The 278,848-nt window shown below is 38.2% G+C and overlaps 1 protein-coding gene across 5 annotated transcripts; it reads right to left on the bottom strand.

Annotated features, from left to right (window-relative positions):
* Positions 1-42,614: 42,614 nt before the first annotated feature.
* On the bottom strand, positions 42,615-200,735 carry STXBP5 (syntaxin binding protein 5). Of its 5 annotated transcripts, none has more exons than XM_027551781.1 (28): positions 200,341-200,735; positions 199,002-199,099; positions 179,757-179,838; positions 175,420-175,520; positions 152,546-152,680; positions 152,135-152,198; positions 145,961-146,044; positions 141,606-141,729; positions 129,813-129,891; positions 109,671-109,825; positions 108,410-108,482; positions 106,565-106,712; positions 106,294-106,361; positions 105,979-106,019; positions 104,911-105,131; positions 104,243-104,421; positions 97,377-97,502; positions 94,898-95,049; positions 88,891-88,953; positions 79,952-80,011; positions 79,807-79,854; positions 69,028-69,078; positions 63,958-64,197; positions 62,481-62,850; positions 62,011-62,176; positions 54,293-54,404; positions 50,143-50,363; positions 42,615-48,086 (listed from the first exon to the last, which is right to left on the bottom strand). In XM_027551781.1, exons 1-28 carry the CDS (start codon positions 200,491-200,493, stop codon positions 48,045-48,047), a joined length of 3,456 nt encoding a protein of 1,151 aa, XP_027407582.1. In that variant the 5' UTR covers positions 200,494-200,735; the 3' UTR covers positions 42,615-48,044. The 5 variants fall into 5 exon arrangements, with proteins under 5 accessions (XP_027407582.1, XP_027407581.1, XP_027407583.1 ...); XM_027551780.1 differs by having other exon boundaries at positions 88,891-88,956; positions 200,341-200,734; XM_027551782.1 differs by lacking the exons at positions 79,807-79,854; positions 79,952-80,011 and having other exon boundaries at positions 88,891-88,956; positions 200,341-200,733.
* Between the last annotated feature and the right edge of the window lie 78,113 nt (positions 200,736-278,848).

Below are 278,848 nucleotides of genomic sequence, written 5' to 3'. Positions count from 1 at the left end.
ACTCCTGGCACCACTATTTCACCAAAGTCACCTCTTTTCTGGCCCAGAGTGTGGGTAACCAACCCGGGGAAGCCCCCAACCCCAGGAGCAAAGGGGCCAGGGGAAGGGACAGAGGAGGGCGGGGGTCAGCACAAAGTTTCCCTAACCCCCTCGTATACCCCCATCCCCTTCCCGGGTTAAGTCATTCCCTCCACCCCCTCCACCCACAACCGAGAAGGTTCATCCCTGAACTCACCGCCTGGCGTCGCCCTGAACGGGTAAAACAGAAGTAGAAGCAGAAAGCAAAGACTGGGCTTGGAATCCCCCATCCAGGCCATTGTGACCCTATCCCAGTTCCTCAGGAATGAGAGATTGCCGGTCGGAAGTGGGGATTATCTGAGACCTAGATGGCTCTGGCTGGTTTCTTTCTACCCGCTACTTTCCAGCCGTATCCGTCTGGGTTTCGCCCGCTGGGCTGGGCCGAACCAGCTTGGCCAGGCTTGTCCTGAAAGACCAGCTGGCTCCTGATTGCCAGTTGCTGTGTCCCATCCCTTCCCTCTAGAATCATGGGCTCATAGCTAGAATCTTTGCAGTCAGATAGCATGGGCAATGGTACCCCACGCCAGTACTCTTGTCTGGAAAATCTCATGGATGGAGGAGCCTGGTGGGCTGCAGTCCATGGGGTCGCTAAGAGCTGGACACGACTGAGCAACTTCACTTTCACTTTTCACTTTCACTCATTGGAGAAGGAAATGGCAACCCACTCCAGTGTTCTTGCCTGGAGAATCCCAGGGAAGGGGGGACCCTGGTGGGCTTCCGTGTGTGGGGTCGCACAGAGTCGGACACGACTGCAGTGACTTAGCAGTAGCAGCATGGGGAGGCCTTACAAATAGCTGTGAAAAGAAGAGAATCGAAAAGCAAAGGAGAAAAGGAAAGATATAAGCATCTGAATGCAGAGTTCCAAAGAATAGCAAGAAGAGATAAGAAAGGCTTCCTCAGCGATCAATATAAAGAAATAGAGGAAAACAACAGAATGGGAAAGACTAGAGATCTCTTCAAGAAAATTAGAGATACCAAGGGAACATTTCATGCAAAGATGGGCTCGATAAAGGACAGAAATGGTATGGACCTAACAGAAGCAGAAGATATTAAGAAGAGATGGCAAGAATACACAGAAGAACTATACAAAAAGATCTTCACAACTCAGATAATCATGATGGTGTGATCACTGACCTAGAGCCAGACATCCTGGAATGTGAAGTCAAGTGGGCCTTAGAAAGCATCACTACGAACAAAGCTAGTGGAGGTGATGGAATTCCAGTTGAGCTATTTCAAATCCTTAAAGATGATGCTGTGAAAGTGCTGCACTCAATATGCCAGCCAATTTGGAAAACTCAGCAGTGGCCACAGGACTGGAAAAGGTCAGTTTTCATTCCAGTCCCAAAGAATGTATACCTGTGGCGGATTCATTTCAATGTTTGGCAAAACTAATACAAAATTGTAAAGTTTAAAAATAAAATAAAATTAAACTAAAAAAAAAAAAACAAAACAAAACAAAGAAAGGCAATGCCAAAGAATGCTCAAACTACCGCACAATTGCACTCATCTTACACTCTAGTAAAGTAATGCTCAAAATTCTCCAAGCTAGGCTTCAGCAATATGTGAACTGTGAACTTTCAGATGTTCAAGCTAGTTTTAGAAAAGGCAGAGGAACCAGAGATCAGATTGCCAATATCCGCTGGATCATGGAAAAAGCAAGAGAGTTCCAGAAAAACATCTGTTTCTGCTTTATTGACTATGCCAAAGCCTTTGACTGTGTGGATCACAATCAACTGTGGAAAATTCTGAAAGAGATGGGAATACCAGACCACCTGATCTGCCTCTTGAGAAACCTGTATGCAGGTCAGGAAGCAACAGTTAGAACTGGACATGGAACAACAGACTGGTTCCAAATAGGAAAAGGAGTCCATCAAGGCTGTATATTGTCACCCTGCTTATTTAACATATCTGCAGACTACATCATGAGACGCTGGTCTGGAAGAAGTACAAGCTGGAATCAAGATTGCCGGGAGAAATATCAATAACCTCAGATATGCAGATGACACCACCCTTATGGCAGAAAGTGAAGAGGAACTACAAAGTATCTTGATGAAAGTGAAAGAGGAGCATGAAAAAGTTGGCTTAAAGCTCAACATTCAGAAAACTAAGATTATGGCATCTGGTCCCATCACTTCATGGCAAATAGATGGGGAAACAGTGGAAACAGTGTCAGACTTTATTTTTGGGGGCTTCAAAATCACTGCAGATGGTGATTGCAGCCATGAAATTAAAAGATGCTTTCTCCTTGGAAGGAAAGTTATGACCAACCTAGATAACATATTGAAAAGCAAAGACATTACTTTGCCAACAAAGGTCTGTCTAGTCAAGGCTATGGTTTTTCCTGTAGTCATGTATGGATGTGAGAGTTGGACTGTGAGGAAAGCTGAGCGCCAAAGAATTGATGCTTTTGAACTGTGGTGTTGGAGAAGACTCTTGAGAGTCCCTTGGACTGGGAGGAGATCCAACCAGTCCATTCTAAAGGAGATCAGTACTGGATGTTCTTTGGAAGGAATGACGCTAAAGCTGAAATTCCAGTACTTTGGCCACCTCATGCAAAGAGTTGACTCATTGGAAAAGACTCTGATGCTGGGAGGGATTGGGGGCAGGAGGAGAAAGAGACGACAGAGGATGAGATGGTGGGATGGCATGACAGACTCCATGGACGTGAGTTTGAGTGAACTCCGGGAGTTGGTGATGGACAGGGAGGCCTGGCGTGCTGCCATTCATGGGGTCACAAAGAGTCAGACACGACTGAGCGACTGAACTGAACTGAACTGAGCATTCACTCATGGAGAAGGCAATGGCACCCCACTCCAGTACTCTTGCCTGGAAAATCCCTTGGACAGAGGAACCTGGTAGGCTGCAGTCCGTGGGGTCACGAAGAGTCAGACACGACTAAGCAACTTCACTTTCACTTTTCACTTTCATGCATTGGAGAAGGAAATGGCAACCAACTCCAGTGTTCTTGCCTGGAGAATCCCAGGGATGGCAGAGCCTGGTGGGCTGCTGTCTATGGGGTCGCTCAGAGCCGGACACGACTGAAGTGACTTAGCTTAGCAGCATTCACTCAAGATACCTCCACGGTGCAACAGAACCAGAATTTCTGATTTCAGAAGGCAGAATGGCCATTACATATAACACAGAACACAAACTATACACTTAGGCCCAGCCGCCCTAATTGGTTGCCCCTGTAAATGAAAGGCTGCAGTCTCTCAGAAAACCTCCTACAGAGACCCAGAACTCAGCTCCAAGTACTAACAGAGTAAACTGAAATAGCTCGGGTCTTGAAATGTTGCAAAGGGAGGAAAGGAGGCCAGGTTGAAAGAAGAGGGGGAGGAGGAGGGACTAAAGGGGGCCTTGTGGACATCACCTGCCACCAGGCCTTGCAGGCCTTTTCCCTGGGCTTCCAGGCAGGGAGGACTGGAACTCAGCCCTCCAGAAACCAGATAGCAGACCAGAATTCGAGTTCTCTGCTCACTGGAGGTCATCAGGCTCCGACCCTCAGTTCAGGCTGAGGCCCTTCAACTAGACTCCTGCATTCAGGACCAGGACAGAAGAAAAAAGTACAAAAGGAGGGACTGAAAAGAAGAAAGGGGAAAAGGTCAATAAAGTCTCTTGTTTCTTACCCAGTTGGGGCACTAGCCAGTTGTCTGCATCAGGAAGAGAACAGGGACAAAAGAGTCCCTGTTTCTACCACTGGGTCTGGTTGGTCAGCAGACGAGCTGGTTCCTGAGTACCTGAGTGGTCAATTGTATTGAAGAAATTCCACCAGAGTTGCCCTTTGTTGCAGGAAGGGGGAACCCTTACCAGGATCAAGAGTGGGCTCTTGCCTATCATTTGGAAATGAATGGTCCGAGGAGACCCAGGCACTGACAAAGCAACAGACTTCATTGGGAAGGGGCGCCCAGGTGGAGAGAAACAGCATAAGGGAACCCAGGAGAACTGCTCTGCCACGTGGCTCATGGTATCAGATTTTATGGTGATGGGGTTAATTTCCAGGCCTCTGGAAATTGTCTCTGCCTGGTCATCTTGTTTGATCCATATTTGGTCTTAGGATCCTTTCTGGAGGTGCAGGCATCTCTCAGCCAAGAGATGGATTCCAGGGAGGATTCCGGCAAGCTGGTAGGACATATGGACTGTCGTATCCTCTCCCCTTTGGACCTTCCCCCAGTTCTTCTGGTTGATGGTATCTTGTAAGTTCTGCATTCCTCACCAGGACTTCCGGTTGTAAGATAATTCATGCAAGTGGTCAGTATCAGGCCTAGCCAGGGCCCGTGGTTTTGGTCAGTGGTTCCCGTAACAGAACCTTTGTGGAGGATTTTCCCCCCTCACGTTTGTCTCATTCATTCAGTCTTTTGTGCTGCTTCCAACCAAGATTTCAACATCTCTGAATTCACATCTTGGGGCTATCTATCTGGTGATGAAGAGTGAGCTCATCTCCTGTTGGGACTGACAAGCCCTCTTAATCCTTAGAAAGTGGGTCCTTGTCTTTGGACATTATTTTTCACTCCAGGAGACTGCCAGTGACATTAACATCTGTGACAGAGGGCTCCATCTCTGTTATCATGGGGGTCCTGGCCTTTGCTGGCTTCAGGGGTGACTGAGCCCCGAACTAGGAGGGGCATGCGGAGTCCTCAGCATGGGCAGTGCCCCATTTCATGTCTTGTCACTGAATGAGGCTGGGTTTCCTATTTATAGATGCAAGCAGAATTTTAAGGAAGTAGCAAGAACCATTGTTCTTGGTTCTTGGAAGTATGCTCTGTTGTGGACACCCATTAAAATCACCTCCCAGTTGATTTCACTCCCATCTGGGGTCTGCAATGTGTCTGGGTGCCAGGAGCATGCACGGGGTAGGGTTGGCCAGGGCTGTCCAAGTGTCAGGAGAGGCTCATCTTCCCCCACCTGGCTGTCCTGACCAGGACTCTAATGCTGTCCTTCTGTCTTTCTCGTGCTCTCCCAGTCACTTGCCTCTTCACCAGCCTCCTCCATTGAGGCTACCAGGTCCCCCATGTTGCCTCTTTCCAGGGATTAAACCCAGGCCCTTGTCCCCGAGGCCTATGCATGAGTCTTCCCCTGACACATTGATCACCTGAACCCACCAAGCTGGTGCCTCACCCAAGCCTGCGTCCTGTCCTTCTCCCAGCCCCCCTGTGTCTCTTGTCCCCAAACCATCCAGGCCCCCTCCTGAATAGAGACTCGAGTGAATCAGTGATGTGAAAGTGAAAGTCGCTCAGTCGTGTCCGACTCTTTGTGACCCCATGGATTATACAGTCCATGGAATTCTCCAGGCCAGAATACTGGAGTGGGTAGCCTTTCCCTTCTCCAGGTGATGTTCCCAATCCAGGGATTGAACCCAGGTCTCCTACATTGCAGGCGGATTCTTTACTAGCTGAGCCACAGGGGAAGCCCAAGAATACTGGAAGAGTAATGCCTTTTCTTTATAATTGGTAATTTACAAAACCTGCTGTCCCATGGCCCTGCCCCAGGGCAGAGACAGATCCTGTGTCCTGGTCCAGGTTCTTCTGCCTCCCCACAGCTGCAGCACAGTAGAATTTATTGTCAATAGATGCCTTGCCATCAGTTGATGAATGTGTAGTGTAGGAGGGCTATGACTCCTATTGTTTGGTGAGGAAAGGGCTCAGGTCTTAGGATTGGGCCCACGCAGCTCAAACACCTAATATGGGAAGCATAGGTTGTATATCCAGTCACTCCTGCTGTGACGGAAAATGAGGTGACTCATGAGGAAGGTCGTAGAGAGTGTTTCCAGAAGCTGGCATGTCAGGTGGTATGAAGGTATTCCAGAAATAGAACAAGTGAGACGAAAAAGAAGATTCTGGAAAGAGGGAATAAGAAGTAAATCTCTGGGATCAAAATGATTCCATAGTTGAATCTTTTCAATTAGTGAATAGTCCAAAGGCCTGTGATGTGAGGAAGAGATGTCAGGAGGTGGGAAGAGAAAGGGAGGATGACAGAGCATCCCCAGGGCATTTGTCCTCCCAGGACCAAGTCATGGCACATGGACCGTTTTCCTGAACACACACACACACACAGAGTGGGATAGGTCTATCTCATTTCGAGAGAACTACCACTCTATCCTGAGCATCTCAATTACCTATTGTCTTTGGCAATTTATCCCAGTGCACAAAAACTTGCTCAAGCCAGCCCTTACAGTCTCCATTTGGGATTTTCATGAGGAACTCAGTCGCAGCTCTCTGATTGTCCAATGTCTGCCTCCAAGATGAACCACTGTTCAGTTTCTGTTCTCTGAGTCAAAAAGTCTTCTTTCCGTCCTTGGAAGCCAAACTGCCAGAATCTGCTGGAGCATCCATTGCTTTGCCCTGACACATCACCCTCCCTACAGGGTGGGAAGTCCTACCCCCAGCAGGGGAGGTCTGTGTCTGGTCTAGACAGCCTGTCTCAATGCCCCATCACTCCTCTGGTTTTCTTCCAGTCTCCTGGTCCTGCTCTATCCTTTCTGTCCCTGCCCTGGCTGCTGGGCCTCTTAGGTGGGACCAACTTCCAGTCTGTATGCAACACATAGTTCTGTAACCCTACAGTGATTCTTCTGCCTCTGCCCTGGGCCTTCCTACTTCCCATTGGTTGTGACAGTTTCCAGCTTCATGTCAAGCTGGCTTTGTTTTTAGTTCTTCCCCAGGTTTTTTGGAGTCTCTGTCTGTCTTCCCTGGCCTTTCACCTTCATGTCCCAGAGAACCAAAGAATTTAACCTTCTCACTAAACAAGGATAGTAAATGAAAGTCTCACTGACCTGGCCTAGACCACACCCTGTGGTTGTCCTAGTCTGGGCTCAAGATTGGTGGTGAAGTCATGGCAAAGAGAGTGAGAGTCTGTGACAGAGAAATGCAGGTGATGGTTGGGGTTGGGAGGAAAGGACCCACAGGCATCCCTTCCTGATCCCTGTGACAGCAAGTGTGTCCCTCTGTAGGGCTGCGCTTGGCAGAGCAAGGACTGTCCCTGCCCAGCCCTCCCCATCACCAGTCAAAAGGGTGCCCTTTGCTGGCTTGAGGCAGAAGAGGAAGTTGCAGGGAGATGGAAAGCGTGTGGAGGCCGCTCCTGAGGAAGCGGGAACACAGAGGGGGCGAGGAGCACAGAATCCAAAGCTGGATACCATAGGATATCAAGGGACCTGGCAACCCAGGAGTGCCCGTCGTGATCTGCACTCCTCAACCCAGTACTCATTAGGTCAGGTGGGCTCAGTGGTCATCAGATACACCCTCTCCTCACATCTTCAGCTTCACAAATCATCTCTCGTGGCCCCTTAGACCAGGAGGGCACTCCATAGCACACCCACACTCCTAGCACATCCACTGTCCCGAAACCACAGCCAGGGCTCTTCAAAGACAGGCTGAGGAGCCCTTCAGCAGGTTCACTAGGGGTGAGGCACCCATTTCTGGGGCCCCATGTACCCTAAATCTGAGGGTGGTAAGCTAGGACAGTGGCACTCCTGTCCCCCTCATTGATTTGCCTGTTGTCTTCAGCTGCTTTTGCTCTACAAAGGTGGGGGTGGGTCCCTGAGACAGAGACTGATTCCAAACGGCCTTCAGGGAAAAGCTTGCAGAGTCCCGCCTCAGTCAACTACCACTGTGACGTTTGTGTCCCCAGCAGGTGACTATACGGATCTGGGACCAGAGGGTAGAAGTGGGGTGCCCATCCTCACCCTCACGGCCCAAGCCCCACTTTGGGAAACTGTACTTCCGTTCCTCCTACTTCAGGAACTGAGGGCTTCACTGGGGTTTGTCCTCAGGCAAAAGGGTGACAGTGTTTGGGGTAAGTGAGCGCTAACTCGCTTTGTGGTTTTCCTCTGGCAAGTTCAAGGGTAAAAGCAGAGGTGTCATGAATTTACCAGCTGAGGGGGAGGGGTGTGTTTGTGTGTGTGTCTGTGCGCGTGCGTGCATTCACTTGCTCACTTGCTTTTCAGAGCATTTCAGGTCTTCTCACGGTTCTCCAGGGAACCACAGGGAGGAACTGCTTATCCTGCCCTGCCCAACTCAGGGGCTCCCGCTTTCTGAAGGGATGGGGTGGCCTGCGGCCAGCAGCATTTCCTGCCACGGCCTCTTCTCTGTGTGCTACCTCTCCCCCATACTGTACTTTTTTTTTTTTGCCAGTTTTTTAAATTGTATCTGGCCTTGCTTTGACTGGAGGATGTCAACAAGCCCCAGGAGAATTTACAAGGAGGAAGAACCTGCAGGGGGAAATGAGTCAGGGGTGAGGAGCCACCAGCAAGAAACTTCTGGGGCACCCCCTCCTAGTCCTGGGTCTTAATGGCTTCCCAGTCCAGAAACTCTAAGGAAATGGCTTCTGTTAGTGATCTAGTGAGGTGGGGACGTGGGGTGCGAAGCTGATTCCTCTCAGGGCCCCAGGCCAGGGGCCCAGCTGGTCCACACTTTGATTTCAGGCTGGGGAGAACCAGAGCAGTGAAACTCAGAAAGTCACCTCGGACTTCTGTCCTGCAGGCAAGAAGTGTGGGAAAATAGTGGGTTTGATTTGAGCAGCTGAATCTGTCGTGTGTTATGACAGAAATAGAGAACTAATACACACACCCATCCCATTAAAATGAAACTGTCGATATAAAACTGTAGGCCCCAAAACTCTTTTCCTGTAAGACTTTGGCAACAGAGCTCCTAGGGGCTTCCCAGGTGGCTCAGTGGTAAAAACAATCCGCCTGCCAATGCAGGAGACCTGGTTCCATTCCTGGCTTGGGAAGATCCTCTGGAGAAAGAAATGGCAGCCCACTCCAGTATTCTTGCCTTGAGAATTCCATGGACAGAGGAGCCTGGCGGGCTATGGTCTGTGGGGTCGCAAAGAGTCGGACACAACTGAAGCAACTTCGCATGTGTGCACACACAGGCAGTCATTTAGTCCTAGTGGAGGGGGGGAAGGTTTAAAAACCGTTTCCAAACAACAGATCAATAGATGTGCTCATAGGTGGGACAAGTTCACTGTTTTTCTTTTGTCCCACTATTATTAGTCTTCTCTCTTTCTGTCTTTAATGTACATCAGTTACTGAGACCTAATTTACAGACAGTTATAATTGAGATATAATTTATAGAAAGTTATTGAGTTATAGTTTATAGAGTGCCTTCCTTTTGAATAAAGCAGCTTAAAGTCCTTTATTGTTGGGAGTATATTAGAAACATGTAGGCATTTGGCAAAATCATAAGACATGTTCCCAGGCTATGGAAGTAAGAGCAGATGAACGATATTACTTCAGCCATGAATCATCATACCAACCTGTAAATTCTGTGGAGAATCATATTTCCAAGCAGTACTATTTTCAAGTTTGCAGAACTGAAAAAACGAATGATTTTTCTCAGTGAAGCCCTTGATCTTTTAGACAAAGTGAATGCCAGAACTAGAAGTCACTTCCACTTACTATGATGTTTATAGTTTATGAGCTTCATAAAATTAGTCCATATAATACTATACTTATTACAAGTATGATAGGTATTTTAACGAACTGCCCACTCACTTTTAGTCACTGGAAACACTTATGTTGATTATAGACTTTAAAAGATATGGACTTCCTTGGTGGTCCGGGGTTAAGACCCTGTGCTTCCACTGCAGGGGCATGGGTCCAGTCCCTGGAAAGGGAAGTCCTACCTGCTGCATGGTGTGGGCCCCCACCCCCTAAAAAGGAGCCACAGCGATTGGTGACAACGTGGGTGGACCTAGAAAGTGAAAGTGAAAGTCGCTCAGTCGTGTCTGACTCTTTGCAACCCCATGAACCATACAGTCCATGGAATTCTCCAGGCCAGAATACTGGAGTGTGTAGCCTTTCCCTTCTCCGGGGGATCTTCCCAACCCAGGGATTGAACCCAGGTCTCCCGCATTGCAGGTGGATTCTTTACGAGCTCAGCCATCAGGATAGTCCAAGAATACTGGAGTGGGTAGCCTAACCCTTCTCCAGTGAATCTTCCCGACCCAGGACTCAAACTGGGGTCTCCTGCATTGCACACGGATTCTTTACCAACTGAGCTATCAGGGAAGCTAAGTGGAATAAGTCAGACAGAGAAAGACAAATATTGTATGCCTTTGCATGTGGAATCTAAAAAACAAAACAAACGAACAGAGTCATAGATACAAAGAACAAACAAGTGGTTGTCAGAGTGGGTGGAGGGTGAAAGAAGTAGGGGATGGAGATTAAGAGGAACAGACCCGCAGTTACAAAATAAATGAGTCAAGGGCATGAAAAGTACAATGTGGGGAACATAGTAGAGTTTAACATCTTTGCATGGTGGCAGAAGGTAGCTCGACTTACTGACTTACGGTGATCATTTTGAAATATATAGAAATATTTAAGTCTGAATTTGGCAATAAGGAGTTCATGATCTGAGCCATAGTCAGCTCCTGGTCTTGTTTTTGTTGACTGTATAGAGCTTCTCCATCTTTGGCTGCAAAGAATATAATCAGTCTGATTTCGGTGTTGACCATCTGGTGATGTCCATGTGTAGAGTCTTCTCTTGTGTTGTTGGAAGAGGGTGTGTGCTATGACCAGTGCATTTTCTTGGCAAAACTCTGTTAGTCTTTGCCCTTCTTCATTCCATATTCCAAGGCCAAATTTGCCTGTTACTCCAGGTGTTTCTTGACTTCCAACTTTTGCATTATATATATATATATATATATATATATATGTAAATCATAAAGGCATATAGGAAAGAACAAAAATAATTGCAAATAATGAGACATTGTCAAAATAGACTTCTAGCAGTGGAAATGTTTGCTGAATTTAAAACTCACTGCATTGGTGAACCAGCATTTTAGACAAAGCAGCATAGAGAATCTGTGAACTAGATGATTGATCTGAAGAAATTAATCCAAATTCAGCAGAGAGTTTCATTCTGAAACTGAGAGAGGTATAAGAGAAAGCTATAAAATAAGAGGGCCCAAACTACATCTAACAGGACTTTCAAGAGCAGAAAGGAAACAAATGAGAGAGAGGAAATTTTCAAAGAGCTAGGAATTTCCTAGATTTTTATGAAAGACATTAATTCTCAATTTCTGGAAACAACAAACCCAAAGAAAGATACACAAAAATAAATTAATTACTAGATGTATTGTAGTGAAATTGCAAAATATCTTCAAGATCTTAAAAGAGAAAAAGGAGAAAAAATTAAAAGTGACTATTCAATATCACAGTAATCCAAGTCTATGCCCCAACCAGTAACGCTGAAGAAGCTGAAGTTGAACGGTTCTATGAAGACCTACAAAACCTTTTAGAACTAATACCCAAAAAAGATGTCCTTTTCATTAAAGGGGACTGGAATGCAAAAGTAGGAAGTCAAGAAACACCTGGAGTAACAGGCAAATTTGGCCTTGGAATATGGAATGAAGCAGGGCAAAGACTAAGAGTTTTGCCAAGAAAATGCACTGGTCATAACAAATACCCTCTTCCAACCTCACAAGAGAAGACTCTATACATGGACATCACCAGATGGTCAACACCAAAATCAGATTGATTATACTCTTTGTAGCCAAAGATGGAGAAGCTCTATACAGTCAGCAAAAACAAGACTGGGAGCTGACTGTGGCTCAGATCATGAACTCCTTATTGCCAAATTCAGATTTGAATTGAAGAAAGTAGGGAAAACCACTAGTCCATTCAGGTATGACCTAAATCAAATCCCTTATGATTATACAGTGGAAGTGAGAAATAGATTTAAGGGCCTAGATCTGATAGATAGAGTGCCTGATGAACTATGAAATGAGGTTCAGTGACATTGTACAGGAGACAGGGATCAAGACCATCCCCATGGAAAAGAAATGCAAAAAAGCAAAATGGCTGTCTGGGGAGGCCTTACAAATAGCTGTGAAAAGAAGAAAAGCAAAAAGCAAAGGAGAAAAGGAAAGATATAAACATCTGAATGCAGAGTTCCAAAGAATAGCAAAGAGAGATAAGAAAGCCTTCCTCAGTGATCAATGCAAAGAAATAGAGGAAAACAACAGAATGGGAAAGACTAGGAATCTCTTCAAGAAAATCAGAGATACCAAAGGAACATTTCATGCAAAGATGGACTCGATAAAGGACAGAAATGGTATGGACCTAAGAGAAGCAGAAGATATTAAGAAGAGATGGCAAGAATACACAGAAGAACTGTTCAAAAAAGATCTTCATGACCCAGATAATCACGATGGTGTGATCAGTGACATAGAGCCAGACATCCTGGAATGTGAAGTCAAGTGGGCCTTAGAAAGCATCACTACGAACAAAGCTAGTGGAGGTGATGGAATTCCAGTTGAGCTCTTTCAAATCCTGAAAGATAATGCTGTGAAAGTGCTGCACTCAATATGCCAGCCAATTTGGAAAACTCAGCAGTGGCCACAGGACTGGAAAAGGTCAGTTTTCATTCCAATCTCAAAGAAAGGCAATGCCAAAGAATGCTCAAACTACTGCACAACTGCACTCATCTCACATGCTAGTAAGGTAATGCTCAAAATTCTCCAAGCCAGGCTTCAGCAATATATGAACCGTGAACTTCCAGATGTTCAACTGGTTTTAGAAAAGGCAGAGGAACCAGAGATCCAATTGCCAACATCCGCTGGATCATGGAAAAAGCAAGAGAGTTCCAGAAAAGCATCTATTTCTGCTTTATTGACTATGCCAAAGCCTTTGACTGTGTGGATCACAATCAACTGTGGAAAATTCTGAAAGAGATGGGAATACCAGACCACCTGATCTGCCCCTTGAGAAATTTGTATGCAGGTCAGGAAGCAACAGTTAGAACTGGACATGGAACAACAGACTGGTTCCAAATAGGAAAAGGAGTTCATCACAGCTGTATATTGTCACCCTGTTTATTTAACTTATATGCAGAGTACATCATGAGAAATGCTGGACTGGAAGAAGCACAAGCTGGAATCAAGATTGCCAGGAGCAATATCAATAACCTCAGATATGCAGATGACACCACCCTTATGGCAGAAAGTGAAGAGGAACTAAAAAGCCTCTTGATGGAAATGAAAGTGGAGAGTGAAAAAGTTGGCTTAAAGCTCAACATTCAGAAAATGAAAATCATGGCATCTGGTCCCATCACTTCATGGGAAATAGATGGGGAAACAGTGGAAACAGTGTCAGACTTTATTTTTCTGGGCTCCAAAATCACTACAGATGGTGACTGTAGCCATGAAATTAAAAGACACTTACTTGTTGGAAGGAAAGTTATGACCAACCTAGATAGCATATTCAAAAGCAGAGACATTACTTTGCCAACAAAGGTCCGTCTAGTCAAGGCTATGGTTTTTCCTGTGGTCATGTATGGATGTCAGAGTTGGACTGTGAAGAAAGCTGAGCACCGAAGAATTGATGCTTTTGAACTGTGTGTTGAAGACTCTTGAGAGTCCCTTGGACTGCAAGGAGATCCAACCAGTCCATTCTGAAGGAGATCAACCCTGGCATTTCTTTGGAAGGAATGATGCTAAAGCTGAAACTCCAGTACTTTGGCCACCGCATGCGCAGAGTTGACTCATTGGAAAAGACTCAGATGCTGGGAGGGATTGGGGGCAAGAGGAGAAGGGGACGACAGAGGATGAGATGGCTGGATGGCATCACTGACTCGATGGACGTGAGTCTCAGTGAACTCTGGGAGTTGGTGATGGACAGGGAGTTGGTGATGGACGCCAGGTCTGGCATGCTGCGATTCATGGGGTCGCAAAGAGTTGGACAGGACTGAGCGACTGATCTGATCTGATCTGATTGATAAAATATAGGCTATCTGTAATGGAAAAAGAATCAAATTGACACCAGACTTCTAATTAGTTTTAAACAATTCTGAGCCATCATCTCTTCAGATATGACTTCTTCCTTGTTTTCTTTTACCTCTTCCTTTTGGGATTCCAGTGAAATGTTGGGTAATCTTCATTGTGTCTGCCTTGTCTCTTACTCTTTCTTCTGTATTTTTTCACCCTTTGGACTTTTTGTACCTCATTCCAGATAATTTCTTTTTATTTACCTTCCAGTTTACTAATTCTCTCTTCAGCCATGTGTAACCTGCTATTAGACACATGTATTGAATTCTTAATTTTAGTTACTCAGTTTTACAGTCATAGGTTATTCCATATATCAAGTGTATATAATTTCTAGTCCTACATTGAATTTCCATCTTTTTTAGCTCCTTAAACATGCTACTGCTGCTGCTGCTGCTAAGTCGCTTCATTCGTGTCCAACTCCGTGCGACCCCATAGACGGTAGCCCACCAGGCTCCCCCGTCCCTTGGATTCTCCAGGCAAGAACATTGCAGTGGGTTGCCATTTCCTTCTCCAATGCATGAAAGTGAAAAGTGAAAGTGAAGTCGCTCAGTCATGTCCGACTCCTATTGACCCCATGGACTGCAGCCCACCAGTCCCCTCCATCCATGGGTTTTTCCAGGCAAGAGTACTGGAGTGGGGTGCCATTGCCTTCTCCTTAAACATGCTAAGTATAGCTATTTTTAATTCCTGCCTGATAGTTCTAAAATCTAAAACGGTAAGATCTAAAATGGTAGTTACTAGCTACATTTAGCTCCTGAGCACTTGAAATACAGCAAGTCTGATTTGGGATACTGTAACTGTAAAGTGCATGCTAGATTTTGAAGACTTGGTACAAAAAATTGTCCAGTATCCCATTGATGCCGGGAGCCAGCGTGAGGAACTCTGCCTGTGGCAAAGGTCATGAGGAAGGAAGCTCGGCATATGCAAAGATGGGATCGAGCCTCAGGAGGCCCCCTGGAAATTCTCGAGCATCTACCCCCAAAACCAGAGTCTGCCTACTTTACTGCTTTGTGCTCTCACCTACACCTCTGACTTTATGGGGGGCTGTCCCCCACCACCTCTCTCTGAAAAAGAGTTAACTTACAGCTCCAGTTAATAAAGTTCCTGGGCGTGACAAGAGTGTTTCAACCTACAAACTCTTTTGGAAGTCCTCTAGCCTGCCTGAATAGGTTCTTCTGGCTACATGTGATTGTTCAGAGCCTCCCAACTGAGAGAGGCATGAGATGTTCTAAATTGTCTAAATACAGATTCCTTTGAGCAGTTAAAAGATTGATTAGAAATTGTATTGGTGAAGGGTTTTTCACTTGTTGGCCCAATGCTTGCTGCTAAGTTTCCATATCCGTTACCTACTGTGTCCCTGGGAGTGTATTGATTAATATAATTGGTGTATAGGAATGTAAATAGTAGCTTTAATGTTTGTAACCTTGGACCCTTGAGTTAATTCTTTTCTTGTTATAGCCCACCACACCTTTGCCCTATAGGAATGCAACTTTATCTAATGCTTTCAGAGGGTGGCACCTGACTTTAGAATAATCACCTTTAGAGAAAAATAAGTTTTCTGAAGAAAGGATCATAAAATGTTAACAGGCCTCTGGGCCAGAAGATGATGTAAATCACCGAAACTTTTGCATATGATAAGTCTGCAGGAAGAAAGCCTGGCTTACTGCTGACTCTACCCCTTCCCCCATTATCCTCTATGCACAACTTAAGGTATAAAAACTACTTTGGAAAATAAAGTGCAGGCCTTGTTCACCGAAGCTTAGTCTCCCCATGTCATTCTTTCTCTCACCTTCTGGCTGAATTCTCATCTGGAGCATGGAGGCTCGTCAAGCCTACTAATTTTGCCTGGGCTTCTAAGATCTGACCGGGGAGGCCTTAGTGTCTTCTCTCCTTCGGGAGAACGGGAGGACGCCTGCAGCCTATGTAGGTGTTGCAAATTCCTTGTCTTGGAATTTTATTAGCTTTCCACGTAAACCAAGTTATTCAGCCTCTTGTCTCCACTGAATTTTCTCACTGAGCTATCCTTATTTAACCACTCTTTATATCTTTAATTCTATCGTATCCTGATCGCCAAAGCCGTCTCCCCTTCGAAACCCCTGAATTCTGCTGGGGCTGGACCCCGGTACATTATGAATTTTATATTGATTTTATATTGATATTGATTACATGCTGAAATAGTTTGAAATAGCAATTTGGGTTAAATAAAAACTTGCGTAAAAATATACTGAGTTAAAATTTTAAAAAATGATTTCAATTGTTTCATTTTGCTTTTTAATGTGGTTACTAGAAAGTTTGAAATTACATGCATGATTCACGTTTGTGGTTTGCAGTCTAGTTCTATCACAGCACTGATCTAGACCTTCTGTGTGTCTTCTGCTTCTGTTGTCTTATCTACAAAGCATGAGGCACTTGGTTGCTGTAAATCAAGGAGTTAGATATTTTTGGCCATGCAGAACCTTTGAAGCTGGATTGCAGTCTGTTTGAGGACTGGTTTGCCTGCAGTTGACCTTCACTCCTAGGGTGCAATCCTTTGGCATCTCTACCCAAAGAGCAGGAAACTTACCAGGGTCCCTACCTTTGGCAGGCCCTGGACTTCAGTATGTGTTTGCTCTACCCCATGAAGTTGTCCAAAGGCTGCATAAGCCACCAAGACAGAAATGTTGCTTCTAGGATTAAAAAACTGTGATGCCATTATTATATCAATACTGTTGCAATTTGAAAGCCGCCAAGATTAGGACTGTAAAACTACTCAGGAAACTCCAGAACCACACTGCAGGCATGCAGGCGATGGTTGGCATGAATGCATGCCATGTGCCACAAGCCCTGCTCTCAACACGGCAAGGCCAGTAACCAGAGCCCAGCAGCTCTGCTACTACTCCTGCAGAAGCACCAAATGTCTTCACAACTGGGCTTGCCAGCAGGAGCAGCAGAAACTTGACTTTTGTGCTCCGATTAGGTCAGGTTGGATTGAAAGTGAAAGTGATAGTGGGTTGCCATTCCCTTCTCCAGAGGATCTTTCCAACCCAGGGATCAAGCCCAGGTCTCCTGCACTTTACCATCTGAGCCACCAGGGAAGCCCCCATCTATGTAGACAATTTCTATAAAGGCAGAGAGATCAGTTGTGACTTCAAGCTTGGTTTCTGGAATCACACTGCCTGGTTTAAAACCTGTATTTTTGTGACCTGGAGTATTTCCCCATGCTCTCTCAAACTTCTAGTTCTCTGTCTGTAAAATAGGTATACTGATAGTACCTACTTTTTTTTTTTACTTTAAAACAATGTTGTGGAGGGACTTCTCTGGTGGTCCAGAGGTTGAGACTTTACCTTCCAATGCAGGAGGTGCAAGTTCAGTCCCTGGTTGGAAAGCTAAGATCCCATGTGCCTTGTGGCCAAAAATTCAAAATATAAAACAGAAACAATATTGTAACAAATTCAATAAGGACTTTAAAAATGGTCTGCATGAAAATAGAGCTTAAAAAATTGCTGTGGGGCTCAAATAAAATAAGGCCTTTAATAGACCTCACAATAAGTACTTAGAAAATTTTAACTGTTCATCATAGGGATGACAAAAGATCTAGTTGCTAACCCTCATTATATTGCCTTGGCAAGTCTCTTAAATTCTGAGTCCTGATTTCTTTGTTTTTCAGATGAGGGTCTTGTCTTACATGCTCTGTAAGGTGAGTTTCTGAGCTAAAAATCTCTAGATCCATGACCAGAGAAAGCGAAGCACTGAAAAAAGCTATTAGCCTACTAAGGAATTAGGTTGGAGAGTCTGGCATCTAGACATTCTATTTTTTAATTTCTTTTTTTCCACACAAAGTCTTATAATTTTAGTGCTAGATGCTAATTAAGAGAAATATGATGATGAAACTAATACCGGGAAGCATGTTTAAACAGGACTCCATGACTTCAATTGCTAAAATGAAGAAAAACACCAGAGGGCACTTGAGTTAAAGAGTGAGGTGAAACAATTCAGTTCAGTCGCTCAGTCGTGTCTGACTCTATGAGACCCATGGAATGCAGCACACCAGGCTTCCCTGTCCATCACCAACTCCTGGAGTTTACTCAGACTCATGTCCATTGAATCAGTGATGCCATCCAACCATCTCATCCTCTGTCGTCTCCTTCTCCTCCTGCCTTCAATCTTTCCCAGCATCAGGGTCTTTTCAAATGAGTCAGCTCTTTGCATCAGGTGGCCAAACTATTGGAGTTTCAGTCCTTCCAGTGAATATTCAGGACTGATTTCCTTCAGGACAGACTGGTTGGATCTCCTTGCCATCCAAGGGGCTCTCAAAAGTCTTCTCCAACACCACAGTTCAAAGGCATCAGTTCTTTGGCGCTCAGCTTTCTTTATAGTCCAACTCTCACATCCATACATGACCACTGAAAAAACCATAGCCTTGACTAGACGGCCCTTTGTTGGCAAAGTAATGTCTGTGCTTTTGAATATGCTATCTAGGTTGGTCATAATTTTTCTTCCAAGGAGCAAGCGTCCTTTAATTTCATGGCTGTAGTCACCATCTGCAGTGATTTTGGAGCCCCCGCAAAATAAAGTCCGTTACTGTTTCCACTGCTTCCCCCTCTATTTCCCATGAAGTGATGGGACCAGATGCCATGATCTTAGTTTTCTGAATGTTGAGTTCTAAACCAACTTTTTCTCTCTTGTCTTTCACTTTCATCAAGAGGTTCTTTAGTTCTTCACCTTCTGCCATAAGGATGGTGTCATCTGCATATCTCAGGTGGAACAAAGTTCAGGTAAACATTGGCAGTCTTTTTAGGAGGTGAAAAGAAAGTGAGAGCAAGAGGCCTGATGGTGAAAGTAGTAGGAGTTTAGTCTTTCATGAAAATCATGTGAAAAATGTTATTTAATTTCATTTTCAGCTTCCTGGACGTGTGTGACATGGGAGGATGGTTGTGTAGTTTTGTTGCCCTCATCTGGATTGTTGATACAAAGCTTAAAGGGTCCCATTAATAAGAACAAACAGCAAAGACAAAGTCTTCATCTTTTGCTGGGGATTCTTATGCCATGCCGGTGTCTCTAGATGTCTGGTACTTGGTGAACCAGCAAATGTACTTGTTTACAGTGTTTGTCAGCACTCCAGACCTTCCCATGACTCAGGGAGAGGAACCCAGGAGTAAACTACCCTGGTGGCAGTATATGCACGGTGCCTTCAGTCCCCAAGAAAACACAGGTTCAAAGGAAAGCATATTAGACTATAATAAACCTTAGTGATGGATACAGATGGATGCGTAATAACTGAAATATAATCCATTGAAATTATACTACCTAAATGAACCATTTCTAACTCTCACAGAAATGATGCTTTTTAAAAATTAGAAATACAAGCAAGTTCAGATTATGACTTCATGAATGTTCAGTTCACAGAGCTCATAGATAATCTTATTATGTCTGTTAATGTGACAAGGGTTTATATTCTGTCCTATAGTCTTTATTCCCCCCCTCCCCCCAGTTAACATCAGTTCAAGGCAACAATAAAAAAAGATCTTTATGCAAATGTCCTTTTATAATACAATAAACTGCCCTATGGTTCAGAAATAATGAAAAGCTGGGCAAATGAAACCTCTCATAGAAAACAAAAGATTGCCATTAATTGCTGCCTTCCGTCTTTATCAAGGCACTACATGATTAGAAACTTGGGAAGTCTCATTAGCTGTAAGTGTAGCTCTGACCTATGGAAATTCAAAAAACAGATACCTATACAGTACACTAGCTACTTCCATGAAAGGAAGGGCTTAAATTCAATTAAAAAAATATTTTTGGTAACCAGGAACTATCAAAAGAAGCATGGATGCTTTCCATTAGACCTTGACAGTAGATTTGCTTGAAAGTGAAAGTTGCTCAATCCTGTCCAACTCTTTGCGACCCCATGGACTATACAGTCCATGGAATTCTCCAGTCCAGAATACTGGAGTGGGTAGCCATTCCCTAGTGATTAATAAATGATGGGGTGGTGTGTAGCATTTGAGCTGATTTCTAGCTCTTGAGTGTTACTCTGTGCAACCTGAGATATGCTCATTGGTTCAGCCTGGAGCAATCCTCCTTCAGGGAACACTTGCGTTCTGGGCCAGGCTGGAGTGGGTGCAAGTTGAGGGTCTGTCCTCTTTTGGAGCTGGTATAAATGTAAAAAAGCATTATTTTTAAATTTACTTGTCAGTACTCATATCAAACCTGAGTGTGACTTCACACCTTATTTGAAATCCAGGTATAGAACTTTAAGGGCTTCCCTTTTGTCTCAGTAGTAAAGGATCCACCTGCTAATGCAGGAGACTTGGGTTCCATCCTTGCGTCAGAAAGATTCCCTGGAAAAGGAAATGGCAACCCACTCAACCTTCTTGCCTGGGAAATCCCATGGACAGAGGAGCTCGGTGGTCTATAGTCCATGGGGTTGTAAAAGAGTCAGACACAAGTTATCGACTAAACAACAACAACAATAGGACTTCAAAGTGGGAGATGGAAACTTAAGAGATAATTTTCTGTATCTCACACTGGGGTACATGAAACGGTTAGTACAATGCTGAATGACAACAGTTAAAAATCAGAGGATAAGTTTGTGCATCACCTTAGAGAATCCATGTGGTCAAAATTGTATGGTATAAGCATACTAATTTATGCTTTTTTAAAAGAAAGGTTTATGTATTTGACTGCGTTGGGTCTTAGCTGTGGCATGCAGGATCTTTCGTTGCAGTGCTTGGGTTTCTCTCTAGTTGTGGCACATGGGCTTAGTTATCCCATGACATGTGGATCTTAGTTCCTCTATCAGGGACTGAACCTATGTCCCCTGCATTGGAAGATCGATTGTTAACCACTGAATCACCAGGGAAGTCCCTAATTTATGTTTATATTAAAACAAATCCAAGTATTGTTGTTTTCAGGCACTAAGTTGTGTCCGACTCTTCGCAATCCCATGAATTGCAGTGTGCCAGGCTTCCCTGTCCTTCACTGTCTCCAGGAGTTTGCCCAAATTCATGTCCACTGAGTTGGCGATGCCATCTAGTATATTATGAAGTAAAATGCAGAACTGTATTGATGTTTTTTTTCAGTGAAAACATGGAACTTCAGAGAATTTTTTCTCTTGCAGAAGGCTCCTTTGGGCTGGGCTTCTTGGTCTTTAGATAAGGAAGCAACTGCTTGCTCCTGTTCCACCACAAATGGTATTTTAGGGGAAACATCTGCAATTCTTGTTTAGCAATTTCATTTGACATCCAAGAAAACCAAAACACAAAGAGAAAACTTGTCATCTATGAGTGTGATTTGAGCTTTATATACCTTCCTTCTTTAACCTCAAATATTGCTTTCCATTCCCAAACCCAAGTAGAAAATTCAGGGAAAGCATGATTTAGTAATACTGAAGAACACAGGGCTGTCCATAAACTTAGTCCTTGTTCTGCCTGTGTAACTTGAACAAGGGAATTCAGTATCCCAGTCCCTCGGCAAAGAAGAAATGCATTTTAAAATAAAGAAATAAAAAATCCATTGTACTTGCCTTGTGTGGCTGTTGGACAGATCAAATCAGGCAGCATATGTGAAGTTTGAAATGCTGTAAAAAGAGATAGAATCCACTTTTTGACAAATGGTGCTGAGAAAACTGGATATCCATATGCAAAAGAATAAAGCTGGACTCCACACCATATACAAAAATTAACTCAAAAGTGAATCAAAGACCTAAATGTAGACCTGAAATGATAAAACTCTTAGAGTAAAACAGGATAAATGCTTCATCACTAATCACTGAGGGAAATGAAAATCATGACTTTGGACTTGAAATAATTTTTTTTGGCTATGACATAGGAGGCAAAGTTATGAAAAGAAAAAAATAGACAACTTGGACTTCATGAAGAATTAAAAAAAATAGTATGTCAAAAGACAGTATCCAGAGTAAAAAGGCAACCCACAAGATGGGAGGAAATATTGCACATCATATATCTGATAAGGGATTAGTATCCAGAATATATAAAGAACTCCTACAACTCAACAACAAAAAGACAAACAACTTGATTCAAAAATGGGCAAAAGACTTGAATAGATTATTCTCCAAAGAAGATATACAAATGGCCAATAAGCCCAGGAAAAGATGCTCAACATCACTAATCATTGAGGGAAATGCAAATCAAAAGCACAGTGAGTTACCACCTCACTCATTAGAATGACTCCAAGTGTTGGTGGGAATATAAAATGGTAGAGCCACTGTGGAAAACAGCATGGTAGTTCCTCACAAAAAAAAAAAAAGAGTTATATATGATTCAGCAACTCCACTTCTGGGTATGTAACCCAAAGAAATGAAAGCAGGGTCTTGAAGAGTTATTTGTACATCGTGTTCATAGCAGTGTTATTCCACAATAGCGAAAACATGGAAGCAACCTGTGTCTATCAAAAGATGAAAGGATAAGCAAATAAGTTGTGTACATTCAGCCCTTTAAAAAGGTAAACTTTGCAACGTGCTATAAAATGCATGAACCTTGAGGACATTACGCTAAATGAAATAAGACAGTCACAAGCATACCCACACACACTCACAGTACCGTATGATCCCACTTTGTTGTTGTTCAGAGGCTCAGTCATGTCCTACTCTTTGTGACCCCATGGACTGCAGCACAACAGGCTTCCCTGTCCTTCACCATCTCCTAGAGCTTTCTCAAACTCATGTCCACTGAGTCAGTGATGCCATCCAACCATCTCATCCTCTCTCATCCCCTTCTCATCCTGCCTTCAATCTTTCCCAGCAACGTGGTCTTTTCCAATGAGTCAGCTCTTAGCAGCAGGTGGCCAAAGTATTGATTCCACTTAAGTGAGGAAACTTGGAGTAGTCAAAATTATAAAGACAGCAAGTGTAATGATGGGACTTCCCTGGTGGTCTGGTGGTTAAGAATCTGCCTGCCAGTGCAGGGAGACACAGTTTCGATCCCTGGTCTAGCAAGATCTCACATGCTGTGGAACAGCTGAGCCTGCGCACCACAGCTACTGAGCCTGTGCTCCGCAACAAGCGGAGCCACCTCAGTGAGAACCCCGAGCACCGAAACCAGAGAGCTGCTCTCGGTTGCCGCAACTGGAGAAAGCCCGCAAACAGCAACGAACACCTAGTACAGCGAAAACAGAAAGTAAATTAAAATAGATCCACTGAGAAAGTATAATGGTGGTTTCCAGGAGCTGGAGGAGCAGAGAATGGGGGAGTTATTGATTAATAAGTACAGAATTTCAGTTTTACAAGATAAATATTAATGTGGATGGATGGTACAACAATATGAATGTATTTAGTACCACTGAACTGTGCTCTTACAAATTAAGATGGTAAATTTTATGTATATTTTACTCAATTAAAAAAGAGAGAGATAGAACCCAAAGACTAGAGTCCACCCCTTGAAGCTACTTCAATAAGGGTTGAAAGTGGGCTTCTCATGAGCAGTTCTAATTTCAGGCTTGTGTTCTTGACTGCTGTTTTGTCTGCAGGTTCTGTGGTTCGTGACTCATCAGGTTGCCCAATGCCAAGTTTTGTTTTGTTTTGTTCCTTGGTTATGGACTTTTTCCTAATCCTGGTCCGTGGAAACTAGAAATTCATACCCAGGCCCCTAGTAGGAGTCAGAGCAAGAAGGAACCTCCACCAACACCTTCCCTCCCCACAACTGCTGGGAACCCGGATCTGCTGGGTGTGGGGTGTTGTCAAGCCCTGGGCTCAGCCTTGCTACCTAATCCTCTCAAAAACGCCATTAGGCGTTTTTAGATTGGGCTGCGCCGTCTCTCATTTTATAGATACAGACGCTGAAGGCACAGAAGTTAAGTGTTTTATTTATGTGTTCTGTCTGCCATGCCTCCCCTGACTCTTGGCTGGTGAACTCTTCCTGCCCCCTCCTTACCTCCCAGCTCCCTGTCGCCTCCCCCAGGGCCCCCCAGTTTGGGGTCCCCTCCCGAATGCTCCTGTGAAGTGGTTTCTCACTTTCCACCCCAGTGTTTGCCTCCGCCTCCAGAGATGGATTGAGAGATCAGGAGCTGCGCGCGTGTGACGTGCGGGCTCCGCAAGTACATGAGGGAACGGGCGCATGAATGAATAAATAACGTTTTAAGATACCAGGTCCCCAGATGAGAAGTCCACTCTGGCTTATGAGTCCCTGGAACTTCTTACCCAGTCTCCCTCTTCACAGCTATTAATATGAACAGCCTTGGCCCCATCCCAGCTGGTAAGAGTTCAAATATCACTGAGACAATATATAGAAACTTGTTTAGACCATTCTGGCTCTAGCCCAACCAACCCTTTTGAGGTTGTAGCTGAGCCTTATAGCTCCATGATGGAGCAGGGTCTTGTGAAGAAACATACAACTTGTGTAGGAACAGGTCAGTTAAAACAGCTGGTCTGTTGGCAATTGTTTTCAGCCTTCCCACAACTCATTTCATACTAATTAATTCTCTGGGCTTTTTTTTATTGTTGTTCAGTTGCCAGTGTCTGATTCTTCATGACCCCATGGACTGCAGCATGCCAGGCTTCCCTGTGCTTCACCACCTCATGGAGTCTGCCCAAGTTCATGTCCACTGAATCAGTGATGCCATCCAACCATCTCATCCTCTGTCACCCTCTTCTTCTTCTGCCTTCAATCTTTCCCAGCATCTTTCCCAGGGTCTTTTCCAATGAGTCAGTTTTTTGCATCAGGTGGCCAAAGTATTGAAGCTTCAGCTTCAGCATCAGTCCTTCCAATGAATATTCAGGACTGATTTCCTTTAGGATGGACTGGTTTGATCTCCTTGCTGTCCAAAGGACTCTCAAGAGTCTCCTCCAGCACTACAGTTCAAAAACATCAAGGAGCGATGGGCTTCTTCTGACCTCAAATTTGGACCATTCTACTAGAAGGTGTTATTTATCACCTGTGTCATGACTGCCCCTCTGTCAGGACAAGAGGCTGATGATCTTCAGTGCTCAGCCTTCTTTATTGTCCAGCTCTCACCTCTGTACATGACTACTGGAAAGACCATAGCTTTGATTAGATGAACCTTTGTCAGCAAAGTGATGCCTTTGCTTTTTAACACACTGTCTAGTTTTGTCGTAGAGAGATGGCAAATATTCTGCAGGTCATTCTGGTCTCAGAGAAGATATTGATGGCCCTCAAGAGTTCTCTCCTCGTGGGGGATGAAGTAACTGTGACTGGAAGTGCACCTCCTTTAGAAGGCTGATTAGCACCCTTATACACAGAGCTTGGTTCTCAGGGTCCACTGGGGCAGTAACATCAGCCCTCACTCTCACCCTCTGCAGTCACCTGGGGAGAGAAGAGCACAGCTGTGTCTCTGAGACCTTACCTGATAGCAGCGATCGGGAGGGGAGGTGCTGGGGAAGACAGTCACTTGAATGCTTGTGAGCTATGGGCTCCTTCTGACCTCAGACTTGGACCATTCTACTAGAAGGTGTAATTTATCACCTGTGTCATGACCGCACCTCTGTCAGGACAAAAGGCTTATGATCTGACAGCTATGGGACTGGGATGCAAGGTCACCTCAGTCTTCTAGAAGGTCATACAAAGCCATTTCCAAGTAGTCCCTGAAGAGCTTGCTCATGGCATCTCTTTGATTTGGTTGGAATATGGTGTGTTGATGTTTGTCCTTCCTAAGTGACCACTGTCCACTCCCCAAAGCAGAATGGGATCACAGACTGGTTCATTCATCTTACTTACTGGCTTTTGCTATGTGCCAGGCTCTGTGGTCAGGATATTATTGACATACGTCACGATCTTTAACACATACAGTTAAGTGGGGCCCCTAATCCCAGATCTCTGTGATTACAGATGTAACAAGAAAGGGAAACATGGGGGGAGGGAAATGGTGTAAAACATAGCTTCCTTAGAGAAGCCTGCTCTGATTTCCCCCAGCATGGTTGAATCTCCGTTACAAGCCTCTACATCACCTTTGTACTAGACATGGACTCCATGGGTAGGGACTGTGTCTGTCTCACTCAGCAACGTATTTCCAGCACTCAACACAGTGGTGAGCACAACATAGGTGCTTAATGTATGCTTGTTGAATGAATGAACAATCATGGAAGGCTTTACAGAGGTGGTGGCACTGAGGTGGGTCTTGACAAATCAGGAGGGTTTACCAGGGAAGAAGTGAATGGATAATTTTGTAAAACAAACATATGTTATTAAATTTATGACCCTCCTCACTAGCACACGGAAAATCCCTGATGTTTACAAGTAGTTTTGATGGCAGAATGAAGCCTAGGCAGGCTAGGGGTGAGAAAAGTATTTGCGATCCTTCCTTTCAACACACTTGGAAAACCAATCTCCTAATGAGAATGAGGCTTGGTGGACAGGGAGTCCCTGGGATAGAAGAGCCCCAGCCGCCACCCCCTTCTCTCTGCCCCAGTAAATAGTTGGGATTTCGAAGAAATATGAGAAAGACTGCTCTTCCTTTGGTTAGTATTTCTTACTTTACCTTCCTCTACTTTCTGATTGGGATGAATTTATGGGCACTTAACAGCTGGTCTAAGTTAGGAATCACGACTCATTCAACAAACATTTAGTGAACATCCTTGGCATTGAAGATGCTGTATGGGAGCCGCGGCAGAAAGTACAGGATGTACGAACCACAGGCTCTGTCTTCATGGAGCTTATTTTTCGTAAATAAATAACACGGATAACATCAACAACTAGAGTGCAGTCAGAACCTTGTTGGAATCACATCGGAAGGGCAGAAATGCTGCATAGGGGAGGGAGACCTGGAGTGGAAATTGGAGGGTAAGAGATGTGATGGGGCAGGGGTTCTGGTGGGAGTGAAGACACGAAACCGGGTGGCACAAAGGGTCTGGGGAAGAGCTTGTAACAGCTGCACCAGGAAAGTGATGGATGGTGAAGTTGGAAAAGGATATCAGTGCCATACGTGCGTGCATGCGTGCTCTGTTGCTTCAGGCATGTCTGACTCTTTGCGACCCTGTGGACTGTAGCCCTCCAGGCTCCTCTGTCCATGGGATTCTCCAGGCAAGAATACTGGAGTGGGTTGCCACGCCCTCCTCCAGGGGATCTTTCCAACACAGTGATCAAACCCGCGTCTCTTACGTCTCCTGCACTGGGAGGCGGGTTCTTTACCACTAGCACCTGGAACCCCAACCTTGGAGAACACCGAAAAGCAGATCTAAAAGTTTCCAAAGGTGAAATATCTTCCATAGGCGGCCCTCTAGGAAGTGGTAGGGCAGGGATTTAAGCTGGTGCTTGATCAGACTCCAAAAGCATGTGTAAATGCATATATATTAATACCTGTGTATACTGAGGCAAGGGGCTTCCCTGAGCGCTCAGCGGTAAAGAATCTGCCTGCAGTGCAGGAAACTCAGGTTTGATCCTTGGGTCTTGAAGATCCCCTGGAGAAGGGAATGGCTACCTACTCCAGTATTCTTGCCTGGGAAATCCCGTGGACAGAGGAGCCTGTGGGCAATAGTCCATGGGGCTGCAAAGAATCACACACAACTAGTGACTAAACAAGAACACTCTGAGGCATGCATTAAACTGCTTAACTAAGAATTTTTGAATTAGGAGGAAACTGGCAGAATTTTCAGGAACTCTCAATGTCAGCTAGATTTATGAAGTAAAATTTTCCTTAGGTCTGAGCAGAGGAGGGTCTTGGGTTTTTCTCATGTAGCAGCAGCACAAGAAATTTAAGTGAAAAACATTGCAGAGCCAACTCTTGATTTGCTTGCACAGTTTAAAGTTCAGATTTATTATCATTATTATTATTATTTTAGTGGGCATTGGGAGAGGGAAAGGAATGGAATAGTTTGCTCTCTGTAGGAGTGAGGGAGGAACAGGGAAGAAAGGGCCTCCTATCCCAGGGTCCTGTGTGCTTGTTGAGCTACTTTATGGGCATCCTGGATTAGACCCCTGATGAGAACTAGCTGGGACTGAATTCCCATTGGTAGAATTGTCTCTGATAGAAAACAAGTTCTAGGCTCTAAAATGACGTGCAAATGGACCTTGGAATGGAACCTGTTTGTAAGTGGAGGTTATAATAAGAATGATTTTGGATTCAAATAAAAATTTTATGTTTTAATTTATTTAAAAAATTTTTATTTTAACTGGAGGCTAATTACTTTACAATATTGTAGTGATTTTTGTCATACATTGACACGAATCAGCCATGGGTGGACATGTGTTCCCCATCCTGAACCCCTCTCCCACCTCCCTCCCCATCCCATCCCTCTGAGTCATCCCAGTGCACCAGCCCTGAGCACCCTGTCTCATGCATCGGACCTGGACTGGCAATCTGTTTCACATATAATAATATACATGTTTCAATGCTATTCTCTCAAATCATCCTACCCTCGCCTTCTCCCACAGAGTCCAAAAGACTGTCTATACACCTGTGTCTCTTTTGCTGTCTTGCATATAGGGTCATTGTTACCATCTTTCTAAATTCCATATATATGTGCTAGTATACTGTACTGGATTCAAATAAAAATTTTAAATCTTGATGAGATATTTATAAACAAAAATTAAGATTGGCAAGAATATTCAATAAATGAGTATGTCTGATGATGAAAAGGTGGTGACTTAACGGGTTGAGAGGAAGGATAAATCACTGCAAATTTCTAGCTCCAAAACAAGTTAGATGAAAACCTGTCACCACCTGAAGTGGCTCTCTTCCTGCTGAATGTTTTCTGATGTTCTTTATATTAGGTAAACTTTGTTTGTCCTGATATAGTACCTCTTATGTACTTCACCTTCCATGTAGCCAGTTGTGTGGTAACAGATTAATTCCTGCTCTATTCAGGTGGGGCAGTGGAAGAACACCAGTGTCAGAAGAGGTGTGTTGGTTCCTTTTCTGTCTTGGTCACTATTGCTGGGGGACCTTGGACAAGTCACTAGACCTTTGCAAGTCAAGTTTGCTCATCTGAATATGAAATAAGGGGATGGAGCAAGGCTTCTTCATGCTCTGAAGTTTGATCCCATGTATAAAGCTAAGTTTTATAGTAAAGCTTCTCTGAAGATGATTTATTGTTCAGTGAGTGATTTTTTTCATCTCTATATTGTCATCAGAAATAGGTCATTTTTTAAAAATTTTATTTATTTTAATTGGGGGATTATTGCTTTACAATATTGTGTTGGTCTCTGCCATACATCAATAAGTCATTGTTGATTTTTAAAGTCTGGGGTTTGAAAAGATTTATACTGTTCAAAATTGTTTTTAAAAAGTCACTTGAATGGCAGTGGCTGTTCAGTAACACTTGTAATTTTCTGTTTTCTTTGTGTTTCCTTTCTGATATGCAAATGGCCATTTCTTTGATTTCCAGTGGAAAATACAAGAGGAAATGTAAGCACGAACACTGCATCTTGGAATTAAGAAATACGGAGGAGTATCTTAATTACTATTTTTTTAAATTTCAAAGTGAAGGCTTCTGAGGAAGAAAAATGGACTAGACTATCTCAAGAAGGGAGGAAATATTTTATACCACTACAGTATGTGTTTAGAAATAACTATGTTGTTTCTCCTTGTCAAATTTGAGCTGCCATTCATTTTTATCAAACTACTTTCCATCTTCAGAAAGAAACAAACCTTGATATTGTGAGTTTTTAAGTTTACTTTTGTGCCTTTTTTAAAAAAAAAGTGAACATTTTTACTTCATTCCAGGCAGGAGAGGGGAGCATAAATGCACTCTTCTTACAGGGTGACCCCTCTGTTTGTGTGCAAATGGATGAGAATGTATAGGTGGTCATCTGGGACTAAGTGAAATTTCTCTTATGATGTGTTAGCTGTGTTAACTATCCACAATGAGAACCTGGATGATATATCCAGAGCAAAAGGAAAAAAAAAAATACCAAAAGCATACACTTTTTTAGAGTTTAGTCATCAGAACAAGCCATTGAGACTTCCATGGAGAGAGTGAATCTAGTTGAAGGAGGCAAGATTCTGCTCCAGCACCACCTTTTGTAGGGAGAGCGCATAGCCGAGGGAATTTGTACCAGATCTGCCTTTGAACGGGGCCTAGGAGAGTGAGGTGGAAGCTTCAAAGCCTTTCTCCTTTCCATCTTTCCTCCCACAGCCATCTCTCCCTCAGAAAGCTAGACTCCTGTTTGGGCAGCTCTCTCCATGGTCCCAGGTGGTGCTGGTGTTGCAGGTTGGCCAGGAAACATCGTTCGCACCATTTCTTAGGTGAGGACATAGACATGGAAAGATGAACTGGTGGGCCCGAGGACACATGGGTTAGTAAAGGACCTTGGATTTGAACCCAAATCACTTAAAGTCCAGGGTGAAGCTCTCTCTGCATGCCTGGTTACTTCTGAAGGAGAGTCTCAGAATATAGCCTGCACTGGTTTGCTGCACTTCCATTATTAAACTTCCAACAGAGTATTAACATCTTTTGTGACCTGGTAGTTTAGAACCATTCAGAGACTATGAAAATCTTACTTTTTTGGCCACAGGAAAAAAAAAAAAAACTCATTCTAGAAAAGAGTGGGTGACATGTCAAGATGTGTCAACCAATTGGTGCTTCTCAGAGGTTGGCCAGCGGCTGGGACGGTGAGCCTGGGCCATCAGCCATGGTGGGGCCAGAAGAGGAGGGGGGAGCAAGGAGTTCACGTTATGGGACACGAGCACGTACTTCCTTGGGCATCACAGTGAGAGGAATGGACCGATAAGGGCAGTCTCTCCAACAGCTCCCTGGCCTGTGGCCTGAGCCTGCTGCCTGGAAGCTTCTGCCTGAGGTTCTGGCTTGGATGGTTGGCCACATGCAGGGAGAGTCAGGGATTACTCACAGCAGCTGTGTGAGGCCCAGTGGGCCTCCTAAGTGGCTTTCTAAGCAGAGGGCTCCTAGGGTGATCCTGGCTGGCCTTGCCTGGCTGAGTCCCTGCAGTTTGCAAGCCTGGATCTCCATCTCTGCCCTCTGTCTTGAGAGACTTTCTTTCAACACACTCTTTTGGCTAAATATGGTTTCTGTTGTTTGCAGTTGATAAGCCAACTGATGCAGCCAGGAAGAAGTGGAATGAGGATTAGAATTGGGTGTGTCAGATACCTGTTGCTTATTCCTCTGTACCCAAAAACGGGATGGGAATCTGAGTGACAGCCAAATCTTATCGTTTAAGCCTTCTTGGGAAATAGGCTTAGAAGTAGATCAGTGGTTAAATAAATCAATAAGTGATCACACACATATATCAATGCACACACATATACACATACATGTTCACATACATGCTTTAATTGATTGGCAAGTTTTCATGAAATGTTGTTTAAGCTCTATGATGCTGATGTTTCTAGAGGCAGGGAGCAGACACGACATTCACTGGGTGGCTGTGAGCACAGGAGGTAATGGGAGGCTACAGAAGTGATATATTGGTTGAGAATAGATTTGGGAGTCAGATTTTATTTTAAACCTACAGCTACTATTAAATAAACCTTTGTGTCTTTGGACAAATTATATATTTTCTTTGGACCTCAGTTTCCTTATCTGTAAAATGGGGATAATTATACTCATTTCACAGAGATTCAAAGCAGTCCAGATAAGGCGCCTAGCACAGAACTTGGCACAGAGTGATGGATGGATGGGAGTTATTATTTCCATTTAAATATATCGCCTAGTTTAGTTCTCACAGCAGTACTGAATTTGTCCTTTCTTGAATAAGTTTAGGATTCCTGCTTGTTGGCATATCCTCTTATCCTCTTTTAGAAGGGGACTGTGGGAGTGGGCAAGGAGAGGGTGAGACGGAAGCCATTAGGTGAGGAGGAAGCCATAAGAAGCCACAGCTCTGAGGATCCTCTCTGAGCTCCTGGTCCTAGGGATGCTGCTTGTCTTGGAGATCCTGTTTGTGTCATGCAGTGGGAACCACAGGCAGGTTCTGAGTGACACCAGTCCAGGGCAGCCCACTTCACCAGCAAAGTGATGATGGCAACCAAATCCACTTAGAAAACAAGTCAATCAAAGCATATTCACTAATGAAGACCTAACAGTAACCACCTTGTATTCTATCACAGGAGGTCATATGCATGAAAAATCTTTGGCCGTCTGTTTAGCAAATAACATGTTCTAAAGAAATGTTGGGTTTTCTTGGTGGCTCAGCAACAAAGACTCTGCCTGGCAGTGCAGGATGCAACCTGCATCAACCCAGGATGACTCCTGGGTCGGGAACTTCCCCTGGAGATGGAAATGGCAACCCAGTCCAGTATTCTCACCTGGATAATTCCATGGATACAGCCTGGTGGGCTACAGTCCATGGGGTTGCAAAGAGTTGGATATGACTGAGTGACTCAGTTGGATATGACTGAGTTAGACACAGTCTAACTCTTCTTCCTCTTTTTCTTAGACATGGTCTCTTGGTGGCTTGTAAAAAATGTGGTCAGAATTAGCTTATATAATTCTCACTACAATTTTAAGAGAAGTATGTTGTTTTTCATCTCTGCCTTCCAGAGATGGAAATCTGGAATTGGAAAGAATTCCTTCTGGATTGTGCACCGTGGCAACAACAAACAGGAGATCAAACCTGAATCCTTTGCCATCAACTTTATATTCATTTGTGTACCATCTACCATGTGCCTGGAGCTGGGCTGGGCACCAGGGATCCGTGTCTTGGCTGTGGGCCCCACCTGCAAGGAGCTCACACTGCTCAGGAAGAGTCTTTCCTTTGGGCTATCCTGTCCAAGACCACACCATTTTTTTCCTGGCTCTAATTAATGACCCATTCATATCCTAAGACTAGAGGATGAATGGCTACATTCAGGTTTCCAGTTGATGGCAATTTTCTTTGGAAATTCACCAGTTTGGGGTCTCCATTTCAATCTGCCCACACACTTCACTGTTAAATTGTCAAAAATGATGTGGAATGTGGAAATATTTCTTACAAGGTCCCAAAGGGGTGTTTCAGGAGCCAGTGACACCCTGACTCTCTTCAGTCTGGGGAACAGGCAGGGAGATGCCCCCAAAGTCCATTGCACAGCCAATCGTTGTGTTGTTTTTTGATTTGAATTTGTTTTATTATTATTTTATTAAAAAAATTTTAATTGAAGTATAGTTGATCTGCAGTGTCCTGTTAGTTTCAGGTGTACAGCAAAGTGATTCAGTCATGTATCTATTACATAGGTTATTACATTATAGGATATTACACGATATTGAATACAGTCTGCCATGCTAGACTCTTACTCCAGAAGTGAGACTGCTGGATCATATGGTAGTTCTATTTTTGGTTTTTAAAGGGGCTTACGTACTGTTCTCCATAATGGTTGTACCAATTTACACTCCTACCAGCAGTGTAAGAGGGTTCCCTTTCCTGCACACCCTGTCTAGCATTTATTATTTGTTGACATTTTGATGATGGCCATTCTGACTGTTGGGAGGGGTACAGGGATTCCAGGCAATGAAATGAAAGCAGGAAGATAAGCAGGACAGTCATGGGTGGGGAGAAGAGAATTTAGGATGGTGTTGTACAAATGCCCTGACCTCTTCACCAACGCAGTGACTCCCTGGCCACTGGCGACTTCTCATGGTCCGCATTCCACACCCCTCATGGAGACCTCCTGTTTTAACCACAAGGGTCCATTTCTTGCCTCTGGGCCTCCTTTCCGTTAGTGTTTTTACACACCATTTTGTCTCATTGGCCACAGTCGTCCTCTCCTTAGGCTGTTCACAAGTCCTTATCATTCTTCCAATGATATCCAAAGCCGACACTTGCTTGAATTTCCACACTTCAAAAAAAATGACTGTTCAGAAACAGGCTTACAGACATTGAGAACAAACTTACAGTTATCAGAGAGGAAATGCGGTGATGGGGAGGGATAAATCAGGTTTTTAACCCAGCACATGAAACCACTTCTTATTAGTTTACTCCATTGTAGTTTCTACCTTTCTTTAGACTATAACTTTCAAATGAGGATCTCAAGTCTTTCCATGGGAAACTATTTCACAGACTACTGCAAAAAAAAAAAAAAGAGAAATAAGACTAGAATAATCTCCTGGATATTACAGCATTCCAGTTTCTCAGCTAAAAAGCTAAAGTTAATTGTTCCTCTCTGAGTAGTTATATAGTGATCATGAAATAGACTTAAGAATTTGATTACTTAATTTAGACCATCATATCACTTGATTTGGCATTGCTAGATTGCTGTCGCTGACTTAAACATTTCACTTGTAACTTATTGATCATGTAGGCAATCTTATTGAAATTAAACAGAGTACTAAATATAATGCATAGTACAGAATATAAAGTGTTATGGAATTAATAATAAGCTTTCAGGAGCCAGTCAAGTTTTCAGAACTGTCAGAACTATAAAAGCCTTCGAATGGAATATTAGTCCATTTAAAATAAAGGACAATTTTATGTTTTATATTTAATGAGAAATTTCCACAGAAATAGCAGCTACTGAACATTCACAACAGAAGTACAGAGATATTAAAAATTAGATGAAATACAAAATATATAAAAATATATGTGCATGTGGGTATATCTGAAAGCTTATACATATGTGTAAATATGTTGTATGTGACACAGCTCTTGAGTTTTGGAGTTTAGCAACAAATATTAATTAGCACCTTGTACTTGACAGGTATTATGCCAGATATTAGAGGAGTTACAGAAATGGATAAAACAGTCTTTTCTCAAGGATCCCATAATCTAGAGAGGAGATGGATGCGTGAACAAATAGCTGGCCCACATTGTGATAAGAACCCAACTAGAAGTATGAGGAATGGTTATTGTAGCAGAGAGGAGAGAGCAATTCATCGTTCCCGGGGCATGGAAAGCTTCCAGTGGAAAATGACATTGTGGTTTAGCCATAAAGGATTGGTGGGATTTTTCCAAGATAAGAAAGAAATGAAGGGTATTCCAAGCATGAACAAGAGCATGGAAAATTAACAGCCTGGGTTGTAAGGGCAGGAGGAAATGGCAGGAAATGGGTTTGGAATGGTATATGGTACCAGAACCATGGAACACAGAAGGTAGACTGTTAAGGAGCCAAGCTGACAATGAAAGCTTTGGACTTCATGGTCGGTCACCGCAGGAGTCTGAGAAATTTAAAAAGAGAACAGCTTTATGCGCGGATAGAATATACCAGAGGAAGAGGAGGCTGAAAAAGGAAGAGTAGATAGGAATAGAATCAGTAAGATGTTGAAGTACAGGCAGTCACTGAGCAGGAAAGAAAGAGTGCAAATTTGGAAATCATTTGTGAGGTTAAAAAGGAAGCACTGGTGACGGATTAGATGTTGAGGTAGGGAGAAGAGTAGGTGCTTAATAAATATTTCTGGTGTGATAGTGTGGTGATGTTTTAAACGATGCATTCCCTCACCCCACATACAAAATTCCTGTTGCCTCTCACTCAGGTGGCAAAGGCATGTTACCATCTGTGTCCTTAACTTACTGTTATTACTGAAGAAACAGAAAGATTAATGGCAGTGTCTCTGGATGTAACTCCAGGGAAGGGTTCTATCTTGCTCACTTTTCCATATCTAATATGTAGAGCAGAATCTAACACATCCTGGTGTCCAATAAATATTTGTTGAATTAAAAAGAAAGCCAATATTTTGAATGTCAAAATGGAATTTTGGAGCTCATGGTATAGACAACAACTTTTAGGCAAAAAAAAAAAAAAAAAAAGTGGGAGGAGGGGCTTTGAGTAAATGGTTACTTGGATTTCCATGTCAAGAGCTGAGGCCCTGGCTTAAGCAGGAAGCAGACTATGATTTTCTCCTGTCTGTCCAGATTAGATCAGAGTATTAGATGCTGGGATGGGGAGAGAAGGCAGAGCTCTGAGCCTGACACCCTTCAGGGATTAGGTCCAAGGAGGACAGAGGAAAGATGCAACTGGCTGAAAAGTTTGAGGGTCTAAGAGGAAGGAGAACTGAGACCCCATTTCCCTTTGGAACTCAGAGGAGTGCTCCACACCATGCTGGCCTGACAGCTGAGATTCTGGGATGGCACCCCCAGGCAGAGAGACTGGGAGAGCTCCCCCTGGGGTCCAGCAACCAGAGTGACATAGGACAGCATCTTACCTGAGGCTCAGGAGGAGAGAGGCGAGCTGAGATCATTCTTCTTCAGGCACGTCTAGGAGCCAGCGTCTAATGGGAGAGAGAGAGGAAACATAAGAAGGTTTTAGCATCTGAAAGTCTTCGGAGAGCAAGCAGCTATGAAAAATTCTAAAGGCAAAAGGCTTTGTGGAGAGTTTTGGTGTTATGAGTTGGGTTCCTCTTAGCATCTTCTGGGAGAAGACAATGGTATCCCACTCCATACTCTTGCATGGAAAATCCCTTGGATGGAGGAGCCTGGTAGGCTGCAGTCCATGGGGTAGCGAAGAGTCGGACATGACTGAGCGACTTCACTTTCACTCTTCACTTTCATGCATTGGAGAAGGAAATGGCAAGCCACTCCAGTGTTCTTGCCTGGAGAATACCAGGGACGGGGGAGCCTGGTGAGCTGCCATCAATGGGGTCACACAGAGTCGGACACGACTGAAGTGACTTAGCTTAGCTTAGCATCTTCTGAGAAAGTTGAATTAAGTGTTGGATTCTTCTAAAATTATTTTTTATCTGTCATGTCGTGCTTTCTGGGACACCACCTCGCCTGAGACAAAACCTTGGGAGTTCTTGCTTCAGTAGGTTCATGAGAACAAGATCTATGCATAGGAACACACTGAAGAGAGAAATTATTAGAAGTTCTTTCCTGCACCTCCAGGTGATAGTCTAGAATTGCATATAAGTGGAAGGAGTCTCATTTCCTAGTTCTCTGGAAAATGGTAGACTTTTGAAAGCTTATTACCATATTTCATCAACTCTTAGATCCTTTTTCATATAGCTCACATCTTGGAAATCAGGATAGGTTATGCAAATGTAATTATTAGCATTGTTGTTAGTGGTACAAATACTGGTGCCTAATTTTCAGTGGCATCTTAGTTTAATGCAATACTGTGTGCATCAGACACTGTCCTGAGCACTTGTATTAGTAATCACTACCATCATACGGCCAAGGAAACAGGCATGGGTAGGTTTCATAACTTGCTAAAAGCCATGTGTATCGTGCAGAAGGGATTTAAAACAGCTTTCTTCAGAGCGCATGCTTATCTGTACACTGTGTCTCTACAGCTACAGAGGGTGCCCCAACAGCTAGGTTTCTCTGCTGTTACCTTACACATTATCACATGGAGTCATTAACACAATCATAAATTGGTGCTGTTTCTTTCCTATTTAATATCTGAGGAAAGTGTTTAAAAAAGGTTAAGTAACGTGAGGTCATATTGTTGGTAAGCAGCAAAAAAGGACTTGGGCCTTGACCTGATCCGGTCTCTCTTTTACCAGCTAAATGCAAACAAAGGCTTTGAAAGGTAATCTGCACAATAAAGGGACAGGAAAGCAACATCCTAAATTCAGACAATTTTTATTTATAGAGATATTTTATAAATGCTCTGTGAAAATATATGTTAAATCTGCTATGACTGAACCCTCCAAAGAATTTATTCTCTATACCAGGGAGAAACAAAATAACGTTTGTAAATTTGTATTTGTTACAAAAAAGTGCCAGGCACTGGGATACTGGCTGTTTTATTTTAAAGGAAACTACATCTGAATTTTAATCCGATCCTATATCTGAATGATAGTTGGCCATAAACACATCCTGGTTTGGCTTTCTGGAGTCTCACACTGCAAACACGAAATTTGGTTGGAACTAAAGGGGCTTATTAAATTCAAACATGATTAAATTCATTGATTCTCCATTAGGTACTGTGTTAAAGACGATGTGTCACTTTGCTTTCATCCTCATTGTAGCAGTTTTAATATTACCTGACTTGCTGATCCTGGTACCAGGCTGCTACTTGCTCTGTCCTATTCACATGTATTTCTGAATCACAGATCTTCTAAGGGACTAATATTTTTAAGGTCACAAAGCCTTGTGTTTGTGTGGTAATTTTGTTTTCTAACCATTTTCAGGGATTATTTTATTATATTTCTACAAGTACTCTGTGAGGTAGGTAAGGCTAGTATTTGCATCCTAGTTTTACACATAAGGAAACAGGCAAATAGAGGTCAAGTGACTTGGAAAGGTCACTGGCATAGTACTAAACTTAGGAACGGAAGACTGGCTTTCATACTCACGTCAACCTGCACTTCTGAAAGGAGCTACATATAAGGCCCGTTTTTAATAAACTTGGCATTAAATGCAAGGTAAATCTACTTGCCTAATATTTAACCAATAATCAATCCTTGAGTTTTCATGATTGATCAGGAGGGATAAAATTTTCCAGTAGGCTAACCATTAGAAGGGTGTCCCTGGTAGCTCAGCCAGTAAAGAATCCACCTTCAATGCAAGAGACCCCAGTTCAATTCCTGGGTTGGGAAGATCCCCTGGAGAAGGGACAGGCTACCCATTCCAGTATTCTTGGGCTTCCCTGGTGGTTCAGATGGTAAATAATCCTCTTGTGATGCAAGAGACTTGGGTTCGATCCCTGGGTTGGGAAGATCCCCTGGAAAAGGAAACAGCTACCCACTTCAGTATCCTTGCCTGGAGAATTCCATGGACAGAGGAGAGGAGCCTGGCGGGCTACAGTCCATGGGGTCTCAAAGAGTAGGACTTGACAGATTCTCACTCCATGAACTGTTAGAAAAGTTATGTAATAGAACCTTATACATGGATTCACTGCTCATCTTACCAAGGGGAGTTTTTGTTCAGAGAACCATATCAGGTATTAAGATTTGTGAGCTTCAGCCACAAATTTACCTGGCTTGCTCACCCACTCTGACTAGTTTAAAAGCACAGATTAAATGTAAAACAGGAAGTGAACTTACAAGAGAAATTAATGCAAATACACTAAGATCTAAACTAGCATTTAAATTGGAGAAGGCAATGGCACCCCACTCCAGTACTTTTGCCTGGAAAATCCATGGACGGAAGAGCCTGGTAGGCTGCAGTCCATGGGGTCACTAAGAGTCGGACACGACTGAGCGACTTCACTTTCACTTTTTACTTTCATGCATTGGAGAAGGAAATGGCAACCCACTCCAGTGTTCTTGCCTGGAGAATCCCAGGGACGGGGAAGCCTGGTGGGCTGCCATCTATGGGGTTGCACAGAGTTGGACATGACTGAAGCGACTTAGCAGCAGCAGCAGCATTTAAATAGCCTGGACTTCTTCTCTACCCTTTCTTTATATACACCATGGCAGAGCCATTATGAACACATTTTTGACAGCCCCTCGGAATGTGTCCAACTACTGGTCTTATTCTCTGGGCCAGTGGTTCTTGTGAGTGTGGGAGTGAGTGCTAGTTAGAAGGAGAAGAGGGCCAGAAAGAGGGACTACCCTATTGGGAGTGTTTTGGAAATTTGTGGGGCCTTTTGTTGTTGCTGTTCTGGTAGCGTATAACCGTAAGATTTACATATTGGAAAACAACTTTTAAATTATAAAATTTATTTCATACCTCTGTAGTGTATTAGGCTATTTTATCAATTAAAAAGATTTATTGGAGTACAGTTGACTTACTGTAATGTTGTATTATGTCAATTAAAAAAAATTTACATATATAGGCAAGTATATCATCTACAGTCGACGCATTGGAAAAGACTCTGATGCGAATAAAGATTGAGAGCAAAAGGAGAAAAGGCTGGCAGAGGACGAGATGGCTGAATGGCATCACTGACTCAATGGACATGAGCTTGGTTGAGTGGCATCACTGACTCAATGGACATGAACTTGGGCAAGCTCCAGGAGGTAGGGAGGGACAGGGAGGCCTGGCGTGCTGCAATCCATGGGTCACAGAGTCAGACACAACTTAGTGACTGAACGATAACAACTATCTATGAATTCATTAGAGAGTATAGTAAAGGAAACATCCGAAATATCTGTGATGTAAATGGGAAACTGGTTCTAGGGCATGCTCTAGATTAGGCGTCTCCAAGTGTGGTGAGTGAGTCAGCAGTATCAGTATCACCTGGGAACTTGTTGAAAATAGAAATTCTTATTACTCCAGACTTACTGAACAAGAAATTCTGGGGATGTGGCCCAGCAGTCTGTGTTTTATCAAGGTTTCCAGGAGATACTGATGCTCAAGTTTGAGCACAGCTGCTTGGACTAATGGTACCTGCAGTCACATTATTGTTAAAGGAACACAGAGGTTACTGCTGCTGCTGCTGCTGCTGCTGCTAAGTCGCTTCAGTCGTGTCCGACTCTGTGCGACCCCATAGACAGCAGCCCACCAGACTTCCCCATCCCTGGGATTCTCCTGGCTAGAACACTGGAGTGGGTTGCCATTTCCTTCTCCAATGCATGAAAGTGAAAAGTGAAAGTGAAGTTGCTCAGTCGTGTCAGACTCCTATCGACCCCATGGACTGCAGCCCACAAGGCTCCTCCGTCCATGGGATTTTCCAGGCAAGAGTACTGGAGTGGGGTGCCATTGCCTTCTCCGACAGAGGTTACTACCTTTTCTAACTGCAGTCTTCTGGCTTTTACACCTATGCAAAGCCAATGCTTTCTTGGTCAATCATTCTAGCGAAGAGGGCGGGGCTGGACCTGAGGGCTGTAAGCAAGGTCCTCTGTCACCTTCTGTCACCTCACACCTCTCTAGCGCTTATGCTTCAAAAATTTCTGCCTCAGCACAGGTCTTCTGTGAGCTAAACTGTTTTTATCTGTTGAGATTTTGCATGTCTGGCGATAACCATAAGGAGTAGGGATGGCATTATCGCTTATGAAAATTATTTACAATTCACCCAATATTGAGTGTGGGGGACCTTGAGAAATATAAGGAATTGTATTGCATTGGCCAAAAAGTTCCTTTGGGTTTTTCCATACTATCTTATGGAATTTTTGGCCAACCCAACAGTATTTTGGACCCAAATTGGCAAAGAAATGTGCTTGGTTAAAATAAACATTAATAAAGAGTAAAGAGATTTGGGGTGAGAGGCACTGGAGAGAGAGAGATAGGGAAGAGAAACAGAGAAAAAGGGAGGGAGGAAGGAAGGGGGAGAGAAATATTCAGAGATAAATTCAACCAGGGAGATGCACAAAGGTCTTCTATTTGGGAGCAGACACACACTCACTCACACACACACACGCGCATGTGCTCCCATGCTCACTGTGGGATAGTAACACTGCTGGTTAACTGTCCCTTAGGATACCTGTTGAGAGCTGTACTTGGTCTTCCATGGATGACAAATATGCAACAGACAAGTTAAATACTTGAGTTTGATGTTTAAATGAAGCTCTCAGACTTCTATACTGTAACAACATAGTCTGTATTCCCTGAAAATGCTCTTATGAATTGTGGACCTTACTTTTATGTGGTTTTTAACAGTGATAAAAAACTATGACGTTTCGTTTTTAAAACAGTATACAATGAGACAATGTGACCAAAATTAAAGGTCAGAATATTTTTGTAAGTTTTGAGTGAATATATATCGATGTTAATTAAAATTTGAAAAAGTATGACAACTTTGAGAGGTTTTTTCTTCTTTAAAGGATAACATTTGTACAAAAACTAAAAAAAAGTATTATTACACCAGCAGTCACATTATCGTTTAAAATAATGGAAGAAAATCAGAATCGTCTTATGTAGGCCTATGAAGACTGACAATGACAAGAATATTTCTATCTAAAACAGTGAAAAGCACTGTACCATTTAAGCAGGGCACACCCTAAATTAAAGTTCTTTAAATAGCCATGAACAGAGATATTAAGACAGTCTCTTTACTTTTCAAAATTTTATCACTTTATGCCTGTATTTTCTGGAAAAAATACTATTTCTTTGGATTACATAGAGGATCACTACCAAATGATCTACATCACTTTATAATAACTTAGATATTTCGTCTGTGCCATATCTAATAATTTTCTGGATGAAAAGTATCAATCGTAAAAATTAACCTTTGCAAAGTCTGCACCTTTCCATTGTTACACCATACTGAAAACTCTTCTTAAAGGCTCAGATAATACGATAAGACATGACTGCCACCATGTGGGCAGTAAGATGATACAGATTTCAAAATCAAATAAACCTTCAATTTAATAAGAGAATGACCATATTCTTTATTCTGAAAATGCAATGAAAACAATGATAAGAATAGTCAGTCCTCTGTGAGCTCCACGTTCTATATCCATCAATGTGATGTTCATTTTTGGTACAAGTAGGTGGGACACTGACAAAATTAACTAGCAAAATGCCATTACAGAAATTATCTAGTCTCACTACCTCGTGTGTTCCACAGGCCCACAGCATGTTATTACTTGGAAGCTTGTCGGAGATGCAAAGTCACGCCCCACCTTAGAAACTTGGAATCCAAATCTGAATTTTGACAAGATGCTGAGGACTGTCCTACATGCTCAAGGTCAAATGCTTTCATCTGCAGCTGGACCCTCGCCCTTACCTGTACTTCCCACCCAACGAAGGGGCGGGTAACCTTCACCAAAAAGTTCAGACAGTTAAGAAAAGTATTGCTTGTTTTACTTGAATTATCTGATTAACTTGACTTTTCCTTTGCAGATGTAGAAATCTACTTCATTATTTGCTGAGGTTAAACTACTGGATTAATTCCACAATTTAGAGAAAACATTAAAACGAATTTTTCAGAAAAAAAGGGCTTATTTAGTTTTCAGAGAGATTAGAGTATTTTATTTTGCCCAATCAGAGCCCTTCAGCATAAAGAGACATTCATATACATACATATGAACATTTCCCAGAAACATTAATTTATAATACATTTTTTAAAATACCAGCTTAACGGTATTTATTTACAAAAATATTTCATTACCTACTTTTAAACCTTTTGCTGTGATGACAGTTTGTAAAGTACAGGAATGCAAAATAACTACAAAGTTTAACACATTTTTCTGTGTTTGCAATAGTGCTTTTTTTTTTTTTTAATGAAACAGTACACAGAGATGGGTTTTTTAATCATATTGAAAATGCATATTCCAGCAATCACCTTTGAGATAGTTACTGGACTGAGCAAGATTTAAAAAAAAAAAAGTAAGTGCAGCAACTGAAAACTATCTGCATGTACATTTCAAGGTGGACACTAGCTCGAGCTCTGTATCAAGCATGCTCGCCCCTGAGTGGACAGTGTTAGCAAAACTGAATCTTGCTCTTTTTAACATTGTTTTTGGTGTTGCATTTACAATGAACCAATAGTATAAGTAGGAAGCAAGATGTTTTTCCAGTTCTATCATGTTAAGCAGAGGTCACACCTAAGGATCACAGTACCATTTATTTACAAAAAAAATTAAAAATTTAAAACATGATTTACCCTTTTTGCATTACTGTCTATTGGTATGTTGAATCTGTTTCCAATTCCTTACATTGTCTTCAGTGGAAGCAAAATTTAAACAACACAAAACACACTGCATAAAAAAAACCCCAAAACTCCCAAATAAATAGGATTCCATTGTCATTAGCCTATATCCATTTTAAATGCCCAAGCCAAACAACCTACAATAAATTAATACTGATTTATTTACATCACATACACTATAAATTTTTAATTTAACCTATAAGCCTCATTGTGAAATACTGGCAAAACTGACATTCATGATTTTTCTGATGTAAAGAGTGCAATAAAAAGCGCAATTTCACATAGTCCTGGACTACTGCACTCCATTTGTAAATGAGTGTGTCTAGTAATTTAAGACTGTATTCGAAACTGAAGAAAGCAATGTTATAAGCTTGACAACTGGGAAGTTATTAAAACCATTTAATTCAGCTGAGAAAGGTAAGCAAAAGTTTTCCCTTTAATTTTGTTGTTGTTACCACTATTTTCTGTCCACAGAACCTTTAAAACTTCTGTGGTATAGTAAGATCATTAATATTCACAGGAAAAATAATTCCCATAGCACTTTACAAGAAATTGATCAGTGATGAAAAGTATAATTAAAAAAAACTGTGAACAGTATCTTCACATTCATTTTCAAATGAAAAAAAATAACTTATGGGCATAAATTTCAACTCAAGAAAACAAACACCCTGAAAGGGAAAAGAACAAAAAGAAGACACTTAAAGATAGAGAAATGCTCTTTTTCAAAGTAAATACAGATTAAAAAGTCTAGGAATATTGATCAAGTATCAAACTGATAAGGAACAAATTCTATAAACTACAAAATAAAAACCTTCATTGACAAAAATACATAAACTCTGTTTTCATTTTTGGAAATTTATTTTTAAAAAAGGTAGAAGAAAATATCTGGAAAACTAAACATATATATATATATATATATATATTTTAAAACAATAGTTAAGGTAGGCATCCAACAGCAAGCTGCAGGTATTGAGAAAGACCTTGTAATTATTGTTGTGGGCATTTTCCCCAAAATAAAATTAATATTTGAAAATGCTCAATAGAGGGTTTCTTTTAACCATAGGAATGGTATCTTTCCTGTCATGTGTGAAGACTTTTGAATGATGTATGCTTCTTTAAAATTAATTGTATCTCGATATGAGATACCAGTATTTCTTATTATAAGCGTAAAACATAACTTTTTGTATGGATAATATACATACTTTTTAAGTACTTCGACTTAAACTTAACAAGTTCACCATTTTTAAAATTAAAGAATACATTTATAAAAATTCCATTTTAAAACTAAAAGTATATTCTCTAGCAGTATGTATAAATATAACATGTTACTGTATGATCTTAAAACAAATCTGAAAGTGTTGCAATAATTTAAGACCTAGAACACTGAAACAAACAGCATATGATTTTACTATTTTTTATCCTTGAAAACTATATAAAACCCTATTGAAGGTTTTAAAACTATGATCAGTTTAATTGTTTAAACTAGCAGCATATTCATGATTTTGGTATGTTTTATACATATGTGTCACTTGATTTGAATGGAGAAATGTGAATTCAATGACAATAAAAAGTCTTCTTTACCTAAAAAAGTGCAGAAAAAATTCAAGTTTAAAGTTCAGTGCTCTTTATTTTGCAAAAACAAACAAAATCCCAAAAGTTAAAATGTAAAATAAATCTCTGCCACACAAAATTTACCTTTGGATATAGCTTTTCTAATGTCACGTGAGAAAATGCCTTAAGCAAAACATATATGGAATACAGAACTCAGGGTGAAACTTTGAAGTCCATGGTGTCTTTCGCCTATTTTTCCTTTCCTCAGTTGTTTTCCCACCACTCCTGTAATCAAAAACTATGTAACACTTTCAGACTTGTTTAAAACAGATATCTACACAAAATAACTTCAGAGAAACCTACAATTAAAAAGTTCTAAGGAAAAGAGATATGTCTTTCTTTAAAGTTCTGTACTTAAATTGTCATCTACTACACATAATAACAGACCATTAGCAGCATTTTTTCACATCCATAAGAAAATCAAATAAGAAGTTAGCAATAGCTAACCATAAGAAGTTAGCAATAGCTCAGTTATATCTATAACCATTTTTGGAAACAGTACAATTGAAATGCAAACCAAGGGAATTAAGATGATGCAAAACTTCAAATGATGTAATATACAGAAGTTATCAGAAAGTTTCAAATAATCTTCTAAAGCAAATACATATGGATTTTGGTTTGAAAAGTGAAATGAACCAGATATGTGGTACATATATGGAAACCACTTCCTATTGACAGACTGCTAGTCAATGAATACTTCAATGATTTTAGAGTCAAGGACAAAGGCAACAAAAAATAATGTTTGAAGATATGGAGGAAGCACATAAAAATCTTTCATTTTTCTAATATTTTCTATTTTGACTTTTTTTTTTTGGTTTGTTTTCCTGAAATCTTGGCTTGCTGGTGACTATAACTTTTTGTGTTAGAAAAAAAATAGAGATGTTACCTCTCAAATTACAATAAATTCCCTGGGTTAGTTATTACTGCAGACTGTCTCTTATCTACAGACTGAATCAAGTATAACTCTGAGAAGCTTATTTCCTATTTTCAAAAATACTTCAAGCTTTCTAATCCTACGTGAGTTTCTAGTTTGCTGTGCATAATTTGTAGATTAATTTAAAAATGAAATAAAATAACTCGAAATATTGATTCAAGGTTTTCTTATAAAATCCACCTCAGGTAAATGTATTTACTTCTCTATTTGAAAATAATTACAAGATTGGTTCATTTTATATACAACAGGAAAAATGACAGTTGATATAAAAATTAAGTTGATATACAATTAACACAAAACAACATAGCAAATCAAATAATTGGAGCTAATATGCCCTTACACATGAATGGGGAACCAACCATTCATGTATATTACTTTACTTAGTGCTTCTCAACTTCAAATCCATTAACTACTGATTTTACTGATGACACGAAACTGTACCTTTAAAAAATGGCCTTTGAAAACTTCCTGTGACATATCATGGAACAGTGGGTTTATTAGATAATATATGATACAAATTAAGCAATTTGTAAACTGCTACATGTTCATTATAAAGCTGGCATTAACTAAACAGAAATGTTACTCATAGGTCTTCCTACAAATTCAAAAACTTTTGAAAATGACTGTATTTTAAAAATATTTCTTTTGGCTTGATCAATCATCTCTATCACATATATTCAATCTCTCCCTAATGACAAAGTAAATTTTAATGTAAACTTTCATATCCCGTAGTGCACGTCATAAAATGTAAACATAAGAGCTTTATCAATGAAAACAGTAAAGAGGAAAAACACAAAACAGACTTGTGAAATTAACATGTTCTATATAAACCTTTAATGATTGTATGGAATAGAAAAACAACCATCATGTTTGCTATCAATTTGTGCTCTGATTATTTCTTAATGACAAAAGAAAATGGTTTTAAACTATTTTTTTGTAGAAGAAAATATTTTAAATTTCATTAAGTATAATGCTTATAGATTATTCATCCTTTGTCGCTTTCAGAACGATCGGTAATAATCTCGGATGAGCCTGCAGAATGAGCTCACCTACTTCCGGGTCTATCCCATTATCTCTCTTCTGTCTGTGTGTGCTGTTTTACTACCAGTCACTTACTGTCCACTGATGGTCTCATTTGCTTTATACTCCAGTACAGAAATAATTTAGTGACCAAAATGCACGTATTTTCCTTTTCGGTTTTTCAAAACCTTGAAAGGACACGTACAGATTTATAGTATATTTCTACAGAAAATACTTTGTAGGTCAGACTAGACTCTTAGATAATTATTGACAATGGATGCTTTTGAGTTTTTCCATGCGACGGCATGTGCACTAAGAGTTAATTGCCTCATCACCTGAGTGTACTGGAACTGTTAGCAAATGAAGGGCGCTTTTTTTTATTTTTAAAGGGAGCTGAACATTTTACTGAAATAATGAAACATTTTTTAAAGCAATTTTAATCAAACAATGCAAAGGTACATTGGGTTAAACATTTTATAAAAATTCAAGCAAAATTAAAAACTTAGCTGATTTCAACATCTCCACAAATTTAACCAGTAAGTATTTTGGTCAAATCCACCTTTAGCTGAATTAATGAGCACAATGACAAGAGACATTGAAGTATTCTCCTCAGCACAATGGAGGTTTTCCTCACTTTCCACACTGCACAGTCACTACATGGAAACTCCCAGAATGATGAGCAGTTCAGTCATGCTCTACACTTTTCTTTTCAATGAAAAGTGATGTATCGCCTTGTTTTGCTTTTGACAAAATATGGACTAAACACAAGTATACAATAACAAGAATCCAAGGGTAGCCCATACACAAGTCAACTATGTGTATGTTTTTATTATTTAAAGCCCACCATTCAGCTTATCTGTCTAAAGATATGGTAACAAACAGTTTGTTGTTTTTTTTTTTCACTAATGATACTGATGACCAGTCAGCTGAAGGGAGGGAAAGTCCAAGACAGCAGTTTATACTTCAGTCAATGATACAAACATAACTGTTTCAGCTTCGAGACTTCTGACTTACTGCTTCTCCCTCAAAGAGGTCAAACACTGATGGAAACAGGACAGCACGGAATCTGTTGGCATATGAAAGTTTAATACAGGAATGATCCAGGAATAGTCCCTGCCACGTCTCCTCGAATCTCTCTGTTTCTTCATTTGTAACAAGTGACCACCATGCTAATTCCCAGACTGTCAGCTCATAGCTGGCCCGCACCATCTACTCCTCCTTGAGTGTGTGTGAGCACGCCTCAGTTAAAGCCACACGACTGAGGTAAGACAGGGCGTGATTGTGCTAGGAAAGAGCAGTATCCAGTGACAAACATCCCTTTCTTGTTAACTTTCTAAAGTGAAATCAATAACATAAAAAAGGAAAATTCTTTTTCCTTCTGGCTGATGTTGAACTTTAGCTGGGTTTCTGGTTATCAGAACTGGTACCACTTCTTATCTTTGTATTTCAACATCATCTAAAGGGGAGAAAATAAGAAAAAAACATGTTTAAAAAATGTTTAAGAATAACAACAGAATAACAGAATAACAACATTTATAAACTGGTTTCTATAGTTTTCTAAAACATTAAAATTATTCTGAAGCATTCTACAGTTTTTAATATTCAGTATTCATACTGAACGCAAGAAATAAGAACTGTTCTGTTTCAAGGAAAAAAAGACTATAACTATGAAGAACGAGCATAGAAGGTCCTCACATTTCTTAAAAGACATGATATAAGTAAGTTTTAGCTCAGTGCATTCTTTGGTGACATAAGCTAATAACTTAAAAAATAAGTAACTTTCAGTTCTCTTAACTGAATTAAAAATAAAGCTTAAAGAACCTGGAGAAGGCAAGGCCGAGACTAGTACTGCTGCCGTCTACAGTTTGCTGAGCCGCTGTCTCTGAGCCATGCATGTTCCCTGCATGGATTCACTTGATCCTCACAACAACTCTATGTGCTGGGCATCGTTAGTCTCCCTGTTTTACAAATGAAGAAACTGAGGCTTAAAGAGGTTAGCCAAGATAACACAGTGGTGAAACTGGGATTTGAACTCATGTAGTCTAATCTAAAAACCCATGATTTAATCAACTCAATGTACTGTCTTTTTTATACTCTCAAATATGGCTGAGGAACATTTGGTAGAAGGGAAAAGCTAACAGCTAGGGATTGAGCTCTTGGCTAAATATTTAGACTGTAGATACATTCTGAGGCTGACTGAAATGTTACATGCCTTAGAGATCATAGTCAGGTTCATTGTTATGTGAACATAAGTCTTGACTTAGATTTGAAGGCATGGTGGGCTGCCGTCTATGGGGTCGCACAGAGTCGGACACGACTGAAGTGACTTAGCAGCAGCAGCAGCCTTTTTCTGAGATGTGTGGCCCTCATACAAGGACTCACAAAAATCTCTTTGAAAACCTGGAAAAATCTCTTAGCTCAAGTTACCTCTTTCATACATGCTAGCTGTCAACATTATTGAGCAAGCTAGAGATGGCTTTTGACCTAAAGTTTAAAGAAGAGCTATTACTGACAGACTGGGTACTCAAATGTAAAAACAACCTTAATACAGTGTCTTCAGGTAATAAAAGCAAAATGTCTTTGAGGGCTAGGCTAGGAACTAAATGTGAGAAGTAGCCCAGTATGAAGTATCAGGGAGTGGCAGACCTGTCAAAATGAGAAACATGTACTCCATTCCACCTGCTGCTGTTGCTAAGTCACCTCAGTCGTGTCCTACTCTGTGCGACCCCAGAGACTGCAGCCCCCCAGGCTCCCCTGTCCCTAGGATTCTCCAGGCAAGAGTATTGGAGTGGGTTGCCAGTTCCTTCTCCAATGCATGAAAGTGAAAGTGAAGTCGCTCAGTCGTGCCGGACTCTTAGCGACCCCATGGACTGCAGCCTACCAGGCTCCTCTGCCCGTGAGATTTTCCAGGCAAGAGTACTGGAGTGGGTTGCCATTGCCTTCTCTGCCATTCCACCTAACAGACTTCAGTTTTTCAAGGGTGTTACTCTGGCTAACAAAGTGTATTTGTAGGAGGGCCAATTAGGGCTCCCTTACTTCATAGTCTCTGTTTCTAACCTCCACCACAGCTTCCTCGTTCATCATGAATTCACTGCAAAAATGCACATTACTCCTCTGCATGAATTGGTCTACAGACACATTTAGTATCATTTCGCTGGATTAAATCTACCTAAAGAATCAAGAGATAAATTATTTTCTTTTCTAGCAGAAGTTAGTAGTACAATCTGAGGAATTTAGGAAAATTAACTTTGTTTTTATTGATTTTGTTTAAAAAAAAAAGCCTGAAGGGGGAGCAGGTTCCTTCAAAATTAATAAACTTCAGTTAAGAGATCAAAGGCTACTTAGAGTCTTGTAATGGTTCCCTCTAGTGGCAAAATTTAGGAATCTGCAACCATACTGAGGATATGAGAAGAAAATTTGTGTGTCAAAATACAACAGATATAAAAATACAATAATTTTCATACTTGCTTTATCTAGGCTTTTTGCCTTAGGTATCTGTTTGACAGACATACCTCGTGAGCATGTTTAGAGAATGAGTCTGCACTGGATAACATAGCTGCAGTCCTTTCTTCCAGGTCGCTAAGTTTCTGCCCTCTCTCGTCCAGTGCCAGCCGGGCTCGTGCGAGTTCACCAACAACGCCAGATGCCGCTCCTTTCACGCCTTCAATGCCACCAGGGCCAGGGATGTGCTGAGCAAGGCTCCTTGAAGCCTTTCCTGAGGACGATTCTCCAACTGAATGATTTGACACATGAAAGAGTAACCCAGAAAATGAAAACTTTAATTAATGTAAAATTCTATCTTCTGATAGCATTAAAACACACTTGACTGACAATATAATTGAAGTATTTTTATATATTACTTTGTAACTATTATGTATTTTATTATGATTGTTTTAGCAATTAACTTTTAGATACTTTTCAAGTATATAGAAATACAACATATATTAATAAATATTTCATTCTAGTTCATATAGTAGAACTTGAGCAAAAAAGTGACAATTATTTGTTGGAATGGATGATGGGTACACTGATACCACTTTAATAACAGTAAAAAAATCACTCTTAAGTGTCCAAAAATTAAAGATATTTAAATTCAAAGACACAGATTTAAATATACGTATTTGTTTTATTCACTCTGTACTTTCCTCACACTTGAAATACTATGCTTCGGCTTAGAAGAAAAATGTAGAATTTATTCAGTATTTCTTTTCAGTCTCCAAAAGTTGTATGTAACCACATTCCTTTCTTTCTATCCATTTATCTTGTTGCTTACCAAATAGATCACGTTTGTCTTCAACAGATCTCAGGAATTTATTGCTTCCTTTTTCTTTGCAACCTAGACCCTCATGACCTAACAACCTAATGCCTGCAAGTCTTCAAAATTCTGTTAAAAACTGATGTCAGATTCCCTCTTACTTTAGTATACATTTCCTTCTTTAGAAATGTAATTCATACCATAAAATTTACTCCTAAACAATTCAGTAACTTGAAGTTTATTCAGAAGGCTGTACAACTACTAATTCTCAAGCATTTTTATCACTCAAAAACAAAACACCCAAACAATTACATGATTATTAGCAGTGATTTTCCATTTCCTCCTCGTCTCAGTCCTTGGCAATCAATAATCCCCTCTGTCTCCATAAATTTTCCTATTCTGAACATTTCATACAAATGATTCACACACTTCTTTCACTTAATGTCAAGATTCAATCATATGGTAGCATGTGGCAGTACTTCATCCTTTTTAATAATCGAGTAATATTCTATTGTATGGATATGGATATATAACATTTTGTTTATCTATTCATCAGTTGATGGGCATTTGAGTTGTTGCCAATTTTTGGCTGTTATGAATAATGCTGCTATGAATATCTGTACGTTTTTGTGTGAACACATGTTTTCAATTCTCTTGGGTGTACACTTAGTCATGGAATTGTTGGGTCACGTAACTTCATGTTTAACTTCTTGAGAAATTGCTGGAGTTTTCCAAAGAGGTTACACTATTTTATATTTCCACCAGCAACTTGTAAGGGTTCCAATTTCTCCATATTCTTGAGAAGATCATCTTTTTGAATACAGCCATCCTAGTAAATGTGAAGTGGTATTTCATGGTGGTTTTCATTTGCATTTCTCTAACGACAAAAGATATTGAGCATCTTTGCATGTGTTTATTGGCAATTTGTATGTTTTCTTTGGAGAAAAGTCTATTCAAACCCTTTGCCCATTTAAAATTGGACTATTTGGCTTTTTATTGTTGAGTAAGAATAAAAAAATTTTAAGAATTTTTTTTAACACTCTGGCTATTAGACTCAATAGATATCATTATGTTTTCTTACTTCTAATTTTAGAACTCAATTTATTGTTTTCTTTGGTTGGTTTTGATTTAGGTGTCATATCTGAGAAACCATTGTGTAATCTAAGGTTGCAAAGATTTATACTTAGGTTTTCTTCTAAGAGTTTTATAGTTTTAGCTCTTACATTGAGGTCTTTGATCCATTTTGAGTTATTAATCTTTGTGTATGGTATGAGTTGGATTCTCTTGCATGTGGATATCCACTGTCCCAACACCATCTGTTAAAAGACCACTCTTTCACCATTGGAGTTTCTTGGCGTCCATGTAGAAAATCACCTGACCACACATGTATGGGCTTGTTTCTGGACATTCAATTCTTTTCCATTGGTCTATGTATCCATTCTAATGCCTGTACCACACTATCTTGATCGATCCCCGATGTGTAACAACACTGGAAATCAAAATGTGACTCAGATCTTTTTTCTTTACAAAAAAAAGTGTGTGTGTGTGGCTATTTTGAATCCTTTCCATTTCCATATGAATCTTAGAAGCAGCTTATTTCTTTCTTCAAAAAACCGGCTTGGACTTTGACAGGGATTGTGTTGAATATATAGATCAATATGGGGAGTACTGCCGTCTCAGCAACATTAAATTTTCCAATCCATGAACGCAGATATTAATCCATTTATGTCTTAATTTCTTTAAATGATGTTTGAATTTTTTAGCATATTTTTTAGTGTATGTTCTAGTATTTCATCTTTTTGATAAAGGAAACTCCTTTCTTAATTTTTGTTTTGTCCATTGCTAGTGTATAGAAATGCAATTGACTCTTTATATGGACCTTGTATCCTAAAATCTTGTTGAACATGTTTATTGCCTAGAATGTGTTTTATTTTTTAATTAAAATTTTATTTTGGCTGCACAGTGCAGCTTGCAGGATCTTATTCCCCAAGCAGGGATTGAGCCCCGGGCCACAGCAGTGGAAGCGCTGAGTCCTAACCACCAGTAGTGAACCACTGTGTGTGTGGTTTCCTGAAGATTTTCTACAGGCAGGGCTGTCATCTGCAAAGAGAGACAGTTTGATTCCTTCCATTCCAACTGCATGCCAGCTATAGTCTTTTTGCCTAATTGCCCTGGTTAAAGACTCTAGTACAGTGTTAAACAGAAAAGGAGAGAACTTTTGAATTCCCAAATAAAATTTAGAGTAAGTTACAAAGTTTGGGGCAGCGAGTTGATAAGGGCTTCATTAAATGTTTATTTGTGTATATGCTCACATCAGTTTTACTCTTAAGCTATGGCTTAAGTCCTTAAGCTTGGTCCTTGGGGTCCTTTCAAAGAGGAAGCGTTATTTATCAGGGTTGCCACCTTAGCCAATTCTGGGAGCCTACCTGGCTGGTCTTAACACAGTTCAGAACTGCAGCTTGCTGCTTTAGATTAGCGAAGTACTCCAGGGCAAAAGTGGCCTCAGGCTGCAATACTTACCACCTTTCCCCATGTGTATTTTCTTCATTATGTCGTTAGCTCATTGATGTTTATAAAAATTGAATTTTGTACAGCTTTATCAATTAATTTTGGTAAGAATGTTATTCTAAATAATCAGTCCCCCATGACTTGAAGAGCAGTCATTTTTTAAATGAATTACAACTGACCAATCCTCATTACCCAGATGACTGACCAATCATTAGGATAAATTTTTAAAATGAAACTGTACTACACTCTTACTTGCTAATATTTAGTCTTACAGTTTTTCTAGTAAACTAAACAGAAAAGGAAAATTTTAGAATATTCTAGTAAAAAACAAAGAATAAAAGAAAATAAAAATTCAAGAATAGCTAATAGCTCCTATTTGAAAGAAAGGTGAAACATTCATCAATTTACTAGTTCATTCAAGGACCAGTTTCCAATTTGTGCCAATTCTATGGAAGATAGTACATGAACTAGACTTTACATTTTAAATAAGCTTCTAAGTGCAATGAGAGTAGTTCCGGAGGTTTTGTAAGATAAAATAAATGTTTATGTAAAAACTTTTTCGAAGTTAAGGTTATCAACTAAAGTCTATTACAGAATTAAAATAATAATAAAGATCATATTTAACGAAAGTTAGAAAATATTTTCAAATTACTCACTTAAAGTTTATTCCTTTTTAGCCTGAAGCCATGCTGATTTTGATTTGCTGAGTAAACTATTCCCCTGATTTGAGTTAGAATATGGCAGAAAACAATTTTATGCATTTTGCTAAAAGATGGATCCATCAATTGTCGTGACAGAGAGGAAAAAGGTGAACATAAATTTATACACGTAATAAAAATTTACATGGCTTGAATGTTTGTTTTATAGATATATTATCCAAATTAAATAAATCAACTTACATAGTTCTTCTCTATCAAGAGATTGTGCACCACCTCCAAACAAGCCTTTAAAGAATCCCCTGTTTGGTGCTTCAGGTGTTTCTACAGGAGTGAAGAGTTCACCCAACATTTCCTTTAAAATCAAAACAGATTGTAATTGTTAAAGTTTCAGGGACACTAAACTATAATCACAAAACCAGCCCTGTAAACTCTTTAACTAAAACTTATAACATCAGCTGTTGAGGTTCACAATTAATGAGCACATTTCAAATGATCAGATCTAGAACAGTCTGATTTGGTCAAACAGTAAATTAAGATTAATTTGATTAAGAGTAACTTGTTGTTTGCTACTTTGGCTAGATTACTTTCTTCACATTTTAAACAAAGATGATTTAAGCTTAAACTGTAAGGAGATTCCAATATTTATGATAAAATATTCATATAACTATAACTTATTATCAAGAATTGGTAACTGTATTAATAACTAGGTCTTCTTACATTAGAAATAAGAAAATATATTAGCAAATGGAAGTCTAGTGTAATGATAGCTGAGTCAGAAAATCAGTAGTTTAGAAAGACACATCTTTTTTCATAAACATATGCTGGGAACAGAATTATGCCAACATACACCTGGAATTCCAGAAATCTGGCTGAGAGGTGGAAAGGCTTCTTTCTATACTGTCAGATTTTCCTGAAATTTTTGTCAATATTCTTCAGAGCACAGAAACGGTAAAGGTAAGTCAGCAGACAAGAAAAACTGCTGCCATTTTACTGACTTTGTAGATGAGACATAAAGAGAGAAGAGAAGTTTCTATAAAAGAAGGATGGTAGCAATATTATTTACAAGGCAACTCTGGGAACCTTTAAAAGCAAAATAAAAGTATAGTGAGGCTTGGGACTGCATTTCTGCCCAGTAAAGAGAAGTAGCTATGATGGAAATGACAAGTACACGATTGGTTCCAGGTAGTTCTGTCTGATATTACATTATAGTTGGAGCTAAAAATATGTACTTTTTAGAGTTTCTTTCTTAGGGCTGGGCTAAGCAAGTTAATAAAGGATGTCCCAAGATTTTACTTTTAGACATATCCATATTTCTTTTTTTCATTTTTTGGTTGCACCTTTTGTTTTGTGGGATTTTAATTCCCTGACCAGAGATTGAGGCCAGGCCCTCAGCTATAATGAGAGCATGGAGTCTTAACCACTGACTGCCAGGGAATTCACAGGTACACCCGTATTAATGTTGTCTCCCCAACCAGATTATAAATGAAAGGAGATAATGTTAACAATATACAACACAGAGTTTCATTTATAAGGCTGAAGTGGATTGAAGGCTTTACATTTAAATTTTCTTTCCTCTTGATTTCTATAAAGTGGAGTAAAACTAGAATGAAAAACTCCCTAAAGTCAATCAATCAAACCTGTTAAAATCCACCATAGAATATACTAATACCTATTATTTAATTCAAATTTACATTTGCCTGTATAACAAAGGTGATTTTAGACATATTTCCAATCTTTTTTATACAATACTCTACAGATTATAATTTAAACTGCATTTATTAAGTCGATACAACAAACTGCAAACAGCTACCATTTGAGTGTCTTTTATGCTAAATCAATAATAAGAGATATATAGACATATATAGAGCAACCCACTCCAGTATTCTTGCCTGGAGAATCCCAGGGACGGGGGAGCCTGGTGGGCTGCCGTCTATGGGGTCACACAGAGTCGGACACGACTAAAGCGACTTAGCAGCAGCAGCAGCAGCACAGAGTCACAGCATAGAGTAATACGACAGATATAGAGTCACAGCATAAAAATACACTCTTTCAAATTTACCTCACTTTAGAACAGTGGTTTACTCTTCTTACTTAGTATTTAATGATCATGTAATTTTGTAAGTATAAAGTAGGATATTTAAAATGCAGAGATTATAGTTATAAATTAAGAGTCACTATAGTGTACTGGGATGAGTATAAATTGGAACCACATGGACCTGGGTTTGATTCTCACCTCTGCCTTTTACATGCAGAGGGATCTTAGGCAAGTCAGTCTCTCAGAGAACTGGTTTCCGTAACTTTATAAAGAAGTAATATTAATACTTACCTCTCAGGAATGTTACCAGGATTAAAGATAATGAAGAATATCTTTAATGAGTTAAGGATAACACAAAATGCCAAGATTAGATACTGAGTGATGTATACATTAAATAGAAAAACCTCCTTTCACATGGAGATGAAATAAATTAGAAAATATGAAGTCATTTATCTTTAGATTACCATTGTGAACATATACCTTTAAAGGAAGTTTAAAATTAGGCATTTCTTAAAGAATCTGCACAGTCTGTGATTAGTATTAGGATTTGGAGAGGAATACTGATGTTAAAAAAGTTATGTATTTCAATACCATTGAATAGTATCTTAAATACTTTTCATTTGTATTTAAATAAAAATTTTAATTATGATAAACATATTCTTTAGGATAATTAACTTTAATGACTAATAAACAATGGTGAAATCTAAATAGATTTTTATTATCTGTGATATTTCTCTACATCTAGTAATAGTAATACATCTGAAACAATGTCTGGAACTTTTAAACTACTCTAAAATATGAAGGTACAGAAACAAATATACTTGTCTGATGTTAGACAACTGTATCTCATTTGTGTTAATAAGTGATAAAATACAGGAATCTAATTTCATGAATGAGTCAATGCATACGCTTTATCACTTTTTTCTTAAACTGAACTGTAATATTAGCTGACTTATTTTATTACCTTCAGATATACAACATAGTGATTCAATATTTGTACAGATCACACTCCATTTAAAGTTATCATGAAACTGGGCCTTTCCTGGTGGCCCAGTAGCTAAGACTGTACTCCCAGTGCTGGGGGCCTGGGTTTGATTCCTGGTCAGGGAACTAGATCCCACATGCTGCAGTTAAAGAGCCTGCATACTACAACGAAGACAGAACTAAGACCTGAAGCAGCCAAACAAATGAATAAAAGTTAAAAAAATAATGATAAAATATTGGCTGTAGTCCCCATGCTGTACAATATATCCTTATAGTTTATTTATTTTATACATAGATGTAATCCGTTATCCTTATATTGCTCTTCTTTCCTGCCCTCTACCCGCTGGTAACCCCTAGTTTTCTACATGTGTGAGTCTGTTACTGTTTTATTATAGATATTTATTTTTTAGATTTCACATATAAGTGATAATATACTGTATGCCTTTCTCTGACTTATTTCACTAAGATATTATGGTATATAGGTAACTGGCAAAATTTCATTCTCATTTTGGCTAAGTAGTATTCCATCATATGTATGTATATGTGTGCGTATATCTATCTATCTATCACATTTTCTTTATCCATTCATCTGCTGATGGGACACTTAGGTTCTTCCATATCTTGGCTACTCTAAGAATGGCTATCATCAAAAAGTCCACAAATAACAAATGCTGGTAAGGATGTGGAGGGAGGGAAACTGCTGATGGGAATTTAGCACACAGCTGGTAGGAATGTGAACTGGTGCAGCACTATGGAAAACTGCATGGAAGTTCTCCAAAAAACTAGAACTACCTTATGATCCAGCAATTCCACTCCGGGGTATACAGCTGAAGAAAATGAAAACACCAATATTCATGGCACTGTCTCAACACTAAGTATTACGTCAGGTGCAGATTTTCCTAGATGCCTTTTAAGTTCCCATTTATACCTTGTGTGACTTTTCTTTAATCAGGAATGGATGTTGAATTTTGTCAACTGCTTTTGTTTTTTAAATTTACTAATGTGAATTCCATAGATTGATTTATAAATGTGAAGTCAACTCTACATTCCTGGGATAAATCCTATTTGGTTATGATGAATTATCATGACCAGAATTATCCATCTGATATACTGTTAGGTTCAACTTGCTAAAATTTTGCTTAGAATTTTAACATCTATATTTGTAAAGAATATTGATTTATATGTAATTTTCTTTACTCTAAAATCATTGGTTTTGGTAACATGTTCTATGAACATACCATTAACAAGTTAGGAAACATTTCCCCTCTTTAACTTTTGAGAGATTTAAATAGAACTGGTACCATTTCTTCCTGAAATGTTGATAGAATTCACAAATGAAGCCACTGAGGCCTCAATTGTCTTTGTCCACGGTTTCTAACTTCAATTTCCCTATAGAATTCTCTGGGTTATCTATTTTTTTTCTTGAGTGAACTTTGGTAATATGTGTCTCACACCACATGTGCCCATTTCCTAAGTTTTTTAATTTACTGGCCTAAAGCTGTTCATGGTATTTCCTTATTATCCATTTTAAGTAGCATTTGTAGAATCTACAGAAGTCACTTCTCTCATTCTTGATATACTTCTCTCTTCACAATCAGTCTGGCTTGAGATCAATTTTATTGGTTTCAGAGATCAAGTTTTTACTCATCTCACACGCTAGTAAAGTAATGCTCAAAATTCTCCAAGCCAGGCTTCAGCAATATGTGAATCGTGAACTTCCTGATGTTCAAGCTGGTTTTAGAAAAGGCAAGGGAACCAGAGATCAAATTGCCAACATCCGCTGGATCATGGAAAAAGCAGGAGAGTCCCAGAAAAGCATCTATTTCTGCTTTATTGACTATGCCAAAGCCTTTGACTGTGTGGATCACAATCAACTGTGGAAAATTCTGAAAGAGATGGGAATACCAGACCACCTGACCAGCCTCTTGAGAAACCTATATGCAGGTCAGGAAGCAACAGTTAGAACTGGAAATGGAACAACAGACTGGTTCCAAATAGGAAAAGGAGTACGTCAAGGCTGTATACTGTCACCCTGCTTATTTAACTTCTATGCAGAGTACATCATGAGAAACGCTGGGCTGGAAGAAGCACAGGCTGGAATCAAGATTGCCGGGAGAAATATCAATAACCTCAGATATGCAGATGACACCACCCTTATGGCAGAAAGTGAAGAGGAACTACAAAGCCTCTTGATGAAAGTGAAAGAGGAGAGTGAAAAAGTTGGCTTAAAGCTCAACATTCAGAAAACGAAGATCATGGCATCTGGTCCCATCACTTCATGGCAAATAGATGGGGAAACAGTGGAAACAGTGTCAGACTTTATTTTGGGGGGCTCCAAATTCACTGCAGATGGTGATTGCAGCCATGAAATTAAAAGACACTTACTCCTTGGAAGGAAAGTTATGACCAACCTAGATAGCATATTCAAAAGCAGAGACATTACTTTGCCAACAAAGGTCTGTCTAGTCAAGGCTATGGTTTTTCCAGTGGTCATGTATGGATGTAAGAGTTGGACTGTGAAGAAGGCTGAGCACCGAAGAATTGATGCTTTTTTTTTTTTAATAAAAAAAAATTTTTTTTAATTTTATTTTATTTTTAAACTTTACAATATTGTATTAGTTTTGCTAAATATCAAAATGATGCTTTTGAACTTCGGTGTTGGAGAAGACTCTTGAGAGTCCCTTGGACTGCAAGGAGATCCAACCAGTCCATTCTAAAGGAGATCAGTCCTGGGTGTTCTTTGGAAGGAATGATGCTAAAGCTGAAACTCTAGTACTTTGGCCACCTCATGTGAAGAGTCGACTCATTGGAAAAGACTCTGATGCTGGGAGGGATTGGGGGCAGGAGGAGAAAGGGACGACAGAGGATGAGATGGCTGGATGGTATCACCGACTTGATGGACGTGAGTTTGAGTGAACTCTGGGAGTTGGTGATGGACAGGGAGACCTGGCGTGCTGCGATTCATGGGGTCGCAGAGTCGGACATGACTGAGCGACTGAACTGATGTTTTCTGTCTCATTGATTTCCACTTGGATATTTACTATTTTCTTGGGACTTCCTTGGGACGTCTGTCTACAATGAGGGAGACTGGATTCGATCTCTGGGTTGGGAAGATCCCCTGGAGAAGGAAATGGCAATCTACTCCAGTACTATTGCCTGGAAAATCCCATGGACAGAGGAGCTTGGTAGGCTACAGTCCATGGGGTTGCAAAGAGTCAGACATGACTGAGCGACTTACTTTCACTTTCTTCTGTTTACTTTGGGTTTAACTTGCTCTTCTTTTTCAGTTTCTTAAGGTGGAAGCTGAAGTCACTGATTTGATGACAACTTCTTTTCGAAGAGTCAGACATGACAGAGCATACATGTCATGTCTTTTCGAATACAGATGTTTTAGTGCTATAAATTTTTCAAGTATAAACACTCAATTGTTTTTCTCTATTGCTATGCTTTCAAGTTAATCTTTTCTTTTCTAATGTCTAATCTGATGTTAATTCCATCCAGTATATTTTTCATCTCTAACACTGCAGATTTTCATCTCTAGAAGTTCAATTTTGGTCTTTATATCTTCTATGTTCCTACTTAACTTTTAAGTATACATGCTTAGGCGCTCAGTTGTGTCCAACTCTTTGTAACCCCATGGACTAGAGCCTACCAGGCTCCTCTGTCCCTGGGGATTCTCCAGGCAAGAATACTGGAATGGGTTGCCATGCCCTCCTCCAGGGGATCTTTCCAATCCAGGGATTGAACCCAGGTCTCCTGCATTGCAGGTGGATTCCTGAGCCACCAAGGAAGCCCAAGAATACTGGAGTAGACAGCATATTCCTTCTCCAGGGGCTCTCTCCGACCCAGAAATCGAACTGGGGTCTCCTGCATTGCAGGTGGATTCTTTATCAGTTGAGCTACCAGAATACAGTTCTAATTGTAATACAGTTATAACTGTAATTTTGTTTCACTCTCAAGGTTTATAATATCAGGAGTATGTTTCTAGTATAGAAATAATACTACTAAAATGTGAGAGCACGTACTTTCTACTGAGCACTGTGCTAGTAAGAACTTTATGTGTACTGTCTCCTTTAATTTATAACAGATCCTATGACATTAGATATTATTTTTATCCTCATTTTAAATATAATGAAGTTCAGACATACTAACTTGTCTAAGGTCACATAATTGTGTTACTAGCAAAGCTAGGACTTAAATTCATTCTTCTTGACTCCAAAGCTCATATTCTAAAAATAAGTCACAAATTTAAATATATAAACCAGTAAAATATGGCTAATTAACTAAAAACTTTCACAATAAAGTTCCCTTAGATAATGGTTTCTCTAAATATCAATGAATATTTTAGCTCTAATATTTAAAGAGCACTTTTATTTAAAAAGTTCAAGCTAAACTGATCATTTCTAATAAATATACAAGCACATAAAGCACTCAATACTTTTAAAAGACACAGTTTTATAAAGATTTTGTAATCTCTCACAAATAGATCAACAAAAATATTTAGAGGAAAATTATCAAATCTTATTTTTTCTGATAATGTGTATATATCCTTTGAATACAGAGTATATGAGAAGGAATGACACAATTTGTCCTAAAATAGATATAATTATTTTCACATCAACTTTTGCCTTTAAAAAGGATTTTTCTTTTGTTTCTATATAATAGATATTTATTCTGTGTGGAGAGTGGCATAAAACGGATGTAGTATTTTGTATTTCTTTGACATCACTGGGGAGAAAAAATATGAATTGATGAGATGGAATCCCTTTTATAACAGGAATCTGATGAAGACACTTTATTACCAGTATCAAAGCATATGCTCTCAAGTTCTCAAGAAAAGCTTTGAATTTTCTCATGGAGTAGAAGGGATGGACAATGTAAGCGACCTTAGAAAATATTTTACCTCTGAAGAAATGCTAGTGATAGTTTTGTTACTTACCTGAAGATTCTCACAGGTTTCTTGACTGTAAGTGAGTCTCTGGATTTCTGTAGGTGAGACAAGATACAAGGCTTGTCCGTTGTTGGTGAAGCAGAACGTTCTGGCTATCCGCATGTTGGTAAGGGGCAAGTAATACACATCCAGCAGAGGCCTTAAGCTCGGCAAACTTGAGGATACAATGGAGACTTATTAACAGACAGGAAGGCTTTAGTCTTGAACAAATACTACAGGAAGTAAAAATGGCAGGGACCTTCTAAACCTCATGATTAAGTGTACCTGAGCGGGAGATAAAACTGATTTCTTTTCCTCATGTACTTGTTTACTAGTAACTGAATGAAAATAAATTCTCTGTGTATATGACTGTAAGCAAATTAAAAGCACTTCTCCAAATACAATTCTGCAATATTATGTCCTGACGGGAGGAAATGCTATATTTGTGTTTAAAACACAAACAAACAAAAGCCTCTTACCTAAAAGTCATGATGTGTCCATTGGCACAGAAGCAGGCAAGGCAGATGCTGTTACTTAACGATACGATGTCTCCACGAAGCACAAATGAGGTCTCTGTGATGTTCTGCTTGTAAGCACAGTTCTGGCTTGGCAATGAGATCACTTTTGCTTGCTTTTCAGAACATATTACTGCATACTGGTTTTCACTGATTTCCTGAGAAGACGAGGGCGATACAGAGACAGGCCTTCTTTTCTTCAATTTCTCTTTTTCATCCTTTTCTTCAGGGACATTGTGTTCTTTCCAGGGTTCATGTGCAGGTGGCACTAAGCAGCCTGTGGAATCCAGGAACGCCATTCTCAGGATCGCCCCTTTTAACCGCAATATAGTACCTAAAATTGTAATTTCAGTAAACAAAAAGTATTTTAGTCCAGACAGTAAATACGTTTATTCCAACTCTGACACACACTAGACACTCAAAAATACGCAGAATATATACTGAACCAAAATTGTATACTGGCTCGCTGACAGGATTCAAACCTCAAGCATGGTATCTCAATCTGGAAAAAGATCTCAATAAGTGTTACCAAACTGATAAATGCTGGGATGTCTAGAACTAGGTCTCACACCCACACCTGCCGAGTGTACTGTCGTTGAGTGTAAGCAGAGGGCACCTAGGGCTGCAAGGTCCAATGTGGCCACCCAGTGCCTAGCCACGTGAACTGCGGCTCGACCACACTGTGGCCCGCTGTAAGAGTGAAACACAGGCTGGATCTGAAGGCTTAGCACAGTGAAATTATAATAAAATAACTCAATAAAATTAAAATACTGATTAATGCTACAATGATTTAGCACTTTGCATAGACTGGGCTAAATGAAATTTGTTATACTAAAATTAATTTCACTTTTTTCTTTTACATTTTAATATGGCTATTAGAAAATTTAAAATACTACATGTACAATATATAAACAAAGAATATACTAGAAAGCAAAATCATGCTTTTCTTCCTCTCATTTTTAATACAGGAAGAGTATAAATTTTTTCTTCTTAAAATTTTTTGCTAAATTACCTTTTCTAATTCTTCAGAGAAGAAATACGATCTTAAGACTTCACACTTAAGAGATTAAAAATAGCTAAGTGTACAAGATTTTAAAAACTTTTCAGTTTTTTCCCTACATATGTACCATCCTTTTGCTTACAGAACATACTATTTCAAGGTATCCTAGAATGAGACAGACAATAGTATTTTGTTTTATTTTCTATGTAGTTATCATTTTAGACATGATCCTAACGTTTAAAAAAATGCAAAACTTGAATGGCTGTATAAGTAAATGATATTCTGGAATCTTAATCCATGTATTCCTTCAATTAAAAGCAAAAGACTGTAACTATCTCCATTCAGAATTCTTAGACTGATTCAAAGATGAAAAGCAAAGGCTTCTATTAAATTATAGTAAAGCAAACTTTCAAGGGTAGTCCAGCAGCAGAGCATACATACCACTCGGAGACACAATCACTGGCTGAAGAAGTCTTTGCTCTCCTCCTGGGGGAAGGTTCAGTGCTATGACAAGCACTGTTCCCAGTGTAGTACCAACCCACAAACACGGGGAAGGGGCTGAATCTGTCTTTCGAGTAAAAGTTTCACAGAAATGAAGAGCAGAGATTGCTTCCCGGGATTCTTTATCAATGCTGGTTACACTTGAGCTCCGTGATCGGCTGAAGGAATTATCTTTTATGTCTGAAATGATTTCAAATGTTGTGAGATTACTCAAGTTATAAAATAATCATGTTTTTAGTTTGGTAAGAGAGTGAAAGTCACTCAGTTGTGTCTGACTCTTTGCGACCCCATTGACCATATGGTACATGGAATTCTCCGGGTCAGAATACGTTCCAACCCAGGGATTGAACCCAAGTCTCCCGCATTGCAGGTGGATTCTTTACCATCTGAACCACCAGGAAGTCCATTTAGTTTGTTTTAAATTTTATCAAATAGTTAATCTGCAAAAAGAGAAAAATCTAAAGCATATTTAATTTTCACTGAAAAGAAAAACAATGTACTTTTATGTTAACAATTTTGCCCATTGCTCATACATAAAACAAAGGGAAAAATCCACACTTGTGAGAACTGAGCTGGGGGCAGCCAGGGGGTTTTTGGATGCATGATCTCTGCAGCTTCGGTGTAGCTCTCTGCTGATATCTTGGCTGCTTTTCCAACTTTAGTCATTACTACCTTTTCTCATGGAGAAGGAAATGGCAACCTGGAGAAGGAAATGGCAACCACTCCAGTATTCCTGCCTGGAGAATCCCATGGACAGAGGAGCCTGGCAGGCTACAGTCCTTGGGGTCGCAAGAGTTGGATACGACTTAGCAACTAAACCACCACCACCACCACCTTTTCTCATGTGCTGCCTCTTCCTTTGGTATAATATAGTTCACGATTAGGCAGTACTAGCAAAGTGGGTATTTTCAATTTCCTAGATTAAAAAAATGCATTTATAAGTACTCTGATTCTACCTTCAAATTTACTGTATGATGGACTTTTTTCTTCAAATCTGTCCATATGAAAGCCTTAATCCATAAAAATTTAGCTTTTATTTTTCTTAAATGCTATTTTAACTGGAATCTACATTCAACTCAGGCATTTTTCATTAACCTGGACAATTAGCACCTGGCTCATTCTTAACTTGATCCCAGGTATATTCAGGGATACTTATAAATTCTACTAATAAACCCTCTCTTGTCTACAGTTACCTTCTTCTCTGTGACCAATCTTAAGTTTGTTTCAAGCTCTGGCCTCTTTTCTCTTGGAATGCATTTCCAAATGCTTCATGAAATTTTTTCCCGTTATGGCTCACTATGCAAAATCAAAACACACCATTTCCCCAAGTCTCTAAATTCTTCTAATGGTACTATTTATATTGACAACAACCCCATTCTCCTCGGGAATAACATTTGACATGAGTCGCATTTTTGGTTTTTCCCTTTCACTTTAACTGTATGTCTCTGATGGGATGACAAGTCCTGCATTATTCTAATATTTCTATCTTCTTCTTTCCATTACCGATCAAGTTCCACGGCCCTATGTTCAGGCCTTTATCACCATTCATCTATAATTCCCAAGAGACCGCCCCACCTTCACTCTGTCATTGTTCGATCACAACTCAAATTTTACAAAGTACACTTTTAATTCTATCACCTCTACCTTAAAAATCCACAGTGATTCCTTTTATAGTTTTACTCAGGTTTATAAAATTGTCCACAAAACATCTTCAGCCTACCATCCTGGCCCCTTCTGCCAGTGCTGCCTTGCTTCAGTTCACTGTGGGAAGTAAACCAAGCTATTCAGTGTTTTCCATACATACTTGGCACTTGCCCATGCTCTTCCTTCTGACTTCCTTCCTTCCTTGCCTTTTCTCTACCTACCCAGATGGTGTTTATTCTCCATCTCAGGTACTGTCATCCTCATGAAGTTTATCCCGATTGCTAAAACCATCTATAGTTTTTCTCTTTTGAATCTTGAGAGCTTTTTATCTCCCCCATGGCACTAATAGCACATTTGTTCTGTACTTATTTCTGACTTGTCTTGGGCCTTGTTCTAACGTGACTGAAAATTTCCTGAGAACAAGGGCTTTCGACTCCCTGCAGAATTTAGCGAAGTGCCTTGCATATGAAAGCAGTAAACTGATACTTGCTGAAGACAGACCCACAGTTCAAAGTTTCTAGAGCAAGGTGTTTCTGCCACACCACTGGGAGACATTAAACTTTCCAGTAGCTTCTACTGTTCACATCTAGTAAGTCATTCCTCAAATTGTATGTTTTCAATGCTACTGTGAAAGAAATGACTTCATAATATTGTGAAAAATGAAAAACATGTTCAAGTCTTGTAAACTGTATTTCATGAATTAAAAAAGGTATTACTGAATCCTATGTACACCTCCACAAAAGCTTCTTATGGTCAAATTTAGATTCATAAGTTAAAAAAAAAATTCTCCCCCCAAATAATTATATACAACATAATTTTGATTATAGTTAGCCTTGAAAACAATAAAGCCACTAGTTATGACAGCAGCATGGATTATTTTTAACTATAGTTTCTAAAAATGCTCTTCTTTTGCCTGAGATTGTGCATCCTGTTACAGATTATGACACAGGAGAAAAGAACTAGTTAATATAAATAAAACAACCTTCAAAAGCGACAGCTCACTATTGGATAAGTGTAATATGGTAGTGATGCCAAATCTTAACTCTTCAGATTTCCACAGTTATTACAGTAAATTAATAGAAATTCAAAATTTATTTTCTTTTGATTAAAATATTTGTTATTTTAATAAAACAGACACATACAAGGTGAACACACATACTGACCTATATTATCAGTTGGGACTTAGTGATATAAATGTAAATCAGTGATATAAGAAAACCTGATATTGTAAATTTCAATAAAAATTAAGCTGCATAAAAGCTTTTTACTGTTATCTATTAAGAATTACAATAGGTGATTCACAACAATCTATAATTCAAATGTTAATTCATAGGCCAACAAAACATTTTCATTTAATAGACTAATTTAATGATATAAAGTTTATAAACTACAACTGCATTTTTATTATATGACTTCTCTATAAAAATTAGGTTATCAAAGAAACTCCTATAGCTAGATCAATATGGGAAAATGAACTGAATCAGAATCAACTTTGAACTTACAGAACTAAGTCGCTTATCTTACGTGTGGAACTGTTTGAAAACAAGTTAGAATCTTAGCAGTTCAGGAACTGTAACCACCACCACACGGCAACACTGGGCCGTTTGCACCTACTGATGACACTTGTTTTTCCCCAGTGGCTCTCAGAAAGTGAAAGTCGCTCAGTCATCAGGCTCTTTGCGACCCCATGGACTATAGTCCATGAAATTCTCTAGGCCAGAATACTGGAGTGGGTAGCCTTTCCCTTCTCCAGGGGATCTACCCAACCCGGAGATCAAACCCATGTCTCCTGCATTGTGGGTGGACTCTTTACCAGCTGAGCCACAAGGGAAGCCTCTGGCCAGTGTAAAATAATTACCAGTTAAGAATCTCTACCAAAAAATAGTTCAGTAGCATGATGACCTTAAAGGGAAATTATTTAGGCAATATAGGTATTGTTTCAATGCATGTATTAAATGAAGTTGCAATTAGCTTAGGGCATTGAAATACATGGGCACACAGTAAAAGATAAGCTGAATAAAGAAAGATAAATCAATAAAAGGAAGGAGCACACACTTTGATTAAAATACTTAAATAGTACCTAAGTGTGAATATTCTTTTAAAATTAAATTGATATCATATTTTATTGATTTTTAAAAAGTACTCCTACATGTGTTTTCTCAGATTTGTAGATACTAAGTGACACAAAATCAGTGTCACAAAACTTAAACTAATAGTATTTAATGTTACTGAAATTCTGGGACTCTCACAGACTGAAGACAACTCTGGATACTCTTGTTGGGAAGAAAAATGCATAAGGTTAGCTTCAGATACACTTGTGTTCAAACTGCATATTTCATTTTTATAGTGAAGGGAACTACCCTCTTCTCAAAACATATTATACTACATTCTAGAACTTTTTCTGGGTCCCTTAACACCAGCGTTACTACAGGGGTCAACCATGCTATCTTTCCTATGTTCAGGAATGGAAATTCTTTCTGATGACAGTGGATGATATTATGCCTACTCGTAATAACACATTTTCTATTACAACTGAGATAAGACCTAAAATCAGTAAGGTGAAATGGACCAACATCTAAGTCTCTATTATACATAAAAAGATAGTCAAGGAATCTAGAGAATTACAAGTGAGAAGACGAGGTGGGTGAGCAAATACACAGGAGCAAGTCTAGTTTCTAAGACAAACATAGGTGAAATCATCCATATGCAGCTACTCAAATAAAAGCAGTAGACATTTCTAAAAGAAATCTGCTTTATATGCACTATGTGAAATCTTCTTTAAATCTTCAATGAAACATCAATTTTCCCTATTCTGGAGTATCAGGAAGCTGTTTTGGAGCTGGATATAAAGCAAAAGGAATATGCTAGATATATTCACTCTGCTTTCCTAATGGATAGGTTGTATATAAAGTACTACAGAGAAACAAATATTCCCCAACTTATTATCATCAAAAAGTAATATTGATTCTTGACATGAGATTCACTGTAATACAGAAAACCAGTCATATATTTTGAAAATATTATTCTCATAAAAATAAGTTAATAAATCATAGTGCTCAAGATGAGTTTTCAGATAGCTAATAGAAATTAATCTAAAAATCACATAAATTTTAATCTTACACTGAATTTTGTTTAGATATAAAGTATGAGAGGATTGAGTAAATAGATTATTTTGGTTTGCTTAAATTTATATTATAATTATCTTATAATATACAGATGGCATCCAAAGGCTATTATTCCTTAAACAGTCATTTTAAACTTAATTTTCAGTGAAAAGCTATTCTATGGTCATTTTAAATTTCCTGACTTTTTGTCTTCCCATTAAAGAGATTTTAACTACTGCATATTTTCATTTATTTTACTTACCTAAGTCAGGCTTTAGATCAGTAGGCAAGCTTAACTTCCTTGACATTTTTGCTGAAAAATAAAATGCACTTTTAAAGTTCTGAAGAATATCTGATTCATTCTTATTTCTATCAATTGTTCTTCAAGATAGGAGTGAATGTTTTTATTACTAAATCTAGAGACTAATTAAAATACGATTAATAATGTTATGGTTGGAAAGTAAATCTTATTTTCAGCTTTTTAAAAAGTTTGTACTTACTTGATATAATATCTTTGAGTGCTTGAAGCTCTCACTTCAAGGAAGCCTTTTAAATTCTGTTAATTATTTCTTAGGCTCGTAGGAAAGGGTTAGGCTTCTTTAAGAGAAGCAGTCATTTCTCAGAAAGATGTTGCAGATAGGGGCAACAGAGGCATAAGACTTAGTCTGCGTATGTGATACAATACAAACTTTCCAGCTCCTCATCTTCACAGCTATTGGGATCATTCTTTTTAAAGTTAGTATCTTGAATATAGGATGAACCTACGTCAAGCTGAAGTATTTGATTACATCACAAAAATATCTGGCTCATCCATTTCTTCATGTATGTTAACATCTCTATTTACATTTTAGTACAAAACAAAAAAAAAAAAACAAAACCATGCTCAGTCTAGTGTATTTACAAAAATGTAAACTACAGATATTTCTATTTTGGATTACGATATTTAAAAAGTCTATGTAAAAACCTTACTGGAATTCACTTTCCATCCTCAGTTATTGCCTAAATCTATGAAGTGCTTCAAAGTTAGGAGGTGTTTTACTACATCTATTACGTTAGTGGCAGTGCATGCGTAACAGAACAGTGCTTCCTAAGTGAAATTTTGAATACACATTTGCGTGTTAATACATGAATGTGTATATGGGGTTAAATTTTGGATGGTTAGGAGATATTTAAAAAACAGACCCTGCTAGTCCATAAGGGCGCCATGTAAACAAAGAGAAATCCAGTCATAGCACATAACTTCCACATCTAAAAAAATGACAAATTCATTGTTAGGGAAGAGGCATTAGGCTAAGTGGGAAGGGATAGGGGGAAATCAGGTTTTCATTTCTAAGATTCATTAATCTAATTAGCATCCTTTCAAAAAAACCATAACAAAGTGTCAAATATACGAATCAGTCTTATCCCATTTTGACAGACTTAACCTCGGTTAAAGCATAAAAAGTAATAGAAAACTGAAAAGCCAAATGAAATCTATCATGGTTGATCTCATATAAATGGCATCTGGTCCCATCACTGCATGGCAAATATATGGGGAAACAGTGGAAACAGTGACAGACTTCAGTTTTTTGGGCTCCAAAATCACTGCAGATGGTGACTGCAGCCATGAAATTAAAAGACGCTTGTTCCTTGGAAGAAAAGCTATGACCAACCTAGATAGCATATTAAAAAGTAGAGACATTACTTTGCCAACAAAGGTCCACCTAGTCAAAGCTATGGTTTTTCCACTGGTCATGTATGGATGTAAGAGTTGGACTATAAAGAAAGCTGAGCACCAAAGAATTTATGCTTTTGAACTGTGGTGTTGGAGAACTCTTGAGAGTCCCTTGGACTGCAAGGAGATCCGACCAGTACATCCTAAAGGAAATCAACCCTGAATATTCATTGGAAGGACTGATGCCGAAGCTGAAACTCCAATACTTTGGCCACCTGATGCAAAGAATTGACTCATTGAAAAGACCCTGATGCTGGGAAAGATTGATGGAGGGAGGAGAAGGGGATGACAGAGGATGAGATGGTTTGATGGCATCACCGATTCAATGGACATGAGTTTGAGTAAACTCCAGGAGCTGGTGATGGACAGGGAGGCCTGGTGTGCTGCAGTCCACGCGGTTGTAAAGAGTCGGACATGAATGAGCAACTAAACTGAAGTCTACCCAACTCAAAACATTTTCTAAAATGCAACATTTAACTTTTGAAAGAAGTTAATCTTTTATTACATATCATAACTACAATGTACACAGACTGATAAATAATATTATATAGTAACTGAAGGAGAAAAACTAGCCTGGTACAGTCTAAAGATATCCTTTCACAATCAGATGTGTATGCCTCTTTAGACCTAACTACTCTGATTCGATTAAGTTATTCTATATCTTTAGGACCAGTGCTTATAAATATTGAATGTGCATATTCATCATCTGGGGAACTTGTTAAATCAGATTCTTGCACTTCTAACAGGCTCCCATGAGATGCTGATGCTCCTGGTCTGTGGAGCATCAAGGTCCCTAGACTACAAGTAACTTAAAGATTAGGAAACAAGACTAATTCATCAAATCCATACGTAGATACAGTAAGTCCACAGCAAACAATTCTTGAATAAGCTTCAAAATCTTGTTTGTAAAACATGAAATGTCAAGTATGGTGGTGAGGATTGGATTTGGAATCAGAACAGATATTACCGTGTATCTAATTCAATGAATTACTAGGTGTGTGACGTTAGGCCAACCACTTTGCCTCTCTAAACCTCAAATTTCACCTGGAAAACAGAGATGGATAATAATGCCAATTTCATAGTTTTGAAGATTATATAAGAAGACATAAGCAAAACATTAAGCGCAATATTTGACACAGTACAGAGCTGATAAACATTAGTTACTATTAATACTAAACAATTGAAATAATTTTCATAAGCTGTAAAATGTTATACAGATGAGCTATTAATATACTTGTAAACAGGCAAATATTTAATTCTACAGTAATTCAACCCCAATTCTACCCCAATTAACCAAAAAAACAAAATGGAAAACAATTTTTAGGACATACAGAATGGCATATACAACTATAAGCTCAACCTTTTTTAAGTTCATTTCAAAAAGTAAATTCAATATATATCTAATTGTAGAAAGAGAAACAATCTGAGTAACCTGTAAGATATTTTTATGAGGAAGGGGAGAGGGGAAGTGGTGGAGGGGGGAAAGATTTAATTCCTCAGCATTTCTTCTTGTATAATTTGCATTCATGTCTTCAGGATCCATAGCCTTTTCTTTTGTAGTCTCCATCTAAACTCATCTGATGAACTGATCATATTTCAGATACTGAATTTTTCCACAGTAGTATTTCAATTTTTTATAAAGTTTTAATTTTATCTGCTGATATTCTCCATCTGTTCACTCACTATGGCCATTTTCCCACTTTAGTACTTGAACATATTACAGCAGCTGCTTTAAAACTCTTGATTGCTAATTTCAACATCTAGGCCATCTTGTGGTCTGTTTCTACTGAATGATTTTTAAAATTCTTGATTATGGGTCATATTGGGTTGGCCAAAAAGTTCGTTTGGATTTTCTCATAAGCACCTACAGAAACCTGAACTTTTTGGCCAACCCAATATTTCTTGTGATTTTGAATCTTTATTTCACATGCCTAGGACCTTTTGATTGAATGTGGACATAAGTTTTGACTGAATAGTGGACAATATGTTGAAGTTGAGTATGGATTATATCATCAACCTTAACAGGTGTTGAGTTTTAGTCTGTCATGCAGTTAAATTCCTGGTGGATCCTTCTGATCACTCTTGGTTTTATTCTTTATTAGGGTGGGTCTATATCAGCTAGAACTTTGTTTTAGGGTATGGCTTTCACGCTAAGAAGTGATCCTTACTCTTAATAATAAGTGGCCTTTCTGGGATTTCAATAGAATGACTGAGGTGCTCAGCAAGGTTTCACTACATCTACTCCTAGCACCACATGACTTCTCATGTCACTGGGCAGCTCTCAGCCTCAGAGCAGGCGCCTGAGGTCTGGTGGTGGAGTCTTGACCAGCTCATATGTGACCCAGGCCGAAGGCAGGGACCTACACTGAACCTACACACAAGACTTCTAGGAATGCCCCTTAGCAGTTCCTTTCTCTCCGGTGCCCACCCTCACAAGTTCAAGTCACTTTAGCAGCCCAGAACTTCCATTTCTTCCTCCTTAGCTTAATGAGGCTACAATTCCACTTGAGTTCAAATCACTCTGCAGTGCAACAGCAAAGTACTCTCCAGTCAGAGAGAGGTGGGGCATAAAGCAACTGCAGAATTTATCCAGCACTTCCTGAAGATTATATTTTTACTTCTCAGGAGTCTCAGAAGCACTTGCCAACACAGTTATCTTGTCAGTTGATTTCATCACTCTGGAAAAGAAACTTCTGTCCATGCTTTGAAGTTATCCAGCTTCCAATGAGGTCTTCAAACTGAAAACATTATCATCTGAATTGAGTTCCTGGAAGGCAAACCATCTGTTTTTCTCTTCTTCATTTGTGTATTCTTCAACTCTTGCCCCTGTAACCCCATACCTTTCTTGTTTTGAAATTCTTTGTCACTCAAAGCTATAAAATAGCTCTCATTTTCTATGCCTTTGTCCACAGTAGAAACAACGAAATGACAGTAAAGAAGTTTATTAAATTTGGAGAAAACTGCAGTCAGAGATATATCTCAGCAGGCTGCTAACCCGAGTCTCTGCTCTTTTTATAAATCTGAATGAGAATATCAAACTGGCTGGCTGAATAAGCAGTAAAGAGCTGCATTTGCTTGGAAAGAATAATGAAGTTATACTTGATCACAATAATCAAGTCTGCAATAGTGGTTTCAATACCAATGAAAGATGTGTGATGTTTAAGAAAAGCAAATCTTGAGGAAAGGGGACTGGCTAAACCATTATACTAGAGATGACAGCTCTGTCATGGTTGATGCTTTTTAGTTCTTTGCAAGAAAAGTTTCTCTGTTACAGAGATTCCTACTGTTTCTCTGAATTTAAACAGATGCTTTGTAATTTTCCTTTAGCTTCTCTACCCACTGTGTTTCACATCTTATTTTTCTAAGGACGATTCCTTAAAGGAAAACAGAACTGCAACTTCTGCTTTTTAGAATGTGGCTTTTATATTAAACAATGTACCCACAATACAAGGTAAAATGACTTTTTCTTATCACACTATGAAGAAGATGCCAAAAAAGCAAATGGATCTTTATTATCGAGAAAGGTTCAATAGTTAGAATACAGTGGCAAGATAACTTTTCTCACTGGCAGAGATCCAATGCAACTCTTTTCAAGGATAATGTTAAAATGTATGCATATAAAATAAGAGCAATAAGAACTTAAAAAAGAAAAAGACTAAAAATCAGCTTATAGGTTAGGGCAAATGATCCCAGGGGGAAAGTGGGACCAAGAAGTAGAAACTCCTATCACACGTTATTTTAATAGCTATTGGAACTAATAATATCAATTTCTACCTCCCATGCTAGAATATAAATTCTGTTAATTTGGGAGCAATTTATTTTGCAAAATACTGCATCCATGTATATGTGTCTAACTCTTAGTATGCATGTTCATTAAACATAATGAAAGAAAATATAAATAAACAAAAGCTGTCATTGGAATTTTTAGAAAGAAGCTGAATTTCTTCACAAGTGAAATCAAATAAAGAGAAAAAGAGGACAAATTAAATATAAGCTTGTTAATCAAAAAGACAACTTTTGGAAATACAAGACACCTATCCATTACCTAAAATGAAGGAGAAATTTTAAAGAGATACTAATACCTGCCTGGTAAAGACCTGGCTATTACAAGCTCTCTTAATTCTTGAACTCCTAGAGCTTTTGTCTTCAATATTTTCCCCATCTCTATGTAAGTTTCACAAATTCATAAAATATAACATCTAGGATATCATCATAAAAGACATCTCATAGCATTTCCTAGAGAAGGCATTAAACAAACTTAACATAGTTAAGTGCCACAGGCTGAACTGTTCCCCCAAATTGGTATGCCGAAGCCTTAAGCATCACTTAGGGCTTCAGAATGTGACCTATGTGGAGACAGGACCTTTAAAGAGGTGATTAAGTTGAAATGAGGCCACTAAGTGGGTAGATCAGTCCAATCTGATTGGCACATATAAGAAGAAATCCGGACACACAGACACACCAGGGGTGCATGTGCCTAGAAGACAGACTATGTGAAAACACAGCAAGAAAGCAGTCAAGGACAGAGGAGAAAACAAAAACACACAAAAACCAAAAACCTGTCACTCCCTTGATCTTGGAATTCTAGCCTCCAGAACCATTCTAGAGAAAGTAAATTTCTGTTGTTTAAGCCACTCAGTTTGTGGTATTTTCCTATGGCAACTCTACAAAATAAATATAATAAGTAGTGACATAAACTAGATGGCCACATTAATATTAATAGTTCTGGTCAAACAATAGTTGACAAAAATACTTCAATAATGTAACTTTAGTTTGGACTAATTTTCTTTATGTTAGGAAGCAAACAGCAAGTTATTTCTAGAAAGATCACTGTATAGCCTTTGAATGTTAAAAAAAGATGATTCTATAGAGACGCATATACAGTAAGTACTGGTATATAAGACACAGACTTTGCTGAGCAGATTTTATTATGCAATTTGACAGAAAATACAGTCAGAAACAGAATTAGAGTTTGAACATATGATATGCCCAAATCCTCAGACTTTAGTCATCCTGAAAAAGAAAAAGAAATTCATTTAGAGGAACTCTGATTTATACAGTGGTTTTAAAGTACCTGTCTGTGAAATTTAGTTCTTGGCCAAGTAAGGGTAGTATTAATATTACATAATAATCTTTTTTCCAAGTAGAAAATATTCAAGTTACCTGTAAAAGGGGTTTTATTGAATACTTGACTCATCTTCTCTTTCAAGACAAGCTTCTGTTCTTTCAATGGCCATATTGAGGATTAAATATAAAGATGAACTTCTATAGATGTAGCAGCCGCATTTTGGGATGAATATTGGGGGATATAAACTAGAAATATCAGTACTACTTTGTTTTATAATAAATTAGAATAATTTTAAAACTTAAAATTCTTAGAACAAAATAAAAAAATTAAAATTGTAAACAAAAAACAAACCTTAATTACATACATATCTTTTCAAATTCATATAGAAAATTCCAAACAAACCTCTGAGAAATTGTTTTTCAAATTGTAAACATAAATGAATTTGGAAGAGAGCACAAAAAGAGGCCACACATTATGAAAGCAGAGACATGCTGTAGTATAGGATCAAGAAACTGGGATTCTGACCTTGACTAAGTCATTACCATGTGCTATCACTTTGGATATGCATTTGACTTCTTTGAGGCTCAAGTTCTTTTCTTGAAAACTAAAAGGGCTGAGTTGCTTTAAAATGTAGGATTTAATGAGTCAGTGATTTAAAATATGATTCAGAACAGATTTAAGTCTGTTAGAACACTGAAATATAAAAAAGGAGTAACTGGGACCCATGTGGTGGCAGAGTGGTAAAGAATCCATCTGCCAGTGCAGGGGATGCAAGAGACGTGGGTTCGATCCTGGGTTGGGAAGATCCCCTGGAGGTGGAAATGGCCACCCACTCCAGTGTTCTTGCCTGGAGAATCCCATGCATAGCGGAGGAGCCTGGGGGCTACAGTCCATGGGGTTGCAAGGAGTGACATGACTGAGCAACTCAGCATGTACACGTGTATAGGAGAACTCATGAAAACAGCACCTGGGCATTATTTTCATTTGAACTGACTTCAAAACTTACTTCAGTTTTTGCTAGGCAAGAAAACCAATCATTCCCAAAGTAACAGCTAATTCAGAAATTTGAGAAATTAAAAAGGGCTCTGCAGGTATTATCTTTCTTATAATTAACAAATACCATATGACAAACGCCTAGTGTAATATGTAGAACTTAGGGGTGCTCATTACATAGAGCTATTACTCCTGCTTGTTTTGGCACAGCACTAATTAAGTGACCTTATTTCCTGACTCTTTATTCTTTAATCTCCAATATTACTTCCTCCTTACACTTTCATTCCTTCTGTATGGATATTAGTAATAACATGGGACATTGGCAGGATAAGAGACTACAGAATAGAGCTAGGTATCTACTTTCTGAATAAAGTACCCATAATGAGAGAGAATAATCTTTAGAGAAGTTTAATCAAAATCTACCAAAGAATGCTAACATCTGGACCATATTTTATTCACAAGTACATCATGAAAAATTTGTTTAATACTTTAACAAACATACATATTTTAGGACTATTTTTATATAAACTTAGAATAACAAAAAGCTTTATATATTTCTGAAATTTTATAAAATATAAATAATGAATAAAAAATTGATAACCAATCTTATTTTCAAAATGATTTACAGAAATTGCTAACTATGGGAAAATTATTGATTTTTAAAATTCTGGCCATTAAGATTTTTAGTAACAAAAATTAATCATAAAGTATGAACAGGCCAAACAAATCCCTATATGCACAGGGATGCTACAGTTGCATTATACAGTACACTCTGCTGTATTTTTACTGTTAATTCACAATACTACAGTTATGTCTTTTTAGGCTGTTATTCTTATGCATGAACAATGACCTCACTGTCAGTGTCATTTACCTGAGCTAAGTGTCAGTTAGGAAACAGTGAAGCCAGGCTTCAGATGGACAGGTCAGGGAACTCTACTGTTGACTCCTGTTACTTTCACTTGAGTCTGCTCTTTGAGAAAGGTAGACTTCCAGGCATTGTATATTATAGTTGGGTGATGGGTACCATGATGGCACCCATGAGCTGGAGCTTAGACAGGGTTTGATATGAGCCATGTTTTTACTTTTCCAGGTTACCATGTAGATAGAACAGAGTCATAACCAGATGATCTAGTTGTAAGTCATATGACAGATTTGTCTTTGAATCCTTACAGGCTTCAGTAAATTTTCTTAAGAGGTAATACAGTACAGTGTGGAAGAGGACAAAGAGTGGAGCTGGACAAGCTCAGTATAAATCGTGGCTCTGACGTGTGCTAGCTGTGTAACCAACAGATATTGTGTATACCCTTTGACAGTGCTGTCATACTGAAAACAGGGAAATAACAATGAGTAGCTAACTGAAGTTACTGAGTGGATTAAATAAGAAAATGAAGAAGAAATGGAGAAGTACGTTTTTCCTTCTGTATCACCTGGGATATATGTTGGAAATATAAAAATATCAGTTACAAAGTAAGTCACAGGAATGTACGGTATAGCACAGGGAACATAGTCACAAATACTGTAATAACTCTGTATGGTGGGTAATTATAAAAATGTTGAATCTTGTATTCAACATTGTATATATAAAACTAATCTAATAGTTTAAGTCAATTATATGTCAATAGAAAATACTAAAAGATTCCAACTGAAAACAAATACAGACATATATAAACCACAGCTGCAACTGTGGTTTCTGGAAGTGAAAAACTAACATAAGTTTGAAAAGTTGAAGAAAGTTAACATGTCTCCCCAAAAATATAGCTATAGAAACCAGCATGACAAAAAAACTTGTTGATAACATTCTTGCTTTTTTTTTTTATGCTACCAAAGAACTATCCTTCCAATAATATTCTCAATTCTAAGAAATTAATTGAAGTCTTTCAAATAATCACATTCAGATAGATATTCAATGTTATATATTCATTACACAGAAAAAAAATGAAAATTAAGTCAATATATTTAACAAAGCAATATAACCCTAGGATCAAAAATCAAACAGATAAATTATTCAAAAATTTTAATTATATACAAAGTAACTTTCACACAAGGCAAAATTCTTAAGTAATTAAACTCTGCAAGTTCTTTGATAAATTGTACATACAAAGTCCCTTCAAATTTTTCAAATTATATGAAAGTAAAAGAACCTCTAAAGTACTATTAAGATAGTATATACTAAAAAGGAAATTTGTTGAAAAAGAATTATGCAACAGTGCTCGTAGCTAACGAAAGTGATTGAAATATTACCAGATGATTCACTAAGGTACCACAAATACAAAGAAGTGAACAATTGATTCTCCATAAATGAAGAGCCCTTTGCCCAAGAATAAATCGCCTTATTCAAAAAATGACCAGAGGTGCTAAAAGTCAGCCAATGTTAATATGACTCAACAGGGTTCAATTTACAACAGACAGACAACATGGTGCTATTTCTAAGAGTTCTTGAAATTTAATTTTACTACATATTAAGCTTTGAGTTGAAAAAAAGTAAATCTATCCCAGCTACCTAGAAATTCATCTAATTTAATACAATTCAATGAATATATGGAGGGAGTTTGAGGGGAAATAAATAATAATAAAATAAAAAATTTGGACTTAAATCAAAGATTAAATGTATTCTCTTTTAGTAAAATGGTGTTTCTCTGGCTTTTAAAAATCTTCAGACAAAATTCAAACTTTTATGACTAAAAAATCCTATTTGGGTTATATCCCTAAATTTAACTATGACTTTTATCCCCCAACATGAAATTTTGAAAATCTTGGCCTGAGTAATTAATTTCAAAGTACCACTCATTTTTACTTGGGGGGCAAGAGTCCTAGAAAATTCCTGTTTAACTCAAGGGTAGTACAGATTATAGCCTAAAAGTCAATCTTTCAAAGAACCATTTCCTTGAAATCTGGAGTCTTAATAATGTGAGGTTAGACTAAAGGCAGGAAAAATACATTAAAAAAATTCACAACCTTGGAGTAAAAAATTGTACTACTTTTGTCATAAATTGAACCCTGCTTTATTTTAAAATAAGCAAAAATAAAAATTAATAGAGCAATTCACACGGTTAAGTCAGAGGAAGAACTGCAACCCCAATTTAACTGATTTTTAATAATTACTGTCCCAATGAGTTTAGAAGAAACACAGCCCAAGAGATTATCATTTAGCATAGGAATAAAAAATTAATACATACAAAATGCAATGCATTAGATAATTTTCTGATGCTGCGTTAGCATTGCATATAGCAAGGATTAGAAACAAAATAGAAATGTCTATTTCCTACCTATATCACTGGCTACCATCTTGGAAAACTTTCTGCTTTTGATCTTCACTGAAAATAATATTTTGATATAAAATGTCAAAATCTATTCAAGGTAAACTAAATGAATTAAATGTAATTAAAAGAAAATACTTTAAAGATACTATACCCTTTTCTATAAAATTATTCATTTTTTGTTCATCATCTGAATTGTGGGGTGATGGAGAACCTACACAAATGAAGACAATGGAAGGAACAGGCATAGATCAGTCACAAACACTGAGTTGTAACAGGGAAAAGTACAAACAAAGTAATCTGGTAACCCCTAGGATAAGTTCCCACACTACTGGCCACAAGAAAATATCGTGTATATAGTTAATAAAAATTCATATAATATTAAGTAGCAACAGCAATCAGTAATACATTATCTTTCGTGGCAGACCACTCTCTAGTATATGTATTAACTCTAACCTATAATAATTTTTCCATAAGATACAAGTATTTGGCAAAGTCTTCATATATATTGTTAACTTAGAGAATAGATAAATAAAACATAAGAAGCTAACTGTTTGTGAAAGAAAATGTAAAAATTCTTGATATTAGTTAACTGAATAAGGTTTACCTAGTGGCACATAGAATGGGTGAATTTAACTCAGATGACCATTATATCTACTACTGTGGGCAGGAATCCCTCAGAAGAAATGGAGTAGCCATCATGGTCAACAAAAGAGTCTGAAATGCAGTACTTGGATGCAATCTCAAAAACAACAGAATGATCTCTGTTCATTTTCAAGGCAAACCATTCAATATCACAGTAATCCAAGTCTATGCCCCAATGAGTAACACTGAAGAAGCTGGAGTTGAACAGTTCTATGAAGACCTACAAGACCTTTTAGAACTAACACTCAAAAAAGATGTCCTTTTCATTATAGGGGACTGGAATGCAAAAGTAGGAAGTCAAGAAACACCTGGAATAACAGGCAAATTTGGCCTTGGAATACAGAATGAAGCAGGGCAAAGACTAATAGAGTTTTGCCAAGAAAATGCACTGGTCATAACAAACACCCTCTACAACAACACAAGAGAAGACTCTATACATGGACATCACCAGATGGTCAACACCGAAATCAGATTGATTATATTCTTTGCAGCCAAAGATGGAGAAGCTCCATACAGTCAGCAAAAACAAGACCAGGAGCTGACTGTGGCTCAGATCATGAACTCCTTATTGCCAAATTCAGACTTAAATTGAAGAAAGTAGGGAAAACCACTAGACCATTCAGGTATGACCTAAATCAAATCCCTTATGATTATACAGTGGAAGTGAGAAATAGATTTAAGGGCCTAGATCTGATAGACAGAGTGCCTGATGAACTATGGAATAAGGTTCGTGACATTGTACAGGAGACAGGGATCAAGACCATCCCCATGGAAAAGAAATGCAAAAAAGCAAAATGGCTGTCTGGGGAGGCCTTACAAATAGCTGTGAAAAGATGAGAAGTGAAAAGCAAAGGAGAAAAGGAAAGATATAAGCATCTGAATGCAGAATTCCAAAGAATAGCAAGAAGAGATAAGAAAGCCTACAGCTATCAATGCAAAGAAATAGAAGAAAACAACTGAATGGGAAAGACTAGAGATCTCTTCAAGAAAATTAGAGATACCAAGGGAATATTTCATGCAAAGATGGGCTCGATAAAGGACAGAAATGGTATGGACCTAACAGAAGCAGAAGATATTAAGAAGAGGTGGCAAGAATACACAGAAGAACTGTACAAAAAAGATCTTCACGACCCAGATAATCATGATGGTGTGATAACTCACCTAGAGCCAGACATCCTGGAATGTGAAGTCAAGTGGGCCTTAGCATCACTACAAACAAAGCTAGTGGAGGTGATGGAATTCCAGTTGAGTTTTCAAATTTTCAATTTCCAGTTGAGTTATTTCAAATCCTGAAAGATGATGCTGTGAAAGTGCTGCACTCAATATGCCAGTCAATTTGGAAAACTCAGCAGTGGCCACAGGACTGGAAAAGGTCAGTTTTCATTCCAATCCCAAAGAAAGGCAATGCCAAAGAATGCTCAAACTACCGCACAATTGCACTCATCTCATCTCACACGCTAGTATAGTAATGCTCAAAATTCTCCAAGCCAGGCTTCAGCAATATGTGAACCGTGAACTTCCTGATGTTCAAGTTGGTTTTAGAAAAGGCAAGGGAACCAGAGATCAAATTGCCAACATCCGTTGGATCATGGAAAAAGCAAGAAGAGTTCCAGAAAAACATCTATTTCTGCTTTATTGACTATGCCAAGGCCTTTGACTGTGTGGATCACAATCAACTGTGGAAAATTCTGAAAGAGATGGGAATACCAGAGCACCTGACCTGCCTCTTGAGAAACCTATATGCAGGTCAGGAAGCAACAGTTAGAACTGGACATGGAACAACAGACTGGTTCCAAATAGCAAAAGGAGTACGTCAAGGCTGTATATTGTCACCCTGCTTATTTAACTTATATGCAGAGTACATCATGAGAAATGCTGGACTGGAAGAAACACAAGCTGGAATCAAGAGTGCCAGGAGAACTATCAATAACCTCAGATATGCAGATGACACCACCCTTATGGCAGAAAGTGAAGAGGAACTAAAAAGCCTCTTGATGAAAGTGAAAGTGGAGAGTGAAAAAGTTGGCTTAAAGCTCAACATTCAGAAAACGAAGATCATGGCATCTGGTCCCATCACTTCATGGGAAATAGATGGGGAAACAGTGTCAGAATTTATTTTTTGGGGCTCCAAAATCACTGCAGATGGTGACTGCAGCCATGAAATTAAAAGACGCTTACGCCTTGGAAGGAAAGTTATGACCAACCTAGATAGCATATTGAAAAGCAGAGACATTACTTTGCCAACAAAGGTCCATCTAGCAAGGCTATGGTTTTTCCTGTGGTCATGCATGGATGTTAGATTTGGACTGTGAAGAAGGCTGAGCGCTGAAGAATTGATGCTTTTGAACTGTGGTGTTGGAGAAGACTCTTGAGAGTCCCTTGGACTGCAAGGAGATCCAACCAGTCCATTCTGAAGGAGATCAGCCCTGGCATTTCTTTGGAAGGAATGATGCTAAAGCTGAAACTCCAGTACTTTGGCCACCTCATGCGAAGAGTTGACTCATTGGAAAAGACTCTGATGCTGGGAGGGATTAGGGGCAGGAGGAGAAGGGGACGACAGAGGATGAGATGGCTGGATGGCATCACTGACTTGATGGACGTGAGTCTGGGTGAACTCTGGGAGTTGGTGATGGACAGGGAGGCATGGTGTGCTGCGATTCATGGGGTCGCAAAAAGTCGGATACGACTGAGCGACTGAACTGAACAGAGTGGCACACAGAATCCTGTACAAGTACTATCCTGATAAGGTTAATTTATAGAGTTAGCTTTCAAGATACAAACTTTAAAATTTTATATAAACTGTACTATTACCATACTGTACTATTACCATACAGGTCTTTAAAATACTGAGGATAATACTTACAATTTTAGGTATGTTCAAATATTTACTTTAATGAGGTATGAAATATTTTATTTCGACTCTGACTTTCAATAAGCATATCTAATACTTTTATAATTGAGATTTTATTTGTCCTTTTTTCTTAAAAAGATGTTTCTAAATTTTCATTGTATTTCTTTAACTTCTAACACATATCTTTTTTTATTAAGGAAATTCTAAGCAGTATTCTAGTTGACTATGAGAGTCAAACTATCTATTCTTTATAACACATTTCAAATGATAGCCATTAAAATGTTCAAAATCTCTCCAGCTTATAAATCACTTCCCCTCCTTTGAATTCTTGTAAAAGTTTACCTGTTATTTTTCTTATGATGTTAATCACTTAACACCTTATATTCTGAGTTTCAATACACTTGACCTTTCCCACTGAACTGAAGTGAAAAGCCGGGACCCCTATCTGATCGTTTCATCCCTTCAGGACTCAGTGGAGTTCTCTGCGTGTAGGAATCTCTAAGTAAACATTTGCTGAACGAATAAAGCTTTTCTGCTAGAAGTGAATGTCTAGAATATAACTGGAAGTAAATAAAGCGGTTTTTCTGTGCTGATTTCTTTTTTCTCCCAGTGAAAGTACTGAGCCTTAATAAAGAAGGTCAAAATTTGACCTTTCCCCACAAAATCACTTTCTTTCTTTGGACAGGTGGAAAATATCCTTGAAGTCTCTTCTCAGAACAAGTAAAACCTGTCAGCATTGGCAGGAGCCAATAACTTCTAAAATAGTCTCATAAAAATTACTCTTCTAAAACTACCTTATTTTTGCTAAATAGCATTTATAGAGCCTTATAAATGTTATATCCAAAAATATCACACGGGAAACACTGAGCTCAGCAACATTTTCAGGAATACAAATAAGTACCCTCCTTTCTCATATAAATATAATTCAGATTTAAAGAAGATAATAGTTATGAGAAGATGTTATATATAATTTAAAATACTATTCATCTCTGACACTATATAACCACTTGAATGTACAAAAATTGATTAATACTTATTTTATTCTATATATTTTATATAAAAGTAATAGCAAGATAGCATATCTAAACATGAATATAAAATTATAAAAATGTTCAGTAACTCCAACATAAAAACAGGCAACATAAGCCACAAACATAAGTAAAGAAAATCTTTTTCCCCCTAACTGAAAATGCCTACTACTAGTTGTCATAACTTCCATGATAGCTTATGAAAAAGTTCCAAAAATGTTTTTAGCATTTCCTACTTGAATATATTTTACAAATGACTATGATTAAACAAGCACAGAAAATACAGATAGCTTAAAAATTTTTTTTCTCTAGGGTACATAGAAACTCCTGAGGTCACCATCTCATGATATGTGGCCCTGTGTTTTCTTCAATTTGAAATGTATATATACAAATACATACGTACATATACACAAATACACATAAATTTTGGATACAGTACTAAAAATATCCCAACGTTACTAAAGTGCTCAGTGAAGCAATATGAGTTCTCTGAAATAAAGATCAAACAGAGATGGCAGAAATAATTTTCTATGTTAATTCAGGATGGCAAAAATTTTCTATTTCAGAGTTATTGTTGGTTTATTTAAAAATAAACAGAAAGGGAAAACTATACTTGTAATTTGGATTTTCTCAGGATGATTTTTGAATAGAGATTTGATATTCATTGGCTAAATTATTCAGATCACAAATTTTGGTTATGGGGTTTAAATGCTTTTCAAAAAGTTCCTCCTCACTTATATGTATTATTTCAAATGAACACATTAGTTGTGATAAAGGGCACATGACTACCTTTCATTTTCTATAATAGAGGTACTCTTCTTAGTATTTATGATTCAGTTGAACTTCCAACTCAGTATTTATGCTTCTTCTTTCATAAACATAAACATTGTTTTCTAGTAACTATTTCCAGAGGTTTATTCTGATTTCTATGATAGTTCTTAGTATTCATGCATGACTAACATCTATCTCCTGGTATATAAAACATGTTTTACGTACCATTATTGCCTACTAGTTTGGTTTGCTTTTGTAAAAGCGGTCTTTCCTGGTATGCGTGAATGGATACAAGTCTTCAAAAACTCTTCAGAGCATAATCAAAGACTAAACTAAATAAGAGTTTGTGTCTAAAGATGAGAGTCTGTGATTTATCAATAATTTCTGTGGTCACAATTTTTACTTTGCATTTCAAACACCTGAAAAATGCCTGGTGTCATATAAATTTCTGCATGTTACAACTATATCATCTTTTCCTCTGAACCAAAGAGCACAGAATATTTGAAAATGCTGAATGATGTTTGAGTTGCTCTGGTACAAAAGAGAGAATCTGGATTTTTACCACAACAAACTTTTTATATTTATTTACTTATATTTCAGTATACTTACATATTTATCTCTTCCAACAACACAAGAGAATACTCTATACATGGACATCACCAGATGGTCAACACCAAAATCAGATTGATTATATTCTTTGCAGCCAAAGATGGAGAAGCTCTATACAGTCAGCAAAAACAAGACTGGGAGCTGACTGTGGCTCAGATCACGAACTCCTTATTGCCAAATTCAGACTGAAATTGAAGAAAGTAGGAAAAACCACTAGACCATTCAGGTATGACCTAAATCAAATCCCTTTATACAGTGGAATAGATTTAAGAAATAGATTACAGAGAAATAGATTTAAGGGACTAGATCTGATAGACAAGAGTACCTGATGAACTATAGACGGAGGTTCGTGACATTGTACAGGACACAAGGATCAAGACCATCCCCCTGGAAAAGAAATGCAAAAGAGCAAAATGGCTGTCTGAGGGGGCCTTACAAATAGCTGTGAAAAGATGAGAAGTGAAAAGCAAAGGAGAAAAGGAAAGATATAAGCATCTGAATGCAGAGTTCCAAAGAATAGCAAGGAGAGATAAGAAAGCCTTCTTCAGCAATCAATGCAAAGAAATAGAAGAAAAAAACAGAACGGGAAGGACTACAGATCTCTTCAAGAAAATTAGAGATACCAAGGGAACATTTCATGCAAAGATGGGCTCAATAAAGGACAGAAATGGTATGGACCTAACAGAAGCAAAAGATATTAAGAAAAGGTGGCAAGAATACACAGAAGAACTGTACAAAAAAGATCTTCACGACCAAGATAATCACGATGGTATGATCACTCACCTAGAGCCAGACATCCTGGAATGTGAAGTCAAGTGGGTCTTAGAAAGCATCACTACAAACAAAGCTAGTGGAGGTGATGGAATTCCAGTTGAGCTCTTTCAAATCCTGAAAGATGATGCTGTGAAAGTGCTGCACTCAATATGCCAGCAAATTTGGAAAACTCAGCAGTGGCCACAGGACTGGAAAAGGTCAGTTTTCATTCCAATCTCAAAGAAAGACAATGCCAAAGAAAGCTCAAACTAAACTAAGATCATGGCATCTGGTCCCATTACTTCATGGGAAATAGATGGGGAAACAGTGGAAACAGTGTCAGACTTTATTTTTTTGGGCTCCAAAATCACTGCAGATGGTGACTGCAGCCATGAAATTAAAAGATGCTTACTCCTTGGAAGGAAAGTTATGACCAACCTAGATACATATTGAAAAGCAGAGACATTAGTTTGCCAACAAAGGTCCGTCTGGTCAAGGCCATGGTTCTTCCTGTGGTCATGTATGGATGTAAGAGTTGGACTGTGAAGAAAGCTAAGCGTTGAAGAATTGATGCTTTTGAACTGCAGTGTTGGAGAAGACTCTTGAGAGTCACTTGGACTGCAAGGAGATTCAACGAGTCCATCCTAAAGGAGATCAGTCCTGGGTGTTCATTGGAAGGACTGATGCTAAAGCTGAAACTCCAATACTTTGGCCACCTCATGTGAAGAGTTGACTCACTGGAAAAGACTCTGACGCTGGGACGGATTGGGAGCAGGAGGAGAAGGGGACAACAGAGGATGAGATGGCTGGATGGCACTACTGATTCGATGGACCTGAGTCTGGGTAATCTCCGGGAGTTGGTGATGGACAGGGAGGCCTGGCGTGCTGCGATTCATGGGGTCGCAAAGAGTCGGACACGACTGAGCGACTGAACTGACTGAACTGATCATATTTATCTACAATTACCTCTTGTTGGGTTATTTCAAATTGTTATTTATACACACCTACTGAAAGTATGCCTTAGGATTAAAAGGAGTATTAATATACTTTGGATAAATCTTGTTAAAACACATTTGATGGTTATTTAATATATTAAAAGACAATATATCACATGTCCATGTTTTCCAGTTTGGTTTACAGACTTAACATACTGATAACTGCTATTATATGGCCTTGAGCTAAGGTGAGAAGATCAGAATAGTACTGTATATAGTTGGAGGAAAAATAGCAATAATTAAGAGAGATTATAATTCAAAATTATATTCAGAAATAGTTTTCATCCTGTGAGACAGGAAGTACATACTGCTCCACATTATTTGTTCAGTGTTATGCTACCAATGTTTAGCCCTAATATAGTATATAATAGTATATATATTATAGTTGTATGTGTTTTATTAGTGTAATGACTGAAGTTAAATGTGAAACTTAAATAATAAGAAAACCAGAAGGTGTATATATTTTAAGAGAAGAAATGATTAGCTTGAGCAGTATCAGGAAAATGCAATTTTAAAAAGAAAACCTCAAAAAAGCTTTTATGGTCCTATAGCTAATAAAATGGTCAACTGAAATACGAGGAAGTAAAATGCACTTTAGTTTTTCCTATTTTTTAACTATTTATGATATCGCAGAACTACCTATGGAAGATCAAAATCTGTCCATGAACAGTGTTACTTTAAGCTAAGAACAGTCTTTCCAGGAGAAAGCTGATGAAAAGATCCAGCCTTCAAACATGTCTGTTAAAATTACGAAGTTAAACTTATTAAATTTTAGCAAATTTTCAATCCACTAAAAAAAAAAAAACAATAAATTCAGGATCCTCCTAGTTTTAATTAAGGAGAATTAAAAGTAATGTTCTTCTGAAACAGTAACATATACATAGGTTACATAAGGCCAATATATGGATAACAAAGGACAAATGCTTTAATATAGCTACAAAATTATATATTACTTTGATCAAATCCAAACCAAATATAACTAGTCTACAATTATTCTAACTGTCCACAGTCACCATTAGACAATAAGTGTTAAAAATCTCTCATAACAAAATCTCTCATAACATTTAAATAGACATTATTCAAGGATTAGAGCACTATTTTACCAGCTGACTCCAGGACTACCAGGAGCAAAGATAAGACTGCAGATAACTAAACTTCTGATCCAACGATGAGAAATAAGATCTATTTCCCCCCCAAAAGTGTAAATATTAGAAAGCTAAGAAAACACTTGCATTACTCTCAACAGGTAATACCTGTAGATTTTTATCTAATGCATTTCTTTTAACTTAATTAGAATGCAAAGAATATAGTTATAATTTTAAGAATAAATAGGTAACACAAAAGCTCCATGTAGGTGTATTTTAAATGTTTATCTATAAAAATTTTGCACATTATATTTTTTGTAGCACTACAACTATTAATAAAATAAAAAGCAAATTACCGGAAGTTGGAGATTTGCAGCGATCTTCTGGGACTACTGCCCCTTCACTAATATCGCAAAGACCTGCTGAAAAACAAAAGCCAGACCAAGTCATACCACACACAAGTTTATGTAACTGCAGTTGTACCTGCTATTTACAGTACATATCTAATGACAGTCCATTTTTAAAAACTCAGCAGGTTATCAGACTACGCTGGCATTGATATTATGTTTAATAGCTTTGAGACAGGAATATAGGAGCATTCTGATATTAAAACTAATACAGAAGTCATCAGTTAAATAAGTAACAATTTTCAATCTGCTGTTCTTCAAGGACATTAGACATAACACAGGATTTTGTTCAAAGTCAGTGATTTGAGGGCATATGATACACTGCTTATTAAATTTCTCTTGAGGGAAAATATTTGGTTACTTTTTTGGTGATTTTTTTTACATTATAGGGACTCTCAACTCATATCTCAAAGTTGTTTCTGCTAAGTATATTTCAAATACACTCCCTTAAATATTACTGACAAATAATTAAGAAAATATTTTATACCATCAAATTTGCAACATTTAAAATACAATCATACCTTGTTTTATTGCATTTTGATGAAATTGCTTTTTTTGAAAAACAAATTGAAGGTTATGGGTACCCTGCATGGAGATGGCCTACAGAGACCTTTTTTTCAACAGTATTTGTCACTTCATGTTTGTATGTCGTATCTTCGTTAATTCTCATAATAATAACAAAAGAGTTTGAAATATTACATTTTCTATGATGATCTGTGATCACAATCTTTAATGTTACTATTTTTAATTGTTTTGGGGCACCACACACCACACTCACATAAGATAGCAAACTTAGCTAAGAAACATCTGTGTTCTGACTGCTCCATTGACCTGCCCTTCCCATCTTTCTCTTTCTCTCTCTCCCCTCAGTTTTCCCTATTCCTTGAGACACAAAACTAAAAGTACATCAGTTAATAACCCTACAATGGCCTCTAAGGTTCAGGTGAAAGGAAGAGTCAGTCAGTCACTCTCCGTTCTCTTTAAATCCAAAACCAGAAATAATTAAGCTTGGTGAGGAAGGCATGTCAAAAACTCAGAAAGGCTAGAATCTAGACCTCTTAAGGCAAACAGTTATCCAAGTTGTGACAGCAAAGGAAAAGTTCTTGAAGGAAGTTCAAAGTGCTACTCCAATGAACACATGAATGATCAAGTGAAATGGCCTTACTCTTTGACAGACAGAAAGCTTCAGTGGTCTGGATAGAAGATTCCATCAGTCACAACATCCCTTTAACCCAAAACCCAATCCAGAGCAAGGCCCTAACTCTCTTTAATTTTATGAAGACTGAGAGAGGCATGGAAGCTGCACAAAACTCTGAAGCTGGAAGAGGCTGGTTCATAAGGATTAGGAACAGAAGCCATCTCCACAACATAAAAGTACAAAGTGAAGCAGCAAGTTATCCAGGAAGTCTAGTAAGATAATTAATGGAGGTGGCTAGACCAGTCAACAGATTTCCAGTGTAGATGAAACAGCCTTCTATTGGAAGATGCCATCTAGGACACTCATAGCCAGGGAGCTTGGGATAGCTGGACAAAAGCTGCATGTCTAGGCCTCAGAAGTTATCAGGTATGAAATCAATGTATGTGCACGTTATTAACAGTATCTACCTTTCTATTCCTCTGGTAAAAGACATAACGTCACAATCTTTACAGTCCCTAAGAGAGCTCTTACAGTAACATTTAGAGAATGCTAAGTACTAAATTCGGAGAAGGCAATGGCATCCCACTCCAGTACTCCTGCCTGGAAAATCCCATGGACAGAGGAGCCTGGTAGGCTGCAACCCATGGGGTCGCTGAGGGTCGGACACGAATGAGCGACTTCACTTTCACTTTCACTAAGCACTGAACTGGGCTTCCCAGGTGGCGCTAGTGGTAAGGAACCTGCCTGACAACGCAGGAGACATAAGGGACACAAGTTCGATCCCTAGCTCGGGAAGCTCCCCTGGAGGAGGGGATGGGAACCCACTCCAGTACTCTTGCCTGGAGAATTCCACGGACAGAGGAGCCTGGTGGGCTACAGTCCATAGGGTCACAAAGAATCAGACATGACTGAAGCAACTGAGCACACACGAGTACCGAATTGAGTTTATAAGGAGTGTCTTCTATTTTGAACTGTGTATTACTGTCTTCATTGAATAGGGAGCTTTTGAATGACAGTTTTTTTTTTCTTTTTAACTTTCATCAAACTAATGATTCTAGAAAAAAAGCAAAACTAGTTCTTTATAATTCTAAGATGATAGATTAATTATAGGTATGCATGTATTAATCTCTGACATAATATCTATATATATAAATAAACTTTTTCTTGATAAAGCCTTAAGATAACAGGTTTTTAAACAGTAGAGATATATGGAAATAATTCAAGTGTCCATTGATGAAAAAGTGTCTAGATGAAAAAGAGTTATAAATATACAATGGAATATTATTCAGCCATAAAAATGATGAAATTTTGCCATTTGTGACAACTCGGATGGACCTTGAGGACATTATGCTAAGTGGAGTGAGTGAGGCAGAGAAAGACAAATACCATGTGATCTCATATTCCTCAACTAAGTAAATCAATAGTGATAATATATTCCAGGATTACAATGAGCCTGGTACTGAATAAAAATAATCAATTTTGAAATTTTAAGTCTTTGGTATTTTGTCAACTGTTTGAGCAAACTCTGGGAGACAGTGGAAGACAGAAGAGCCTCGTGTGTGCATGGGGTCACAAAGAGTTGGACACAACTTAGCGACTGAACGACAACTAAACTCTATAAAAATGTAGTGAGAGATGTTAATTTTCCTTCTTAAAATAGCCTAGGAGGAATCATTTAGGAAGCTAAATTAAATGTGATAGGAATAATTTAGTTATTAAATTCTGGAATAAGCTAAAAATCCCTTGCTTGCTTTCCATCTGACTCAGGGTAAAAGCTAGTCAAGTCCAAGAAGACTGGTTGATGTGTATGATCCTATGGTACATGACTGTGGTATTTATTACGTGACTATGGGTATCCCATTACCTCTCTGACTTTATTTCCTCTCCTACCTACTTCACCATCTCCCTGACTCTTTCATCCACACTGACCCTTCACTGTAACCTTGAACTCACTAGTTACACTGCTTCTGAGCCACTATACTTGCTATTCTCTACCTGAAATGTTCTCTCTACAGACATCCTCAAGGAGAACAGCTGTCTCCTTTAAACCTTTGTTCAAGATGCTCTATTTAGAATGTAACACCCTTGTCACTATTTCAAATCCCCCTCATTTGGCTATTTTTTCCTTTGGCACCTCTATGTAACTTACTATATACCACTTACCTTTTCAAACTCTGTCTTTTCCAGTATAATGTGAGCTACATGAGGGTAGAGAATTTGGTCTGTTTTAACACTGTGCTGGCTGAAAAGTTGGTTTGGGCTTTTCCATAAGATGGTATGTGTGTGTGTCGGGGGGTGTCTGACTCTTTGAGACATGAATGGACTGTACCCCGCCAGGCTTCTCTGTCCATGTAATTTTCCAGGCAAAGACATTGGAGTAGGTTGCCATTTCCTACTCCAAGGGATCTTCCCGACCCAGGAATGGAACCTATGTCTTTTTGCCTCCTGCACTGGCAGGTGGATTCTTTATCACTGTACTACCTGGTAAGATGGTATAGAAAAACCCAATTGAACTTTCTGGTCAACAACCCAACAGAATTACGATAATCAGCAGATACATATATGTAGCCAGAATACTTCACCACCCCTACTTGTACCCTGTGAGTTTCATAATTTTTATTATGAAAATACTGTAGATATTTTAGTCAATAGTTCAACTGTATTTTAAGACAGCTACAAAACACTTCAATGACAATGTTTTATCTCACAAAATAATTTCATGAGTGCCATCATATTCTTTATGAAAACCTACTAGCACCAAGTAGCAGCAAAAAAAAGTTTCTCCATTCATACTGATCTATTATAAAAGACAGAAGAACAATTTCATGGTATTTGGGCTTCACTTCAAGAATATATGCTAAAATATACACTTTAGCAAAAAATTCTTTTTTGCATCAATGCAATCAAAGAATTTTAGTAACAATTATTCTATATTTGATTTAATTTAAAATATAAATAATATATATTAGAGGCAAGACACAAATATTCTTAAAATGTTAAAGTATGTTTTAAAATAATTTTCTCTTAATTTTTAACTTTTTCTTTCTCCTTAATATTGTTCAAGTGAGCATAACAACAATAACATCTTAAACTGATAAAAACTTAAGTAGTTTTCCTGCTTACACATTTATACCTAAATGTGTAACTCTTCAATACAAACTGAAGCAAATAATAATATGAATAATATAATAATGCTTATTAAAGAATAAAATAGGATGCAATGGAATGCAAGAAAAAAATTAAAATCACATGGCAGAATTGGTCTCTAACCTTGGATGAATTTAGGTATTTAATTTCTAGTAATTTTATGTAAGCTATGATGAGGTACTAACAAGAAAAGAAATTAATTTTGTGAGTAATAAAACTTTTACCACTCCTTCTCTATCAAGACAATGTTTAACTTTCTGACACTATATATTAATTTCTTTGCTTTATAAAGAAACTGGATTGGAACACAAATATTTCAGTAGCTGTTTTCATTTATATATTATGAGATGAATTTAAGTAATGAGTATATTATTTTAGATATAGAATGCTTTGATAGGCTCTTTTAAAAATAAATGAGAAAAAAATAGTTTTACAGACAAAATACACTGTCATGACTTTACTGACGTGGAATGAATAACTTACTTAAAAAAGAAGAACGGAGTTTTTTCACAGATTCAGAATATAAGCTAGAAACGCCGCACATGCAAGAAGTCGCAATCAGCATGCCTCAGTGAAGCAACGAAAAGCAAAAGAAAAAAAAGGAGACAGATACTAGAATGGTATGGTTGGGACAACAATTTCTGCTGAAGATAACACATGACAAAATGATCACATAGACAAAAACAGAAAAAAAAATTCAACTATTGCCAAAGTGACAGTAAGGTCTATAACCCATCACCTTTTTCTTTTCTTCTGTTGCGAATTATGAGAGGTATTTAGTATCAGCAAAAAATGTCCTGAAAGCAACTGAGAAATGAATGTCAGAAAGAATTTTAATTCAGAGAGCCTGAGTTAGGAGATGCAGATAAGGGCTTCCCAGTGGCATTCTGCAAACAGGTTAGGTTACATCTGCCACAGATGGAGTTCTCTTGAATCCCTGGTCCCCTTGGGCAGGTCCTGGGGAGTCTGGAGCTCAGAGGCCAGTTACCACCACTGGAGGCCCCATTAACATCTGTCTACATGCCAGAGATCCAGTGTCATTTTCTGTGTCTGCCATGAGGTTTGGAAAAAAAAAAAGGTGAGTAATACTGGTATAAACAGCTAAAAATATATATGTGTTCCATGAGGCATTGTATTGAAACATTTAAAATAAGATTAATTATCTAGCAAACACAAAAGAATGCTATAGAGAGAATTCTTAATGGATCTGGGCTTGCACTTAATCCAAGCTGTCCAAGAATGCTGTATCTCACAGAGTTGAAATTGACTTTTGCATCTACATTTTTTTTCCATGTGGGAAATTATTTCTTTGATACTCAAAACAATAAACTGCTGGTCTCACACTATTAAACAGTAAAAGGGACAGAACTATGAAATTAACTTTTGTTCTGTAATGATAAATTTTCCTGTCATAGTAATTTAGCCAAAGAAGTCTGAAACTATGGTCCCTTCCCAATGTTAAATAAAACTCTAGAATATTAAAAACAAATGCATAAACTAATAAAAATACAAAACTAAAAAGGAGGTTGATACCTTTTACTATTTTTTTTTGACAGTTTATACAAAACAGATACAATCAGATAAGCTATTTACCTAATGGAAATACTTATATTCACAGAAGTAACTTGGCATTTATGGAAATCCTAAAGCTCAGGATTTCTTTCTTTTTACCTCCTGAAGGTTGTCGAGATTTACGAGGAGATCGGGGTTCTCTCCGATAAGGATCATTGGAGCCATACAATTCAATAGTGCCCAGGTTGAGGAGTACTGCTTTCTGGAGGTAGTCAACCATCGCAATGCCATTACAATTGCCAAAAACTACCCTAGGAATAGGAAAAGAACAAACATTTTAGCACAATTACATAGTTGGAAGAAAATGTAGTCTATAGGGCTAAAAAAGCATGATGGGTCTTTAAGAAAACTCCTTTTGAAACAAAACACTATTACAGACATGCAAATACAGGTTACATATGCCTTCTGATGGAGCTCTGCAGATCTTCTGTATCAATGTGTACAAATCAACAAAAAAATCTGATGTAGGAGGTGAAATTTAACCAAAGACATAAATCTCCACACTAAGCAATAGAACATCTATTTTTCTGACTATTTTGAATTCCTCAGGGGAAAACATTCGTTCCTAAGGGGGAATAGGGCGCTATACATTTGGAAAAGTTTTGGTAATCCCTACAGTCAAGAGTTGGAGAAGGCAATGGCACCCCACTCCAGTACTCTTGCCTGGAAAATCCCATGGACGGGGGAGCCTGGTAGGCTGCAGTCCATGGGGTTGCTAGGAGTCGGACACGACTGAACGACTTCACTTTCACTTTTCACTTTCATGCATTGGAGAAGGAAATGGCAACCCACTCCAGTGTTCTTGCCTGGAGAATCCCAGGGACAGGGGAGCCTGGTGGGCTGCCGTCTATGGGGTCGCACAGGGTTGGACACGACTGAAGCGACTTAGCAGCAGCAGCAGCACAGTCAAGGGTAAAACATAGAAAGCATAAATCTCGGAGGCCTCCCTTTGGGGTATTCCAAATACTTTCTCAATCATGAGTCAGGAAGTACAAACTATGAATAAAAACGACTATGAATGAAGGAACTTTATTCATTTAAGATCCCGTAAGCCAGGTGTTGAGAACTAACATACATAGAGGGGCTATATAGCTAAGTAGAACATGCCAACTAAGTACTGTGGTGACCTGAAGAGTGAACAACTCATCTAAACAGGGGACGCTTCACCTCAGCTCCTGCTAACTATGGCCGACCAGGAATGGAGACATGGGCTAGATAACCAAACTTTTCAATTAAAGCTCTAAATATGGATTTTCACATTAAAAAGTCTTGGCAACTAGTTCAAATTTTAAAAATACACAAAAAAGCCTAAACAAAATATAGTTGTGAACCCAATCAGGACTGTGAGCAACTGATCTGCAACCTCCTTTGAAACATTCTACTGCTTCTTATTTCCGGTTTGTTTCTCTTATGGCTGTGGACAGCAAAATATTAAAAAAAAAAAACAAAAGAAACGTCTGTACTTTCACATTGTGGGAGAGCAAATAAAAGACAATAGAGAAGACTATTTCAGACTGTAGCCAGTCTTAGTTATGTGTACAAATGCAAGAGATGGTGTAGGTGGTAGTAGCTGTTAGAAGGAAGAAGGAAGAGGAATGAGTTCCTAGGGCTAGAATCAAGGAAGGAGACAGTGACCTACACAAGATAAACAGCTCTGGACCAAACAGTTGGCATGTGGTTCCTCTTTTATCACAATGTTGACTTAATGGGTCTTTGTTGCTACATGGTCTTTTATCTAGTTGAGGCGAGCGGGATTACTGTCTAGTCACAGTGCGTGGGCTTCTCATTGCAATGGCTTCCCTTGTTGCAGATCATAGGCTCTAGGGCATGCAGGCTTCGGTAGTTGAGGTCCGTGGCTCAGTGGTTGAAGCTCCTGGGTTCTACAGCACAGGCTCAGTAGTTGTGGTGTACGGGCATAAGTTACTCTGGGGAGGTGGGATCTTCCCGGACTAGGGACTGAACCTGTGTCTCCTGCATTGGTAGGTGGATTCTATACCACTGAGCCACCAGGAAGCCTGACAGTGTTGATTTTTAAAACAAAAGTAAATACTTTATGATTCTATCCTATTATATTAAAAAGTATGTACTACGAACACTATACACTTGAAGGCATGAACTGATAAATAAAAACACACCTGAAGTACAGATGAATACTTTACTAAGCTATTACTATGTCTTTACAGTTTTTACAAGTTAACTATGGGAGGACAAAGAATAAATTATGCAGCTGTGGTTCAACATTTACAGAATCAATTTAGAACATAGTCTTTTCGGTTGATGTTAGATCTTTATTATACCAAATATTAACAAGGAAATTATTTCTCAGAGTACATCAAGGTGAGGACAGATTCATTGATCCATGAGATATTTAACTTTAGATAAGGAAGTAGTAATAAGCACATCCAGAGTAAATTATTCAGAACAGAATTATGTTCCAAATCAACACTGAATTTGATCTGACATTGAAGCTTATACAACATTTTAAATGATATAATAAGGATCACCCATTCTCTTTTTAAAAATATAAAAATGCATGGAATACAATGAAGAGACACAGAAATACATAAATTATACTTACAATCCATAGGAAGAATTAACTGCCAGACTGGTTATTTGTTGTGGTGGTTCTCCACCCACCCACACCAACTGTATAACTAATTCTGTCTGATAACCTGGAGACTGTTTAAGTGGAGAACTTTTAACTCTGTAAGAAAGGAAAACGTGTTGTCTTTTAACACATCTTCAATTATCTTATTAGCCTATATAATTATAAAGTCATCCATCAATAACTATACAAAAATAACTTTATATTTGAACATATATGATATAAAATGCAAAAATCAGAATCCTGTCCTCTAGAATCATTTAATCTAGTTGGAGATAAAACACACAGATAAGCAAGAAATCACAGGTAAGTTCCACATATAAATTGGGGAGGGAGGGGAGAAGTGAAAGGGGAGAAGGAGGAAGTGGGTAGAGAGGAATGAAAGAAGACCAGGGAAGGATGGAGAGAAGAACAAAGAGAAGCTGCATTCTAGGTCTTAAGAGGAAAAAAAATCAAGTTACAGAAAAAACCCAAGATAGAAGAGTAGACTTAAAACTTGAAAAAGGTACAGTGTAGGTAGATGAAAACTGGCCTAAAACATAAGGAATTAAGGAAAATGTATAAAATATGTGAGCAATTTTTGTTTGCATAACCACTTTTACTACTAAAAAATCTATTTTGACTTTGAGTTGGTAGTATTTTTGATAGCATAGAAGTCAAGTGAAGTGAAAGCCTCTCAGTTGTGTCCGTCTCTTTGAGACCCCACGGACTATACAGTCCGTGGAATTCTCCAGGCCAGAATACTGGAGTGGGTAGCCTTTCCCTTCTCCAGGAGATCCTCCCAACCCAGGGATTGAACCCAGGTCTCCCGCATTGCAGGCAAATTCTTTACCAGCTGAGCCACAAGGGAAGCCCAAGAATACTGGGGTGGGTAGCCTTTCCCTTCTCCAGCAGATCTTCCCGACCCAGGAATCAAACCGGGGTCTCCTACATTGCAGGAGGATTCTTTATCAACTGAGCTATCAGGGAAGCCCCTTGACAGCAGAGACTCTTCCCCCCAAAACTGCTGCTGCTGCTAAGTCACTTCAGTCGTGTCCGACTCTGTGTGACCCCATAGACGGCAGCCCACCAGGCTCCCCCGTCCCTGGGATTCTCCAGGCAAGAATACGAGTGGGTTGCCATTTCCTTCTCCAACGCATGCAAGTGAAAAGTGAAACTGAAGTCGCCCAGTCGTGTTCGACTCTTTGCGACCCCATGGACTGCAGCCTACCAGGCTCCTCCGTCCATGGGATTGGCCAGGCAAGAGTACTGGAGTGGGGCGCCATCGCCTTCTCTGCCAAAACTGCTGGATACTGTCAAAAAATTGCTTTTGCAAAAAAGTATGCTAACAAGATAAAGAAGTAGGAAAGCCATAGACAAAGATTAACAAGTGTATATGTTTGGTCACAGTAGAAGGTATGTGTAGTAAGAATTAAAAAAAAAAAAGTCACTATAGCGAGATAGGCCAGGGCCAGACTGGAGGGTCTGTGAGGTCTGGCTGCAAAGGTCTGATGTTGGTAGAAAGAACTCAGGGCTCTGAAGTGCTACAGTGTGACTCTTGGTTCTGCCACTTAACGTCTTCCTGTTTGAAAGTGGGAATATTTTACTTAATCACAGTATAAGGATACTGTGAGTGCCTATGAGAGAATTTTTTCAATGGCCAAATTATGCAAAAGGCATACATTTTCATTATTAAAGAATTAAAAGACAGTGAAGGGTTTAGGAGAAATATTTTGGGAAGATTAACTGTAGAACTTCGCAAGATGAAGTAGAAGACGACGACTCATGAGGAACTTCCTGTGATTCGTGTGATGTAAAATAATGAGAGATTTGAAATGCATGAACTAAGTCTCAAAAAGGTTCATAAACTCCATTAAGGTTACTTTTAATACTCCAGCAGATGAGGTATTCAGTATTTATGGAATGAAAAAATGAGCTGCAGGCTGATTAGAGGCGGAGGAGGGGAGAAAAAGAAGACAGTGATTCTAAGTTTTGAAAAAGAAAAAAGGTGTCAGGATGAAGAGCTAGTCTTAGAAGATGTGGTAACTTTGAGGGGATGGTAGGGGTCTTCAAGTGAACTATTCAGCAAAACAGTTATACTCACTTACGTTGAGTGAGTTCCCACAAAACTTATGTTGGTTAAACTTGTTATAAGCATGTTAGAGGGAGCGAAGAAGGGGTTTGTCTATAAATGTGAGACTTTCTAAGGAATAAAGTTACTAAGCTAATACCTTTATTACTTGTAAACTTCAAGTGAATTTGGAAGATAAAATTTGTATAAAATATGAGCTATCTGTGTGACTACTTTTACTATTAAAAAAATCTACTTTTACTTTAAGGTGGGGACATTTTTGATTGCACAGACTCTCCAGTAATTGTTCTTGTAAAACATACACAAAGCCTGGTTATTCTAATGATTCTTGAGGCATCTGCCTTGAAGTAAATGTACAAAGAAGGACAGCTGGAAGTCTTTTCTATATTTAACCTCCTGCCACTAAACTCAGAGAACCCTTTGGATCATTTATAGCTGGTACTTCCATGAAGAATACCACACCAGACCTCTTGCTGTCATATTTGCTAGACTCAGTTCAGGTAAGAAAAGGGTCATGATATTGTCCAAGTTTCTGAAATGTGAATCACCAAGAGTACTCTTAAAATGAACTGAGTTGCAGTCACAACTGCCTGTGCAGTCTGCAAGTTAATATACTCAGAACTACACACTGGCTGAAGCAGAAGTTCTAATTTTCCTCTGGGAAACACCCACTGATCGGCTACAGCCATCCACCCCAAAAGACAAAAATAAACACTGAGTAGCATTTCATGTCCACGAGAGACAGCCTCTGTTGATACAAGCATAGCCTGCAGAGTCTGAGGGTGCTATTTTCTCCCTGTACCAATTAAATAAGCTTCAAGGAAGTATCCACTCTCCCTCTGGCATATTTATGTGCACCTTAGATTCTCAGGGCTGCCCTCGTGGTTCAGTTGGTAAAAAGTCTGCCTGCAATGCTGGAGACCTGGGTTCAATCCCTGGGTTGGGAATATACCCTGGAGAAGGGAATGGCTTCCCACTCCAGAGTTCTGACCTGGAGATATCCACGGACTTATATAGTCCATGGGGTCGCAAAGAGTTGCACAGGACTGAGTGACTTTCACACTTATATACTCACACTCAGATTTTCAAGAGCAGGAACAGGCATTCAGGGATAATTTCAGATAGGCATATATGGGCACATTTTAGATGTAAGTGATGAAGACACACAGAAGTCACGGAATTCTTATTTTACTTAGTATGAAACAAAAACATTCTTAGGCAAAAATAACTTTAAACAGTCAAACATGCTGAAAAAGCCTCAACTGGTAAAAAATTAGAAATCAAATCAAGAAATGATGACATATGTCAGATTTTAAAAATACAAAATGAGGGCTGGGTGGGCATTATATTTAATGTTTATAATGGTTATATGCAAGTTATCATTTTAATGTTTTTAATATATTAATTTACTTTTTAATTTTATTTTTTAACTTTACAATATTGTATTGGTTTTGCCATATATCAACATGAATCCGCCACAGGTATACATTTGTTTACTTTTTAAAGACAAAGGGTAGAACTTATTTTTATGAAAAGCTCCGTAATTTGTACAAATGTATTTTAAATTTAAAAATAATGTTTAGAGGCCTGGCAGTTACAAAACAGTTTGTCTGATGTGACTAATACTTTGAAAAAAGCACAATTAAAATACTTAAAAACAAAATCAAACAGTTACTTTTAAAAAGTTTCTTCAAAAGACAATTATGTACAGGGAGGGATGGAGTGGGAGGCTGGGGTTATATAGAATGAATAAACAACAAGGTCCTACTATATAGCACAGGGAACGATGTTCAATATCCTATGATAAAGAATACTGGCAAAGAATATTTAAAAAAGAATACATATATATAGGTATAACTGAATCATTTTGCTGTACAGCAGAAATATAACACTCTAAATCAACTATACTTCAATGGGGGAAAAAAAACAAAGTACAAAAATAATTTGTACAAAAAACAAACAAAATGTAAGTATTAGTTATTTTCACATCAATTTAGTTATATCTCTGACTTTTAAAATTGGTTTTTGAGATTGTGGACTAAAACGATGTGCAGTTAACATGAACCGCATTTACCTGAAAACTATTAAAATGGTAAAAAAAACAATGTGTGTGTGTGTGTAAATATATATATATATATATATAATTCAAATTGCCTGTGATTTAAAAGTCACTAGTGAATATGTGGATTTTAGACAAAAATCTCAAATTTGTTACCAAAACAAACCTCAAAGACAAACTACTTTACATGCTTATAAACATTAAACAAAAAACAGAAATATACATGAAAATCGGAAGAAGTGACATTAATGTAAATTTTACAAATTTAAGTTTAAAGTACTACAGAGTAAGTAACAAAAGGGAAAGATGTAGAATACTTTTATTGCCAAGTCTCATTCTATCTAAGCATGCCAGACTGTAGCAGAAAGGAAGTATATACATGGGATAGAAAGGAAAGGCGGGGGGTAGGGAGGGCGGGGAGGGAGTGAGGGGAAGGGGGAGAGAAAGAGGGAAGAAACCTAGGACCTTTCTACGAAAGTAGCTGCTTAACCTCAATGCTTATATTCTGAGGTCAGATCAGGTTTCATCCTTGGCACTACTGACATCCTGAGCTGGCTGAATCTGTTGTGCAGCACTGTCCTGTGCCCTGCAGGATGTTGTGCATCAACCCTGGTCTGGGCTTCCCTGGTAGCTCAGCTGGTCAAGAATCCACCTGCAATGCAGGAGACCCCGGTTCGATTCTTGGGTTGGGAAGATCCCCTGGAGAAGGGAAAGGCTACCCACTCCAGTATCCTGGCCTGGAGAATTCCATGGACTGTACAGGCCATGGGGTTGTAAAGAGTCAGACACTGAGCGACTTTCACTTTTCACATTAGATGCCAGTAGCAGTCCTTCCTGTTGTGACAAATTTTGTCTCCAGACATTGCCAAGCATTCTGAGGAGCAAAATCATCCCTGTTTGAGAACCACTGGCATAGAACACAATCTCAAATTTATGTAAGCATATAAAGAAGATTAAAAAAGCTGTACTTTTCTATAGATCTATATCATGAGTGATCGTGATATAAAAAAATCTGCTTTATCTCTGGTTGAATGCATTTTTGATTATGCAGACACTCTCCTCAGCAACTATTGAACCATTCAATAATGGTTCTAGTAGACCTAAAGTCAAAACAGTATAAAGCCTGGTTCTTTTTTTTTTTTTTAATTTTATTTTTAAACTTTACAAATTGTATTAGTTTTGCCAAATATCAAAATGAATCCACCACAGGTATACATGTGTTCCCCATCCTGAACCCTCCTCCCTCCTCCCTCCCCATATCATCCCTCTGGGTCGTCCCAGTGCACTAGCTCCAAGCATGCAGTATCGTGCATCAAACCTGGACTGGCAACTTGTTTCATACATGATATAACAAATGAAACTGTCTTTCTGACTACCCTCCCTATCTTGAACCTACTACAGTCTGCCTTTCGCCCCCAACTTTTGTATTCAACCTCTGATATTTTCCACACACTTTCAGTCATGATGACCCTAATTGACTTCTCTTTATACCCTAGTTGACTTCTCTGTAAATATAATACTTTTAATCATCAGAGAAGGCAATGGCACCCCACTTCAGTCTTCATGAAATCATTCAGTGATTTTAACTCTCTCTTTGTTTTCTTTCTATGCCATTTTTAAGGCTCATATGCTTTACAAGTGACCAATCTAGACAGCATATTAAAAAGCAGAGACATTACTTTGCCAACAAAGATCCGTCTAGTCAAAGCTATGGTTTTTCCAGTAGTCATGTATGGATGTGAGAGTTGGACTATAAAGAAAGCTGAACACTGAAGAATTGATGTTTTTGAACTGTGGTGTTGGAGAATACGCTTGAGAGTCCCTTGTACTGCAAGGAGATCCAACCAGTCAATCCTAAAGGAAATCAGTCCTGAATATTCACTGAAGGACTGATGCAGAAGCTGAAGCTTTAATACTTTGCCACCTGATGTGAAGAACTGACTCACTGGAAAAGATCCTGATGCTGGGAAAGATTGAAGGCAAGAGGAGAAGGGGATGACTCAGGATGAGATGGTTGGATGGCATCACCAACTCAATGGATATGACTTTGAGTAAGCTCCAGGAGTTGGTGATGGACAGGAAAGCTTGGCATGCTACAGTCCATGTGGTTGCAAAGGGTTGGACATGACTGAGCGACTGAACTGAACTGATGCTTTAAAAATTTTAACCATTCAATAATATAAAAGTAAAAATAAATTTTGTCCAATTTACTCCTATAGAAAAGCAAAATGCATTAAATTTGGATTTCTACAATAAATGCATTTACATAACAATGCTGTGATATTAAAGAAGATTCAGAAAAAGAAAATGATTACCAAACAACTATATCTCTAAAGGCTGAAAAAACAGAATTTTCAGAGTGCCAGGAAGCAGTCAACGTGTATGTTTGATCCACATATAAACCCAGACTAAAAAATGATGATGGATTGAGAAGAATGAGCTAGATACAAAGGAAAAATCCACGCTGGTCCATCAGTAGGGTTTAGAGATCAAATCCTATTACTTTAAGGATAAAATCATGGAATGCAATCATATTCCTCTTGGTGCCACAAAAAAATGAGTTGGATTAACCACAGTGAAATGCAGAAAGAGAAGTGGTTATGTCATTTTACTCTGTCACAGGAAAACATTACTTAAGTTTACTAATGCTTATAATTTATCTAAATTAAAAGGTAAGTTCCAAACCATCTGTATTTTTCTTTAACTTACTTCAAACAAGGGACATTGTCCCGAAGTCCATCAGATGAACTGCTACTGGTAGAAGGATGAGACTGAGGAGGGATGGGCTGTGGATTGGCACTCCCAACCGGTGTTGGCAAAGGTGGTGCCTGTTCACCCTCTGGGGTTTCCACATCACTTATCTCATACAACAATCGAACTTCAAGCATCTGTTGTAAAACAAGACAGGTTACCCTCTCCTAACAATTCCTATTCATTTTGTCAGTTTATACATACACACATGTACACTACAGTGGGAAGAACATTTTTAAAGGAAAAATTTGGTGAGGTTAATAAGGTAAAGATTTCACAAAGAAAAAAATGCTTCTGACTCAGCTTTTTAAAAATGATTGTGTGTTTGTGTGCAAGTACATTCACACATACACATTATGATTTTAGGATTTATGGCACTCCTGTTAGTACTAAATTAGATTAGGCTCATACTTATATTAGCTTTCCTTAAATGAAACAGAATGCATTTAAAGATTTAAATAAATGTTCAGTAAAACGATATACATAAAAATATGCCTTTTCTTCACAAAAGGTAAATGCAATGTAAATACTGAGGTGTTTTAAAAATGACTACAGATAGTCTCCTAAGTGATTTGAAAACTTAAATGTCAGACATTTGACATTGAAAATAATTAAGAGACTACTACCGGAATGACTTCTGTAATCACTTCCTGTTTGCTGAATCTATAAATAATGACATGAGCTGAAACTCCAGCTATGCACAGCATTCTACTTTCGGGACACCAGGAGATGATCTGAATGGCATATGGATCCTCATCCACAATGTCTGTGTTTGGCTTCTCATCTTTATTTCTTGACTTTTCAAATACTTTAGATGTCTTTAGTTTATATAATACTTGTAGAGTTACTAAAAAGAAAAAAAAAGGATAAAATATCTTAGTACAAAAAGAATAAAAGGGAATATTTAATCAGTCATACCACATCAGAAAAACAGCCTGTTTTTTGAATCATATTTTTATTCCTATGTCTGTATTTCTCACATTTTTATATAATGTATTCACTATACTTTATCGACCAAAGAAGGTATACTCGTATTCATTTAAAAAAAAAAAAAAATCACCATCACGATGAATTTAGATTATCTGAAAAAATGAGTAACAAAAAGATTTTATAAAAAAAGAAAAGCGTAAATAAAAATAATAAAGCACATATTTTGCTCTACAGAATTATTTTCTCTCTGAAAGGTACCACTATTATCTAACACACTTCTTCATGATCAAACATAATATACCCTGAGTTAACTGGATTCTAATTTTTTCATTAATAGTGTTTGTACACTACTCACTCAAAGCATTCTTTCCTTTTTGCTAATGTAACCACTGTATATAATTCACATAGAGAGCATAAACTTTCATGATATAAGTTTAGAATCAGACACTAAAATTATTGAACAGATTTATGCTGATTTGAAACATACTCTCACTTCTCTTATCTCTGAGTTAGGAAGAGAAGGTTTGAAAAAATACTGAAGAAAGGATTTGAGTATTTCTGCTGAGACTTATTCTTGATTTACTAATTAATATCCTTCAAATATCTTCATCTATTATAAATTCTACTCAAATACTTGATAAATCAAGCATTAACTTTACAGCCTCTGAATTTCAAATTAAATGTTAGCTATGAAATTATTATAAAACAGATTACACAAAAGTAATATTGCATAGCATGTAACAAATAATATTCAGAATACTTACTCGCAGAAGCATCCCAGAACTTAATCGACCCATCAGCATGCCTGTGAAAAGCAAATGAATTAAGAATGTGTTGACGAAAAAATTTACACTATTTTTCTCTTTGAAGTTAAATATATTGTTACTTAAACACAGTTACCAAAATAAGGAAAAAGGTAAAATTTAGGATAAATTCATAGGTTCTATACAATAACTTATTACTTATGATGTTACTATATAAAGAAAAGCACTACCTGCCCAATTAATTAATATTCATGTAGTCCTAACCATATTTAGTTATTAATGATTTTTTTAAGGAGAAAACAGACTTTTACTTACCCTGTAATAATTATTTCTGAGTAGCTTTGAGCACCCAAGCCCCAATTACCTCCATTAATGGGCCATTCCTATAAGAAAAGATTATTGTATAAAGCAATTTCCAAGCATAGCATGTATTTTCATAATATATTTATGACAATAGTAAACAACACATTTCATTTCCAAAAAGGATTTTTAATTTCTCTAGAAAGGGTATCATTATCAACCACATCAAGGTAAGAAGTATAAAATACTGAAATGTAAAGTAATGAGTAACATTAATGTTCAATACCTTTTTGCTGTAGCCTTGACGTTTCTGTCTAGCTCCAACAGAATAAAGTGCAGGAATAAGGTCCACAGGACAATCAGCAAAATATTCGCAACATGTAACAGGGGATTCATGTATACTCAAAGGGTAGGGATTTTCAAATATAGGATATCTTTAAGAAGAGGAAAAGAAAAAATATTTGTTAATGAATCATTACCTATGATTAATGAAACAATGAAAAACATATTTAAACTTATTTAATAATAGGTTATTCTAGGGCTATCATTTAGAGAGAATGTTTTTAAATTCCTTTGTTTGACATGGTCTTGTTGTTTTCAAGAAGAAAAAAAAATCATTACTGCAGTTAGCACACACTAAGTTGATGTGAATTTTGGAATGCCTTAAAGTAAGGTAAATAATACCATGCACTTACACTTTCGGGTTTTCCTATCTCAGTGCCATTTCCATTTTGGATGAGACAGCTTATTATGGGGGCTGTCCTGTGCACTGTGGACATTTAGCAGCACCCCTGTCCTCTACCACTAGATGCCAGCAGCACCCCTTCCCTAACCATAGATGTCTACACAGACATTGTCTCTTGAGGGGCAAAACTGCCCCCAATCCAGAAATACTGAATGGGTAAACTCATTTAAAACCATATTTAACGATTATCTCTCAGGAAATACAACTAATATAATACAATGTTCTTCCATTCAAAAAATTTATAAGTAAACATGCTATCATCTAATCTAGAACAAGCAGAATATTGGAAATACCACAAAAAGTTGCACAGGATCTATGGTGAGAATCTACAGGTCAGTTATGATATATCTGGTTAAGAGAGAATAGGAAAAGCTTGCAGAGGAAAAGAAGGCCGCTTTGAAAGTTATGTGGATTTTTGATGTCAGTGACGCAAGTGGAACATTTTAGCTGCTGGGAGCTACATCAGGAAAGACACGGGAGTGTGATGCTTGTTTAACACACTGTTCAGTTTTCCTAGAGAACAGGTGCCAGCTTGGAAATGTACGCTGAATCCCTTCTATGTAGAGTAGCAGGCTGAGAAGCTGTTTTTACATAAAAAACAGAGATCCAAAGGGATTTAAAGAAAAGAGTAACAAGTTTGGTGAAGTGAAGTGAAGTAAAAGTTGCTCAGTCATGTATCTCTGACTCTTTGCGACCCCATGGACTTTACAGTCCATGGAATTCTCCAGATCAGAATACTGGAGTGGGTAGACTTTCCCTTCTCCAGGAGATAATCCCAACCCAGGGACCGAACCTGGGGCGGATTCTTTACCAGCTAAGCCACAGGTGAAGCCCAAGAATATTGGAGTGGGTAGCCTACTCCTTTCTCCAGTGGATCTTCCAAACCCAGGAATTGAACTTGGGAACAGGGATAGGCTACCCATTCTAGTATTCTTGGGCCTCCCTTTGTGGTTCAGCTGGTAAAGAATTCACCCTGGGTTCGACCCTTGGGTTGGGAAGATCCCCTGGAGAAGGGTTAGGCTAACCCACTCCCCAGTATTCTGGCCTGGAGAATTCCATGGACCATATAGTCCAAGTCCACGGGGTCACAAAGAGTTGGACATGACTGAGCGACTTTCATTTTCACTTTCAGGGTATTCAAGTATTAGGTTGAATCATAAAAAATTTCAGAAATTCAACAAATTTTGATTTAAACTTGGATTTCTATATGAGTACCATAACGGAGAAATTTGGCTGGTAATGAGAAATGTATATCTGTGGTTCTAAAAGGGGGTCCAGGTTATGAATATAAATGTAGCATTTTCAAAGAAATGAAGTAGTGTATCCTAAAGAGACACTTTCTTCACCACATACTAAAGTAACTGTTCACCAAATTTTATTGCTTACCCATTTTGTGCAAGGTCTATTAGTACTAAATCCTTTTCTAGTAGAACAACCACAGCATATGGTTCCTGAAAATCTGGAACAGGAAAACAAGGCATGAACAATAGTTACAAATATGCAAGAGGGCTGCAAATCAGGTAACAAAACATGTTGGCGTGGTTTTTATTTTGTTCCATTCACTCAAGTATTTAACATTCTGATACTGTACTTCATATACTGTAAGGGCAGTATGTTTTAGATGAGGGAAATCTATATAATACCCCATAAATAATTATTTGTTTTGTAAAGATGAGTTAGACAAGTTCAGTACCTTCCATGGTATTGCAAAGTCCAAGACAGTACATGAATAATATATCTCAAGTTTAAATCTGAATACCCTTAAGAACAACTCTCATTACTGGATCTCAAAGAAATCCACTAGATTACCATTATAATATTATAACTCTTTCTTGGGTATTTTCTATGTGCATATCAACTATAAAATGCATTACATATTTATATCTCAATTAGCTTTAAATAAAAGTAAAAAAGATCCAGCTAAATTTCCCCTGAAATAATAACATGTCAATGATAGTGATTAATTTCACGTGTTAGCTTGTCTCTGCTATGGTGCCCATTTGTTTGGTCAAACACCAGTGCAGATGTTGCTATGAAGGCATTTTTTAGATGTGAGCAACATTTAAGTTAGTAGACTCTGAGTAAAGTAGAAAATTGTAGATAATTTGGGTGGGTCTCATTCAATCAGTTGAAGGCCTGAAGAACAAAGACAGGAGGTGTTCTGAAAAAAGCAATTTGCCTCAAGATGGCAACTTGGAAATCTGCCTGAGTTTCCTGCCTTAAAAATTCAGATTCAAGACTGCAAATCAAACTCTTTCCTGAATTTTCAAATTGGTAGTACATTTTCACGATTTCTTTAAAATAAATTCATATTTCTGCTCTCGTTCACCTTTTAAAATCTCCTATTGGTTCTGTTATTCTGGAAAACGGTAACTGACACACTAGATTTTTAGAGGATTTTTAAGTTGCTCTTAATGTGGACAGTTTTGTCTATCCTTCAGAGGCACTTACTACCAAAATTTAGAATGAAACAGACACAGTTTATTAAACAAAATTTCTCAAATAAAATGTATAAAGTTATGAAGGCAGCATTCCTTACCCAGAAGAATTAGCACAACAGGATAAGTTAACTACTTGGAAAACAAGGAGGTCTTGCTCTGAGTAACAGACATATCTAGAGACTGAATTCTAAAGATACAACACTTACCATTTGGGTATGGTGTTTCACACAGCGTCAGAAAGTCAACAATTGAGTAGTCCATTTCTAGCACTGCAGTACTTTTCCCGTGCATTACCGTTAAGCAAGGTCTTCTTCCTACAGTATCATACGACAAACCTCCTGATAAAATAATAAAAGGTTCCCTGGAAATAAAATACACAGGATTATAAACAGCATAGTGGAGTCTATCTTCTTGCTGTATCATAAATTCGTTTTTAGAGAAATAATAAAATATTAAGTTTTAACATTTTTAGGCACCATCTAATTGATTACTCACATGTAGATTTTTAAACTGCAATAGGTAAAAACCAGGTGAATTCTTAAAAATAATCTACAGTGCCTATGAACACTGACCACATTCTACTCTCATATTTCCTTTTGGTCCTTATATTTTTTTCCCTTTATCTTCTTTATACAATTTTCAAAAAATTCTCTCTGGGTTTCTCCTGTTAAGTCTCTTAAATGTACTGTCATTATTTTCAATCCTAATAACCAGACCTTCTCAACAGACATTCTAAGAGAGAATGTGAATACCCTAAGGCACCCATTGTACGCAATGAATTAGCTTCTCAAAGATGCATCAAGAATGTACTAGCCATAAATCCCCCTGAGAAAACTGAAAAACTGGTCACTCAAATCATTTTCTGTAGTGGTTAATTCTCTTCTGGAAGCTTGGCTGGTATCCTCAGAAATATAACTCCCATGCACATCGATCAACTGCCCTTTTGACACTTCTAATAAGCCCTATAATTTTGTCTCCTTATTCATCATTAGTAAATGTAATGATTTACTTTTAAAAGCTACATATTTAAATATGAAAAAAGAAAAATACCTAAATATCCTTTCATATGCTTTGATCTATGTGTATTTCTTGACTTCCCTGCACATGTTTTTCATCCATGTTTTATTGGATTAGTATCTTTTCTAACAGTTTTCTAAGAGTTCTTTGCATTCTAAGGAAATCAGCTCTTGATCTGCCACATGTATCATTCAATTTGTTGGTGGGGAGCTGTTTATGGTGAATCACACAGATGACTTAAAATGTTCCTATATGATCTTCTTAAATGTCCTCATTTATAATTTTTGAGGTACTTTCATAGTGCTTCCTCTAGGTCCAGTGTATCTATCCCCCTCCTCTCACACCTAGTACAAGTAGTATGTGATAATATGTAATGTTAAACATAGCTAGTTCTGGAACAACACTGCCTCTGTTTAAATCTCAGCTCTGGCTCTACTTTCCCCATGACCTTGCATAAGGTGCTTAATCTCTTCTTGCCAAGTTTCTGCATCTATATAACATGCAGCTAGAGTGGTAAGTATTTCAGTTCAGTCACTCAGTTGTGTCCGACTCTTTGCAATCCCATGGACTGCAGCATGCCAGGCTACCTTGTCCATCACCAACTCCCAAAGCTTGCTCACACTCATATACATAGAGTTGGTGATGCCATCCAACCATCTCATCCTCTGTCATCCCCTTCTCCTACTGCCTTTATTCTTTCCCAGCATCAGGGTCTTTTCCAATGAGTCAGTTCTTCGCATCAGGTGGCCAAAGTATTGGAGCTTCAGCATCAGTCCTTCCAATGAATATTCAGAACTGATTTCCTTTAGGATTGACTGGTTGGATCTCCTTGCAGTCCAAGGACTCTCAAAAGTCATCTCCAGCACCACAGTTCAAAAGCATCAATTCTTCGGTGCTCAGCTTTCTTTAGGTCCAATTCTCACATCCATGTATGACTACTAGAAAAACCATAGCATTGACTAGATGGACCTTTGTTGGCAAAGTAATGTCTCTGCTTTTTAATATGCTGTCTATGTTGGTCATAGCTTTTCTTTGAAGAAGCAAGCATATTTATTCTCAATTACTGAATTAATTAATATACGCAAAGCACTGGGTTCAGTGCCTGGTGTAAAGAATTACCTATTATTATATCATTATCTTTAAATTATCATTCATGGAACTAATTATTTTGCTTATTGTTTTCCTCATGAAAACATGACCTCCATGAGGGCAAGGGTATTTATCTGTTTTGTTCACTGCTGATCTGATCTGATATGCAGAACAGTGTGTTGTTGGTATTAAATAAGTACATTAACAAAAATGTATGTTATGTTAACTATTGTCTAGCTTACTAACATTTAGATTTTTCAGCACTAAACTATTTCGGTAACAGACCTATATCCATACTTTCACTGTTCTCAATTCTTGACTTACTGTGATTATTGACTGTAGTCAGGAAAGTATATTTAATTTTCTTCTACTTTTCATTACATACAGTGAATAAACAATATAACTAACTCTTGTATTCTGAAATACAACATACAACTGAATATAAAATACTAAAAAGGGTGGAGAGTCTAACAACTTACACTTTTATAGAATGAGAGGCATGGGCCACATATTTAATATGTAATATTTCAAAAAAAGTCTGACAAGTTTGTTTTTATATATATAAAACTTGAATTATCAATACAAGAACTATGAACAGGAAGATGCTAAGGTACATTACAGAATAAAATTCCTATGGAGATACCAAGTAGGTACTGACAGGTAGGTAATCAGTTTATTAGACAAACTCTTAACAAAATGTCATGATGTTATTTAAACCATGTTAAGTTTGTCCTCAAAACGCAACTATGTTTGCCTTGTAAATGCCTATACTTCTTTTGTAAATTTAGGAGAAACAACAACAACAACAAATTATGGGTAAAAGTACATGAATAAGAAATAGTTTGCAAGGAGTATCAAGGTAATATTCTTTTTCATAATAATAAAAGTTTCCATAATTCAGCAATAAATGCATGTGTATGCATATTTTTTCTTATCTTATGGGATATTTAAAAAAAAATCACCTCAGTTTGCCAGGCAGGAATCACCTGACTTACAAACTTAATGTCCCAAATCTTGAGACATAAACATTAAGGAAATAAATATTTCACCAGAAGAAACCAGTCTTAAATACAATGATAAAATCGAGTTAAATATTTTAACATTTGGCATGTAAAACTATAAAAATTCAAAAGTTTCGCTGACACTTGGAATTACATTCAAAGTTCTAGGAATCTAGATTATTTCTAGATAACATGTGAATTGTGGATATGGATAATCTTTTTTAAAATAAATTATCTTTTTTGATATCATAATAAGGTCTAGAAGTAATATAAGTTTTATCCACGAGTCTGCCTTTTGAAAGTATCTAGGTTAGGAAGGTATTAGTTGGAACTTTTTACAATTTTGATTGTTATTTTTAAGAGGCTAGACACTTTAGGAAAGTATACATGCTTTCTGACTCTGATTAAGTTCCCGAGGCTGGCCTTGACAATAGATTTGGCTGAACTTGTGTTTCCAGGTTAAGCATTCTTCATTTTTTCTACTCAAGAAGTCATTTGTATAACCAATTTGCTCAACTCAGTCCGTAATACTATCCATTCATTTGAACACCTGTACTCCTGAGATTAAAATGGTGCTTTCACGCTTGTTCTAGATGGACAGTTAACACACCGTGACAAGTATGAAGACAACAGAACAAGGTAGAGTGCTGAATGTGAGGGAGGGACTAGAGGGGCTACTGTAGAACAGAGCAGTCAGGAAAGGCCCCTAAAGTAATGACAGGTGAACTGGAATCAGAATGAAGAGGAGCCAGCCAATCAAAGATCTCGGGGTTGGAAGAGAAGGATATACAGTTTAGACTGCAGGAATAACCACCGCAAAGACCTCAAGTCTAGAATGAGCTTGGGCTACCTGAGGAACTAAAAGGCCACCATGGTTGCAACACATTGAGTAAAGCAATATGTGGTAGATGACATGACCCCAAATCTTGCAAACACATCCTGTTTACACCATAATGATCTCAAGAACCTGACCGTTCTCTATTTCAACTTCTTAATCAACATGAGTTCTGGCCCTAATAACCTCCAACTTATATTCTTACAATAGCGTTTGGTTGTTTAGTGCCTGAGATATGCTTGTCCCTCATTTTGTATTGGGCTAATATCTATTTCTCCATATTTTTCCTGACCCATTCTTCCTGAGTTGGATGCCCTTCCTGTGTTCCTAAGCACCCTCCATACCTCTTTTCAGCATTTCCACACCGAATTTTCATTATCTACTTTCCATTTGTATTGTGCGCTCCTTCAGGACACAGAATGGTATTTAATCCCTGTACTCATAGGCCTTAGGCAAGGTATCCCCAAATGTTTTTGTTACGTACATTGTAAACATCACTAAACCTACTGCTCACTGGTGCTAGACCTACTGACTTACTGACTCCTGTAGGAGAAGCCCCACATCCCAGTCAGATTGGAGAAGGAAATGGCAACCTACTCCAGTAATCTTGCCTGGGAAATTCCATGGACAGAGGAGCCTGGTGGGTTATAGTCCATGAGGTCTTAAAGAGTCAGACACAACTTAGAAACTAAACAACAGCTAAACAACAAGAACAACATTGAGAAACACTGTCTAAAGAAGCTTGAAATACAAGTGCTGTGCTGTTCTGATACTCCTGCATAATCAGCACTCTTACCTATGTTATTCACTACTCCTATATATTTTTAAGATTGGAATTTAAGTTCTAAATACGTAATCTCATATGCCATTGATTTATACTACTAATCTTATCAAATTCCCCAAGTTTTTCCGAATGAAGATATGCCATTCTATTTCAGACGTGTGTGCTCTGTTGTGCTTAGTGGCTCAGTTGTGTCTGCTCTGTGACCCCATGGGCCTGCCAGGATCCTCAGTCCATGGGATTTTCCAGGCAAGAATACTGGAGTGGTTTAACACTTTACATTTGGTGAGGAGAATTGTACCTTAGCTCTTGAAAGCTACCAGGTAACAAATACCTTATCCTTACCACACAAATTGTGAAGCACATGCAATAAGTAATATTGAATTCCTTCTACAAAGTTTTTGAGCCAAGAAATCAAAATGGAATAAGCAAAAACAAAGGTTTCAAAAATGTGAATATTTCAATGTAAGGGCCAGGAAGCAAAAAAGAAAATAAAATTGAAAATACAGGGAAATGGGACTTCTTTGGCAGTCCAGGGGCTTCCAATGAAGAAGATGTGGGTTTGATCCCTGGTGGGGGAACTAAGATTCTGGCATGTGGTTGGCATGGGCAAAAAAATAATACAAAATAAAAATAAAAGAAGAAAACATTGGGAGATGAATTTCTAATCATATAATGTTACAGTCTCAAACAATGCTGCTCAAACTATCTGTGGTCAAGAACTATTTAAAAATTTTAAAATTCACTGGAAATCTATACTTTTTGTAAGAAAAACAACAACTAAAGTGTGTGTAGCTGTTGTGGCAATGTCAAATGAGATGAAAGTTTCTACAGTCTACTCTTGACTTCTATACTTGTTTTGTCTCAGATCAGTTAGCAGAGTGGACTCATTCATACAGGCACACTCTGAGTAGTGGAGCACAGATAGTTGAGCCTCCTAATGACTGGCACTACTTGACTTAGTGTCATTAAGGATCTCACTATAGAGAGATTCTTAATAAGAGTCTGCAGAGTGTAAGTGCACACCCCTTACACTCTGCAGACTTCAATCAGAAACCACAGAACTCTTTAGCTGGGCCTGGATGGATAGAGAGGCTGATCACAAAAACAACTCTTTGATAAAAAGAGAACTACTGATTAGTTACAAGAAGTTTTCATCAGGGTATCATTTGACTGAACAGAGAAATACCTGGGTACCATAAGAATAAATCATTATGATAATGAGATAATTTGCTAGTATGATGAAGATGATGTTCAATCTTCTATAGTTCACAGACTATAGAATGCCAGGCCCCTCTGTCCATGGGGATTTTCCTGGCAAGAATACTGGAGTGGTTTGCCATGCCCTCCTCCAGGGGATCTAATGCAACCGAGGAAAACGACTTCTCTTTATACTAGTCAAATTTTAAAGTCTTCCTTAATCATTTAAGAATTTTTAAGAGTTATTTAGCATTGGTCCTCTAATATCTGAAAATCTCATTTAAATAACTGCCCACAAACCACAAATTTAAAGATAAAGGCAGAAAAATCCATGAATTCTAAAGTCCTTGCTTAATTATGAAAGGGAAATAGGATCTCAGAACACCATTCCCACATTGGAGGCAAAAACTTCCTTAAGTGCTACTATGAACTGAAAATTTCATGAATCATAAAAACTTCAGAAGAATTACAATAACTCTCTAGTAGCCCATAAAGGCTGATAATGATAATAAAAGCTAGTATGATGAAGTTGCCATGCAATGGCAACATAACATTTCTCCACCTGTGCTTTTTGGGACAGAGCATCAGTTGTAGTGTGAAGTTAAACAGAAAGCAAAACAGTAGGCATCATATGGTAAATCAATGAGATAAAGATACGGAGTTTAGTAGACCTATCCTAACCATACAAATTCCACAAAACTTATGCTGTGGATTTTACAGTTTTTACATACAGATTCGTTAGGATACATAAGATTTATAAGGACATAACAGTAATTCTTATCAGTGTAATACTCTGGTTTTTTCTTGTATCAATATACATAGAAAAATTTTACTATGTAACAATAAGACTTTCTTTTTTTCCCAAAAAGAAATCTAAACTTTTTAATGTAGTCTTTGCCATATGGAATTAAATTATGATGAAATGAATCATATATGTGGTTCACAGTGTCACAAGTATAATTTCAAAGCTTATTTATAGAACAACATTTAAAAAGTCATTTACTGCAAACAGTCTTACATGGATTTTATTGTTGTCGTCTAGGAAAATATAACCTAAACTATGTAAGCTAGTATCAATATATATTATAAACATCCAAGTAGTGGGCTCCAAAATCACTGTGAAAGGTGACTGCAGCCATGAAATTAAAAGACACTTGCTCCTTGGAAGGAAAGCTATGAAAAACCTAGACAGAGTAATAAAAAGCAGAGACATGACTTTGCTGACAGAGGTCCATATAGTCAAAGGTCCAGTAGTCATGTATGGATGTGAGAGTTGGACCATGAAGAAAGCTGAGTGTTGAATAATTGATGCTTCTGAATTGTGGTGCTAGAGAAGACTTGAGAGTCCCTTAGACTGCAAGGAGATCAAACCAGTCCATCCTAAAGGAAATCAGTCCTGAATATTCACTGGAAGGACTGACACTGAATCTGAAACTCTAATATTTTGGCCACCTTATGCGTAGAGTCAACTCATTTGAAAAGACCCTCATGCTGGGAAAGATTGAAGGCAAAAGGAAAAGAGGACAGCAGAGGATGAGATGATTAGATAGCATTACCGACTCAATGGATATGAATCTGAGCTAACTCAGGGAGATAGTGAAGGATGGGGAAGCTTGGCATGCTGCTGCATGCCATGGGGTCACAAAGAGTTGGACGCGACTTTAGCAACTGAACAAAAACAACAACCAGTGAACTATCACTAAGACACTGCATCTATGTACAGATCACAGTGAAGTCATTTTAGGTACAGGAAAAATTGTAGATTAGGATGATGAATAAAGATGGGAAATATACCCTTAGATTAGCTTGAATAATACATAAGGCTTTAAGAATGCACTAGAGAACCAGTTTTTTTTTTTTGGCTTCCCTGGTGGCTCAGAAGGTAAAGAATCCATCTGCAATGTGGGAGATCTGGGTTCGATCCCTGGGTTGGGAAGATCCCCTAAAGAAGGAAATGGCAACTCACTCCAGAATTCTTGTCTAGAGAATCCCCATGGACAGAGGAGCCTGGCAGGCTAGGCTCCTGGGATTGCAAAGAGTTGGACACGACTGAGTGACTACCCAGAGAACCAGCTTACATGAAAAGTAAGCATGGCTCTAAAAGAAACTGTAGGAAAGCTCAGAATGAACTTCAGTAGTAGGCAAAGTAGAATAAAATCAACTAGAGGCAGTATAAGAAGGGAATGTCTTAATAGCCATAACAAATAAGCAACAATTTTGAAAATGATTAGGTTTGAAATAAAACTTTGTATTTTAATAAATAATGCATATACAAAACTATAGACAAGTTTATGAATAATTTCTGGTCCCTGTCAAAACATAAAAGCTTAGCTGGACAAATGCTTACAAAAAATTAAATTGGAAAGTTTCTATGAATCATTGCTGCTTTGCCTGCAGATAGAAATAAATTTAACTTCAACCCCCAATTATGACAGCATGCTGCCTTTCCATTAACATCATTAGTTTAGGAGTTCCCATTATGGCTAGAGAATTAAAGATAATTCTAAAGCATAAATGCTGATTTTAAGGCAGTAAATTAAAAAACAAAGTCATACTGCATTGATAAGACTATGAAATTATTATATTTTATACTTCTTTAAAGTATAATTTCAAAAAGAAATGTGTCTATTTGTCAAGGCTCCTAAAAATATTTTATCTTCAAAATTTTATCACTGGCAATTTACTGTAAAGAAACAGAATAATAGCAAAAATCTGTTGAATTCTCTATAGTATCATGAGAGAATATGCTCACTACTATATTAGTAATATCATAACTTTATTATCTATAATGTGAAAAACTAAATGTTTGAAAAAAGGGAAGCATGTCTGAGTAAACTATACAGCCTTTGAAACTAATTTTAAAAACTAGGATACTTTAGATAGAGTAAGAGGACAAAAATATACCAGACTCAATATCCTCAAAGAATAGTTAAGTGAAAATGGATATGCATTTGAAAAAAGACTTAGGGAAAATGAACACATGAAAAAAATTGTTTTAGAATAGTGGAATTACAGGTCCTGTGCTTCTCTTGTTAGGATTTTATTTAATGTCACAAATTAAAAAAAAAATCTAGATACTTCCAAAAACAGTTCAGAGAATAAGATAATAACAGTGGTTTAAATGAAGTTAAGTTTTCGTGACTAATTAAACTTTTTAAAAGTGCATTTTTCCTGTGAAATATCTGAAGAGCTTGCCAATTTTTAATGTCATTTCTATATCTGTTATTATATTTTGTATATAAGTATACAAAGTATACTTATATCCTGCTAAAATGTACCTTATGCTGAAAATTTTTCTGCTTTCTAGATCACTCAAGAAAAAGCAAATTAAGTCATGATATTATTATGTTTCATTCATTCAACTATCATTTTACTAAGTGCTTTATGTGTGGAAGTCACTGTAGCAGGGGCTAAGAATTCTTCTTTTCCATCCTTTAATTTCCCTAGTTTCATTCCATTCTTCAACTTGTGCACTCCCCTCTGCCACACTGTTTATTCTTATCATCTACTTCACCTACTTCAGTGTTACATTTCAAGATCTAAAATCTATATAATTCTAAGATTTTTGGTTTTGTTCGTCGTCTAGTTGCTAAGTCATGTCCGATGCCAAAAATGTTTTCTAAAAGAATAGATCACATAATCTGGAGAAGGCGATGGCACCCCACTCCAGTACTCTTGCCGGAAAATCTCATGGACGTAGAAGCCTGGTAGGCTGCGGTCCATGGGGTCGCTAAGAGTCGGGCACGACTGAGCGACCTCACTTTCGCTTTTCACTTTCATGCACTGGAGAAGGAAATGGCACCCCACTCCAGTATTCTTGCCTGGAGAATCCCATGGACGGAGGAGCCTGGTAGGCTGCTGTCTATGGGGTTGCGCAGAGTTGGACACAACTGAAGCGACTTAGCAGCAGCAGCAGCAGCAGCAGATCACATAATCATATAAAAACGCTTTCAAAATTTAAGAAAGAAGGTTATCTTCTCCATCTGTACTTTGTAATCATTATGAGAAATCCACTCTAGAACCTTCTTCTAAACATATTTCATCTTCAGTGTCTCCTATTCCAAAGGCTCTTACTTTTCTGCCATTAGTCATACGGAGGTCTTCTCTAATTTAAAATGAAAATAAAAATCTGCATCTTGGGACTTCCATGGTGGACCAGTGGTTAAGAATCCTCTCTCCTGACGCAAGCAGCAAGGGTTTGATCACTGGTTTGATCACTAACATCCCACATGTTATGCATTATGGCCAAAATAAATAAATACTGCTTTCCACTCTCAAAAAAAAAAAAAAGAATCTGCACCTTACTCTTCTTGATGACACATAATTGCTACTTGTATCTACTGGTGTATTCACTAAACACATGTTCTACATGAGGGTTTTCCATTATGAATCCATTCATTTCTTTTTCTTTAACGTCCCTACATTCTGGTTCATGTTTGAAATGATACTATTCAAGTGCCTTTTTACAAGTTAATCTTTCCTACAATATATATCTGCTAACTTTTCTTCTGTTATCTTTCTACAGAAGTAAACAGTGCTTGCTTACTCTTTCCTAGAAACACTTCAAGATTATGATTATCTTAAATTTCCATTCCCCCTGTTTGGAGTCTGCTAGTTTTCATTTCTATTTTATTTTAGCGTCTTTCAAGGTAAAACACCAGTGCTGGGAGCGCTGGTGCTACAGGGTTCTGAGCTGTCAGGGAAGCATCCTGTATATGCTGCTCTGTTTCAGACGGAAGCAACATCACCTCCTTTTTAGCAACTGCCACTGGTTAAATATACTTTGAAGGCTTGATAACACATCTACTTTCCAAGAAAGTTAACAAGTAAAATTTGCTAATGACAGAAAATGGATTTGGATATCAGTAGACTTAATTAAATATGGATATAATATTTAATTTAGCTGTAATAAATTAAATATTAATAAAGATGCTTAAAAATAGAAAAATCTTAGTACTTTAAATTGATAGATGCCATGGACAAAACCTAATCTTGAGCATATACTTATATAGCTACTAAATGAAGTGTTCTGATGTCAGAAGAAACAGCTATCAATCCAGCAGTCTCAGTGTTCTAGCTACACAGGATTATACGATAAGGTTAAGGCACTGCAAGTCAAAAGTTATGTTATAAGCAAGAAAGTGAATAATAACTTATACTAGTTAGGTATGAGGTTTAAAGAGTAAGACTGGGAGAGAATGTTTTACTTTTGAGAGAATGAAAATAATATAGATAAATCTGCAGTGGGTCATAAGAATGTCTCTGAAGACAGTGATAAGATGAAAATCAGCCAATCTGAGACTAAAACTTGCTGACTTGATTGAAACTTTACTTGTAAAAATAACAAGTAAATAGGGAAGGTTATCTGATGAGACACTTGAAATTTTAAGAGTCCGTGGATTCAGAAAGGTCTTTTCCCATTAGGTACAATTAAATATAAATCTGCTTGTGGAATTTTCCACAATATGGGTCTATGACCAAGTGCTATGATCATGCATGGATACTATAAAAAACAGTGGGTATCATCAGGTTAGAATTAAATCTGCAGCCTGAAAGCAACCTACAAAGCTCTCTGGTCATGAGTAGCTAGGGTTAGTTGCATTAAGTTATCCAGGCTAAGAGGCACAGACAGATTCCTCAGCTCGCATTAGTGTGATTATGTGTACCAAGTATGATTTAATACTAAATTTAAAAAGACAATCTGATAAGCTAGCAAATATAAAAAAGAATGCAGTTCTTGGTGAACTGAGTGACTTATGAGTGATTAGTATAATCCAATCCTAACCCAGGCTATCTGTGAGCATGTCCAGTAAACTGATTAAGAGCTCCAGCTCTGGGGTCAACCTGGGCTCAAAATTGGCTCTATTACTTCATGGGTCAAGCCAGTTAAGCTTTCCATGGCTCATTATCTATAATCCTAAATGCAGACAATAAAAGTACACAAGTCATAGTACTGCTAGGAGAATTATGAAAGATAATACATTCAAATTGCACAGGAGAATATCTGACACATAGTAAGCAAGTAAGAAATGTTCACTGTATCTACTAATTCTTTTCTTCTTGGTGCTTGAAAGCCAAGCCATCTAAGTAAGGGTATTGAAAACAGTAAGATCTAAGATGCTATTTTTATCTCAAGTAAGCATATAAGAATTGTTAAGACTTCTGCTTCACTGACTTCACTAAAGCCTTTGACTGTGTGGATCACAATAAACTGTGGAAAATTCTGAAAGAGATGGGAATACCAGACCACCTGACTTGCCTCTTGAGAAAACTATATGCAGGTCAGGAAACAACAGTTAGAACTGGACGTGGAACAACAGACTGGTTCCAAATAGGAAAAGGAGTACGTCAACGCTGTATATTGTCACCCTGCTTATTTAACTTCTATGCAGAGTACATCATGAGAAATGCTGGGCTGGAAGAAGTACAAGCTGGAATCAAGATTGCCGGGAGAAATATCAATAACCTCAGATATGCAGATGACACCACCCTTATGGCAGAAAGTGAAGAAGAACTAAAGAGCCTCTTGATGAAAGTGAAAGAAGAGAGTGAAGAAGTTGGTTTAAAGCTCAACATTCAGAAAACTAAGATCATGGCATCCAATCCCATCATGTCGTGGCAAATAGATGGGCAATCAGTGGAAACAGTGGCTGACTTTATTTTTCTGGGTTCCCAAATCACTGCACATGGTGACTGCAGCCATGAAAATTAAAAGACGCTTACTCCTTGGAAGGAAAGTTATGACCAACCTAGACAGCATATTGAAAAGCAGAGACATTACTTTGTCAACAAAGGTCCGTCTAGTCAAGGCTATGGTTTTTCCAGTGGTCATGTATGGATGTGAGAGTTGGACTATAAAGACAGCTGAGCACTGAAGAATTGACGCTTTTGAACTGTGGTGTTGGAGAAGACTCTTGAGAGTTCTTTGGACTGCAAGGAGATCCAACCAGTACATTCTAAAGGAGATATCAGTCCTGGCTGTTCATTTGTAGGACTGATGTTGAAGCTGACACTCTAGTACTTTGGTTACCTGATGTGAAGAGCTGACTCATTTGAGAAGACCCTGATGCTGGGAAAGATCGCGGGAAGGAGGAGAAGGGGACGACAGAAGATGAGATGGTTAGATGGCATCATCGATTCAATGGACATGGGTTTGGGTGAACTCTGGGAGTTGGTGATGGACATGGTGGCCTGGTGTGTTGTGGTTCATGGGGTCGCAAAGAGTCGGACACAACTGAGCGACTGTACTGAACTGAAAGACTATTATGAAACCTGGATCCCAAAACATTGTTCTCAGTGTTCAATCTATCTGTAAAGCATGATTGTAGGGGTTGGCCATTAATGCAGAGTAGGCAGCAGTCGAGTACAGTTAAGAGTACAGACTTAATTCTGGGTTCTTTCAGCTATGATTTTGGGTGAGTTACTTAACCTCTCTGCTTCAGTTTCCTCATCTGTAAGATAATACCTACCTCACAGGGTAGTTGCTGAGATTAAATACATATGTGTAAAGCACTTAGAACAGTGTTGGGCAGCACACACATAGTAAGCCCAGTATGAGTGTTAATAGATGTAGTTATCTAAGAACAACCTAATCTCTCCTAGAGTCCTCACTGGCTCCCAGACCTCAGATTATCTGGTCCCACTCACTGTTTTAGTGTTAGGTGGATTCTTATCTGATGGCTGAGGGCGTGAGGGGTGTGCGGGGTGTATGTGTGTGTGTAGACAAATTGCTTGTTTTGATTCTGCAGCCTCTTTTTCCAGTTGTCTTTGCCTCCACTGTGCCTTAGTTCCACTTGAATATCCTTATCCTTTTGTATCATGTGACTTATTAATAATAAAATCAATTTCCAGCCCCCCCAAAAAAGTTTGGAAGGATTAAAAATCACAAAAAGTGAGCCCATGTTCTGGAGAAATTACTTCATGTACAAGGAGTTTGGGACTTCTCAAAGTTAGGATTCTCTTAGCAGAAACACAGCCTTGTTAGCAGTAGGACTCAGTGGTATCAAGTTTGTGGGAGTTACTGAAATATATCTTTAGATATTTTTAGAACCAGAATATCACCAGCATATCCTGAGTTTTTATTGTAATCTGGTCTTTTATATTCTATAGATAATCTACCTATAGCTTTTAGCACACTCAGTAAATTAAATCACCGTATCTACAAAACTACTTGAAAACATGTTCTGGCACCAGGAATGGGAGTGAGGAATACAGTAAGGGAATAATCAAACACAAAATCCCAACTTTTCCTTAAAGGTTAACAAATATATCATGTGTATGCATGTGTGCTTATGAAGGGTCATCAAACCATGGCCCACGGCCTGTTTTTGTATGGCCTGCAAACTAAGAATGGTTTTTATGTTTTTAAAAAGTTGAAAAAAAATCACACAAAATAATAATGATATTTTGTGAAAATTATGTGAAAAATTTCAATTTTGTGAAAATTCAAATTTTCAAGTCTGTGAAGTTTTACTGTAAGACTTTTTCATTCATTCATTCATGAGTGTCCACAGCTGCTTTGGGACTACGGTGGCAGAGCTGAATAACTGCAAGAGACCCAAACAATTTGTAAAGCCTAAAGTATTTACTCTCTGTCCCTGTACACAAAAGCTGGTCATAGTATGTGTTATGACAAAAGGGATTCAATGAATCTCTTAGATGTGCTTCTCCAAATGTAACTGCCATATTTGACTGTGGTAATATTCACTTTTAGGTTCCCTAACAAGAGAAGCTTCCCTGCAACCTGGTGGTACTATGAATGGTGCTTTATATATATTGTTTAGTCTTCATAACATTTTTTAAAATTTATTTTAATTATTTTTAAACTACTTATTGATTTGTCACAATATTGCTTCTGTTTTATGTTTTGCTTTTTCGGCCACAACGCATGCGTGACCTTAGCTCCTTGACCAGGGGTTGAATCCACACGCCTTGCTTTGGCAGGCAAAGTACTAACCACTCTGTTGTCAGGGAAGTCTCTAACCTTCACAACAATTCTGACGTACATACTACCATTATTCCCATCTTATAGAGACAGAACAAGCACAGGAAGCCTAGCTGATGACTGCACACCAGTGGAGAGCCGAGGCTGGATTCAGACCCAGGAGGTCTGGCTCAAGAGCTTGCTCACTCACACTCACTGGTCAAGCACCAATGGCTGCACGACTTCACACCTGAGTCACATTAGATTTTCAAAGAAATAACTTCAACAGAATTGACTTAACATTTACTTTGTGAAATTTTATTAAGAACTGGTCAAGGGCCATGGTTCAGACGGTAAAGAATCCATCCCAATGTGGGAGACCTAGGTTTGACCCCTAGGTTGGGAAGGTCCCTTGGAGGTGGGCATGGCAACCCACTCCAGTATTTCTGCTGGAGAATTCCCATGGACAGAGGAGCCTGGAAAGCTACAGTCCACGGGGTCACAAAGAGTTGGACACAACTGAGCAATTAAAAGCACAGCACGTGTAAAGAATAGCTGCATGTCTTTAATAAAAGTGCTATTAAAATGTTGTATTAATTAAATTGTCACTGTTCTCTACATAAGGGGAAAATCTTGTCTCTCCTAGAATAATTTATGCTTTACTAGAAAATAAAAGGCACACAACATCTTGACTCATCTTTTTGTCAGAGTTTATCTTTAAAAGTAACAGCTAGCTCTTATCGTTAATAGGTAATGCTAATTCTTCATGGCTGCACTTTTCTATACACCTGTCTATCTTCTTTATGTTCAATAGTGCTGTGCCTGGACAATTAAAAGTGAGACAGGTATGTCCTGTGTTTTCATCAGGCTGAATATTTAACGGGAAAGGCATGTGTTAAGTAAATAATTTCATTACTAATGACAGATATAAGTTTTAGAAAGGAAAAAATACAGCATGCTTTGAGAGTAATTACCAGCAGACACGATCCAGTATGCATGGTCAAGACAGCCTGAAAAGCAGTGACATCTATGCAGATTTACAGAGGATATGAGGCAATCTTTTGGCCTCGAATTATTTCCAGGTAAAGAGAAGATGACGTGGTAGATCCTGAGCAGGGGAGGACAGCCCTTCTAACAAAATCTGGTGATTTTCCAACATAAACTGACAGAACATATTCTGTGGGCACCTGCCCAAGACACTTGCCCGGAACAGGAAAGGCTGAGTGCTGCCCAGCTGGCTTAAAGGAGGTGAGCCTTCTCTTGGTGCAGCAGTTCTCAATGTTGGGTACATACTGCAGTTCTGGGGAGCTATCACAAGGAAACGAGTCATGGAGTTAAAGAAAGAGTTCATTTAATTTACTGAAAATTTTATCCCAGGTGGAAAAAGACACTGGAAAGCTGGAGAGAACTGTTACCAGATGGCTAGCCTATTCATTTATCTTGTATTAACAGCACCTACAAATGCACACTGGTGGCACCTGTAATGCCTGAGACCTGAGCTTGATCCCTGGGTTGGGAAGATTCCTCGGAGAAGGAAAGGGCAACCACTCCTGTATTCATGCCTGGGAAATCCCATGGACAGAGGAGGTTAAAGAGGTAAAATCCATGGGGTTGCAAAGAGTTAGACATGACTTAGCGACAAAACCACCACCATGAATGCATATAAAAGAGTCAGACTGCTTTACGTTTCTGATCCGAAGAAAGGAGAATTATCCCTGCCACCCTGAAGAAATCAGCAACTTACAAATATTCCCAATATATAGGAATGAACACGGGAACAGGTAGAACACACAAAGAGAAAAATCTTCCCAGGATGTCTGCCTCTGTTGCCAAACCACAGTTGTTAACATGATTAGATAATTCAGAGAACAAGCAGCACTGTTAGTTTAAATGTTTAGACAATTCATTTTACGTTGTATTACAAGCCCAGGGTTGTTTTTTTTTTTCCTGGTTCCCCACCCACCCCACCCTCCTTTGCTGTCATGTTATCTACTCATGTACTTTTGCCACAAGACAAACACAGCAAAAAAAAAAAAAAAAGGCAGCTGGTAGTAGGAGGTTTCCCAAAAATATAAGGGCAACCCCTCATAGAAAGTTTATAATGTACCAGGCACTGTTTTGAAAACATGATCATCTCACTCAATTCATTACAACAAACTTTTTACCTATTATCTCACCTATGTCTTAAATGAAGAAACCAGCATAAAGAAGTCAAAGAACTCAGTGCCAAAGGTCAAACAGTAAGGGATGCCAGAGTTAATGAAACAGATGCTATTCCTCTTGGAGGTCACTCAACCTTTTGTCTGAGCACAATACATGTTCTGGGTCCCAGAGGAAGGCTGAAGAGGATCAAGGAGAAATAACAGCAATCTTAAGATTCTTCATCCTACTCTGAGAAAATGCAAAGAAAAAGAGGAAAACAATAGAATGGGAAAGACTAGAGATCTGTTCAAGAAAATGAGAGATACCAAAGGAACATTTCATGCAAAGATGGGCACAATAAAGGACAGGAATGGTATGGACCTAACATAAGAAGTAGATATTAAGAAGAGGTGGCAAGAATACATAGGAGAACTATCCAAAAAAGATCTTCATGACCGGGATAACCACGATGGTGTGATCACTGACCTAGAGCCAGGCATCCTAGAATGCGAAGTCAAGTGGGCCTGAGGAAGCATCACTATGAATGAAGCTAGTGGAGGTGATGGAATTCCAGTTGAGCTATTTCAAATTCTAAAAGATAATGCTGTGAAAGTGCTGCACTCAATATGCCAGCAAATTTGGAAAACTCAGCAGGGGTCACAGGACTGGAAAAGGTCAGTTTTCATTCCAATCCCAAAGAGAGGCAATGTCAAAGAATGCTCAAACTACCGCACAATTGCACTCATCTCACACACTAGCAAAGTAATACTCAAAATTTTCTAAGCCAGGCTTCTACAGTACGTTAACCGTGAACTTCCAGATGTTCAAGCTGGATTTAGAAAAGGCAGAGGAACCAGAGATCAAATTGCCAACATCTGTTGGATCATCAAAAAAGCAAGAGTTCCAGAAAAGCATCTATTTCTGCTTTATTGACTACGCCAAAGCCTTTGACTGTGTGGATCACAACCAACTGTGGAACATTCTTCAAGAGACGGGAATACCAGATCACCTGACCTGCCTCCTAGAAATCTGTATGCAGGTCAAGAAGCCACAGTTAGAACCGGACATGGAAGAACAAACTTGTTTCAAATTGGGAAAGGAGTATGTCAAGGCTGTATATTGTCGCCCTGCTTATTTAACTTATATGCAGAGTACATCATGAGAAACGCGGGACTGGAAGAAGCACAAGATGGAATCAAGATTGCCGGGAGAAATATCAATAACCTCAGATATGCACATGACAACACCCTTATGGCAGAAAGCAAAGAAGAACTAAAGAGCCTCTCGATGAAAGTAAAAGAGGAGAGTGAAAAAGCTGGCTTAAAACTCAATGTTCAGAAAACTAAGATCATGGCAACTAGTCCCATCACTTCATGGCAAATAGATGGGGAAACAATGGAAACAGTGACAGACTTTACTTTTTTGGGCTCCAAAATCACCGCAGATGGTGACTGCAGCTATGAAATTAAAAGACGCTTGCTCCTTGGAAGGAAAGCTATGACCAACCTAGACAGCATATTAAAAAGCAGAGACATTTTGTCGACAAAGGTCCATCTAGTCAAAGCTATGGTTTTTCCAGTAGTCATGTATGGATGTTAGAGTTGTACTATAAAGAAAACTGAGCACTGAAGAATTGACGCTTTTGAACTGTGGTGTTGGAGAAGACTCTTGAGAGTCCCTTGGACTGCAAGGAGATCCAACCAGTCCATCCTAAAGGAGATCAGTCCTGAATATTCATTGGAAGGACAGATGTTGAAGCTGAAATTTCAATACTCTGGCCACCTGATGCAAAGAACTGACTCATTTGAAACGTCCTTGTTGCTGGGAAAGATTGAGGGCAGGAGGAGAAGGGGGTGACAGGATGAGATGGTTGGATGGCATCAACGACTAGACGGATATGAGTCTGAGTAAACTCTGGGCGTTGGTGATGGACAGGGGAAGCCTCACGTGCTGCAGTCCATGGGGTCGCTAAGAGTCGGACACGACTGAGTGACTGAACTGAACTCTCGATAAAAAAGGTTGACTAGAATTAGACTGAGAAAAGAAGAGATTAAAAAGAAAAGCAAGCCAGTTATAATAACCAGTGGTTCTAAACTGGCATATGAAAAAAATGTCCCAGTGGTTCTAAATTTAAGTGTGTATCCTGCAGGTCTAGTGAGAACCAACTGCCGGGCTCCACCCACAGCACTGCGGGGCTCCACCCATACAACACAGACTTTGTGATTCAGAGATCTGGGGTGAACTGCGAGAATGTACATTTCTAATGAGTTCTCATCCACGACTGGAGAAGGCAATGGCAACCCACTCCACCGTTCTTGCCTGGAAAATCTCAGGGACGGGGGAACCTGGTGGGCTGCCATCTATGGGGTCACACAGAGTCGGACACGACTGACGTGACTTAGCATCCAATACTACGGCTCCCTGTTGCTCCAGGGGTCACAGTTTGAGAACCACTGCACTATATACACTGCCTAAATTCACTCTCTTACACAGTTCTAGTAAATAAAACCATACACTTTTCCTAGAAAACTTGAACATAAAGGGTCTCCTTTAGAGGTTAGAATTTTCAAAGAAATGTTTATTTGTTTTCATTATTATATTTTAAAATATAACATTTGGCAGGTTTGATCCCTGAGTTGGGAAGATCCCTGGAGGACAATTCCCTGGCAGTACCCTGTAAAAGTGGCAGTATTTCACTCCAGTATCCTGGAAAATTCCATGGACAGATGAGTCTGTAGGGCTACAGTCCATGGGGTCACAAAGAGTCAGACAGACTGAGCATGCACATACACAGATATACAAAAAACTATCTGTAAGATATGTAAACTGTAAAAACCATATAAATCTTACCCGAGTCACAGTGTCAATTAATCTATTCAAATACAACTGACACTCTTCCTTTAGTATCCAGCTGTACTTGTTATTGAAATTGCCAAATATTCTTAAAATAAGATTTAATTTGTGAAGAATACATATAACTTTCATAATTAACACATATTGCATATATGTTAACACATAACACATATTAACAGGTTAAATTTTCAGTTTTTGTCTTCATTGCTTATTCCACAATTTTCACTAGTGAATAAACAGTTATTGAAGACTAAGAGAACATATGAAGTTTGACAAGAAAAGTAATTCAAGCTTTCCAAGATATATTGTAAAACTACTAAAGACAGAGAATACGTGAAATAGTTTATCCTGAAATTACCAATTTTAGTTATTTTGTTAAATAAAGCAAGAGTAAAATTTAAAAACTCACTGGACCATTGTAAAGTAGGTTTTTAAAAGTAATGACAGTCTTCAGTGCTATTTTAGTCATTGTATACAGTGAATATTGTCAATGAAATAAAATCTTACCCAGATCTAGTCGTTTTGAATTCCACCTTGAGGATAGGTTTGCATGGTTCTGGCTTCTTCCCATCCTTTAACTGTTTTCCTAAAATATAGTTTTCTGCATTAAATTCTAAAATTCTAAGTTACTCTAAATTCTTATACATTGATAGTTTATAAAATGAAATATAATGAAATCCACCATGAAATGTTTTAAAGTAATTTTGAAAGTATTTAATACAAAATAAGATATTTTAAATGATCAATTTAGTGTTTGAAATCCAGTGAAGTGTTTACTTTTTAGTGCTAAAAAGTAAATAAAATGAATAACTTGTCAACAACATTTGTGACAACATTCTAGTATGAGAAATTCATTCTTTGCAGTGTTTTAAAGATACGGAAAATAGGATTTCTATTTGCTAAATGAATTCAAGTTGTAATATAGCTTATTTGAGGAAAATAAGTCTAAATCATATTTTCACCCAAAGAGACAGGCTGCAAAATTAATCCTTCTGCTAATAAAGTCAATTATATTTACTCTGTTAAAGTAAAATCCATCCATTGTAATGTCAAAGAAACTGCTAAAATAAACCAATCTCTGTAAAATGTGTCAAACTCATACTGTTAAAGAATTTTGATTATTTTTAAAAAGGTTGATTTCTATTATCAAGTTTTACACGTTCACTGTATTAATAATTCAGAAAAAGTTAAAAGAAAATAAGATATACTAATTCCTGTTTCTTAGAGATTAATCAGTGTCACCATTATGTTATTAGTGAAGGCCCCAAGCACACACTGCTAACCCAACACTTCTTATCCTCTTTCCCAGCTTTTTCCTCCCAGGAACTAGCTCGTTCTAACGTATTTTTAATGTTCTTTTGTTTGCTGTTTGCCTCACCAACAAGAATGTAAACTCCATGAAAGCAAAGCTTTTTAAGGGTGTATATGTTTTTTGTTTATGTATCCATGGTGACATTGTTTGGCACAGGGTGGACACTCAATAACAATTTAATAAGTGAATAAATTAATGTTTTTCTTTAGGATTAATTCCAAGAAAAGAGATATTTAGGTAGAACTGTATTCCAGAAAGGATGAAGAAAGTATGTGAGTACTTTGTCCCACCTTTCCTGAACAAGGCTATTATTTTTTTCTGATTTGCTAAGTGTATTGTTTAATCTCTGAAAATTCTTTGGCTTTCTAGTCATCTGTATTTCTTCTTTAAAAATAGCTTATATCTTTTACCCATGGTTATACGTTATCTTCTTTATATTTAAAAATAAATTTAACATTCCAAATTCATTAACACTGTGTCCATATGTTGCAACCACTTTTCCTAGTGTCACTTGTGAATTCTAAGACCTTTTAAAAAAATTGCATAGAAGTGTGCATTTAAATAATTGAGTCTATCAGTCCTAATCACGCTTCCATTTAAGAAAACTTAAGATCCTAAAATGGCACTTCTTCCAAAACTACGTTATAAATTTAATGGAATTAGAATTCCAACAGCTTTGTTTATTCCAAACAGTTTATTCAAAAGTTTGAATTTTGACAAAATGGCCTTAAAGTTCAATGCCTATGAACTGCTAAAGAAACTCAAAAGGAGATGATTTCCGGAGTGACTAAGTGAGACCTCTGTGAACTCACTCACTTAGTAAAATTGAAATACTAGCAAGATAACTAAGGGTAATCACTTCAGAACTCTGCCAACTAACTGAAGCCACAAAATGAACACAACACAGTCTACTCAGTGGAAATGACCGAAGCTTGTTAAAACCTGGGTGGGGGCGGGCCTGGATGTTCTGATGAAGGGCTATTTCCATCCCCTACGCGCCTCAGCTCTGTGGCATGGTGCCATTAAAAAGGCAATAGCATCAGCCAAGAGATAGGACTCAAGTTTATTTGCAGTTCCATTAAAACCAGTTTCCCTAGAGCCCAATCAGTATATTATCCCCAACTGCAGCTTCCTGAAAAACTCTAATCCCAAGATGTTGTGGCAATTTCATTTGACACAACAGACATCAGCTCAGGGAGACCAAAAACCCTACCTCCAGACATCACAGAAATAACAGTAATCCGCTGGCAATATGGTGCCTGCCTAAGGCTGTGGTTTTAGTTGAGGCAAATAAGAGGCTGGGCAGGAATTAAAAAAAAGTCCTTAAGAAGTAGACATACTCCAGGCTGTACTTAAGGCAGTGTACATGCCCAGGGAAGACCTGGGAAAGGACAAGGTCCCTGTCATTCACCTCTGGCCAACTCTGAGACCCTGAGCAAACTCAAAATTCTTTAAAAAAAAAATAAGAAAAGTAAAATGAACTGTACTATCAGTGGAGGAAGTAAATGAGTTATAATACCACCGCTGGCAAGAACAATGGAACAGAGAAAATGGCTAGTAAAAATGCGAAGGGTACAGTTTTTTTGAAAAGCAGGCTGAGAGCATTTATGAAAAATAGAAATATATAAAACGAGTCCATTTTGAGGAGCAGCAATTCTGTTAAGCATTTATTCCATAGGAATAAAAGGATCAATTCCTATTGAATATGTACAAGAAAGGTAAAGGCAGCATAATTTGTAGTGATCAGAAACTGAAAATACAGTTTCAAATTTGAAACTTATTTGAAAGTTTCAAATTTATCACTACAGCATAATTTGTAGTGATCCATCAATTAGGCATGGCTGAATAAATTATGAAGAATTGTGAGACAAACAACTGGTTGATACACAAGCATTAAAATAAAGGAATTAAGAGCTATGCCAGATGAAAGGAGGGATTTTCCTCAAGTACAGAGGATTAAGAAAAGATGCAAGAAAGAATAATATAATTCTATTTTTATGTAAAACAACGACCAAAAAATCTCATATGCTCTTATATGTGTCTATAAATATGTATGATTTTAGAAATACATGTATTTTGGAAGAACATCTGCAAGATTTTTGACATAGCTTATCCGGTGAGGCAGGAAAAGGGAAGGGGATGCTAATATAGAGGAAGGTTTATGGAGAAGAGGCTGGTATTATATGATCCTTTTTATCTACAATGACATATGTATGTATGTATATGTGTACAAAAAACTTTTTTTTTTGGTCACTACTTCTGTGGTTTCATGGTTAGGAAGTTCTTCCCACACAAATACCATTACAACTTTGGGAAGCATTTTCTTGCAAATGCTTTATAGTTTCATTTATTACATTAATTTTCTGAGGTATACTTTGGTATAGGTAAGATTTTTTTCTCTAATAGTTTCATCACTATTTGTGTAGTTCTATTGACCTATAATTGCCAGACAATAAAGACCAAGTGTTTAAAGTGTATAATGTGATGAGCTGTGATATAGTTATGTGTCTGCCAGCACTGGTGTCCCAGGTGGCTCAGTGGTAAAGAAACCATCTGCAATGCAGGAGATGTGGGTTCAATCCCTGAGTCGGGAAGATGGACACATCCCAACCCACTCCAGCATTCTTACCTGGGAAATGGCATGGACAGAGAAACCCGGAGGACTACAGTCTATGGGGTTACAGAAGAGTCAGGTACAACTTAGCAACCAAACAACAAAAACAACTGCCAGCATTCTCACTGAACCACCAGAGCTTTCCCCACTAATGTGAAATTCACCTTTATTACATTAAGTTTTCATAAATATACACCGGTCAACTGGTATTAGAGCATATGCTCCTGCCTTAAGATCCTAGGGAAACATCTCTTCCCCTCTTTATGCAGAAAATAATGTTGCAATGGAACCTTGAGCCTCTTGCATCCTAATTTATTAGAACCAGAGAGTGACTACTGAGAGAGTTAAGCAGAGAACATCAGATCAAGAGGCTGGAAAGGACTGCCAGGGAAGAAGACTGGATTTTTGAGGTGGGAGAGAGAATGAGGAAATAAAAAAGGTGTGGGAAAAAGGAGTCTTAAATCTGAAAACTAGTCCCTCATGCTGTACAAGGAACAAACTAAGAATTTCAACCTCGATTTCAATCTGTTCAGATATGACCTTTCAGTGAAGAATTTAAAAGTCTGTTCTGAAGAAGACTACCATCAGAACTTCAGCCTTCCTCTACCACTCAAAGTTCTAATAGGAGTGGCAGATAAATATAATTTGAGATTATAGGTAAAATTTTTACATTAAAAAAATTACTTTGTATGCATTTTATTTTATGAAGCAAAACAATTATTCAGATATCACTCAATTTAATCTATTTCAATATTCACCACCAATCTTTCGGTGGCTGGAACAATCTTGAAAAAGGGCAGGTGTTGGGTGGAATAATTAGTGAGCCTTCTTAATTTTGAGCTTATATATCTTGCATAAAACCTAGCCAGGTACGAAATTCTTGACTTTCGTCTTGCTCAATATAGTCTTTTGTTACTGCTTTATTGTGTCCAATATTTATACTTACAATAAAATGTAAAGCCAGTCTGATTTTTAATTCTTTATATACTTTCTGTCCACCCCCTGCATGGATGTTAAGAGTAGTTTCATTATCTTTGTAAAGTAAAAATGCTGCTGTTTTTATAGTGATCTTTCTTCATTAATCTTGCTTGGAAATTAGTGAGTCCTTTTGATTTGCATACTCTGATCTTTTTTTAACTCAGATTTTTAAAATTATGTCACTGATTGTTGCTCATGTTCTAGATTATTCATCTATAATCCTGATGCTGGGAAAGACTGAAGGCAGGAGGAGAAGGGGACAACAGAGGATGAGATGGTTGGATAGCATCACCCACTTGATGGACATGAGTTTGAGCAAGCTCCAGGAGCTGGTGATGGACAGGGAAGCCTGGTGTGCTGCAGTCCACAGGATCGCAAAGAGTCGGACACGACTGAACGACTGAAATGATAATCCTAGACTAACCATTTTCTAAGTCAAATCAAGTAATAAGGCACTAGCTAAGATTTTACAAAGCTCATATAACTAAAGGATTAGTTTAGTTTAGGATTAAATTAGAGGATCACTGGATTTCACCACTGTCATCTGACTTCTTAACTGCTAAGTCACCTCAGTAGAAAAACTTGTACTTACCCTTTCAACTACCTGTGAACTACTTTGAAAAATCACTGAAAAGATCTGGTTAAATATAAAACTTGACTTAATAAATCATACAAACCTCCATGTAACATGTGATTTCATGTCTCTTATGTCTTCCCTATTTCTCACATCCCTAAAACTACTCAGACACAAAGCCCTGTTGATTCTAACTCCAGAATTTTATTCATGTCCACTTTCTTCCATTTACAATCATATTTGAAGTCCTCCTTATTTATTGTTGACATTAGCATCCTAATTGGCTTCTCTTTTCTACTCCTGGCTCATCTGACGCACTATCATCAAAGGGGTATTTCCAAATATAAATTTTATGTTTCTCACTGTGAAATCATTTCCTAGGTCTCCCTTCATGAAGTCCAAACTCTTTAGCATACTATGATGTATATTTTTGCCTCTGTATGCAGTTATTAGTTTCTGGCTACTCGCTCAAAGGAATTTTAAATACTGTTCATATTAAACTAGCGGTTTTCCAAAAATACCCTGCTTTTGATTATGTCTTTGTACCTTTTGACTAAAATAACCTTGGTCTGTTCTTATAACTCCCCACTGATCCTTTAAGACCAAGTTCATCCAGCCTAAATTTGTGAAATCTTCCTACAGCCTTCACCTAAAACATACTCATTACTTCTGTTTCTACATCATACTATGCAGGCCTTTATCAGCACTCATCGTATGTAGTTTAGTTTATACATCATTTTCACTCACTGGACTATGAGTTCTCCAAGAGCAATATATTTCTAGTATTTAATCTCCGGTACTGAGGAGGTGCTCAATAAATGTCTATTGAAAGAATAAATGAATGAATGAATGAGATGCATTAACAAATAAATGAGGATCACTGTCAGAAAACAAGTGCTTCCCTAGTTTCTAATTGGGGAAGTAGAATGCCACTTAGAATGGAGAACACATTTGTTGCTACACAGCAGCCATGGGCTCACTCAAGAGTGGGCTACGTAGTACGACAGCCACCACTCACACATGGCTATTGAGCCCTTGAAATGTAGCTACTCCACGTTCAGATGTGCTGTAATATACACTAGATTTCAAAGAGTACAGAGAAAGAATGCAAAATACTTCGATTCTATATGCTGATTACATGCTAAAGTAGTAATATTTTGCATATTTGGGGTAAATCATATTTGTTACTAAAATTAATTTTAATTTTTTTTACTGTTATTAATATGGTTACTAGTAAATTTAAGATTACACATGCAGATCTCGTATTTCTATTGAACAATGATGCTCTAGAAAATAAGACAATTAAATTGGAGAATCACATTGTTAATAACATTAGTCTGAAATGGGGAAGGTGTTCTTTCCTTGATGAGTGTGGACAGAGCTGATTTATAGCTGGACTGATGACCAATGGGATATCTGGTTTTTGGATCATGGCCAAGAGTAGTGGGATTTATGATGTGTTTCTTCAAGATCCAAAACTCCCCAAACTCCCCTTGGTGACTCTTGGAGTAGTAGTTTTGGATGGCCGGCAACTGGCCTAACTGGCAATACCGGCTTATTCATTTAAAGGATCACTTTGAGAGTTTCTCAGAAGCCAGAGTTTGGGGGCTGGAGCTGGTGACTCAGTACAGTCCTTGTGAGCAAAAGTACAGAGTGGGAGACTCATATGGGCTATCTCTTAGAATGCTTACACACATTCTTTTTCTCTTGCTGCTTAGTATCCTTTGCCTTTAAACAAAAGCCTTATTTGAGTATATTCTGTGGAGTCTGGTAAGTTCTTCCAAATAGAAGAACTAGGGAAAAAACTTTTGTAATGAACTATTAATACATTAAAGAATTGCAGTATGGATTTATGATTCACTGAGTGTTTTAGGCTTCAGGTAAATCTTAAAAGTAGATTCATATAATTTTAATATGTCACATCCTTAAAATACTATAAATTCACTTTTATTTATGTGAAGTATGAATTTATTTTTCCTTTTAGCAACCCTTAATAAAAGTTCTCTAATCCTGGTTCTTTAATTTCCACATAATCAAAAAACTTATACCTTAAAAATCACCCATTCAATCCTTCCATTTTACATATGATGAAACTAAGTCCAAGAAAATAGTAATTATTTCTACAAAGTACTTACAAACAGCAGTGCTAGAATTACATACCAGATTGTCTGATTACTGGGAAAGTGTTCTTTGATAATCATAAAAACTAGATTAAAGGGAATTATCATTTTTTATTTTAGTCAAAAAATCACCAGTTGATATATTTCAGACACTCAAATAGAAAATTTCTGAAAAAATATGACTGTCAACCCTCTTGATACACATAAAATTATCCAACATTATATCAGGAAATTATCTTAAGTGAATTCAAATTATTTTCCTTTACTGGCCATTTTATCATCATTGTCTAGATAACTGTCACGACCCTCATAAGAATCTACTATCTAACAACTTTGGCAATGAATGATTCCATTTGAGGGCAAACTGAATATTGAAGCTATAATTCAATTATAGTTCAAGCACCAGGCCATCATTTCTCAAAGTGCTATTTTGAGGAACACTAGAGTACTGTAAGATGTTCTGTGAATAAAAGATGCTAAAGTCAAGTAAATTTAGGAAAAGCCACATAAAATATATAAACTGGCACAAATAATTAATATCCTGTTGACCCCTGGACAACAGGAGTTTGAGCTGCATGGGTTCACTTTAAGGGCAAAATTTTTTCAGTAGTAAATACTAGATGACTACACAGTCTGTGGTTGGTTGAATCCACAGATTTGTATCCACAGATACTGGGGGCTGACTTGATGTTATATGCAGATTTTCTAATATGCAGCAATGAGTGCCCCTAACCTTCTGCTCTTTCAAGAGTCAATTGTATATATGTATGTATGTTTATACATATTTTCCCTTTATAAATTCAGTGTACATTGAAAACTAAGACGTCTTTCAGTGAAGAAAATGTTCAACTTTATTTCAGCATTTCTAGAACTTCTTTGATCATAACATGCTTTTTCACCAAATAACTCACTAACATAGGAAACATTAGCATTATAAAATATATTTTGGGGAAAACCTATCTAAGTATATTTTGTGCTATCCTACCAAGTAAATAAGATATCCAAATTTACATTTATTATAATCACATATGTATATAGCATGTCATAATTTTCAAGTACTTTTACTTAAATTTTGCTTACTTGATCCAATGTATAGAATGGTGCTTATCTCATGGTAGAACCAATATTTGTTGAATGAATAAAAGTACAATCAGTTCCAATCAATTACCAAGGTAATGCTTATAAATGTTTTTAAGAATAGGATACTTAACCATTACATTACATGGATTTAGATATGAAAAAAATCCACGATTTACCATAAATCCTTCCTTCCTTCCTGTAGGAAAGGAAGAGCAAGAGCCCACAACACAGATAGTAATGAAAAGAAATCCCTAAATTTTAATCCATCAAAGTAGATATTTAGTATACTAAAAACTACATACCACAAATATGTGTATGGTTGCCTTTTTTACTAAGATACTACAAATTCTGAAGAAATCTAATTTTGCTACTTCTAAAAGCCTGCTCTCAAGAATTTACGTTTTTAGTATTAAAAGAGAATCAAGATTAAAATAGAAAAATCATCATTTGGCAACCATTATGGTAATAAGTAATCCTTCAAAGAAACATCAACAGATGCTACAACCAGGGGGTATAAATTTTGATGAGGAACAGTATGTTTATAAAGTCTCAACTATTTCCTTCAAATCAAAACACTTATTGATTACAATAAAAAATCAAAAAAATTATTAACTTCAAAAGGAAAAAATAACGCTATAATGGAGAGACCTAGTAGACAGAAGCTTAATCAAGGAATCAGGGTATGAGACATCACCATGACAAATCAAACACAAGCTCCACTTGAGGCTGTTAAAAGAAGACAGCAATCCTTTTGGGATGGTCCTGCTGAAGATGTGCAACATGAATCTAATCATGAAAACAACATCAGACAAAACCAAATGGAAGCACATTCTATAAAATAACTGACCTGCAACATTCAAAATTTATCTGTAAGGAAAGTCAAGTAAAGGCTCAAGAAGAGTTCTAGTTTGAAAGAGACTGAGGAAACATGGTAACTAAACCTAATCTGCATATAGACCCTTTCGACAAAAGGCAAAACCTGGTGATATAGGAGAATGTCTCTGTAAGAGACTAATACTGAACTATTTTGGGGTGATTAAGCAATATGCTGACAACTTACTCTCAACTGGTTAAAAAAACCTCTTTGAACTATACTTACAAAAAAAGATGAAAATTTAGATAAACTTAAAACTTTAAAACCAATATACATATTTCTACTAACTTCAATATTATTCATACTTCCTTCTGGGTTTGAAATTAAAGGTTTCTAAACTAATCTTCAACTTTTTTGATTTTCTGAATTCCTAGATTCCAGTGGGGATAGGAGATTCTAAAATGTATGAAATACTCAGGAATACCAAAAAGATTAGGGACGTAGGCACTAAGAGAAGGAAGAACAAAAATATATTAGGGAAAACTGGAACCTATTATGAAAAGGGTTATCTTCTGGAGGCACACATAAACAGAACTGTAGCAAATTTAAAATAAGTGCTTTTCCAGAAGAGTCTCTGACTGCAACCAAAAAACAGTGGTAAAATATATTACAATATGTGGCTAAAAGAACTGTTATTTTTACCAGGAAACAAGCAAGTCTAAAAACTCATACTATGACAGACAAAGTAAATTTTTAATTTGACTTTATTTTTTACATTGCAATAATTCAGAATGTACCAATTTTTAAAGAAAATGGGCAGTCATATTTTAAAGTGAACAATGAAATACAATTATAAAAATACTCTTTTCGTATGCTACTAATGCAAACAACAGTTCCTTTCATTTCCCTAAATTTGCTGGTTAAGAATTACTTAGCGTAGAATCATGAGAACGCAGATTAATAAAGGAATGCAAATTTCCAGGGCTAATCCAGAATTCAAAGTCCTTCATAATCTATTCATAAAAAGTGAAACTGTTAGTTACTCAGTTGTACCCCACTCTTTGCAAACCCATGAACTGTATCCCGCCAGGCTCCTCAGTCCATGGGATTCTCCAGGCAAGAATACTGGAATATCCATTCCCTTCTCCAGGGGATCTTCCAGACGCAGGGATCAATCAAACATGGGTCTCCCACATTGCAGGGCAGATTCTTTATCATCTGATCCACCAAGTAAGCCACTCTAATAAAACTTTCATGGAGGTTTTATATACATTACTTGTAGACTAAGCGTTAACACACCAGCTTGAGATCACCATCCCTAGAAAAATGGCAGCTTTCAGGATTAGCTCTCTTGCTTAACAACTGGTAACCTGACTTTCAAGACAGCTTCCACCACTCCTAGACTGAAAAGGGTGGCACACGATGTCTGTACTACTTGTACAAAAAATACGGTTTACAACCAATCTCTGTTTTCCTTCTAAGCAGCTGAAATTTTGGTACATGCTAACTAAAGCTGCTGCTGCTGCTGCTGCTAAGTCGCTTCAGTTGTGTCCGACTCTGTGCGACCCCATAGACAGCAGCCCACCAGGCTCCGCCGTCCCTGGGATTCTCCAGGCAAGAACACTGGAGTGGGTTGCCATTTCCTTCTCCAATGCATGAAAGTGAAAAGTGAAAGTGAAGTCGCTCAGTCGTGTCTGACTCTTTGTGACCCCATGGACTGCAGCCTACCAGGCTCCTCTGTCCATGGGGTTTTCCAGGCAAGAGTACTGGAGTGGGGTGCCATCGCCTTCTCCAGCTAACTAAAGCAGAGGGTGCATACAGACTGACATCAATACAAACCCTGGACATCAGGTTCAGGTGAGCTGTCCTAGTACAGGACATTTCATACATGTGGTAATAACTCATTGCAAGAGGAAACAAGCATATCCTGTGTGGCTCCACTGGAAGAAGGCTGCTGGAAGCTTGAGCCTGGATTCCTCTAGACTCCATCCCTTGTGCCTTTTCCCTTTGCTGATTTCACTTTGCATCCTTTTGCTGAGTCCTATGAGTGTTCCTCGGAGAAGGCAATGGCACCCCACTCCAGTACTCTTGCCTGGAAAATCCCATGGACGGAGGAGACTGGTAGGCTGCAGTCCATGGGTCGCTAGGAGTCGGACATGACTGAGCGACTTCCCTTTCACTTTTCACTTTCATGCATTGGAGAAGGAAATGGCAACCCACGCCAGTGTTCTTGCCTGGAGAATCCCAGGGATGGGGGAGCCTGGTGGTCTGCCGTCTCTGGGGTCGCACAGAGTCACACACGACTGAAGCGACTTAGCAGCAGCAGCAACATGAGTGTTCCTAGTGAGTCAAACTTGGGGTCATTTGGGGGTTTCTGAAGACAATATTTTAAGGTATACAATTACCTTCTATAGGGTGCCAAGTGTTTCAATACATATTATATGTAGACTAGCAACCTGCAGTTGATAATATTAAGATGACAAAAATTCAAAATAAGTCCTACATCACTCACAAAATTATCAACTTTCTGGACTATTGGAGAAAAATTACTCAGAATATTTTGTAACTTTAATTTTCTGAAAGCTCAAATTTGCAATCTCAACTGCAAATATAGTTATTCGAGATTTCATTTACTCAGTTGCTACAAATTATTTCTATATGTGTAAATACAGAAATTTTAAATTAAATTAAAATTTAAAATTCAAAATAGAACCCATCCTTGTCATCAAAAACAAACCCAAATGCAAACTCAAAACAGTTTTCTGTCCGTCACAATTTAGGTAGTGTTTAAAAGGGATCCATTCTTACCATGTGGAGTTATGGTCTGCACAGGCTTCGCAGGGGATCTCACATTCCATATAGTCAAGGTGCCATCCGAATGACTGCAAATAAATTGTTTTCCTTCATGATGCCAAGCAACAGAGTGGATAGCCTATAAAAGAGGGGTAAAGAATTCCACCTTTAAAAACAAAAACTTATTTAAACACCAAGTTATTCATAATTGAAACTGGAAGTAATTTTTCATATTAACCTTTTTCTTATTTCCCAAGCTGAAGTCCATATGTTAATATTAAATTCCCATAACTTAATTGTCCTGCCAAAAAAATGAGATTTAATTTGGTTCTAACACTCTTTTAACTTTCAAAATTTTATTTACTCCTTAAGGGAGGATGATAATAATATAATAGTGATTATGTATTATTGACAAGTTCAAGAAAACAAAATGCATTCTTGTAGTTTCTTAGAATAAACAATAACTAAACATAAATTACCAAGTAATTATAATCAATATCCCACTGGAAAAACTAGTTGCATTGACTGTTCAGAAAAATTTTTATAAATTAACTAAAGTTCTAGGAGACAAGAATGCAGATTTAGAATTAAGATTGATTGAAAATACCTCATATTGAACTTCAAGACAGGTGACAAAAATCTATAAGGCATGCAAATAAACCAGGAAATACGATGCAAAATGAGAAGAAAATGTAGTCAATAGAAACAGACTCAGAAATGATACTGATGGGAGAATTAGCAGACAAGGATATTAAAACAAATATTTTGAACAGACTCCACATGCTCTAAAAGGTAAGTGAAAACATAAAAATGTTGAGGGAAGACATGCAGGCCTTCAAAAACACAAGTGGATTTCTAGAGATGAAAATGTCTAAGATGAAAAATTGTTTCCAAATGGGTTTGCCAACAGATTTGATACAGGAGAAAGAAAGCCTGATTAACTTGAAGACACACAGCAGCAGAAACTGCTCAATGTGGAAGATGGGCAAAGAATAAGCAGAACATCAGTAAACTGTGGTACAACTTCAAGAAGACTAATATGTGTGTCATAGGAGTCTCAGAAGGGAGCCTATGGACAGAAAATATATTGGAAGAAATAATGACCCAAAATTTCCTAAATCTGATGAAAACTTTAAACTCTATAAACTTCTAGAATACATACATATCTTAGAAATGCAGTGAACTCAAAGCAAAAGAAACTTGGAAAAAACTACATAAAAGTACATATTTCAATTGCTTAAAACTGGAACTTTAGTGATAAGAAATCCTTAAAAGCAACCAGAGGGTGGAAACGAGGGGAACACATTAAATATAGAAAAGCAGAGATAAAGATGACAGCAGATATTTCCTTAGAAACAACGCAAGAACACAGTTGAGTAATACCTTAACAGTTCTGAAAGAAAAAACTGTCAACCTAGGATTATATCCATCACAAATATCTTCTCAAAAACAAAGGTAAAATAAACACATTTACACACATAAAGAACTCAAAGAATAGATAATTTGCAGATTTTCACTATAAAACATGTTACAAGCAGTCCTTCATGCAGAAGGTAAATGATATGAGATGGAAATCTGGATCTACTCAAAAGAATGAAAAATACCAGAATGGCAGATATGTAGGTATATATAAATTATACTCTTAATTTTTAGCAAATGTTTCATTATAGGAGAACAGTCTCATAAATCATGACATTAGCTTAAAAAAATTATTTATTTTTGGTTGTGCTGGGTCTTTGTTGCTGTGCAGGCTTTTCTCTAGTTGCAGTGCGCAGCCTTCTCATTGCAGTGGCTTCTCTTATGGCAGAGCATGAGCTCCTAGGGTGTGCAGCTTTCAGTGGTTGCAGCTCCCAGGATCTAGAGCACAAGCTCAGAAGTTGTGGGGCAAGGGCTTAATTGCTTCACTCATGTGTGAATCTTCCCAGATCAGGGACCAAACCCGTGTCTCCTGTATTGGCAGGCAGATTCTTTACCACTGAGCCACAAGGGAAGCCCAATTATACTCTTTTAAATACTTTTCACCTTTTCTTCTGGTATGTAGTTGAAAATACTACTTGGAAACAGCCTGGAAACAGGCTTGCTTAAGCTCTGTTAGGCTAGCTAAGCCAGTTTTTAATGCAGGGCTAGTCTATCCCAATGACAAGGCAATACCTTTGTGAGTATTCTTCTGATGCCCTGACCACTACAAGCATTCTCTGTTCTGTTGGGAATGTGACCTATTCTTAGCCCTGTGTGTGCTATGAGAATTGCTGTACCTACTCCTTTCCAATGAATCTATTCTAAACCTCACACTAATCATTATTCAGTTCAACTTAAGACCAAGGTAAAGGGCTCCTTGTGGATTTTTAAAACTCTCTCACAAGGCAGGTCCCTACATTCTGTTACCTTGTTTTATAAATTATGGATAACTTTCCCCATTTCCCAACTCTGTTTCCTCAATTTAGGGAGACTGCTGGGTTTAATGCAGGTTCCCCCTTGCCCACCTTCCTTCATGGATTGAGACCTGGAAGTCGCTCAGTCGTGTCCAACTCTTTGTGATTCCATGGACTGTAGCCTACTAAGCTCCTCTGTCCATGGGATTTTCCAGGCAATAGTATTGGAGTGGATTGCCATTTCCTTCTCCAGAGGATCTTCCCAACCCAGGGATCGAACCTGGGTCTCCCGCATTGCAGGCAGACACTTTACTGTCTGAGCCAGCAGGGAAGCACCTCCAGACCATAAGCTAATGCAACTGAAAAGCTCACCTTTATCCCCTAAGGAATCCCTGTTCTATACTATCTGTTAATTTCTATAAACTGTTCTTACATGTATTTTCCCAGTGTGTTTGTTTAAACTGAGAGGGTAAATTCCCTGTGATTCAATAGTGGCTAAAGCCAAGATAACTATTTAAATTACAAAAGCAAACAGAAAAAAGTCAAATATGCTTACAATATGCTTTCATTTTGACACAACAAACAGCTCTACAGGCCAAAGCTTCCAGAGAAATGACAAGAACTCTTTATTAAAAATACTCTTTTAAAATAAACTCAAGATCTTGACTGGTAAACAACAGAATATTTATTAACTAAAAGGCTTTAAAATACAAAAAAAAAGTATACAGTTATGAAAACAAAATTCTCTTTCGGTCAGGCTTATAAAGATAATATGCAGACATTTACAAAGTATTCCTAGTTTTGCTATAGTTACTCAATGTAATCTGTTTGACTAACTGAGAGCATCAATATGAACACATGACATTTCTTAAAAATAAACAAAAAAACCCCACACATTTCCTAGATCTATTCTCTGAATTAGAAATTATGAACACTCCTGGTAACCAAATTATGGTCACCAAACACCATTTCTCACCGAAAGAACCCAGTTTCATGGAAAAAGATACTCTAAATTTGGGACAGAAATATTCAAGTTTAATAGGTATGCTTTGTTCTAACAGATGGCAAGGAAGCTATCCAAGACTATTATCAAAGGACTCAGGAAACAAATGGAAGAGATTCACTGATGAAAGACGGGACAATTTGAAAATCGGTAAGGCTAATAACGGTAGTGTACTGAGGCATATGAAATAATGTTTAAATCTTTTAGTACATAGTGAAATGGGAAACAAAATCAAATTGCTTATCATTAATGTTGTTAGAGAACAGCCCCTTTTACTGAAATAAAAGAAACAAGCATTTATCCTGCCTTTCCTATCCAAATTGTACAACTATATAATCAAAAGAGCAGGTGAGAAGCTTCTCTTTACAGAAGTATCCCAGATAATCGATAGAGAAGGAATCATAAAATTAGAACCTCTCTACTTTGCAACAACTGCATGGTAATGGATTTAGGCCTTGAACATAACTGACAGCTATTATCACAGACACTACTGTTCAATCTGGGTGAAGAGCATCAGCATCATCTAAGAAATAGTCCTGCTAAAAACAAAACAAAAAAATGAACCTAAATTTGGTCGTCTCAATAAACCATCCAATTTATAGGAAATCTGAAGGCAATAAAAGTCTTTTTTTTATTAATCACAATCTTTATTTGGATTCTAAAGCAAGCAAGCTATAAATATTTCCAGTACACTATCATTTGTATAAAATAAAAAGCTAGCACACATTTATTAATTTGCTTGTAAATGCAGAAAATACCTCTGGAAGAATACATGAGAAAGTAACATTGGGATGAGGTAAGGGAATTGGATAGTCAAATGCCAGGAGCCGGAGAGATCATTTTTGTGTCTTTTGAGCTATGTAAATATATTATATGATACATATGCAAAAATTTGTGTGTTACAGTAACCACAAAGATTGCCTAAAGTCATTAATTAAAGAAGTTCTGAGAGAAGCCATTGTGAAGTGGAGAAATGACAAAAGCAATGTTATTACCTCATCGTAGGTGTATCTATAGTCTGCTTTCTTTGACTTGAGGTCCCATAACACTACTGTTCCAGATTCAAAGCCAATCAAAAGCTGTAATAAAAGAAAATGCCACATTACCTAGGATTGACATTAGTCATGTGAAACATTTACTTGCTGACAATACAGATAACTATTATCATTCATATGCTTTGGCTACAAAATTATAGCATCATTAAACATCTGCATTGCTAATCGCTAATCACATGGATGACATATGGGAATACTGCATTGCATATTCATACACCTTTGATCATTAGGATTTCAACATACATCATACAACTGATCATTGAAAATGAAAACAGTACCATTTTGAAGTCCAGAATGTACATTTCCATTCATTAACTTACTAATAAAAATTTACATGTGCTTTAAAGTTTACAAACTTCTCTAATTTAACACACTATCAGGCAATATCATTTATTCATCTACTGATTAGTTCCAAATTATATCTAGCCTAGACCTCTCTTGTGAGATTCAGACTTATAATTCTAATGGTCACATGTTCACATATTATTCCACAAGAACCTCAAAGCAAATGTATCCACAACTGAATTCATTATTTTTTTCCCTACTGTCTTTTCCTGGTATTTCCTGTTACAGAGGCTTTCTCACTATTTTTAAAAATATTCTTTAAGAAGCTCAAGTAAAAACTTTGGCGTCATCCTTAGTCCTAATGTCTCTCCCACTAGGTAAAATCCTCAAGTAATTTAAAAATTACACTCATATATAATTTATTATTTTTCCACTTTCAATACATCTCTCCTGGTTCAATACACAAAGATCTCTTTTCTAGTTTCTGGTCTCTCTGACTCGCTAGTCTTGTTCCTTATTTACTTCACTCCATATCGTAGCTAGTCTGATCATGTAATGTATTCTTTTATTTAAAAATTTTAATGCTTTATGCTTATTTTTAGGATCAAGTCCAAACTGAATAATCTGACCTACAAGATATATCATGGTCTGACCTCTGCTTAACCCCTCAGCTTCATGCTGTTCCACATTCCTATTACCCAATACATTTCAGTATATCTTTCAGGTCATGTTCTCTCTTACCTTTACGCCTCTGCACATGCTGTCATCCTAACTGGACCACTTCGTCTAAGTCATCCTTTTTGCCTGACTAATCCTACTAATCCTTCAGGTCATTTTAGCTATCACTTCCTCCTGGAAGCCTTCCTTGACCTACCAAATTAAGTCAGTGCCTTCTTATATGCTCCAACAGCAACTTGTACATTTTTTAGCCTGAAAGGTCACTATACAATTTAATAATGTCCTTTTCCTTATCTGAATTCTCTTGCAGACTATAACATTGGTTTATTTAAGCAAGATTTGGTTTTATCTTGTTTACTACTATACTTTTAACATAAGACATACAGTCTAATATAGGTCCTTAATCCATTTTTTGTGAATAAATAAGTTCTAGAATGAAATCCATGTTCTTGCCTCAGAAACTGCCTACTGTTTACACTGGCATTTTATAAATAATTGTGTTTTGTCTGCTTGTAAGCTCCTCCCTTTTTCTTCACTTTTCGTGTTGCTTCCTTGGTAAGTCTAACCAGTTCCTCTGGACAAAGATGCTCCTTCTCCATATTAATACATGCATTTTCACCTCTAGTCTCCATAGATGTCTCTAGAATCTAATATACTAACACATAGTAGATATTCGATAAATATGTGTTTAATAAGTACATGAATAACCAGCAACTAGTCAATAATCATTCACGTAATCTGGAGATATGAACAAATTTGGAGGCAGGCCCAGTAATTTTCACTAAATAGTAACTTAGTGTATTTTCAGTGTATAGGGGCACTCAGAAGACCCAGTCACTGAAACTAATAAAACAAATTTACATCTTGGTACGAAGTAGAGCTAATTTTCCTAACATAAACTCTTCTTTCCTTGACCATCTGTAATACATACTCCTTCTGGGAAAAAAACTGGTATTTGTTTCCTTTACCCTTTTTAGTCCTTCTAAGCATCCTGGACATGTATATGGCATTTTCTGATGGGGGAAGTAAGAGAGAAACTTCAGGAGTAAGAAAAGAGATGGAAAAAGATAACATTTAAGAATCAATGTATAGTGTATATTTTATGTATAGTGTAAAACAATACTGGATTGTTCAGGACACAGGTAACTTACAGTCTAGGCCCAGATCTACCAATAGTAACTATTCAACTTAAATATTTTACCCATCCAGACATTAACAACATAAGAGGATTATAGTAAACTTTAACCCCTCCAGCCAGCTTTACCTTCCTACAAATATCAGAAATCTGTGCCAACAAGTTAGACTTTAACCCCTATAATCTCCTAAACAGTAAAAAATAGAAGAACTGAAGGATGTGGTACTTATAAACAGAAAATTCAAAGCTTATTCCCACTAGAATCTTCTATAACTCATAGAAATGTTAATTTTTTAACAGTACTATTGATGAATTTTCTTTGAATTTTTCTCTCATAAAAAGCATTCATCAGGTATACTGATACAGCTCTTCACATTAATACGTGATCTACATCTTACAGAAGACATGTAGCATAATGGAGAGTACTCTGAGGTTGAAATCAGAGAAATCACTATTCAAAATCCCAGCTCCATCAATATCTAGCTTTGTACCTCTGGAATACATAACTGGATCAAGTCTCTGCCTGATTATTTATAAAACAGGGAAAACAGCTCACTTAAGATTTGTTGGCAGGATCAAATAAAATTAGTGCACATAAAGTGGAAAGCAGTGCCCGACAAAGTAGGGGTTAATAAATGGTAGTTATTACTGTTAAGTAAGGGGTTTGACACGAACACTTAACTTTCTTTGGCCAGGACCTGTGCTTAATGTGGCAGCGTCATCCACCATAAGGTTAGCTTTGAAAGGACATATCCTATCACCTTACCTCTTTTTTCAGTGACACAATGTCAAAGAGATCTTTAGAAATAGAAGTCAGTAGCATGAAGTAAAATTTTCTATTAGAAACCAAAAGTTAGATAATATCATCTGTTCTAGTACCCTAATACGTAAACGTGTTTGAAAGAGATTAAATCTGGGAATTAAGGAGGATAATACAATGCCACGTTTCAAAAAATGAGGATGATACAAATTTTTTCAATTAAGTACATATTGAACCAGGATTCCCAGGTCATGCTAGTGGTAAAGAACTGCCTGTGAACGCAAGAGACATAAGAGACATGGGTCTGATCCCTGGGTTGAGAAGATGCCCCAAAGAAGGAAATGGCAACCCATTCCAGATTTCCTGCCTGGAGAATCCCATGGACAGAGGAGCCGGCAGGTTACAGTTCAGAGAGTTGTAAAGAATCATATATGACTGAAGTGACTTAGCACAAACATATTGAACAGTTATTATTTTACTGCATGTTGAGTGCTATAGAAAATATAAACTTGCATAAATACTATCTTTGTGCTCAAGGAGTCCTTCAAGTTCAGGGGAGTTGAGATAACACATTTCTAATTCAAGGCAATATGTGGTAAATACTGTAAAACTTGCACAACTAAGGTGCTAATAAATTTGGAAGTGATAAAGCATTTTATGTCAGGATTATCAAGAAAGGTATCATGAAAGATACGATATTTTAATCTGAGCCTTAAGATGTGAGTAGGAATTCAGTAGAGAAAGAACGGTGAGAAGGAATTCTGAACAAAAGGTCTTACATAAATAAGTCACGGAGATAGTAAAGAGCAGCTCACATTTGGGCAACAGTAACTATTTGCTTCAGCACAGTGTTCAGGTAAGGATGTTCTCAAAGATAATGAAACCTAGGGTTATGTTGTACAGAAACACTGCTTTGTTTGTTTGATAATACAGAACCACTGAAAGCTTTGGAATAGGAGAACAAGAAGATTAAAATGGCACTTGAGGAAGACTGATCTGGAGACGACTCAAGAATGGGTTGGAATGCCTTGAACTGCAGTAGGGGAAGGAGACTGAATAGCAAAGTGACACTGCAGTGGAAGGACTGAAATGATTCAGTGACGGATTCAGCGTAAAAGAAAGGGAAGTTTTCAGCTCTTCTACCAGGTCCCCTACCTAAAGGCTGGCTTTTAGACAATTATCTTATACCAAAAATAAATAAGTGAAGATACAGGTTACTATAACTTGCTTCATGGAAAGTTTCTCTCAAAACATACAATGGCATGATAAAGTCAGCTCCCAACAGTACAGTACAGCCATCCTTTTGTTTTCTGTGTCAAATAAGAGAACGGTGTTAACACAACATAGAGGCATCACTACTCCCAGTAATTAAAGAAAGGAAAAACCTGAGTAAACTGCATCACAAAATCCAGAAGGTTCATTTCACTGATTTCTGATAGTGATTAACTTCCTGGTATTTATGCAGACTAATTATCATGAAACTTTGTAAGTAGAAAAAACGTAATTAAAAAGAACTGAGACTGGTTTAAATTATGAAACAGATTCACGAAAAGAAAATTTTACTTTTTTTTAGTGTACTAAAGAAACTAAACTAAATTTTATTGCTTTTCAGGGTATTAAGGAACCTAAATTAACAACAGCTAGGTAATGACTGCATGGAACTGGTTTTGAGTATAAAAAAAGTATTATTTTCAAAAATACCTATTAACATGAGCCTTTGATTAATATTAACTTTGGCTAATAAAATAAAAATGCCAAAGCCTTTGACTGTGTGGACCACAACAAACTGTGGAAAATTCTTAAAGAGAATAGCAGACCTTACCTGCCTCCTGAGAAATCTGTATGCAGGTCAAGAAGCAACAATTAGAACTGGACACGGAACAACAGACTGGTTTCAAATCAGGAAAGGAGTACATCAAGGTTGTATATTGTCACCCTGCTTATTTAACTTATATGCAGAATATATCATGCAAAATGCCTGGCTGGATAAAGCACAAGCTGGAATCAAGATTACTGGGAGAAATAGCAATAACCTCAGATACACAGATGACACCACCCTTATAGCAGAAAGCAAAGAGGAACTGAAGAGCCTCTTGATGAAAGTGAAAGAGGAGAGTGAAAAAGCTGGCTTAAAACTCAACATTCAAAAAAAAAAAAAACTCAACATTCAAAAGACTAAGATCATGGCATCTGGTCCCATCACTTCACGGCAAACAGATGGGGAAACAGTGAGAGACTATTTTGGGGGGCTCCAAAATCACTACAGATGGTGACTACAACCATGAAATTAAATGATGCTTGCTCCTTGGAAGAAAAGCTATGACAAACCTAGACAGCATATTAAAAAGCAGAGACATTACTTTGTCAACAAAGGTCCGTCTAGTCAAAGCTATGGTTTTTCAGTAGTAATGTATGGATATGACAGTTGGACCATAGAGAAAGTTGAGTGCTGAAGAATTGATGCTTTTGAACTGTGGTATTGGAGAAGACTCTTGAGAGTCCCTGGACTGCAAGGAGATCCAACCAGTCTATCCTAAAGGAGATCAGTCCTGAGTATTCATTGGAAGGATTGATGCTGAAGCTGAAGCTCCAATGCTTTTGGCCATCTGATGCAAAGAACTGACTTATTGGAAAAGACCCTGATGCTGGGAAAGATTGAAGGCAGGAGGAGAAGGGGAGGACAGAAGATGAGATGGTTGGATGTTATCACTGACTCGATGGACATGAGTTTGAGCAAGCGCCAAGAGTTGGTGATGGACAGGGAAGTCTGGCGTGCTACAGTCCATGGGGTTGCAAAGAGTCGGACACGACTAAGTGACTGAACTGAACTGATTAACCTGAGATTTTTATGAAGAAAAATTTAGGCGAGAGAGGTGTTATGTGGTAAGTATAATAAAAATTGAATAACTACAAAAAGTATAAAAAAGAATTCAAAACTAGAAGAAAATGGGTTTTGTCAGGATTATCAGAGAATTGGGGGAATTACTACAAATAAGCAAAAAACAAGTTAATAAGCTTTAATTGTATTTATTAAATTTTATTTGTTTTAGAGTTTTCTTCTTTAAAATGTAAGTGATTTTAATTCTTTCACTTGTTCCTTATAATCTATAAATAAGCAATTGTTTATATGATATACAACCTTTGTTAGCAATCTCAAATTTGCAGAGTAAGCATGATTCCAGAAGAGTTTGCATATGTAAAAAATACTGGAATTCATGCATTTAAATAACAAATATATTTATTTGAAACAATCTACCTTTCCTTCATCCATTGGATTATCACTTATATGGACAACAGGCCCTGGGTGAGATTTAGATGACCTGAAAGAAAAAAAGTTAAGATTTTTTTTCTCAACCAAAAATGGCAATACAACTACACATTTATTACAACAGAAATAACAACTGGAAAATAAAGATATATTTACAAGGGTTGAAAACATTTCAGTAAATGATTGCTATTTTTATTTTACTGAATTCTAGCCTCCAACTGGGGTATGCCATTCAATTCTATAGCTCATATCAAAAATAAGAAAAGTAGCATTATGCTTAAAAAAAAAAAAAGTTCTACTAATATTTACTCAGAGAAAAAGAAGTCATACAGTTTAGTCATTCAGCTAAACTGAGGCCCACAGAGTAGAAACACATATGCAACATTTGCTCAAACTCACAGTTCAATGGCTTTATTCCACATAATGACGTAGCCTGAGAGTGTGAAGGACTCCACATTGACAATGTGTATGTTACCTCGTTCAGTGCCCACATAGAGCCACTTACTCTGGAAAGGCAGATGGCAAAATGTAACCCTGCAAAACAAAATATATCCAAAGGAAATTAGAAAAATACTTGGCAAATTTTATTAACAGTATTAGAGGAGTAATACTGATATATACAATTTAGGAAACAAAAAAGATACAACCATCATATTTACCTCACTGCAGTTAATATTCAATTATGCTAAATTCTACTTTAATGTCAAATATAAGTCATTACAAAAATAAATTGCAAAACAGAGAAAAGACGAGTTTTGACATTAGTATGTGTTTCATATCTGGCTATTTCAAATCCATTGTGTCACTTCAGGCACATCACAAACTGAATCTGTAAAGCCACAAACTGAGCTAACACTCATCACTCCTAGGCACTACCATATTTCTCAGAAGTTACTGAACACACTAATCCATCTCAATACCTGTGCTGACTATTCCTTCCATGCAAAATACTCCTCCTGCTCACAATTTTCTTTTGCTCAAGATCTAGTTAAAATACCACCTTCATTCAAATCAATATCCCAATACTTTTGTATCTCTATCTGGCTTGCCTTATAAAACAGTCTACCTTTCTCACCAACTTCTACGCCTCTGGAGGGCAAAGATCCTCTGTACTCAGGCTTAGGTAATGATATTGGAATATACTCAAATGATCTCTTTCCAATGATGTAAGAGATATTTGTTGACACATTATAAAAATTTACAGGCATGAATTAAAGTTTATAATCATTCAAACAATTTCAAACATTTTCTAAATAAGCTCAATTGATTACAAGGTAAAGAATGGAACCTACCTTGTCCTTTTCGTAGAACTCATTTTTAGTAAAACATTGTATGTTATGAAACCATATAAACTCATTTTTTTCAGACGTGTGTGTCTTTCAAAATATACTATTTAAGATTTTAATGGAATAGCCCTTCAAATAATATACAATGAAGATAATCACTGCTGAACTCTTTAAATGACACTAAGCATTAGACAAGATACAACATACCGAACATTTGTTATTCCTATTAACATAATTTCATCACAGAGAAATTTCAAGATGAAAACACTTCAAATACATGCAACTCATGGTCTCACTATTTCCCAAAGGTAATAAAATAGATAATTACTTAAGGTTCATCATCTATATTTTTTGTTAAGTGGTTTATATGACAGCATGTCATCTTTCCAAAGGATTTATGTGTAAATTGAACAAAGCAAAGAAATGATTACTGAATCAAAAAAACATCTTATAGTATCTTACTACTTTTTGGGCTTCCTTGGTGGCTCAGACAGTAAACAATCTGCCTGCAATGTGGGAGACCTGGGTTCGATCCCTGGGTTGGAAAGATCCCCTGGAGGAGGGTATAGCAACCCACTCCAGTATTCTTACCTGGAGAATACCATGAACAGAGGACCCTGGTGGATTCCAGTCCATGGTGTTTCAAAGAGTAGGACATGACTGAGCAACTAAGCAAACACACATTACTCCACAAGGCAGTAAGTCCACAGTACTTTTACAAAAACTTAGGCCTATATAGGTTTCAGAATTTTCCACATTTTAGAAAGGTACAAATGAGTATTTTGTGTATTACCTAGTACAGTGGTGTGTTAGTTGCTCAGTTGTATCCGACTCTTTGTGACCCCATAGGGTGTAGCCCACCAGTCTCCTCTGTCCAAGGGATTTTCCAGGCAAGATTACTGGAGTGGGTTGCCATTTCCTTCTCCAGAGGATCTTCCTGAGTATGTAAGTACATGGGTGCTAAGTCATTTAGTCGTGTCTGTTCCTTTGCAACCCCATAGACTGTAGCCTGCCAGGCTTCTCTGTTCACGGGATTCTCCAGAAAAGAACACTGGAGTGGGTTGCCATGCCCTTCTCCAGGGGATCTTCCTGACCGAGGGACTGAACCCATGTCTCTTACATATCCTGCTCTGGCAGGTGGCTTCTTTACGTGGTAACATCTGGTGAATGCACTGATTATTTTTGAGGAATAATTTCTGGCAATTGCGTTTACTTGAGACATAATCATCATATAACAGTAGTTTTGGGTGTACAACATAACACTTCGACATATGTATATATTATGCAATGATCACCACAATAAATCTAGTTATCCTCCATAGATACAGGTATAGTAAGAATTTTTTTTCTATGATGAGGACGTTTAATACCTACTCTCTCAGAAAAGTTGAAATATGTAACACTGTGTTATTACCTATAATTACTGGTGGTTTCTTAAAAAGCTAAATGTACACCTACCATATGAACCACCCATGCTATTCCTAGGTATTTAACCAGAAGAAGGAAAGTGTATGTACAGGTCTACACAAGACCTGTACACAAATGTTCATAGAAACTTTGCAAGAGCCCTAAAGTGGAAATAAACCAAAGGTCCTTCAACAGGTAAATGAACAAACTTATATATTTAGAATATTATTTTAAGTGTTATATACTTAGAATATTATTCAGTAGTAAATAAAAATAAACCATACATGCAACAATACCAATTAATCTCAAAGTACTGAAGATGAGGGAAAACCAGACAAAAAAGATATACTACATGGTTCCATGTACAATTTATATGCAATAAGACTAGACTATTCGCTCAGTCGTGTCTGACTCTTTGCGACCCCGTTTATGGGATTCTCCAGGCAAGAATACTGGAGTGGGTTGCCATTTCCTTCTCCAGGGGATCTTCCCGACCCAGTGATAGAACCCAGGTCTCCCGCATTGTAGGGAGATGCTTTAACCTCTGAGCCACCAGGGAATCCCTTTATATGCAATAGAAAAATGTAAACTAATCTATTGTAACAGAAAACAAGTCAGTGCTTGCCTGGAATTGTGGGGTAGGGACCAGCAACAGAAGACAGGAGGGATTACCACAGGAAACATTCTGGGATGACGGGCAGGTTCATTATTTTGATTATGGTGACAGTTTCATGAGTGTACGTATGTGTCAAAACTTATCAAACTGCACACTTTTAAATTTGTGCAGTTTACTGTATGTCCATTATACCTAAATCAAGCTTTTTAAAATAAATTTTTCAGAGCTGTGTGGTTTTAGGAATTATGAAAAAAAGATTGTGACTCTAATACAACTGCCTTGGTGTAACTTCCAGCTCCAACACTCACTAGCATGACCCTCAGGAACCCACTCAATCTCTTAGAGCTTTAGTGTCTAAGCAGCAGAGCCTCAGTGAAAGGATCAAATAGACAAAGCATGGTAGATGCTTAAAATGGGGCCTTGACATATGTAAGTGCTTAATAAGTGTTAGCTAATTATTATAAAAAACTAAACGCTACTCTACCAATTAAGTTATAGGCAAATTTTAACAACATGAAGAAAATAAATTACACTAATAGCATGCCAGGTACAAAATGAACAATGCGATAAATATCATAAACTATCTCATTTGAAATGTGCCCTAAAGTGAAACATGAGTATAGCTGAAACATTCTGAAAATTCAAAAATAATTTCAAAATAAGCCAAAATCATGAGTTGGACCTAAAAAAAAAAACAAAAAAACCCCCAGAAATATCCATCTTCCTGATCTGTACTGCTTTTTTGCAATTATCCATTATTCTTCAAAAAAGCAGTAGTTACTGGCTTAATACAATTACATGATCCACCTTTGATTTTAATACTAACATTATTTAAGTCATATGTTTACAAAGTTTAAACTTACCTCCTTAATGGTAGAGATTTTGGATATATCGAACAATATTTTCTGTTCTTAGCACAGCAACACCACACTACAGCTGTTTCTCAAATATTTAAAGTGAAGTCAGAACAAATTCTTTACTGTTCAGAAAGAAATCTAGAGTTTTTCCCTAGACTCACTTTTCAATATTAGTTACCATAGTAAGGTTTTTTTTTCCCTCCAGTCAACTATAAAACCAACTTACATTGCTGGGAAATTTTAAGCATCTTTATCTTTTAATCTTTATCCTATTTAATGTTTAACATTTTAAGAAGGAACTTAAAATGTTTACTTACTGATCTGGCACAAAGACTTTAATATTATCCCTAGAATGAGTCTTGTACACTTAAAAACAATACGAACCATAGGGGTATATTTGTACAATGCCCCACCAAATTTAAAACTTACTCAGTTCCAAAACTACCTTGATTATTTAAGTCAATTGAGGAGGGGGAAAGTCAAATGTTTTTTTTTTTTTTTTTATCACAATTAACTTGATAATTTCTTAACTAGCAAATTTTCATGAACATATTGGATTAGGAATATAATGAGAAAAATAAAATTCCATGTTGCAATCAAATAAAACAATACCATGCCAGTGCCTTAGGGAAAGGCCAATAAGAAAATATGGTTCCTCGAAATGCACTACTAAAATGAAGCAAGTCAATCAACATGCTTTACAAAGAAATACAAGATTCTAAAATTTGGGGCAATTTAATTAGTCAGTTACCAAAATATGAAGCTGGTGGTTAACACAAACTGGACTTGACTTACTATAATGAGCTAGTGTCCTTTAAATTTGTTATACAAACATGACCTTATTTCCTTGTTACAAAATAAGAATCTTAGTCTTCTCTGTTGGAAATTAAGATATATAACTAAGGAAGCTTTTTATTAAATAATTAAATTGGTGAAAATTTATATTAATTGGTTACTTAAAAAGAATAACATGTATTGGCATACTAAAAACTATATGCACATTTTGTTATTTAATGAATCTAAGAAAGCAATGAAAAACGTCAGTTTTCATTCCAATCCCAAAGAAGGGCAATGCCAAAGAATGTTCAAACTAACACACAATTGCACTCATTTCACAAACTAGCAAAGTAAAGCTCAAAATTTTCCAAGCCAGGCTTCAACAGTCTGTGAACCATGAACTTTCAGATGTTCAAGCTGGATTTAGAAAAGGCAGAGGAACAAGAGATCAAACTGCCAACACCTGCTGGATCATCGAAAAGCAAGAAAATTCCAGAAAAACATCTACTTTTGCTTTATTGATTATGCAAAAGCCTTTGACTGGGTAGGTCACAACAAACTGCAGAAAATTTTTCAAGAGATGGGAATACCAGACCACCTTACCTGCCTCCTAGAAATTTGTATGCAGGTCAAGAAGCAACAGTTAGAACTGGAAATGGAACAACAGACTGGTTCCAAACTGGGAAAGGAGTACATCAATGCTGTTTATTGTCACCCTGCTTATTTAACTTATATGCTGAGTACATCATGCAAAATTCTGGGCTGGATGAAGCACAAGCTGGAATCAATATTGCCAGGAGAAATATCAATAACCTGAGATACACAGATGACACCACCCTTATGGCAGAAAGTGAAGAGGAACTGAAGAGCCTCTTGATGAAAGTGAAAGAGGAGAGTGAAAAAGCTAGCTCAAAAATCAACATTCAAAAACTAAGATCATGGCATCTGGTCCCATCACTTTATGGCAAACAGATGGGGAAACAATGGAAACAGTGACAGACTTTATTTTCCTGGGCTCCAAAATCACTGCAGATGGTGACTGCAGCCATGAAATTAAAAGACACTCACTCCTTGGAAGAAAAGCTATGACCAACCTAGACAGCATATTCAAAAGCAGAGACATTACTTTGCCAACAAAGGTCCATCTAGTCAAAGCTATGGCTTTTCCAGTAGTCAAACAGGGATGTGAGTGTTGGACCATGAAGAAAGTTGAGTGCTGAAGAACTGATGCTTTTTAACTGTGGTGTTGGAGAAGACTCTTGAAGAGTCCCCAGGACTGCAAGGAGATCCAACCAGTCCATCCTAAAGGAAATCAGTCCTGAATATTCACTGGAAGGACTGATGCTGAATCTCCTATATTTTGGCCACCTGATACGAAGAACTGACTGGGAAAGATCGAAGATGGGAGGAGAAGGGGATGACAGAGGATGAGATCGTTGGATGGCATCACCAACTCGATAGACATGAGTTTGAGCAACTGTCGGCAGTTGGTGACAGACAGGGAAGCATGGCATGCTGCAGTCCATGGGGTTGCAAAGAGTTGGACACAACTGAGTGACTGGACTGAAGAAAGCAATCCATGATGGAAATCTAATTTTTTTCAGTAAAAGTAGTCATGAAACAAAGGGGACTGAACTATCATTTCAAAAAGAGTTCAGATCAAAAGATGTGAAAAATACTGGAAATAAGGTTTCTACAATGAACCAAATATCACATATGGAAAATACTACAGTGATAGCTCCAGAAGATCTCATCTCCACCCACCGTACGCTCTCTCCTGCACCATCTCCCCAACGCTAATGCTAGGATTGGTAATGTGACTTTACTGAGCAACGGAACTTTAGTTGTGCCACAAGCGGAGACTGAAAAGAACTTGCACGTTATGGCTTCCCTCTTCCTTATACTTTTGGGACCCAGATGCCATGTGATGAAACCCAGAAGAAACTTCTGGAGACAATGGCCCAGTCCATAGCAAGCATCAACCATCAGACAAATGAGAAGGCAAGCCTAGATCACCCAAGTCAGTAGAGCAACCACATGAGTGTGGTACATTGACTACAGGAGAAAACGACTCCTGCGAAGCCCAACTCAAGTGGCTGATGCAGAGAATGGTAAGCAAACAAAATAATCATTATTTTAGCCTCTTAAATTTTGGGATGTTTTGATATTCAGGAATAGATAATTGATCTATTACATAATATAATCTATTCAACTAAAATTTTTAGTTGAAAATGAAGTCATGAAACATGGGCAAACCAATTCTTAAAGCTCTAGAGTTATGTTAAAAAGGCCTCAGGAAAACTTTTTAGGAATGTAAGTGTATTTATCATGAAGCTAAAACATTACCTGTGATTAAAATCAAATTCATAACTATTTTTTTCATGTACTTTTATCATAAAGATTTTTTAATTTTCAGGTGATAAACATCATAATAAATGACAGTGACTTCAATTTTTACTAATACCAGGAAACCAAGTTAAGTTTATGTGCTGACATTATTAAGGGAAAAGGTTATACTAAAAATAATTTATAATACTACATATAGTTGAGACCACATGGAAAACATTAAAACCCAGTAAACACTATAAGGTTAAATAAGAATGGAATATTAACTTGAGGCTGAAAAGAAACTTTAAAATGAACAAGTTGAGCCAAAAAAATAAAAAGTGTGAATGAAACTAATACATTAGAAATACACAGATAATAAAGTTGAATTCCTTCAGTGTGACACTAAATGGAGCTGTATTCTAACTCCCTATACTGAACTTACACATAAATGTATTTAATGTACACAAAGTATTACTGGGAACACAACAATTTTTATATTTGCTTGAAGAACTTTAAAAAAATGTGCAATATGTTAACTGTTAGGGAGTGATACAAATATTCTATTCACTATCCTTAGCAGCAATCTGTCAAATACTATGTAGTCAATAAGCACTGTAAGGAAGATTTACTATTACCAATTTTCTTTAACAGGAGAACACAAACAGCCTCCTATATTGAAATTAACCACCCATAAAGAAGGGCATAATACACAGATGATTACAACTTTACAATTTAATCCATAGAAAGAAATATGAGCCAATAAACTCCTCTACATGCTTAGACTACCATTCGATCAGCCCAACATGACAAGAAATACGTCATCACTTTTACAGTCTTTGCAAATATTACACTATCATGCACCTAATACTCAACAAATATTCATTAAATGGACAAATGAACTATAAAAAGTTGTGAGAATTTATTAAGTTAGTTAACAAAACAATCAGATATTCTTGACTTAATCTCTCTCTAGCCCTGTGGCCTGGGTCTAATTTAAACCATTACCACTGATTGTTAAATCAATTCCAAGCTGCCCCAAGAGTTATCTTTTCAAAGCAAAGAGAGGTCACAGACACCATTATCTTGCTTGAAAGATTCTAACGGCTTCCTATCTTCTACCATGATGCTTCTTAGGCAATATTTACTGACACTTTGTGGTATAAATGTCTGAGAAAGGAGGTTATAGTCTGGATTTGGTCAACTGCTACTCAGTATTCTCTTCATATCCTCCTATAGGCCTTCTCGTCTTTGAGATGCTAGAAAGCTAAAACTTGTATTTGCCAAACCCTCCTACAACTGGAATTCTAGATGCTATTATGTTTCTACTAACTGAATGTGCTTAAGATTTGTAGGCAGAAGTGAGGTGAAGACCTTTTTTCTGATGCTGTTTCTGCTGACAAGAATGTTCATGGAAACCTGAGGTCTAAGAGCAGTGGAAACCGAACACAGCATTCCAAGATCTGCTCCTGAGGTTTACATGGCAAGAGGCAGTTGTACGGCAGTAATAGTAAGTCTAAAACTTAACAGTTCCGGCACACTTCCAAACATATTATAAACAGTAGTATCCTTAAATTAAATTCCTTTATGCTAAAAATATCTACAGGGCTTTCTGTTCCTATGTTGAACCCTGGCTAACGCAGCAAAGAGATGTACCTCATCAGCTACTTATCTATATGATAGTATAAAGTGATCAAAAAACACCTACTTAATAACATGTCTTGTTCAGACAACATTATTCATTTAATGATTTAAAAGTTGGAAAAAGGCTGAAAATAACTTTCTTATAATTGCATACAGCTTTTCAGGAGTAGACCCTGTTCATCTTTCCAAAATTATCCTCTATGGATTATACAGCTAACAATGTCTAACAAAATATAGTTCCTGAAACATGTGAGATTGCTTTATAAATCAGAACATCTGAAAATTATGGAAATTCCCTTTCCCCTGTGCCATTGTAGAAAATTCCTACTAACCCTACAAATCTGTTCATATGGGCTCCTTTGTAATGCTTTATCTAAAATTCCCCAAACATGGTGATACACCCTTTTTCTGGTTAATTTTAATCTTTATAATTTCATAAGAAAATTTCACTACATTTATATCACATTTTCCATTGCACTGTAATTAGCTATTCCATCTCCCTTAGACAATTATAACTTCCATGTCTCTCCAGAATTTATTATAGTATTTGCATGAGTCAGGATCTTAATCATTGTTTATCAAGTGAATTAATGCAGAAGAAAATAAAAAAGCAAATGTTATTTGGTATTTTTCTTAAATCAATTGTACCTTATACTGTCCTGTTATTAGATGAAAACTTAAGTTTGCATTAATGACATGGAAATGTTCAAATATTCTCAAAACAGCAGAGTCAGCTGAAAGCAATTTATAAATCTGTCCAAAGGACTTTTCTATTTGTAGTCCCACATATCTTTTCTGATAAACTGTCACAGCTACTTTAGAAAAATCTTCATCATATCTATAACACAGAAGTAAAATGTAATAAAAGTTTCAAAAAATAAGCCTCAGAGATCTTTGAAGGTCATTTTACATTTGTATTGATTTACTATATTATCAATTACATCTCAATTTTTACAAAACAGTTAAGAACTTGGAAATATGTCCGAATAAATCATGCTATTAATAACCCTTCCTGTGAAATGAGACCTTAACATCATCAATGGATGTCAAAAAACTGAGCATCAGTAAGTAAAACAGTGACTATCATATATGAAAACAGTGTATGTCAACTACAGAAATAACCAACAACATCGGAAAAACACTGTTGCTTGTTGTATGGAGGATTTCTGGGTTTCTTACAGTTCTGTTTTTAATAGTATTACTCACCTTTGCAAATAAAGGTGTCAAAGTATTATTATATAACAAATGGTACGATAAACAAAAGCTATCTGGTACCCATGAGAAGAACTGGCTCATTGGAAAAGACCTTGATGCTGGGAAAAGATTGGGGGCAGGAGGAAAACGAGGTGACAGAGGATGAGATGGCTGGATGACATCACCAACTCAATGGCCAAGACTTTTAGGAAACTCTGGGAGATAGTGAAGGACAGGAAAGCACGGCATGCTCCAGTCCTTGGGGTAGCAAAAAGTCGGACACAATTTAGTTAATGAACAACTCATGTGCAACTGAGTTGTTAACTATACTTTTCCATTTATATATTAGATTACTTAAAGAGTAAAGGGCATACTCTAAATATCTTGAGTCTATGGCTTGACTACTGAAGAAGTTTCTTTCTCTCTCTATATATATATACACACACGAAAGTGCATAAATATTATACAGATATATATATATATGCATACACAAATGCATTAATATTATTCTATTTGTACATTTACACAGACTTAAATCATTTGCCAACAAAGGTCCGTCTAGTCAAGGCTATGGTTTTTCCAGGTGTCATGTATGGATGTGAGAGTTCGACTGTGAAGAAAGCTGAACGCCGAAGAATTGATGCTTTTGAACTGTGGTGTTGGAGAAGACTCTTGAGAGTCCTTTGGACTGCAAGGAGATCCAACCAGTCCATTCTGAAGGAGATGAGTCCTGGGTGTTCTCTGGAAGGAATGATGCTAAAGCTGAAACTCCAGTACTTTGGCTACCTCATGCAAAGACTTGACTCATTGGAAAAGACTCTGATGCTGGGAGGGATTGGGGGCAGGAGGAGAAGGGGACAACAGAGGATGAGATGGTTAGTTGGCATCACCGACTCGATGGACTGAGTTTGAGTGAACTCCGGGAATTGGTGATGGACAGGGAGGCCTGGCATGTTGCAATTCATAGGGTCGCAAAGAGTCGGAGACGACTGAGTGACTGAACTGAACTGAAATCATTTAATAGTTTTTTATTATGTTCATCTTCTCTAAAATTTACTCTCCCTGTAAGTCATAGTAATAGCCTGGAACTGCATATTCTTCCTGGAGAAGGACATTGCAACCCACTCCAGTGTTCTTGCCTGGAGAATCCCAGGGACGGGGGAGCCTGGTGGGCTGCCTTCTATGGGGTCGCACAGAGTTGGACACGACTGAAGCGACTTAGCAGCAGCAGCAGCAGCAGCAGCAGCAGCAGCAGCATATTCTTCCATATTTTTGCTCCATGTTCATAACATACACATAAGACAACATGAATTTGGAGTGCGGAGGGAGTCATTGTTTTAAAAAGAGTACTGTACAAATTGTTCTGAATTTCCTGTTCTTATCTATCAGTACCTGGTGAATGAGGTTTGCCTTTTAACTTTATGGTAAGTGTACTGTACAGAACTTTTAATCCTTTCATTTTTAGCTTGGGTTTTTTATTTATGCTATTTAAGCACACCTTGCTCAGGTCTTACAGATACTCCCTGTCATTTCCTTTCAAGTTTTACATTTTCTTTGTTCATTTTGCATTTAGGTTTTTAACTGGCATGCAATTTATTTTAGTCACGGAGTAGGGACCACTTTTCCCCATTTGGATAAAAGCCGTCACAGCATCTTTTGTTTACTGCAGCATCCTTTTTTTTTGCAATGACACCTTTGTCATATATCAAGCGTGTGTGTATCTTTCTTTCTCTTCATATACAAATTTCTAGAGTCCACTTACTGTGTTTTGATTCATCTGTCTTTCCCTTATAATTACTGAACCCTTTTAATCTATACTTTTATGATTTTTGATATTTAATAAATAAGCCCTATTGTCTCGTATTTCTTTTTCAAAACTGTCTTGGTTGCTCTGAGACTTTCTTTTTTCCAAATGTACTGCAGATCACCTTATTAAGTTCAATGAGCAATGCTGCTAAAATTCTGATTCAAACAGTACTGAATTTATAGACATGGAGATGAGTGACATTTTAAAACTTGAGTATTCCTTAGTGTGAAACTTTCCATTTGCTAAACCTTTCTTTTATTCCTGAAATGAAGTTTTTATTTTTGCTAGTGGTATTTCTATAAACACTGTAACCTTTGTTGCATGATCTGTGCTTTTCTTCCCTTTTTCCTTCCATTTACTTTCTAACTTTGTGTAATTATGTTTTAGGTATATCTTTTATAAACAGTTTAACAGCTATATTTTATTGTTTTTAAATCCAGTCTCAAAACCCCCAAATTTCAGTAGTTGATTTTAGTAGTTGATTTAGTTGAATACTAAATGATTCTGATTACTGATTTAGTTGAACCAATTTTTTTTCCTTAAACATCTGTTTTTCTAATGTTTTATCTCTTTTCCTAACCCCTATTTATTTTCTTCATTTCCTTCTCTAATGGTTTTAATACTATATATTTTCTATTTTAGCAGTAACTCCACATCTAAGACACATTTAACTTCATAGCTTTCCAACAAAGTCTAAAAGATTGAGTATTTGTGGGGGCTTAGTGTCAGATAAGCATTAAATTTTCTGAGTTCTTTCCGAGCTGAGAGTGTTACAATACAGCTCACTAAGGTATTTCTAATTCTACTGGTTAGGCTGAAAGGGCTAACTCCTGACACAGATACTCTAATTCCACAAAATTTCCTTCACTTACACCTCCGGTCACTACTCCTCTTCCCATTGTTCTGTTTTCTCCTGTCTTCTAAACCATAAAACTCCAAAACTTAGTGTTAGGAAATCTATTAATGTCACAGATTAAATCCTCAGGGAGAAGGGAGGTGAAAAATCACACGGTCATCTAAAAATATGTTATAAAGGCATTAAAATAAAATACAACTTCCATAAAAGTGTTAGTTGCTCAGTTGTGTCCAACTCTTTGTGATCCCATGGACTGTAGCCTACCAGGCTTCTCTGTCCAGGGGATTTTCCAGGCAAGAATACTGGAGTGGGTTGCCATTCCCTTCTCCAGAGGATCTTCCCGATCCATGGATTAAACCCATGTCTCCTGCATTGCAGGTGGATTCGTTAACTTCCATAATTGACAACCAATTCTTAAGGGGAAAAACTCTTATCTTAAATCAAAAACCTATATTATGCTAACAATAAAACTCTAGAAGCAGTACTATTATAATTATTAAAAAGAAAAAGCTACTTGCTATCAACAATATCATTGAACCTTGTCCTGAAAATTCTTGCTAATAAGGCAGAAAAATGAAAAATAAAACCATCTTCATTTTGAAAATCACTGCCAGATTATTACAGATTGAAGTGTGCTTTAACTCCCAGGCATGCTGGTTTAGGAAAAAGAAATACACTGCTCAAAGCTCTATTCTCCCATTTCACTCTTTTTACAAAAAAAGGAAAAAATGTAAAAGCTTTGCTATGGACCTATGGACCAAAGAGCACTTGAAGGATAATCAAACAACCTAGCAAGTTTTGGATTAGTGGGAGGTATATAAAGATTATATCAAAATAGCCTGGAGCAAACACTCCTGTTTTTTTCATTTGAAGACTCTGCCTGTTGGAACCTATTTCCCACACAGTAACAGTGTGTGGAGGGTCATGCCTTCAAGAGAAAAGAGATTCCTCTGTTTCTGCAAAGGCAATCAGGTAAGAATCAAACTTTTTTAGAGTATTTACTGAATATCAGGCATTGAGACTGCTGCTGAGAAAAAAATAAGGAAAATACATACAATTTATTTTCTAATTGAGAAGACAATTAAGAAACCAAGGCCATAAGAGTAAGTCTAGAGTTCCCTGGTGGCTCACCATAAAGAATCAGCCTGCCCATGCAGGAGACACAGGAGACGTGGGTTCAACCCCTGGGTCGGGAATACCCCTGGAGAAGGAAAGGGCAAAATACTCCAGTATTCTTGCCTGAAGAATGGACAGAGGAGACTGGTGGGCTACTGTCCATGGAGTCACAAAGAGTTGAACATGACTGAATGACTAGACAACAACAATGGTTTGTGCTGTTTTAGGGAAAGAGCACCATACTATGTGGTAATACAAAACCCAGACTTGGGAACTTACAGAAAAACCTGTAAAGGAAATGACAAGACTTTAAAGATGAAAAGGCATTGGTGAGCCATGGAAAGATAATCGTAGGTGATTTTTGAGCAGGGAGGTCAGCTCATACAAATAAGCATAAGAGAGGATAATTTATTAAAAAGCTGAAAAACCAGGGTGGCTGGATTATAATGCATACAGAGAGGGAGAAATGTAGTGAAAAGAAACTACAGTGAGTAAAAAGAAGGGTTGCAGATCTTACAAGACCTTTTAGGGCATGCTGAGTAGAAGTTTCAACTTCATTTTGAAGACAGTGGAAAGTATCGTGGACACGGTTGTTTACCTATCTACCATCTACTCTTCAGTACATTCCTTTCTAACACTAGTCAGAGGTTCATCAGTGTGCCCATATCTTCCTCAAGTTACCCACATACTCTGGGAGACACTTAAACCAAACTGAATTCCAGAGATAGGCCAAATCAATGTGGGTAATTCCACTCACTTATTGCCATTTTAAGTCAGATAATCCAAGCCAATCAGATAAATTTCCTGTATGAAGGGCAACTGATTTGGGATCTCAACTACATTTGCAAAATTCCTTCATGGCAGTATACTTAGATTAGAACTGAATAATTAGGAGAAGGTGTGTGTTTACCAAAGAGTGAAAATCTTGGAGGCCATCTTAGAATTCTGCCTCTAATCGTCTGTCCTTCAACCTCCAAAGATTCATCCTTTCAAAATGCAATACATTCACCCATCTCAATATTCCCAAAGTCTCAACCAATTATTGCATTAATTCAACTTCAAAATCTCATCCAAACATCAGCTCAAAAATTCAAATCTCACCATCTAAATTTGTAGCAGATGAGGGTCCTGAGAACTATTCAGTCTTGATCTTGGGCACAATTCCACATCTGAAACTGAAGAGACCGATTATCTGCTCCCAGCTCCTCAAGGATTCAGGCTGAACAGGCATGGCATAACAATTGTGGGAATTCTTGTCCAAAATGGGGGGAAAGGGAAGGTGAAAATGAGTCCATAAAATTTCTGAAGTCCAACTGGCCAAATGTTGGATTTTTCTTAATAAGGCTTCAAGGCCTGGGAATAAGCCTCCATGTACCCCAGTTCTGCCCTCTTAACCATCCTTTCTCATGAAAGGGCTTCCCTGGTGGCTCAGAGGTTAAAGCCTCTGCCCACAATGCAGGAGACCTGGGTTTGATCCCTGGGTTGGGAAGATCCCCTGGAGAAGGGAATGGCAACCCACTCCAGTATTCTTGCCTGGAGAATCCCATGGATGGAAGAGCCTGGTGGGCTACAGTCCATGGGGTCGCAAAGAGTCGGACACAACTGAGCAACTTCACTTTCACAGCCAAGTACTTTTGCTGTAGCCTCCTTTCATTCTGTACTCTCTTTAAGTCCAAGCTGAGTTGTGGACTTGAATACCTTTCACTGGGTTTTCTGCATTAGAAAAAGTCATACCCACAAATCTTTTGGAGGCAATACCTTCTCTATCTAGGCTCCTGCTGAGAGGGCCCAAGAATGATATTCAAACTTCCTACAGGTTGTCTAGTTTGGTTGAGAAGGTCTACAAGGCATACTTTCAATCTCTTAAAAGAGTTCTTTATGTAATTAAATACTATGACCTTTTGTTCTGCCAAAGATTTTTACTGAAAAGTTGTTCAGCCACATCCTCAGGTTTTTCCCTATGCCACACTTTCAGAAGCTGTCTTGTGCCAAATAGATCAGGGGTAAGAATTTCCCAAATCAAGTCCTAGTTCATTTAAAAATTCTTTCTCTCAATTTATTCCTCTCCTCTTGCATTTTATTATAAAGCAGCAAGAAAAAGTCAGATCACACCTCTAAGCCTTTCCTTGGAAATCTCTTCAGCTAAATATACAAGTTAACATTTAAACATGGTACAAAGAGACACTTCTGTTAAGCTTTCTGCTGCTATAGCACAAGGAACTTCTTCCTTCACTTTCCAAAGTCATGTTCCTCTCTTCTTTCTGAGCTCTCTCTGGCAGCAGTCTCTGAGTCCAAAGTCCTACAAACAGCCAGTCAAAGCAGTTTAGGCTTTTCTATCATATTTCCCCAAATTCTTCCAACCTCTACCTACTGCTTGATTCCAAAGTGATTTCTACATTTTTAGGTATTTGTTACAGGGATCCTCTCCTTCTACATCTTTTTTGCACCTGCGTGCAAGCATGCTCAGTCGTGTCTGACTTTTTTGTGACCCCATGGACTGCAATCCGCCAGGCATCTCTGTCCATGGCATTTCCCAGGCAAGAATACTAGAGAGGGTCGATATTTCCTTCTCCAGGGGATCTTCCTGACCCAAGGATTGAACCTGAGTCTCTTGTGTCTTCTGCACTGAGTACCACTGTCACTTGAGTATATTATAAACCCCTGGTGCAAGTATATCAGTCTCTCCGGCTGCCTCAATTTCCTTGTCAGAATTCCTTAGTTATAAGTTTACTCTAGGAAGTTATCCAACCCTTCCTGACTTTTATAGTCTCAAGGTCACCAGTCCACAACTGTTTTTTCTCTGAACACTGAGAATGTCTGTTCCCTTTTTAAATTTTGTCTCAGCGTGTGGTTCTCTACACTGAGAATTCCCAAGGTGACTCATCATTTCCGTATGAGCAAGCAATTCTCTCTGTGGACTAGAATTAGGTCCAGAGTGGAAGATCTCTCTGCCTGCCTTCCTAACAGGTCTGGCTTTCATTCCATTCCTTTGTTCTAGTTCTGAATTTCCTCTCACCAAATTGCTCTCAAATCTAATGCATGTATACTTTTCATTAAGCTGCTTTCATAGAAAAATATTTTGCAATTACCACAAAAACTGTAATTCCAGGTATAGAATCTGTTCCAATATTATGATATTTTTCTCATTAAATATGTGCAATGAATTAAAGTATTTCCAAGACCTCTAGAAACTTTGAGGGCTGATACCCAGCCAAATTTTCTTTTATAGCTATGCCTTGTTCTTGTGAAAACTAAGCAAATTTTAAGCCTCATAAATATGCAAAGAATAGTATTTAGGTAATACTATAATAAGAATATAATGAGACAAATTAGTTTTTGTCCCTACATTATTTTATTGATGCTACTAAGAAAATCCGACACTATGGCAGCGGTCAATTCCTAAAGTATTACAGGCATCAACTCTCTACTGCTATGTTGGTATCTGAATTGGTTACTTTATTATTGATTACTTTTTTTTTTCTTTAGAGGACTTTGGTCACTGATGCTCCATTGATGATTGCTAAGATGAAATTTTGATTATTAATGGATTATCAATCCATATATTTTCCTAACCATTAGTTTAGAATGCATGCTTATTTTATTCTCTAAATATACATATCATCAAATGAAAAGCTTTAAATCAGAGAGTAAACTGTAAATCAGAGTGTTAGAATAAAAGAAAACATATCTTTAAGACAAATATTTTAGTTTCAATATAAAGACTTGGCTATTGAGGTGTCTAATATATTTATGGAGAAAAATTCTAGCCTTTGAAATTTCATTAAAAGAATAACAGATCCTACATAAGAAAGCATAGATATATAAATTTATTCTTTAATCTTGAAATGTTTCATATACTGTTACTTCAAAACCATTAGGAAAAATGTAATGTAGTTAAGAATATTGGTCATGCGCATATATACACTATTATGTGTAAAACAGACAGTGGGAACCTGCTCTATAGCACAGGGAACTCAACTTGGTGCTCTGTGATGACCTAGAGGAGTGATAAATGGGAGGGAGGTTTTAGAAGGAGGGATATGTGTAGACATACAGGCTATTTACTTTGTTGTACAGCAGAAACTAACACAACATTGTAAATCAATTATACTCTAATAAAAACTTTTTTTAAAAAGAATCCTACCCGTGATAGTTCAAGGTGATGAAAAAAGATTAGCAGACAGTTGTAGTTAATTATAAAACCACAACTTTCTCCCAATTAAACTTTCTTTAAAGGAAAAAAAGAAATACAGAAGCTAAATTGAACATATTCTGATAAGGCAACTGCCAGATAGAATTTTACTTGTCAAATTCAAAGTTTCTACCAAAACCAACAAAGCATTGATGTAATATCTAAATTCATATAGTTAAACCAAAATTTGAGACTTCAATTTCTACATTTTTTTTCTTAATTATAGAAGTGAAATCTTATCAAAATATCCACATTGTATGGTTGCTTAACACAACTGAACTGTGCATCTAGAAATGGTTAAGATAGTAAATTTTATGTTATATATATTGTAGCACAGTCCATGGGGTCACAAAAGAGCCAGACACAACTTAGTGGCCAAACATATTATAGCATAATTTCAAAAAGTTAAAACCAGAAAAAAATCCACATTATGAAAAATTACAATTAAATCATTGTAATTCCTATATAAATTTCTACTAAAATAAGAAATTTTAACTATTTATTAAAATAAGACTGCTGCTAAGTCACTTCAGCTGTGTCCCACTCTGTGAGACCTCAGAGACAGCAGCCCACCAGGCTCCCCTGTCCCTGGGATTCTCCAGGCAAGAACACTGGAGTGGGTTGTCATTTCCTTCTCCAACGCATGAAAGTGAAAAGTTAAAGTGAAATCACTCAGTTGTGTCCGACTCTTAGCAACCCCATGGACTGCAGCCTACCAGGCTCCTCCGTCCATGGGATTTTCCAGGCAAGAGTACTGGAGTGGGGTGCCATTGCCTTCTCCGAAAATAAGACTGCTGCTGCTGCTGCTAAGTCGCTTCAGTCGTGTCCAACCCTGTGTGACCCCATAGACAGCCTCCTACCAGGCTCCTCTGTCCCTGGGATTTTCCAGGCAAGAATACTGGAGTGGGTTGCCATTTCCTTCTCTAATGCATGAAAGTGAAAAGTGAAAAGTGAATTCACTCAGTCATGTCTGACTCTTAGTGACCCCATGGACTGCAGACTACCAGGCTCCTCCATCCATGGGATTTTCCAGGCAAGAGTACTGGAGTGGGGTGCCATTGCATTCTCTGGAAAATAAGACTATATTATAATAAAAAATAAGACTATATTACAATAAAAACTTTGATGCATTTAACAATTGTTCAGAATGTAATAAGATAGATTTATAAAATTTTCATACTTTTGCTGCCTTTCCTAGTTTCAGAATAAAAACACATAGCATAAAGATGAAATAGAGTAACTTAACTATTAAGTTAGCCCAAATCCATCGTGGAATGAGGGGAAAATTAACTAGGTTACTGCTTATTGTACTTCAATGTCAATAATAAAAATCAGCAGCATGGTAGTTGTAAGTATTCATAAATATTCCAGCTCTTTTTCTTCTAGTTGAGTAAAACTAGGGATGGCCATGTGCCTTGCTCTGGCCCAAGAAATGAGAATGGAAGAGATATATATCATGTCCAGGCAGAAGTTTTAACAGCCAAGCGTGTTTCTCCATACTCTTTTTCTCTTCACTACACTGACTGGTAATGCTGTAAAGACTGGCTGTTCCTCAGCCAAGATTCTGGAATAAAAATGATAATGATAATAAAGAGTGTTCCAGCAAATCCACAAAGAACATATAGCATAAGTAAAAATAAACTGTTGTTCCTTTAACTCTAAGATTTTTTAGAGTATTTTATAATACCAGACTATTCTGACTGATATGGATATAAAAACGGAACGCAAAGCAGTTGCATAAAGAAAAAAAACAGATACCTGCAAATGAGGGAGACGGAAGGATGGGCAGGAAATGATAGGATTCCATCCCTCCTCCTGCCTGGGTCAGCTGCTCCTACAGAAGGCTTCCACCAGAGCAGAGATTACAGGACATTATGAAAAGTCAAAAGTCATAAATGACAAGAGTTCAGGATGAGGGGCAGAATAAGTCTTACCACCATGGGCAGGTTCCTAGAGCTGTAGTAGGCATAGTAGTATGCCTTCCCCTCCCCACCTGGAACCAGATGCTGCATAATAGTAGACTCCCAAACGGCACCTGGCCCCTCCCTACCTTTTGAGGAAATCTGAACTTAAGTTCTACCATGAGGCATCGGGCCCATTTCTCAGCACTGAGGTACAACAGCTGCTATAGAAGTCTGTGGCCATCCTAGAGGATTTCATCCAAAGAGAATATTCAAGAACCAAGTTACCCATGCTACAGTGTCTTGCTCTTTGTTGTCCTAATAAAGGCCCTGGGTCGGGAAGATCCCCTGGAGAAGGGCATGGCGACCCACTCCAGTATTCTTGCCTGGAGAATCCCCATGGACAGAGGAGCCTGGCCGGATACAGTCCACGGGGTTGCAAAGAGTCAGACATGACTGAGTGACTAAGCACAGCACAATAAAGGCTGAAGGGAAGCTGAACTTTGATCAGAACCAACTAGTTTCTACTGGTGAGGTGGGTAGAGTATATTACAAAACTGAAAATGGGGAACTCCATCAGTTGATTTGATTTGTAACTTTTAGGATCACTTCATACAATTGTATCCGCTGCACCCTGCACAATGGTGCCCCACTAAGGAGGAGAATGGTGGACTCTGAAGTTGTATCCACCAAAAAGGGCTACTTTTTCATATTTCACACAAAGATGCCATCCGTTTGCCAATATATGTGCCTATAGGCACCTTATTGACTAGCTTATGGTTCCTTATCCACATTTATTAGAATTTTTTGGAAACCAACCTTAGGGGTACCACAGAGGAGACTTTACTACATACCAGACAATCATGGGACTCTGACCACTGTGGGACTCCTTAAGGCCTGATCCCTCCTGCATGAAGATTGCCATGATAACCTGCAGTGTATGTATGTGAACTTGGATGACATACTGCCGCATTCCTGTGTCCCAGCGAGCAATATGGGTATGCCACTGGGAAATGAATTATCAGAGGTATTCTTCTACTAGAATTCTACATCCTGGAAGAATCCCTTCAGTGGGTGGTGGATTAAGAGAATTTGCACAGCACCCCACAGTGATCAAATGATTTCACTCTGATGTGCTAGTGAACTAGCAGGCTAGTGAAACTAGCAGGCTTTTGTGAACTTTGACACGACTGATGCTTTGGACCAGATAATTCTCTGTTATGGGGGACTGTCTTATGCATTTTAATGTGTTTGACAGGAACTGTGGTTTTATCCACTAGATAACAGTACCACTGCTCACCCAACCCAATTCAAGTGCACAAAAAATGTCTCCAAACAGTGTTAAATGCCTTCTGGAGGGTAAAAATACACCAGGTTGACAACAACTCTGCTATACCTACACTTCCACTGTCAGTAGATGCTTGGAGACCAACACCAAGAAGATGAGTACTAAGATGCTCACCACTACTTTCACCAGTCCAATGGCATTTGAGGCTGATGGAGAGCCTCTTCTGACATCCCACTGGCAAACAGACTAAGAAACTCTGCCCAGCAAGTTGATAGGCTGGCTCTACTCCCATTGGGTGGAGAAGAACTGAACCTTGACTTTTTCCTTGCCCTTTCTCCCTTATCTCGTTGCTCCCTCCTTCCATAAACTCCTCTACCATGTTTGCCCCTTTCCTAGTAGTAGAACCATGATTCCAACCCATTCAGGGATTTATCTTCCCAGACAAGATGTAGCCCAATAGCTAACTATGCTACTGACCACCTGCCAGCTCTGGTCTAGCATACAATGCAGACATGCTCTGGTGTTGGCTAGGAAAGGCTATGCTATATTCCCAGCAGCCTCTTTAGCTTGTCTACTTTGGAAGGCCACTGTGGGCAGAAGCCCAAATTCACAAACAGACTGATCAGTTTATATAATCTGAATGGATTGATATTTATCAAGGCAGGGACATGGCCTGATTCTTGGACACGGATTGGGCAGTCTAATGCCTACCTTCTTACAGACATGGCCTGACACTAACTCCACTGCATTCAGATGCTAGCTAGATTCAGATTTCTTAACCTTAACACACATGCACATATATACATACACACAGATATACATATATATATACACACACATATATGGGCTTCCCTGGTAGCTCAAGTGGTAAAGAATCCTCCTGCAATGTAGGAGACCCCAATTCGATTCCTGGGTCAGGAAGATCCCCTGGAGAAGGGGCAGGCTACCCACTCCCGTATTCCTGGGCTTCCCTGGTGGCTCAGATGGTAAAGAATCCTCCTGCAATGTGGGAGACCTGGGTTTGATCCCTGGGTTGGGAAGGTCCCCGGAGTAGGGCATGGCACCCCACTCCAGTATTCTTGCCTGGAGAATCCCCATGGACAGAGGAGCCTGGTGGGCTATAGTCCATGGGTCATAAAGAGTATGACACAACTGAGTGACTAAGCAGAGCATAGCAAATACACATATACACACCAAAAAAATACACCTCGTAACAATGGGGAGGAGAGACTGTATTCCTTATGCATAGTTCATGCCAAAAGAAGTTCCACATGAATCAAAGTTTAAGCACAAAAATGCAGCTTTCAGAGCACTTTAAAAAAATATGGGAGAATGTTTAACAAAATTGGAGTGAAAAAGCCCTTTCTAATCACCCACAAAATTCACAAGTCATGTGAGATTTTTATAACCAAGTCATTTCACTTCTACAAATTTATATTATAGATATACTTGCCTAAGTGGGCACAGAAATATGTAACATCACAAAGAATAATGAACAATAAACTGAAAATGACAGAAATGTTCATTCATATTAAACCCAGTCTTAGATATATCAAACTTCCAGTTAATTCATGAAGACAGTCTGAATAAATTATGGCAATTCCATACAGTGAAGTATTATGCAGTTATAAAAATGACTAAAGAAGATTTAAATATAGCAATATGAAAAAAATCGATCAGCTTTATTAAATGAACACAAGTTTCACAGAGAATATGTAATGCCTTACCTTTATGCAAATAAAAAAGCTATATACAGAGATTTTTGTTTATATATTTACATAGTTCTAGAGGGACACAAAAGAAATTTCTGTGGGTACCTCTACAGAGGAAGACAGGTATGAAAAGGAAGGAAACTTGCTTTTTATTGTATAGCAGCTTAAGTTTTTGAATTATTTTTTAGATTGCACACAAAATCCATCACATGCACAAAAAATTAAAGAATAATATTCAAAAAATTTCAAGAAGTATAAAATAGCATATACATAAAATAACTGAGGAAATTCTTACCTTTCCCTGCAAAATTTAAGTGAATGTAGTATGGCAGGTCTCTTTTGACGTAAATTCCATAAATGTAAGGTGTCATCAGCCAAGGCACTCACAAGAGCTCCCTTAAAAATAAAGTGTAATATACTTTATATAGAATATATTTACAAACATTAATGCTACTAAAAGGGCTGCCAAAAAATCTCCTTCTCAAATTTCAAAGCTTTTTGCCAATATTAGCTTTAGTTCTGAGAAACATTTGCCTCACCCAAATTCTAAGCAGCAGACGTAGAAGAGTGTATTATGTGTATATGGATGTATAAAAATTATGTTTAAACTTAAACAATTTAATTAAAGTACAATTTAATATCTTATAAACTAAAAGTATACTAGGATCTTTACTGACAAAGGTCCGTCTAGTCAAAGCTATGGTTTTTCCAGTGGTCATGGATGGATGTGAGAGTTGGACTGTGAAGAAGGCTGAGCCCCGAAGAATTGATGCTTTTGAACTGTGGTGCTGGAGAAGACCCTTGAGAGTTCCCTGGACTGCAAGGAGATCAATCCTAGGATCAATCAAGGATCAGTCAATCCTAAAGGAAATCAGTCCTGAATACTCATTGGGATGGACTGATGCTGAAGCTGAAGCTCCAATACTTTGGCCACTGATGCAAATGGCTGACTCATTAGAAAAGACCGTGATACTGGGAAAGACTGAAAGCAGGAGGAGAAGGGGATGACAGAGGATGAGATGGTTGGATGGGATCACTGACTCGATGGACATGAATTGGAGCAAGTTCTGGAAGTTGGTGATGGACAAGGAAGCCTGGCATGCTAAAGTCCATGGGGTAACAAAGAATCAGACATGACTGAGCAACTGAATTCAGAACTGATACTAGGATCTAGTTGGATATAGCTATCAACAACTAGTTATATAAAATTAGAAGTCAGACCATAAGTTACTTTGTCCTTATCATACATACTCCCTTGACTAAAATATATGGTATGAAGTAACTTTGATTTGGCTTAAGACAAATTAACGTACTTTGCTTAGATCATAATTTTACTACTATAATGATATGGAAAACAAAGATAGCATTCAGCTCTCTACAATTTCACATTCCAAAGCGTTGAAGAATCTGACTAATTTAGAAAGTTAGAATAGCCAAAACTATTAAACACTATCAGGTCTGAAAAAGAAAACCTTTGGCACCGTGTGACAATCACGTAGGGGACTCAGTCTCACCTCCAACATGACAAATCAGAATTTTTAGATCAAGAACCATTGCAGATTTATTTTTTTTAATTGCCAGGAGTGATTTTGATGTGTGAATTGGATTAAAAATCTATAGACTAAGGCTGATTTATTAAGACATATCAATGTTTTTCCTCAAAAGAGGAAGAAGATACTCTTCATCTAACAGAGAATAAGATAATAAATGCAACATGAAGAACTTATTTTAATTTCAAAAAAGATTTGCAATTCCAATCCTTCAGGTTATGATGAGAAATCTTAAAATCTCTCTTTTAAAATAGGAAGAGTTTATCATTTATCCAAGAGAACTAAAACAGCTCTGAAGACGATTTACATTCAATGATCTCACCAAGTCCTTTCCACCTTTGAAATTCGATGAGGGCTACTCTACTGGGTAAAGTAGAGTACCCAGTACTCTACTGGGTAAAGTACTCTACTCCTATTGCCCCAATATGACTAATTGGAAACCAGAAATACTTAAAGTCCACATACTCTCCTTTTCACTAGAAGACATCTTCATCACTCTGAAGCAGAAAACTCAAAGGATTCAGAGTATCCAAATTTGTACTCTTCCTTCTTACTTCCACCATAGTTTCAGACCAGGTCATCTTCTTTCTCAAGATGTTTGTCCCATCTTAGTATCTCAAGGAAGAAGAGAAGATGTAGAGCCAAAATACAGCTGACTGCCTATGGTGGCTCATTTACCTACATAATGCTTTTCCAAAACTGAAAGCAAATAGCTACTCTCAATTTTCACATTTCCATAGCCATTCCCATTTAAACAGTCATATTTTGTTAAGCATGTTTTAAAACTGTCATTTTGAAGTACTTAAAGTGTAACATTTAAACATGTAAAATATCAAAGAACTTTATGATAAATTCTACAGAAAACAATCCTGCATTATGAATAATGACTGCTGCCGCTGCTAAGTCGCATCAGTCGTGTCCGACTCTGTGTGACCCCAGAGACGGCAGCCCACCAGGCTCCTCTGTCCCTGGGATTCTCCAGGCAAGAACACTGGAGTGGGTTGCCATTTCCTTCTCCAATGCATGAGAGTCAAAAGTCAAAGTGAAGTCACTCAGTCGTGTCTGACTCTTTGCGACCCCATGGGTTATCGACTATCCGGCTCCTCTGTCCATGGGATTTTCCAGGTAAGAGTATTGGAGTGGGTTGCCATTTCTTTCTCCAGAGGATCTTCCTGACCCAGGAACTGAACCCGGGTCTCCCATGTTGTACGCAGACACTTTACAGTCTGAGCCACCAATCAACTAATAAGATTATAAGATTTTTAATCGACTAGTTAAGATTTCAAAAATTTAGGTGTGCTGTGTTTAGTTGCTCACTCATGTCTGACTGTTTGCGACCCCACAGACTGTAGCCCACCAGGCTCATCTGTCCACAGGAATTTCCCTGGCAAGAATACTGGAGTGGGTTGCCATGCCCTCCTCCAGGGGATCTTCTTAATCCAGGGATCAAACCCAGGTCTCCTGCATTGCAGGCAGATTCTTTACCAGCTGAGTCACAAGGGAAGCCCAAGAATACGGGAGTGGGTAGCCTGTCCCTTTTCCAGGGGATCTTCCTGATTCAGGAATTGAACCGGGGTCTCCTGCATTGCAGGTGGATTCTTTACCTGAGCTACCAGGGTAGACCAAATTTAGGTGCATAGTTAATCAATTTGCAATGTTATTTACATTGCTTTTAAAAAAATGATCTTAACAGAAACATAAAGACAGAGACTAGGTTAGCGGTTGCCACATATTAGGGTCTGAGAGCAGAAAGGGCTGCAAGTATAAAGAGGTAGCCTGAGGGCATTCCTTTACGTGCTGGTACTGACCTGTACCTTGTTCCTGTTGGTCATTACATGAAACGTATGTATGCAATAAAATTGCATGAAACTATACACACATACACACAATAGAGTGTAGAAACTGGTGGTGAACTCAAAATACAGCTTGTAGTCTAGTAAATAGCATTGATGTCTTTCTCCTGGCTTAATATTTTACTATTGTTATGTAAAACATTACTATGGGGGAAAGGGGAGAGGGTACATAGGGTCTCTATCTTGAAGCTAGTGGCCATTCTAATTATTTCATAATTTTTTTTAAAAAGGAAAAAAACCTCACATATGGATTCAACAACTTTCTACATAGTGATTTTTTATGTGTATCTTAACATTTTACAAGGCCTATTGCTCAATCTTACACAGAATACTGAATTGAATACTGAAGTTTTTCCCTCTGACCTTGAAAAACCTACACAACTGTGTATCATTTGGATCACAGTTTTACTAAAATGTTTATATTACTCTCTTTAGCTCTGTATATCTCTACTGCCTCACTTAAATCCTCTGATATGAAGAAAATATTTTCTTTCTCTTATTTACATCTAAAAATTCATTCCATGGAACCCAAGGACCCAGGGGCAAAAAGAATGCCCATAAACTACCCTCACATCCAAGTACAGCAGAATCTTTTCTGGAGTAATTTGCTTTTGTTCTATGACCAACTTTTCCTGCCTGTCCCTACATCTGAAAACATCTATTGTCAGAGCTGCTCAAACTTGTTTAAAACCTGCAAACACATTGTTTATTCTACTAATAAAATGATGTATCTCTAATTCCCTCCCAACTTTACACTGTAGTGGAAAGAAAGGTATCAATTACTTCACCCAATAAGTGATACAGCAAGAACTCTGGACAATAACCAGTGTCTAATGGATTTTGGTTTCCTGGTTGTATTTCAAAACAACTCATTGGCAAGAAGTGCATTTTGTTATTTATAGTAAGATCAATCTTTGAAAAAAATTAATGCAGATTTTTATATGTTACATAACTTTCAATATCCGTGGAATAAAATTTAAATGCAGCACATTGTACCAGAAAGATCTTACCTTATGTCATTCTATTTTCAACACTGTTTTGAGAAACATCTTACATTATTTATGTAACTGTCCATGATGATGCCTTAAAGTGAATTACTATTAGCGCTGGCCTACAAGAAATTTGGTTTTGCTCAAATATTGAAATATAATTGCATGCAAGAATTCTGAAAGATGGGATATGGCCCTATTTCATAGGTAAGCAAAGAGAGAGTAAAGCAACTCACTAACCTCATTTATCAGGAACTGAAGCTGAATTACCGCAGCTCCACTGTCATGTTGGCAGTAACATTCTACTCCTGGACGACCAAAGCTGTCATGAATTTCATTAAGGAGTTTATGGTATGTGTGGGCTTTTTATAGCAATTGATAAAGTTATATAACAGACAAATATTTCCATGGCCTCATATTCAATACAGGCTATTTACTAAGGCTGAGATTTAGAATTAGATTATGCATCGATCTAATCAGCTACTTTCTGTTGATAGTCAGAAATCTCAGAGATTTTATATCTAAAAGAAATAAGACAGCTATCTCTTCTAGAAAAAAAAGTTAAAAACAGCAATATACAGAACCAAGCTACATATATTGAATATACTTCATTCCAGCCCTAGTCTTTTTCTTTCATTTAAAGTAAAAGAAAAGGTAGTTGATCTATAGAGCACCCAATTTTTCCCAAGTCAGTAAACAAGTCTGAAAAGTAGACATATGTCATTCTGCAATACTGCTTTTAGAAACAACTATCTTTTCACTAGTATTTATTCCTGTAGTGTCATTTTTAAATACCATAGGCTAAAAATATAACAAAGAACCACATATATATGTTTGTAACTGTGGCAAGTTATAATACCAATGAATGTTATCAGTCTCTTACAATATACTAGAATACAGATTAAGATGTAAATATTAATTTCCATATAATAACAGGAAACAGACAGCATTTTCTGTATGTTGGGCATTATATTAAACTTAGTATACATATTAATTCATTCAATCCTCACAACCATAAAGAATATAAAATATCCCACATATAAACATATAAGGGGGCTTCCCAGGTGATGCTAGTGGTAAAGAACCTGCCTGCCAATGCAAGAGACATGAGATGTGGGTTTGATCCCTGGATTGGAAGATCCCCTGGAGGAGGGCATGGCAACTTAATCCAGTATTCTTGCCTGGAGAATCCCATGGACAGAGGAGCCTGGCGGGCCAGAGTCCATAGGTGAGAGTCCAGTTGTGTCTCACACAGTCAGACACAACTGAAGCGACAGCATGCACACACACAAGCAGACAAGGAAACTGAAGCACAGAGAAAATGGCTTCTCTCAAGTCACACAACTAGGAAGTATAGCTGAGATAATGCTACACTGATATTTCTTTGTGTCAATTTATCTTACCTTCTAATTCTGAATTCCAATGTATTCTTTTCAAAATGTTGCAATCTTCCTACCTTAGATACCTTTAGTCTCAATTTGTCTACAGCTTATCTATCAAAGGCTTTAATATCTACCTAATCCTACCAGTCATCTTTGTTTCTGGAGTAAACCAACAATATACCTGACCCATGACATACACCAGACACTTCCTGCACAGCTACACTCATGGTTCTTGTCCAGACAAGCACCAACCAGCAAGACTCCTGAAGAGGAACTGCAGAAGATAAGGCTGTTTGACTGGGAGCAGAGTCTCTGAATACAGACATGATCTCCCAATTTAGACATGACCCTCAAGGTGAACAGACATGGAATCCTGTCTCAAATGACCATTAAGACATTGGGTTCACACCATAAGGTTCCTGAAATTGGGTCCTGTCCAAAGCCATTTTGCATAGATCAAGTATGCTCATAGACATTTTAGACAGGACCAAATTCAAGAAGCTTTTGGCATGGACCAAATATCTTATGAATGTTTTAGATAGGCCCAGATGTCCTGCAGGAAATCCTCTAAGAAAGCAATGGGGGTGGGGGGGAGGGGGGGAGGAGGGGGAGAGGGAAATATTTACAGGAATAAGTAATATAATAAAACTAGCTATTAATGAAGAATAATCAGGAAGATATATGTAAGGACAGAGGACACATAAGCAGAAACAAAGATCTACTAGATCTAGATCTAGTAGAATCTTTTATACTACCATACCAAATTTAAATTCAAAATAAGCATTCATTCAGTCGCCTAAATGGTTTTATACACACACACACATACACACATATATATTTGGTTGGAAATGGAGGGAGTAAAGAAGTAAGTGGATCATCATCATCATCATCATAGCAGCTAATATTTGTTGAAAACAATGTGTCAAGTACTATACATGTATCACCTCACAAACAGCACCCTCTATTATAAGCAACATTTTTACAAATGAGGAAACTTATACACAAGGTTAAATAAGTTACCCAAAGCCATATAGCTAGTTAGTAAGGAAGCTGGGGTTTGAACTCATGCAGTCTATTAATAATTCCAGGACATCACAGAGACACAAACACGAACACACCATCATCAAACCTCACTTCCCCAAAAGAAAGGACCAATTTTCACATCTAAACATCACCTGACTTATTTCAAGTCATTTTAAAACTGAAAATACAGAGGAAACACTTATAGTTGAGACTACAAAGTCAGACTAGTCTGAAACAATAAAACCAGACCAAATGTAACTTTTAGTTGCAAGTAAATACCATAAAACCAATAAAGTTTTGAAAGCCTTCCTTACAGCCTACCTAGACTTTTAAGAGTTTCAGGTAACAGGAATATGGTGATCTTATCTCTTCACTCCCAGAACCTGCAATAGTGTTTGGCACATAGCAGGCATTTAATAAATATCTATGAATGAATGACTTTATAAAATCTAAGAAACCTGTTTATGTCCTGTCATATCTTCTTAGGTAAAATTAAGCTCATTTTTCAGAAAGTCAACCAAAAGTACAGGATACTAGAAACACGTTCAAAGTTCTTATTTCTATCAGGAGACTAGACTAAATTGTCTTTAGGGTCAATTATAGCTCTCAAAATTCCAGGAAATCTATATTTCCAGCCTATTCATTTGACCTTCCACTCATTTGTTAGGTCGGTATTACAATCATAGCAACAGCTCCTCATATTGCTTCTTCTTTCTTCTGGGATTTTTCCACTGTACTGTCAGCAAAATAGAATAAAAAACAGTAAAAGAAGCAGGCAATGGGACCTCAGCCAATCACACGTTCTGAAAGAATAATTCCTCAGCAAACTTCACTGCTGTCATTGCCACTATGCACTATACACATATTTGGACAACCTCTACTTTTTATGAATAATGTGGTAATGATTAGTGCTACATACTGTACTTAATAAACTATTAAGATCTTTTAAATTATATATCTTCTTAGAGAATCTGTTCATCAATTCCTGTCAACAAAGAAAAAGTCAAAGAAAGTATCAGTATTGTTCGAACAGCAACAGAAGTGACATATTCAATTTTGCAACCAGAAACAGAAGACTGGAGTATTAATACAGTGGAAAGCAACTGGAGGACTTTGATATCCTGTGCAGTATCTGAAAATACATTTATATGCTGCAAAGTTTAAAACAAGGATGTGGATAACCATATTTTTCATGAACTCATAAATTAGTAACTAATAAATTATCCCATGTTTAATTATGTCACATTCTGTGAATGTAACTTTGAGCAGACATTCTGCCAACAAACCAAGAAAGACTTTTAAGAGTAAACTGTTCTTCCCTGACATCGTTAAAAACAGTAAGCCCAGGCACAGCATTTGAATCCATCAGAAAGCCGGAAGATTTCCACTAACTTCTGTTACCACTTCTTTTAGTACATCCTTAGACTTTCAGCAAACAGGGTAATTCATACCTCTTCAAGTGTTCCAGTAAGACTTCAAGGTGTCTACTCTGAGCCAGCATACTATTCTGTGAATAAAAGGTCGGTGGATGATTTTTACTTTCAATGGCCTAAGTCTTAAACTGTAATGTGATTATTTCTCAGTAACAAAGATAAATTCCAAATACCGCCATAGTGTGGTCAAAGAATATTGACAAAAGGATTCTGAAAATGAAAAGAGAATGAGCTTTAGTCTACCATTTATTCTGTGTGAACATAAACAAATCACATTGCACGTGAAAGCTTTCAATTCTGTTATTCTGTACTGTTATGAGGAATAAATGGGGCAACAAATAAAAGGGCAAACAATACATACAATCTGTTCTCAAAGAAAGTTCTAGAGGTAGCAGATAACCAGAAAAAAAATGGGAAATACGCAAACTGAACTGTGATAACGAAGACAACCTATGTGGGCTGCAGCATTCCCACCTGTGAACTGTGCCCCTGCCTCCCTTACCTCATCGGTTTAAGGATCACCTGCAAACCTAAGACTAGACTTTTCAACCTCTTAATCAGACTCCATGGCCTTTCACTACTGTTTCTCATGTCCAGTAATACACTGCTAGGAAGATGAGTAAGGCACCCCCAGAATTTCAGTTCCTTTTCATCTTCATAAATACTTCGTACATCAGTTTCACAGCGATGTCTCCAAAGGCAATGACAGAACAAAGTGTCAGCTTGTTTCCTCACGGTTATACCATAAATCTCAAGATGTTATGACTGCTTTAAAATGACATCCTCTCTACATATACTATATTGAATGTGTTTCTGATCTATCGTTTGCCTCACTAAGAACACTACTACCCTGTCTACCAAACATTTAACTAGTCTTTCTTAATTCTGGCTCTACATCAGAAGCAGCCATGAACAATTACAACAAAAAAGAAATTACAAATGTCAAACTCCATGCCAGACTCACTAAATCAGAATTTTCTATCTAGAGTGGAAATCTAAGCACATGTTTGGGCATTGCTTTATTTCATTTTTTTCCCCCTAGTTCCACAAATCATTCCAATGTGTAGCCATGGCTGAGAAAAACTGGGAAACCTTGTGGCAAAAGCATAATTAAGCATTATCTTCTATGAAACGCACGCACACAGACACAAGGTGTTTATTTATATATGAATAATTACTCTGGCCATCTGATGTGAAGAGCTGACTCACTGGAAAAGACCCTCATGCTGGATGAGATGGTTAGCATCACCAATTCAATAGACATGAATCTGAGCAAACCCCAGGAAACAGTGGAGGACAGAGGAGCCTGACCTGCTGCAGTCCACAGGGTCACAAAGAGTGAGACACGACTTAGTGATTAAAGAACAACAAATTAAACTGTTTCATTTGAAGAAAAAAAATCTGAAAAATTATGAATCCCCTTAATCTCATCTTAGGTCTTACTTTTCATACTTCTAAAAATTTGCTACTTCCATCTGAACTAGTTCTAATCAACTTGATAGGTTTAAGATAGTGAAGAACATTCCATATTTTATGAACTTTGAATGTATTTACAATACTAAAATTTTTGTCAAATAGCAATTATTTGCACTTTTATAGTATAATACCCCTAACTTTGGAGAAGGCAATGGCACCCCACTCCAGCACTCTTGCCTGGAAAATCCCATGGACGGAAGAGCCTGGTGGGCTGCAGTCCATGGGGTCGCAAAGAGTCGGACACGACTGAGCGACTTTACTTTCACGTTTCACTTTCATGCATTGGAGAAGGAAATGGCAACCCACTCCAATGTTCTTGCCTGGAGAATCCCAGAGACGGGGGAGCCTGGTGGGCTGCCGTCTCTGGGGTCGCACAGAGTCGGACACAACTGAAGCGACTTAGCATAGCACCCCTAACTTTATAGTTTCATCGACTTGACAAACATCAATTTAAACACCTTTTTAAAAATTAAAGATCATGTATTTTTCACCTATAAAAATTAATACAGACTTCTGATTTCTGGTCCAGCACATAAGACACTTGCAAGTTGTCATTTCATCCTAACAACAAATAAAAAGCTGAACAAACTAAAGATCAACAACTTATCTTAGATTTAAAAGAATTCACAGGGCAAATGACTGCTCCCAAAACTGCAGAGACAGGCCAATACAGAGAATGACAACATACCAAAATGAACCAACGAGCAGACACATTTGCAGCAATCAGTGCTGGGGCATGAAAACCTAGATTACAGTTGATGATGAACTGCTGGAGGCTTAATGTAGACAAGTTTGTAAGAAACCCCAGAGGGGGGATTTCCCACACTTCTGTGAGTTTTACCTCCAAGAGCTCTCTACCATGTTCTATCCGAGGAAAATGCCCTCTTGGAAAGGGAAAAGCAACCATTTTTAAATTTACTGGAGTGTTCTGTTCATAACAAGGTCTACCCTCGGGAGCAATAAACAGAGCCTAAACTGCTGGGGGTTTATCAGAGCCTAACTGGCCTGAAGGAAGGGAAATCAACTTCAACCCTCTCCAGCCACCCTAACTCCTTTGGCAAAGATGGGAGGAGCAGGGAATTGAGAACAGTTGAGAAGTTCACAGTCCTGAAGCACAGGCTCGAAAAAAGACTATGACCTACACACAGGCCTACAGAATGCTTCCTCTCCCCTTACCACCCAAAATTAATCTAGACACAGACCTTACATCCTTCATAAAAATGAACTCAAAATGGATGGCAGACCTAAATGTAAAATGCCAAACTATCAAATTCTTATAACATAGGAGAAAACCTAGTCATTTGGCAATGACTCTTTAGATACATCAAAGGCACCATTCATGAAAGAGAAAAAAAAAAGATAAACAGGACTTAATTTAAAACTTCTGCTCTGTGAAACACAGTATCAGAGAATAACAAGACAAACCACAGACTTGAAGAAAAAAATTGCAAAAGACAACTGATAAAGGACCATTATCCAAAATATATAAAGAACTCCTAAAATTCAACAATAAGCAAACAACCAACCCAATTAAAAATGAGCCAAAGACCTTAATAGACACTTCACCAAAGAAGATATACAGACGGCATATAAGCGTATGAAAAGATGCCCCACATAGGTCACTGGAGGAATGCAAATTAGTACAAGGAGATATCACTACAAATGTATTAGAAGAGCCAAAATTCAGAACCGACAACACCGAATGATGATGATGACATGTGGCCAAATAGCTCTTGTTCACTGCTGGCTGGGAATACAAAATGTACAGCCACTGTGGAAGACAATTTGGCAGTTTCTTATAAAACTAAACATACTCATACAATCTAGTAGTCCTATTCCTTGGTATTTACCCAAAGGAGGTGAAAATTTATATCCACACATAAAACCATGCATGGATGTGTATTTCTACTTTTTCAAAACTTGGAAGCAACTAAAGATGTCCTTCAGTAGGTGAATGGATAAACAAACCGCAGTATATTCGGCCAATGGAATAATATTTAACACAAAAAAGAAATGAATTATCAACTATTAAGAGATAAGGAAAACTCAAACGTATATTACTGAATGAAAGACGATCTAAAAAGGCTGCTGACTATATGACTCCAACTATATAACATTCTAAAAAAAGGCAAAATTATGGAAACAGGAAAAAGATCACTGGTTACCAAGAGGTAGGGGAAGGGAAGAGATGAATAGGTAAAGCACAGAAAATGTTTAGGGCAGTGAAACTATTCTGTATGATACTATAAAGGTGGATACGTGTCAATATCCAGTTGTCAAAACCCACTGTATGTATAAGACCAAGAAGGAACCCTTCCATAACTATGGACTTTAAGTGATGACGTGTCAGTGTAGGTTCATCAACTGTAACAAATGTATCGCTCTGGGGGGAATGCTGATAATGGGGGAGTCTGTGCCAAGTGGAAATAGGGATGTATAGGAAATCTCTGTACTGTCTGTTCAAATTTGCTGTGAAGCCAAAACTGCTCTGAAGAGTAAGGTCTACCAAAAAAATTTATACGTTAAGAAGTGAAACTAGCCACACTGTCATAAAGGTGGACGTAATTTTTACTTCTTATTCACAATCCTAACATTCTGCTAGTCTGCTACCTAAGCAAAACTATATTGTGGACTATTTCTACAGTAAAACAAAATGCTAAAATTAACCACTTAAGATGCACAGGTCAACATTTAAAACTTTCTTAACACAATTTTTAGTAATTTACAGTGAATGTCCAATGTGTTTGGCTGCTTTTCTTGTGAGTGACACATCAACTCAAACTGACTGCAGCGTCTAGACTACAGTATAATCACAGCATAGTGCTCGTGCTTGGTCACATCAGACTCTTTGCGACCCCATGGACTGCAGTCCGCCAGGCTCCACTAACCATGGAGTTTTCCAGACAAGAATACTGGAGTGGGTTACCATTTCCTACTTCAAGGGATCTTCCTGACCCAGGGATTTAACCTATGTTTTGCATCTCCCACATTGGCAGGTGGATTCTTTTCCACTAGTGCCACCTGGGCAGCCCCAATTATAGCATTAACTGGTTGAAATAGGTCTCGAGCTACATCGTCCACTATTGTTTTGAGTAAGAATTTATTGTTTTTGAATAGAGTGGTTGAAAAATATTCACTTATTATTTACTGCTTTGGAGTTAGGACTATCTCTAAAGGGGTCAAAATGAATTATATTTACTATCACAGGCAGTTCTTTAGAATGGCTTTTGATACATAAATATACTTTCAAATGAACCACTTGTTCAGTCATCTGTAAAATACAGTCATAAATAATCGTGGTCTGGGTTAAAGAAACAAGAAGGAACATACATTCTCACGTATCAAGTAACAATCTTTTATCCCAGCATCCATTCTCAGATGCTTAATGGCTAAGTTCTTAAGTATGTATGGCCAAGTGAATTTTAGAAGAAAAATAAAACACATTATAAAAAATATAGTACAGACTACAAATATGGAAAATCTGTTTCAATATTTTTTGTCCCTTTCAAAAGATAAAATATATATACATATTATATATATATTAATATATACATATTATACACACACACACACACACAAAAGGAAAGCAATTTGGCAGAAAGTACTGCAATAGTTGATACCACTAGATTTAGTCACGTTTGGCAGAGTACTGCTGTAAAAAAGCCGAGGTAGCGGCTATTACCACAAAAGATTATGTACTTTCAAGAAAGGGTAAGTTTAATCACTCTTCAACAGACAACCTCACCAGGAAAAGCTTCGAAAGTTCTAGATAGCCCTTATTGAAAGGGAAACACAACCAAAAGGTGTTATAAAAATATCCCTAATTAAAAAAATAAAACATTATTCAATAGTAACTACTGTATAATTTCTAAGTCTACATTATTTTGCAAATAGCATCATGTGCTTAGCAAATTCTAATTTCCCAATGAAGACTGTACTAAAGTCAAAAGCATTAGCTAATTTTTTTTTTCTTTGTATTCACGCCCAGATTAAGGGAATGTTATTTTAGATCAATGTTCATTTTTAAATCATAGCACCAGCAAAAATACATATGTTCAGTATGTCATCATTTCATTTGTCTTTATATAATAACCTTTAGAAGGATTAACACCAGTTGGAAAAGTGAAACTAAGTGGAAATTAGCTTTATTTACTGAATAAAGTTTGTAGTTACTGCTAGTGAAAAGTTATATAGACAGTGAACAATGATAAAAATTTTTCATTTTTTTAAATTTTATTTTTCATTAAATATAATGTATGATATAGATTTTAGATACCTATTATCATATGAAGGAAATTAACCTAAAAAAAATTTTTTTTCAAAGTAGATATAATTTTTCAATTTAAGTACCATGTATATTCATTCCAAGAAAGGGTGAGCAACCTATCTGACCTATCATGCACCTATCATGCACATAAATTTACTTCTAAGAGCTTTATCAGTTTTTGTTGTTGTTAATACATTTTTGCAGGTTTTTTTCCACAAATGAAAATGATTTTTCATCAAAATTTGCAGACATCTAAGAAATCACAATACTTTAACAAAATGTTTACATTCATTTTTATATTTAGAAGTATCTAAATGCTCCTACTTATCTCAATATAACATTAATGAAAATATTAAGAAAAAAATACAAATATCAATCAATATATTTTAAATTAAAATTAGGAAGAAAAGGTCTCAAACAAGCTGAATACTTCAATAATACAACTGATGACTGAACTGTCCCCAAAGGATGCCTGATAAGTCATATTCATTATCATAGTAATTATAATTCACCAGAAAAATAATTCATCTTTCACAGGGTCAAAAAAAACTTATGAAAATAAATTAACTTGGTATATAATGGTACCATGTATCATTGGTTCTTTACAGTATTTTTCTATATTTTTCTATTTATGGCTAAAAGATTAAATTTAAATTGAGTGTGGAAGTGTAATTTATCAAACTATAAAAATCTCTGTAGTCATTCCTTCCTGAACATTCCTCCATAATTTAAAAGCAAGGAAGCTGAATAAACTGGAGTGGGTTTATTTCCTTCTCCAGAGGATCTTCCCAACCCAGGGACTGAACTTGGATCTCCTGCATTGCAGACAGATTCTTTACTGTCTGAGCCACCCGGGAAGCCCAATAATTCCTTCCTGAGCATTCCTCCCTAATTTAAGAGCAAGGAAGCCTAATAAACTAGAGCAAGGATTGGCAAACTTCAGCTTGTGGGCTGAATCTACCCCACTGCCTGATTTTATAAATAAAGTTATATACTGGAGAATCTACATTCTTTCCTGCACACACAGTCTATGCTGCTTTTGTGCTACACTAGCAGAGTTGAGTTGCTGGGTCAGAGATGATAAAGCCAAAATGTTTACTACCTAGCACTTTACCAAAAAAAAAAAATTGCTGACTCCTGAATTAAAGATTTAGGTCTTCATTACCTCATTTGATGCACACATACACTCATCTTTTATATGATCTTTAGTAGAGACCATACTAAGCTAATCATTTAAGAATCTGCATGTTCCTTCTGTTTTGATTTTATAATTGTATACTGACTTCTGTCCAAATTTCTGAACTTTATATAAGGCAGAGGATACTGGTTGATTCTAATTTGCACTGCTTCGGACTCTACTGCATCTTCTCATAACATTTCTGACAGTTAATAAATTCCTAAAGGTCTATTTTTAGATACTTAATGACTATATCATATTACATATAAAAGGATGATAATATAGAAATTTAGATTTTCAATAGTGAATTAAGAAAAAGATGGCTCCATGAATGGAAATAGGGATGAAATTAAAACGAAAAATACATCACAAAGACAAAAGCATTCAGCTTTAAAGAATTATTTAATGGGGAAAAAAAAAAAAGGATTCTAGACTTAAGGAATCATTAACACATGGCCCACTGTGGAGCACAAGTAGTAAGGAGTCACTGTGTCAATGATTCTTTCCCCTAACCCTCCTTCTACTCAAGCACTCTCCTGCCCAAAAAAACCCAAAAAACAAAAGTAACACATTGAATGGAGCGATTAACAGAATTCAATATTTCTTTAAAATGAATGCAAAACAGTGAGAGATTACAGCAACTGGGATCACCAAATCCAGAAGTAGATGACTAGTCTTTAAATTCTTCAAAAATGTTAAAAGTTGTAATAATGATATATGGAAGATAACTAACTTATCTTTCTTCTTTGATGTTACAAATAAAAATCAGAAATGGGTTCAAATTAAAAGTACAAGACATTATATGGAAGCCTGAACATCTTCATGGTAAGAAGTCTTGAGTATTTAAATCTGAAGGTACTATTTTCTTCTTAGAGTGATTTATCTCACAAGTGATTAAGGCAAGGGAGATAGATATATCAAGTACCTTTTGGTAGTCTTTGACAATGACAGTTTTATGTATTCTTTGTTTATTTAATAGAAATCAAGTCAGCTACTCTGTTCTACTTCCTCCATAGTTATATAGTACTATACTATGTCTAACAAAAGGCATTCAAATATTAAAGGTATGCTTAGTTGCTCAGTCGTGTCTCACTCTTTGGGACCCCATGAACTTTTGTCCCCCAGGCTCCTTTGTCCATGGGGATTCTCCAGGCCAAGAATACTGACTGGAGTGGGTTGCCATGCCTTCCTCCAGAGGATCTTCCCAACCCAGGGGTAGAACCCAGGTCTCCCGCACTGCAGGTGGATTCTTTACTGTCTGAGCCACAGGGAAGCCCGGGAATACTGGAGTGGGTAGCCAATCCCTTCTCTAGGGGACCTTCCTGACTCAGTAATCAAACCAGGGTTTCCGGCATTGTAGGTGGATTCTTTACTAGCTGAGTTACCAGGGAAGCCCCAAATTTAAAAGATATCATATAGGCAAAGGTCCTTTTCTCTGTATCATTTTGCTATATCCTTAAACAGACATCTGTTTAGTTCAAACCAAAGACATTTCATTGATCTGCAATCTTAAAATACCAAATATACCTTCTAATGATGATAATGCACCAAATCAGGACAGGATATTCTCAATTTAACATTACAAATCAATGCTGACACTCTGATTATTAATTTCCTCCTTGTAAATAAGGTGTTGCTTCCAGTGCATGAAGTTAAAAGTCAAAGAAAGACAACCAAAGCTTATCTTTTTAAGGATAATCACCCCTATAGTTCACTTATTTACATGTACATTGCTAGTTATTACTATTCCAAGTACTATACAATTACCAGATTTGCTACTCAAATTACATGCTAGCAAGTCAATGAAATTAGTCTCTCTTAAATTTCTTATATAAAATTTAATTAAATCATATAATTAGGAACCCAGCATTATTTTTAAGTAATCTCATTTTAATTTTACAACCTGACCACTAACACTCAAGAAAGGAAAGTAAACTTTGTTAACAATATTAAAAATTCCCTAACTTTCCTATCGGAGAAGGCAATGGCACCCCACTCCAGTACTCTTGCCTGGAAAATCCCATGGACGGAGGGCCTGGTGGGCTGTAGTCCATGGGGTCGCTAAGAGTCGGACACGACTGAGAGACTTGACTTTTACTTGTCACTTTCATGCATTGGAGAAGGAAATGGCAACCCACTCCAGTGTTCCTGCCTGGAGAATCCCAGCGACGGGGGAGCCTCATGGGCTGCCGTCTATGGGGTCACACAGAGTGAGACATGACTGAAGCGACTTAGCAGCAGCAGCAACTTTCCTATGTCATATTGAGGACTTACTGATTATACAAGGAAAAGCAACAATTCACCATCTTACTCAAAGTGAGCTGTTGTTTCAACAACAACAAAAAAATGTTCTTCACATGTTATTCCTTGCCCCCTTTTGTAAACAAAAGATTACAACTCTGTATCTGCTGAGTTATGAATGCAGTCAATGGGTACAAAGTAAAGGAACCCACAATGGAAGTGAGTCCAATACTTCACCCTCTGTAACAGGTACTCAGGACAACCAATCAGAAGATACTCTAGACAGAGGTGGTCCACAGCATTCCCAAATCCTCAGCAGAAATTCAAAATCATAGAGCTGAAAGGACTATTAGAAATCACAGATCCCTATTTTCTAGTTTTACAAAAAAGGAAACTAAAAGCCTAGAGATTTTAGTTGGTTTATCCAAAATTAGTCTGAAGACCAGAACATAAACTTTTAATAAGGTAATTCCTCCAATATTCCTTTACCTTTCTCTGCCAGAATGGCAAAGTCAGGTTATAATTTTAAAAGCAAATTATACTAAAAAAAAAAAAAAGGAAAACAAAGAGAATACCTAACAGAAAAAAAAAACACCTATCTTACTTTAAGCCAAAAGTGCTTACCAACCACAAATTTGATTCACCAGTAACTAACATATCCCTTTTCAGTTCCATTCACATTCTATCATACTTTTTTCCCCTCCACAAGAAATTCATTGTAAAATAACTGCTTTCAGGCAGACAGCTTTTCTGGTAGTTTCTAAAGTCAATGTGTCTTTTTCTCCTGCTGCCATAATCCATGCTGAGAATCACAACCTATAGCTGACACAGTACTCATTCTTCCTTTTATACAAAGTCCTCTTTAATGAGTTAAGAGTTGAGGAATAAAAGTGTTTCAAAGTCCTTGTTTCTCCTCTACAGCTAGAATTTCAAATGACTAGAATTCCTCTATGAACAAAAAGGATGGTGGGGAAGAAGAGTAATAAAAATGTGGTTTTTAAAAAACAGTTTCTAGCTAAACTGTTTCACTTTTAACTACTTGAACAAAAATCTATTTCCAAATTTTTCCAACATTGTGATTATGTTCTGTAAAATAAATAAGCAGCAAGTCAAACATTGCAATGCTAACTTATAGTACAAAATCTTTAAGCAGTCATTTATCAACCACTGTGTGTAACAAATCTTCACATATTATCTTATCACATCTAAGTAACAATTTTGCAAACCTGTGGTTGAAAGAAACACAACCACTTAAAAAAAAACAAAAATAGTACTTTAAGATCTTTTCTTCAAAGACTGTGTCAGCTATAAAAGTAAATGAAATTAAGGCCTTCCTACACAGTGCCTGGCACCGAGTTGCCTCTCAGTAAGCATTTTGCTGAAATAAATGAAAGAAGTGAGAATTAAAACCACGGGAAAAACTCGTGTTTATAATAATATTATATTGAACAGTCACTGAAACAGTCCTGGCATGCTCTTAAAAACTATACTTTTACATTATTGCATTAAATTCTGATTCTCACTTCATGAGCTAGGAGGGTTATTCCAACTTAGCTGGTAGAAGACCTAAGACAGAGTGTAGTCGTTCTCAACCAGAAGCATCTGGAAGTGCGAGGGCATCTGGAAGTACGAGGGCATCTGGGTTGCACACTGACAGCAGAGGTAACCTGGCATTTAGTAAGTAGGAACCATGGATACCAAACAGACTACAACATGCTGGACAAACCCACAGAATTATCCGGCCCCAAACGCTAGCATTACTGAGAGATGCTGACCAAGAATAAACGGGCAAAGCCAAACAGCTAACAGTGACTTTACACTAGCTCAATAACAAAATCCAAGAAATCACTGGGGAGCAACTCAAAGGCAATCAAATATAAAACTGTATCAACTTCTTAAGCTAAAATACGTCTAGGCTACCTTCTCAAAATGGCAAGAGGAGTAAACTAAAAGATGACGTAATTCCAAACTCAATACTACTCTGCCACCTTCTTTACCAAGTTTTCCATTTCTGTCTTGTAATTGCCTCAGGGCAGTATTTGAGAATTTTATCTGCAGTGACTCCCTCTAAAACCTGATACAAACAAGTCCTCAAGTCCTTCCCCAGTTCCCATTCTACTTCCCCTGCTTTAGATCCACTTTACTACCCACAGGGATTAATAGTTACATACAAAGGTTGCCTTGGTTCTATTCTTTTCATCCATGACACACTGCCCTGTTAAAAATCCGAAAGGTCACAGTCTACCGGACAGCATATCTCTCACATAGCTACAATGATTCCTTACTGAATAACGCCCAGGTAACTCAGGTTGACACTCAAGTTTTTCCACCAACTGGTTCCTTATTTCTCCCAACTCAATTAGGATCACAATTTCAACCAGTCTCTTTAGTATCCCTCCAAAGTACCATAACTCTCTTTTCTCTACTTTTGACCTCAGTTAGCCTAGAATAATTTTCCAATTTCTTCTTTTCTACCATTCTGGATCCTCACCTACTAATGTGCAGAAATGTCAGCAAATGCAATAAATTCAACTGTAGTTTCACTTTGTGTTATGTCAGTAGCTGCTGCTGCAGCTAAAACGCTTCAGTCGTGTCTTTGCAACCCTATGGAACATGGCCCACCAGGCTCCTCCGTCCATGGGATTCTCCAGGTAAGGATACTGGAGTGGGTTGCCATGTCCTCCTCCAGGGGATATTCCCCACCCAGGGGACGAACCTGCATCTCTTATGTCTTCTACATTGGCAAGGATGTTCTTTCACTAGCACCACCTGGGAAGTAGACCCCTAAATAATTCTAGCTTCAACTATGTGTAGTTTTAACCCTTGAAAGTAAGAAACATTTTCACTTCTTTTCCCCATTCAGGACAATATATAGCTACTTAGAATCAAAAAGTTGTTTCTTGAAGAAATCATCTAATACAGCATCTTCATTTTAAAAGTAAGGAAAAAACCTAACTCAAGGACACATAATTCTTTAGTGGCAAGACATGAACAAGAGATAAGGGCACAATTCATAATCAAATGTTAACATTTAATAAGTGCTTGTTAAATGAACTCCAATGTACAGAAAGCCTTTTATAACTCTGCATTCAATAACCTTACACCGAAATTTGAAAGACAGGTCTACACCTTATCAAAGCAGAGACTGCCGATCATGTTTTCCACAAGTCAGAAAGACAAAAATGAGGTTCTTTGATAATTCTGATACTTAAAAAACTCATGAATTTTTACAAAACTTCAGTAAATTTGAAATTCCATTTTTTGGCACGGTCCTTGAAATATTCATATGTAAAATGACCTCATTGTGTTTAGAAAAAATTACCTTAAAAATAAGATCAGGGTAGACCATGGTTACAACAGACTATGATGCAATTCAAAATTATACTAGTAAACCCTGAGTCTAGATAAGGACAACAGCAGCATTCCTAGCAATGCCTTCATTCTTCAGTTAGAACCATTTTTCTCCCTTTTATGTATTCCATTTGGGGACAAATGATTATTTTATCCCAATAGTTCTGATGCCTAGATTACTTGGAAGAATCAAACTGCACCCATTTCTACATGGCAAGAGAATTAAGATAATTAAATCACTACTATATGACTTGGCATATAAAATTATGCTCTCCTGCTTCCTATCAGTAAGTTCACTCCAACCTCATATTCACTCCAGAAGCCAAGAAGGCTGAACATAAAGCATGTTTATATAATTAGATCAGTCATTTGCTATACATTAATGCTGCAAATACATTCAATTTATCTTGCATCATTATTGGTTAGATATTATTTAAGGATTCAGATTTCTACAGTTCTTATCTACAAACATTCGATATCAGATATAAATTCCATATTTTTTTCCTAATCTCAAAACAGAACTTAACATAGTCCTTCAACATTTAGGAAGATATTCTATTAGTTAAATTAGATACGCAATCCAAATTCTAATAGCCCAATCCCACTTTTAAAAATCCCCTACTCTGCTCCACAGTTAAATGAAAGAAAAGACTTTGACTTACAAGTATATTTCTGTCCTAAAGACATCTTTTAGAACAAATGTATTATAGGCTATAAGAGTCTAATATGAGAAGAAAACAAAGGACTAAAAGAAGCTGAATAAAATAGTGAAAAACATAAAAGAGCTAGAGCAAAAGAACAGACTTAGAATAAGTCTGCACATTAAATCAATATGGAGCTTGGAAATAAACTATAGCTGCCCAGTTTTCAAAACAAAGAATGGAGAAATGAACAAATTTTAAACCACATATGGTAGAAATTATATAAGAATAAAAAGATCTTAGTCACTTTCTACAAATCAAAGCCATAATAAAGCTCATGAGTTTATCTTCTACCTAAACTTAACAGGAGGAATGACTAGGTGTTATTACTGGTAGGCAAACCAATTTATCACTCTGGAATGTTCATGTAAATCTCATAAAAGAGAAAGCAGAAATATATTTGATAAATTCCTTTCTTAATTTCATTCTAAATATAGTAAGAAAAGTTCTAAAAAATTAGGTGTAAATGTAAATTATAGGTTTACTTTTCATATAGTATTTAACTATTTAAACATGTACAAAAGCAAAAGACTGATATAAGTGATGATTTTGTACACCTGATCCCTGCTGTCATTTGGCAATTAACATTAGGCCTGACTCTTTAACCTCTCCCTTTGTGTATTAATATGCTAATTACTCAAATGCATTAGGGATAAAAAGTCTTGTTTAAGAAAAATACTTGGTTTTATAAAGTCAGCCTTGCTTGCAGTACTTATTATATTAAGTAATAAAAGGAGCAGACTGGCTGTTAAAACAGTTATGTACATAAAAAAATTGAGAACACATTGGGTCTCAATTGGGAAAATAGTAAAAATTAAACCCACTGAAAAGAAAACCAAAATAATCTAAAAATAACTAATGTAGTTCCACATTTTTCCCCCTTTGAGTCCAGGTGATACTCTTTTTGGGAACAAAAAAAATTGCTTTTCATTCTAAACAGTCCATCTAGATCCAACAACACACTACTTTTGTCACTACACAGAGCTGTGCTGGACAACTAGTACCCACACTGCCAAAATTTAAGTCCCATCTGCACAAGACTAAAACAAGAATCCTAGACTAGAAAGGTATTGATCACTGGATATAGGAATATCTAAACAAATGAAGTAAAAAATACTTCAGTATCAACTAGATATTTGGGCAAGAACCATTTAGACATACTGTCTTAGAAACTCACAAACTGAGATCTAGCCTGGTCAGATATTACCATTTTACTAGGTATGAGAGTACTATTGATATTTACTATGAGTGATAGTCTTAACTTAGTAACACAATTCAAGGAAAACTTTTATAAGCATTTGGAACATAGCACATTAATCACAAAGGAAACGAGGCATATCCTGATACCATATATAGCCCTACCTTGAAATGAAGACTTTGAAAGGTAAGGAAATGCAAGATACATGTTAAATCAAAGGCAAGCTTCCCACCCCCTCCCTCTTCTCAGGAGGCAGATAAATCTAAAATGTGGAGAGCACAGTTCCTTGTGTCTCTGTTTATTATCTGGTGTTTTTTTGCTATTTATTACCAACACATTACTTCACTAATATATAGGAAGCAGATACCCTGCTTCCTATAACAAAGCATTTTCTTTTTAAAATCTTAAGTTTAAAAATAAGGGCAATGTAGGTGAATGCCACAGTAAGTGTAAACACAATTTTACTTCAAGTTTAAATAGTTTGAGAGGAATTGTTAAATATTCTCCATTGTTCAGGCTGAAAAAATGATCTTGAAGAATGAATAGATATTTGGAAAAACATGCTATGATAAAATTATAGTTCATGCATAACCAGGAAAAATTTCTCTATAATACTTAAGAGTACAGTTAACCTCACAGTATTTACATATACATCACAAATGTAGATCATGACAGGAAAACATATCAAGATAGTATACTTCTCTATTTGCATTATACTAAGAAAACAGCAACACTTCGTAACTATATAAAATTTACAGTTGTTTTCTAATTTTTCTAGATGATCAGGTCAGAAACAAATTCAAATTCAATTTCTAATTCAATAGAATAATAAATAGGTCATAACTGGAACATCTACTATGAACAATATTTTTAAAAAGCAAATAAAATATGCCTTGTACAATTGTCCTTCAGCTTCATCCTCAACAGTCTGTTCAATAGACCACTACCATAAGCAGATATATTTCCCTTTAGAAACTTCTACCTCCTCGCAAAGACAGTAATTATTATCGCAAACCTTTAGAACTCTTTTTACATGTTTTTAGCGATGTATAAATTGAGAGTCAAGACACAACAAGGCAACACACAACCTTTCGTGTGTATAATCCCGGGGAAAAACACAACCACAGGATTTCACGTTAATACCTGATCATACCATTTCTTTGGAATTACACAGGAAAAGCAACTAATCAGCAATAGAGAATGACTGGGGAAAAGTTCACTTAAATGAAAGGATACAGCCTTAAAGCACCAGTCTGTGTTCCCACTGCCAGGATCTTCTGTACAGGATCAAAGGCCAGGGCTGAGGGTTGATAGGGAAATCCATGGCGAACAGTCTAGGCATAGGCAAGTGACATCACAGCAACCAGGGCAGGAAGCAAAGTTTTAAAACAGAAAAGTCAACAGAGACATTAGAACCTAGAACCAATTAAGAACCTATTATAACTGAAACAAAACACACATACATGCACTGCTATTTAAAAAAAAAAAACACTATGAAAACTATGAATTCTACATCACATAAAAACTTATGCAAGTAAAAACTGAAACCAAAAAAAAAAAAAAGAAAATCGATCCCAGTGTTACATTTCTACTTTCTCATCACAGAGGTACTCTTTAGAAAAAAATTTAACGTTCTTTTTACTATTATGTCTGAGAACAAATTATTAAAGTTGGCAGTGGTAAAAAAAATTCTATAAATTCATTTAAAAATGCAATTCATGCTTATTTCAAGTGTGATAACTTCATCCTTACTTTATTTCTATGTTAAATGCAAGTACGTTTACGAAAATGCTGTCTTAATTAAGGATTCAGCAAAGGAATTAGCAAAAATCTATTTCATCATGTTGCAACCGTAACAGAATGAAAATAAATACAGCATCTATTTTTGCATCTTGGTATTAAATCCTTAATTTTAGGATACTGAAGCAAAAAGTATAATACACACTTAAACTCTGACTTACGAACGCCTGGTATTTATGAAGAAGCCAGGTATTAATACAGACACAAGTTTGTATTTCTCACTGAGCAGCTGGTGAATTAATTCGCTGCATCATTCTTTCTGAATTACACATCACTATGGCAATTGCCGTACCATTAATAGGCAAAAATTCCACTTCTAACTTTTCCACCAAACACAAGGCTAACAAGACCCTGTGATTTCATATGTGAAGTCTCCTACCACATTTTAAGGTGAAAATGAGCCAACATCCAGTTGAACACGTCTAGCTTTTTCATAAACAATATTCGTTAGACACTGTTCCCAAAGGAAACTTGGAAGTCGGTGAAAGATCTATCAGAATGCTTGAATATAAAAGTTGTTGATTAAGAATACGAATTAAAGGTCAGTATGTTGGAAGCAATCCTGAAATGATTGCCGCATGTGAAAATCAACGAAAAGAGGAGTAAGATGATGTCAATCTCCAAAATAGCCCACCAAGCAAATGTGTGCTGTGGGAGCAAGCCCTTTATTCGCGGTACTGAGTATTATTGGCGTTCTAACCCTGGCACTCGGGCTTAAAGCCCGAGGTGCCCCTAGAACGACCCCAATTTTCGCGGGGCTGCGCGCTCCGTTCACCTTGCAGAGCTGAAAGTGCTCGGACTGGAGCGTTTCCTGGATCTCGGGCTCCCGGTTCCCAGGTGGGTGCTGCTGCTGCTGCTGCTGCTGCGAGGCCGAGGACGAGCCGGCGGTCAGGCCGTCCAGCACCTTCCTGATGTTGAATTTCCTCATGGTCGCGGCGGGGCTCCCTCGCACCCCGGGAGCCGAGGTAAGGGGCGTCCCCAGGCGGGGGGGAACCGGCCCGGGCCGAGAGCAGCTTCGACCGAGGACGCAGAGGAGCTGGCGCGAGTGGGAGTGTGAGGGGAAGGAGGCAGCTGGGGAGAAGCGAGAGATAATCCGAACAGGAAATGCTGCGACGACGAGAGAGAGCAGCGGCGACCAGAAGCCCCGCCGGCGACCCCTCTCGCTCCGAGGCCGCCGCTTCAGCCGCCGCCGCCGCCGCCGCCTCGCTCCGCGGCCCGGCGGCACAGCAGTGGCGGCGGCGCCCCGAGCCCGCGCCGCCCAGCCTCACCTGGCGGCGGGCTGACTCTGCGCCGCGCCGCCGCCCCGGCTCGCCCCCGCCGCCGCCGCGTCCATGGCCCGCGGCCCCGCCGCTCGTCGCCCGCCCGAGCCCCCGCAGTCCCTCAGCGCTTCCTCCCGCTCCGGATCAGCTTCCTCCTCCTCCTCTTTCTCCCGGGGGTCGCCGGCTCTCCGTCCGCGCTCGCCGCTCGGCCTCCTTGCCGCTCAGCGCCGCTGCCCGCCGGGCATCGCACGCAGGACGCCGGGGTGGGTCCCCGCGCCCTCTGCCTCGCTTCTCCGCGGCTGGTTCGGCCCGCCCTCGCTCCTTCAAAGCCCCGGCCGCCCTCCTCAGGCACCGCCGTCGCCGCCGTCCGCGGTCCCGCCCGGCCGCTCCCTCCCGCCTGACAGGGCGCCTCGGCACAGGGCACCAACGCCCGCTCCAAGCAGCAGCGGCAGCCGCGGTTACAGCGCTGGCCGCGGCGGTGGCGGCAGCTGGGCCTCGGCGGAGCCGGGCTGCTGAGCATGCGCACCGCGCGTACCCGCCCCCCTCCCTCCGCCGTCGGAGTGGAGCTGGGGCTCAAATTATCCTCTGCGAAAATCCCAGACCGTGGCTAAATTTCTCCCATCTCAATCGCCCTGCCAGTGGATGCAGCTGCTTCTCCTGCAGCTGGGGTAGTAAAAATGTTGATGAGTACCAAGCAGCAGGAAACCTTTATTTCAAAATTGGTCATTAAAGCGAGGGTTTATATTCTCACCCTTTAACGAGGCACACACTCCCGGCTGCTGGCTGCACAATGATTGTTGCTGCTTTATTGATGGTCTTTGTTTTGGATTGATTTGGATTTGAATTTTGGAAAAAGAGCGTCTAGACAACGGTTATTTCTGTGGCAAGAGTATGACAGACTTAGAAAGGTACTAGGAAAGGAGTTGAATTCTTTCCTGAAGCTCTTACTATTGGTAGGATGAAAGCGTGGACCTGGCAGGTAGCTGCTAGAATGGGATAGGCTGCCAAAGGGAACCGGCTCCAGGGCTGGGTGTCTGCCCCAACCAGTGACACACCAGCCCTGGATTCAGTCCGCACGCTAAGGTGGTGGAGATGAGGGAGGGAAGTAAACAGCGCGGGCACTCATTTCAGAAATCTTCGGTCCGTCCTGTAATCCTGTTGTCCACTAAGCAATCTCCAGTAGCTTCTTCACTCTTGCAAGGAGAAAAGGGGAAAGAAGGAAGTTTTCGCTCGAATCTTTCCATTGCTTCACGGTCACAATCTCACTTGGATGCTCACAGACAGATGTCTAGCTCAAGTTTGAAAAGATAGATTCATGCTGCTGTTACCTTTTCCGGAGAGTGAGTTTAACACGGAAAGGTGGATGGGAAGCAGAGGTACTGATTAGGAAGGAGTGGAAACTAGGAAAAACGTAAAGAAAAGGTTGGAAACCCATAAAGACGAATTCTAATTCGTGAGGTGGGAGTGGGAAGAAGCACACTCTTCCAAAGCTAGCAACTCCCAGCCCCTGACGCTTCTGAGTTACAGAGGGTTTTCTGAGCCCAAATCAGAAGTGCCCGCCCTCTTCCTTATGATTGGTCGCCTCCCGCCCGGTGCAGGGAAATTCTCATCAGTGTATTGGTTGAAATGACAGGCAGTCAAGAACAGTCAACAAACCAGTGGCGGCTGAGCCTCAGGAATTTCGGGAAATGTAGTACTCTGGAGCTTCCGCATCCAAGAACGCTCTCACTGGAAACCTATAAATTTGTTTTAATATGTATTGAATTTAATATTTATTGAATATTTATTGAATTACCTAGTTAATTCACTAGGCGTAACCAGCGATAAAAACAAGTTTTAAGATTTTTTTCAGGCCATTTCTAAGTGGCTCTGAAAATTTTGTTTACTGATTTAGTTCTGTGAAACACATTGTTTGAGTGTCAAACACTTTGCTAGGTATTGAAGACTCAAAGCTTTCAACGAGCTCCCCAGTCAAATGGGAGCAAACCTCAAGTAAATAAATAATTGTGAAACAATGTGATGAGTTCATTGAGGGAATCATGCAAGAGAAGGACTGAAGAGGGTTAAGAGAAGGCAGCAGAAGGCCTCCAAGATGGGGAACTCATCATAGTTGAGTCCAGGTGAGAAGGAGTTGGCTAGGTGAAGAGGAGGGAGAAAAGCATTAGAAGCCAGCTGGGAGATGGTCAGAATTACCTGGAGAGCTTTTAAAAAATAGGTATATCTCCATAGGAGTAAATTGCAAAACAGAGAGATCACTTCCCCACAGAATTTTATGATCCACCTTTTCACCTAGTTTGAAAATTATATCTGTTGGATGATTTGTCATCACTGGATTATGAAACTCTTTGGAGAAGGGACAATGTCTTGCCGAGAGGCTTTGTGGTATAGTGGAAAAATCCTAGACTCCGTTGTCTGCCAGACATAGATTTCAATCCGGACCTTGGTAATATGGGCAACCCTGGACAAATTCCTTACTCTTCCTAAGGGTCAGATTCCTCATGTGTAAAATGAGATTAATACTACCTTCTTCCTTGGGTTTTGGAGGATAAACTGGGGAAGAAAAATGTAAAGTTTGCACTAATTAGGTACACACAGTAAAATGGAAAAACTACTATCAGGGTCCTTGGGGAGAAAGGGACTTCAACAAATCACCAGGTTAGGCCAGTACCCCACCAATTTAAGGGGCGAGGACTTTTGGAAAAATCAACTTTTGTGTTGATTTTTACACTTCATCTCCCTCATCAGATTATGAGCTCATCCTGACATTCTCAAAACTTTGGTTCCTAGAGGACATGTAAACTTTAAACAATTTAGGGTGAATATTGAGCATATCTGCTACTGTAGGTTAGCTTTGTACACTTGCAATCCATCTTCTCCTGTTTCAGAGACATATCTAGAATTCTGTTAGGTAAAAAGCAACAACACTCCCAAATATCTACTTTTGTGATGGCAAAGATAAAATATGAGATCCTCAAACTCATTTTGTATCAGTTTCAACTAGTCAATTGGTTTTAAATTAGGACTTTATTTTAAAATTAAAATTAATTAGAAATTTAAATTTTACAATAAAAATGACTAAAAAATCAATAATTTATATTATTCATTTAAAAATTTAGCATATGGGATAGTTTTACCCATAGTAATCTCACAACAAAATTTTATTTATTTATTCTTGTTTTGTTTGCTGGAACGACTCAGTGTATCAATTCCAAACAATTGAATAGCTTTCTGCCTTTGGGAGAATTCAATGGCTTTCTATGATATTTTCCCAAATGGAGTTCTTTCTTACCTGCTTATTGAAGAAGGGACCAGGAAATGATGACATAATAATATATACTACTGACAAATTATAAATAGCTGTATTATTAATACATTTAGCTGAGTTAGGACAGCTCTAAGCAATACTCAGTTAATTCAATAGAAATTAAAAGGTAAAAAAATAATTGATACATAGAAGGAAAGGCAGCTTATTCAATTATTTGTCATGAAAGGCCAAAGACCAAGAATTCATAACATTCCTGAATCTGCCCATCTTCATTATCTTGTTTATAGGCTACCAGGCTAACAAAGGCCCTGTTATTGGTCTCACAGGGGCAGCTGGATACTGATTGATAAGAATAAAGTAGAAACTGAAAATAAATATTTTAAAAAGAAATTATGTTATTGGCAAAAGCTTTCTGGAAGGTAAACAAACTTTACCTCACCTGCTAAGCATTCATTTGTATTGACTTAATTTTCATTTACTGAGTCCCAAAGGATGTGTGCGTGACAATAATTGATTCACTACACCATTTAACAGAATATTGAATTTAAATTATCCGTAAATTGCAGTAGAGATGTTAATTAGTTAGTTTGCCTGGTTCACGCCCCCTTTTCTGAATGGGTCCCCTAGGCCCTGCTGAAATGCTAGAACTGGGCACCTCTGTTTTGATTGCATGACCATGTGTCTTGGTCAAAACTGATTGATTCAAAGGCAGACACACCTGAAGTAAGCCAAACCAAGAGATCACCTTCTTCTGGGAATCTGGAATTGAGTCATAAAGATGCTAATTAGTCTTCTACTAAGAAGTCATGTAGAGCTGGGATTAAAGCTGAGAGTTCCCAGACATCTGTGGAACCTAGGAGAACCAAGCAGACACACAAACTATACCAGAGAAGTGACTCTAGTGAGGTGGAAAGTCTCCATTCCTGACTTTCCAGTTCCCAATCCTTATTCCTTGGGAAATCTGGCAATACTTTCCTTCTTTGTGTTCATGAGTTCTAATAGGTTTCTGATTCTTGCAATCAAATATTCTGGTCAGAAATTTAGGTACAACCTGCCCCAAATGTAAAGGAATGTAGAGATAGTGTAGCCATTTTTCACTGCCCTTTTTAGTTTATACTCACAATTCTGCCTACAGTTAACAGGCTACTGCAGTAGCCCAGCAAGCAAATGGTGGCTTGGAAAGGTTAAAAGTAGTGGTTACTGTGAGAAAGGGTCTGACTTTGAATTATATGTTAATGGTAGAGCCAAGATTTGCTGACAGAATGAGGGAGGGTATCAGAGAAAGAGAAAAGGGAAGGATAATGCCCCCGTTTTCAGCCTGAGCACTTAGAAGAGTGGTGTTGCAATTTAATTTCCACATTTATGACTTCTGGAGAATTTCCAGTTACCATTTGTGCCTGCATGAACTGGACAAATATCATCAGCTAAATAAACAAGCCTTGTCTGGGAACAAGCAGGATCCACTATGTTGTGATCTTCTTTGTCAAGCTCTGGCCTTTCTAGAAAAATAGATTAGGCAGATATTAATGAGCTTTCATTATTCCATGGATCACCTCTATTACTATTTAATATTATTTGTAAGATTATCATTAAACTAAATACAAAAGTGCCTAGACAAAGATCAGTAAGTTCAAGGGAAAGAAAATTGATCAGTAATTAATCAGGAGTTGATTTAGGTCATACCTGAAACTCCAGTACTTTGGCCACCTCATGCGAAGAGTTGACTCATTGGAAAAGACTGATGCTGGGAGGAATTGGAGGCAGGAGGAGAAGGGGACGACAGAGGATGAGATGGCTGGGTGGCATCACTGACTCGATGGACGTGAGTCTGAGTGAACTCCGGGAGTTGGTGATGGACAGGGAGGCCTGGCATGCTGTGATTCATGGGGTCGCAAAGAGTCGGACACGACTGAGTGACTGAACTGAACTGAACTGAACTGAATGGTCTAGTGATTTCCCCTACTTTCTTCAATTTAAGCCTCAATTTTGCAATAAGAGTTCATGATCTGAGCCACAGTCAGCTGCTGGTCTTGTTTTTGCTGATGGTATGGAGCTTCTCCAGCTTCGCTACAAAGAATATAATCAATCTGATTTCAGTATTGACCGTCTGGTGATGTCCATGTGTAGTCTTCTCTTGTGTTGTTGGGAAGAGGGTGTTTGCTATGACCAGTGCATTCTCTTGACAAAACTCTGTTAGCCTTTGCCCTGCTTCGTTTTGTACTCCAAGGCCAAACTTACCTGTTACTCCAGGTATCTCTTGACTTCCTACTTTTGCATTCCAGTCCCCTGTGATGAAAGGATATCTGTTGGGGGTGTTAGTTCTAGAAGGTCTTGTAGATCTTCATAGAACCGTTCAACTTCAGCTTTTTTGGCATTAGTGGTTGGGGCATAGACTTGGATTACTGTGATATTGAATGGTTTGCCTTGGAAATGAACAGAGATCATTCTGTTGTTTTTGAGATTGCACCTAAGTACTGCATTTCAAACTTCTGTTGACTATAAGGGCTACTCCATTTCTTTGAAGGGAGTCTTGCCCACAGTAGTGCTTTTGAACTGTGGTGTTGGAGAAGACTCTTGAGAGTCCCTTGGACTGCAAGTAGATCCAACCAGTCAGTCCTAAAGTAAATCTGTCCTGACTATTCATTGCAAGGACTGATGCTGAAGCTGAAGCGCCAATACTTTGGCTAATTGATGGAAAGAACTGACTCATTGCAAAAGACCCTGATGCTTGGAAAGACTGAAGGCAGGAGGGGAAGGAGATGACAGAGGATGAGATGGTTGGATGGCATCACTGACTCGATGGACATGAGTTTGAGCAAGCTCCGAGAGTTGGTGATGGACAGCGAAGCTAGGTATGCTGCAGTCCATGGGGTCACAAAGATTTGGACACGACTGAGCCACTGAACTGAACTGAAGTTCAAGGGAAGTGCAAAACAATACAAATTGAACCAAATAAGCACTTAAACAGAAAATGTGAGGCATTCAGAAATATAAGAGAGAAATACTGTCAGATTCTTTAAAATTAGAAACTGAGCAATCAGGTCCTCAATAAATTCTAATACATTTCAAATTATAATACATTATAATTACATAATATTTCTATTTCTAGAAATATATTTTGAAATATTTATTTATTATATATACTTATATAATATAAATAGTATAAATATTATATATTTATACATATTTCTATAATATTGTATTTCTATAATATTTCTAATTATATAATCTTTCTACCATGGGAATGATAGTCCTACAATAGGACCATATTTGAGGTGAAAAATAATGCTTCTAGAATTTTTAATTATAGTATCTTATTTTAGGTTTTAAATCTTACTGTAAATAACGTCTTGTATTTGATTTGTGGACTGAAGAGCTAACCATAAAGTTTGTACTTTATGCAATTAATCACTTTTAATATGTAGAAACTGAGTAAGCTTTGAAAAGCAGTTAAAGTTAATATTTTGTTCCACCCTCGACCCCACTGCTTTGTTCTTCTCCACCTCACCTGTCCCCTGTCTCCAACTATGGTCCCCCCGCCCAACATGCACACACAAATGGGACACCTGGGAATCCCATTAAATAACCTACTAACACGTCAGTACACCAAAATGTTACACAAACTAGCTCTTGAAGCCTTGGAATTCGATCTTTCTTGAATGATTTCTTAAGACAAACTTTGATGGAAGGTAAAACAGTTAGCACAGGACATGCTCCTCACCTATTTATACATGCCCCGCTACTGTTCCCCACCTCATGGCAGTTTTTCCAGTACCCCAGATCCCTGTCTCCTTAGAAATCCTGGCCTTTGCTGGATGGCTTACTCACTGTCTCCAAATCCCCCCTTCCTCAGTCTGCTTAGACATGTTCTTGTATCACAGCATCTACTCCCTTCTCTCTGACACTCACCTAATATTTTCAGTTAATCAGGGGGAAAAAAAAAAAAAAAGTGAACAGCCTGGAAGCACAAACAAAGAATACTTTTCACAGGGAAGGGACAAGAAACATGATTATGTACACTGTAGTGGTTTAGTTCTGTTTGTTCCTGGCTCATAAATACATCCAGAGAGATAATAATCATGATGTTGAGGACACAAAATGTTTAAAGTCTATAGAGCAAGGGAGACACAGAAGAGTGCTAGCGCACTTTTCTAGCCCTAGCGCAGTTTACAGAAGACAGGATCAGGAGTCCGAATCCTGGTGCTTGTGTTTATCTGCATCAGGGTGATGACTGGTATTCATTTCACCAAGATTTGCTCTGTACCCAGTTGGTGACAGGTACTTTGCTGAGCGTTATGGGAAATACAAACACGATGAACTTGCTTATGGCACTCAATAAGATGGCAGTTCAGTGATAAAGAAGCAAAATCCCTAAAAGGAATGACAAACCTCAATGCCGAAAGCATCTTTTGATTCTCCTGAGGATTATTACTGTATATCATTTCAAACTCTCCACACTAATAATGCCCTCCCATTGGGTATGTACTTATCATCATGGTACCTTGTGCCAGAGGATGGGTTTCTGTGGAAGCAACACCTGGGGTTGGGAAACATGAAGGGTGGAGGAGGAAAGACCCTGGAATCACTCAGTTCCCTATTATTCATCCAAAACCTCTGACTAGGTTTCATCCAGACCAGCATGACCTAAATATTTTTGCCAAGACTTAATCTTGTTCAGCAGGGCCCAAAACACAACGTCTCTTCCTTGGTTTCCTCATAACCATAAAGAGGGTGTAACCTCAAGGTGTGGCTTCCTAACTAGGTTACGTGGAAGCCCTTGAGCACATAGGTTAGTTCCTGTTCACACTTCAACATGGAGAGATGAACCTCTTTTGATTTCTGTAGAGGTAAAATAAGTGATGATTACTTTCAGCCCAGGCCTGTAGGAAGACAGAGGCATGATGCTCCATGTTATATTTAGCAGTTGAATGACTGCACTTCTGTGAGGCCAGTGGAAGCAAGATCAAGTTTGAGACTACCGGTCAACCAAGAAACTTTTTCTTTGTGAGGATTAAAGCAATGCTATAAGGATTTTAGTAACACCATGGGTCAGATCTATTGTTGAGTAATAGCCTCTGTCTCTGTGCTGTTTTAAATGATTCACATTCAGTTTTCAGTCATGAGGTGTCTCTCCTGTGACTTAATGAAGGATTTGTCCAGTGTCCTGCAAGAGCATCTAACCTTAGTAATCCACAGCTTGCCTATGATGCAGTGCATTACACTGATGCATGCATTCCTCTGCAGTGTCTGCCTCTTAATCTGCTCTTAAACAAGAAATTTTCTGCTACTTCATGATGCGAGAGTTTGTTAAATTCAGGAAGTTGAGAAGGAAGTTCCATGATAGCATTATCGTGGTTCACCAGCCTAGTGGTTTCCTTTAAGAAGCCTCTCACTGCAGTTTAAACTTAAAGCAGAGGTGCCCATCTGGTGATAATTTTGTGTTACTGGGTAGCCTACTTGGGAAATTCTATGCCTCCTTCAGTATTCAGACATATAGAGCTGATACTCACTCTTGTCTTCCTGTTCCTTATGTCCTGGCAGAGCAGAGAGGACTCTACCACAGAGGCAGGCATACCTAGATTGTGTCACTAGCTAGGTTACATCAGACTGCTAACTGAGTGTTCATTTCCTCATATGTAAAAGAAAACCCAAGTAGAGGGTTGTAAGATGAGGAAAAAACCATACAAAGTTCTTAGCTCAAAACCTGTCACATACATTGAAATTGTTGTTGTTCAGTCATTAAATCGTGTCTGACTCTTTGCAACCCCATGGACTGCACCATGCCAGGCTCCCCTGTCATTCACTATTCCCTGAGGTTTGCTCAAACTCACGTCCATTGAGTCAGTGGTATAATCCAAACATCTCATCCTCTGTCTCCCCCTTCTCCTCCTGCCCTCAGTCTTTCCCAGAATCAGCCTTTTCCAATGGGTCAGCTCTTTGTATCAGTTGGCCAAAGTATTGGAGCTTCAGCTTCAGCATCAGTCCTTCCAATGAATATCCAGGACTGATTTCCTTTAGGATTGACTGGTATGATCTCCTTGATGTCCAAGGGACTCTCAAGAGGCTTCTCTAGCACCACAATTAGAAAGCATAGATTCTTCAGTGCTCAACCTTCTTTATGGTCCAACTCTCACATCCATACATGACTACTGGAAAAATGATAGCTTTAATTAGATGGACCTTTGTCAGCAAACTGATGTCTCTGCTTCTTTTTTTATTTTTGTCTCTGCTTCTTAATACACTATGTTCTTCATAACTTCTTCCAAGGAACAAGTGTCTTTTAATTTCATGGCTGCAGTCACTGTCTGCAGTGATTTTGGAGCCCAAGAAAATAAAATCTGTCACTGTTTCCACTTTTCCCCCATCTCTTTGCCATGAAGTGATGGGACCAGATGCCATGATCTTAGTTTGTTGAATGCTGAGTTTTAAGCTAGTTTTTTTTTTTTACTCTCCTCTTTCACCCTCATCAAGAGGCTCTTTAATTTCTCTTTACTTTCTGCCATTGGGGTGGTATCATCTGCATATCTGAGGTTGTTGATATTTCTTCAGGCAATCTTGATTCCAGCTTGTGCTTCATCCAGTCTGGCATTTTGCATGATGTACTCTGCATATGAATTAAATATGCAGGGTAATATACAGCCTTGATGTAGTACTTTCTCAATTTTGAACCAATCCATCGTTCCATGTCCAGTTCTAACTGTTGCTTCTTGACCTGCATACAGATTTCTCAGGAGGCAGGTAAGGTGGTCTGGTATTCCCATCTCTTTAAGAAATCTCTACAGTTTGTTGTGATCCACATAGTTAAAAGCTTTAACATAGTCAATGAAACAGAGGTATATGTTTTTATGGAATTTCCTTGCTTTTTCTATGATCCAATGGATGTTGGCAATTTGATCTCTGGTTCCTCTGCCTTTTCTACATCCAACTTGTATATCTGGAAGTTCTTGTTTCATATACTGTTGAAGTCAGTTTCATATACTGTTGAAGGATTTTGAGCATTACCTTGCTAACATGTGAAATGAGTGCAGTTGTGCAGTAGTTTGAACATTCTTTGGCATTGCCTTCTTTGGGATTGGAATGAAAACTAGCCTTTTCCAGTTCTGTAGCCATTGCTGTGTTTTCCAAATTTGCTGCCGCATTGAGTGCAGCACTTTAACAGCATCATCTTTTAGGATTTTATTCAAATCAATTTCTGTGGATGTCTATAAGTACTCTCTAGGTGATCTTATTCTGTTCCTGTGACTTCACCATTATTTAAACATTGATAACTCCCAGATTTGTATGTCTGTTTCAAACCTTTCTCCTGAACTCCATATGTGATTCATATATGCCTCTTGACATTGCCACTTGAATATTCAAAAGACATCTAAAATTTTAGTGTCCAAACTGAATTCTTCACTTCCAGCCACAATCTACAGTTTCTATCCCTCATAATTGTCTGTAAATGGTGACTGTCCACCCAGATGTACAGGACCACATAAGTCATCTTGGATCATCTGCTTCCCTACCTGCCCCCACCACACACCCACACATACCACATAACTCTATTTCAAGTTTACCAAAAAAATCCCATCAAAACTTTCTTTACAGAATATTCATGTATTAGGAATTTGACCAGTTCTCACAATTTCCAACTTCATGCTTTAGTCCAGGCCAGAATAATTTTCACTTGGATTTTTTCAGTATATACCAAATTCACGGACACGACTGAGCAACTTCACTTTCACTTTTCACTTTCATCCATTGGAGAAGGAAGTGGCAACCCACTCCAGTGTTCTTGCCTGGAGAATCACAGGGACGGGGGAGCCTGGAGGGCTGCCGTCTGTGGGGTCACACAGAGTCGGACACGACTGAAGCGACTTAGCAGCAGCAGCAGCCTCTATTCTTAAAAAAGTGATCAATTTAAATGTAAGTCAGAGTATGTCTGTGGGTACTCAACCTCTTCCAGTAGTTTCCCACCTCACTCTGAATAAAGGTCAAAGTTCTATGCAATGGGCTAGACCCTGCAGGGTCCGGGCTCACTCTGTCCTTATCTCATGCTTCACTGATTCACTCACCTTAGCCACACTTGGTTTCTTACTAATCCTTGAAACCAACAAACACACTTTGTGCCTTATGGGCTTTGCGCCTGTTTTTCCTTCAGCATGAACCAGGAGTTAGCGAATGTTTTCCTTAATGGGCCAGAGAGTAAATGTTTTCAGTTCTATGGGTCACATACAGCCTCAGTCACAGTGACTCAACACTTCCAATATAGTGCAAAAACCCATAGACACTGAACAAATGAGTGTGGCTGTGTTCCAATAAAACTTTATTTACATGAGAAGGCGGTGAGTTGAATTTAGCCGACCTCTGACCTCTGGCCAATATTTCTCTTTCCTCAGATACTTATGTGATCCATTCCCATGTTTCACCCCTCCCTCCCTCCCAAACACACACGTGCACATGTGTGTGCATGTGCACACACACACAAACATACACACTGGTACTTCCCATATCTGCTCTAGATTCCTTATTTTTTTCCCTTTTTGGAAGAGACTTTTAGTTTCTTGTGAATTAATTCTAATTAATTGCTCTACTTAATTCTAATTAATTGTGAATTCTAATATTTGCCCTTATTAATTCTAAAATAATCAAGTTTGAAAGAAACAAAAAGCTCTGTCCAGCTGCAAACCTTCATTTTCTCCCACAGAAAGCCTTGGTCTTTCCAGGTATTATGGAATGGGTGTTTCTTACACCTGCGTGGAGAACTGGAAATTCTTGAGGATTCACCAGAAAAGTAGCTTTAAGGGGTCAGAGAATTTGGAATGAGGGAGTGGGACTAACCCCCAAATGGAAGCCAGAATAATCCTGGCAAAGTCAAGCCTGCTCACTACCTGACACACTGCCCATTTATTTGTAAGGGACTGTTTTCATCTCTGCTGCGTCCCTGGGGCATAGAACACTTGACTGAGACAGAATGAATCAGTGGGCTCTGGGCCCGAAGGCAGGAGTTCCTTCTCATTTCTAGCATAAGCCAAATAACCCTTTAGTTGTCACTTAACCCCTCAGATTATAAATGTCCCTTTGTGAAGTGGGAAAAAGATAAGACATGCTACAGAGATCAAATCAGATAGTAAATATCAACAAACAAAAATAAAAAAATAAAAAGTAATAGAAATAGAAGTTTTGTTTGTCAGTACACTGCACACTAATCTCTTTTAGGAAAAAATGACTATTCTTAAAAATCAAAGAACTTTGACTTATTTGGAGTTCTACAAGACTGAAGTAGTGTCCTCTTTAGGTCACTTTCTCTGCTTCAAATTTTGTATACAGAGGAAAAAATTGAAATCTTTAAGAATCCTTTAAAGATTCAATCTGATTTCCTTTTTTCCCCAATACTCTTTTATAACCTAAGCATCTACTACAGAGATCAGGCAAGGCTGATTATTTGGGCCTCCATTTTGTAACTGAAGAACTGAAAGTTTTCAAATTTTAATTGATTAAACCTTAAGTTATGTCATGTTAAGTTATGGCCTATTTGTTTCTCAGTAATTTGATTTACAAGCTATGATTTATATTAATAGGATATTTAAATGGAAAGATTGTATGCCAGAATATTATTGTCATCCGTTTATAACTTTAGTTCCTGGTAAATTAATTCTCACACTTGGTCTTATTCTAAAGTGATCAAGTTTCTGAGAAGCACAAAGATCTACCCAGCTACAAATCCTCCTCTTTTCTCACAGCAAGTTCTGGTCTATCCAGATATAGTGTGGAATGAGTGTTTCTTATACTTGGGTAGATAACTGGGTGCTACTTGCCAAGAAAGTAGCTTTAGGGATCAAAAAACTTGAACTAAGATATTGATGCTAACCAAAAAAATGGGAGCCAAAACAATCCTGGCAGAATAAATCCCGTTTTGCCTGATGTCCCTGAGCATGAATTGTTATGTCCAATTAGCAAACATAGGATCTGCGATTTTCTTGGCCACCATGCAGCTCTCATTGTTGCTTTGGTGGCAGCCAACTAATTATCCAGGGGCATATTTCAGAAAGGGACAGAGATTCCCAAAAGAGGATCTCTTTTGCTTATTTGAAACATGATTATTACAGCAGCAGGCACAAAGTTTACAGTGTACAAGAGAGTGAAACATTCTTCATCTTCAAATGATAAAATTATTTTCTTACTTGAAGCTTGCTGCTGCTAAGTCACTTCAGTCGTGTCGGACTCTGTGCGACCCCGTAGATGGCAGCCCACCAGGCTCCTCCATCCCTGGGATTCTCCAGGCAAGAACACTGGAGTGGGTTGCCATTTCCTTCTCCAATGCATGGAAGTGAAAGTGAAGTCACTCAGTCGTGTCCGACTCTTCGAGACCCCATGGCTGCAGCCTACCAGGCTCCTCCGTCCATGGGATTTTCCAGGCAAGAGTACTGCAGTGGGTTGCCATTGCCTTCTCCACTTGAAGCTTACCCACCATTTTTTTTGAAGCAGATGTGGAAAATTAGTCTTGTTACATCAGGTAAACTAAGGGCTTTTTCAACCATAAGTTTGTAAATAGTCATTCCAAGGTGTTTGCTTTTGTCCCCTTTCTCAATGCTGCCCTTGTGGAGAAAGAGAAGTGTTGACTTGTCAGCCTTGGTTTGACTCACCAGGTCTTCAACACAGGAAATAAATACAGTCTTTCAAAGGACAAAGAGATGGTACTAGGAGCCCAACTCTACTCCCTGGATCTGCTGAGATATAGCCATGTATCAACAGATTTCTAGGGGGCAGTGACTATGCTATACCCATCTAAGATGACATCCTTTGTCCAGTTGTGAGCCTCAAACAAGGGGACATTTCTCAGCCTCCCCATGCCTATATCCTGATATGTTTGTTTTCCTGGCTTCACCAACTGGATGGGGGTACCTGCTTTCTTTTCTGGGAAGCTTGTAGTTGCTCTGAACCTCACCTGGAACGAAATGTTATTGAACTCAGTTTCAGCTGCTCACCACTCAAAAGCCAATACTTGAAAAGCAAGTGTTGGTTGGAAAAGGAAAATTTGCTTTATTCAAGAGATCAGCAACCTGGGGAGAAGGTAGGCTTGTGTCCTAGAACCAACTCTGAAGATTCTGCACAGCCATGAAAGTTTTTAAAGGAAAAAGGGGGAAATAATCTCAGTGAATTGTTAAAATAGAGCATCAGATTCTTTGCCATCTGTCATTGCATGCAAGTGCTGACTCCTCGTGAGCCTTCTTTCGATGCTATCTTGTTCACAGAGTCTGCTCTCCAGATTACTAAAGGGGAAGCTGGGGAAAAGTTGTAGTCATCTGTTAGGCACTTATTCTTCATTTCTACCTCTTTAAGAAAAGAATTAGCAGGTTATGTGAGGCATTGTGTGAGCAAAGCATTTGAAAGGTGTGCTTGGGCCAGAAGTTAGTTAAGCACGGGGACATCACATTTGAAAGTTAGATAAAATATAGCTTAAGTAATGTGACAAGACAGAGAGCCTCCTGCAAAGAGCTGCTTACAAATCCCCAGTGTCAAACATGACTACATCTGTATGGGATTATGGGTGAAGGTCTATCTTCTTTAACTTCTTCATGCTGACATAGGACACCATAGTCTTAGAGTGGAAGATGCTGACACGCTGCTGCTGAGTCACTTCAGTCGTGTCCGACTCTGTGCGACCCCATAGATGGCAGCCCACCAGGCTCCCCCGTCCCTGGGATTCTCCAGGCAAGAACACTGGAGTGGGTTGTCATTTCCTTCTCCAGTGCGTGAAAGTAAAAAGTGAAAGTGAAGTCGCTCAGTTGTATCTGACTCTTCGCGACCCCATGGACTGCAGCCTACCAGGCTCCCCTGTCCGTGGGTCTGTAACATTTCTTTGCTGGCAGTTTTAGTGTCTGCTTACATATACAGGCAGTACAAGCCACCGTTATTTGGATGCCCACAAAAATACAGATTATTGTTAATCCCATTCTCTTAAGGCCATTTCTTGGAATTGTGCTAGCCACAGATTCAGTGCTTTTCAAGAAGGAGCAGCTATGTCATAGCTATAGTCTGGTCATCATGCAGTTAGTTCTTTTCCCTCTGGTGGCAGTTATGGTATCTGTAAAACAACTCAAGAATGTGCATCAGACATGGAAGGGTTCCGTGACTCTCTTGTCCTAATCATTAACTGCTTGAGTTCACTCTTTTTCGACTCAGAGGAGACCTGGAAGACCTCAGTTTTTCTACATGTAAGAGATGGAGGACATGGAGGGACCTTTGAACTTGGAGAGGCCCCACAGGGTTCTGCTCAGTTTCAAGAAGCACAGGTTCTTCACTTGTGGAGAAGAGAGCCAAAGGAGAAAGAAGATACTTGAAAAGATATTGAATAGTTACATTTGTGTGGTACCTTTCACCAATTCTGCACTCCATCTGAGGGTGTGGGAGGAGTAGGACTCCCCATGCTTATATATAACTCTTAAACCTTTCCTTCCTGATTAGAATTTAGGGATATACCTCATCAGGGAAAAATTTAAGATTCAAAATCAAAGATTTAAGCAGCATCATAGCAAATATTCTGTTCATTCACCTTGACTTTGACTTTCCTCCCAGGTTTAATTAACCAAATTCTCCAGCAGTCAGTTATCTTTTTTCTCAGATTTTCATCCTATTTCAAAGTTTTTAGTTGATTTTCTACCCAAGTACTGGAATAAATGCCATTCCTCCTAATATTTTATTATCTCTGCCTTTGTGATTTTTCCTTTGTTAGCACTGACTTTTTATTTACTTTTTGTGATTAATGAATTTTCTAAATCAGTAATTTGGAGAATGTTGCATGGACTCTTGATTGCTCACAATCCAAACAACTAGAAAACTCCAAAGACTGTAGCAATCCTAAGGTTTAGCGTCACAGTTGGTGGTCAGAGTGATGTTGCTGTGATGGGGCCTTGTGCTGGTGTTTCCATTATCAATAATCCATAATTAATTATTTACTGAAATGTTTTATGTATGGAGATATTGATTCAACATGTTAGGAGAAAAACAAAAACCAAATGAAAGCAACACCAATAAATGTGCATACATATATTATACTCTAGTTATATGCTTTCTTTTTAAAAACTTTTTATTTTAATTATTTTAACATTTTATTTATTTATTTTGACCATGCTTTGCAGGATGTGGGATCTTGGTTCCCCAACCAGGGATTGAACCAGTGTTCCTACATTGGAAGTTTGGAGTCTTAACCACCAGACCATCATACTCTTCAGTTGTACCTTCTTTTAGTAAATCCACACTGAATGTCGGCACAACAAATCATAATTCTGTTAGGCTGGCTTCCCACCTTGTAGGCTCAGTTGCTCTATCCTGTTTTATTCCAGATCTTGGCTCGGCCTTTTGTTCTGCCCCATCGGAGAAGGCAATGGCATCCCACTCTAGTACTCTTGCCTGGAAAATCCCATGGACTGAGGAGCCTGGTAGGCTGCAGCCATGGGGTTGCTAGGAGTCAGACACGACTGAGCGCCTTCACTTTCACTTTTCACTTTCATGCATTGGAGAAGGAAATGGCAACCCACTCCAGTGTTCTTGCCTGGAGAATCCCAGGGACGGGGGAGCCTGGAGGGCTGCCATCTATGGGGTCGCACAGAGTCAGACACGACTGAAGTGACTTAGCATCAGCAGCAATGGATACATTACATGGTTTTCTGCCATTACCTCTGACTCTGGGGTAATGGCACTCCTTTGAGCACAACATATATTTTCCCACTGACTCCAGCCATCACCACTGTAACTCTGAGGCAGACTGGTTACCTCTGCTTCCCCTATGCACTGTTGTGCTATATCAAACCTCAGGATACAGTAACAGCTCAGTTCATCAGGACAGGGTAGTGAGGAAAAGGGTTAGAGCTTTCCTGGTGGCTCAAATGGTAAAGAATCTGCCTGCAATATAGGAGACCTGGGTTCAATCCCTGTGTCGGGAGAATCTCCTGCAGGAGGAGTTGGCAACCCACTCCAGTACTCTTGCCTGGAAAATTCCATGGACAGAGTAGTCTGGCAGGCTACAGTTCATGGGATAGCAAAGAGTCGGACACGACTGAGTGAGTAACTTTCACTTTTTAAAGTATATACAGTAAGCTTCTAGTAACTTAAACTGCTCCAAGATGTATATACTATGATCAGAAAATTAACTATATCTTACCACAACATGGACTTGTTCAGCTGGTCATTTGTACTATCTATTGTTTAATTATGTCTGATTCCAAATTTAGGTTTATCCCTTGCCTGGAGCCATCCACCAAGAATAGATTCCCGGATGGGTGATGAACTGGGTTGTCCAAAGAATTCTATTGACTTGAGACTTGTTGACCTGAGTCTAGGGGTTGTTGAAGTGTGGGCTCAGGAATTTAGTCCTCCTCCAGCTCAGAAATGCTTTTGCGTTCTGTCATCTAACTGCCTTTCAACTTAAGAATTTCAAAAGTTTAGCATAACGGAATACTAAGCTGATGCCAAGATACTTTGTTATGCCAACAAGAAAAAAAAGATCAAGAAAATGAAGAATCATGTTCAGTGACTGAACCTGAAAATAATGTAGAGGATATCTTTCATTTGTATAGCATTTTACACTTTTAAAAGCATATTATCTGTTTAATATTCACAATACCCACATAGTACTGCCCCTATTTTAGCAGTGAGGAAATAAAGCTCAGAGAAGAGTGACTTGTAAAGTGTCACGCAGTCAATAAATGAGAGTAAAGAAGAAAACCCAGTTTCTTGGATGATCTGTCTAGAACCCTTTCTTCTACCCACAGTCACTTTGTGACTAGCCCAAATTATAGAATGGCAAAAAAACAAACGAAACAAACAAGAAACCAGGATTATGGGGGAACATGTGTTGCTTCAGCTTTATTTGGAAGATTAGTCCCTATCTTCTACCTGATTTTCCCCATTTCTTTCGATATCCGTTTCCTTGTGAATTCTTCTTCAAAGTCAAATCTGACTCAGCTGTAAAATTTCTTCACTCTTCATCTGCTAAATTTTCTTCTCTCCATTAAAAATCTTTAAAGTACAATTACCATGACTTCCCTGTAGTACATTGTTTTTAAAAGCCTTGATTAATGTATTTGGCTGTGCTGGGTATTAGTTGCAGCATGCAGGATCTTTCAGTTGTGGCATGTGGGATGCAGTGTCCCGACCAGAGACTGAACCCAGGCCCCGTGCATTGGGAGTGCAGATTCTTTGCCCACTGGACCACCAGGGAAATCCCTTCTGTCCTACATTCTTACATTTCTGAGTATCTTAACTTAATACTCCAAACACGTGGCTCAGATGGTAAAGACCCAGCCTGCAATGCAGGAGACCCAGGTTCTACCCCTGGGTCGGGAAGATCCCCTGAAGGAGGGCAGGACAACCCACCCAGTATTCTTGCCTGCAGAATTCCATGGACAGGGGAACCTGACGGGCTACAGTCCACACAGTGGCAGAGTCAGACAAGACTGAGCAACTAACACTTTCACTTTCAAGCATATTAATTAGCCTTTATAAAGGGGCCTCCTAGTTGGCGCAGTGGTAAAGAATTCGCAGGAGATGCAGACTACCCTTCCATTTCTGGGTGGGAAGATCCCCTGGAGAAGGAAATGGCAACCCACTTCAGTATTCTTGCCCTGGAAATCCCACGGACAGAGGAACCTGGCAGGCTACAGTCCATGGAGTTGTAAAAGAGTTGGACATGACTGAGCGACTGAGCAACCTTTATAAAAACGTTTCAGGGCCTAAAGCTGTAGATAGTCCATACTTTTACCATCATGTAAGGTACCTCCTCACTGGGACTTTGAGGCTTAGATTACTCTGCCCATGAAATACATTTAGAACAATGCCTTGTACACAGTACACGCTCAGTAAAAACAGTTTTGTTACTGATAGTATTTTTATTTGGCATATGGTGGGAGAAGTAAATCTCTCTCAGGTCAGATTGAGGAAGATTTTAAGATCTATTCAATTCTAAAGGTCAAATGTATGTTGTTCTTCTGACTTGTAAGTTTACAAAGTTAAGTCACTTTTAAATCCTTCTTAAAATAAATATTATCGCTAATGTCTACAAGGAATAAAATAATTCTATCCAGGTAAATTTCTGCTTACAAGCTATGATTTGGAAAAACTGTTTTACACCGATAGTTCAGTTCAGTGACTCAGTTGTGTCTGACTCTTTTCGACCCTGTGGACTGCAGCATGCCAGGCCTTCCTGTCCATTGCCAGCTCCTGGATTCTACTCAAACTCATGTCCATTGAGTCGGTGAAGCCATCCAACCATCTCATCCTCTGTCATCCCCTTCTCCTCCTGCCCTCAATTTTTCCCAGCATCAGGGTCTTTTCCAGTGGGTCGGCTCTTTACATGAGGTGGCCAAAGGATTGGAGTTTCAGCTTCAACATCAGTCCTTCCAATGAATATTCAGGAATTATTTCCTTTAGGATGGACTGGTTGGATCTCCTTGCTGTCCAAGGGACTCTCAAGAGTCTTCTCCGACACCACAGTTCAAAAGCATAAATTCTTTGGCGCTCAGCTTTCTTTATAGTCCAACTCTCATATCCATACATGACCACTGGAAAAACCATAGCTTTGACTAGACAGACTTTGTTGGCAAAGTAATATCTCTGCTTTTTAATATGCTGTCTAGGTTGGTCATAACTTTCCTTCCAAGGAGCAAGCGTCTTTTAATTTCATGGCTGCAGTCACCATCTGCAGTGATTTTGGAGCCCCCCAAATAAAGTCTGACACTGTTTCCACTGTTTCCCCATCTATTTGCCATGAAGTAATGGGACAAGATGCCATGATCTTAGTTTTCTGAATGTTGAGTTTTAAGCCAACTTTTTCACTCTCCTCTTTCACTTTCACTGAGGCTCTTTAGTTCTTCTTCACTTTCTGCCATAAGGGTGGTGTCATCTGCATATATGAGGTTATTGATATTTCTCCGAGCAATCTTGATTCCAGCTTGTGCTTCATCCAGTTCAGCATTTGTCATGATGTACTCTGCATACAAGTAGGGTGACAATTTAAGGCCTTGACATACTCCTTTCCCTATTTAGAACCAGTCTGCTGTTCCATGTCCAGTTCTAACTGTGGTTTCTTGACCTGCATACAGATTACTCAGGAGGCAGGTAAGGTGGCCTGGTATTCACATCTCTTTCAGAATTTTCCACAGTTTGTTATGATCCACATAGTCAAAGGCTTTGGCATAATCAAAAAGCAGAAGTAGATGTTTTTCTGGAACTCTCGTGCTTTTTCGATGATCCAATGGATGTTGACAATTTGGTCTCTGGTTCCTCTGCCTTTTCTACATCCAGCTTGAACATCTGGAAGTTCACGGTTCACATATTGTAGAAGCCTGGCTTGGAGAATTTTGAGAATTACTTTACTAGCATGTGAGATGAGTGCAATTGTTCAGTAGTTTGAGCATTCTTTGGCATTGCTGTTCTTTGGGATTGGAATGAAAACTGACCTTTTCCAGTCCTGTGGCCACTGCTGAGTTTTCCAAATTTGCTGGCATATTGAGTGCAGCACTTTCACAGTGTCATCTTTCAGGATTTGAAATAGCTCAACTGGAATTCCATCACCTCCACTAGCTTTATTCATAGTGATGTTTCCTAAGGCTTACTTGACTTCACATTCCAGGATGTGTGGCTCTAGGTGAGTGATCACACCATCATGATTATCTGGGTTGTGAAGATCTTTTTTGTATAGTTTTTTTGTCTATTCTTGCCACCTTTTCTTAATATCTTCTGCTTCTGTTAGGTCCGTACCATTTCTGTCCTTTATTGTGCCCATCTTTGCATGAAATCTTCCTTTGTTATCTCTAATATTCTTGAAGAGATCTCTAGTCTTTCCCATTCTATTGTTTTCCTCTATTTCTTTGCACTGATCACTGAGGAAGGCTTTCTTATCTCTCCTTGCTGTTCTTTGGAACTCTGAATTCAAATGGGTATCTTTCCTTTTCTCTTTTGCCTTTTGCTTCTCTTCTTTTCACAGCTGTTTGTCAGGCCTTCTCATGTACAGTGTCATGAATTTCCATCCATAGTTCTTCAAGCACTCTGTCTATCAGATCTAATCCCTTGAATCTATTTGTCACTTCCACTGTAAAATTGTAAAGGATTTGATTTAGGTCATACCTGAATGGTCTAGTGGTTTTCCCTACTTTCTTCAATTTAAGTCTGAATTTGGCAATAAGGAGTTCATGATCTGAGCCACAGTCAGCTCCTGGTCTTGTTTTTGTTGACTGTATAGAGCTTCTCCATCTTTGGCTGCAAAGTATATGGGATATGGCATATCCCTTCTTGGAGGAGATTGCCATTAACCCACCATACTTCAGCCAGAACTTACACAGGACTGGGAAACAGATTTTGGGAGGGCACAAACAGAACCTTGTGTGCAGCAGGATCCAGGAGAAAGGAGTACTGACCCCACAAGAGACTAACCCAGACTTGCCCGTGAGTGTCCAGGAGTCTCTGGTGGAGGCGTGGGTTGGCGGTGGCCTGCTGCAGGGTTGGGAGGCTGAATGTAGCAGTGTGTGCATGGGACCTTTTGAAGGAGGTCGCCATTATCTTCATTACCTCCACCATAGTTTGGCCTCAGGTCAAATAACAGGAAGAGAACACAGCCCTGCCCTTCAACAGAAAATTGGATTAAAGATTTACTGAGCATGGCCCCGCCCATCAGAACAAGACCCAGTTTTCCCCTCAGTCAGTCTCTCCCTTCAGGAAGCTTCCATAAGCCTCTTATCCTTCTTCATCAGAGGGCAGACAGACTGAACACAACAATCACAGAAAACTAACCAATCTGATCACATGGACCACAGCCTTGTCTAACTCAATGAAACTATGAGCCATGCCTTGTAGGGCCACCCAAGATGGACATGTCATGGTGGAAAGTTCTGACTAAATGTGGCCCACTGGAGAAGGGAATGGCAAACCACTTCAGTATTCTTGCCTTGAGAACCCCATGAACAGTATGAAAAGGCAAAAAGATAGGACACCGAAAGAGGAACTCCCCGGGTCGGTAGGTGCCCAATGTGCTATTGGAGATCAGTGGAGAAATAACTCTAGAAAGAATGAAGAGATGGAGTCAAAGCAAAAACAGCCCCCAGTTGTGGATGTGACTGGTGATGGAAGTAAAGTCCGATGCTGTAAAGAACAATATTGCATAGGAACCTGAAATGTTAGGTCTAGGCAACGTGAATCAAGGCAAATTGGAAGTGGTCAAAGAGGAGATGGCAAGAGTGAACGTTGACATTTTAGGAATCAGTGAACTCAAATGGATTGGAATGGGTGAATTTAACTCAGATGACCATTATATCTACTACTGTGGGCAAGAATCCCTTAGAAGAAATGGAATAGACATCATAGTCAAAAGGAGTCCAAAATGCAGTACTTGGATGCAATCTCAAAAGCAACAGAATGATCTCTGTTCATTTCCAAGGCAAACCATTCAATATGACGGTAATCCAAGTCTATGCCTCGACCAGTAATGCTGAAGAAGCTGAAGTTGAATAGTTCTATGAAGACCTACAAGATCTTCTAGAACTAACACCCCCAAAAGATGTCCTTTTCATTAGAGGGGACTAGAATGCAAAAGTAGGATGCCAAGAAATACCTGGAGTAACGGGCGAATTTGGCCTTGGAGTACAAAATGAATCAGGGCAAAGGCTAATAAAGTTTTGCCAAGAGAATGCACTGGTCATAACAAACATCCTCTTCCAACAACACAAGAGAAGATCTTGATAGTTACCAGTGGTGAAAGTTCTTTGGTTGCAGTTATAAAAATGTTCATTGTACCAATATTTTGTGGCAGAAATATAGTACTGAACATGTTCTGAATTCTTTTCCATCTCTTTTTACTTTTTAATTACTAAGGATATTTGGATGAAAATAATTTTCTTGTTGTTCAAGAGTCCCTCTTGTCAGCGTATTTCTCTCACCTAAAATAGAAATGTATTTTTAATTGCTAAAATATGCACTTTTAAGCACATTATCATTATACTTGAAAACTGGAAACTTACAATAGAGGTAACAACACTCAAATTAACCCTGGGAAAAAATGCATAAGAAAACTGTGATGTAATTTGAATTTTACTTCTATCAAATAAGCCACAATATAGGGTAACTTTTATATACCCTCATAACTTATATAGATCAATTTAATAAATACTATTAAGTGCAGGCATTATATCAGTAACAGTAATCAAAACGGTTTCCCGTTGAAAGTTTACACTTGGATCTCCACTCTCTGCCTCTGAAATCCAACATATTATCTCTCCCCAAGAAAACTGACATGATTCTCCTTTTATCAGATTATTCCACCCCTTTCTACTAACCCTTCCAGGAGATTTCTTTTATATTGCTAGTTCTCCTAGTCCCAGAAATGCAAACTTATCATTCTACATAAAAGTTTTGTGTCCTCACTGAAGTTTTTCTTAGTAGTTTGGAAGGGAGGTGGCTGTTTCTCTCTGTTTTATTTTGCCTGCAACTCTCTGAGCTCCCCATTCTTCAAACTACATCCTTCCATATTTATGTATTTGTTCATTTAAACCCTTTAAACCTGAGGGTTGCGTTTCTGTTTGCCATTTTTGTATTTGAAGTTTTGTTCTCTGGAATCTCTGGGATGATGGACAGTGTTTAATAATTTTATGGAATGCCTACCAGAGGGCTTCATTCAGTAATATTGTTAATAATAAATGTGTGTCTTGATGCTCATATAGCAAGATAGATAAAAAAGTGGTTTATTTGTTTTTCTTCATTTGTATCATTTGCACGAATGAAGACACTAGCTAAGCACCCACCCTGAGCTGAGAGGTGACGCATGCTCTGTCCTGCCAGCATGCTCCAGAATAGCAGCCCGGCAGCAAAAGAATAATGCCTTAGAAGAGAGGAAATTGTTGACCTTGGTTCAGGACCGGCGTCAGTCTTTCCCTGCTCCTGGGGTGAACATCATCTCTGAGCTAACAGTACCACCTCCCTCTGCACGTTGCATGGTCCTCTCGTGTGTCCGCATAGCAAATAGAGAGGATCCTGAAGGCAATGGTTTTTCCATGTCAGTGGAACAGAAATTATCCAAATATTCTTGTCAGCAGAACATTTCTATGTGGATACCACACAGGCATCCTTTTTTTTTTTTATAATTAATTCATTTATTTTAATTGCAGACTAATTACAATATTGTTGTGGTTTTTGCCATACACTGACATGAATCAGCCATGGGTGTGCATGTGTCCCCCATCCTGAACCCCTTCCCACCTCCCTCCCCATCCCATCCCTCAGGGTTGTCCCAGTGCACTGCTTTGAGCGCCCTGTTTCATGCATCAAACTTGGACTGGTGATTTATTTCACATATGGTAATATTCATGTTTTGATGCCATTCTCTCAAATCATCCCACCCTCACCTTTTCCCACAGAGTCCAAAAGTCTATTCTTTATATCTGTGTCTCTTTTGCTGCCTCACATATAGGATCATTGTTACCATCTTTCTAAATTTCATATATATGCGTTAATATACTGTATTGGTGTTTTTCTTTCTGATTTACTTCACTCTGTATAATAGGCTCCAGTTTCATCCACCTCATTAGAACTGATTCAAATGTGTTCTTTTTATTAGCTGAGTAATACTTCATTGTGTATATGTTGTGTATACCACAGCTTTCTTATCCATTCATCTGCTGATGGACATCAAGTTTGCTTCCATGTCCTGGCTATTGTAAACAGCACTGCGGTGAACATTGGGGTACACATGTCTTTCAGTTCTGGTTTCCTTGGTGTGTATGCCCAGCAGTGGGACTGCTGGGTTGTATGACAATTCTATTTCTGGTTTTTTAAGGAATCTCCACACTGTTCTCCATAGTGGCTATACTAGTTTGCATTCCCACCAACAGTATAAGAGGGTTCCCTACTTTGGATAGCAGTCATTCTGACAGATGTGAGATGGTACCTCATTGTGGTTTTTGCATTTCTCTGATAATGACTGATGTTGAGTATCTTTTCATGTATTTGTTAGCCATCTGTATGTCTTCTTTGGACAAATGTCTGTTTAGTTCTTTGGCCCATTTTTTGATTGGGTCATTTATTTTTCTGATATTGAGCTGCATGAGCTGCTTGTATATTTTTGAGTTTAATTCTTTGTCAGTTGCTTTGTTTGCTATTATTTTCTCCCATTCTCAAGGCTGTCTTTTCAGCTTACTTATAGTTTCCTTCATTGTGCAAAAGCTTTTAAGTTTAATTAGGTCCCATTTATTTATTTTTTATTTCCATTACTCTGGGAGGTGGGTCATAGATTCAACATTCTCATTTCTTCCCTTGATCATGATTCCTTCCTTATGTTCTTCTCCTCAGAAAAGACTATCATTGCTCATCCAGTGACCAAGCCAGGTGGCCAGGGCAGTCATTTGAAGATGTTATATATGTGGAGACAGAATATATGGGAACTCTCTGTATTTTCCACTTCAATTTACTGTGAACCTAAAGCTAGTCTAAGAAATAAAGTTTACTAAGTAAAAAATAAAATGAAAAAAAATGGAATTTGCTTATAAATCCAACTTTCTATGAAACCACTGAAGGAGATTTAATTGCATTGATTTAATTTGAATTGATTTAATCTTGTTGCATTTACTTGAATTTAAATTATAATATGTGCCTCTGTATTTTATGCCTACATTCCTTAGAAAGTGGGAAAATTATTTTTTGGGTGAGTGTGTACATGTGTGCATGTGCAAGTGGGTGGGCTTACATGTGGATACATAGATGATAGAGCTAGCTACTAGAGATAACAATGTTTCAAGGCAAATGTTTGCCCTTTAAGAAGGTGTAGAGTCTAGCAGAGAGGCAGACATGCAGTCAGGGCCACCTCTACTGATATACATGCTGTGTACTGCATTAACTCCAGGGTGCTATCGACAGAGCTGACAGGGAAATGACTGTTATAACTTGCAATTGCTTGTTTGTCCTATATAAAGTTACAAAACAGAAAGATGGGCCATGCGGGCATACACAACGAGGCACCCATTTCTTGGAGGCAGTGATGGAGGCTTCGTAGGCCAAGTGACAGAGGACTTGAGACTAACACGATGAAAGATGGAGGGCATCTGCCGAGCATTAGTCAAAGCAAAACTGGGCAAGAGAAGATAGTGCTCCGTGTTTCTGGAAAGTAAAATGAAAGATGAGTAGAAACAAGATATACTGGAGAATTAATAAGGGACAACGTGACGAGGAGTGAAAATTTTATACTGGAGGCAGGGAGTGAAGAGATATGAAGAGCTTTGAATAAGGACATGATAAGATTAGATTTTTATTTTAGAAATTTCCTAGCAAGAAGGGGTTCCATATTAAAAGCAGGACGCCAGTGAACTCAACACTGCAATAAAATAAGGGCAAATAATGAAGATCCAAAGTAGGGTGAGTGGTGTGACAGGGAGGAGAGGAGGAAACAGATAAAGGGCGATTGAGAAGGGAGAATCCTGGGTATCTAACTGAAGGTGGTGGTGAAAGAGAAGACAAACTCTCCTGGCCGTATGTCCAGAGAAGACCATAATTCAAAAATATACATACACCCTCTGCTAAGTCGCTTCAGTCGTGTCCGACTCTGTGACCCCATAGACGGCAGCCCACCAGGCTCCCCTGTCCCTGGGATTCTCCAGGTAAGAACACTGGAGTGGGTTGCCATTTCCTTCTCCAATGCATAAAAGTGAAAAAATAAAGTGAAGTCGCTCAGTCGTGTCTGACTCCTAGCGACCCCATGGACTGCAGCCCACCAGGCCCCTCCATCCAGGGGGTTTTCCAGGCAAGAGTACTGGGGGTGCCATTTCCTTCTCCAAGGGATCTTCTCAACCCAGGGATCCTGGCGGACCACAGTTCATAGGTTTGCAGTCAGACATGGCTGAGCGACTAACACTTTCTTACACAAATGTAAACCTATGAAACCTGCAATACTCATGATAAAAATTTATTTCCTTCTAGCCTTTTTCCTATGTATGTGTATACACACACACACACACACAGATATATATATATATATATATATATACAAAAGATTAGGTCTGTATATGTGAATCATACTGTTCAAATAATTCTGTATACTTTTTTAAAATAATCATTCGATGGCATTCATTTTCTTATGATCATTAGCATTTTCTGAAAATGTTATATTTCATTGTGTCTACTGTGATTCATTTAAGCAATTTCTATTGTTGGACATTTAGCTTGCTTCGAATGTATTTTTGCCAGTATGAATAACATTTTTGGACACTCTTGGGTGAGAGGATAGCTGTGCTGACTCTATATAGCTTTTCTTCTACTTACCATGCCTGAGCAAAGTCTCTCTTAGAACATGTGTGTCTTTAGAGTCTTTTTTTTCTCTTAAAGGTAAAGTTTAACAATCTTTTCCATCTCTCCTAGCATTTTTGATTTTCTGTCTCTTCTTGTATCAGTTTTGCTCATTTATATTTTGAAAGACAGTCATTCATATTGTTTTTAAATTTTGGCTGTACCTCGAGGCATGTGGGATCTTAGACCACTGACCAGGGGTGGAACCCACTCCTGCTTTGAAAGGTGGAGTCTTAACCACTGGACCCTTGGAGTCTTTCTATGTCAGTGACATAGAGGTAGAGAGGAGAAAGAAGAAATGGTAACATCTTTTGTGGTGCTACAGTGCTTGAGTCCCAGGTCAAGTTCTTACAGACCAGATGAATTTTGGAAAGCTAGTCAACATCTCTTTGTTTAAGCTTCTTTATTTGTAAAAGTGGGATAATAGTATTTTATTCATAGGGTCCTTGTTAGGAATACAAATATACTAAAATATGTAAGTGGTATCTTTTAAAAATTCATCTAGTAGCTAGTGACATTGAATTATAACAGGGTAAAGCACTCTGGGAAAAATTTTCTTTTGAGCATTCAATGTTGCTTCTAGCAGACACATGCTAAAGATGAAAATGCCCACATGTGACACCTTTGGCATATTTTTACATTGAGATCTCTTAGTACCCTAAAACGTAGTCTTTTACATCTAGTTTTATACTTTTCTTAGTTTTTGAAATTCCATTATTGAAAGCTGACTACTCTGATGATTGCTGGATGATGATATGATTTCCCTGGTACAGGGTATGTTTTAATAGGTGTGTTGAACAACATGTAAACCAGAGGCTTTATATACTGTTCCATTTTTTTTTTTCTTTGTACATAGCAGATGGAATCTCCCTCCTAGATTGCTTTGGAAATATTTATCACATTTAGAAAACGATCTATTGCTAATAACTTGGGTCAGATTCAGAAGTTTACCTTTTTAGTTTCTAATTTTGAGACAATTCCTTACTCACTGAAAGTTGGAAAGCATATTACAAAGAACTCTTATTATATCCTCTACCCAGATTCAACAATTCTTACTATTTTGCCCCATTTACTTCAGTATTGTTCTTTCCCTCTGTCTTCTTTTTTATGCACAAATACTTTAATAGGTATTTCCTAAGGACTTTCTCTTACATAACCAAAGTACCTCTATCAGAATCAGGAAATGTAACATTTGTACAATGTTATATCTAATTCTTACTTTTTTGTTCCAAGTTCACAACTTATTCAAATAATATGTAGCTTTTTTTCTCACCCAGGATACAATCCAGGATCACTTGTTGTATTGTCATGTTTCTTTCCTTTTCTTTAATCCTAAACAGTTCCTCAACCTTTCTTTTTCTTTCATGATCTTAATGTGTTTTGAGATCTTTTTTTTTTCTTTTTTTCGTTTTTTGGCCACATGTGGCTTGTGGGCTTTTAGTTCCCCCTCTGCAGGTTCAATCCTGCAGCCTTGGCAGTGAAAGCACCCAGTCCTAACCACTGGACCACCAGGGAATTCCCATGATCTTAACGTTTTCAAAAAGTAAAGCCAATAACTTTGCAGAATATTCTCAGTTTGGGTTTCTTTGATGTTTCCTCATACCAGCTTCAGATTTCGTATTTTTGATTGTAATAGCATAGCAGTTATGTTGTGCCTTTCTCAGGGTATCATATCAGGAAGCACATAGTATTATTTTGCCTTTGTTATGAGTGACATTAATCTTGATAACTTAAATAAATTTGTATTTTTAGGTTAATTTACTATAAAGTTACTATTTTTTCCTCTTTGTAATTAATAAGTAACTTGTGGCAATTACTCTCAAACTGTGTATTTTCATGCTTGTCAAACTTTCATCCCTTCTTTTTAATATTCATTAGGCTGGATCCTCTGTCTTTTTTGACATGTCCCTATTTTAATAGTTTCGTACTTTCTGGTACAATGAAAAGTTCTAGACTTATTTTATGGTTTTCCTGCCCTACCCTGTTTATTTATACCTCTTCCTGTAAAATTATATACTGTGCATTATGTGTATACATGTCTGTATTTATATAAATGAGTTCAGACTCATTATCTCCAATTCCAATTCAATATCCTAACGATCAAAAAATATTTAAAATGTAGAATAGGTGGGACCTGATATTAATTAACCCTGATGCTGGGAAAGATAGAAGGTGGGAGGCGAAGGAGATGACAGATGAGATGGTTGGATGGCATCACCGACTCTATGGGCATGAGTTTGAGTAAGCTCCGGGAGTTGGTGATGGACAGGGAAGCCTGGTGTGCTGTAGTCCATGGAATCACAAAGAGTTGGATATGACTGAGCGACTGAACTGAGCTGAACTGATACTAATTGAATATAAGCGGAAGGGAGAGGAGGAATTCAAGGTGAATATACATTGTAAGTACTAGCATGGCACTCCCAATTGCACAGTGTAAAATGTTTTATGTACCAACATTTTTTGTTGTGTGTGCCAAACCAGCTAATGAAGCCTAAGATTGCTTTACTTTTTTAAGCAGCTGTAGCACAGTGTTCCTGCATATTGATCTTGTAGTCAAAGAAAACTTGAGGTCTTTATGTTAACTGTTGTCAAGCAAGATCTGATACTGCTTTTCATATAAGCTTAATTTTTTGAAACTGTGTTGTATGTTTGCCTGTGAAATTTTATCTGATCATCAGATAAATTTCATTTGACCACCATTCCTCCCCTTTAAGCCCCTTTAACCCTGGTGTAGGTAATATATTAATTGTCCTACAAATCATCTGTTATACAAATGTTTTATAAAATGCTTTCTATATGCTTTGGTTGATCTCTGCAGATAAAGCAGATGGTTGAGAGTACAGCATGCTGTTGGTGGTGAGGGTGATAAACCTGAAATTGTGGCAGGAAATGGGGTCATTTCTTGCCATCGTATTTTATGTTATGAAATAAATAAGAGTCAGGTAATCAAGTGCTCAAAAAGCAGGGGGCCAAGATATAAGAAATGTGACTCGAGATTTACAAAAAGACAAGGAAATCTCTCTGACAGCTCTCGCATAGACTGAAAAGGAATATTAATCTGTCCATCCCATTCTTGGCCTTCTTTTCCTCTCACTGTAAACATTCTTCCTAGGTAATCTAACTCACTTCCATGGTGCTAAACTCTCCAACTACTTCTATAGCTGTTCTTTCTTCCACAATTGTAGAATTTTAACTGCTTTATGTCCACTAAACTAAAGATAGCATTTCCTAGCCCTATTGCAATAGGTATGGGCATGTCATGGTTCTAGCATTGGGGAAGATGATTAAAAGTTACATATTCAACTTCCTCCTTGCTTAAGAGGAAATATCTGGCCTCAACCTTCCACTATTTTCTCTAAGCAGAGAGACTAGAGAAACCACAAGTTGAACATGAAACAGCTGCCATCAGCCAGGGCCCCTGAATAATTGCATGAGGAAGAGCCATCCACCAGCCTGAAATACTTGTCCTAGAATTTCATGTGAGTTAGAAATATTTTCCAATTGCTTGAGCCAATTACCTTTTTTTTGGTGCCTCTCCTGAGCACCCTTCTTGTGTATTCAAGTGTTCACTAGATATTTCTACCTTAGTATCTCACAGATGTCTCAAGTCTAACGTATTTCTTTTCAAATTTACTTCTTTCTGGCGTCATTGCCATCCCAGATGACTTATCCATTACACGTCGAGTTCTTATCCGATACTTCCTTTTCCTTTTACCCACATAGAATCTGAACGACTTCTTTGTTCTGACTCCCTTAGCACTTGCCTCTCCAGCCCTTTTTCTCCTTACACTTTTCTGTTGCTTTGGATTGAGTCCCAGTCATCTAAGGTTAGGATTCATGCAGCAACCCTATACCTTCTTTTTCTATCTCTATTCTTGCTCCTCTCATATTCATACTAGGCTATGATTTTATTGAGCTGGTAAATACTATCTCAATAGTTTCATCTGAAAAATGCAGATACTCATAGTATCCTTATGGAGTTCTTATGATAATTAGTTGATACGGTAGCATTTAGCATTTAGCATGGTTCCTGAAATATATCAGTACTAAAAAAAAGTTAGCCATTGTTAACATTATTATTAGCATTTCCATATCATAACTCTTTCCATATCATAACCTATCTCAATAGTTTCATCTGAAAAATGCAGATACTCATAGTATCCTTATGGAGTTCTTCTGATAATTAGTTGATATGGTAGCATTAAGCATTTACATGGTTCCTGAAATATATCAGTACTCAAAAAGTTAGCCATTGTTAACATTATTATTAGCATTTCCATATCATAACCCTTCTTAAAATTCCTTAAAGGATTATTATTCCTTTAATAATTAATCCTGTAATTCCTTAAAGGATTCCTTAAGAGAGTATTATTGCTTCTAGGATAAAATCACTCCCCTTAATGAGCCTGACTAATATTCTCTAATCTAGTCCCTATTAAACCCTCCAGATTTATTTCTTGTTATTCTCCCCTTCTAACCCTCTGCTTTATTCATATTGCAATACCTACAGTTCTTTAAGATGTCAAAGTCTACAATACATCTTATTTTTGTACATGTCGATTCCATTGCTTTAAACACACAACTTCCTTATCTTTACTGAACTCTTATTGACCATTCATCCTTCAAATCTCAGCTCGTATATTACCCCACTAGGAACTTTTCGTTATGCTTTCTGGTCTAGTTTAAGTGTTATTCCATGTACATCCATAATGCTGTATGTTTTCCTTTATTGTAGCAACTAGGATAATGTTCTATAAACATTTATTAACATATAGTAGACGTGTTTTGCATGTTTGCCTGGCCCATCCTCTATCCTGACTTGGTGGGCTTCAGTGGTATTACATATATATATATATATATATATATATATATATATAAATATTTTAATTTATATATTAACCCTATTTATCATTATCTGATTGAAAGATGCCCAAAGACAGGACTGAGTATATTTGTCATATCTAATGAAAATTTGGATTAAGAGACAAAACTATGGGTGGTTAATATCGGTGCTAGAATAGTAAAATATGAAAATTTAGGACCTTAGAAAGGAAAAAAGAAATAGATACAAAACCACAGACAGAAAACAGAAAAACAAGGATTTTAATAAGCAAAAAAAGAGGCATCTTCAGAGAGGAAAATAAATTTTTTGACAGCTCAAATCCAATATTCCAAAAAATATTTTTATGACTGTTTATGATAGGTTTGGAATTTATTACATCTTTGCTTTGTATTGCCATGCCTTTTTTTGTTCAGCTTAATTTTGTATTCTACATAAAGTTGCTTATTTCCAGAAAAATTATCAAATCCCTAAATGTTGTGAGCTATAAAGGCTGAATAGTCAGAGAGTTAAATGTTATTTGAGGGACAGTCTACTGGAAATACATTGAATGAGTCATTAGAAGGCCAAGGTTCTAGACAAAATTCTGCCATTATTTAACTATATGATCTTGAGTAAATCAGTTGACTAGAGAGCCTCTCCTTTCAGTTATCTCATCTCTAAAGTAAAGATCATAATCTCTTTGCTGCTTACCTTGGAGTTGGAATCGTCAAATGTCCACTTGGAGAATGTTAAGGGTTTATAGACAACAAGCCCTTACTAATGTTCGGCAGTACAAGAATACTGGGTAGGATTGACTGGAATGCTTTCTCAGTCCAAAGATATTACACTCCTAGTCACTAGTGTTGTTTACATAAGAAAGGATGCTGGGAAAGATTGAGGGCAGGAGGACAAGAGGGTGAAAGAGGATGAGTTGGTTGGATGGCATCATTGACTCAATGGACATGAGTCTGACCAAACTCCGGGAGATAGTGAAGGACAGGGAAGCCTGGCATGCTGCAGTCCATGATGTTGCAAAGACTCAGACCCAATTTAGCGACTGAACAACAACAACAAGAAAGCATACTTTCCATTCCCAGAGAGATACAAATGTTTACATTTGGAACCTAAGAGAGATATATTACATTGTTTATCTGCAGTATGGTAGCATATATTTATGTCTCTTCACCTAGGTAGTATTTTTAGCAAAAGAAAAAGAATTGCAACCAAATATAAACGGATAAAAAATAAAACATTTACAAAAAATGATTCTTCCAATTATGTGCTAGAGTTATTAAGGGCACAGACTCTTAGTTTTCTCAACTGTAAAATGGGATTTATACTTAAACAAGCTAATAGGATTGTAAAGAATTTAGTACAACTCCTGGAACAAAATAAGGGCCCACAGAATGGTACGTGTAGCAGTAAATGTTAGCTTTGATCTCTAATCTGGAATGAACTTTGGAGAGATTACTGATTAGAAGTGTGAGGCTGACCAGGTGCAGAAATGTGGTCCCAGGTGTAGAATTTCACAGCAAGTCATCCATCTCTTTGTATTAATGTAACAATTCAGATATGGAAGGATTTGGACCCTTGCATTTTGGTTTAATATTGGTTTTAATTCTTCTAAATGGCAGCCAATCAGATGGAATTCCTCTGCCCCTCATTTCCCAATAAAATTTTAGATATGCATGTGTGTGCACTCAATCATGTCTGACTCTTTACAACCCCATGGACTACAGCTCGCCTGGCTTCTCTGTCCTTCAGTATCTCCTGGAGTTTGTTCAAATTCATGCCCATTGAGTTGGTGATGCTGTCCAACCATCTCATCCTTGTTGCCCCCTTCTCCTTTTGCCCTCAGTCCTCCCCAGTATATCAGGGTCTTTTCCAGTGAGTTAGCTCTTCATATCAGGTAGCCAAAGTATTGGAGCTTCAGCTTCAGCATCAGTCTTTCCAATGAATATTCAGGGTTGATTTCCTTTAGGGTTGACTGGTTTGATCTCCTTGTTGTCCAAGGGACTTTCAAGAGTCTTCTCCGGCACCACAGTTGGAAAGCATTAATTCTTTGGTGCCCAACCTTCTTTATGGTCCAACTCTCACATCTGTACATGACTACTAGAAAATCCATAACCTTGACTAAACAGCCTTTTGTTGGCAAAATGATGTCTCTGCTTTTTAATACACCATCTAGGTTTGCCATAGCTTTCCTTCCAAGGAGCAAGTGTCTTTTAATTTTGTGGCTGCAGTCACTGTCTGCAGTGATTTTGGAGCCCAGGAAAATAAACTGTCACTGTTTCCACATTTTCCCCATCTCTTTGCCATGAAGTGATGAGACTGGATGCCATGACCTTAGCTTTTTGAACGTTGAGTTGTAAGCCAACTTTTTCACTCTCCTCTTTCCCCCTCAATCAAGAGGCTCTTTAGTTCCTCTTTGGTTTCTGCCATTAAAGTGATATCATCTGCATATTTGAGGTTGTTGATGTTTCTCCAGGCAATCTTGATTCCATCTTGTGAGTCATCTAGCCTGACATTTTGCATGATGTACTCTGCATAGAAGTTAAATAAACAAGGTGAAAATATACAGCCTTGACATACTCCTTTCCCAATTTGGAACCAGTCCGTTGTTCCATGTCCAGTTATAATTATCACAGTATTACAGATGACTATAGCTTTATATGACAACATAAAAGCAATGTATGGAAAAAGTGATGAAAATTATGCACAATGAACCCTACTTTATAGATAGTCATCATATCCAATGGACTGGTGACAGTAGTTCAGAAAGATAATTTTCACTTTCTTCATCTTTCTAGATGGTTGTTAAATTAGTTTTGACTATTGTTCTAAATATGTTTGTTTCCTAAAAGATATAAATATCAGGGGTATAAGAGTGCTGAGTATCTAGTTGTCTAAATGGAATAGCTGTCAGCAAGAAAACAGCTCAAGTTTAATGTGGAAATAATAAAAATGAACTATGCATCCTAGAAATGTAGTAAACAGAGAGATTTTACCATGTAATATTATATTTGTTTTCAGAAAACAAGGAAAAATATCTCCTTTATAATGAAACACTGAGCATACATCCTTGGGATTTTCCAATCATTAATGTTTTAAATGAAAACAAAATTTATTTATTTTTGGTCTTAGAATGTAAAACAAAAAAACAAAAAACACTCTAATTCACCCATAGAGTGCCAAGTCTGTTCTGAATGATACTGACGGGAATAGTGGCTGAGGGACAAAGAAGAGAGCCAAATTTAAGTTCAAATTCTCAAAGTTGGTCTGTGGATCTTCTGTATTTGAAATGCCACTTGCTGATTTAATGTGTTTTAAAAGTTGTCATGTTTCTGAATTTGATGTACAATTTAAACTCTAACCTGTGTTAATGTTTAATTTTAATTACAGTATTTCTTTTTACATTAAGGACTGAATTAAAAAGAAAAGTGGGCTTTCCTGGTAACTCCTTCAGTAAAGAATCTGACTGCAATGCAGGAGACCCAGGTTCAATCCCTGGGTCAGGAAGATCCCCTGGAGAAGGGAATGGCAATCCACTCCAGTATTCTCACCTGGAGAATTCCACAGACAGAGGAGCCTGGCGGGCTACAGTCCATGGAGTTGCAAAGCCTTGGACATGACTGAGCAACTAACACTTTCACTTAAAAAGAAAAGCAGTGTGTTACAAAAGCATTATCTTTAGATGATAGTTCCTTTGCCATTCTTTGAGTTTGAAATGCTCTGGCCTGTATGTACACTCTACTTTCAGAAACAGTATTACATTCGAGCTGTAGGTCTGTTTTAAGGCAGAAAAATACAACTCCTTAACCTAACCTAGGGCTTCCCAGATGGCGCAGTAGTGAAGAACCTGCCGCGGTTTGTTCCCTGAGTCAGGAAGATTTCCCTGGAGGAAGAAATGGCAACCTACTCCAGTATTCTTGCCTGGAAAATCCTATGGACAGAGGAGCCCGTCTGGCTACACTCCATGGGGTCTCAAAGAGTTGGGCACAACTGAGCACCCCGGCATGCAACCTAATATATGCCAAATGCTTTCATTGACTTTTGAGTAAGAAGACTCATTTTGGGGTCCCTCCCCAGAATTCAAAGCCAGGTGAGCAAGTGACTATGAAAAAATCACTGAGTACACACAGGCGAGAGCACATTTAGAATTTATAAAGCAGACTCAAGTTTGAGATTTTAAAGTATATTAATTTTTTGAATAAATTAAGTAGGAATGTTTTTCCTTATTCTGACAATCCCACCTGAATTATGTACATCACAGATCACAGACATCAGCGATTCTCAAACTTTATTTTTTATAACAGTCCCCTGAGATGTGTACTGAAAGTTCACGTAGCCAATCTCCTCATCACCCAGTAGGTCTGGAGTGAGCTGGGGGATCTGGAGTTTCTATAGACATCAGGTGATTTTCATACAAGTGATTCAGCCATCATATTTGAGAAAAACTGAGAATTTTCAAATAGTTTTGAGAGGAAAAACAGTTAATGTTGTACGTTATGCATCTCTAATTTCAATACACTTCTAGAAACATGTAGACACAGTATAGGATAGAAAAAATATTTTAATCAATTGGCAATATTAGGTTTGTTTGCCAGCCCCCAGATGTCTAGCTGCACGTTTGTAAATCACATCTCTCTTTGGGCATTGGTACTTCATTGTTAAGTGCAGGGTGACGTGGTGTGTGGAGCCTGTTAATTCTAATGTGCCTTCCCGTCTTATAATGTGACTCTGTGCTTTGGCACGTCTGCTTTTCTTGGCTCCTGGGTTGGGTTTCACATGAGCATCAGGCCACTGCCTAGCAGCACTTGACAAGATCAGAGTGGAAATAGATGTTCTCAGTCTTGATAAATTTGGCCAGCATCGTTTTTGAGAGTTCACACTTGTCCCTCCTGCCTTTGGAAGAAAGAATTTGGTAGCACGAAAAACATGGTGGGCCTGGCAATTTTAATTTCTTTGCAGGAATATGGGAAATAAAAAGCCAAGTTATGGAATCTTTAAAGGGTAGTGTACCTTCAATTTCTTTGGTGAGCAAATGTGCTTGTGCCACAGAAAATGAGTTTTGTGTCACAATTTGCTATTCAAAAACATATGATTAGGACTTCCCCGGTGGTCCAGTGGCTGAGACTCCATGCTCCCAATGCAGAGGCTTGGGGTTCAATCCCTGGTCGGGAAGCTAGATTCCACATGCCATAGCTAAGAGCTCACACACACAACTAAAGATCCAGCATGCTGCAACCAAGACCTGGTGCAGCCAAATAAATTAAAGAAATGTTTTAAAAAATATATGATTGATTCAGTAACATGGATACGATGTCATGTGACCTTCTGTTTTCTCTATTTCTAGACATTCCAAAAAATTGGGAGGGTACCCTTTAAAAAGACAAAAACCTCCAGAATGTGAAAATCATCTTGAGTGAATTAGCATGATAACTTCTATCCAACTCAAGCATCTGTCATAAGTTTCATGCTTCAATCACCTGAAAGAGGAAAATAAAGTCCTTTGATTTTTCGCCTTTCAACTCTGGAACAGAATAGAAAATCTCTGACTTTAAAATGGGTGATCTCCAAAAAAAAAAAAAAGGGAAAAGTGAAAAGATAACTTAACATATTATTAACTCCTAGTATTTTTGGTTCTTCAAAAGTTTTCTTCCTCTCATTAAAATATGCAGTTGTGACATTTCCAAGAAGTGGTGGCATCTGGTGTTAAGGACAAAATAGTGGGAATTTACCACAAGCAGCCTGATTCTCACACCTGTTATGTCTGAAGAAGAAAGTTTCCTGAGGCCACTTGTGGAGTCAGCAGTTGTCTAATGCGACATAGACCTGTAAATATTTGTTACTTTTCAACAGTGCTATGATTTGTGATTCATAGGTAATAGCAAATAATTAGATAGCACTAACTTAGATTTTGGGCTTCCCAGGTGGCGCTGGTGGTAAAGAACCCACCTCCCAATGCAGGAGATCCCTGGGTAGGAAGGTCCCCTGGAGGAGGTCATGGCAACCCACTCCAGTATTCTTGCCTGGAGAATCCCATGGACAGAGGAGCCTGGCGGGCTACAGTTCATTGGGTCACAAAGAATTGGACACAACTGAAGTGACTGATGGAGAAGGCAATGGCAACCCACTCCAGTACTCTTGCCTGGAAAATCCCATGGACGGAGGAGCCTGGTAGCCTGTAGTCTGTGGGGTCGCAAAGAGTTGGGCACAACAGAGCGACTTCACTTTCACTGTTCACTTTCATGCATTGGATAAGGAAATGACAACCCACTCCAGTGTTCTTGCCTAGAGAATCCCAGGGATGACAGCGCCTAGTGGGCTGCTGTCTATGGGGTCGCACAGAGTTGGACACGACTGAAGTGACTTAGCAGCAGCAGCAGAAGCTACTGGGCATGTACTCTCGCAACTTAGATTTTAAGTACTCTGTGTGTGTGTGTGTGTATTCATATAACTGTCATGATAACTGTCATTAATTATCTCCATCTTAGAGATGAGAAACTGAGCCATGGAGAAATTACATCTCTTGCCCAAGGTTTCATGGCTGGTAAGTCAAAGATCCCAGACAGCTGGATCCAGAGTTTATATACTTAACTAGCACACAACACTACCTCTCAACTTCAAATGTGTTTTCCTACTGTGTATTCATCCTGGGAGGCTGTGCAAGTCCATCTATGTTGGCATTACTGAAAAAATTCCTGTGCTTTCTTTAATTTATTGCCAATAAATTAGAAGCCAATCTAAACCGAAAGCAAAATACCCCCAGCAGCTCCATCTGGCAATATAAAAAGGAAGTGAGCTGTCCCTCTAGCTAGATGCAGCCCACAGACATGCTTAGTTTGGTCTGCGGTTTTGGCCTGGACAGTGTTTTACATTTTAATTAGTTCCCAAAATAAACACAATGAAATTGAAAAGCCTTGTACACAAATCTGAATTTCTGCCCTCTCTTAGAAAATTGGATCCTCAACATTGGGTTTGAATCTCTAACTTCTCAGAGTTCTCATCATCTTCATCTCCCAGAAATCAGGGCTCAGGGTCGCTCACCACTGGTCACATCACTTCATTTATGTGCTTTACCTGCCTGGGCCCTGTATACATTTAATTTTGTCATGCTTGAAACAACACTGTTTTCCAGGAGCAGAAATAAAATAATTAATGACGCTTATAAAAGGGAATTTCAGAAAGGTGGCTTTTAGATTAGATGGGTATTTATTCCTCAGAATTAAAGGATTAGTGCTGAGCTTTATTCTGAGCAAAAGAATTTAGGGTCAGATTAAAATCTTGGGACACATAATTTTGTCCTTTCTCTACTCTTCTATGTACCTTCAAGCAAGTTCTTAACTTTCACGTAGAATATAGCATGTTTTCCAAATTCTAGGAACCATTCACACCATAAAATGGTGAAAAATATTTTCATGCTATGTTTGGAGTTGGTGATAGACAGGGAAGCCTGGTGTGCTACAGTCCATGGTTTCTCAGAGTCAGACATGACTGAGCTACTGAACTGAACTGATGCTTGATGTATATTATTCCAAAGAAGATCAAAATGTTACCTAAATGAAGAGAAGAAAGATTCCATAGCAATATCACAATCCCTTTCTTTCCAAGGAGAAATCACTGATTTTTTTTAATACACAGGATCTATCAAACAGTAATGATAAGAACAGACACTAATTTGGTAAAGTCTGCTGGATGAGAAATAAATGAATGTTTTTCTCTAATGTGCTGCTGATATTTTTATCACGATTAAAAATGTGTTCACCAAGAGCCCTCCCATATAGAATTCTACAAACGAATCTGCTTGGACCTCATCTTTAAAATATTTACCATTATCTGTGATACATACAAACTCTTTTAGGCTTTGTTTTGTCTGTACTGGCAGGATTTGTGCATCCATACACCGGGACCTCCAGTTATTTAGCTAGTAGTTCATCCATACATTTGTTTGAAAGATATTTACCAAGTGCCTAGTACGTGCCATGTTCTCAGCTTCCTTATTGTAATTTATAGCCCAGACATGATTCAAACAATGAAGGATATTCAGTTGTTATGAAGGTGGAGGATGCTTAATGTATCCATTGTTATAATTTGTGTTTTGAGTGGGATTACTGAGATGACTGAACAAGTATTTCCTTACATCTGAGTTCCAAAATTAGTAGCAAAGTACCAAACATCTTGGATCTATGTCATCCTCTGTTTGTGAGTCAAGCTAGGAGAACTGTTTCCAAAGCAGTTTGGCATCTCTACATTGTCAGTCGGCTGGCATTGTGGGGGAAGAGATGTTGAAAGTTTAATCTTTATTATAATTTCTGAAAAATTGCCAGTTTGTTTTTCTGGCCTATCACTCCTTAAAGTCTGTCTCAGAGCCTTAGGCATTCTGTTGTGTTCCATTTGTCAAATCCTTCAGCCCATGTAGCGCACTTTGTTTCCATTTTTTCCAACTTTACTCTTACTTGGTCACATTAGAGAAATATATTGGTGTCAAATGTACCAAGCCTTCCTATATTCATTATATAGCTGATGTCGTTGAAGAAAGTTCGAGACGGTCTTCAGTGATCTTGTCTTAGACTAAAAAGGTATATAATCTATGATTCTGTTTTGATCCCTTAAGGTTCCAGAATTTCCATTCAGACAGACATTTTCAGCAATCATTTATAAGCCTGCATCTCTTCCTTCCCAATGTTAAACCACAGTTAACAGCATCCTGATCACTTATGTACTGAACCCCTACAACAGGTTCCATTTGAGACTACAGCCAGAAGCCCGTTAATACCCTAATGAAGGCAATTTGTATCAACTAAGTCACAATGAAGACACAAAAGGGAAAAGGTTAACCCTGCCAAATGGGTGTCTTATTGAATTAAATGAAAACTGCAGCTCACTCTTCCCTCAGAATCCTGGGTGAAATTCAGAGACACAAGCTACAGCGGCCTAAGGTATTTTTGGATTTTGTTTTCTTTTCATTCTACATCTTTAGTGCATGCTCATTTGAAAACTCCTCTACTTTCATTTCACTGTCAAGAAGTTTTCTTTCTGATTTTGAATACAGTAGAATAGAATGATTGAAGAGTGTGTGTGTGTGTGTTAGGGGGTGGCTGGAGTCCCAAAGAAAGGAAATTAAGACAGAGCTTAAAGGTCTCTTTTCATCAACTCTTCAGCCATAGAACACATGTTCTATTGGATACTTTCCAAATTCCCAGACTGTGCTATTCATCTGAAAGTTTCAGCTCCATCAAAGTCTGTCTTGTTGGAATTCTTATAATTTGAAATATATTTTTGGGGGAAGATTTATTTTCTTTCCTATGAGAAAAAAGTACAAGTAATGTCCAGGAGATCATTATCACCGTCAACATTCATGAGCATGGTAGATAAGAATCTCATTCCAGGTCTTAGAAATACAAGAAAATGAAAGAGGGTACAGCAGTTTCCCTTAAAAAAAGAAAAACACTAGGAGCTTTACAGTTAATTTGAAAAATTGGTCTTTTGCATGTAAATATGCAACAGTTAGAACTGGACCTGGAACAACAGACTGGTTCCAAATAGGAAAAGGAGTACATCAAGGCTGTTTATTGTCACTCTGCTTATTTAACTTATATGCAGAGTACCTCATGAGAAACGCTGGGCTGGAGGAAGCACAAGCCGGAATCAGGATTGCCGGGAGAAATATCAATAACCTCAGATATGCAGATGACACCACCCTTATGGCAGAAAGTGAAGAAGAGCTAAAGAACCTCTTGATGAGAGTGAAAGAGAAGAGTGAAAAAGTTGGCATAAAACTCAGCATTCAGAAAACGAAGATCATGGCATCTGGTCCCATTACTTCGTTACTTCATGGCAAATAGATGGGGAAACAGTGGAAACAGTGACAGACTTTATTTTTTGGGGCTCCAAAATCACTGCAGATGGTGACTGCAGCCATGAAATTAAAAGACGCTTACTCCTTATAAGAAAAGTTATGACCAACCTAGACAACATATTAAAAAGCAAAGATATTACTTTGCCAACAAAGTCCATCTAGTCAAAGCTATGGTTTTTCCAGTAGTCATGTGTGGATGTGAGAGTTGGACTATAAAGAAGACTGAGCGCGGAAAATTGCTTTTTAACTGTGGTGTTGGAGAAGACTCTTGAGAGTCTCTTGGACTGCAAGGAGATCCAACCAGTCCATCCTAAAGGAAATCAGTCCTGAATATTCATTGGAAGGACTGATGCTGAAGCTGAAACTCCAATCCTTTGGCCACCTGATGCAAAGAACTGACTCAATTGAAAAGACCCTGATGCTGGGAAAGATAGAAGGTGGGAGGAGAAGGGGACGATAGAGGATGAGATGGTTGGATGGCATCACTAACTTGATGCCCTTGGACATGAGTTTGAGCAAGTGCTGGGAGTTTGTGATGGACAGGGAAGGCTGTTGTGCTGCAGTCATGGGGTTGCAAAGAGTCGGCCATGACTGAGTAACTGAACTGAACTGATGCAGATAATTTAAGATATATTGATAAGTGGTATAGACAGTAATGATATGGAGAGAGTGAAATGGGGAGCTCACATGGCGAGTTCCATGGAGAAATATTAATGATTTAAATTTGCTCAGGGTTAATGCTGTGTGGGTAGAAGGCAATGGCACCCCACTCCAGTACTCTTGCCTGGAAAATCCCATGGATGGAGGAGCCTGGTAGGCTGCAGTCCATGGGGTTGCAAAGAGTTGGACACGACTGAGCCACTTCATTTTCACTTTTCACTTTCATGCATTGGAGAAGGAAATGGCAACCCACTCCAGTGTTCTTGCCTGGAGAATCTCAGGGACGGCGGAGCCTGGTGGGCTGCCGTCTATGGGGTTGCACAGAGTCGGACACGACTGAAACGACTTAGCAGCAGCAGCAGCAGCAATGCTGTGTGGTGCTGGAGAAGACTCCTGAGAGTCCCTTGGATAGTTAAGGAGATCAAACCAGTCTATCTTAAGGGAAATCAACCCTGAACACTCATTGGAAAGACTGATGCTGAAGCTGAAGCTCCAGTATTTTGGTCATCTTATGTGAACAGCTGACTTACTGGAAAACTCCCTGACGCTAGCAAAGATTGAGGGCAGAAGGAGAAAAGGGCATCAGAGGATGATATGACTGGATGGCATCACTGATGCAATAGACATGAACTTGGGCAAACTTCAGGAGATGGTGAGGGGCAGGGAGGCCTGGCATGCTGCAGTCTATGGGGTCACAAAGAGTTGGACATGACTGGGTGACTGAACAACAACAATGCTCTGTGACTTAATATTAACCAGAAGAATGATGACTACCAGAAATCATTGAAGAAAAAACTTGAGGCAGAAAACACATTTAATTTATTTCCTCCCAGTTTCTCTACTTCTGATCTATTTCTTTATCTAGATTACCTGGGCTCAATCCTCATACCTGAGGCTCTTCACATTGCCCCGACTAGTTATTCTAGGAAAAGGGTCAGTAAATATTTTTTTCTGTAAAAAGAGTCAGATAGTACATAGCTGAGGCTTTGTAAGCCACGCAGTTTTTGTCACAACTACTCAGTTACACAGTTGTAACATAACAGCAGCCACAGATAATATGTAAAAATTGAACATTGTAATATTTCAATAAAACTTTACAAATGATAAAATTACGCTAAAGAATGCTAACGTTCATGTAATTTTTCTGCATCATGAAATAGTATTCCCTGGTGGCTCAGAGGGTAAATTGTCTGCCTGCAATGAGGGAGACCTGGGTTTGATCCCTGGGTGGGGAAGATACCCTGGAGAAGTAAATGGCAACCCATGCCAGTACTCTTGCCTGGAGAATCCCATGGACAGAGAAGCCTGGTAGGCTACAGTCCATGGGGTCGCAAAGAGTTGGACACGACTGAGCCAACGTAGCACACACACACACACTTAGCACAGAGAATTATTTATTTGTTGGATTCTCATGCTAGTTCAACTGTAAGCATATCAAGGCAAGGATCAGGTTGTTTTGTTTTGTTTTGTTTTTGTTGCTAAGTCATGACCAGCTCTGTGCAGTTGTGTTGACTGTAGCCCACCAGCTTCCTCTGTCCATGGAGTTTCCTAGGCAAGAATATTACAGTGGGTTGCTGTTTCCTTCTCAGGGGTCAGGTCTGATCGTTTATATCACCACTTCCTAGCATATAGCAGGTGCTCAGGTAATAGTAATTGACTTAAAGATAAAATCTGGCTAGTCAGATGTTTAGTGAAAGAAGAAGATACATGATTGGTGACAAATTTGATTTATAGTGTGAGGACAAAGGCCAAAGATGATTTTTTTAAAATACTTTTTGGGCCATACTGAATGCCATGTGGGATCTCAGTTCCTCAACCAGGAGTTGAACTCATGCCCCTTGAATTGGAAGTGCAGAATCTTAATCATTGGACTGTCAGGGATGTCCTAAGGTGACTCTTATTTTTAAATGTTTAAATACTTGGTAACTAGGAGACTGATAAAAAGAAGCCAAGGAGATTCTTTTGTGGCAAATATGACAAATTTGGTTTTATTTTTCTTGAGCTGAAATGTTTCTTATCAGAAGTTAGAGAAACAAATTGAATTTAAAAAATGAGTCTAAGGTTAATATATATATATATATATGTTATATATATGTATAATATATATGTATTATGTTTATATATATATTATGTTGTCATTATCATATTAGACCATCTGTGAATCCAAGAGATTTGATGAGATTTCTGAGGTAGACATTGCTTTAAACAGTAACCCCTAGGCCAGATGTGCAATGGGATAACCTGGTGAAAGTGAAAGTCGCTCAGTCATGTCCGACTCTTTGTCACCCCATGGACTGTACAGTCTGTGGAATTCTCCAGGCCAGAATACTGGAGTGGGTAGCCTTATCCCTTCTCCAGGGGATCTTCCCACGCACCTGGAGAGCTGGTGAAAATGCACATTCTTCTGCCCCTACTCCCTGAGACTCTGGTTTGGTTGGCCTGGGTTGGAGCCCAGGAATCTTTATTTTGACAGGCACCTTCTGATGATTCTGATGGAAAATCTCACATCCTCACCTTGAGAAGTTACTGGATACTGGGAGGAGGAAAAGGTTGAAGAAATTACTTCGTGAGTGTTTTGGGAGACTGGAGAAAGATGTATACTCAGTGAAGGGGAGAGGAATAGATGGCTGCAATTTGGAAATGCTTTGCTACTATCTGCAGAAAACAGAAAAACCAGAGTTAGAGTTTACCAGTTACTTTATCTGTCTTCAAAATGACTACTTCTGATTTATGGTCTGAATTTTAAAATAGCTTCATGTCACAGACCTCATAAACGCTTACTATAAGGACTGAGAAGATATCTGGGAACTCATGTTAATTTTCAACCTGTGATGAGTTAGAATTCTACTGCTCTAAATATCACACTGTTTTCTTCCTCTTACCAAATGCTTTTGAAATAACAAAATCAATTATATATTCAGATTTAACATCCTTTTTTAAAGCAAATTATGTAAAAAGTCTTTATAGATATAAGCATTGTTTTTCACTATATGATACATCCTTTGGTGATGACTCATCCTTATGTGTAGAACTCAAAGAATCTGTCATTCACTGGGTAAATTACTGTTGAGAAGTTTGCTTTTATTGCTAATTCTGGAAATGAATAAAACCTTGCGAATATTTTCCTTAAGCCGTCTAAATTCCATTTTTACTAGAGCCACCGCTAGCTCTATAAAGGAAACAAGCCAACTGAAATTTTGATGGTAAAATATGAAATAATTATTTGTTAAATTCTTTACTTAATTCAGTAAATTAAAAATAAATAAATATTAACCAACATGTGCTAGAGTTAAATTTGCCAACTGCTTCATTACAATAAATAATATTAAGCATGAAAGCTATCATTGCCTGCTATATGTGGAAATAAAGACTAACCAAATGAGAACAAGCAAAGATTATTTATTCAGAGCTTGTTATAGCAAAGGAGTCGGCTACCAATACTTGTGTCTGGCAGAGACTCAAAGACAAGCAGAGGAGCCAGAAAGATTTATACTGAATAAAAGGGAAGACTTAGGTGTGCTCTGATGGAAGACTGTTGGTATAGGAAAGCTGTAGATGGGTTAAGAAGAATAGGAAATCCTATACAATTGGTTGTGCTGTGCTTAGTTGCTTAGTCATGTTCGACTCTTTGCAACCCCATGGACTGTAGCCCACCAGGCTCCTCTGTCCATGAGGATTCTCCAGGCAAGAATACTAGACGGGATTGCCATGCCCTCCTCCAGAGGATCTTCCCAACCCAGGGATCAAACCCAGGTCTCCCACAATGCAGGCAGATTCTTTACCATCTAAGTCACCAGTGAGGCCCAAGAATACTGGGGTGGGTTGCCTATCCCTTCTCCAGGGAAACTTGCTGAACCAGGGATCCACCTGGGGTCCCCTGTATTGCAGGTGGATTCTTCACCCTCTGGGCTACCCAGGAAGCCCATGTGATTGTTCAGCGGTGCCTATTTGCTTTTTCTAGTTGGCCCTAAGTTGGAAACCGGGATAACAGGGAAGCTATCAGTTATGAATCAAGTTCTTGCCATTTGGGGCTGTTTTAGAGATTGTTTTTTGACTCCCTGGGACAGTTGATTGCTGGTTCCTACAAGTCTGACTTTCCTGGAGAAGGGAATGGCTACCCTCTCCAGTATTCTTACCTGGGAAATCCCATGGACTGAAGAGTCTGGTGGGTTACTGTGCATGGAATGGCAAAATAGTCAGACACGACTTAGCAGCTCAACAACAAATAACAACAAACAAGGTTGACTTACAGATACCAGGCTGGCTTTCTGGACTGGTTACTGTAGCTAAGAGCTTGGTTTCCTGAGCTGGTTGCTTCAGATTGTGTGTCAGAGTTCCATTTATATGGCCTGTTGTACATTCAATCTGACACACACAATAATATCTATGGTTTTTAAGGACAAAATCATAGTAAAGTTGGATAGATCTCCAAAACTTATTCTAGAGCAACAAAACAAATTCAAGATTGATACGTTATTATTTATATTACATAAAAAGAAAAGAAATAAAATCCTACATAACCACAGCTATTGGTGAGTGCGTGCTCAGTCATGTCTGACTTTGCAGCCCCATGCATGGTAGCCTGCCAGGCTCCTCTGTTCATGAAAATTTCCAGCCAACAATAGTGGAGTGGGTTGCCATCTCCTCCTCCAGAGGATCTTCCCGACTCAGGGATTGAACCCGTATCTCCTGTGTCTCCTGCATTGGCAGGCAGATTCTTTACCACTGGCACCACCCGAGAAGCCGAAACAAAACGATAGATGTTTAGTAAACAATTTTAGCAAATACTAGATGTGAAGGTATATGTTCATCAAAAATCCTGGAATGTTATAAAACATCAGGTGATGGAAATCTGAAGAGAATCACTGAGAGACAGGAATTCTACAGTTTATTCCTAGACGCCAGGGATGGCGGACAAGGGAGGAGCTGTTTGTGGAGATGCCCACATGTGTGCGAGGAACAGCCTGTACATCTGCGTGGGACCCTGAGGTGGGAAGAGAATGGGTGTGGGTCATTCTGCCTTGAACTAGGGATTCTAGGGAGGAATTCTAAGAAGTTGCAATTCTGAATTTTTATTTATAAATTCTAAACATACCTTCTTGATGTCCATGAAAGTATACTGAGAAGAACAAAAATGTCTTTTTTTTTTTTTTAATGTATTGTGAGTCTTAAGCTTTCTAGTGACATTTCATTGAACTCCATACATTTAACTGAGAAACTGCAAATACTAAGTCTGAATCACAGCAAATAGTAAGAGAATTTGATTTATTCAACTCGAGAATAGAGAAGGGCTAATTTCATTCTTACAGTATTTGTGGTCATTGGGTGTGTAATAAGAGGCTCTTCTCTGGTATAAAGATGCATCTAGATGGATGTAGAATTTGTACTTAAAGTGTCTAATAATCCTTTGAAGAAGACTAAATTATAAAACTCGTAAGAATGCATCTATTGATGAGTTTTGTAAATAAAATACTTGTTTTCAGTCATATAAAACAAGTTGCAAGTTGCTAAGTTGGAAAAGAGCTTTTCCACTCTACCCCCAAAGATAAAAGAGGTGAGTCACTAGTTTCCACTGTATTATACAGTCATCACAATATAGTCACAAAAACTCTCAGTGCTCATACACAATTCTTTTTTAGCTAAATCTTGTGTACTTCTTCACTTTGGCTGACACTTCACTTTTGGCTGACTACTAAAATTGAAGCGTAAGTGTTAAGTGTGTGTTTTATACAAATATGCCTTGAAAAGTGGTCTTCTCTATTTTTTCCTCCACAGAAATAAACTGAGTCCATTTAGTGCAATGAACAGGTACTAGTGTGTAATGTGAGCCATATATAATTTTTAAAAATTTAACCAGCCTAATTAAAATAAGTTTAAAAAGGTGAAATTAATTTTAATAATGTATTTTATTCATCCTACTGTATCCTAGATGTTATCATTTCAACATGTAATGAATGAAAAAAATCATTGAGATATTTTACATTCTTTTTTTCTGGAGGAAGGAGGAGGAAGTTGCATATGGTTCCTTCAAAGCAGTAAGAATATTTTTTCAGAAGTTAAAAGTAAGCATTAGTTATAATTAAATGCTCAAAGCAAAAAGGAACTGTATAAACTTTGGTTTCCTACCAGCATCTTGGGTGTCTCCAAAAAAACATGAAGTGCTTAAGGACAGGAACTTTTCTTATTCATCTCATTATCATTATCAGCAACTTTTTAAAAACTTGGCCCTCAGGTAGAATTCCATCATTTCACTTAACTTCAGAGGATCATAGCCAAGTCTTCAAACTAAAACACTTGGTTAAATCTTTCATAATGAAAATTTTTATTGAAAGAAATACTTTGTATGCAACTGTATCTCTAGTTCATATATTATTTTTATAATTTCTTTTTCTCTTTCCCTTTCTTTTCAGCTAGTGTATCACTTAAATTCTGGAAAGGATTGAATTCCCCAAAGTGAAAAACTGTTAGGTGCTCAATGTGTCCAACTTTTTGCAACCCCATGAATTATGGCTTGCCAGGCTGTTCTGTCCATGGGATTTTCCAGGTGAGAATATAGGAGTGGGTAGCCATTCCCTTGAGGGGATCTTCCCAACCCAGGGATCAAACCCAGGTCTACACTGTAGGCAGATTCTTTACTATTGGAGTCACCAGGGCAGCCACAAGGAGAAATCAAATCCACAGTGTCTCAAGGAATCAAATGGCTTAAGTTTCAAGGACAAATGAAGTATGTATTAATATTTCACATTTAAAGGAAAACTTTCTTTCTGTAACTCTAACTTATCAGATATTACCTTAATATAAAAACAATTTTACTGAGTATGACCCTGAGTCATCTTTAAATATGTTACATTTTTTTCCTGGTATTAAAAATATTCTTCATATGATAAAATATCTACTGAAGAAAGTAATAATCACATACAATTTCACTGTCCAGATACTTTACATATTTTATTGTATTTTTCTGAAGTTTTTTTTAAGGCTATAAATGTATACAACTTTTATATAAATTATTCTATCACACATATATCCTTATGCCTCATTTATCATATCATAAGCATTTTGTATTTATAAATGTTATTTGAAAATAAGATCTTATTGACTGCATAAGATCCCTAAGTTATTTGCAATGAAGTGAAAATATGATATGCACATTTTAATTTAAATAGAAGAAAACATTGACAATTATTGGTAGAAAGTCAGTCTCCACAACTCTCCCCTCATTCTATATATATCCAGAGGCTTAATTATTGCTGGTGCAGAGGTTTCAGAGGCATTGCTAAGATCAAACAGGAAGACAGGAAAATAGATTTTGTGTTTAAGTCCTGAAAAGAAAGAGAAGAGAAGATGGAATGAGGCCAGTAAAACGCAGAAATAATGTGAAGTGGATTTCTGTCTCTTCATTCATTCTCCTGTCAGTCATCCTTGATGGTTTAGATCATCAGTAGATTTCTATTCAACTCAGAAATGTTCAAGGTGAGTGTCATTTTTTTATGAAAGTTGATGATAATTCTTGATACTGATGGCTCCAGATTAAGTTGACATGAGGTAAAATAAATAGTTTGAGTAGATGCAGGGACTGGGGACAAAGAATCATGAGAAGGTAAACTCCTGGGAATTTGAAGATATGCTAAGAAGGGTTTGGCCATATAGTGGATGGGATCATTGTCTTTGGTCCCAGGAATTTCTCTTTGTAATGGATATATTTATCTCTTTTTTTACCATTTAAAAATATTTACTTCGAACTTTATTTCTTTTTTATTTTTAAGAAAAATAAAATATTTTAATATCAAAGTTGATATTATACTCTAAGTTTATTCTTTCTTTTTAATGTTATACCACAATAATTCCTGAGGTCATTGAAATACTCTATGCAGACATTAAACATCTTAAATATTCCATCTTATTAGTGTTTCATAATTTAATTAATATTTCCCTTCTTTGTACAAGATTGTTTTCTGTTTTTTTAATGAAAGTAACTCTTATGAATTAATTCAAAGTTAGCAGTATTCCTTTATTATACACTCCTATAAGTACAATTACCATGTCAAAGTATCTGTTTTTAAAACTCTTGAAGTATGTTAAAATGAACATATTTCTGTGATTTTCTTCTATCTTCTCATTCTCTCTCACACCCTCTTTGTATTACTGTCTCTTATATCCATCATCTTTGAGTTTTCTATTTTAGTTGTTTTTTTGTACTCTTTTCTTCTTGTACCAGTACTTTCAAAACTTGAAAAAAACCTTCCTCTGGATGTTTTTGGTCCATACCTGTCTGGTCAAAAACTTTTAAGGTGACCAGTTTCTGACTATAACATGATAACTTTGTTTCCTTCCTGGCCTTACAGCATATAGCACATCCACTTAAACAAATTAAAAATAGACAAACAATGGTTTCCAGACCTTGTGTCTATATTATCATTTTAATTCAGTTTTGTCATTTGTATCTACCATGTCCCCTAAAGTTATAATGATGTTCAAGTAGAAAATTCTTCTTGGGTTATAGCACTTTGTAGGGAGATGGGAAGAAAATGAAAGAATTTCAGTATCATTGGACGAATCAGTTCCACAATCAGTATACTTAGTCTCAACTTTACATTTTGTTTAGAAAATGAAATTTCAGGGTTTATTGTTCAGTGCTTATGTTGAAGAGTTGGACAGAAATTAGAAAGTGTCTCTTATACAAACACTAACAGAATATAAAATAACTTGCTTTGAGAAATGGTTGCATGTTCAATTTATTCTTCCTTGGTGATTGTTGACTCCTGCAAACCATGTTGTAAGAAGCAATTGTATACAGAGTGGTCTGGGATAAGAGACTATTGTGCAGGCTCAGGTTACTTCATATTCTTTTCAAAAGCTGCGGTCTGTCTTATCAACATGCTTTCTAACCACCATGAACAGTGACTTTTTCTATGCATCCTTTTAAAGATACTTATAGTTACTTGGAAATTTGCTGTAAGGGAGTTGCTGGTGTGAATTACCTATAAAGAATATACTTTTGCCTTCTTCTAGAAAAAAAGGAAAAACATAGCAAAGAGGAAAACTTACCATAATCTTTATTTCCAGCTATTTTCTCTGGCTATTTCTATTTTACCAGACTATGTTAAACATATTTATTGAATGGTTACTAGGATCAGACACTGTGCTAGAAGCTAGAAATAAATAAGACAAATAGCCTCCTTATGGTAAAAATCACAGGAGTTGTGTTTATAATATTTGCCTGGTGACTGGGTGTGACCAGCTCAGCATTTAATTTTTTTAAAACTGCATTTTCATTGCTGTTCATGCCAGCTACCAGTGATCAAATCACTCATAATACGATGTGACTTGGTGGAGTGTTTATCTATTTTCTTGGGCAGTCTGCAAAGAACATATGAAAGAAATCTTTTAGAAAACTCATCCACTCTGTACTACCTTAATGAACTTGTCTTCAATATGTAGACCAAAAAAAAGTTTTCAGCCTTTTTTAATTTTGTAAAAATATGCTACAAAATAAGTAGTTCTGTCTGAGAATATAAGCATCACATTAAAAAAAATAGCAACACAGAATAAAGGGTGTTATATGGTGGTTTTTTGATAATAAATGTAAGGGTTTACTGTATGAGATAAAAGGATATATTGATGAGATGTAAGACTTACATGATTATGCTGTGATACAGGAACAAAGTCCTAAGCACTTGAGTAAGAATCTTATTCTCTTGTAAGTGACTTCAGTGCTATGAAATCCTGAGGTATGAACTAAGCTCTGTGCACAGAAAAAAATGAGTAGAATCTACCTTCTCATATCCACTCTGAGCCCAAGTTATTCAATCAATTATGTTTCCTACACTGATGTAGGATGTTAGTCTGTTAGTCATAGCCAGTTGGTCTTTTGGTTATGTCATACCTTACTTCTAAATAGTTCTAAGAAATAATTGATCAAATTGTCTGGAGAGAAGAGGTGCACTTCAGTTTTTGATTTGGACATTTATGCCAAGTACGGAGAAGGCAATGGCACCCCACTCCAGTACTTTTGCCTGGAGAATCCCATGGATGGAGAAGCCTGGTAGGCTGCAGTCCATAGAGTCGCTAAGAGTCAGACACGACTGAGCGACTTCACTTTCACTTTTCACTTGCATGCACTGGAAAAGGAAATGGCAACCCACTCCAGTGTTCTTGCCTGGAGAATCCCAGGGACAGGGGAGCCTGGTGGGCTGCCATCTATGGAGTCTCACAGAGTCGGACACGACTGAAGCGACTTAGCAGCAGCAGCAGCCAAGTAACGAAAACCACAGGCTTCCCTGGTGTCTCAGTCACTAAAGAATCTGCCTACGATGCAAGAGACCTCAGTTCCATCCCTGGATTGGGAAGATCCTCTGCAGAAGGAAATGGCAACCCACTCCAGTCTTCTTGCCAGGGAAATCCCATGGACAGAAGAGCTTGGTGGGCTACAGTCTATGGGGTCACAAAGTGTTGGACACAGCTGAGCGATTAAACCACAATGAACAACAAAGAACATATTCTAGCACCTACTGGGTTAAATTTACTTATAGATGCAATCCACATGGTAGCAGAGGACGTCTGTACTTAGTCTCTCAGTCGTGTTTGACTCGTTGTGACCCCATGGATTGTAGCCAGCCAGGCTCCTTTGTCCATGGGGATTCTCCAGGCAAGAATACCAGAGTGGGTTGCCATGCCCTCCTCCAGGGGTTCTTACCAACCCAGGGATCGAACCCAGGTCTCTCTCATTGCAGGCAGATTCTTTACTGTGTGAGCCACCAGGGAAGCCCTTTAGACTTCTTAAAGAAGCACTTAAGATTCAGAAACTCTCCCCTACTCCAACAGTCTTTTAAAGTATTTAGAGAAAATAGACAATTCTAGCAAAAAGAAGTCTCATGTGTTTTTTTCATATAGGCTTTGCATTTATCTTCTTGTTTTAGTAACTTCTTTAAATATGACACCTTATTTTTACACCACATATTATATTTTGTCAACCTACTTTTACATATCATCTAATAGGCTCCTCAGGACAACCTCATGAGAGAGACAGGTCAATGTTTCCCAAAATTTGCACAGCAAGTAGTTTATTAATAGAGTAAGAATTGGAGCCTTGGCTCTAAATTTGAGGTTCCTGAAATAGTTATACAGGCTAGAACTTTAGTTTGTTTTAATTCTATACATTTCTCCTAGAAAAGCAAGGTAAATAAAGGAAGAACTGATAAGCTGTGGGGAATGTACCACTAAAATATAGTACGTAACATTTTCTTTCCCAATGTAACAAACCAAACTCTTTAAGTCCCTTAAAATAGCCCAAAATAACAGAATCAAGGCTTAAAAATAGCTGAGGAAGGATTATAATGGACCATAGAAAACCCCTGGCTCAAAAACTATATAAAGGCTTTCCTCAGGAGTGCCTGAGGTGATGCCCAGAAACTTCTGAAGAAGGCAAATATAAGTCCTTGATCAACTCCTTCTCAAACTGACTCATTGAAAATGATTTCTCAAAAATTTATGAACTATTTCCTGTTGTTGTCCTATTAGCTCAGTTTAGTCACTCAGTTGTGTCTGACTCTTTGCGACCCCATGAATCGCAGCATGCCAGGCCTCCCTGTCCATCACCAACTCCCGGAGTTCACTGAGACTCACATCCATCGAGTCAGTGATGCCACCCAGCCATCTCATCCTCTGTCGTCCCCTTTCCTTCTGCCCCCAATCCCTCCGAGCATCAGGGTCTTTTCCAATGAGTCAACTCTTTGCATGAGGTGGCCAAAGTACTGAAGTTTCAGCTTTAGCATCATTCTTTCCAAAGAAATCCCAGGGCTGATGTCCTTCAGAATGGACTGGTTGGATCTCCTTGCAGTCCAAGGGACTCTCAAGAGTCTTCTCCAACACCACAGTTCAAAAGCATCAATTCTTCGGCGCTCAGCCTTCTTCAGAGTCCAGCTCTCACATCCATACACGACCACAGGAAAAACCATAGCCTTGACTAGACGGACCTTTGTTGGCAAAGTAATGTCTCTGCTTTTGAATATGCTATCTAGGTTGGTCATAACTTTCCTTCCAAGGAGTAAGCGTCTTTTAATTTCATGGCTGCAGTCACCATCTGCAGTGATTTTGGAGCCCCAAAAATAAAGTCTGACACTGTTTCCACTGTTTCCCCATCTATTTCCCATGAAGGGATGGGACCGGATGCCATGATCTTCGTTTTCTGAATGTTGAGCTTTAAGCCAACTTTTTAACTCTCCACCTTACTTTCATCAAGAGGCTTTTGAGTTCCTCTTCACTTTCTGCCATAAGGGTGGTGTCATCTGCATATCTGAGGTGATTGATATTTCTCCCGGCATTCTTGATTCCAGCTTGTGTTTCTTCCAGCCCAGCGTTTCTCATGATGTACTCTGCATATAAGTTAAATAAGCAGGGTGACAATATACAGCCTTGATGTACTCCTTTTCCTATTTGGAACCAGTCTGTTGTTCCATGTCCAGTTCTAACTGTTGCTTCCTGACCTGCATACAGATTTCTCAAGAGGCAGATCAGGTGGTCTGGTATTCCCATCTTTTTCAGAATTTTCCACAGTTTATTGGATCCACACAGTCAAAGGCTTTGGCATAGTCAATAAAGCAGAAATAGATGTTTTTCTGAAACTCTTGCTTTTACGAGGATCCAGCGGATGTTGGCAATTGGATCTCTGGTTCCTCTGCCTTTTCTAAAACCAGCTTGACCATCAGGAAGTTCACGGTTCATGTATTGCTGACTCCTGGCTTGGAGAATTTTGAGCATTACTTTACTAGCATGTGGGATGAGTGCAATTGTGTGGTAGTTTGAGCATTCTTTGGCATTGCCTTTCTTTGGGATTGGAATGAAAACTGACCTTTTCCAGTCCTGTGGCCACTGCTGAGTTTTCCAAATTTGCTGGCATATTGAGTGCAGCACTTTCACAGCATCATTTTTCAGGATTTGAAATAGCTCAACTGGAGTTCCATCACCTCCACTAGCTTTGTTCGTAGTGATGCTTTCTCAGGCCCACTTGACTTCACATTCCAGAATGTCTGGCTCTAGGTCAGTGATCACACCATCGTGATTATCTGGGTCATGAAGATCTTTTTTGGATAGTTTTTTGTCTATTCTTGCCACTTTTTCTTAATATCTTCTGCTTCTGTTAGGTCCATACCATTTCTGTCCTTCATCGAGCCCATCTTTGCATGAAATGTTCCCTTGGTATCTCTAATTTTCTTGAAGAGGTCTCTAGGCTTTCCCATTCTGTTGTTTTCCTCTCTTTCTTTGCATTGATCCCTGAAGAAGGCTTTCTTATCTCTTCTTGCTATTCTTTGGAACTCTGCATTCAGATGCTTATATCTTTCCTTTTCTCCTTTGCTTTTCACTTCTCTTCTTTTCAGCCATGACATTAAAAGACGCTTACTCCTTGGAAGGAAAGTTATGAGCAACCTAGATAGCATATTCAAAAGCAGAGACATTACTTTGCCAACAAAGATTCGTCTAGTCAAGGCTATGGTTTTTCCTGTGGTCATGTATGGATGTGAGAGTTGGATTGTGAAGAAGGCTGAGCGCCAAAGAATTGATGCTTTTGAACTGTGGTGTTGGAGAAGACTCTTGAGAGTCCCTTGGACTGCAAGGAGATCCAACCAGTCCATTCTGAAGGACATCAGCCCTGGGATTTCTTTGGAAGGAATGATGCTAAAGCTGAAACTCCAGTACTTTGGCCACCTCATGGGAAGAGTTGACTCATTGGAAAAGACTCTGATGCTGGGAGGGATTGGGGGCAAGAGGAGAAGGGGACGACAGAGGATGAGATGGCTGGGTGGCATCACTGACTCGATGGACGTGAGTCTCAGTGAACTCCGGGAGTTGGTGATGGACAGGGAGGCCTGGCATGCTGCGATTCATGGGGTCGCAAGGAGTCGGACAGGATGAGCGACTGATCTGATCTCTTCTTTTCACAGCTATTTGTAAGGCCTCCCCAGACAGCCATTTTGCTTTTTTGCATTTCTTTTCCATGGGAATGGTCTTGATCCCTGTCTCCTGTACAATGTCACGAACCTCATTCCATAGTTCATCAGGCACTCTATCTATCAGATCTAGGTCCTAAAATCTATTTCTCACTTTCACTGTATAATCATAAGGGATTTGATTTAGGTCATACCTGAATGGTCTAGTGGTTTTCCCTACTTTCCTCAATTTCAGTCTGAATTTGGCAATAAGGAGTTCATGATCATGAGCCACAGTCAGCTCCTGGTCTTGTTTTTGCTGACTGTATAGAGCTTCTCCATCTTTGGTTGCAAAGAATATAATCAATCTGTTTTCAGTGTTGACCATCTGGTGATGTCCATGTATAGAGTCTTCTCTTGTGTTGTTGGAAGAGGGTGTTTGTTATGACCAGTGCATTTTCTTCACAAAACTCTATTAGTCTTTGCCCTGCTTCATTCCATATTCCAAGGCCAAATTTGCCTGTTACTCCAGGTGTTTCTTGACCTCCTACTTTTGCATTCCAGTCCCCTATAATGAATAGGACATCTTTTTTGGGTGTTAGTTCTAAAAGGTCTTGTAGGTCTTCATAGAACCGTTCAACTTCAGCTTCTTCAGCATTACTGGTTGGGGCATAGACTTGGATTACTGTGATATTGAATGGTTTGCCTTGGAAATGAACAGAGATCATTGTGTTGTTTTTGAGATTGCATCCAAGTACTGCATTTTGGACTCTTTTGTTGACCATGATGGCAACTCCATTTCTCCTGAGGGATTCCTGCCCTCAGTAGTAGATATAATGGTCATCTGAGTTAAATTCACCCATTCCAGTCCATTTCAGTTCGCTGATTCCTAGAATGTCGACGTTCACTCTTGCCATCTCTTGTTTGACCACTTCCAATTTGCCTTGATTCATGGACCTGACATTCCAGGTTCCTATGCAGTATTGCTTTTTACAGCATCGGACCTTGTTTCTATCACCAGTCACATCCACAGCTGGGTATTGTTTTTGCTTTGGCTCCATCCCTTCATTCTTTCTGGAGTTATTTCTCCATGGATCTCCAGTAGCATATTGGACACCTACTGACCTGGGGAGTTCCTCTTTCAGTATGCTATCATTTTGCCTTTTCATGCTGTTCATGGGGTTCTCAAGGCAAGAATACTGAAGTGGTTTGCCATTCCCTTCTCCAGTGGACCACATTCTGTCAGATCTCTCCACCATGACCCACCCGTCTTGGGTTGCCCCACGGTCATGGCTTGGTTTCATTGAGTTAGACAAGGCTGTGGTCCTAGTGTGATTAGATTGACTAGTTTTCTGTGCGTATGGTTTCAGTGTGTCTGCCCTCTGATGCCCTGTTGCAACACCTACCGTCTTATTTGGGTTTCTCTTACTTTGGGCATGGGGTATCTCTTCACGGCTTCTCCAGCAAAGTGCAGCCACTGCTCCTTACCTTGGAGGAGGGATATCCCCTCACCGCAGCCGTTCCTGATCTTCAGCGTGGGATAGCTCCTCTAGGCCTCGCGCAGCCACAGCTCCTTTGTCGTGGAGTTGTTCCTCCTGGCCGCCGCCCCTGGCCTCTGGCTTGGGGGCGTGGGGTAGCTTAATGGAGAACTAGTCTGTGATTACATGGGGATCTGGGATTGATGTTAATAGAAGTCAAGGGGGAGGGAGAGGTACACTTCTGATGAATCAAAATTTGAAGTCGCATGAATATTCCCAGCTTCCACCTTCTTCCTGGTTTCATCTCTGTGTCTCTCTCCCTTTCTTTTACGCCTTTCTCTAAGGAGGGTTTATTTAGCTTTTGTGAGGTAAGAAGAAGAGTGAGAAGGGCTCAGGCAGTTCAGTCATTTGGGAAAATCATACGAGTAACTCTTATGTGTGGTGCAAGTGGGTAGAAGAGAAAAGAAGATTCAAGAACTGAGATTCACTGAGAGTTTGCAGATGAATTTGGAAAGATGAGACATAGTTGTATCATCGTTTTTCCACCTAATGACAATATCCAGCCCATCCACCCATCCTGCTCAGAGCTATAGTTGGCATTGGGACAAGCAGGTTGCCATGTACTGGGGGACTCCAGGCTCTTGAGGTGGCTTGACAGGAAGTGCAGAGAAGTCTTTCCTCTTGCACCAGACCATGGTTTAGGGTCCAGCACTGGAGGGTGCTGAGCTAAGGAATATGGAGGATTCTGAGAAGACGTCAATTCAGAGATCCGTAGGCCCCCAGGAAGAAGATCAACATCAGCTTGAGTGAGCCCGCTCACTCTTGCTCTATGATACTGAAAAGGACCTGAACAGGTGGCCTGATACTTCAGTTGCATGGGACAGAAGATCAGGCATTACAGAGGCTTTTCTCTGTTCTCCAAGAGTGAAAGATGAAGAAATGAGCTTGGGTTAGGAGTGCAAAAAGCTGTGGTGGAAGAGGGGAGTCTTTAACCTTCCCTTCTTCTTCCTTTTCTGCCATCACCAGTTTCTTTTTACCTGTACCCTGCGTTCCTGGACCCTGACTTACCCCAGCCTGAGAGACGCAAAGAGAGCTGGGAGGAATCCTTCTAGTGCGGGTGTTTCTATGGCCATGATCACATTTCATCCTGTTTCCAGGCTTGGTAGTGGGTGCGCCAGTCCTGGATTTATACAAGTGGAAATACACTCAGGGAAGTAAGGAAAACTGCTGTCACCACAAAGTACATCTCCCCGGCTCCTGAAAAATGAACTTTCCCAAACAAGGGCAGTGAAATTTGCCTGTTTGTGGAGTGGGGTTGCTGGGAGAGGATGGCATTCTGTTACAAGTCAGTGGACAGAGAAGGTGAGATGAAAAATTCCAAGTCTTGTAGTGTGAGGGAGAGAAGGAGACTTTGTACATGTTTTGTCTGTATGTATTAAATAGTTCAGTCATGTTTCTCATCTCCATCTTCTAACTACAAGCATCTTGAGGAACTGTATTCCTCTCACCACCTAGCACACTCCACAATTTTGGAGTAAACTTGAGCTGTTCATGAATCTATTATCACAGTGTTATTGGTAGATATGGAAAGAGCTACTGAGAAAGTGGCAGGCATTAAGATTCCCAAGTTGTTATACTAGGTAAGGTTTGTGATTGCTGCTCTTAGAGGGGGCAGGAAATACTTCTTAATGATGGGGGGACAGTGGGAAGGGTGGTAATTGTACTTGTTGCCCCATTTAAAGATTGTGTGTGTACTCAGTCATGTCCAGCTCTTTGTTACCCTGTGGACTGCAGCCTGGCAGGCTCCTCTGTCCATACGACTTTCCTGGAGAGAATATTGGAATACGTTGCCATTTCCTCCTCCAGGGAATCTTCCCAACTCAGGGATTGAACCTGGCCCTCTTGAGTCTCCTGCATTGGCAGGTGGATTCTTTACTACTGAGCCACCTGAGAAGCACATTTAAAAATTAGCCATACTCAAAATGTATTAATTTGAGTTCATCTGAGAGATAATAATGAACTGTTTTGGAGATGAGTTAGATAGAGATGATGTCCTCAAGATGGTGCATCATTTACCTTTTATGTTATTTAAGACTATTTATTTATTGATTCGGCTGCACTGGGTCTCAGTTGCAGCCTGTGGAATCTTTAGTTGCAGCATGAGAACTCTTAGTTGTGGTATGTGGGATGTAGTTCCCTGACAAGGGATTGAACCCAGACCCTCTGCATTGGGAGAGTGGAGTCTTAGCCACTTGACTGCCAGAGAAGTCCCGCATTTACCTTTTAAAATTAAATTAGCATAAATTAAAAACCAGTATTAGAATAATGTGAAGCCACCAAGAAAGCCCCTGCTCCTTTAATGGAGGAGAATGGAATGGAATTGGATCCAGCTCACAGTGACTTGGGTCTCAACCTCCATAAAGCTTCAAGAAGGAGTATTAGGATCAATGTTATTGGTGGAGAAAATATAAAGAACCGTTGTTCTTGTGTGATATTTGGTCCTTATGGAATTGCGTTTTCTATTTTCCGTCATCTTACATGCATCTGATATCTGTCCTGTTAGGCTATAAGCAACCTGGGACAATTTTTGTTCTTTTTAGTCTGCACCTCACCATTTTTTTGCATGTGGTAGATGTGCAAGATAACCATAATACAACAATCAAAATCAGGACATTAACAATGATACATTACCTCCCGCTCATCTTCATACTGCACTCAAAATTTTGCCAAATGTTCTGATAACGTCCTTTTTAGTAAAAATGAGGGATCTAGAAGGACACTCATGATCTCGCATCTGTCGATCTCATTTAACTACCTCTATCTCAATTTCTATTCTATGTGAAAACTAAACACTCTCCACAAAATAAACTGCAGCTTCTAACCAGGTGTTAGTCTTTATAAAGAGGGTGTCTACAATATGTTTAACCAGGCACACACCCTTAAAAATCAGCCCTGTTTACGTTTGCAATGAACAAAGAAGGTTGAGTCACTACCCATTAAGATGAATTTCTGTAATGTAGGGCAAACAATCTTCAGGATGTTCTTTTCTCAGGAACTTTAATTTTGAGGCTCTGAGTCTGCTCATTACAGTGCTGACTAGAAAAAAATTCATCAGTGTCAAGAATAGATTGTTCCAGTAGGCTGTCAGGCTTCTGCGCACTTTTTCTCCGGGGCAGCCGCTGCCTGGCTAAGGAACCAGGAGTGATGGCAGGCCGGCCCTGGGGTCTGTCCTTCACCTTGTCCTTCCCGCTGCTCTATCGTATGTGGTCTTGTCACCAGAGAATATTGAATGGGGTCAAGATGCCTGCCTGTGCAGAAAATGAGAGGCTGCATACAGGCTGCCCCAGGGTGAAGAAAGTGGATTGAGGCATAAGAGAGGGCTACTCCAAGGTCACAGGGGCCAGGCGTGGTAGCAAAATGAAATTTGGCTGGACTACGGACAGGGAGGCAGTTATGTAAATCTCTCTGCCTCAGAGAATTGGCGATGAAAGAATCGAGGACAACTTAACTTTTTCATTTCAATTCTGAAATGGTCGCACTAGCATCTGGTCAGACAGATTAAAGCTCAAGTTCAAAATTATGCAACCAAATTTCTCTTTAAACTATCTTGCTGAGATGGAAGAGACCTTTCATGAAAATATTGGATTATATGCACAACAGCTTTCTCTCTTTTTTTTTTTTTTGAGTACCATTATGTCAGTAACTGTTCTCAATGATGGGCATCCAGGGATGAAAAACAGTCCTTGTGCTCAAGAGTTCACAGAATTTGTCATATGCCATAGAGCCAGACAGATTAGCCACTGAGCTATGTGCCATTGTCAGGAGTGGCCTGGAGATGGGCTTTGTGAATAGCTGGAGTTTTCATTTTTGTATTTCAGAATATTTTTTTGTTTTTCTATTCGCTTTACTAATTTATCAAGCCTAAAAAGTCTGTCAACACTTATTTTTCCTCTTAGAACCTAGTGTTTTCAGAGTTTGGATTGGGACAGATGACTTAAATACTTGAAAGGATAGCCCTTTCTCTCCAATATATGCCCAGTCTTACCTGTGTAGTGAAAAGCATCACTGGCCAGTCACTCCCCAGAGAGTGGAGAAGAGCTACCTGGGTGAACTGGGAATGGGACCAGTGACAGGTTTTGCACCCATCTGGCAAACTGCAATTAAGCCTCTTCTCACAGGCCACTGGATGTATGCTGCTGGGGGTGGGGAGGGTTGACAATAGAAGAATTAAAATCTCAGGCAAGGGAGGTGGAGAAGGGGTGATTTTCTAGAGGAAAATCAGGCATTGTCATACTGTTATCGGAAGAAGGAGGAATGGAAGGAGAATTCTAGGATTAGATTCCTTTTGGGTCCAAATCCTGCTTTTTCATTGCTCACTGCCTCCTGCAGTGAATTACCTGGTCTCTTTGAACCTAATTTTCCTTATGGCAAAATATGGCAGTTAGAACATTAAATATGTAAGGCCCTTAGCTTACTGTCTGTTTGCCAGATGAGGAGAAGGAAGACGACATAATGAACATGATGAAGAAGATGAGGATGAGGATAATGACAATGTGGTCCTAAGCATTATGTGAGGGATTATGAGGCAGATGAGATAGACATGGTCCCTGATCTCTGAAAGTGTGCTAATGAGGAAAGAGGTCACTACAAGGCAATAAAAAACATGCTGTCGGAGGTGAAGCAAAGAGTTTTGTGTGAGCTTGCAGGAGGTGTCTCAGACCCACACTTGGGAGATCATAGAAAAATTTTTTGAGAAAGAAATATCTGAACACAACCTTTAATTCAAAATAAATAAGTGCAATGCAAGTAGAGAAGGGCCCAGGGTGGAAGAGAACAGAAGAGCCTATGAAACAGAAGAGCACAGTGAACTCAAGACACTGTGGAACTAGAGACATTATGGAAAGCCGTTGTGGGCAAGTGTAAGATGCAGAGTGACCAGGAGCAAGTCTGTGCAATGTGCGGCCAAGGACTGTGGTTCAAGGTACTGGAAGGCCTGGGGAGCCTCTGTGAAGCTTTAAGCAAATGAGACACGACAGAATTTGCATTTTTGAAAACTTACCCTGATGGTGGTGAACTGCTAAAGGGGACAGAGTGGTGGGACTAGAAGCCAGTTCAAGTACTGCACTAATCCAAGGGAGAGGTGATAATGGCTTGAACTAGAAAATGATGTTCACCATGGAGAAATCCTGCAAATATGGGAAATATTTAGAAAGTAGAATGAATAACATTTCGGGATAGGTTGTATGTGTGGAGAAAAGAAGAGAGCTTCAAATGAGACACAGGGTTCTGATTTTGACAGTGAAGTGCATAGCTTTATCCATTAAACCGTGTTTGGCTGCACATGGTAGGAAACGTGGGTCAGTGATTTTAAATCAGTGGTTCTTAAAGTGCATTTCTTGAACAAACAGTACTAATATCACCTGGGAGCATGTTCAAGATGTGAATTCTTGAGTCCCACTTATATACCTACTTAATCAAAATCTCTGAAATTGGAATTGAGCAGTATCTATTTCAGAAGTTTTTGCAGGTTACGTTTGAGAACCACTGGTTTGAATCACCAAAACCACTGATTTGAATCACCATTCGAGAGAAGAGCAACCTTAATATTATGTGGCAGCCTGGATGGGAAGGGAGTTCGGGGGAGAATGGATATGTGTGTGTGGCTGAGTCACTGCTGTGCACCTAAAACTCACATTATCCATTGGCTATACTCCAATATAAAATAAAAAGTTTAAGACAGAGAGAGAGAAGAACATCTGAGGAATGGGGCTCTAGTTCTGCTTCTTTGCATTCTTTTTTTTTTAATTTTTTAATTTGTTTTTACTTTACAATATTGTATTGGTTCTGCCACACATCAACATGAATCTGCCACGGGCGTACGCGTGTTCCCCATCCTGAACCCCCCTCCCACCTCCCTCCCCATACCATCCCTCCAAATCATCCCAGTGCACCAGCCCCAAGCATCCTGTATCGAACCTGGACTGGTGATTCGTTTCTTATATGATATTATACATGTTTCAGTGCCATTCCCCCAAATCGTCCCACCCACTCCCTCTCCCATAGAGTCCGAAAGACTGTTCTATACATCTGTGTCTCTTTTGCTGCCTCGCATACAGGGTTATCGTTACCATCTTTCTAAATTCCATATATATGCATTAGTATACTGTATTGGTGTTTTTCTTTCTGGCTTCCTTCACTCTGTATAATAGGCTTTGCATTCTTTTGATTCTGTCTTCTGTTGTTTCATGTGTTTTGTCCTCAGGCAAATTCTCAGGCAAATTCTGGCTGGAAACACAGGATGCCTAACAGTTTTAGGTAACAATCCATGGCAACAAAGTTAAAAGGGCAACCAAGGGGGGAGTTTCTTCCTGTGTCTTTTATTAAATGAGAAACCTTTTTCCAGAAACAAAGTGCATTTCAGTTCTTGTCTCATTGGCCAGAATTTTATCACATGGTCACGCAAACCTACTTACTGGCCAGGGGAATGATTCTATCATTATTGACTTAAAGTAGTTTTAACCAATCAAGACACACCAGGGCTAGAGCTCAGGGGTCTTGTGGAGGAGGGTGAAAATCTGGAACAGACTTGTGTTTCTGTTGAGAGGAGGGAAAGGGCCAGGATGGACTCGGTGAGGCATCCAGGTGCATTTGCTGGCCAGTGGCAGCCTTCACTGGGATACAGACACCGGGAAGAGAAGCAGAAATGATGGGAATAGAAGTGAGTTCAGTTTTCAGTGGATTACATTTTGGATCTTATCAAACATAGAAATGGAGACATTCGGAAGGCAGTTGATTATGGAGATGTGAAGCCCTAGAGAAAATTCCTGGCTAAAGATTACTTGGGAATCATGAATTTAAAGCTAGAAATTTTTGCCAAGGGAGATATGAAATCACCCATGAAAAGTATAGTATATACAGTAAAAACAGAAGAGTCTCTAGGAGATCAGAGAAGAAAACAAGCACTGAGCATATGAGGTGGGTCTGAGGAGGAGGCTGAGAAAAATGAAGGCAATTTAGTATCATGGAAGCCAAAGGGAAAAAAAATGTTTAATAAGGCGAGTGTGGTCAGTTTCAAGTTTATCTAACTGGAAATTGCTACAGCAATTTCCAGTTAGATAAAGTCTTTAAAGTGTGAAGTGTTGCAGTGGCATAGTTGAGATAGAATCTATATTTCAGTGAGGTCTAGGGACGGTAAAACAGGCAACCCTCTATTGACACACGACTGGACAATGAGTTTTTGAAAATGAGCAATAAAATAGGAGGCAATCTCAAAATCATATTTAGACAGGACAGAAACATTGTAAAGCTGAAATGTTTCTTTCAGTTAATTAGGTAAGATTTTAGGGTTTCAAAACTGTTTGAATGAATTGCTCTACTTGAGAGAAACATTGGGGCACTTTTTGCCCAGCAAAGAGCTGGCATGGAATGGAATAAGGAGACCTCATGAGTAAAAGAAGAGAGAAGAGGAGGAAAGAGAAGGTGACATAGAAATGTAAGAACTCCTGGAACATATTATTTAAATATGAAGACAATGTTAAAACACAGAAAACTAATAATGGACAATAAATTGTTCATGTTGTAGACGTGACTGTAATTGCTGTGGGAGGTCAGATAAGTGAGATTAAAAATTAATCCACTCTCATGAGAGACGGAGGAGCCTGGTGGGCTGCAGTCCATGGGGTCGCTAAGAGTCGGACACGACTGAGCGACTTCACTTTCATTTTCACTTTCATGCATTGGAGAAGGAAATGGCAACCCACTCCCGTGTTCTTGCCTGGAGAATCCCAGGGACGGGGGAGCCTGGTGGGCTGCCGTCTATGGGGTTGCACAGAGTCGGACACGACTGAAGCGACTTAGCATGAGAGACAAGTCAAACTCTCAGAGGGACATTAGCTATTTAAAGCCAAGTGATACAATTTAAAGGGTGATCGCAGTCCTCTTGGTTAATCTAGGTGTTTGGGATGACTTTATAGGTACGATTTAGCTCTGTATACACTTCTAGATTGTCTTCTATAATGATGCACTGTCATTAACCAAGTGTCTTTGTTGTCTGTGCCCCCAGTGGTATCAAATTAAAGCGGCCTCTTAAATACTGATCCAACTGAAAGAGCACTTAGTCCGCGTCATTTTAAGACATATTTTATCATTTAATTTAGAATTCTGTGTCTCCCAGAATAGTTCTATTTATCTCATCTACCTCATCGATTGCTGTGAGGAAAAATGTGAAATATATGATTTTTAAAAACCTCATTTCAATCAGGGGAGATTGAATTTAAAAATAAACCTCTAGCTGAAAGAAAATGCAAAATTGCCAATACGATGATTAGCAAACAACTTTGTTTTCATGTAGAGCATTTTCAGAGTTGGTTTTTGACTTAGTATAGTATACAGTCAAATTTAGATGCTTCAGTGTTTTTCCATTCTGAACTCATTCTTTGTGTAGTAAAGATTTGGTTTTTCTGTAGTGTCAGCAAATAGGAGTGCAGTCACCAAAATATGTTTCTTCTTGGTTTTTTCTTCTATCATCAATCATCCTTGATGAGAGTTTAAGTACAATGTGAATTTAATGTTCTTATGCATGCAGTTTCTAATAAAAAGCCTTTACTTTCATTTTGTTAACTCTACAAGTAGAATTTACTGTAAATTTATTAACTGCTTCTTATAATTTGTTGTCCTAATTTTAAAAATTCTGACTGATTCCTAAAGATCCTGGAGCTGCCATTGGATAGTGATTTTTCTTAAGTAGTCACCCGAGTAGCTTATATTTAATTGTTCTTCATATTTGCAGAAGATATTCCTGTGTCACTATCTGCAGTCATGTTTCACAGTTTAGGCCCTGATTCACACTAGCATATTTTTACTTATTTTAATTAATTAATTAATTATAGTATGTTTTTCCCTTTGTTAATATGCAAGATTGGATTGTTCTAAAATAACAGGTCATTACTGGTGAACTGCCTGTATTATATTAGTTCAGTTTTGATAGGGTTAATTTAATGGTGATGTGCAGTGAAAATGACATCCAAAAATGTATCCCTCCATAAATGCAACAACAGCAACAACAACAGACTGATGAAATAGAATCAATTTTTTTTTTAAATTTTTTTTAGAACTCTGGAAATTAACTAAAGGCTTGTAGCAAGCCAGGAAGTATTTATTCAAGAAAAATTACCGAATATTGGTAAGGATAGCAACTCCAACCTCCCACTCCTCAACTCAGCAGTGGCCTTGAAGAAGAAGAGCTTGCATTCTCAACAGTTGAGAAAGCAGGACAGAGCTGGGCTCTTTCAAAGCTGCATTTCCAAAGAATTGATCTTATTTGATGTGTTAGATGGTTTTCTGACTGGAAAAGCTTGTCTGTGTTTGATCTGACTCAAGCTTGCCCAGTGCTAAAAGCCTCTCCTTAAGGGGCATTTATGGAAAACATTTACAGGCAAATGTTTCAAAACCATAATGCCTGAGGTGATAGTTAACAGTTGGCACAAACAACAGATTAACCAAAAAAGCCTGAAAAGAAAATGAGGTGTCCACAGGGGCTTTGGAAAGTGTGGATGGATTCCTGGGAATCTAAAAGTTCGTGCACATGTGTAGAGCTGTGTGCATTCTCAGAAGGAACCTGAGAAAGTCCTAAGCTCTCACCTCTGGCTGACCTTGAAGCAGCCAACCAGGAAGTAGAAGCTAAGACAGTTGTTAACTCAGTGTTGGAGGTTATTTTAACGTGCATACAAAGCTCCTCAGTAAAGAATAGTAGATTTATTGGTTCCAGGAATTTAAAAAATTACTCAATCGTAACTGATTCCTAAAGTAAATGAACAGAGATTTTAGTAGCCACACATGACAAAGAACAGAGCCTTTACAGAATTAGCTCAGTAATATCAAGCAAACTGGTGAATTCTACCAAACATTTAAAATATTGCTTACACCAATTATTTACATAATCCCCCCTCAAAAAAAAAAAAAAAAGAAGAAGAAGAGAGATTCCATCTCATTCTATGAGACCAGTATTACAAAGATACCAAAACCAAAATATCACAGAAAAGCAAATTACAGACCAATGTCCTTTATGAATAAATATACCATCATCTTCAACAAAAACCTACAAATTAATCCAAAACATATAAAAAGTGAACACCATGGCCATGTGACATTTATCCCAAGAACGCAAGGTTGTTTCAACATATGAAAATCAGTATAATATACCATATGAAGAGAATAAATAAAAAAATGATCATGATAATAGATAAAAATTCAAGATGAACATTTGACAAAATGCTACAGTATTTCAGGATCAAGCATTCAGCAAACTAGAAATTGAAGGGAACTTCCTCAGTCTTACTAAGGGCATCTACAAAACCCTACAGCTAGTATCATGGTTAAGGTGAAAGATAAAGAACAGGACAAGGATGTCTACTCTCATCCATTCTATCCAACGATGTACTAGATGTATGAACCTAGGCAGCTAGACAGGAAAAAGAAACAAAAAGCCTCCTGATTGGAAAGAAAGAAGTGAAAGTATCTCCATTTGCAGATGACATTATCATAAATATATAAGATAAGGTATATCATATAAAACACTAAGTATACACACACACGCACAAACACACAAAGTATTAGAACAAATAAGAGTTTGGTGAAGCTGAAGCTTACAATAAAAGATGAATATACAAAATTTAATTGTATTTTTGTACACTAGCAATAAAAAAAACCAAATGAAATTAAGAAAATGATTCTATTTCAATTGTATCAGGAAGAATAAAATACTTATAAATAAATTTATCCAAAGAAGTACAGGACTTATACACTGAAAACCACAAATTATTGTTGAAAGTAATTAAAGAAGACCTAATAAATAGAAAGACATCTCATGCTCATGTTGGGAAGACTTACTATTGTTAAACTGGCGGTATTCCTCAGGGTGATCTATCTACATAATCCCTATTAAAATTCCAACTCCCTTTTCTGCAGTAATGTACAAGAAAATCCTAAGATTCATATGGAAACGTGCAAGACCTAGAAGAGCCCAAACAATCTTGAAAAAAATAGAACAATGTTGGAGGACTCACACTTCCTGATTTCAAAATTTACTACAGAGCTATAGTAAAAAAGACAGTGTGGTATTTGCATAAGGATGGACACATAGATCACGTAGCATTTAACCTGAGAGTCCAGAGGTAAACGCACACATCTGTGGTCATTTGACTTTTCACAAGAAAATTCAACGAGGGAAAGAATAGTGTTTTCAACATATGAAGCTGGTACATCTTCATATTCACATACAGAAGAATGAGATTGGACTGTGGCTCACACTATCTCCAAATATTAACTCAAAATGAATAAAACCTTTAAGAACTAAAGTAATAGAATTCTTAGAAGAAAACATCAGAGTAAATGTTCATGATCTTAGTTTAAGCAATCAATAGTTTTAAAAATGTAATACAAAAAGCATGAACAACACGAAAAATAGATTGGAATTCCTCAACATTAAAAATTTTTGTGCCTCAAAAAATCAAGAAAATGAAAAAATGATTCACAGTATGGAATAAAATACAGGGCTTCTCTGTTGCTCAAATGTTAAAGAATCTGCCTGCAATGCAGGAGACCAGGGTTCGATCCCTGGGTTGGGAAGATCCTCTGGAGAAGGGTATGGCAATCCACTCGGTATTCTTGCCTGGAGAATCCCATGGACAGAGGAGCCTGGTGGGCTACAGTCTGTGAAGTCGCAATGAGTTGAACATGACTGAGTGACTAACACACACACACGGAATTAAACATTCACACACCATGTATCTGATAAGAATGTTACATCTAGTATATATAAGAAACTCTTGCAACTCTAGGATAAAAACAAAAATATCCTAATGAAAATATGAGCAAATAATTTGAATAGATATTTCTCTAATGAGGACATGCAGATGGAAGATTAGCATATGAATGATATTCAACATCATTAGTTATCAGGGGATAGGAACTCAAAATCAAAATGAGATATAATTTCACATCAACTAGGATGGTTATAATAAAAATATAAAAAGGAAAAAAACAAATGTTAAGGATGAAGAAACATAAGAACCCTCATACATTCTTGACCAGAATGAAAAATAGTGCAGACACTGTGGAAAACAGTTTGGAAATTCTTCAAAATGTTGAAAATACAACTGACATATAACCCAGCATTTTCACTTCTAGGTTTATATTCAAGAGAATTGAAAAAATATATATTCATATTAAAAGTTGTGTACAAATGTTTATAGCAGTATCATTTGTAATACTAAAAAATGGAAATGACCTAATGCCCATGATGAATGGATAAGCAAAATACAGCATATCCATATAGGAGAATAGTATTTGGCAATAAAAAGAAATAAAGTACTGATAAAGGCTACCGCATGAATGAACTTAAACACAAGGCTAAGTGAAAGAAGCTAGATGTAAAAGGCCACATTTGGTAGGATTCCATTTGTGTAAAATGTCCAAAATATGCAAATCTATAGAGACAGAAAGTAGATTAGTAGTTGCCAGGGACTCAGGGAGAAAAGGACAGTGACTACTAACTGGTACAGGGTTTCTCCTTGGGGTGACATATTATGGTATTTAGTAGTAGCAATGCTTGCACAACTCTAATATTTTAGAATTCACTGAATGGTACACTTCAGTGAATTTTATAGAATAAGAGTTATATTACAAAATCTTTTACTATTTGATATTGAAGGTGCTTGAAGTTAATGTTTATGTCATTATTTTAGAACTGAAATGGTATTTCCAACATTTTTAGTATTCACCTGAAATTTAATTTGCTTCTTGCAATTTTTTGTAACTTAATCTTGGGATTCATTTTATGTGTGTACTTAACTATGAATTTTTAAAAGTTTGATCTGTTATTTTAAAAAACTATAAATCATTTGATGCTAATAACAAAGAACGAAAATAGTTTTACATATTTCAAAAGTTCTGTGTCCAAGCAGTAAGTATAGATTAGAATTTTCTGTCTCAGACTGAAATTTATTAAGCACAGATTATAATATGGCCTTGGTTTTAAGTGTGACATCAGCTTTTATTAATAAAATTGTGTCCAGTTAGCAATTTGATTTGCTTTTGCTGTATAAAAATCTATCTCAAGACCTAATAGTTTAAATTTCAAGCGATTATTGTTTGTCATGCTTGTGCAGGCCAGTCTGTTTTGGTTTTGTTGAGGGGGATCTCATTCATGTACCTGGGACCTTAGCTGAGACAGGTAGCCTAGCAGTCCCTTCATGTGGTCCTCAGCCTCCGGCAGGCTTACCTGGGTTTGTTTACCTGATGGAGAAAGAGTCCAGCAGCAAAAGAGGGTTAGCTCTCTGATGAACACTGATGGTTAGCTTTATGTGTCAACATGATGGGGCACGGGTGCCCAGATATTTGGTTAAACATTATTGTAGGTGTGTCTGTGAGGGTATTTGAGATGAGACTGACCTTTGAATTGTTAATCTGAATAAAGAAGATTACCCTCCCCAGTGTGGATGGGCCTCATCCAATTCCTTGGAGGCCTGACTAGAACAAAAGATGGCATTAAGAGCGAATTTGCTGTCTTTGCCTGACTGGTTTCAAGTCAGGATATCAGTCTTCTGTACTCAGACTGCGACTGGCACCACCAGCCCTTCTGGGTAGTTAGTTTTCATGTGGCAGATCATGAAATGTCTCAGCCTCCATAATCACCTGAGCCAATTCCTTAGAATAAATAAATCTCTCTATCTTTCCCTCTCTCTCTTTTTTTCTGTTAAGAGATAAAAAGAGTGTAAGAGAAATGTGATGCAGTCAGAGGAATGAAAGATTCTTATATTAGTAGGATTCCCCCAATTAACAGAACCAACAGGTTTTATATACACAAATAATATATATTTGTATTATATATATTACAAATATTGGGCTTTATATTATATATATTACAAACATTGGGCTTCCCAGGTGATGTTAGCAGTAAAGAACTTGCCTGCTAATGAGGAGATGTAAGACACATGGGTTTCGTCCCCAGCTTGGGAAGATCCCCTGGAGGAGGGCACAGCAATGCACTCCAGCATTCTTGAGAATCTTATGGATAGAGGAGCCTGGCGGGCTACAGTCCTTTGGGTTTCAAAGAGTTGGACATGACTGAAGCGACTTAACACACATATTATAAACATTATCATTATGGTATACATAATGTATTGAATTATATAAACCTATATATTATTGAATAGTATACCTTAATATGATAATGTGTTTTAGTATAATAATATAATATTTTATATAAAATGATAATTTTTAAATTCTTTTTTTTCTTGGGAGCCTTGACCAACACGAGCACCTTTCATTCTGTGGCTTGTACCAAATTTGCTGTTATCCTGTTGGCCACAGCAGGTCTCATATCCAGACCCAGAGTCAACATAGGACAGGACTTTCCATGGTACAGAGAGGGATATTAGGTCAGCCATTTTTGCAAACACTTAACCAAGATGGGCAAAGTCCTCCTTAATCTGTTCTATGTGGTAAAGTCCATAGTTTCCAAATGACTCTCCTACAGATGACAGTGGTCTCTTACGTTGGTTGTTTCCCTGAAAACTAGGAGCAAAATTTGAATTTGTTTTCTCTATTCCTTAAAACATTTTCAGGCATACTTGCCTAAAATATATTAAATAAAGTTAGACTTATAAGGCTTTCTTTCTAGGTAATTAGAAAGATGAGTTTAATTATGAAATATATCTGACAAGGATCTTAGAAAAAGATGGTAAACTTGGATGTTTCTAGCATCTAGGCTGCATATATGTTTCTGATTTACAAATTCTTTTAAGTCCCACAACTGCACAAGTACTACCATATCTGCGTTTCATACTATTAACTACCATAATAACAGCAGCAGTGGCAGCAAGGATAATAGTTACCACTAACTGAATGATAAATATGTTTCACGTAAGATTCTAAATATTTTAACTGAATTAACTAACTCAATCCCCATAACAATACTATGGGATTTATCCTGTTCTCATTTTCAAACTGAGAAAAAGGAAGCAGAGAGCAATTATGTCAGAAGAGTGAAGTGGAAAGGACTTAATAGGTATTTTGCTTGAGAATATGATGAAAAACTCTTTTGTTTAACACTTCAATCTGTCCTAGACTATTGGTGTTCTGGTGCAGATTGAAGCAAAACGCCCAGCAGAAGATGCCTCACATTCCTGCCTCATGCCTAGGGCTCTACAGGTGCTCTTGTCTCACTGAGGTCCCTCACACTACAGTTTTCTCTTTGAAATATTTTGCTTTCTGGAAGATGGGCCTGCCTTTCCTTAAAAGCAGAAGACAAAAGTATAATCCCTTTTTGTAAATTTGAGTAAAAAGTTCCTGTTTAAGCTGTGAGGCCAGACTATAACCTCCCAGGCCAAAGCTGACAGCAAGATGGGACACTGTGTGAACATGCCAAGGAAGGGTTATTGGCCCGGGAACAATGTCAGCAGTAATAGAATCTTCTATTACCTCTATTACAAATCTTCATCAGTTTGAGGATTTGTCTTATTACTGGACATTTTACCAGATAAACCTACAGTATTTACTATATTTCCTTAAAATTAAAAAAATTTTTGGCTGTGCCACACAGCTTACAAGATCTTAGTTCCCTGACCAAGGATTGAACTAGGGTCCTGGCGGTGAAAGGGTTGAGTCCCGACCACTGGACCACCAAGGAATCCCCAGTATTTACCATATTCTGAAATGGGAATGTAATGGGGGTGAAATATCTTTATAGTGTGTCCTATTCAACATTGTTTAAATATTTATGTCCTTGTGCTTTCTTATTTTTACCTAGTCTTATTCAAGTCTTTTTTTGGGGAGGGTTTGTGGATAGCTTCAAATTTATAGTTTCATTCAAAAAACTTACAACAAAAATTAGAAATAACCTACCAGAATGTGTTACTTTATTATGTATTAATTTGTAAAACACACTTCAATTTTATTGGAATTAAATTAACATAAAACAATTCCATGCAGAGTTCCTTTCTAAGAGAAAGTACATTTTTTATGAGGCTGTAGCTGAAAATAAATATTTGCAGTGTGTCTTATTATGGATATATTAAGCCTTCCCAGTTTTAATAAAAGTTCTGTTAAGATGACTTTTTTAATAAGTATAGATAATTGCCTACTTTTATTGTGGAGAAAATCATTGAAACACATCGATGGGATTGCAGTTAAAAGCATAAAACCTGAGCACATACTTCCTCCAAATATAAAATATAGCACTGTGTTTTGAAATTTACATGTATTCAGGAGAATTAAAGCGATCAAAAAATTTCAAGTATTTACATGTTGTTGACCTAGCGTAACACGTCATATCTAATTTTACTTTTTTCCTAGAGAGAGCACAGAAAGAGAACTCAAGAATCAAAAGAAGTTAAAAAAGACACAACTACTTTAGAGAAACCACTGTGAGACTGTGTTTGTTAAGTTCCACAGGAAATACAAAGAGTTTTGCTTATATCTGTTTTAACAGTAAGTAGAGTAAGAAGGAAGATGTTAGAACAGAAATTCAGGTGGCCCCAGTGGGCCAGATGGACAAGTTTTTTTAAGAAGCAAGGACAACATTTCAGAGAGAGCATAATGAGCTTGATGGGAAGAGGTAGGAAGAAGGCAAAAGGGAAGATAAAAGGAAAAGGGGGACAAGGACAGAGGGAAAAAAAGGAGCATGATCCAAAGGTAGAAAGAGAGGAAGGTTAGATTGGGAGACAGGGAAAAGGACACACACACACAAAAAGAATGATGCCTTGATAGAAATATAAATGTAAGGCCCATATCCAGAAAACTCCATTTCAAATTTACCCTGTAGGAAAGCCAATCTCAGAACTACAGTTATAAAGACATGATCACAGATGTATATGACTTTAACAGGTCTCAGTTCAAATGCCATCTCATAAGTGACTTTTTCCTGGAATGTGAAGTCAAATGGGCCTTAGAAAGCATCACTACAAACAAAGCTAGTGGAGGTGATGGAATTCCAGTTGAGTTATTTCAAATCCTGAAAAATGATGCTATGAAAGTACTGCACTCAATATGCCAGCAAATTTGGAAAACTCAGCAGTGGCCACAGGACTGGAAAAGGTCAGTTTTCATTCCAATCCAAAAGAAAGGCAATGCCAAAGAAAGCTCAAACTACCGCACAATTGCACTCATCTCACACGCTAGTAAAGTAATGCTCAAAATTCTCCAAGCCAGGCTTTAGCAATATGTGAACTGTGAACTTCCAGATGTTCAAGCTGTTTTTAGAAAAGGCAGAGGAACCAGAGATCAAATTGCCAACATCTGCTGGATCATGGAAAAAACAAGACAGTTCCAGAAAAACATCTATTACTGCTTTATTGACTATGCCAAAGCCTTTGACTGTGTGGATCACAATAAACTGTGGAAAATTCTGAAAGAGATGGGCATACCAGACCACCTGACCTGCCTCTTGAGAAACTTATATGCAGGTCAGGAAGCAACAGTTAAAACTGGACATGGAACAACAGACTGGTTCCCAATAGCAAAAGGAGTACGTCAAGGCTGTATATTGTCACCCTCCTTATTTAACTTATATGCAGAGTACATCATGAGAAATGCTAGGCTGGAAGAAGCACAAGCTGGACTTAAGATTGCCGGGAGAAATACCAATAACCTCACAGATATGCAGATGACACCACCCTTATGGCAGAAAGTGAAGAGGAACTAAAAAGCCTCTTGATGAAAGTGAAAGAGGAGAGTGAAAAAGTTGGCTTAAAGCTCAACATTCAGAAAACGAAGATCATGGCATCCGGTCCCATCACTTCATGGGAAATAGATGGGGAAACAGTGGAAACAGTGTCAGATTTAATTTTTCTGGGCTCCATAATCACTGCAGATTGTGACTGCAGCCATGAAATTAAAAGATGCTTACTCCTTGGAAGAAAAATTATGACCAACCTAGATAGCATATTGAAAATCAGAGACATTACTTTGCCAACAAAGGTCTGTCTAGTCAAGCCTATGGTTTTCCAGTGGTCATGTATGGATGTGAGAGCTGGACTGTGAAGAAAGCTGAGTGCTGAAGAATTGATGCTTTTGAACTGTGGTGTTGGAGAAGACTCTTGAGAGTCCCTTGGACTGCAAGGAGATCCAACCAGTCCTTTCTGAAGGAGATCAGCCCTGGGTGTTCTTTGGAAGGAATGATGCTAAAGCTGAAACTCCAGTACTTTGGCCACCTCATGGGAAGAGTTGACTCATTGGAAAAGACTCTGATGCTGGGAGGGATTGGGGGTAGGAGGAGAAGGGGACGACAGAAGATGAGATGGCTGGATGGCATCACTGACTCGATGGACGTGAGTCTGAGTGAACTCCGGGAGTTGGTGATGGACAGGGAGGCCTGGCGTGCTGCGAATCATGGGGTCGCAAAGAGTTGGACACGACTGAGTGACTGAACTGAACTGAACTGAAATGACTTTTTCCAGACCACCTAGCTGAAGAAGCACCCCCAGTTAATAATTCTTTATTCTCTTCCTAGCACTTATCTCCTAAGTAATCTTGTATATTTACAAATTTATCCTCTATCTTTCTTCTTCTGAATGTAAGAGCTCTATTGAGAACAGGGACATTGCCTTGTTTCCACTGCATCCTTAGTGCCTAGAAATTTCCCGGCATGTAGCAGATAAACATATTTAAACTGTTAACTAAGAGAAAATCTATTATTTACTTTTTTGTGAGCTCAAGACTACATATAAATTTTATATATATAATGTTTGGGAAATTTCTCCTTCTTATAGAGGCCTTCAAAATTCACTCCTTCTTAAAATATTTCTTCTGAGGCTAAGAACTGCCACTTGCTAAAATTTTGTCACTAAATGGCAAGGTAATGCCCTTGCTTCTGTTCAGTAACAGAGCAGTAGATATGACTCTGTCATAGTTTACTGGATTTCTACTAGTCTACAATTTTATAAAGACACCCATGAGTAGGGAAATGATTCTCTAAAACCAAGTCTTCTCCTGAGCATATTTATAAAAAGTAAAAGTTACAATAACTAGGATTTATATAGGGGAATGGGACATAAATGGGAAAAGTGACAAGGGGTCATTTTTGGGGAAAGACTAAATAAGACCTTATTCATGACTAGATATTAGGAAGTGTTGTTTATTCCTACTACTCCCAGAGCCTGACACCCCTGGCCGTTGTCATCATGCTGCCTTCTAGCCAATGAATGAAGCCATAGCTGTTCAGAACCTGACAGTCTGCAGCTTTCTTCCTGTGATAAAGCAAGGACTCTTAAGCTCTATAAAACCACAGGCTGTTTCCTTATAAATTTAGTATACTTGATACAATCTTGAAAAAAAAAAAAGCAGAAACCCAATTTGACTTAGTAGCCCTTCACAGTGGGATGAGCGGTTTTCAGTTTGTTTTAGCTTGGGCTTTAAAAATGAGATTCTACTTCTCAATGTCACCTTTATTTTTTATGTTTCCTCTTTTTGGAGAAGCTTGCTCATTTCTATAATCACTTATTCATTCCTAATATCACTTTTCTGAGCAATAGCGTGACAGAAAAAACAGTGTGTCAGATGAATAATAATTTTTAAAGTTTAAAGGGTTTAGACTGAATGACACTTACAATGTTGCAGGTCCTGAACTGTCCAAATGGTTAGTACAAGAATCAAATCTGTGATGGGAAAAGGGTGAAGCATCACTTACCAAAACTGTATCTATTTGTAGGGTG

Source organism: Bos indicus x Bos taurus, chromosome 9, assembly GCF_003369695.1.
Source record: "Bos indicus x Bos taurus breed Angus x Brahman F1 hybrid chromosome 9, Bos_hybrid_MaternalHap_v2.0, whole genome shotgun sequence".
NCBI classification, from domain to species: domain Eukaryota; kingdom Metazoa; phylum Chordata; class Mammalia; order Artiodactyla; family Bovidae; genus Bos; species Bos indicus x Bos taurus.
The sequence above is the reverse complement of the archived record's forward strand: the minus strand, read 5'-3'. Positions and strand labels throughout refer to the sequence as shown.

Excerpts from the sequence above, each read along its gene's own strand:
- STXBP5 (XM_027551780.1), bottom strand. The coding sequence starts at position 200,493 with ATGAGGAAATTCAACATCAGGAAGGTGCTGGACGGCCTGACCGCCGGC. Across the intron at positions 141,730-145,960 it reads ATAGATACACCTACGATGAG|GCTATCCACTCTGTTGCTTG; the intron begins GTAATAACATTG and ends CCTCTTTTATAG. Across the intron at positions 105,132-105,978 it reads GTTCTGGGATGCTTCTGCGA|TAACTCTACAAGTATTATAT; the intron begins GTAAGTATTCTG and ends TTTTCTTTTTAG.